Source organism: Pelobates fuscus, chromosome 5 (genome assembly GCF_036172605.1).
Source record: "Pelobates fuscus isolate aPelFus1 chromosome 5, aPelFus1.pri, whole genome shotgun sequence".
Lineage (NCBI taxonomy): Eukaryota > Metazoa > Chordata > Amphibia > Anura > Pelobatidae > Pelobates > Pelobates fuscus.
The window spans coordinates 95,456,652-95,745,009 of NC_086321.1; the positions used below are offsets into that span (position 1 = coordinate 95,456,652).

The 288,358-nt window shown below is 43.0% G+C and overlaps 4 protein-coding genes across 8 annotated transcripts; 3 read left to right on the forward strand and 1 right to left on the reverse strand.

Annotated features, from left to right (window-relative positions):
- The first annotated feature begins 7,491 nt into the window (after positions 1-7,491).
- TRAPPC13 (trafficking protein particle complex subunit 13) lies at positions 7,492-49,980 on the forward strand. Of its 4 annotated transcripts, none has more exons than XM_063454071.1 (13): positions 7,492-7,662; positions 15,179-15,247; positions 16,538-16,637; positions 23,880-23,964; positions 26,429-26,556; positions 27,015-27,087; positions 32,222-32,266; positions 33,598-33,615; positions 40,175-40,308; positions 40,973-41,171; positions 41,531-41,631; positions 42,548-42,698; positions 49,665-49,980. In XM_063454071.1, the coding sequence occupies exons 1-13, from the start codon at positions 7,617-7,619 to the stop codon at positions 49,770-49,772; spliced, it is 1,257 nt and encodes a 418-aa protein (XP_063310141.1). In that variant the 5' UTR covers positions 7,492-7,616; the 3' UTR covers positions 49,773-49,980. The 4 variants fall into 4 exon arrangements, with proteins under 4 accessions (XP_063310141.1, XP_063310142.1, XP_063310143.1 ...); XM_063454072.1 differs by having other exon boundaries at positions 42,551-42,698; XM_063454073.1 differs by lacking the exon at positions 33,598-33,615.
- On the forward strand, positions 10,329-11,159 carry SHLD3 (shieldin complex subunit 3). The gene has a single exon (XM_063456919.1). The coding sequence runs from the start codon at positions 10,386-10,388 to the stop codon at positions 11,130-11,132; it is 747 nt and encodes a 248-aa protein (XP_063312989.1). The 5' UTR covers positions 10,329-10,385; the 3' UTR covers positions 11,133-11,159.
- Positions 49,981-54,285: 4,305 nt separating the features above from the next.
- On the reverse strand, positions 54,286-148,197 carry SGTB (small glutamine rich tetratricopeptide repeat co-chaperone beta). Of its 2 annotated transcripts, none has more exons than XM_063456920.1 (12): positions 148,141-148,197; positions 134,089-134,210; positions 123,438-123,541; positions 99,453-99,531; positions 99,015-99,114; positions 97,934-98,038; positions 93,850-93,988; positions 93,667-93,729; positions 86,353-86,390; positions 80,880-80,963; positions 79,845-79,965; positions 54,286-54,595 (listed from the first exon to the last, which is right to left on the reverse strand). In XM_063456920.1, exons 2-11 carry the CDS (start codon positions 134,186-134,188, stop codon positions 79,854-79,856), a joined length of 924 nt encoding a protein of 307 aa, XP_063312990.1. In that variant the 5' UTR covers positions 134,189-134,210; positions 148,141-148,197; the 3' UTR covers positions 54,286-54,595; positions 79,845-79,853. The 2 variants fall into 2 exon arrangements, with proteins under 2 accessions (XP_063312990.1, XP_063312991.1); XM_063456921.1 differs by having other exon boundaries at positions 148,132-148,153.
- A 16,777-nt stretch (positions 148,198-164,974) lies between these two features.
- NLN (neurolysin) lies at positions 164,975-249,257 on the forward strand. Its single transcript, XM_063454075.1, has 13 exons — positions 164,975-165,040; positions 191,146-191,417; positions 193,164-193,312; positions 195,283-195,390; positions 200,233-200,335; positions 201,035-201,195; positions 211,204-211,339; positions 212,860-213,226; positions 214,101-214,302; positions 238,185-238,371; positions 243,843-243,971; positions 245,719-245,855; positions 248,072-249,257. Exons 1-13 carry the CDS (start codon positions 165,003-165,005, stop codon positions 248,201-248,203), a joined length of 2,121 nt encoding a protein of 706 aa, XP_063310145.1. The 5' UTR covers positions 164,975-165,002; the 3' UTR covers positions 248,204-249,257.
- The last annotated feature ends 39,101 nt before the right edge of the window (positions 249,258-288,358 follow it).

Below are 288,358 nucleotides of genomic sequence, written 5' to 3' on the forward strand. Positions count from 1 at the left end.
AGCTTGGATGCGCACAGGGCGTTTGCCGAACATGCACATCAGGTCCACAGTGGTCCTCTATGAGGAGCATTGGATTGGATCGAATTATCACCGGAGGAGACCATACCTCCTCAATGACATCCTGGGTGGTTGAGCGCTGAACAACGCAGATGGAGCCTCAGTGCTATAAATAGGTAAGTAAAACTTTGATTTTATTCATTTTTATTACAGAGAGGGGTGGGGACCTGTATATAACTAGGGACAGGGGCCTTATAGCTTTAGGAATACAGGTTTGAGGTCATGCCTTTTCACCTCAGTTTATTGAAAAAACCTTTTCTTATGTTTTGAACATTTCTGACAATATTCACCCATTCTTAACTTTTATTTTATTTTATTTTTTGTGATTAGCTACAAAATACAGCAGGACAGGGAAGGGAGGGTTTTGATTGGTATGCCAGTGACGCAAGTTGTTGAATCGTTCTTTTGCCCCTTTTTGCTGTTGACAGTTTCATGGTGTACTTAGATGCGAGGCACCTGGGAACAAAATCAGGAAGCAGGTAGGCCTGTTTTTATAGCACCATTTGTTGTAGAGTTTCATGATATCATCAAGTAAGTGAAAAAAGTTTGTGACATCACACATAACCATGTTTACCCTACCATATGTTGTAAATATTTAACCCCTTAAGGACACATGACATGTGTGACATGTCATGATTCCCTTTTATTCCAGAAGTTTGGTCCTTAAGGGGTTAAAGGAATAATCCAAGCTTTGATTCCTCTCCCACACACAAGTAATTTATATCACAGTAGGTAGATCCTGTGTACTAAAAAGAATGTGTACATATTTAAAAAATGTAAATCAACAATTAAAAATAAAAAAAATGACCCAACCCTAAACGCGCTCAAGACCCTATACTCAGCACCAGAGGCGACTCTATTAATCCCGAACGCCCAACCTCCCTCATTCCGCATCTTTAATGGGACAAGACAGGGCTGCCCCCTCTCCCCGCTCCTGTTTTCCCTCTCATTGGAATCCCTACTTCAAGCCCTACGTATGAACCCAACAATAGCGGGCGTACACGTTAGAAAGGAAGAATATAAAGTGGCGGGGTATGGGGATGACCTACTCCTCACCATTACAGATCCAACTAACTCGCTCCCGCCACTGTTGCGTGCCATAAACAAATACTCACAGGTTTCAGGCTACCGCCTCAACCTGGATAAAACAGAAGCGCTGCCAGTACAAATCCCTCAAGAGGACCTTGAAGCACTAAAAACTAACTACCCATTTCACTTCAACCCCACGCACATACATTATCTGGGTGTCGACCTACCAGCAGACGTCTCCCAGACATACCGACTCAACTATTCCCCCCTACTACAAAGAGCGAAGGCCGACCTTAAAATTTGGGAATCCCACTCTATCTCCTGGCTAGAAAGGGTGGCATGCATAAAGATGAATCTCTTACCGAGATTTTTATACCTATACCAAACGCTACCAGTTCAAGTAGCAAACAAAGACTTTAAACTATTACAAACACAAATTGACCGATTCATATGGGCCAACAGGCGCACAAGGATAAGGAGGGACATCCTCTATCTCCCGACAAGATCAGGGGGCCTCGGCCTACCCTACTTCCTCCACTACTTCCACGCAGCACAACTAGCGCAGATTCAGGCACTACACGCCCCCATAGGGTTAAAAAGATGGGCAGACCTCGAACACGACCTGTTTGGCCAGGATTTTCCTTCCCTTTATATCTTGGTACCAAAGCGAGCAAGACCACAACACCCACAAACCACACCGGCACTCGATACTTCTATAACTCTCTGGAACAAACTCTCCATAAAACATGCACTCACGTCAGACCCCTCACCCATGACACCAATCTTGAGAAACGAACACTTCACACCAGGCATGACCCCAAAAGATTTCGCACACTATGAAGACAATGACCTAATCAGGACATATCAATTTTTCCAGAACCAAAAAATCATTGCGTTCACGGACTTACCACAAACCAGACCACTCACCACACACGACTTCTTCCGCTATCTGCAAATCAAAAACCTACTGGAAACTCCTACATATAAACAAGCCAGACTTACACCCCTCACCGCCTTCGAACAATCATGTATCCATGACCCAATACAAAAAAAACAGATCTCTACAACATATGCACAACTGTTCAGGGCGACAAAAACCCAACCGTTAGGGTATGCCTCAGCATGGGAACGGGACTTAGGACCCCCCACCGACCCCACAGACTGGACTGCAATCTGGGAAGCCACAGCAACGGTAATGATATGCGTTACCCACAAAGAGCAGGCATTCAAAACTCTTATGAGCTGGTACCTCACTCCGTTAAAACTCAAGCAAATGGGACTTTCCACTTCGGATAGATGCTGGAAAGGGTGCGGTCAAAAGGCGACATACTACCACCTATGGTGGGAATGCCCACACATAACACAACTCCATCCCAAAGGATCCATGGCTATGGCTACTATCCAAACCGCTAGAAGGCACACCACGGGCTCACAACAAACTACTAGCCAAACTAGCCTTGGCCACTAGAAGAGCCATAGCCACCCACTGGGGTTCGCCCACAGTCCCGTCAATCACCGACACCACAACACATTGTAACAAAATATGGGACCTGTGGCTCATGGAACCCACCACAGCCACTTAAGAAACTAAGACCCCAAGAGAGTCAAGGCCGAGCACCACGATTCACAAATCAAACTGAAACCACCCTTCCCCTCCCAAAATCCCAACCTGAACCCAACCCTATTAACCCAATAAAAAGGAAGGATCGAATCGACAGTAGAATTATTAGACAGGTAACCAACCATGACAAAAGACACATAAACACACATAGCCCATGGGGACCATAATCATAATCATAATTATGAAAGAAGCGTGGAAACATGCACAACACCAAAAGGCCGCACACCACAAAGGTCAGGGACGCCTATTCACTCCCCTATCCCCCCTACAACCCCATTGAAGACTCCAACAGACAGAGCCTCTCTACCACACTTCACCCATAAGGTTATTTATAATTTAATTTTTTTCTTCTTATTTTTTTTTTTTTAAACCTTCAATTTCTGCTTCTTTTGCTGTTCCAATGCTACCTACAGTTGCATTCAAACTTGTTTAGCTTTCTTTAATTGTATAAAAACTTGACAGAACAGAACTGCATAGAAAGAAACTAAAGTTGTACCACCAGACAACAACCCTTTCTCTCCAAACTTTTATGTATAATGATGTACCGTTGAAATGTTTGAACTTTGGCTTTTGCATAATCCCATGCATTACCTTTGCACAACATTCATGTGCTTGTAAATTCTGCCACTTGAAAAATAAAGAATTACAAAAAAAAATGAACAAAAATGTTAGCTAGCATATTTTGCATTCTCTATAACTTCTTTCTGTTTGATTTTCATCAACAAGAATAAATCTGACAGGACAACTTACAAAATGCTTACAAGTCCCTACATAATGCTGCTCCAACCTACCTATCCTCCCTAATACACAAGTATGTCCCGTCGAGGCCCCTACGCTCTGCCAAAGACCTACGTATATTCTCTGTCCGAACTCCCACCTCTAATGCTCACCTCCAAGACTTTTCCAGGGCTACACCTCTACTGTGGAACTCCCTTTCCTTCTCCGTAAGAATTTCACCCAGTCTCCACTCATTCAAAAAATCTTTGAAAACTCACTTCTTCAAGAAAGCATATCAATTAAACTGTTAGCAGGTTTTTATCCCCCACCCTCCATGACTCCTCTCCTGAAACTGTCAAAAATGACCTACTAAGCCAGTGATGGCGAACCTATGGCACGCGTGCCACAGGTGGCACGCCGGGCCCTCTCTGTGGGCACGGGGCCACAGGTTCGCCATCAATGCAGAGTAGGCACCTGCCTGCCCGAAACGGCAGGCGCCTACTCTGCTTCCGGGTCGGGAGGCAGGGGGAGGGATCTGTGATGCAGCTCCCCTGTCCTCCCGCGCGATGCTGTGTGGAGCGTTGCCGAGCGTTACCATGGCAATGCTTCACACAGCCTCGCGCGCGATGACAGGGGAGCTGATTCCCAGATCCCTCCCCCTGCAGTGCTTACCACCACCGGACCACCAGGGATGGCTGTGCCGCCCCCCCCCCCCCCCCACTTCATTAAAGGTAAGAAGGAGGGAGGGGTGGGGATACCGACACACAGCACCCCTACCCCCCCAGCAGTACCCCTACCCCCCCAAGCACCTCTATCCCCCCAGCAGTACCCCTACCTCCCAGCAGTACCCCTACCCCCCCAGAAGTACCCCTATCCCCCCAGAAGTACCCCTATCCCCCCAGCAGTACTCCTATCCCCCCAGCAGTACCCCTTCCCTCCAGCAGTACCCCTACCTCCCAGCAGTACCCCTACTCCCCCAGAAGTACCCCTATCCCCCCAGAAGTACCCCTATCCCCCAGCAGTACTCCTATCCCCCCAGCAGTACCCCTTCCCCCCAGCAGTACCCCTTCCCCCAGCAGTACCCCTTCCCCCCACAGCAGTACCCCTACTCCCCCACAGCAGTACCCCTACCCCCCAGAAGTACCCCTAACCCCCAGCAGTACCCCTACCCCCCAGCAGTACCCCTACCCCCCAGAAGTACCCCTATCCCCCCAGCAGTACCCTTATCCCCCCAGCAGTACCCTTATCCCCCCAGCAGTACCCCTACCACCCCCAGCAGTACCCCTTCCCCCCAGCAGTACCCCTACCCCCCCACACAGTACCCCTACCCCCCCACAGAACCCCTACCCCCCCACACACAGTACGCCTACCCCCCACACACAGTACGCCTACCCCCCACACACAGTACACCTACCCCCCACAGCAGTACACCTACCCCCCACACACAGTACCCCTACCCCCCAGTAGTACCCCTACCCCCCACAGAACCCCTACCCCCCACACACAGTACCCATACCCCCCACAGCAGTACACCTACCCCCCCACACAGTACCCCTACCCCCCACACAGTACCCCTTCCCCCCCAGCAGTACCCCTACCCCCCAGCAGTACCCCTACCCCCCACAACAGTACCCCTACCCCCCCAGCAGTACCCCTACCCCCCACAGCACCCTTACCCCCGCCCAGCACCCCTCTCACACACACATTACCCCTCATACACACACACATACAGCACCCCTCACACACACACACCCACACACACAGCACCCCCCCCACACACTTACACAGCACTCCCCCACACACACACTTACACAGCCCCCTCATACACACACACATGCAACCCCCCCCCACACACACACACGTACCCCCCCCCACACACACACACACACACACGCAATTGCTGTGTTGTCACTTTAAGGAAAAAAAGTTGGCATGTATTGCGGTTTGGGCACTCGGGTTCAAAAAGGTTCGCCATCACTGTACTAAGCCCTTAGTGAATACTTTTTTAACAACCTACCCCTACTTTTACCCTCTGTGTCACTATACCCCACTCCCTCTAGAATGTAAGCTCATGGAGCAGGGCCCTCCACTTCTCTGTTCCTGTACGTCCAGTTGTCTGGTTACAATTACATGTCTGTTAGTCCTCCCATTGTACAGCACTATGGAATCTGATGGCGCTATATAAATAAAAAAATAATAATAATAATACGTGGTGCGGGAGGTGATTCCCTTATGGAGCCGCATACTGACTGCAAGCAGAGGGAGCGCAGAAAGCACTTGTCAATCTGACAAGTGATTTCTGTGCTCCAGGTGGGGGCCGGCTTCGCTAACGGTTCAGCGAACTTGTTAAATGTTAGTAACAGGTTCACACGAACCTGTGCTAATTGGCTGAATCCCACCATTGGGTATATGAAATATTGGCTTGCAATAGCTGCAGGTCTAGTATTTGTATCTACTACGAACCCTTGTCACAGACTTTCTCGTCTTTGCCTGAGAATAACCATTCACAGACTTTACAATGAGTAGTATTATAAAAAACAATATTCAAATTAGCTGTGATTTCAACTTGGCAACTTTGACCTAACATTTCAAATTTCCTTGTCAATTTTACATATTTTACCATTTAGTGAATATTCAACTGAAACAGTTTATCTCTAAATCACTCTGAATGATGTATTAGGAAGTAGGTGCATGTAGTCAATTATAAACTAATGAAGACGTGACCTGTCCTGTGTATTTATAGGCTTGGTCCATTACATCATAGAAATTGGATGTGGCTAGTGAAACCTGTAATAAATGGACAGATAGAGACAGATAACATGCATGGGGATGATTTATGAAGGCAAACCAGATGCTTTTTTGGTTGCAAACATGTTAAAACCTGAAAGTCAATTCTATAGGTTTTCAAGGTGATTGTTCTTTATTTAGCACTTTGTCCCAAAATAGTATCTATTTTTGCCTTGACAAATCTCTTCATGGAGTCAAAGATAGCAAAGTGGTGCTTTCAGAGAATAAACGTTCTCAATTATTTTGTTTAATCAGATTGCCAGCAAATATATACAAACATAATGGCTGCAATAGTTATTCTGGATTTTCACTAAACAGTGCGTTTATTATTATTATTGGCATTTATATAGTTCCAACTTATTCCACAGCGCTTAACAATAAGTCAGCAAATGAATCAATTACAAACTGTTACAAGAACAATAGGTTGACGAGCACCCTGCTCCAACAAGTTTATAATCTAAAGGTAGTGAAATAAAATATGAATCGTAATATTTTAAAATCTAAGCTTTTCATATAGCTTATTGAACAATGTTTCCAATGAAGTACCTTTACCCTAAATTATATGATTTTAGTTTTCTATACACAACAATGTGTTTCATGAATAAACTCCAGAGACAAAAATACAGTGAGGAGGAGACTGTACCAGTCTAGAAGGGGCAAACAAAAACAAACAAAATGTTAAGGAGGCTTGTCAAATATCTGCCAAGTGTCCCTCTTTAGGAGGAACAGTCCCTATTTTGGGCACAAATATGTCTTTTTCTAGGAGCTCTATTTTTTTTTTTTTTTTTTACGAATAAGATTTTTATTGGTCGTAAAGTAAAGCATCAGATGGGACATTCGTGGACACCCAGGTAGGAACACTATATTTATGGTGTGTCTGAATGTATACCAGAGCACCACAGCAACAATGCTGTAAAGTGTCACAGTTAACTACAATAACTGTGGCTGTAAATTCAATTTTATTTACAGTAATTACTAGTAAGTAACCTAAAATGTTTCAAAACAGCCCCACCCTTGGCCACCCCCACTCATACCCCTAAAATTAAAGTGTTAATCTCTGTCCATTTTTAATGTTGGGAGGTATGTAAAGGTGACTGTGATATTTCAGACATCCAAAAGCATGTCTCTTCCCACAACCACTGGATGTGCAGTCTATGAAAACCATGAATACATGTATCCACTATGCTTGCAGTGTCCCTTTTTACACATCAGCCAGTAACACCCCACCCTGTAAACATGCACTCAATGAGACTGAGCCGCGTCACGTGACGAGGACCGCGCGCAGGCGCAGTGAGTGATTCAACATCTAGCGGCTAGGTCACGTAGTGCGCATGCGCGAGCTTACAGCGGCGGTTTGGTTCATTCGCCGTTCCGTAGAAGCAGATTTGCCGTGCAGCCTGGCACCATGGACGCCAATCAGCCCAAGCAGGAGCATCTGCTGGCCCTGAAAGGTACAGACTGCGGGCAGGGGTGAGCGGTCAGGGCGGGAGAGCCGGTGTCTGTGCCTCTTTATACACTCTTACCGTGTGTCTAGGAGTCACTTCCGCACTGTCCCAGGCAGGGCTCCGGGGATAGCCCCCCAATGCTGCCACACCGTGATCTCCTATACTATAATACCCGGGGCGGGGGGGGAGACTGTAACTGGACTAGTATTATTATTGATTGGGTTATAGTCACTACTCAACCAGCCCTTTAACCCTTTTAGGAATAAAATGGAATTGTGACATGTCACACGTCACACGTCATGTGTCCTTAAGGGGTTAAACAGAAACTTGCATTATTTATCACATCATTCTTTTAGTAAATCGGGTTTCCACTCTTCAGGGGCCCAGGTGTTACTTATATTGTAGTAATGGCTATGCCAGGGGTGGCCAGAAGGTAACTCTCCCACCTATTGCACTAACTATCCTGGGATGCTCTGACAGCCATAATACTGTTATAACATCTCTTACTGCTATCCATGACTTCACCCAATAACCATGCTAAGAGTTGATACATAATAGACAAATGTAACTGCCATGTAAATAAATGTATGTTTCTATATATGTAACCACACATTTCCAGTTTTCTATTAGTAGGGCTGTGAAGTAATTGGTGTAAATTTGATATTGGTATTTATACTCCGCTACAAGCTCTGAATTAATGGGATTTCATTAGGTAATTGCAAATTTAAGGTAAAACAATCGAAAATAGAGATGAGTTGGTTTCCTGTTAGAATGTTTTAGGTTAAAACTTGCTATTTTCTGAGCTCATGACAATTCCCAGGTAAATGAAAAATGAAATCCCCTCTCTTTTCATTAGTGATAGACATGAATAAAACTACTAAAGGTTTCTGTAATTTTTCATTGGTAACGTCGTGTGTGTCTAGTTAAAATAAAAGGAACCAGCGGCCATTTCTTTGTTTTAGAAAGCGAACGGCAAAATTACATATCAGAAAAAATTCCTTGACAGCTGAAGTAGTGGATAGACTATTCTGTTAAAAGAGGAAATTCAGAGCAGTGTGTTTTTGTTTTTTAACCCCTTAAGGACCAAACTTCTGGAATAAAAGGGAATCATGACATGTCATGTGTCCTTAAGGGGTTAAATGTAGTTAAACTCTGTTGCATTTTAAATGCACTACAGTGGTACCTCGGTTTACGAATTTAATGCGTTCCCTGGGACTTTTCTTATTGTGAAAAAATTTGTAAACCGAAACGTGGTTTCCCATAGGAATGCATTGAAAAGCAATTAATCTGCTCTAGAAGTCAGAAAAAGTCAAAATGAGCTGACATGGAGACCAACCCACAATGCAGAACACAAATTAAAAGGCATGAAAACGATGAAGCTCCCTACCTTTCTACCACTTGAGAAATGCACCAAAAAAGTACCAAAACCGCTGCAAAACAAATTCCAGAATGGCTCCAAAACTCGATGCAAAAGCTGCTCCAACACCTCCACACTCGACGCCACGTGCTACCCACAGACTCCAGCATGCACGGGGTGGCGCTGTAAGCCTCCCAGGCGCAATGCAATGCATCCTGGGGAAACTTGCTTTGTATTGCGAAAAAAAATCGTAAACAGAGGCATTATTTTCATTTGTAAACTGAAAATTATGTTAACCGAGGTACCACTGTATTTTTCAAATGAGTAAGTGGGTGCCTGACGTAACTTTCAGGATTACTATAGTCACATTGTAATTCGTGTTTGTGCATAGTTTTAAAGGAACACTGCAAGGAGCATGACCACAGTCCTGGTTCCCTCCCAGAGTGATTAGTGAAAACAATTTGATAGCTTACTTGAGTCCTACTAAATGCCTGGTGTGATCATTGTCTGAGAGCATCAGCTGAGCACTTTCAGTCAGTGATACAGCCCCATAACTGACTGTGCTTAGCTAGGGGAATATATTCACCTTCTCCTACAGGAGAAGCCTGATGCTGCACCGGCACCTAGGTAAGTTGATTAACTGTCCTTAGATGGTTTGACTACATTGAGAGGGTGCAGAGCACTCCTGACACTATAACCACTATAGCATGTGGATATGGAGCTTGGGGTGTTCCTATGTCCCCAGTCAGAAAATGTATGTTCGATATTGGTGCTTTATTTGGGTGAATCAATAGTCCTATTCTCTTTATTCTTGGAAGTTAAAGGTTCTGGCAATCCCGGAAGTAAAATGTTACCGAATTCTATGTAATTAACTTTTATATGCTTAATTTGTATTTGCCGTTTGCATATAGCTTGGGATATAGTATAAACGTTACTGGATGGTGATGTCTTGTCTCTCAAGAATGGAAACCAAGCTGCACATGACTCCAACTATGCTTCTAATTTAGGTCACTATTACCGATGATATCTTGGAACTGCTCTGCAATGCATCTGTGAGAGGAGTTAAGTGGAATGGAAAAAGGGTCCTGGTGTATTCTGAATGTTTAAATTGGTTATGTGAAAGCCACTCAGCATTCCCTAAGGACGTTTCTAATTAATTTTTTTTAATATATATTTTTTTTTTATCAGACAAATACAAGCAGAACGAAGATTTCCGTTTGATCTAAATTCATGAAGAAAGTCAAAGAACAATCCTTCTTGAGAAACATTTTCTTGAATAAGTATTTATTTATTTATTGCAAGGAGTTACTATGTGAAAAGATTTATACATTGATCTCCATTTTGCTTATGTTCTAAAAACGATGACATTGGAATGGAAGTGATTGTGCATTATCGTCCTTCCATTAATCAAAAGGAAGTGATACAAAAAATTGCAGATGCTGCATTAGAACAATTCCCTGTTCGAACTTTGCCAACATTTTCTCCTTGGTTTCCGTGTAATTCACCTAGCTTTGCCCTCAAACCTCAGATAAACCCACCTTTAATATCACAGGAAGATGCAAAGTACATCAATCCATGCACTGTTAACACAGAGAATGTCGGGAGGTGTAAAGGCTACGATTGCACTATGGATCTATTAGAATTTAAACCAAGTACAAAGAATGAAGGTGACCAGCACTCTAAGAAGATCATTAACTATGAAAATACATTCATTGAAGGACAGGCAGCAGAACCTGGTAAGACTATGCTCAGAAGATCCTGGAGTCTTTGTACTTCTAGATGTAACTGGCCAGAAACCATCATTCCCCTTTCTGAGGAGCTGAAGAACCATCTAAATACACTGCTTCTAAATCCATTCCACAGAGGCTGGTGGAGCATTGAGCCATCGATGTGTGGCGGTCTAAATTTGGAAGAGGTTTGGATGAAACTAAACCGTATAAACAAACACCATTATCTTCCAAGCTGTAATGCCACATTGCGGAGGGATCTACCTGAAATCTGGGTTTTCTGTGACTTGCAGTACTGTGAACATACTGGCACATTCCTTAAAGAAAAATTAAAACTTACTGGGAAAATGAAGTTGTATGTCCGTAAACATGGAATTATATTACATTTGTAGCATAACACTTATGTAAACATATTTTGAATCATAACTTAAATACTGCATCAAATAAGGATGAATATTTCTTTATTTTTTTAATGAAAGTTTATAAATGTACAAAATAAAATGATATTGGAAAAATGTGTTTTGTGTTATTTTGTCACTAGACTTAGAGATTTTTGAAGATTTAAAGGAACACTATAGGGTCAGGAACCCAAACACTTATTTCTGAACCTATAGTGTTAAAAACACCAGCCAGAACCGTCTGGCCCCCTAAACATAGTAAAATATTATCTTTATTCCCGTTTGCTGGTGCTGGCTCTGCCCCTGATCTGCCTCCTTGGCTGACATAATCAGAAGTGATGATCTCAGCCAATCACAATGCTTTCTTATCAGAGGCAGGTCTGGCAGGCAGAGCCAAAGGCCACCCTGGCCAGTCAGCATCTCCTGAATTGAATCCATGCATCTCTATGAGGAAAGTTCAGTGCCTCCATGCAGAGGGTGGAGAGACTGAATGTGTGCAGCACTGCCCCAGGAAGCACCTCTAGTAGCCATCTGAGTAGTAGCCACTGGTGGTGTTCCAGGGTTCTCTGAAAAAGGGTTTACTGCAAAAAGCCTGCAGTGACTGACCATACTCACCAGAAAAATTACATTGAGCTGTAGTTGTTCTGGTGATTATAGTGCCCCTTTAAATGTACAATACAAATTGAAAGATGGGTTTGCTTTAAATTGAGTAACACAATGTTCCAATAACATGGAGAACCAATATAAAATTGTCTATCGGTGATACATAGCCCCATCCAGGTTACTTAAAATTAATCCAAGTATTTCCAATAAATATTGGTATGCATGCAGTCAAATTTGGTTTACTTTCTCATATTTGGTGGCATTGTCCCACATTTCTAACATTTTGGAAAGAAATTCACATATTAAGAAAATTCATCATTCACTGTATGAATTCCTGAGTTAAGTCTATTAAAGAAATGTCCTTATAATGGCAACAGAATTGGCAAGATAATTTATAGGCCATATTTTGATAGCAGCTACGTCTTCTGTCCATAGATACCTTAAAGCATCTAATATACCATCTCATAAAGAGGTTCTGTATCTGGTGCTAGATGGCAAGTGTTACGAAATGACTTGGATATCCATCTTCTTTGGTGGACCAAATTCACTGGAACACATGGGAAGATAATACCAAACAAGCAATAAGACCCACAATTGACCTATAATATTATGCAGTTTCTTAATTGTCATTGACTAGATAGTTTACACCTTTAATGATTTATTGTGTATATACTTGTTTTAATGTTATTCATGCAATTGTTTTTTTTTTAATCATTGTATTGTTTAACTATGAACATTTAACCTTTAATCCCCTTTTCCCCTTTTTTTTAATTGATATTGTTTGTTATATTACTAATTTAAAACTTCAATAATAAAAAAAATTTGACTAGAAAGCAATTTTAGCCATTCTAAATTTTTAATTACTATAGGTGTATATAATAGTGTTATTCACTAAAGTGTATTTAAAAATTTACACCAAAATAGCAGAAGAAAAAAAAATCAGCTATGCTTTCAGTTTTTTTTTTTTTTTTGGACTTAAGTTTTACACTTAAATGAATTACCCTGATTCAAAAATGTCCTATTTTTCCATCGACCAAATAAAATTAGTGTTCCTTTTTAAAGGACCACTATAGTGCCAGGAAAACAAACTCGTTTTCCTGGCACTATAGGGTATTTGGGTCCCACTCCCACCGGGCTGAAGGGGGAGGAAGGGGTTACATTCTTACCTTTCTCCCCTCGACGCTGGGGAAATCTCCTCCTTCTTCCGACATCAGCAATGAATGCGCATGCGCAGCAATATCCGCGCGCGCATTCAATTAGTCCATAGGAAAGCATTTCTCAATGCTATCCTATGGACGTCCGGCGTCTTCTCACTGTGATTTTCAATGAGACAGCCACTAGAGGCTGGATTAACCCTAATGTAAACATAGCAGTTTCTCTAAAACTGCTATGTTTACAGCTGCAGGGTTAACCCTAGATGGACCTGGCACACAGACCACTTCATTGAGCTGAAGTGGTCTGGGTGCCTATAGTGGTCCTTTTAAGTATTCTGTTGATCTCACAGTTATCATTCATTTTGAGTGTACCCTTTGCATTTTACTTTTTGACTTCATTTCTTCCACTATAAAATTAGTGGTTCTGATTTGCCTGTGTTTATTAGACATTGCATAGCATTTTATCATAAAATCAAATTACCGTTATTGCTCACTCACTGGCTTTTGTATACCAAACCCAGGTATTGTTAAAGAACTGACAACATACATGCTACATTTATACCATAATAGTTAAAATGGAAAAAATCTCCAACGTGCCTTATCATTTTTTTGCAATTGCTGGTTTCGTAAATAAGCCCTGTAGTACATGCAAACCTTTGTGGAAGAACCTGTAAAATAAGAACTGTGTAGTTTAGAAATTGGGGATATTCGTAGAGATTAAAATTTCAAGTCACACTTTACAAGTCAGGCCTTAAAATGACCCATCACTACAATTTTCACTTGCCAATCTAGTGCCGTGTGAAAGATTTGAGCAGGTTTCTATGCAGTCTATGTATCTGTGTATAGTTGAACCCTTAAAGGAACACTCCATTGTTTGTTTGTTTTTGTTTGTTTTTTAATTATTATTATTTTTTTTTTTAAACTCCTCGAGATTTACCCCGAAAGAAAGCATACATTTATTTTTTTCCTGCATGGGGGTATGGTTAAGGGGGAAGCTTGTCAAAGTGACAGAATGCAGCTTTTGCAAGCCCTTCCGTTAATTCCAGGCACATCATTTAATTGCTTCACCCATAGCTTTTTGTAAAACGCTGCAGTTTTAAGCCACAGTCCAGAAAGGATTTTGAAAAACTGTCAGGAGTGAAAAAGGACTTAAAGGGAAACTCCAGTGCCAGGAAAACAATCCGTTTTCCTGGCACTGCAGGTCCCCCTCTCCCTCCCACCCCCCAATCCCCGGTTGCTGAAGGGGTCAAAACCCCTTCAGTAACTTACCAGAAGCAGCGACATGTCCCACGTCGCTGCTTCTTACACCGCCGCCACTCCTCCCTTTGCTTGCATCGGCCGGTGGGCGAGACTGATCCCGCCCACCAGCCGGGGAGACCTAATGCGCATGCGAGCTCCCGATAGGAAAGCATTGAAAATGGGGGAAATGAGCGACGCTGGAGGTCCTCACACAGCGTGAGGACGTCCAGCGACACTCTAGCACAGGTTTCCTGTGCTATGATCCAGGAAGTGCCCTCCAGTGGCTGTCTAGTAGAGGTGGAGTAAACCCTGCAAGGTAATTATTGCAGTTTATAAAAAAAAAACTGCAATAATTACACTTGCAGGGTTAAGGGTAGTGGGAGTTGGCACCCAGACCACTCCAATGGGCAGACGTGGTCTGGGTGCCTGGAGGAGTGCCCTTTAAATAAAAGTTCAGACAGCACTGCCATCAATTTCCCAAATACTCACAGGTTTATTTACTAAAGGGAGATTTGACAATTCAAGTGCAGTTCAAGATTTAAGCCAATTTTAGAAACATTCTCCAACATTCTCCAAGTCAGATCTGGTTTCAGTTCAACAGTTTTGGCCTTAGATTTAATATTCACTTTGAATTCCTGGCAATTCTCAATTTAGTAAATGGCCCATGTGTCTATTCTCGAAGATACTAGGAGGGGTTGGTTGGTAAAGAGCTCTTCTCTGCACTGTGTCCATGTTGTGTATTTCTCTCCCGGGTGTAGAGTTGTGTGCTTTCTCCCTAACATTTGGAAACCTAAGGCCAATATCAAGGTTCGGGATTGTGTAAGATAAATTCACTTTCATTTATTTCCTGTACATAACTTGCACTAAGTGTAGTGTTTTGTGAATTCCATCAGCACTGAATTAAAAAAAAAAAAAACTTGTATGAATGGTATTACCTTTAGACAGGCATGATGCTTAGCATGACTTATTTATTTTTTGATTACGACTACATGTGTAAATATTTGATGATTTATATTTTCCTGTCACTTCTCCCCCTCCCCACAGTGATGCGTCTTACCAAGCCAACCCTGTTCACCAATATACCAGTGACCTGTGAAGAACGGGACCTTCCAGGTAATTGCTTGGATTTTGTCCATATAAATCGGCGACCTCCTTGTTTTTCAGCACTTATGCTCCACATGTTTCTGCTTGTGTCATCACAAGGTTTTGCCCGTTTCCAGTTTAGCCATTCATAAATTTGTTTGGCATAACACTACACAGGCAGCTCACACCTTTTTATAAAATTTTTTTTTCAATTTAATGTTTGTTCGTTTTAATTTTTCAGTTCAAAAACGGTCAGATCCCCAGAGCTCTCGCACCAGCTAAATACCCAATCTCAATAGCCTAAGACTTGCTCCACACGGACTATACACCCATGCCTGCACTAACCTGCTAGTATAATGTTACTACTGTTGATCCTTAGTATATCTAGCCTGTCGGGCAGCATCACGTACATATACTCAGTATGGCAGTTCTGCTAGCTCAGCATAGCCTGTAAATTTATGTCTGTTTATTCATAGCCTAGCCCAGAGTTAAGCGAGCGCTATAATTTTGTTACTTTTCTATTTTTCCCCATTTTAATTTTCCTTACTCTGATGTGACCCTACTAACATGCAACTTAGCAGTTAGGCTCCACGAGCTATACTTACTTTTTTAACCAACCGGATTTTGTGTCTCACTGGATGACAAAAACTAAGCACTATTGTATCCTTAGCATCGTATGCTTAAACCTATACTTAAGTTTCAGAAGCAACATTAATATAACCCCTTAGCATGTGACAAACCGTTTTTCCCACGTTGTAATTATTGTCAGACTATATGCTTGATTTCTAGTGTACATGTTTCCCTCTCAATGTCTGACATAATATGTTCCTACTTGTATGCTACCTTTTCAAAAAAAAAAAAAAGTGCAGTTTTATTCTTCTATATGCTACTAAGATATCTCATGTGAAACACTTGTACCCTATAATGCATAATGATGTACCGATAACTCTGCTTGTTAATCCACTGCACGACAAAAATAAAGAATTTAAAAAAAAAAAACGGTCAGATCAACATGTGCACATACAAGAGCACTCACTGAGCACAAATGGGGGAGCCCGCTCACTCCTTTAAAGTTAAATGCAGGAACTGTGTACACACATTCAGAGCACCGTGTGCTACATTAAGTGCTGAACTAAGACCTAACAATATGACTTAAGTGTGAGTGGGCGGTCAGCATTTTTAAAAACTGTTTCTTCGTGCCAGGATTGCATTAAAAATGTATCGTTAAACCCTTCAATGACTGACAAGATTTTAAGAAACTGCACAAAAATGCAATGTAGCATGCCAGTTACTCCCATGTCTTTATTTCTTTTCTTGCAGGAGATCTGTTTAATAACCTAATGAAAGATGACCCTTCCACTGTAAAAGGAGCAGAAATCATAATGCTGGGAGAAATGCTCACTTTGCCACAGAACTTTGGGTAATGAGACAAATGTTAACTGAAAAGATATATTTTTATGATACATACTTTTTTTCGAGTTAAAAGGATTCTAAAGTTCCAAGGAAACAAACCCATTTTCCTGGCACTATAGGCTCCTTCCACCCCCCTCTCTCAGTGCTTTATTCAATGCTTTGATATGGGGAAAAATCTGACACTGGAGGTCCTCCTGCAGAGCGTGAGGATGTCCAGTGTCAGATAACGTACCAAAGGTCCAATTAGATACATGAAGTACCTCTAGTGGTTGTCTGGTAGAGGAGTTAACAGTCAGAGGTAATTATTGCAGTTTCTCAGTTTGCAGTTTACTGCAACAATTACCACTGTAGGGTTAAGGGACATGGGACGTTGCACCCAGTCCACTTGAATGGGCTGAAGTGGTCTGGGTTCCTACAGTGTCCCTTTAAAGGAACACAAATGTGTATTCCTGACCCTATAGTGTTTAACTATTTTGATGGTCGGACCCCCCCCCCCCCTTTTTTTTTTTTTTATTAGTTTTCAAATATTTTTATACAGCATCAACAATTGTCACTGCATTTGATCCATGACAGGTATCAAAAACAATGTTTTACAGACTAACAGACAGGCATTAAGATATCCATCACAAAGTGTTCGGCCCCCCTTTTTACCTTTTATTTCAGCGCTGGCTCCTTCCCCGTTCTGCCTCCTTAGTTGAGATCATCAGACGTGATGATCTAAGCCAAGGGGTGGGGGAAGGTGGCAGAGCCAAATGCTGCTCTGGCCGATCAGCATCTTCTCATAGATGCATTGAATCAATGCATCTCAAAGGGGAAAGTTTAGCGTCTCCATGCAGAGCATATAAAATACAATTTTTTTTTTTTGTTTTTTTTTTATGAATAGTGATATAAGCAAACTGAATGTGGTTTGGATCTTATGTTTCAACAAATTATTTTTCTGAAAAGGCCGTGTTTATACTAAAATGCCTGCAGAGACCGGCTGTACTCCCCAAAGCAAGTATGTTAAGTTGTATTTGTTCTGGTGGCTATGGCATCCCTTTTAACCCCTTAAAACCGCAGCCAAATGTACAAGTTGTGATCCAAAAAAAACATAAACAAAACCTGGCATTTGCGCTATATGTCTGTCCAACCGTAATTCACCTCTTTCATATTAAATGCATGTAACGGACCGTTTCAGCAGACAAGGGGTTAAAATCCGTTAAGGCGATATGCCCCTTTCTGAGAGACAGGCACAGCTACTGCAGAACACCAAACTCCCGAACTGGATACAAAATAGCACTCCAAACTGGAACCTCACGAATAGCTGCTAGCAGACGAACAGGAAAAGCATACATCAGTTTACACTCCTGGCAATCAGTCTCCAACAGCATACAGTGAATCCCCCCAAGAACGAGACAAGCCTCTGTGTTGAGGGTCAAGCAGTGGTCTCAGGTGCTGGCACACCCAGCCTGGTTTTTATTGCAGTTGTTACAAATACAGGTCCGCCCATAAGGAGGTATAAAACAACCACTCACACATCAGTTACATCCCACATATTCCCTCCCCTTATCCTGAGAGGAAACTCAATTATACATACAGTTAAAACATACTTTTTACCCAACTTTCATAACCTTAAAACCATACATCACATTCACATAAAAATACATATCCGCAATCAATCCATTCAGGGGAACAACATATTAAAAAATGGCATGAATCAGACCAGGGGTTCAAAAGTTAGTAATAGTATGTTTTAAAACCCCCTGCCAGCATGGCTTTCCGGCTCAGACCAGTTTACAGAGCCCTCTCTCCCGTAGACAATGGAGAAGTAATCCAATTACCTCCCAGGACAGAGAAAGACTCCATTGAGCACATGGGGACACAAAGACAGTAAAACACTTTAAAATACATAAAAACACCTTTTATACATAAAACACAGACATGTCACATATCCCCAGATAGCTCAGGTCTGAGTGCACATTATTAGGTGAATGGCACTCAGACCACACGAATACAGTTTAATTGCCATGGAGCCAGAGTCTTTAATTACACGAATTGGCTCCATGGCATAGCTATCTGGGTTAATATTTTCACATAAAGTCTGGTCCATGGTCCAAAGGCAGCAGGCGGGCAACCAGGCTTCTCCAATGCAATGTGGCGAGATTGGTCTCGTCACAATTCACCTACACTTATTATATATCATTTTATGCAGGGGAAACAGGGCTTTCGTTTAACATCAAATATTTAGGTATGGAACATAATTTAATATGAAAAAAATATTTTTAAAAAATGGGAGAAAATAAAAATTGTTTTAATTTTTTTAGTTCTACGTGACATTTTAACTGTGAATGTCAAAATACTGTTTGCTTTTACTGCAATTACAATACACATATTTGTATTCAGCGATGTCTCACGTGTAAAACAGTACCCCCTCTGTACAGGTTTTATGGTGTTTTGGGAAGTTACAGGGTCAAATATAGCGTGTTACATATTTCAGTTTTTTCACATTGAAATTCGCCAGATTGGTTACGTTGCCTTTGAGACCATATGGTAGCCTAGGAATAAGAATTACCCCCATGATGGCATACCATTTGCAAAAGTAGACAACCCAAGGAATTGCAAATGGAGTATGTCCAGTCTTTTTTAGTAGCCACTTGGTCACAAACACTGGCCAAAGTTAGTGTTAATATTTGAAAATGCAAAAAACTAATTTGAACGCAAATTTTGGCCAGTGTTTGTGACTCAGTGGCTACTAAAAAAACTGAACATACCCTATTTGCAATACCCTGGGTTGCCTACTATTGCAAATTGTATGCCATCATGGGGATAATTTTCATTCCTGGGTTACCATACGGTCTAAAAGGCAACCTGGCGAATTTTAATGTGAAAAAACTGAAACGCAAACCTTATATTTGACTCTGTAACTTTTGAAAACACCATAAAACCTGTACGTGAGGGGTACTGTTATACTCAGGAGACTTCGCTGAACACAAATATTAGTGTTTTAAAACAGTAAAATGTAGCGCAACAATTATATCGTCAGTGTAAGTGCCATTTGTGTGTGAAAAATGCAAAAAATTTCACTGTCACTAACGATATCGTCGTTGAAATATATTTTACTGTTTTGAAACACTTATATTTGTGTTCAGCGAAGTCTTCCGAGTAAAACAGTACCCCCCCATGTACAGGTTTTATGGTGTCTTGGAAAGTTACAGGGTTAAATATAGTGCTAGCAAATGAAATTCCCTGAACTTTCGGCCTGGGTTGTCAGGAAGGTCCTGCAAATTGTAATTAATAAAATGACCTAATTATGTAAAATTATTACATAAATATACGTAGAATTTTATATAAATATATATGTATATGTGTATATAATTTTTTTCAATTATGTTTATTTATATATATGTATAGTGATATATCCGTATATACTTATGTATATAGATATATATATTATTTCGTTCAACATGTATTTTGATATCAATATATATATATATATATATATATATATATATATATATATATATAAATTTTAAAATACAGTTAGAACGAAATTACGCATGTTTATATATTTTTTTTTTTTTTTTTTTTTTTTTTTTTTTTAAATTCTTTATTTTTCATGTGCATATAGTAACATAACATAGGGACCTGTAGCGCCACAATAGCGAGTACAGGCTTTTCAGTGTCAAACTTTGTGGCATGGATAAACAGCACATTTTTTATGAGATATAACAGTTATAGACATACTTTGTAGGATAAGATAAAATAGATTGGCATAAGCTTTCACAGGTTAACATTATTTAGTCATGCTTCACCACTCAGGCTCTATCATATACATCGATATGAGTTGTAGTCGCAAGCTAATACTTAACAGACCCTAGAGTGAGTAGACTAACGGGCAGACAGAGAGTGTACTGACTAGCCATGCTTTACTACTCCAGCCCTGTCTAACATATTCATCAGTATGGGTTACATTTGCAAGCTAATACTTAAGGTTTCACAGGCACTAGAATGAGTGGACTAATAGGACAGCTAGCATACAGAGGTTTAACTTAGCTGTTCACTGTAGGCTGAGTGGTGCGTGCTTAGTGAGTGGGGTTCGTGGGTTAACCACTATATTGTACCGATTGGCTCAATTTACTAGTGTAGCATATAAGTATCACTGGTATGCTAAACATATCGAGAAAAGGAGCATGGCTAACTAGCAGGTGGTCAGTCAAGTATTTAAACTATGTGCAATTGTCAAGCAATGAGAGTTAAACTAAAACGTAGGTCACATTGATCGTGTACCAGCTAATACATTATAACAGTGGTAAGAGTTTCCCCATGCCATATACAGGCGAGTTCAGTGGTGCATGGGTTACCAATCCGACAAGGTATCTGGGTATTCCGGTAGCAGCTGTGACAGCCGAGGAGTGTGCTCACACGGAGCGGTTCCAGGTCAGTCAGCTGTGGGGCAGGGTGGAAGGCATTTCAGCCGATGCCCAGTGTGGGAATGTCTCGATTGTCGGCAACTGCCCCGATCAGGGGTCGAGCAGGGTGGGGTGGTGTGGGTGCCGTCGTTTTCCTCGGCCACCTGTCTTTACGCAGGTCTGTGCTGATGTTGCCGGTATACAGTGTTGTCGGTCGGGTGGATGGGGCGCTCTTTGGCAGTTGCTGTGCTCGATGCGGTGTGGTAGGCCCGCTTGCTGGTGGTAGCGTTGTGGTTCTCTGCCATGCCTTGGGTCCGGTGTGGGCTCGTTGGGGCTGTGCAGCTGCCCACCATGTGTTCCCATGCGGTGGTGTTTTGGTGCGACGGATCTCTGGACGTGATCGGAGTTGTCGAGGTGGATCTTTGGGCCGGGGTATGGCTGCTCTCAGGGTGGAGGGTGCGCTTGGTTTCGGCGGCATTTTCAGTGTTGCCGTTCTGTGCCGGTAAGATGGCGGTTTGGTTCTCCGTCGCCTTCCCGCTTTTCTGGGTTGTTGCAGGGCTGTAGGTCTTTTCTGTGGGTCAGGCGGTGGGCGACAGGGTGTGCAGCTTGAGGCAGGCCTCATCGGTGTCCTCTGCCGAAGTTTGAGCTCCATTCTGCGCCAGAAGTCTGTGAGGATTTGCTCCAGGCTGATCAAGGAGCCCTGCCATGTTGCGTGGCAGCCGTCAGGCCGCATGGTCTCTGCCATCTTGGGCGGGTCTCTCGGCTCTCCGCCCGATTTCCCTTTCTCTGCTGCCCTATCTGGGAGGACTCCCAGGGGTGGACCGTGATCTCCCTCACAGGTCCCAAAGGGGGGGATGCGGGGAACCCACTTGCAGCAGTCAGTCCCCGGGCTGCTCCAGGCTGGGAGCTCGGCCGCCGCTCCCATCCAGTGCGCTCCAGGCCTCATGCCTTCGCAGGTTCTGCCTGCAGTCTGTCGTCCACCCACGGTCCGCATTACCGGTTTACCGTGGGGGCTGATTGCCAGTAAGTCGTGTGGGGACATTATCTGTCGTTTTTAGTAGTTTAAGGGTGCCTTTAGAATCGTGTTTTCAGAAATTTTTAGAGAGCTTCAGTCAGGCACGTCTTCCCTCCATGACAGTCAGGCCCCGCCCCGTTTATATATTTTTTTAACGTATTTATATATTGAGTTATTTTTTATTATATATAAATATATATATAACGGAAGATTCAAAGATAGCACTCCAGGGACTTGATAAAATGTAACTGTTATTTTACTCACTAAAACATCAAAGGTGTCAACGTTTCAGCTTGATCCCCTCAAGCTTACAATGATAATCAATATCATTGTACGTGTATTTTGATATTAATATATATATATATTTATGTATATATTAATATTAAAATACACGTAGACAGTGTATGTATATTTATGTGTATCTATATACTTAGATCATATATATAATAAATATATATATGATTTAAGTATATATAATCTTATTTTTACACCGTTTTAACATTTTATTTTTTCAGACAGCAGGGGGAGAACCTGTCATTACAGGTACTCCTCCTGCTGGCATTGACATGGACGGCTGTGCCGTCCATGTGATCGCGGGGTCCTTGCAAGGACCTCACAATCACATGGCCCGGGGGGCCGAAGAGGACGGAGGCGGACTCCCTGGGCTCCCATGTAAGTCCCCCCCATACCGCAATTGCCGGCGTGGGATCGCCGGCGACTGGGTAAGTAGAAAATATCGCAGGGCGTTCTATGCCGCCCTGCGGCGTTTAGAGCCACCAAAATGGGGACGGCATAGAACGCCCTGCGGTCTTAAGGGGTTAAAGGAGCCCACTGGGCTGAAGGGTTATTAGGTTCCCTCCTGCCGATGTCAGCTCCGAATGCGCGGCCAGAACTGCGTGCGCATTCAAACCGCCCATAGGAATGCATTACTCAATGCATTGAGGATCGTGGAAGCGACCTCTAGTGGCTGTCAGGGAGACAGCCACTACAGGCGGGATTAACCCTTATTGTAAACATAGTGGTTTCTCTGAAACTGCTATGTTTACAGCTGCAGGGTTAAAACTAGGGGGAGCTGAAGTGGTCTGGGTGCCTATAGTGGTCCTGTAAAGGAACACTATATTCACCTAAATTACTTTAGCTAAATAAAGCAGTTTTAGTGTATAGATCATTCCCCTGCAATTTCACTGCTCAATTCACTGTCATTTAGGAGTTTGTTACACTTTGTTTCTGTTTATGCAGCCCTAGCCACACCTCCCCTGGCTATGATTGACAGAGCCTGCATGAAAAAAAAACTGGTTTCACTTTCAAACAGATGTAATTTACCTTAAATAATTGTATCTCAATCTCTAAATTGAACTTTAATCACATACAGGAGGCTCTTGCAGGGTCTAGCAAGCTATTAACCTAGCAGGGGATAAGAAAATCTTAATTAAACAGAACTTGCAATAAAGAAAGCCTAAATAGGGCTCTCTTTACAGGAAGTGTTTATGGGAGGCTGTGCAAGTCACATGCAGGGAGGTGTGAGGATTGAGCAGTGGCAGAGGATTGAGCAGTGAGGCTGCAGGGGCATGTTCTATACACCAAAACCGCTTAATTAAGCTAAAGTTGTTCAGGTGACTATAGTGTCCCTTTAACCTTGTCTGGGTGTTTATGGACAGTGTTTTTCATGGCACTTATGTACAGTCAGTGGAGCAGCTGAGCGCAAGAGAGGAATCACACTCTCAATATCCCTAGGGCAGTGATGACTAGCCTTTTGGCACACCAACTACTGAGGATATCTGTTATGATCTTGTCTGTTCATGAAATGCTTCCCCCCCCCCTTTTTTTCCCTCTTTTGCCCCAATAGAAATATCTTCCTGGGTGAGACTTTCTCCAGTTATATAAGCGTTCACAATGACAGCAACCAAATCGTCAAAGACATTCAAGTAAAGGTAATCAATTTATTTAAAAATGTGTTTGTTTCGTGTGGAGACCTTTCATTAAACTCTTATCCTTTTTTTTTTCCTTTGTGCATATTCTTTAGGTCCCCCTTGTACACTCTAAAATAAGTATTAAAAAAAACAAAAACAACTAATCAATAACACACCTTGGATCTAGTGCAGGCGACGCTCCTAGTGCTGCGCTCCACTCCTCGTCTGTCGCGGCAACCGTCAAAAGGTTCACTCAAATGCTTCTTTTATAGCGCATTATTGAAGTGGACTGTCTCAAAGCGCATGTGCACACTTCCCTGAGGACAGATGTATATTTTGCACAGAATTGAAGTCTCATGTGCCGGGAGTGCAACTAGCCCCCAACACACAAGTGTAAACATCTTTTCATCTTCAGCTGCTTTGGCATAATAGTTTAAATTCACCAAATAAATAATCCTCAAGATTTTACAAGTAGGATTTCAAAGTGAATTTTACCTTTTTATTTTAAAGTGTCCCATTTGGAAAAAGGTTGCCTGTCCTACAGGGTTTCCATTGCTGTATTTAGGGAAGTTACCAAGGTCAGGGATTTTGTCTCTCAGTTATAAGTTATGTCAAATGTATCCATCAGTTGAATCCTATTCCTTTCCCTCCTTGTGGACCAAAGTTCTGAATGTTTCTATTTCCTCAGCTTAATGGAAGTATATATTTTCTGTACACTGAAGGATCTCCGGCATAGAACAACATAGGAAAATGATTTACAATTGGTACATGATCCTTGATAATCTCATTTGGACTACACATTACCTGTCATTTGCATAGATGTTCTCTTGAGCAGGATCCCGGCTTCATTTTTGGTGGGCATGTGAGAAGTGCATAAATTGATCTTATCACTTACAGGGATTAACCTACTGCAGACAGGGACTGTAAAACTATAGACGGTCATGTTCTCATCTCTGCAATGACCTTGACTGCTGACTAGTAATTTCCTGCATGGATTAATGTAACCCTCTCCTGATTGGTCTTCCCAAAAGCCGTACTGCACCCCTACATTCCGTAATGAACGCTGCTGCTAGACTGATTTTCCTCTCTAGTCGTTTCTATCACACCTCACCCCTCTGCCAGTCCTTACATTGGCTTCCTGTATGCTATAGGAGTCAATTCAAGGTACTAACTCACACCTATAAAGCACTGAACAACTCTAGCCCCTCTTATATTTCCTCACAGATCCATAGGTATGTCCCTTCTCGGTCTCTCCGCTCTGCCCGTGACAACCTCCTGTCCGTTGTCCGCACCCGTACGGCCTCCTCACGCTTGCAGGACTTCTCGCGGGCGGCTCCCTTCCTATGGAATAGCCTGCCTACCGCCATCAGACTCTCCCCTAGTCTTGCATCTTTTAAGAAGTGCCTTAAAACCCATCTCTTTAGGAAAGCTTATGGCCTCCAAGACTAACCCCTACCTCACATACCTGTCTCCTGCCCTCTCTTAAAGGGTAGCCCACCTTATTTGACTGCAAATTCCTGTCCTAATGTGTTTTACATCCCACCTCCTATAGAATGTAAGCTCGATTGAGCAGGGTCCTCTTCAACCTATTGTTCCCGTAAGTTTATTTATTTGTAATTGTCCTATTTATAGTTAAATTCTGAGGGACTGAGACTCCAAGAAACAGTTGTGGGAGACTAAATGCCCTCCCCAACACACAATTTCAATTTGGAATTCCAACTTGGAATACTGTGAGGCTTTTTTTTTACAAGATCATTTTTTTTTTTTTTTAAATATTCACATTAGTGTTATTGAGTCATAATGTTGGGTTTGTCTAATAGTAGATTTAAAGTTCCTTGTGTAACTGATGGTCAGGTCATGTGCTTTACACTTCTTTGTTTTGACTTTGTTTATTTGTGTTGTCTATCCCTCTTTACTTTCTCAACCTATGTACTATTTCATGTTTGAAAATCAATAAACATGTCAAATACAAAAATAAATCAAGCTGACAATTACAAAATATCACTATTATAACATCACACACGTATATAAAATATCTCTCTCAAGATGAGTCTTACTCCTTATGAAAATCAATTTAGTGCTCTGAACATATGTTACAATTTTATTTTCCCACATGATTTATTTTTCTTTTCTTTTCTATTTTCTTCTTTATATCCCTTTCCTTAAATTGAGTTTGTCACTGAGATACTTAAGCTGAATGCAAAGGAGAAAAATACCATTGTGGCAATAAATGGCATATAAGTATGAAAATTCAGAGAAGTGCAATATACACGGTGACAGCTATACATTTAATTTTGTGCCTAAAATTGAACATAGTGTATACATCTACACCACAATATGTATAAATTATATGTTGTCTTTATATTAAGTTGCCTAAACCTTAACCTCAAAGTTGATTGTTACCAAGGCCAATAGTGATTGTACATAAGTTCAGTTTTAGTTACTAACCCAAATAATATTGCTCTAAAATCTCTCTGTATTCAAGGCTGATCTCCAGACGAGTTCCCAGCGGTTAAACCTCTCTGCATCCACTGCTGTAGTGGCTGAGCTGAAACCAGACAGCTGTATTGATGATGTAATTCATCATGAAGTGAAAGAAATCGGAACACACATGTAAGTAAAACACGGTTTAATTTTCACTTGGCAAGATTTATTTCTTACACTGTGAGCACTTCAACAATGACACTAACACGCTGACTTAGCTGCCAGGTCATCCCTGTTTTTATATTCTTCCTGCAAAACAGAAGACACGCAAATCAGAAATACCATGACCTCAACTACAGCACATGCAGAAAGTAGGAACCTCCTGTAGGATGGCATTTTGTATTGGAGCTCTGTGTGTTGGTGTATGTTCAACGCATGTAGTGAATCAGGTTTTGCAAGATGCTAAGCTAGCTGTAGTGCTTTTGCATAGAACCCATTTATTAACTAAAGTAGCAAGCAAGTGAATTCATCACAGCTTTCTAAATTCTCCATAAGATGAGTCTTGAACCAGTCCTCAGAATTCCCAGTAACCTGTCACACTCTCTCTGAAACCCAAAGGAGACCTTTTTGCTTCTCTTTTTTTCCAGTTTAGTATGTGCTGTAAGTTATACCACCCAAGCTGGAGAGAAAATGTACTTCAGGAAATTCTTCAAGTTCCAGGTAAACTTTAAGCAAAATAGAATTACTTTTAAGATATTATGACAAACAAAAAAATTGGAATTTGTTTCCCCTCACACTCCCACCCTTTGAAATATACGCAAACAAATACATGAATTGTATTAAGCATGTGCAATGCCTTTTTTTTGCATGAATTGTTTATTTTTAGGCAGGCATCAAACTTAACAAGCAAACCAAAAATTAGCTCTGCATGCTTGGATTCTAGCAAAGCCCCTGAAAACTAAAATTGTCGATCTGGAGACTAGACAAAGGGCAAAAGGAGGAGCTATGGGATCATAACAGACAAATAATTAAACCCCTTAAGGACCAAACTTCTGGAATAACTTCTGTCATGTGTCCTTAAGGGGGTTTAAAGGGTACTCCAGGCATCAATAGTACATGAATGAATTTGATGGGTTCGGGCCTCATTAATATGCTGTATTTTTTGCATGCTCAAATCCTCAGTTTTGACAAGGGAGTCTTTCTGGCATGAAGGGTGTGGCTAATGAGGCACGCTTATGGTGCAGAATTCTGCAAAAAAAATCTATTTTTTTTATTTTTGCAAAAACAATAAAGATTTGAGAATGGGGAAAAAAAATACACCATATGAATAAGGCCGAACCAATCAAATGCATTCATGTTGTATTGGTGCCCAGAGTGTCCCTTTCTTGCAGTTCTATAGAGAGATTTGCATCATATCTGCTCTTGTGTATTCTAAAATGTAATTGGTAGCAATGCAATTTTATTGTAGTATGTTTACTACAATATTAAAGGTGGTGCTGTCATCATGATATAGCATTATGCTCCTATTTTAACAGGGCACTTTAACCAACATAACTACTACAGCCTGCTGCCAAGCTCCGCAAATCAGTGCCCTCCAAATTAGGAAAAAAAATCTGACATTACTAGTACAGAAGACTAGCGTTGACATTAGCAATATATCAAGCAAGGGGCTGGGAGACGGGCTCCTGGGGATTATGACGCTTAGATTGCTCTTAGTGTAATGAACTTGCCATTGCCGAGTACAGTGGCAAGTTCATTACACTAAATTACCATAGGATCAACTACCAGCTGTGATATAAAGAAAATATAGATATGTGATGAGAAAATGCCTTTATTTTATATTGTGTGGAGGTTTAAGGTTATGGAAAGGACAGCTTGTGTAATTTGTAGGTTCATGGTAGTTTCTTTGTACAGGTTAAATCATACTGATAAAAAGCATATACAAGCATTATTCAATATTTTTATATGAAATAGTAGAGCATACTTTCCAGGGCAAAGTGCCATTTGGCTGTAATGTTATATTGGTTTCCATGGTGATTCTTCACACCGCATCCCAGTTGTTGCCTTAAATGCTACCTATGTGCATTCATTTTATGAAAAAAATATATTTTTTCCTAACTTAAATAGTTTTTGTTTTCTTAGCTGTACGTTGCAGCACTTGCCATGTTATCCATAATTACGTAATTAATGCAATTCACAGGATGATGGATATCACCCCCAGATTAGAGGCAGTGCAACACTAGGGATATCAAATTCTCTTGCAGCAAAATAGGCAGAACTATATGAAAAAAACGTAAAAAGATTAAACCCCTCCACATTTTCCATATCTCCCATAAAATACCCCCAAATGCCTTTGGCAGGGTAAGGAGGGCAGACTAACTTTTATTTTCCAGGTGTGGAGAGGCGGAGAGGGCTCTGCCGGATCAGAGAGCACACCTACAATATGTGACTTGACATACAAAGTCTTTCCTTTTTGAGTGGAAGCTCAGGGCTGGGAGGCTATTCAGGTGGAATGCATGTACTGGTTACGAAGCACTCCACCAAGAGATTGCGGCGCACTATGTGCAATGCGATCACAGCGCTATGGCACCAAATTCAAACAGGAAGCCCTTGGAGACTTTGTATGTCAAGTCACAACTACCTGGCAGCTAGGTGCTTTTCAACTCTATTGTAGGTGTGCTCTCACCAGCCCTTCAGCACATCTGGTAACCTAACAAGGTAGGACTTTTTGCTTTTATTTTTTGTGACGGATTGCTTGGTCACTTTTAACAACTGGCACCGCACTCTAGCCACCTACTCCACAACAGATCTATTTTCCACAATAAAATATCCCTTACTTGCTGTGCCTCCCAACTAGAGAACCCAAACAACCACCCCAAGACTCTCAGGGACTCACAAATGGCTCTCTCAGGTACAGCGAGCCCAACTGGGAGCTAACCAGGAACCTCATGGAACTGTGACTCTGATCACGGGAGTGCCACAGTCTGGTCAAATGTTAAGACCGCTCTCAGCCCCAGGACCACCCAACAGGGCACTATTTGGACGGGCGATCAAGGAGATAATGATGCGTTCGGGTACACCAAGTCTCCGGGAATCAATTAGCAGAGACTGGCATATAGCCACAAATCAGCTGCAACTCTAAGTCATATCTGAGGATAGCTGCGGCTTGGTTAAAATTTAACCTGTGATTACTCTGGCTAGACCACTCCGTTCTGAGCGCTTTTTACACTGGTTGAACACCTTGATCAGAGATATTAATGGATGTAAAAGGTTTGGGGGTAACTGTTATGTGAACAAGTATTTGTGTGATTATTATTGTTAGGTGCCCTGGTGTCTGGTATGTAATGACATTATCTGGTTCTAAGTCAGCTATATCCCAGACTCTAGGGTGCCCTGGTTGTGCAATACATTGCTTTTCATAATGACCACTGTTGGGATAAATACGTAACGTAAACCAAAAGAGTCTTTAGACTAAAGTTCCAATACCTCATGTAGTTCTTCTTCTGAAGATTCTGATGCTACTTCTGATGAGGATTTTGCATTTCCCAATTCATTTTTATATGAGCTCATTAAGTTTCATGGTGTATGGAAGATAATCAAGACCTTAGCAAACATAAGAAAATGAAGTTCTTCTTGTTCCAACCTAAGCTTAAAGATCTCATGCTTAGAGAGTGGAGATATACTCCCAAGAAGGCTTTTATTACCAAACATGTTAAAACTGTATTGTCTATTAATGAAGAAGACCACAAGAAATTGGACTAAAGCAGGTTGCAGAATGACATGGACAAGAAAGCGAAAAGTACTTTAAGAAAAAACATTTCCAACCATTGCCATCCAGTCAAAGTTTGCCAAATATCAGAATGGCTTCTGATTTTTTTTTTTTGGCAGACTACTTCAGAAGCTCTTTGTGGGCCTAAGCCATAGGACTTACAGTAGCAAGAAGGGCAGTCTACAGTAGCAAGAAGGACAGTGTGGCTCAGAGAATAGTCTGTGAGCTTTGCATTCAAACACTTCTTATGTGATGTGCCATTTGAATAGGGGAGACTGGTTACAAACTTGATGATCTTCTAAAACACATGGTGGAAGGGAAAAAAGCACTTCCTTACGAGAAAAAGAAGGATCGTTGGAACAACGATTGGCTATTGAAAGCAGACTTGGCAACAAAACTTAAAGATATCCAAACAGCACCAAAGTGCCTAGAAAAACAGGGCTGGATTCTAAAACATCAAAAACAGAATTCGTTTTCACAAGAAGAATTCCATTTCAAGGTCTGACCATAGATTTCTCTTTCATGAAGATTTTTCTTCCCACAGAAAGAAGATTAAAGATGGTATTATTCGCTCTAAGGAAAAAGACAATCTGTACTATAAGCGAGGCAATGAGTTCCTGGGTCTTTTTACAGCAGCTATTCTATCGGTCAACTGGGCGAAGTCAAAAATGAGGCCATTACAGAGTAACATTCTGGAAACATGGAACAGAGTGCAATCGTTATTAGATAAACTTATACTAATTTGGCCTAAAATGATTAAAGGGAAACTCCAGTGCCAGGAAAACAATCCGTTTTCCTGGCACTGGAGGGTCCCTCTCCCTCCCACCCACCAATCCCCGGTTACTGAAGGGGTGAAAACCTTCAGTAACTTACCTGAGGCAGCGGCGATGCTGCTGTCTCCTCCTCCGCGCCGCTCCTCCCTCTGATTCTGGTGGGCCGAGGAGACCTAATGCGCATGCGCGGCAATGCCGCACATGCGCATTAGCGCTCCCCATAGGAAAGCATTGAAAAAGATTTTCAATGCTTTCCTATGGGGAAATGAGCGACGCTGGAGGTCCTCACACAGCATGAGGACGTCCAGCGACACTCTAGCAAGGAAAATCCTTGCTAGAAATCAGGAAGTGACCTCTAGTGGCTGAAAGAAAGGTGCAGAAAGGGTTAAACCTACTGTCACTTACCTTGGTCCAGCGTCGATGTCCCTCAGTGCTGGCTCAGCTCTTCCCCCAATGGCCACGCTCGCATTAAGATTTCACCATAGGAAAGCATTATCAAAGATCTTGAAAATTCAGAACATTTTATTTGTTCACAAGAAAGGCTTGATGGCCTCCAAAAGATCATTGGCCAGATGGGCAAAATATCTATATGTTTGGCTCACAAATCATCCGGCTTATCACCTCTACTTTATATTAAAGCTCATTCCATGAGAGTATCAGCCACATGGTCTTTTATCCACACATTTCCTAAACATAACAGGTTAGATATACAGTCATCTGATTCTGAGGACATGTTTTTTGGGCACAAGGTTGCCCAAAAGCAAAGTTTCACAACTGCTTGCTTGTTAATCCCTAGTGTTTTCACTGCCTCGAATCTGAGGGACAAAGACAAGATTTTTACTTACCATATTTTTTTTTCTTCACTTTCTTAAGATTAGAGGCAGTGCACTTCTATTTCCCTCCCATATTTAATAAATTATATTTTTGCATCAATTTGGCTTGCGTACGTTCTGGGGCATTTGGGGGTATTTCATGGCGAATAGGTATAGGATAAGTGGGGGGCGTAATCTTTTAAAGTTTTTTTTCATACAGGCCTGTCTATTCTGCAAGCGAAGATGATATTCCTTGTGTTGCACTGCCTCTAATCTAAGGGAAAAATAAATTTATAGTAAGTAAAAGATTTTGTCTTTCTCTTGATCCTGGAATGTACACAGTGAGGGGGCACTTAACAAAAGGAGCAGAGCCTCTTCTGCAAGTCTGTCGGTGACACAGTGCTACTTTTGATACTCAAAGGGATTAGATTGTTCCTTTTTATTGAATGGAGGAGAGTGCCGACCGATCCCTCTTTAACCTGCCTTCTGTGTTCACGCAGGTACTTAAACCACTTGATGTAAAGACCAAATTCTACAATGCAGAGGTGAGTGTTTAAAGCTAATGACAAGATTCATATACTTAATCACTGTCTCTTTGCTGATGAAGATCCCCTGGGTTTTAGAAAATAAGCATCTGTGTGTATACAAGGGGATAAATATTACTACAAGAAGTTTGTCATTTATTGGATGTTTTATGTTTAATTATATATTAAAATAATATATGCATGGTTATTCACTAACCTAAGTATTGTAGAGAATTATTATAGGAATTACACTTTTGCGGCAAAAAAAGCTGGGGGGAAAAAAAAGCTCAATTGGAGAATTCTTCATGTTGGCTATTTTGAAATAAATTTTGTAATTCTTTGTATAGTGAATAAGGGGAAGTGCATTTTAGTAAATACCCACAACACGTGTACATTGAGATCGATTTTTTTCTATGAGCGTAATTGTTACACATAGCAGCATTATTGCTGGATAGTTAGTAAGTGATAAAGTTCATAAACTGAGTCTATCGCCATGGAAATCAGTGGAGTGTTCCTGCTGTTTGTTCCACATTTCGAACTTTGCCCCAGAATTTCTCATTTATAAATACTCCACTTTCTATCAGTTCATTCAAATATGGACAGGGAAAAAGGTATAAGGAGGTTTATTTCTGCGACATCATTGGAAAGTGAGCTGTCAGTTGGATTTCTCAGCCTTAAACTCGAGTAGCTTTCATAGCTGTGTGGCAGTTCCCATAACGCTGTATTCCACTTGGATGTGCCATCATCCTCTGCAGGACAACCCACAGGCAGTATTTTTGTTGTGTTTCAATGTATACACGCTTCACATTTAAAACTTTTCTACTTGTAAACATGGAAGATTCCAAATATGACGTGGGATTAAAATGAGTTCTCACTCTGTTACCCGTTTAAAACTAAATCCTATACACCCATCTGACTGTAACGATCACCATCTTCCTTATGTAAACCTGGCATAGAATGTCAATGATAAGAAAGTGCATGCCTTTCTCATTGCAAGCTGGGTAATCTCCAACGTGGGTCTATGTAACAAGGCAGAACTCTGTGGTTATCAAGGAGAGCTGATACTAATTGGTTGCTATGGTGGTACGGGTCCAGGCAAATCTGGACTCAATGCATTATGGGAAAATATACTTTGTCTAACCATTATTGCTCACAGTGTGTCTTGTCTTGTTAAGTGTAATTTTATTTAGTTATTGCTGTACCTTTACTAATGACGTGGTTCTAAAGTAATATGTGTGATACGTTTCTAGTTTTGTAATCCCTTTTGGGGTTCATTATTTTATTTTATTTTTTTCTCCTTCACTTTTAACCCTTATTTCTCTAATTTTCTTTATTTTTTTCCCCCCCATTAGAGTGACCTCAGTTCTGTGGTAATTTTTATTATTTAATTCTAAAACAATGCACTTTTTATGTTTAATTGTCTTCGTGCCTGTTTAATAAATTAATCTCATTTGAAAATGGAAGCTTAATAGAGAAGCAAGATCACCAAAAAAATATTTTTTTTTCCTCAATATAAGTGAAATTTTAAAATAATCACACCAATAAACATCACAATAACATAAATGTTATATTGTACAGTAGGGCAGAAAATACGAAAATGAAACTACATTATGAAAAATTGGATGGCATGTAGTTCGAAATAAGTGTAGTAATAAACATTTTTGCTGATATTTTATTTGCCCCTCTTAGAAAGATCAGAAATTGCACTGTCAAAAGTATAAGCAAAAGTTCTCCATTATTGGAACGGTAGTCCTATATTTATTTAGTTTTTTAATTTTTTTTTGGTTGGTGCATTCATAATTGTGTTTATGAAGACAAAGTTAAATCTATATTTGATTTTTCTGTTTTTGTTCTTGGTACTTCAGTAGGAGGCAAATAATATGCTGCAGATTTCTCTGCATCTCATAACTTCACACACAATTCTGCCTAACAGTCCGTTTTATATTAAAGGAACACTCTACTGAAAATGGTATTTTCTATCCCCATTATCGAGAGCCCTGTATAATGACTAATTGTGTAATCGAGGGATTACAGGCAATACATTCATACAATTTAGGATTAGATATACCATATAGATAGATTTCTTTTTCCATTAAGCTCTGCCAACACATTTGTGGATATTTAATCTAGAAGGAGCCTGTGTTGTACTTGCAGTTCCAAATGCATCTCAATTTGTGACATATATTTTCAGGAGCAGGTCACATCTCAGATATTTTATTGCTGATCTTGCTTGGCTATTTTTTTTTTTTTTTTTTTTTTTTTTACTGCTTATTTTTAACTTCACTTTCTCAAGCTCCACTAAACCTCTGGCTTTTTTTGCTGAGATTTGCTTCATTGATATTTTACCTGTATGCAGAATTTGGTGAAACTGTACTTAAAGCAATGGATTGTGGGATAGGAGGCGCATTGGATTAATGTTTTCGTGAAAATTGATCCATCCAAACAAAAGTTAATTGGTGGCATAAAATGTGCAACCTTACTTATTGAACTCCTTGTGTGACTGACTGTTTCCTGCCTAAGGAAACAGACTTCAGCCCTTGCAGTTCGAGAGTATCTATAAAATCCAGAATGATCACTAGCACATGCTGCCTCTTACAATAGCATTATGCCAAGGTGCATAGAAAAGAAGTCAAGCTTTGTGGGACTTTAACAATAGCAGCACATGTTGCCCTAAATAAACCTAAAATGGAGGTCCATACGTATTTAGAGTGGAACTCTTAGCATTTGATATCAGTTAAGAGGATAGAATGTCCAATTTTATTTGAGTATTTTTTTTTTTATCAGTAAACGTTAAGCTAATTTTTTAACTGGCTGATTGGCTTTTAATTTGTCATGTGTGTTATTGCATCATTGGTTGCTGCATCATTGGTTGCTGCATTACAGCTAACAAAATTAGCATCTATCTTATAGGCATGAGATTTACATTGGGAATCTGATGCTATATATCTCTCAACGTGAGAAGCAAATCTGTATCACTGCTAATAAAGCCGGTCACGAGGTTAAAAACTAAAAGCAGAATAAATCCAACAGGGACACAGCTAAAACCTGTTCTCTAAAAATACACTGAGCTTAGCAATTGAATATGATCTAATAATCCACTGTATATGTCTATAGCAGACAAAGAAGGATGCTTGTAAATGTGAACACACACCCTTCTCTAATGTCAAACAGGACTCTTTTCAGGATATAGGCGTGGAAGTGTCAAGAAAGTGAGAGAGCACTACAGCAGTATAACCTCAGACTGGGTAATTCATTAAAGGGACACTCCAGGCACCAGGCCACTTCTGCCCATTGAAGTGGTCTGGATGCCAACTCCCATCACCCTTAATCCTGCAAGTAAACTGCTATAAACTGCAATAATTACCTTGCAGGGTTAAGTCCTCCTCTAGTGGCTGTCTACGAGAGGTGAAATCCGTGTTCATAAAACACGAAAAGTGTTTTAAACGACGCTGGACGTCCTCACACGCTGCATAAGGGCCTTCAGCGCATGCCGTTGCCGCGCATGCCAGTCAGCAGGGGAGGAGCCTGAACCAGCACAAAGGGACATCGGCGCTGGATTCACGTAAGTCACTGAAGGGGGTTTAACCCCTTCAGCAACATGGGATGAGGGAGTGGGAGGGAGGGGGCACTGCAGCGTCCTGTAGTGCCAGGAAAACTGATTTGTTTTCCTGGCACTGGAGAGTCTCTTTAACAGGAGATTTGTTGGGAAAAGTCAGTTTAAAATGTAAAGCCAAAATAGCCAAACTGGAAGCAGCAGGCTGACTTGGAGAATTGTTCTAGTTCAGCTATTTTGGCCTTAAGTTTAAAATTCACTTTGAAAAACACATTTGTCACTAGAGTGAATAACCCTGAGAGCGTTGGCAGAGCAAAGATACAGTTCTGTTTTTGTTTTTTGAGCAAAGCTTGAAGAGTTCTGCAACAAAGCATGAGGAGTATAAGAGAGAAAATGCATATCACCAAAAGTCTGCCACCCTAGTTCTATGGCTTGGGCAAGTATAGCTGCCACTGGAACTGGCACACTGGTATTTATGGATAGTGTGACTGGCATCAATGGGATGACTACTGAACAATACAGAAGATTGGGGAGACTAATGAAAGTGTTCAGAAAAATATTCTAACTCTACGCCTACATAAAAGTGGAATGAGAACACAGGGTAATAGAGTTTTGTCTTATACCCTTGCAAAAAAAAATAAAAAAAAATAAACTCCAAAATACATTAATACGTGTTATACAAATAAATCTGTATTGAAAAAGAGCAAGCTGGTAATTTATGCCAGAAAAAATTGCGGAGGAAATCTTCTCTATTGTGTCGACCAGATCCAAGTAAATGCCTCAAATCACATTGCAACAGGACACTTATAAAGCAGCTAGGGAGTTTTTTTTTGGCTGCAACACGAAATCTGCCAAGTTTATAAAATAACTTTTATAAGAATCCAACTGATTATGCATTTCATTTGCTAGAGACATGACTGAAGCTGGCACCAAAGGTGGCTACATTCTGAGCCTGATATATAACATGACCAGTAAATAGCATATGATGATGAGTAAATTTGAGTTTTACACTTAAATTAATCACCTTTAGTTCCCTAAAACTGATACAGATTAAAAGCCATTATTCCTGGTAAATGTCCTTAAAGGGGCTAGTATTCATTTTATGCTGTCAATGGTTATTTTATTTCCAATCCAACATGTTTGGGTGCTGATCCCAAACTACAAAACCCATATTTTTGTTCAAAAACTTATATATACTATATATATATATATATATATATATATATATATATATATATATATATATATATATATAGCAATATATATACTTAAAAAAAAAACCCCTATTATTTCAGATCCCAAATACAAAATGAATAGAAATCACTGTATGACAGATATACCACCAAATGAAAACATGCATGTGTTTAATTAAGCATTTTTTCCCCCATTGGAGTTGCATGTAAAACCATCTTGCAAAAACTGCACTTCTATTGTCTGTTGCCTCCTCTTCTAACACCGCCCAGACCTTCTCTGGATGTCCAATCACAGACTTACCAATGCAGCTCAATGGGAAGTCTTTGCTGCCTTGAGTTTATTGCAAATAAGCTAACCAACCCAGGAAGTAAGAAGACCTGTTGTCTGCTTGAAAAGCCAGGGGGTGTAACCAGTATAATTTTTAAAAGTGTAAATTTCTATTAATATCGGCACTGTTTCCAAAATTAAAAAGAGGACACTGCCTTCAGACATAAAGCTTTTCAGCAAGCAAAAGTGCTTTAGGGGTGTCCCTTTAATTGGCTGGCTGTTGTAGGTTGGAGGAGAGAGAGTTAGTAAAATTTTTTTTATGTACTTTGCCCTGAAGTGTTTAATCATAATTTTGATTTTTCACAAGCATAATTGGGTACATTTATTTTCCTTATTGGTGAAGGTCCCACCTTTTTCTTCTCCAGCTGCGAGGACATCTACAGATAGCAGCAGATGTATCATAAAATGGGCTCAGATTAACAACTGGAGCATGGGGATTGGCTATAGTATCTGATGGAGCCATTGTCTGCCACTTAACTATCCAAGTCCAGTCAATTTACTGTCCCATTATCCCTTATCTGATTGCACGTCAGTATTAATAAATAAACTCCAATGTGGCTGTGCCACATGTTAAAATTCAGAAGCTGGAATAGATCATGTGTTTGGAAGATTGTCTTTCAAGAGCAATCTTTATAGTTCACCAACTAGGAAAAAACTGATCGTGTTCATACTGAAATGATTACAAGAAGCCAAGTGGATGATGATGTTAATGAACTGACTGCTTGTCTGTTTTGCGTCTGTGTAATCAGAATAGCCGTCAATAAAATATTCTACATAGGGCTTTTAGATTGATTCCCTAGATACCTGTATGCTTCACTGCCATGAAACAGTGGAAGTTACCAGGTGGGGAAATTTCACTCCAAGATAACTTGCCAATGAATAATATCAGTTTCAATAAGCATGGTGGCAAATAATGAGCTCTTCATACAGCAGTGAAAGTTTAAAAATGTATCTTTACACAGTCAGTCAAGCCTTTAACCCCTTAAGGACCAAACTTCTGGAATAAAAGGGAATCATGACATGTCACACATGTCATGTGTCCTTAAGGGGTTAAAATATCCAGTATTGGAATGGGTAGCCAGACTTTTGAGCCACATGGCAATACACATAAAAAAGGGGAGACAATGCAGTGTAGACACAATGATCCATCAAAAGTCTCAATTTGGAAACTGGGTTTTGAACAAGGTGGTCTGGCTGATCACACTTTGAATAGATTGCCGACAGATTAGCTTCATGGCTACCAGAAATTCACAGCTCTGAAAGTTAATCATATCAGTCAAAGACAAACCAGGAATTCTGCAGACCTAGTCGGCTTTCTGCAATTACTAGCTGTCATACATTTTATCATGCTCCCAAGAGAAAAGTCAGGCTGGGAGTGCTCTTGTCACCTGAATCTGTACCCTTTTTAACCAAGAAAGGCTTGGTTTCCTGGTCTATTCATTCTGTCCCAAGCACAGCTCTGGGTACTGCTACTGCTAAGTTTTAGATTTGCTGATATCACAAGGAATACTGTTCAAAAGATTCTAGACCGCATAAGGCTCTCCTGCTGGCAGTTCCATTTCAATTTGTATGAATTTGGGAGAAATTGAGGGTTTGGTGTTTAAACCTGTAAGCAAGTTTTTAGTTAGATAAGTAATTACATTTATTACCCATGAGAACATTTGGCTTACTACCCAGGGATACACAGATTTCGACTTGGAATGGACAACTGAAATCCTCAGATTGTTAGCCTGCCCCTGGATGCAGCTAAAATTTCACAATGATACAGGCATGGGCTCTTTAGGAACCAGCCATGAAATAATATCTAAAAGTTCTATTAGCTCATTCTACAAGAGATAAGGCAACTTCATGGGAATATGCCATGCTAGAACAGATTTGCAAGGCCACCACATGGACATGTAACTTAACTAAAGGGTTACTATAAGGGTCAGGAATACAAAGCATGTATTCCTGGCACGATAGCTCCCTCTTAATCCCCCTCCCACCAATGTAAATAAAGGGCTAAAAACCCTTTTACTTGCTTATCCCAGCGCAGATGACCCTCGCCAGAGGGTCGCGCCTCCTCCAACTTTTCTGGTCCTGCATTGTTTAACAATAGGGGCACTGCATCCAGACCACTTCAATAAGCTTAATTGGTCTGGTTGCCTATAGTGTCCCTTTAAGCACTGCTGCTTCACTGTTTTTTGGGGGTGGGGGATTATTTATTTTTTCCCCTATTCATCCTGCATATGTAGAAGGTAACTGGAAAATACTTCAGGCAATTGTTGATGTTTGACGAACCATTAAATGCATGTTTGTAGGGCTTAGTTACTGTAGTTGTGAGTGTCTTACAGTTCTTAAAGAGCTTCAATATATAAAGAATTCATGTGTGAGGAACTGGGGTATATTATTTCTAACTAATCTGTCACTGAGCGATACAATTCACTTGGTGATCACCCATTCCAAGCTAAAGATGAGTTTTTCCTTTAATGTTTGTTGTGTTTAAGTGCAATAAAGTAATAATTCCTTTTTAATAAAATCGAACAATCTAAATATGCATGTACAGCAAAGTGGCTAGAGACACCTAATATTTGGTTTTATTGTGCATTTCACAGGCAGTTAAATATGCATTCTACGAGCGGTATGATCAAATGCACTAGTGTTATACCTATCCCGCATCCATTGCTTGCTTATATATACCATTTGACTAACTTTGCTCCTGATTCTTAAGTTTGGGATGCAGATTGGACCCGCCCATTAATCTGGTGACTTTTGATTTCCAGGCATGATACTAATCATCCTTAATTGTAAAGCATTGTGTCCACCTGCCCTAACTTCACACTTTCAGTCATTAACTTGTTTTGTTGTTTCTGCAGACAGATGAAGTTTTTCTGGAAGCCCAGATCCAGAATATAACAACATCCCCAATGTTTATGGAGAAGGTTTCCTTGGAGCCATCCATGATGTACAATGTGTCTGAACTTAACACCGTGTATAGGGATAGTGATCGGTAAGGACATTTAATATTCATTGTAAATCCTTGCCTGTGATTTACCGAACACATACCAGAACCAGCAATCCGATCTACTATTATTATTATTATTATTGGTATTTATATAGCGCCAGCTTATTCTGCAGCGCTTTACAATAAAAGGAGAATAGAATAAAATACTAGAGAGCTACTTTGTGGCTCCTTTGATGTAAACAAACCAATAAAGCCTAGAGACTTTAGTAACCTGGGTATAGTATTCTAGAACAGTGATAGTCATAGCAATTAAGGTGGAATGCATAGGGAGTATGTTGTTCCTAAATAGGTAAATCATATTATATCACTATTATTTTTATAACTTCTGTAGGAAGTAATGCAGAATTAAACAAAACTAAAGTAAATAAATGCATTGATTTGCTCAAGTAAAATTGTTTTGAGTTTGAAGATATACACCTATGAAAGGCATTCAATAGTGCGATAATGGCTCATACGGGAGAAAGACAGAAATAAGAAGGAGGCTTAACTCACACACTAGTCCCATGGCCCGAAGCCCGCTATTAAAATGAAAGGAGTTAGATTAGAAGGGGATCCCGAAGCTCATGGGAACCAGATTTTCTTTATTTTTACAAATGTGATATATTCAGTACTATTAAACATGTTGACTCTCATAATGTGCGTCTTTTAGGTCATCCACTTTTGGAACAAAAACCTATTTGCAGCCTCTGGACACAAGACAGTATTTATACTGCCTAAAACCAAAACCAGAATTTGCTGAGAAAGCCGGAATCATCAAAGGTGTTACCGTAATTGGAAAGTTGGATATTGTGTGGAAAACCAACTTGGGTGAAAAAGGAAGACTTCAGACTAGTCAACTTCAAAGAATGGTACACTTAAACTAGGAGAAATGTAACTTTTGTAGCAAGGCCACCACATGAATGCAGACCCAGAAGGGCTTGGTAATGTTGTGGTCAAGATATAATATATATATGCATCTCTTGGCATTAAAGTAAAAAAATTTTGATAAATGGGAGAATCTGACTAAAATACCCCAAATAAAGATTTAATTTCAAAGATGCTTGGTATTTAGCATACATCTGATATCTAGGAGCATTGTAATGTATACTTGAACAGAGGTCCTTTTTGAATTGGTCATGTACATGTTGATAAACTGTGTAAATATAAATTTGTTCCAAATCCAGTTCAACGTGCGTTTCATTGTCATTTGTTGCCATGTGTTTTCTAGGCTCCAGGCTATGGGGATGTAAGGCTTTCTATAGAAACTATTCCTGATACGGTCAATCTGGAGGAACCTTTTGAAATAATGTGTAAAATCACAAACTGCAGGTAAATTCAATCATTTGTCCGAGCTTTTTCCATTTCATTAGTCAGTGTAGCAATTATGATTTTGATGTGAATTTCCTTTTTACACAGAATTGCTGATCCATTCCTCATAAGCAGCTTCCTCTGAAGCACATAGATCCTGGTCCGATCCCATATGCTCTGTTCTCTAGGCATTTCCAATGTCAGAGACATAAGCTAGTAATGATCACTCTAATAAAATGCAATATTGTGGATTGGGACTAGAAAAGTGATAGCAGGTACTGGTCTGGCCTCTAGTTTGCGGATCGTAAACCTGTGTTTATTGCTATGTTAGTTTCATTCCATATTTTGGTGTTTCCAGTACAGAAGTACCTACTGGTTCTTATCTACATGTTTATGAATTCTGGGAAAGTACAGGAGATAGCTAAATAATGGACCATTAGCCACACTTGCATTGATTGGAAACATGCTTCCAATGTTGTATAATGTTAGGTCCAAGATTGAACTCAAGTGGGCCCTTATCCTTGTCAATGTAACGGAGACAAAACTAGTTTAGCTTGGAAACCTTTACAGGACACAGAATGTAGAGGGCTTGAATCACTGTTCCTTTCATCACTGAAATGGGGATCTAACTGTGCTTGTAAATGTTTCTACATTTTGCCTTCTCTAGCTTTGCTTAAAAGTAACCACTTTTCACATGGTCTACCAATGGTGGATAATTACAACTCCTATCAGGTTTTCATTGATTTTGCTGACTGGTTGGTTGGAGTTGTTTTCTGTTCTCAACCCCAAAATTTCAGTTTGAGTGAGAGACTCGTCTCTACCCTTCCTTCAGTGCCCTTGTGTGCATCAGCTTGTATGTAGCCTTTCTTTCTGATGCATTCCTCTAAAATAAGCAACTGCAACCCCAGTAGTGATAGGTGTCTATTCTTCTATCTAGCAGTGAAAGAACCATGGACTTGATTTTAGAGATGTGCAATACAAATGCTATTCACTGGTGTGGAGTTTCAGGAAGGCAGCTCGGAAAGCTGCACCCAAGCTCATCCCTCCATCTTACACTTACCCTACTTTCTTCAGTTCAGGGGCTGCAAGTAAGTTACATACATTTTTGTCATGCCTGCAAATTGTTTATCTTTCAGTTTTGCTTATAAAATGAACACAAGATGGCTCCAGTTTTTAATGATGCACAGCAAGCAGATAGTTATGGAGATAAAAAGCCCTCACATATCAGTCAACCTTTTACAAACATTGACATCCCTTCCACATATCTTAATTTAATCCAGTTTGCACGTAAATATTAAATACCAGGCTACATCCATATTCAATAGAAACTTATGAAAACAAGTCACAGTAGAGGACACAACTTCAATATGAAATTACCACTATGTCATAATAAGGTATCAAAAGTCACAATTAGAATACAAAAATTGAGTATGACAGAAACAAAACGAAAAGTGAACTTTTCATTTCTACTCTCCTGTCGATCTCAAGTTTTAATTCCAATAAAGCGATTTGGGGAAAAATAAAATAAAAAATTATATATATATATATATATCAGGGCCTGAAGTTGTGGGAGGGGCTTGGTTCCCCTTCTTAAGGAGCTCCAGCCCTTCCCTCACTACCGTCTCAGGTCTAGAGATTTGCATAACCAAACTTCCGGTCCGTGCAAATCTCCATTTTGCTGTTCTGAATCTCGTGGATACACTTACCTGGTCCTACTACTCCTGATCAGCTCGCATGTTGGTTCCTGATTCCTCGGAGACTCAGCGGATCTTCTTGTCTTCACAAACGCCCTCTGACTGGTGCCATTTTCAAAACAAACCGTAAGTCACGGCTGCCCGTTGTACTGCAGTCGCGGTCGCTTCGCGTCATCATGGGCTTGCCCTATAGAACGCTTAGCTTATTCATTGCGTTACAATTTGATCAGTTTGGCGGGCTTTCGGGAGCAATCGCACGTACGCTTGTTCGAACTCACAAACTAAACTCATTCGTATGATTTAGTTAAATAGCATATCGTTCGGTTATACGCACGCATAGCTTTGCTAAAGGAATGTTCATATGTATTACTGAACGCTCTATATTTGTGTATTAAACTGTCGATTAACTTAAATGGTGTATGTAGGTTGGTTATATCGGCCCCTGGTGGTCAGACTAATTATTACATATTGTACTAGTTTAAAGCATATTTAGGTTAAATATTGTATTGGAGTGTTTAATTCAGGAACTGTCTACTCGCCTCTGGACCTGAATTTCAGACTAATTACATATAGGTCTGGCATGATACATCCCGAATTCTAAAAACTACCTGCAATCAATATAATGCACTTTTGTTTATAGCGCATAGATATCTAAACACGTACAGATACACATGTCATTTATAGTGTTCTAAACTGGCCACTTAGGGTCTTGCATGGCCTGTGTACTTGCGTATAACTTCTACATTTATAAGTTAGGCCATCCTTGCAACCTTTGGTTCTTTGGTTCCAGTTTCCACATTAGGATAATCTACCTGGTAGGTATCTTGGTTGCAGGAGGGAATTTAAAGGTACATATCGATATAACCCTTAAATAATTAATAAATTAAATTCAATTTAAAAACTCACTATTAATCTCGTAGGTTCTACAGATCACCTGTATTACCTTATCTGGCTAAATACTTGGCTCAGCAGGTACGTCCTTTTTCGCTATTTCACACGATTTCCCATCCCCGTCTATTCATAATCTAGTTATATACTGGCATTTAAGCATAGAGGCCTCTAGGTATGTTTTTCTGGCCTTCTACGCCTTACGTTAGTGGTCCCGCGAGGCCAACACCCATCCTCAAATCGGAGGTACGACATTCCCTCGGGCCAAATCATAGTTAGCCGCCTCGCATGGTTGCATAGAGAGGGCCTCACCTGTCACTCCCATTCTGTCTTTAGCTGTTTCTTGTCACAGAGGGGCCAACTCCCCGCCATAATGTCAATGGCTTCGTACCCCACTTGGGCCAATTCATAGGTAGTGCCTCTCACAGCCGCTTGGCAACTAGCAGGGCCTCACCTGTCACCTATCGTCTTAATTGCTTCGCCGCTTGGCACTAGTTAAGTCAGCCAGTGAAATTTTACCCTAGGTAAAACTTATGATTTATTTTATAGCCTGTCACAACTACCAGAAGGCGGGGAAGAACTGTCTATCCCTAGTACACCGGCTAGATCAGTCACTCCATCTCGGGGGGGGGCAACAATGCGAGCCCTTCATCTCTCCGGTCCTGGACTGTTCCTAGGACCACCGCCGAATTGAGGAAAAGGAATATTCCATTCCCAGCTACGGCTAGGAAAGCCGAATTATATAGACTTTTGAACACTCAAACTGATAATACAGGGGCTGATGAAGGGTCTAGTAGCGTTCAGTCTTCTGATCTGCAGGCGGTATTGTCCTCTGTCATGACCTCTTTGGGTTGTATTACCGAGAGGTTGGATAAAATGGACACAGCCGACAACATTCACAAACGGCTCTGGGTAATAATGACACTGCGGTTGTCCCCGGCCCTTCTCCTGGTAATATTCCAACTGGTTCTAGAGATCCTCATATTATTAACCCGGCACACTTGGTGCCTGCTAATTTAAAAAAGGACATCTTGGAAGGGAAGGATGTAAATTTGGTATCACTACTCATTGCCTCCCAAGATGTCCTGGAAAATAAGACATATGCTTATGGTGACGTATCGGTGGTACTTAAAGCTAGGGATCCCAGACTGAATCGTAAGCTGTCCATCCCTGAATTCGTATTGGCTTTTGGGATCTACAGGGATGTAGTATTCTCAGTGCATCCCCATAGGAGGGAGGAATTGGATCTCTACCTCCACAAGCTGGTGGATTTGGGGCACAAGTACGGTGGTACGGCTTTTTACGACTACCACCGTGCTTTCGCCGCAAAGGCGTCGGCGGCTCTATCCCAGTTTAGTTATCAAGTAAACTGGAGTGTGCTGGATACAGAGCTTTTTTGTCGACACTTTGCGGGCCTAAAGACACCAGCTTGTGCCATTTGTGCTTCCAATTCTCACACGGCAAATCTATGTCCCAATACCCCAGAGGTAAATACCTTCTACCCCCCTCCCAATATGATACCCACAGGGAGACCAGCCAAGGTCCTTAAGGATAAACTGGGCCGCGATATAGTATTTCTGGGGAAGTCGCAAGTTTACAACAACTTTAATACAGGCACTTGCGGGTACAGTGCCTGTAGGCTACTTCATGTTTGTTCCCTATGTTTCCGGGCTCACTCCAAAGCAATGTGCCCAAATAAATTATACCCCAAGCAGTACTTATCGTCTATCGATGTCTCACTGCTGAGAGTGTTATTATTTGATCACCCATCTCAACACCTAGTGGAATTTTTGGTGACAGGTTTCACGTCGGGATTTCACACTGGTATTATCCCCATGCCTACTGGGGTCTTAGAATGTAAGAACCTACAAACAGCCATAGCGGACCCTGACGCTATTGACCGACTACTACAGAAAGAAATTGACCAAGGGTTTGTAATTGGCCCTTTTGATTCTCCACCTTTTGCGGTATGGAGAACTAACCCCATAGGTCTGGTCACGGGTAAATCCTCAAACAAGCAAAGGTTGATTCTTGACCTCTCTGCTCCCCATGCATCATCTACACCAAGTCTTAACTCACTCATTCCGTCAGAAGAATTCTCTCTGCAATACGCAACTATAGATAATGCCATCACGCCATCCTCTCAGCAGGAGTGGGCGCATGGCTTAGTAAAACGGACATAGTGAATGCATTTAAGCTACTCCCTATTCATCCATCCCTGTGGCATTTACATGGTGTTAAATGGCAAGAGGTATATTATTTTTTCACACGTCTTACATTCGGTTCCAAGAGCAGCCCACGTAGTTTTGATATGTTTGCCGAGACGTTGTGTTGGATATTGCTTAATACCTGTAGATGCCCCACCATTATTCATTATCTGGATGACTTTCTTTCCATAGAAAGTAACCTCTTACCTCCCAGTAGCCTCCTGGCTACGACACGACTGTTCACACAACTAGGAGTACCTATTTCACCTACTAAAACTGAAGGTCCTGATACGGTCATCAACTTCTTGGGGGTTGTGCTTGATTCTGTACATATGCAGGCTAGCCTCCCCAGGGGGAAGATCGAACGCATACTGGCCGCCATTGACCTTTACTTGGCAGGACAGTCATGTAATAAAAAGTAGTTGCAATCCCTGTTGGGCTCACTTAATTTTGCCATGAAAATTATACCTCAAGGGCGGGCTTTTATATCCCGGCTGCTCAGTTTATTTCCCCGTTTTCAGACAGATTCCTCCCGCATAACATTAGATGTACATGCCACCGCTGACTTACGCATGTGGAGGGAGTTTTTGCTGCACTGGAATGGAAAGAGCATTTTCGTACCGGTATTGACAGATAAGTCTGTATCTATTTGGACAGATGCTGTGGCCACTTCCGGATTTGCCGCTATTTTTGGCAATGAATGGATGTGGGGCAACTGGCCAAATGAAATTGCTGAGATTCCAGAATTCAAGGACACATCCGCTTTATTTGAGCTTTATCCCATTGTAGCAGCAGCTGTTAAATGGGGAGCTGTCTGTTCAGGGAAGTCGGTGCGTTGCTTATCGGACAACATGGCAACATGCCATGTTGTTAACAAGGGACGTTCCTCTTCCCTGGCCATCATGCGATTTATTAGGAATCTCACGTGGCAAGCAGCAAAACAGTTTATTTTTTTTTTCTAAATTGCATACATGTTCCTGGGGTTTTCAATATTGCGGCAATATTGCCGCTGACCATTTATCTTTCAACACCATTAAATGATATATCACTGGTATTCAACACCACATCCTCACCACGTGGCCTGATAAACAACGTTTCCTGTCCTCTTATCAAGTAAAGTCCGTACTGAAAGGTATCAAGGACTCCACCCCGGCACCCACGCCGTCCAGACTACCTGTACACGATCTTCTATTCAAGTCACTGTCAAATCTGTTAGACACTTCACCTTTTGAAACTCACACAAACCAGGTCATTAAAACGGCCATCTACTTGGCGTTCTATGGGTTCCTTCGGCCCAAAGAGTTTACCACCACTAATTATAACACCCCAAACTTCCTCACAAGAGCCAACCTAGTTAAAACACACGACCACTATTCACTGTTCCTACATCATACAAAAACCAGTATGAAAGGACAGACGGTCACTATTACCAATTACCCTACTGACCCTAAATGGTGCCCCGTGGGAGTCTTCGACCAGTACCTTCTTCCATTTCAAAAACACCACATCAACCACTACTGGCATTATACGGTAATACGCTGACGATTAGTAAGTTCATGCTCTATGTAAGAACATTGTTAGTACGCTTGGAATTAAACCCGGCCAAATATTCCGGTCATTCATTTCGGATAGGAGCGGCTACTACCGCTTCAAAGAAGAATATCCCAGCACACATCATTTAAATAATGGGCCGCTGGAAGTCCACAGCTTACACCCGATACATTCCCCAGCCAGTTCAAGAAGTACGCCTAGCATTCAAGAATATGATTGTGTGATAATATTATACTGTATTGTAGGCTGAATAAACCGGTTACATCTTTTTGCCCTCTTTTATTTCAGGACTACTGCGTCATCAGTTACGGCACACCACAACTGACTTTTTCATGTCCTCTTTGTTTTAAGTTACTAACTCTACGGCTTTATGCCTTGACCACAAATGGAAGGCAGGGCCTGAAGTTGTGGGAGGGGCTTGGTTCCCCTTCTTAAGGAGCTCCAGCCCTTCACTCACTACCGTCTCAGGTCTTGAGATTTGTCCCACCCACCACTCCTCCTTTTTAATCATTTCTTGAGGTAGGCCCTCTTTTATTTCAGGCCTACTGCGTCATCAGTTACGGCACACCACAACTGACTTTTTCATGTCCTGTTTGTTTTAAGTTACTAACTCTACGGCTTTATGCCTTGACCACAAATAAATAATGTTACTAATGGTAATTTGTCCTTTAATCAGGGCTCGTCTTCATTAGTTTCTATGGATGTTTTAAATGGGGATTTACCCAAAATTACCCAGAGCAATGAATTTCTTCCTTGAATACGAAGCTTTTGTTTAGCGTTTTAAAATTCATATTCTTAAATTATGCATTAGCTTGCCGGTGTCATTATTAGACAACATTTTGCGATTCTCGTCTCGAAATTTGGTATTCAAGCATTTCACATTAATTGTGCAATTTCTGTTGTTATTCTACAGATCTTGGAGATGTATTTTGTGCATAAGATGTATTTTGTGCATTTTTTTTTTTGTCAAACCAAATGCAGAATCCAACCCCTTCTCAGTAATATTGATCTTTTATACTACAATATAATAAATGTCAGTAATGTCCAATATTGACTGCACAATGTAGGCTGGGGGGTGCTGGTCTAACCGGCTGCTTGCAATATCAATCATACCCCAGGTAAGTGCACACTGCCATCCTCACTGCAGACCTCTTTGTCACTGAGCATTTGAAAAAAATGGTCAACAAGCTAATACTCACATACTTTATCACATTAAAAATACTAAGGACCCCTGACTTAAATGAACATTTAGGAGACCTTTTATTAGCTGTAACAACCTACCTGACTCTTCTAGTCCAGATATACTGAGCCATTGGGTCTTCCAAATCATTACCATGCAAGTAGAAGGCATCAGTTAATGTTAGATTCAAGGAAGCAGCCCTACAATTGACTAAACTTGAAGTTTTAGCAACTTGAAATACAAATGACTTTTTTTCTTCAAATTCGCTTTTGACTTAAATGTTGCCATTTGAATTTCACAGTTCAGTGAATTAAATCCTACAGGGTTATTCACTAAAGGGAGAATTGTAAGGAATCCAAAGGGAATTTCAAATTTAAGGCCAATAGCCAAATTGGAAAAATTCTCCAAATGCGCTATGCTTCCAGTTTGGCTATTTTAAATTTAAATCTGAAACTCATTCTTTGCTTCAGTTAAATGTAAGTTACTCCAGTTAACCTGTTCTCTCTCTCCCCACCCCCATTTCTCTCTTTTTAGAGTGTCTCTGGATTAAGGCTAACAGATACCTTTCTGAAGAGAACGTATGAATATGATGACATTGCCCAAGTATGTGTTGTATCCTCAAAATTCCCAGCAGAAAGTTGATTTGGAAATTTGAAGATCCCCTGACAAATATGGACCAACTTGTAAAATATTTTCTCTACGCACAAACCAGAGGATGTGTAGGTCTGCAGATAATTTAAGCATGTTTTATGATTTAATATGTTAGTCTGTGTACATTGTTTTAAAAGACTGTTTTTAATGCATCATATGTATTTTATCCATTTCAGAATAAAGTGTAAATATGAATTTATTTGCGTGCTTTACCCAACACTCACTGAAGCTTTCTCTGCATATTTTTTTTTGGGGGGGGGGGATGAAACTCTGGGAAAGCACAGGCTATTTAACGATTTTTACCTGAATTAAAAGTGCACTTGCAAAATTTTGGCGTTTAAATATTTTCAATAAATTATGCACAGCTGCTTGTGAATAATATATGGTTTAATAAAATCAGGTAGCTCTTTCCTTCTCTCCAGAGGATTTTTTTTTTGTTTGCCATTCAATTTTATTTGCACTGTATCATTTTGATTTTTACTTTTTTTTTTCTTATTTGTTTCATTTTGGCAGCTTACAGCTCTTGATTTCCTTTTTATGAGTAATGTATATATGCATACTTATTTTATTTCTAAATAAAGAAGTGTAAACAAATGCACTTGTGTTTTTTGCCACTGCCTCTACTGATTCTGGATCACGTTTTGCTCACTCCATGCTATGCAAGTGTTTCGGGGTGTGCTTGCCACTAAAAGAAGTTTAAAACATGCTCCACTTCATCTTCTATGAGACTGGCAGTGCTTTTTTTTCTGCTCTGTGCACACTCCCATAATTTTCTATATGCAGTCATGTCCACAGAATTCAGTGCAGATAAGAGTTTTTGTTTTAAATTGCATTAACGACTACAGAACCATCCAAAAGCTTGCAGTCAAAATCACTCAAGTTTAAAGTGTCAGGAATTCAAAGTTTAGGACAAAGCAGCCAAACTGAAAACATGTGAGAATTTTTTTTCAAATTTGACCTGAGATTTGATTTCTCCATACTTAACACTTTAGTGGATATTCTTATTTATTCGAAACCTGTGTTTTTACTAAATACTTTTTCATTGAAGGATGTGCACATATGTGGTTGCAGGAGTTCTAGTCCTAGTCCTACTAAAGGTTTTAGCATGAAACTTTGGTCATCACTGGGTGATTAGCATTTGATTCTATCTCACGATTGCCATTTCTAGAGTATGCATATAGCATCCTGCAATATAATGCACATTTCACCAGATTGTCTAGTGCAGTGAGTACACTTCTGCTTTTATTGTATAGTAAACAATGTTTTACAGCAAGTTTCTGAATGTTTGAACACATGAATTACATGACAATAACAGTTCATTCTGTTAACAGTAGCTTATGTAGGTGTAGCCATTTTTTTGCTTCTCCAAGACAATTATTGCTAAATTATTTTAGTATAAATTGACAATTTCACATGCTGTCCACAATGACCAAATGTATATATATTTTAAGCATTTTCTGAAAACAAAACAGAACACAGATCAATATAAAATAATGAACAATTTCCCAAGATTTAATCCACATGCAATCATAAGGTAAAATCACCAAGTGACCAGCATAGGTACCAATAATTTCCTACAAAAATGTGAGCACTCTAAAACAAGGTAGAAATCTGTTAAAATGTATTTTGTTTTGCTCCAAAACGAAGCATCTTGATAGGTAAATACAGACATATTCTGTAAAACTTGCAGTCTCAATACAAATTGATTTATACATTTCAACACAAATGTTCAGTAATTGTATGTTTTGGACAGATGAAGTACAATTCACAGCATGTGCTATGTTAATTATGCTAGGTTTTTTTATTTTCTATAAATTTGTTTTGCACAACTATACTACGTTTATTTCTCCCTTCCAATCTTATTTCCAAAAATACTTCTGTGCATTTAGTCATGTATCAAGCACACTGGAACATGTAGTTCAGTTTTCTTTCTGAAGTTAAACACACCTGGTAAATTAACTACAACTCCCAGAAATCTTTGCTGCGCCCATAAACCTAGAGTTAGCTCAGCAGTGCAATACAATATTATTGACGGAGCCGCTTGCTCGTTTTAAGCGAGTGCATAGCAGAAGCTACACAGCCTGGGCAGTTGCAGTGGATGCATGAAATTTAAATGGTTAATTTTTTTTCCCATGATTGTATTTTGATTTAGGAAAAATACAGACTTTAAGCCATGAAAAGTACCCAACAAAACAGAGCTCCAAATTAGGTGAACGGTATAACAAATAGCAGCAGTAATACAGGTGAGCATACGATCTGGGCATCCCGCCAAATGAAAGCTACAACAAAAACCACCTACACTTATGTAAGGAAACACTAACCGGTCACGTGAAAAATACTCCCTAAAAAAAATAATTCATATTGGGGTTTATTTGTGACCACCACCCAAACCAGAGCTACAGAAAGATATACATATGGTAAGCACTTCTCAAATTATCTTGATTTAGAAAATAAATACAAAACAAGCAAACAATACTGTATTAAAAGGTCCTCTACAAGCGAAGCAGTAAAACTCAATACATTGGTCTTATAACTCTTTCCTGGACTCTTTTGCCAGGTAACCCTGGGTATTTTTCATTGTTCCTTGCATTGCTTTTACAGATTTTAACCTTTATACATTCTATTCAGGGTATATGTGATTTTCTGCAAAGTCCCAAAAGTTGTTAGAAGAGCCCGTGCAGCTGTGTATAAAGAGCAGGGTGGAGGATATCTGAATATTGCTGCTCTATTTAAAGTGCTCTCTTCATTAGGCAATTTAGCCATTTTTCTGAGATTTAAAATCTTGTGGTTTAGTGACCAACCCCTTAAGGACCAAACTTCTGAAATAAAAGGGAATCATGACATGTCACACATGTCATGTGTCATTAAGGGGTTAAAGGAGCTCTATGGGGTCAGGAACACAAACAGGTATTCCTGACCCTATTGGGTTAACACCACCATCTAGCCCCTCATGCCTCCATAAATATAGAAATCTTACTTGTTTTCAAGCCTGGAGCTGCTTGCATTGTCACAGTTTCCTTTAGACCTGCCCAGTGCCTGCTGACATCATCAGAAGTGGTAGCCTGATCCAATTACAATGCCTCCCTATAGAATTGGCTGAGACTGACAAGGAGGCAGATCGGGGCAGAGCCAGCATGATTCAAACACAGCCCTGGCCAATCTCCAGGGAGGAGACACTGAATGTTTGGATGCATTTTAGGCAGCCATGACCCAGGAAGGATCTCTAACAGCTATCTGAGGAGTGGCAAGTGAAGTTATCACTAGGCTGTAATGTAAACACTGCATTGTCTCTGAAAAGACAGTGTTTACAGCAAAAAGCCTGAAAGTACTTATTTTACTCACCAGAACAAATCCAATAAGCTGTAGTTGTTCTGGTGACTATAGTGTCCCTTTAAATAGTCAATAAGTAGATATGCTAAACACAGCCCATTTAAACTGGTGGAAAGGGATTGCAAACAGCCCCTCTGTTCAATTAAAGGTTATTTATAATGCTGGAGGGTTCCTTTAAAGTCTTTTTAGATTATTGGGCCTGCTCCAATGCCCTAAAAACAAACAGTTAAGTTTCCTTTATTCCAGAATCAAGAGGGTCCCAAAACACAGTTCTGCTCTGTCACTTTTGATATGTTTTGGGATCCCTGCATTCTGCCTCTCTATGAGAAGCATTGCTTTATACTGGGGCAAAAGGCAATCAGAAAAGGCACACTCCTGGCTGTCTGACAGCTGGGAGGGTACAACCTAGCACCATTACAAAAGTACCAATTTCTCTTGATATCAGCACTTTCTGAAAGTGGGAAATAGAGGGCACTTTGTTAACTCTTAAAGAAATTCAGCAAACAGATACCGTAAGTGCTTTAGCGGTGTGGAGAGTTCCTTTAAATCTATTCTTGCACCACAATAGAATAATAAGCACAAATCTCACAGTCAGCAAATTCTGGATTCCAATGTCTGTTTAAAAGGAAATTATGGGAACAGTTGTAAAATCAGCTTGGCAAATATTTGCTTTTGTACAGGAAACAGAACTGTAATGCAAGACCGTGTATACAGAGAAGGGATCGAATTAGCAAATATTCTTTGTGACCTATGTGCTGTTAAATGCAGTCTAGTTAAAGTTGAAATATATAGATGTGCTGGAAACATGTTACCACTCAATTATTTTGAATTGAATTTTAGTTTTTGGGGTTTTTGTTTTCATATTTGGATTTCACAACTGAATGTTCCAAGCCATTTATATGCAGAAAATCATGTATGTGATAAGTTGTTAAATTATTCTCAAAGGGGGATTTCCAAGAAACAGTATTATTCAGCCTATAAAACAGATAAAGAAATAACTGACCAGTTTTAGACGAACTACCCAAAGGCCAGGGCTAAGAACATTGCAAATCTTCCAAGTCTCAGGGATAGTATTAAAGACTTCAAAAGGATGAAATATGACAAATCCACCCACAACATATGCAAATCTTTTTATAAAAAGATTGGGAATATATATATAAAATAAAATCCCTAACGGAATTCAGAACCAAGTACTGTATATAGATACGTCTAACATTTAAATGTATCTGAACTCCTCAACATATCACATAGGTCTACTTCATCTCAAATAATTGATAAACAAAAGGTAAGGATGTAAGATGTGTTTATTCCTGTCCTTTTACAGAGATGTCGTCCTGTATTACACTCCCGGTGCTCGGCTATCAGGATGTGGGTGATAATGAAGCATTTTCAAGGAATGCAGTCTGGAAGAATGGCAAGCGTGGCACCCTCTTCCAATTACGTGAGCAGCAATTAGTTAGTAATCAAAAGCGCTGACCTTTCATCTAAAATATAGCACAAAACAAAATTCAAAAAAGTTACATAACCTCTGTGCTTCAACTGAATGTTAATACATTTGAAAACTGAACCTTGAAAGATCGAGCGGCTGTGGAATTTTTGTAGTAGAATTATTTCATAGAAATCCCATTTCAACCTTGAATCTTCCCATCCAAGTTTATTCATCATCTACTACACCACCACCACCAATCCTCAGAGGCCGTACAGTAATTTCCTTTCGTTTACCACACAGCGTTGCTTTTTATTTCATATCATTATTATTTTCAGTTGAGCAACCTCAAAACCATATATTCACATACTGCTTCATTGACAATGTTTTCGATCTCCTTCCTGACCTCAAAAAAATAAATAGTAACCAGTCTATATAACAGGTCCTACCGGTTCTTTCAACATGGAGATCACATTTTAAAATTCTATATTCCAGAATGTGACATCACATTCTGCAATTTAAGCTTACAATATGAATAGTTAATAATAATTACCAATAGTTGATATCCAATTATAATATAAAATAGGATAAAATGATAAAGTGCTGCCTCACAGGTTGCTGAGTAAGTCTGTACCAGTGGAAGAAACAAGTGGGACAACAGTAATTTACAATTTTTCACTTTAACATTTTATTTCAGCTGTGTTATACTTTTGTTAGGTGTTTTTTTTTTCTGTCATATTCCGGTCTGAACGGACATAAAAATGAAATTTTGAAATATGTGGTATGTGATTTTATACTCCAGGTAAAGTGTTTAATACACTAAAACACAATGTCCTCAGGCTTACTTTGACATTTATGATCTTCCGGAGTCCATAAAGAAAATATGAGAAAATTGTAATGTAACATGCGGATTTAAGTTTTAGTTTTGGAAGTGCACTGGGCGGCCGGACCCTCTGGAGTGACAGGCCCATTCGCAGCTGCGACCCCTGCAACCACAGTAGGTCTGCCACTGTGTGAAGCTCAAAATAGAAAAATAAAGGTGAACTTTTGAACTGAAAGACCATGAGTGCTATAATCCTTTACTTTATAGAATGGATGGAATGGATATAGAAAAACTCATCCTACCTTTAGTATATGACTGGCTCCTTCAGCTATATACATGCACCTTGGGTCAGACAGTGCTTGAAAAGACTAGAAGGTAGATCTCCATATGTTGTACAACCAACTCCCATGATGCTTTGCATCCCTTTAGAATGTTTAAGAATGACAAAGCATCATTTGTAAAAACCATTTGGGGGATCTACCTTTTTGGGCACTCCTGCTCTACGGTCTGTTCTGCTTCACTCCCTGCACAGTGCAGTGACATTAGATCAACAAACTGCCGACTTCAAACATTGTCTGACCCAAGGTCCATGCATATGGCTGAAGGATCCTGTCAGATATTAAACGTAGAGATGAGTTCTCTCTTTAATTTCATATACTTAATTTAACACAGAATCCGTTTCAAAACTTGAAAGCTTTAATCCGTTTTAAAATGTTGACGTGACAGTTGTCCTTTAAAGCACAGCACTCAGCCATTTTATATACAGTGTTTTATTAAATGTTTGTTGGAAATATCACTGGTAATGTCAGATAGTAAGCCTAAAAATGGAAACATCCAGTGTTATGCTCTATTCTAATGCACCAGGGAAATTAAAATTCTAAGCCAAATTAGCCAAGATTAAACCACCAATTTGAGAATTTTTCCAATTTGATTATTCTGGTATAAAGTGTGATATCCCACAATCCACAGTTTTGTGAAAAAAAAAAAAAACCCCTATCCAATGGAAATAGGACAGTTGGCCAATATTATAAAATTGTGATTTCTATTTCCATCTTTGAGAGCTGCCTGCCATATTCAGACACTCAGTGTGCTAGCCTGAATTCTCTCACTGTGATATCAACCAGTGATATCAGGATTATCTACATATCCCCATGCATGCATTTTACCATCTGCACAGAGCTAAGATAGGCTTGCAGTAGTGAACTGTGCTTGTCGCTGTACCTAACTGAAGTGAACATTTATTGATTGATTGACTGATTATGGACCATGGGAAAGGGAGCAGAAACTCAAAAGTCCATAATAGACAGGAAGAAGCAGCTCCCTGATTAAGTAAGTGATAGCTACACATATGCACTATTCTTACACAGACACCCAACACACAGAGTATACTATTCTTACACAGACACCCAACACACAGAGTATACTATTCTTACACAGACACCCAACACACAGAGTATACTATTCTTACACAGACACCCAACACACAGAGTATACTATTCTTACACAGACACCCAACACACAGAGTATACTATCCTTAAACAGACACCCAACACACAGAGTACAATATTCTTACACAGACACCCAACACACAGAGTATACTATTCTTACACAGACACCCAACACACAGAGTATACTATCCTTACACAGACACCCAACACACAGAGTATACTATCCTTACATAGACACCCAACACACAGAGTATACTATTCTTACACAGACACCCAACACACAGAGTATACTATTCTTACACAGACACCCAACACACAGTATACTATTCTTACACAGACACCCAACACACAGTATACTATTCTTACACAGACACCCAACACACAGTATACTATTCTTACACAGACACCAAATACATTACACACAAAGTATACCAGTTTTGCACAGGCTACCTTAACAAACACACTAAATAGTGTCATAATCATCATACACATTTCATGTAAAAGGTTCACATGTTCAGTGTTATACGTCTCCCCTATAGGGAACATTCTCAAGAGCACTATGTAGCAGATATGCAAAACCCCTTTACCATGTTTAGTGAAAATGTTATGGCAAGACAGGAGGCTTCATATTTGCTTTACTTTCTTTACTGAATCCTCCCAGCAGCAAAGAAACAGTTAAACAATTGAAAACAAAATCAACCAATCAGAAGACATCCATACAGTAATATGTGGCTATGAGGCTCCTCCCACTTCCTCTTTCTTTGCTGCTTGCCTCCCAGGTGAGTCAATTCTGATTACACTGGCCTTAGTGCTGTATATTTACCTCAGTTTTTTATCATACCATTGTTTTAATTGTATTTTTTTGTCTTAATTATTGTTATTACATCTTTATTTATACTTCATTATATAGATTCTCCCCTCAGGGCTGACTTCTTGGCTGCCCACAGGGTTTTTTTTTTCACTCCCACTGGCTCTTAAGTCATTTTATCCTGTTATCCTCTGCTCTTAGTATAGGGTTTTTTGCTGATCCAATGATCTGATCTAATCTAATCGCAGTTTTTTTCTTATCTTCCCGACGCTCTACTAGTCGGGCCTCACTGCTGCTAGTATTGTGCGGCCTATCTGGCCATTTTTCCCGCCTTTTTCCTGTGATGCGGGTGGCCACCGCCTCCTTCAGAGCTGGCAGCCATTTTGGTTTTTTTTGGCAGTTTATTTTCATTAAGTCACCAAGTTCCAAGGTAAGTTTTTCTTGTGAAATATATTTCTTTGCACTCCTCTTCCACAATCATATTAAAAAAAAACAAAAAACATTCTAAATAGTTTCTACCTACTTATCTATTCATCTATTTAAAGTGGAATTATTTGTGTTTTGTCTTCATATAAATAAATCCAAACATTAACCCCTTAACGCCGTTACAGCGTTCTATGCCGTCCCACATTAAATGGGCTTTAAAGCCGTTGCGGCGGCATAGAACGCCGTAATGGCTGAAGGCCCCAGTTGATTGGAGGTACTTACCTCCGCCGTGATCCTCTTCTGGAGGGCTGCCTGACAGCCCAGGCAGCCCTCCCCTGGCAAATTAGGCCCCCGGGGGCCATGTGATAGCTCTCAAAGAGCGATCACATGGCCCCCTATAGCTGGCTGTGGATCTGCCAGCAGGGGGACTGTCTGAAATATCAGACAGCCCCCCTGCTGGTGGGAGGTGTAAAAAAAATATTAAACAGGTTTTAAAATAAATTAAATGTGTATATATGTATATATAAAATATATATATATAAATTATATAATATATATACACATCTTATATATATGGCAGAAACACTATTTTTTTTTTTGAGGACACTAGAGGGAACCTCATACCTATAGGTTGCAGCTTCTTATCTGTTTTTAGCTCTCATTAGATCACACAGCGCTGATCCTATACCCATTACATCTTATATATATGTAACGTTATACATAGTGTATTTTAACATTAATATGAGTATATATATTAGTATTAAAATACACTTAGAATGATGTTACATATATATAAGATATATTATATATATATATAATACATCTATATATATATTTTATATATACATATACACGTATAATTACAATAAATAATTTTTTTTAAAATAATTTAAATTATATATACATATGTAATTTCATTCTAACTGTATTTTGTTATTAATATATATATATTGGTAACAAAATACACTTAGAATGACATTCTATATCTATCTATATATAAATTACATAACAACCGCAAATCTAAGTATAAATATATATATATGATAAATATATATAAATACATAATTAACTACATAAGTTTACGCGTAGACTTTAAATACATATATATGTATATATATTAAAATTCTATGTGTATATTTAAGTAATATTTTAACATAATTATGTGCTTTAATTAGTTAAAATTTGATTGACATGCCTGACAACCCAGGCAAAAAGTGCAGAGAATTTGAATTGCAAGCACTATATTTAACCCTGTAACTTTTCAAGACACCATAAAACCGGCGCATTGTTTTACTCGGGAGACTTCGCTGAACACAAATATTAGTGTTTCTAAATGGTAACTTGTATTACAACAATGATATTTTTAGTAAAAGTGAATTTTTTTGCATTTTTCACATATGAACGGCACTTTTACTGACAATATTATTGTTGTAATACAAGCTACCATTTTGAAACACTAATATTTGTGTTCAGCGAAGTCTCCTGAGTAAAACCGTAACCCCCATGTACAGGTATTATGATGTTTTGGAAAGTTAGAGAGTCAAATATAAGGCTTGCATTTCATTTTTTTCACATTGAAATTTGCCAGATTGGTTATGTTGCCTTTTGAGACCACATGGTAGCCCAGGAATAAGAATTACCCTCATGATGACATACCATTTGCAAAAGTAGACAACCCAAAGTATGTCCGGTCATTTTTAGTAGCCACTTAGTTACAAACACTGGCCAAATATTCGTTTTTTGCTTTTTTTTTTTCACACAAAAACAAATATGAACGCTAACTTTGGCCAGTGTTTGTGACTACTACAAAAGTGGCTACTACAAAAGACTGGACATACCCCACTTGCAATACCTTGGGTGGGTAGTCTACTTTTGCAAATGGTATGCCATCATGGGGGTAAATCTCATTCCTGGGCTACCACATGGTCTCAAAGGTAACATTACTAATCTGGCAAATTTCAATGTGAAAAAACTGAAAAATGGAATCTGCTATATTTGACCCTTTAACTTTCTAAAATACTATATAAACTGTTAATGGGGGCTACTGTTGAACTTGTGAGACTTTGCTGAATCCAAATATGTGCTTTTTTTGCAGTGAAAGCCAACAGTATTATGACATTTACAGCTAAAACGTGAGGCGGAACTACAAATGCTTTTAAAAATTTTAAATTTCTCACAGTTTTTTATTTTAATTTTATTCATAATAAATTATGTTTTAATATATAAATATTTGATATGAAATGAAAGCCCTGTTTCTCCTGAACACAATTATATATAGTAAGTGTCGCTGCATATAATATGAAAGAGGTGAATTACGGTTGAACAGACATATAGCGCAAATTCCAGTTTTTGTTTACATTTTGTTTTGATCATTATGTGTACTATTGACTCCGTCCTGAAGGGGTTAATCTGCCTAAAGGGTTTATTGTAACAGGTGACCCCTGTTTGCTATAGTGGTCATTTTCTCCACTACTTAGCTACCCACTGCGTCTTTGTTTATATATATGTGTGTGTATTATTTATTATTTATAAAGTGGGTGACCCCCATTTACTGCTGTATCTTTGGGTAACCCCCATATGCTTTACTTGGGTGACCCCCAAGATTTATTTTAAAGGGTGACCTCCTTTATTGTAACAGGTTACCCCTGTTTGCTATAGTGGTAATTTTTTCCATTACTTAGTTACCCACTGCATCTTTGTTTATATATATTATTTATATAGCGCCATCAGATTCCATAGCGCTGTACAATGGGGCTATGTGTGTGTGTGTGTATATATATATATATATATATATATATATATATATATATATATATATATTATATCTATCATTTATAAAATGGGTGACCCTATTTACTGCTGCATCTGTGGGTAACCCCCATATGATTTACTTGGGTAACTCCCCAAGATTTATTTCAAAGGGTGACCTCCAATTATTCACAAAGGGTGACCCCCTTTCAAATCTGACGGAGGATTCACATAATGGACCGTGAAGGGGCTCCGCACAAACATCCCTGGAAGGGCAACAGTGCCTCAGCCAGGCTAAATATATGAGGTTGTCACACACCTCCTCGAGCCAACAGATAATTAATCCCCTAGAGCAGGGATAGGCAACCTTCGGCTCTACAGATGTTTTGGACTACATCTCCCATAATGCTTTTACAGCCATATTGCTGGCAAAGCATCAAGGGAGATGTAGTCCACAACATCTGTAGAGCCGAAGGTTGCCTACCCCTGCCCTAGAGGGTTCCACATCCCACTATGACCTACAAGTCGTGGATGAGTACTGCGCGGGGTATTCTGATGACAAATCCCTACTGATGCGCTACACGCTAATACTCCTTATGTCAAGGAGTATTTTGTTAATCAGCCTCTGGTTTACCAAGCCTCTAACACAATTAATCCCTACAAGACCCAGGATCAGTCTACCTTCCTAGATGCTAGTGGCCAACCCTTATTTGATCCCAGGCGCATTAAACATCTCCGCTCTGCTGAGTGGGTCCCATCCGACCATATAGCCCAATTCTAAAGAAAATGTGGCTCCACAAGCCGCTTGAAAAGGAGATTCAGAATCAGCTGAGAGCAGAATGTCCACGTCACAATACCTAAAGGTGGCACTCACAGCTGAATTTGATCCTCTCCTGATCACCTAAGAAAGTCGGGTAAAGAAACCGCAAAGGCCTTGAACAGGGTCTAAAAGCAGTTCACGACAATCTGCTTGATATCGCTGGCCCCATTATACAAATATTTATATTTGCTGATGAAGCTCTAACAGATGGTACCTTGGATCCACATTTGGTAAGAGAATGGACACAGAGGGGCTTATGTTTACTTGGCAATGCTAATGTAGCCATTTCAACTGAACTACGCATAGCCGTCTTACACAGGATTGACGCAAAATTGGCAAATTTAAGTTCTAAAGTACTCAGTCCAGAGGCTAATGGCTTATTGTTTGTTGATCAATTCATGAGAGACCTCAACAGACATGTTTCTGTTTTCCCCTTTCTTAATAAAGCTCAAACATCACTGCAGGTAATCAACCTACCTTATTTTCTAATACCTATTGCAAGCCGTCTAGCCCATTTTTTTCCCCACAGTGGTCTCTCCTCACTCAAGATCCTTTCATGGTTTCACATAGATTCCATCTCATACCCACTACAAGAGTTTCCTCCTCCCCTTCTAAGGATGTCCCAATCCGATACAGCCATTTTACACTCAGAACGCTGCCATCTCAGAGACAAGGGTGCGGTCGAACATTCTCCATTCACACCCAGGTTTCTCAGTCCAGAAGAAATACAACGAATTTCACCCTGTCATCAATTTAAGAAACTTGGAAAATTCAAAATGGAAGGCATACACAAGCTTCGAGACCTTCTCTCGGAAGTTCCGTCTAAAGATAAATTGGTGGCTCCACAACACAGAAGCTTGGAACGGGAAAGCTATATTCGGGTAGCAACCCAATTTTATCCTGGAGTCAGACGCCAGCCTCCTGGATTGGGGGCTACCTGCTCCGACCTCTCCACAGGTGAACTCTGGACACAGTCGGAACACACATTGCATATCAATTGCCTCGAACTGATGGCAGCTTCCTTTGTGATTCCTTTGTGATTCGCAGCTTCGTCAAGGACGCCTACAAATGTCTTTTGGTTCTCAGAAAGGACAACGTTTCCACTGTCCGTAAAGTCAATTGTCTAGGGGGTTCTCGATCAATGCTCCTTTCAGACCTTACAAGAGACCTTTTTTTATTCTTTATTTTTGCGGGCATAAGGTCAAACAGTTGCTTAGGTAACAGTATACAGTCGTACAATTCAAAATGCGCAAAGGTAATACATATATTGTGCCCATTTTTTTTTTTTACAAGAATATACAGTGGATGAAACTAGCATATATAACTTTGCTATTTTAACTCTATAATGGTAAGTCGAGTGTGTAAGGTGTTGGAGGTGTCTAGAGGACATGCCTATCTATGCATGCTGTATGAAGCGCTCTGTATCCCTGAGCTCGGGGGGGGGGGGGGGGGGGGGAGGGAGAAGTAGTAGATGTCACCCTGTGGTTTGGTCCACTAATGAGTGGTGTGGTTAGTGTCATGTCCCCTTGCTGTCATTCCCTCTCCTGAGATAGTGAGACGTGTGGGCCAAAGGGGTAATACTAGAAGGAACTAATAAGAGAGAAAAACAAAATTATATATATATATATATATATATATATATATATATATATATATATATATATATTTATATTCGGTTGAATAAAACAGTTGAACTATATACAGTCTCGGTCCACGGTGTTACATGGAATCATGAGGTGTGAGTCCCGATACATGGTCAGAGGCCTCAGGTTGCGCCAGCTGCTTGCGTGTTTGGTACAGTCTTCCGAGGGACAAAAGTGGTGGCTGTTGCAGGGTTCCACATGTGTGTGGCAGGTATAGCCGGGTGAGGTGTTTGTAACTGCAGGGTGGTCTGTTGGAGGCCCAGGGTCCCCAGTAGTGCAGCGGCATCCTGTAGAGTGTGGACATAGTGCGGGGTGTCCCCGTGGAGGATCAGCAGGGTCTGCGAAGGGCACCACCGGTACCGGATATTATGGTCCTGTAGAAGGGTGGTAAGAGGCTGCAGGGATCTCCGCCATTTCAATGTGTTGCCAGACATATCTGCATAGAAAGATAGATCCAGGTTCTCGAATTTGTAAGTGGGAGTCCCTTGTATAGCGGCCTGGACTGCTGTTTTCTCTCTAATGGTTTGAAATTGGACCACCAGGTCCCTGGGTGCTGCGGTCGGCGCCTTCCATGGTTTGGGTATGCGGAACACTCCGGTGAAGGCTATGTTTTTGGCCTGTCGTGGCGTGAGCAGGGATGCCATCAGTCTCCGCAGGAAATAACTGGTTACTACACCTGGGTAGAGGAGAACTTTGTCCAGGTCCAGGTGTCTCACCACGGCTGTGTGGGGGACTGGTAGTCTGCCTTGGTGGGTTGCTGAGTGGGCAGAGACCAGCGGTACTCTGCCCAGGTGCCAGTACTACCGCAGAAGTAGCCTGGTTGGAGCCTGGTTGTGGGAGGGAGAGACCGACTGTCTCCCCTCTGGCTACACTGCTCTGTGGCTGGGGGACAGGACCGACCGTCCCTACCCCTTGGGCTGTAAGTGCAGAGACTACGGTCCCATCTGCACAGTTGCGGGGCTCAACATCTCCCCTTGGTGGGTTAGGCTGCCGCTGGAGAGAGGGTGTAACAAGCTCCTCTCTCTGGACTGTCAACTGCCGCTGGGGAGAGGGGTTAACAGGCTCCTCTCCCTGACACTCTCTCTGCTGGTGGAGAGGGGGACCAGCTGTCTCCCCTTTCATTATTTTGTCCTGCTGCTGGGGTGTGAGACTGACGGTCTCTGCTCCCTGCAGGACATACTGCCGCTGGGAGGAAGGACGACACCTTCAGCTCCCTGGGGTACACACTGTCGCTGGGGAGGAAGGATTGCACCCTCAGCTCCCTGGGGTACATACTGCTGCCGGGGAGGAAGGATTGCACCCTCAGCTCCCTGGGATACACACTGCCGCTGGGGATGAAGGATTGCACCTTCAGCTCCCTGGAGTACACACTGCCGCTGGGGAGGAAGGACGACACCTTCGGCTCCCTGGGGTACACACTGCCGCTGGGGAGGAAGGACGGCACCTTCAGCTCCCTGGGATACACACTGCCGCTGGGGAGGAAGGATTGCACCTTCAGCTCCCTGGGATACACACTGCCGCTGGGGAGGAAGGAGGGCACCTTCAGCTCCCTGAGATACACACTGCCGCTGGGGAGGAAGGACGGCACCTTCAGCTCCCTGAGATACACACTGCCGCTGGGGAGGAAGGATTGCACCTTCAGCTCCCTGGGGTACACACTGCCGCTGGGGAGGAAGGACGGCACCTTCTGCTCCATGGGGCACACACTGCCGCTGGGGAGGAAGGACGGCACCTTCTGCTCCCTGGGGTACACACTGCCGCTGGGGAGGAAGGACGACCCCTTCAGCTCCCTGGGATACACACTGCCGCTGGGGAGGAAGGATTGCACCTTCAGCTCCCTGGGACACACACTGCCGCTGGGGAGGAAGGACGGCACCTTCAGCTCCCTGAGATACAATCTGCCGCTGGGGAGGAAGGACGACACCTTCAGCTCCCTGTGATACAATCTGCCGCTGGGGAGGAAGGACGGCACCTTTAGCTCCCTGGGTTACACACTGCCGCCTCAGCGGAAGACGGCTAACCTCCTCGGATGCAGCCTCTACTCTGCTGCTGTAACACTCTTTACGCTGAGTATACTCTCCGTCCATCCTTGATTTTCGCTTAGCCATGACCTGGTTCCAGATCCCCTGGAATATCTCCATGGATACATAACCCCCATACTGGGCCACTCGTTGCCTCACCTCGGCCAGCCCATAATCTTCAGCGTCAGAGCCTTCCATACTTGTCTGCTCCAAGTCGCTGGATACCTCTGCTGCCAGGGGCGCTGCACGAGTGCTAACGTTGCCCTCAATTTGTAACTCCAAGGAATTGGTGTTCTGTAGCTGTCCTTCTGGCTGTAGGAACGATCCCGCCGCTTGCCACCAATTGTAACGGACCGTTTTACTCCAAAGGGGATAAAAAAATTTAGGCGATAATCCCCTTTTTCCTAGACCAGCAGCTCCTGTAAGCACCAATCTCCTGAACTGCAAACTGTATGAATTCTGTAAACTCCCGAACTGGAAACACACGAACCCTGGAATCAGCCGAACAGGAAAAGCATACAATCCGCTTACACTCCTGGCAGTCAGCATACAATCCAATTCCCCCAAAAACGAGACGACACATCGGTTTGAGGGTCAAGCAGAATCTGAGGTCCTGGCACACCCAGCCTGTTTTTTATTACGGTTGTGCACATACAGGACACACCCAGGGGGAGGCATAAAATAGCCAATCAAGTAACAGTACAACCCACACATCCCCTCCCCTCAGATAAGCAGTTAACATAATTTATTACATACAGTAAAAATACAGTTTCCACACATACTCTGTAACTTTAAAACCATACATCACATTCACATAAAAATACATATCCACAATCAATCCAAAATGGCATGAATCAGACCAGGGGTTCAAAAGTTAGTAAAAGTATCTTTTGTTCTCCCTGGCTGGCAGTATTTTAATCTGGCTCAAACAGTAAAAGTAAAACATCCCCACAATGCATCCTGGCTTCCTCCCTTCTGCCCTGGAGATAATTGGAGAAGTAATCCAATTATCTCCCAGGTCAAAGACAAAACTCCATTACACATGTGGGGACCTAAATACAGGATTATGTTTTAAAATATATAAAGTCACTTTTTATACATTAAACACAGACATGTAACATATCCCCAGATAGCTCAGGTCTGCGTGCACATTATTAGGTGAATGGCACGCAGACCACACAAATACAGTTTAATTGCCATGGAGCCAAAGTCTTTCCCATAGTCTTTCATTATATGAATAGGCTCCATGGCATAGCTATCTGGGGGTATCACTGCTCACACAGGGCAAGTACCGAATGGCCCCACTGTGTTTAAAGGGCCAGAATGAGTGACATGCACTCTGTTAGGGCCGAATACGTTTTGTAAAAGGGCCCAATCTCCCAGGGCCATAGTCCAAAGGCAAGAGGCGGGCAAGCAGCCCCCTCCAAGGACACGTGGCGAGGTCGGTTTCGCCACAAGTCTCATAGCCACATATTACTGTATTGATGTCTTCTGATTGGTTGATTTTGTTTTTAATTGTTTAACCGTTTCTTTGCTGCTGGGAGGATTCAGTAAAGAAAGTAAAGCAAATATTCGCCTCCTGTCTTTAATAAAATTTAGATTATTCAGTCACCGCAGCTAGAATAATCCCTAATTAACTTCAGTACAATGTTAAACTCTGAGAATTACATCCATATAGCTTTTCGATGCCACTCTGCAGCGTGCTTTGCATGTTAATGGAAGATGTTATTTAAACTCAGTTTTAATTTTAGCAACCTCTTGTTCTTGCTGGCCGAGGTGGACTCATTTCACACTCCTTGCATCATGAACACTTCAAAACACTTGGGGGGTCGCGGTTTTGCAGTAACTTTTTAATTATACTTTATTCATTAGGGTCTCGGGGAAGACATGCTAATCCAAGAACAAACAGATCACGGATGCCATCTGCAAGGCAAGAGGCAAAGAGAGGTGGGAGAAGAGTAATCAGCAGAGCAGGAAGAAGGAATGGGAGGACTGGCAGGCACCAGATCTGTAAGTGATCGAGGAGGAGAGGATAGGCAGAGACCAGGGAGGAACAGATCCCCTTTAAATCATAATAACATGCCACTGCCTCCTCCTAACATATATAATGCTGGTGATGTGGAAAATGTAGAAACCAGCCGGCTCAGAACAATCACCAGTAAATGCCTGTTCAAGAGCCTTCTCAACCTATTAATGCCCAAGCAGTGCATAATCAAGATCCTCCAAATGAGGACCCTCCCTAATCTATTCCACAGGAAGCTCAGGGGCATGATGACCAAAAGGCAGGCAGCATTTGCTGAATATTTCATGCTGCTGCACTGTAGTCACAGATTCCATATGGAGTGCATACAGATGTGGCTGCAGGGACATTGGACCTGTCCCCCGTGCAGGGCAGAAATTAGATCAACATTTAGCAAAATGCCTGCCTGATCTGATTTCAACCTGCAAAACAGGTATGTACCTTCTAAAATTATACCTGTACCTTATTTGCCTTATGGGGAAAAAAAAAAAAAGAGAGAGAGTTTATGATAGAGGTTAAAAATAAAAGTATAGTGTCTGAACACTCAATTTAGTTCAATCAAATAATCCTTCCAATGAAATATAAGATCCTGTTCCATTCTCAGTTCATACTGATATGGCTGGAGGAGACTTCCACTTATCCCAACTGCATAGCTGAAATAATTATGTGAGGCAAAATTATATATAGCGTCTGTACACTTAGTTTAATTTACTTAATCCTTCCAATTAAATATTTCATTACATTTAATTCACGTGTCTGCAGGAGAGTTCTACCTGTCCTAACAAAGAACTAAGTCAGTGAACATGCACCAAAATTAACAACAAGACGGCTACAGGAAAGGTGAGCCTGTCGGGATTTTAAGCTGCAAAATGTTATGTACCCTTCAGGGTAGAAGCGCCCAAATGGTAGATCTTTTAAACTACAGCTCCCATGATGCTTTGTCATTCTAAAGTCATACAGAGCATCATGGGAGTTGAAGTTCTGCAACATCTGGGGATCTACCTTTTGGGCACCCCTGCTCTCGAGTAAAGGGGGTTTCCAAGCACCATGACCACTTCAGTGATTTTAAATGGTCATGGTGTTCGGAGTCTGTATGCGCAGTGTTTGGCTGAGAAAGCATGCTGATGACAGACAACCAATAGCGGCATAGTTCCAACTGTGCCACCTAAGTCCTCCCCTCAGCCTGTCCTCACACATTCCTCCCCCTGCAGTGAGGGGGATTGAGGTCATCAAAGGAGGATTGGGTTAATAGAGAACTTGGTCACTGCATGGGATAGAATGAAAACCTGCTAATATATGGTGTATTTTATTCTAATTTACTATATTGGTTTGTGGTTTTCTTTAGAATCTACCTATGAGCTAAACAATATGACGCAACAGGGACAAAACATGATACGTGCAGGAGAAAGTGAAAGATTAACATTACTCAACTATTGTTTAAAGGTGACATGTATTATACCAAAGTGTAGTTTTGTAATAAAATTTTAAATAAAAAAAATTAAAACGAGTGATATTAGGCTTCATATTATTAGTGTACATTACGTAAAAGACCCCTCCGTGCTCCAATTCGTTACAATTTACTGAAGTGTTGAGAACTGTTCCCCTGTTATTTATTTCGGTGATAAGAGTAAATTGACAAAATATAGAGCACTCACTGCAGCTGGCAACAGAATGCAAAACGTTCACTTAATCCATGTAAATCTGTTCAGGTATTAACAATGATGAGCTGCACAAGCTTTGCGATTGATTTGGTTTACAATATTCATGGATGTCAAACATGGATTCCCCTATGAACCACTAAAATGGACACTTTATTCGCCAGAACCAATAAGTTTAATGTAGTTGTTCTGGTGTCTATAGTCTGTCCCTGCAGGTTGAGCAATGTAAATGCTGCCCTCAGAGAAAATGCAGTGTTTACATTACTGTATGGTAACAACTCTAGTCTCAGTCACTGAGATGGCCACTAGACGTGCTTCATGTGTTAGTGCTGCACAGTGTGCAGCATTTGCATTCAGCATCTCCATGCATGGAGACGCTGAACGTTCCCCATAGAGATGCACTGATTCAATGCAGCTCTATGAGCAGATGCCGATTGGGGCAGTGCGTAATTTTGCCATGCATGCGCAATAGCATCCCATTGCTTTCCTATGGGAAAGTATTGGATTGACTGAGATCATCAAATCTGATTATTTCAGCCATGGAGGCAGGGCCAGCAGCGATGGGCCTGGCATGGCGTGGGAGAAAAGGTAAGTTTATACACCCTTTCAGAGTGATCCAAAGAGACCTAAGTATTTAGTTTAACACTATATAGTGTCAGGAACATGTTTGTATTCATGAGACTATAGTGTTCCTCTAAGGACCACATGATCATCTTTGCCATTGTGCTGTTCATGGCTTAAAGCAGCCCAGTAAATGTACCAGCATGGGTTAAATCCCTGTTGGTATCAAGGAACCCCAGATATCTCAAATTGAGTGCTGCAATCTGTGATTTAAATGGGTATTTACATCAACATAGACAACAATGTATTGTGGTCAGGGTTAAATCCCTGCTCACACCAGGAAACTCAGGTATTAATGGAAACAGTTTTAGCAGCCCAGACTGACAGGTAAGCTGCATGTAGAATGGTTTAACTCCCCATAGACTATAATGTAATGAAATGAGGCTTAAACACCAAAAAAAAAAAACATTGGATACCTAATTTTAGGATTGGGATTAAGGCCAGCAATAGAATCCACCTCTACCAGCAATAGAATCCCTCCCCCCCTCATGGCCCCCCTCCTGCTGGACTGAAAAGGTTAAAACTCGTTCAGCCACTTACCTTTCTCCGGCGCTGGGAACTCTCCTCTTCCAGCCGACGTCATCGCTTCCAGCCGCGCACGCATTCAAACAGCCCATAGGAAAGCATTACTCAATGCTTTCCTATGGACGTCAGCGTCTTCTCACTGTGATTTTCACAGTGATAATCGCAGAAGCGGCCTCTAGTGGCTGTCAGTGAGACAGCCACTAGAGGCTGGATTAACCCTCAGTGTAAACATAAGCAGTGTTAAAACTAGAGGGACCTGGCACCCAGACCACTTAATTGAGCTGAAGTGGTCTGGGTGCCTATAGTGGTCCTTTAAGGTTAGAACTACAGTTAAAATTGGGGTTAGGCAGTCTTTACATGTTTCATGTACTTCATCTCTTGTACAAACCTCAATAAAACTTTTGATTAGAAAAAAATGGGGTATGGGTTAGGATTAAGGTTAGGTTTATTATTAGATTTAAAGTTAGATTTGGGATTAGAATTTTGATTAGAATTAGGGTTTGGTTTAGGATTCACATATGTAGACTGGGATTAAAATTAAGATTGTTAATTTGCAAAAGTATACACACACGTATACCTATTGTTGTAGGAGATGTTGCAGTGTATAGGTAAGATAATGTTATTACAATGGGACACGAGTTTTTTTTTTTTTTAATTCTTTATTTTTGTAGTGCAGGTGAGTACAAAATATAAACTTACGCCACAACAGCGTTCATTAATATGGGAACATAGATATGTTAAACAAAGGTCTGGATAAACATGCACAGTTTTTGTTTTGTTGATTAGAAATTCAAAAGAAAACGTAAAGGTAGACAGGCATAACAGATTTCCAGGAACATTCAGGTTATACATGCTATGTAGCACAATGTTGCCTAAGATCCTAACATTATATTTATTCATGTGTTGCAGGCTTTCTGCTTATGTCCAAATGTATATCTACTTGCGGGTTAACTTGAAGGTAGCCATGTATATAGGAGACAAACCTGTGAGCCCGTGTGAGGCTGACAGGTCTGTATTCTAAGCAGGTGCTGTACGTTTTAAGTTCTGCCTTCAGTCCCCCAGCATGTATAGGCGGCTATGTAGATAAGCTGAATGGGCCATGCCCTATTGGCACATATACGGGGACAAGAGCAAAGTACGCTAGACAGCAATGAAACATTTAAAAGTGAGATTCTGATGTGAGCATATACAGACATAATGAAATACAACGAGCCATCGGCTTGTACAAGTTATTGTCAGGAACCAGGAACCAGACAGAGACAGAAGTAGATGCAAACACACCTTTATTAATAAATAACTAATAAATAACAAAAGCAAAGTCCAGGAATCAAGCAGGGGTCAGTCACCAGAGCGGGTAGTCAGACAAGCCAGGATCAGGAGCACGGAGAGCAGCGGAGTCAGGAACAAGGCCGGAGTCAGGAACCAGGAGCAAACAGGAAACACAGGAACAAGGAGACTTCTGGGAAACAGGAAACCACGCAAGGGCAAGGAGGTTCTGGGCTTAGCTGCTTAAATAGGCAGAACTGATTAGCAGCAGGGTTGATTACTACTCACAGGTGAGTAACCGTGGCAACAAGCAGAAGCAGCTCATAGTAATTGCAGCTGAAAACTCAATCACTGAAACAGAAAGGGTTGCTGTTTAAAACAGCAAAGAAACCCTGACAGTACCTCCCCCTCAACGACTCCCCCCATCTCTGTTGGTGGGTCCGGGCTTCATGGGGAAGCGGGCGTGATAGGAACGAAGGAGGGATGGTGCATGGACATCAGAGGCTGGAACCCAGGAGCGTTCCTCTGGACCGTATCCTTTCCAGTGCACCAAGTATTGGATCTGTCCTCTGAAGACCCGTGAGTCAATGATGCTGCGTATTTCATATTCCTCATGATTGTCAATCAGAACAGGACGTGGACGTGGCACTGAGGTGGTGTAGCGATTACAAACCAACGGTTTCAAGAGGGAAACATGGAAAACATTTGAGATGCGCATGTTAGCAGGAAGGTCAAGTGCGTAAGCTACAGGGTTAACCCTTCGAAGTATACGAAATGGCCCAACGTATCGGGGTGCCAGTTTTTGTGCGGGAACACGGAGGCGTAGGTTGCGGGAAGACAGCCAGACCCTCTCTCCGACCTGATAGGTAGGTGCAGGAAGGCGTCTGCGGTCGGCCTGGAGTTTGTAGTTCTGCATTGCGCGTTGCAAAGAACTCTGAACCTGCACCCAAGTGGAACGGAGTTCCCTGAGATGTTACTCCAATGCCGGTATCTCCTGTGGCAAGAACGTATCAGGCAACATGGACGGTTGAAACCCATAGTTTGCCAGGAACGGGGATAGCCGGGAGGAGGCATTAATCGCACTATTGTGGGCAAACTCCGCCCAGGGTAGCAGATCAGATCAGTTGTTCTGGTGGTCAGAAATGTAGCAACGCAGAAACTGTTCCAGTGTTTGGTTAGCTCGTTCCGCTGCACCATTGGATTGCGGGTGGTAGGCCGAGGAGAAGGAAAGCTGAATTCCCATTTGCGTACAAAAAGCTCTCCAAAATCTGGACACGAACTGGCTACCCCTATCTGAGACTATCACTTTGGGTAACCCATGCAAACGAAAGATCTCCCGACCAAAAATTGTTGCAAGTTCCTGGGAAGTTGGTAGTTTTTTCAAGGGAATGCAATGCGACATCTTCGAGAATCGATCAACAACCATGAGAACGACTGTATTGCCACGGGAGACCGGAAGATCTACGATAAAATCCATGGACAAGTGGGTCCAGGGTCGTTCACCATTAGGTATGGTTTGCAGGAGACCCACTGGAGGGCGTCGTGGGGTTTTGTTTTGAGCGCACACAGGACAGGCAGCTACAAAAGCGGTGACATCCGAACGGAGACTAGGCCACCAAAATTGCCGGGATACGGACCAGATTAACTGGTTTTTGCCTGGATGTCCAGCTGCTTTGGGGTCGTGGTATGTACTCAATAGTTTCGTACGGAGGTTAATAGGTACAAAACAACGGCCATTAGGTTTCTCTGAAGGAGCATTACTTTGTGCAGCCAGAATCTCCTCGCCTAGGGGTGAGGTGAGGTTAGTACGGATGGTTGCCAGTATATGGTCCGGAGGAATCACAGGAGTAGGGGTTATCTCCTCTCTAGATGGAGGGGAGAACTGTCGAGACAAGGCATCAGCCCGAATGTTTTTTGTACCGGGCAAGTAAGAAACCACATAATTGAATCTTGATAGGAAGAGAGCCCATCTAGCTTGCCGGGGGGCTTCAGAAAGATATGTTAGATTCTTTTGGTCTGTGAGTATGAGGATTGGCACTGAAGTACCCTCAAGAAGGTGCCTCCATTCTTTGAGAGCTAAAATTATGGCTAGAAGTTCTCTATCACCAATCTGGTAGTTGCATTCCGCCGGGTTCAATTTCCTCGAGAAATACCCGCACGGATGCCTGGAGCTCTCTGGGTTAGGACGTTGAGACAGGAGGGCGCCCACTCCTGTCTCAGACGCATCGACCTCAAGAATGAATGGTAAGGCAGGGTTAGGGTGTGCCAGTATAGGAGCAGCAGCAAAGGCGACTTTGAGAGACTCAAAGGCAGTAATGGCTTCCTGTGACCAATGCTGTGGATCAGCATCTCTCCTGGTCATGTCCGTGAGAGGTTTAACCAAGGAAGAAAAGTTGCGTATGAACTTCCGATAATAATTGGCGAAGCCCAGAAACCGTTGTATAGAGCGAAGACCCGTAGGTCGGGGCCATTTTAGTACAGCCGAAAGTTTCTCCGGATCCATAGAGAATCCAGTATCTGAGATAACATATCCCAAGAATGTAACCTGTTTGCAGTGAAACTCACATTTCTCCAATTTGCAGAACAGACTATTTTCTCTAAGTCTCTGTAGAACACGAGAAACGTCTGCGTGATGGTTCTCGAGAGATGTGGAATGGATCAGAATATCATCAAGATAAACCACCACACATTGCTGCAGCATATCTCGCAGGACGTCATTTATAAATTCTTGGAAAACCGCCGGAGCATTGCAAAGACCAAAGGGCATTACTAGGTATTCGTAATGGCCGCTCCTGGTGTTAAATGCGGTTTTCCATTCGTGGTCCTCTTTTATCCGGACGAGATTATATGCCCCTCTCAGATCAAGTTTGGTGAAGACCGTTGCTCCCTTGAGGCGGTCAAATAATTCCGTGATTAATGGAATGGGGTAGGCATTCTTAATAGTAATGCGATTGAGACCCCTATAGTCGATACAGGGTCTCAACTCGCCATCTTTTTTCTTTACAAAGAAAAAGCCGGCCCCGGCAGGAGAAGATGACTTCCGAATAAAACCCTTAGACAGTGCATCGGTAACATACTCCTCCATGGCTCGATTCTCTGCTACAGACAGTGGGTAAATCCGGCCCCGGGGAGGATTGGTACCCGGTTGGAGTTCGATACCACAGTCATACGGACGGTGTGGTGGCAGAACGCTGGCTTGACCCTTGTCAAATACATCTTGGAATTCTTGGTACTCAGCGGGTAAGGAAGAGGCAGAACATGCGCCCAAAACTTTGACCGGTTTCTGGAGACAGGACAATGTGCATTGCTGGGACCATGATAATATCTCAGCTTTGCGCCAATCAATTGTGGGGTTATGCTTCTGTAACCAAGGGTATCCCAAAACAACCTGGTAATATGGAGAGGAAATGACCTGGAATTGGGTCGTCTCATGATGTAGAGCCCCTACAGCCAGAGATATGGGCACGGTTTCTTGGGTCACGTGGGTTGGCTGTATTGGTCTGCCATCGATGGCTTCGAAGGCTAGTGGGGAGTTGCGAGACTGTAAGGGTATAGAGTGCTTTGCTGCAAATGCACAATCTATAAACAAGCCTGCGGCCCCAGAATCAAGTAACGCCCGGGTTTCAATGGATGAATCAGGCCAGGAGAGGATAACAGGCACCAAGGGTTTGCGCACACATATCTCTGGGTCTGCAGAAAGACCACCCAAGATCTGCCCCTGACAGTATCTTGGGTGCGGGCCCTTTGCCGGACGAATCGGGCAAAATTTTAACAAGTGACCATGGTGTCCGCAGTATAGGCACAGACCCTCCCTCCTCCTAAAGGCTCTCTCCTCGACCGAGAGGCGTGAGAAGCCTAACTGCTTTGGCTCCACACAGACAGAGGACTCAGGGCCAGGAGGCATGGGAGGTGAGGGAGGTTCGGGTGGGCAAGAAAATCTCGGTGCCAAATTTACAAGAGGCCTCCGCAGGCGCTCCTTGGATGAGGATCTCTCTCGGAGTCTGATGTCAATGAGGGTGACAAATGATATCAGTTCCTCGAGATCTTTAGGTAATTCTCTGGCTGCAATCTCATTTTTAAACACATCGGAGAGACCTTGTGCAAAGGCAGCCACGAGAGTCTCGTTGTTCCAGCCACCCTCTGCTGCCATGGTACGGAATTCACTGGCATACTCGACAATAGTTTTTGTGCCCTGAGAATTAGACATGAGTAGTTCGGCAGTAGGGGTGGAGCGAGCTGGAATCTCAAAAACCCTATTGAAGGATGCAACAAATTCAGGGTAATTGTAAATAATAGGCTTCTCTGCCTCCCAGAGAGGTTTTGCCCAAGCTAGGGCCTTTTCAGACAGCAAAGAAATCATGAAGTGAACTTTGTCACTGTCTGTAGGAAATGCCTGGGGCAGGGTTTCAAGGTATCCTTTAACCTGATTTATAAATTCTCTGCACTGTGCTGGGTCGCCCCCAAAATACTGAGGGAGCGGGACAGACCCAGTCATTTCTCTAGCCGCTACAGGTTTGGAGGCTACAACCGGTGCTAGAACAGGAAGTGAGGCAGAGGCGGCCGCAATCGCAGGCTGGCCGGGTACTGGATCCAGATGGGCATACTGGTCCAAATGGTGGTTCTGCTGGTCCCACCGGGTAAATAGGTTAGGTATAGGTGTCTTGCCTGTACCATCTGTATTCATGGCCCTTGCGTAATGTCAGGAACCAGGAACCAGACAGAGACAGAAGTAGATGCAAACACACCTTTATTAATAAATAACTAATAAATAACAAAAGCAAAGTCCAGGAATCAAGCAGGGGTCAGTCACCAGAGCGGGTAGTCAGACAAGCCAGGATCAGGAGCACGGAGAGCAGCGGAGTCAGGAACAAGGCCGGAGTCAGGAACCAGTAGCAAACAGGAAACACAGGAACAAGGAGACTTCTGGGAAACAGGAAACCACGCAAGGGCAAGGAGGTTCTGGGCTTAGCTGCTTAAATAGGCAGAACTGATTAGCAGCAGGGTTGATTACTACTCACAGGTGAGTAACCGTGGCAACAAGCAGAAGCAGCTCATAGTAATTGCAGCTGAAAACTCAATCACTGAAACAGAAAGGGTTGCTGTTTAAAACAGCAAAGAAACCCTGACAGTTATCTAGTGCTAATTTGCTTGGGATCATGGCACCATGTTTAGGCATGTGTTGCAAGCAGAGCTGTACCATCTAAAAAGGTTTAAATATTCATGGGTTACTTTGCATGGGACCATATCTATAAGAAACAGGCTAGTAACCTCATGTGAGACCGACCGGTCTGTACTTTATGCTGATGCCTTGCGTATTAAATTCTGCATTGTGGTCACTCCGCATGTGCCAGAGGCATGGTAAATAGGGAGCGTGAGTTATGGCCTGTGGAGTGCACACAAGAGCAGAGGCCTATTAGATATCCAGTGCGTGGGGTCGCGTTGGGTGGGTTTTGGGTTCCACACAAAGTTAGTCTACGACAAAATATCAGAACTATATCACAGTGATAACACCATAGCATTAGAACGGTCCCTGGGCTTGTGTTTAACCGTTGGATACGGTATTGGCCGGCTATCACCTTCTGATGTACCCACTCCGGGGGTGGAGTAGATACCGCATCAGCTATACCTGTCTGTTGGATTAATGTGGGGGGAGGGGGGGGGGGGGGGGGGAGTCCCAGTGGTGCTAGTGTGCTCTTCTCTACGAGGAACGTAAAAACTTAATCTAACTGGTATAAAGGTGACGAGGAGAGCAACACCTAATACACAAAATAAAAATAAAGAAAAGAAAGTTCGTTTTCAGTTAGGATGAAACATCAGTCCTCTCCAGCGCATTCGTGGTCGTAGTGATTAAGGACTCTGTCTCTGAGGTTGTACGCTAGAGTGTTTGATAAAATATGAGAAGAACACCCTTAGAATGGATGTGATTCCGTTGTGTCGGGTTTTTGGCGGCGGGAACTGTGGTATTCAAGGTGGTGGAGGGTTTTCTGGGCAGTGTGAGCCCCTCAGGTTGTGTTGCCTGCTAGCGTAGCTTGACGGGATGACCTTGGTATGAATTCTTTGGCGTTGGTGGGGTCCAGCCTGGTGGCGGTGGTCGCGGGTGCCGTGTGCAGGATTTTCAGGCCCAATTGGCCCAGGTAAGTGTCCAAGTCCTGAGGGTTTTTCACCCGGTAGATAGTCCCCTTGGCAGTGAATGTGATTAGTCGCGGTGTGCCCCAGCGGTACTGGATGTTATGAGCTCTCAGTATTTGTAGGTTAGGTTGCAGAGCTTTTCTCCAACTTAATGTGCTTCTTGTGAGGTCAGGGAAGAAATCAATTTGGGAATCCTCAAATGGTAAAGGGGTTTTCTGTCGGCTCGCTGTCAGGATGGCGGCCTTGTCTTGGTGCGTCTGAAATTTTACAATGACATCGGCCGTGGCAGTCGGGGGTGCATTTGGTGGTTTATTCAAGCGGAACATTCCGTCAATTTTCACTGATTTAGCCTGCCTGGGCGGTAGGAGGGTCGCTACCAGGCGCCTCACATAGTGTGGGAGGTCAGTAGGCCCAATATTGTCAGGTATCCCCCTAACCTTTATGTTGTTTCTACGTCTTTGTTCCTCCAGGGTCTCCACTTTCTCTTCTGTGCCCTGTTGCTGTTTGTGTAGGTCTGCTATTTTCAGTTCCAGGTCATGTAAGCGTGTATCATGGAAGCTTGTTTTGGCCTCCAGCTGGGTGAGCCTCGTGGTGGCCCCCTGTATGGCCTCTTTAAAGTATACCCGGTCTGTTGCAAGGTCCTGCCTGAGCTCTGCAAACATCTTGGTCAGCAGGGCTGCCGTTACCGGTTCTCCTGCCGCTGGGGGTGCTTTAGCCTGAGGCATCGAGGGCTGATTCAGCGGAGCCCCTTCTCCCTGGTCCGGGTAGAAGTCACCAGAGGAGTCAGAGAGCTCGTCCTCCCCAGCGCCATTTTCTGCCATGCGGCCCTTTGGGAGCTCCGGAGAAGCTCGACGATAACTCGGCTGAAAGGGGCTTTGTCCGACTTTAGTTTTTTGTTTTTCTTACCCATCGTCTTCCCCTCAGTCGGTGGGTGAAGTTTGGGAAAGGTAGGTGCCCCGGTTCCGCCCGTTTTAGGCGTTATTTCTATTTATTCGGTGCAGAGCTGTGCACCATGCGTCTTAGCTGGTCCGTGGCTAGCTCCGCCCTCTTTTTTTTTTTTTTAAAGCATTAAAATACAATGTATATGTAAAATAAATAAATCAATAAAGCTCTAAATATAACATGTGAGTCTCCATGGGGACACTTATGGAAATGGTATGCATTTATGGAGTAAATATGTGAGCTACTAAAATGCCCCAAAATGCATCACAGATCAATCAATCTTAAATTGATAAAAAATACAATGGGCAGGTTATCCATTCAGCAGTGTATTTTCACAAAAACTTGGCAACGGTCATTCTGTGCTCAGGAGATATAGCTGAGCACAATTTAGTGATTTGTATTACAGTAGCACATATGAAGTTACAAAATAAACTGCTAAATGCCAATGTGCATGTAAAAAATTTGAAAATCAAAAATACTGTAAACTTTCAAATAAATGAATGCTAAAAGAGCTATATATAAGAAGACTGAAATATACCTTACGACATACTCAGTGGTGTCTACTTTCACAAACATTACGCATTATGAGGGGATTTGCACTGTGGAACTGCTACAAGGTCCAAAAAATATGGAATAGGCCTATCAAATTCATCAATGAAAATTCTTATTGTAAAAACTGAAATAGTCAGGTCTCTTATATGACACTGTAACTTTGCAAATAAGTGCCAAAGGCATACATTGGGGTTATTGCTCTGTTCAGAAAAGTTTGCCAAGCATAATTTGAGAGGTGTGATCACAAGGGTACATGTCAGATGTCAGATCTCAGAAATGGGTAGTTAAATTGTACATTTTTTTTTTTATCACAAACTGACGTTAACTGGCAAAAAATGTCAACACACTAAGGCACAATATACACCATATGAGATACCCTGGAATGTCTACTTTCACAAATGGTAGGCCTTTGTGTGGTAATTTCAACAGTCAAACTGCAATAACACCTCAAAATGAGACGTGGACCTATCAAATCCTTCTCTAAAATTCTAACTGTAAAAACTGAAATGGTCAGCTCTCATATGACACTGTAACTTCACAAGATAGTTGCAAAAGGCAGTCATTGGGGATATACTGTTGTACTGAAAGATGTAACTGAACACAATATGGGGTTTGGTACAGTAGAGAGAGCCTTGCTGCAAGAAAGTTTACAAGGTAAGCGGAACACAGAGGTGGAAAGTGGTAAACTGTAAACTTCTTAAAAACCTATGGTTTGAAAATTTACTGTGTTGGCTGTCCTGTCTCCTGAACCGGTACAACATGCTGTAATGGCTGTGCTGCTTAGCTGCTTTAAAAATGTGTGGATATGCCAACGCACACAGCTAGATATAGACAGATATTACTTATTCAGGACATGCCTGTTTGTGTCATGAATGCTCCTCAGCACTACCACTAAATGACCGACTTCTCACATGATTCCGCAGTTGCTGGATTAGCTCAGGATTTTGTTGCTGTATCTGTTGAGCAAATTGCTGTCCTCTGTATGGAAAAAAGAAGAAGTTTACATTAATGGGGATTATGAAAACTATAATATTGATTATAGTGAACTGAAAAAACGAACAGCATAATGTAAGCTAAAATTGCAAGTTCATATCTATTTATATATCCACGGCTTGGATTTTGCAATTCAGATAGATGTCAGTATTGGTTTAAAGGCTTCAGTTAAGGCTACAATCAAGGATTATTTAGCTAAGCACTGGGGGTCATATTTATCTGCAGCACTGGAATAATGTAGCTTCTTCAAATTTCATAGAGGAAAAAATTTTGGGGAGTAAAGGTTGCCATTTGCCTATTTCAGGAATGGAAAGTACCTTCATAAAAAAGTAACTACCACCAAAACTTTGAAAACATTCACCAACAACAATTTCCATTCCCGACAAGGGCACCGGTGTGAACCAAAACATGCGCCAAACTTTATTTCACAAACATGTTTATTTTGGGGTGATGTGAAGATTTTTATTTATCAGAAAATGTGGTTCATTCAGATTAATACAGTTTCACTGCTAATTTGTATATCAAGCATTAGTGAGGTATTGAGACATTGACTATATTCAGACAGCACAACCTTTTGTATTCTCTGATCAGCATTCCGTACCTATCCTGCAACTAGATCTCATATCAAGTTCTATGAATGAATGGCTAATAAATTTGTATTAAATATCATTCTGCTTGCTGCTGTATTTTTATTTGTATACATCTTTCTATAATTCAATTGCCTAAAATCTCAACATATACACAGATTTCCCTCCCCCATAGTAATGTGAGCATATTTAATTATACATCATTTTACAATATTGCATTTTAAAAAAAATAATTTTTTACTGATGAAGACCCAGGGATTATTCCAATAAAATTTACATTTTTCTATGTTGGTAGAACATACCGGTACTTACGCTTGTATGAGACTTGAAAGATCAGTTAATCCCCCAACCCCAGCTGCTGGACCACCTGCGGCATTGGACATCATTCCTGACATCCTGCAACATAAACACATAAATAATGTTTCTCCAATCTTTTCTGAACTTGTCCTTGCACTGTGCAATCAGATTACACTACATTAGATACAAACTCTGTACTAGCAGTGTTAGTGCAGACATGTGCAGTCAGATCACCTACATTATCAGAACAGGCAGTGCAGGGTTTGTATCTAATGAATAAGCATTGTGACCATGCATTATGTGGAGGTGACTTATATTGAGTTCTCTGTTGATTCCAGCTGCCATGAAAAACCACTCTGCTTCATATCTTGGACATGCACTGTGCGTGCATGTCTGTTTACCCTTATTTTGCACAAGTAGATCACCATACAACGTATTTTGCATTACAGATTTGCACATTGTGGGCAAAAAAAAACAAACAAAAAACGAACACTTGGGGAAAAAGAAATCGAATTCAACAGATTTCTAGAATGGTTCCAAACTCTGCCAATTCTGCTCACAGAGAAGCACTGAACCCAATGTTTCTTTATGAGAATAATTGGAGGCATTTCGCGTCCTTGTATTGTGCATGATGATGCTGAATGAGATCACCTTTGAAAATCAAAAGTCTTCAACGAAAAGTACTTGTAGTGGAAATGACAATGTTTTACATAGGCAGAAAACTGTGATAGGCCATTAAGATGAAGTGGTTTGGTGCAAACAGTATCCCTTTAATTTATATTCATTTTTAGGGGAAAAAATTACAAGACAGGTTTTAAAAATTAATGGATCAAGACTGCAGAATCAGTAAACAGATCTAATCATTGAAAACTCACTTCTTCAAGAAAGCATATCAATTAAACTGTTAGCAGGTTTTTATCCCCCAGCCCCCATGACTCCTCTCCTTCAACTATCAAAAATTACCTACGAAGCCCTCAGTGAATACTTTTCTAAGAACCTACTTCATATCCCTACTTTTACCCTTTGTTTCACTATACCCCACTCCCTCTAGAATGTAAGCTCATTGAGCAGAACCCTCCACCTCTCTGTTCCTGTACGTCCAATTGGCTGGTTACAACTACATGTCTGTTAGTCCACCCATTGTACAGCGCTATGGAATCTGATGGCGCTATATAAATAATAAATTAATAATGATGTATAGATGATTTAAAAAAAATCAAAAAAAAATCAGTAAGTTAATCAGTCACTAGAGGGCGCTAAAATTATTTGCATGGGGAAAAAAAAAATACAAAACTCAACCACTGATAAGAAGAAGACTTATGTACTCAAGTGTCTATTACCAGGAATTCAAAGTGAATTTTACATTTTTAAGCCAAAGTAGCCAAACTGAAAACACCATGGCCAACAATACATAGTTGAAAGAATAAACCAATTTTGTCAATCTTTGTTTTAATGAGACAAATTGGTTAACACATGCATTGTTCAGTACGTAAATTGTGAGGTAACAGAGTTGCAAGATAAAACATTCAACTTTAAAATGCCTCATTTAAAAGATATTTCTTCGTGTGTGTCAGTGGGGATGTATGGTATGATTGGTAATGTATATTCGTGGTGTGTGTGGGTACCTCCGGGGTGGGTAGTGTGTTGTGATAATTGTCGCTGTGGTTCCGTGAGGTATCGGACCTTTGTGTTTGTCGTGTGTCGTATTTCGGTTCATGTAGGTCTGGTATTGTCGTTAGTGACACTATCGTCAGGTCAGTGTGTGTGGTACCAGTCGCTTTGTCTAGTTGATACCATGCCCCTAATCAAGGGAGCATACGGGGGTAAGGGGCTTAGCTGTGTATGTTTGGCTGTCTTAGTAGTGGGGGGTCGTCTATGTGGGTAGTGACTGTGGGATTAGCTGAGGTTTATGTGGTCAGTTGATGTTCCACAGTGTGTGTGGAGTTTTAATAAGGCTTAGGTGGGGTGAATCAACTGTTGTAATGGTAAACAGTGTTGAAATTAACTTTAGAGAAGAATAGTAACAGCTGTAGGTTTCATGGGGGCTCAGGTCTCGTTGTCTGGTTTCTCTCCCCCTTCAGACGTGCGGAGCGTCCCCTAGCCGGTGTCTGGGGTTGCATGTCGGTTGGGCCATTAGGTGCCTCCGAGTGCATGCTTAGTCCCAATGTTTGGAGGAATGCAGCTGTGTCGGTTGTGGAGATGAGTTTTAGGGTCCTACCATCCGCTGTTGTGGCAGTGAGACCTCTCGGCAATAGCCAACGGTATTCCACTCCGGCTGCCCGTCGGTGGCTTGTGACTGCGCCTAACGATTTCCGCCATTGCAAGGTATTCCTGGAAAGGTCTTGGAAAAATGTCAGTTTGGATGATTCAAAGTCCATGGGGGTTTTGCCCTTCATGGCTGCCACGGAGTGGCAGCGTACTATTATGTCGTGCGTGGCTTCACTAGGGGCCTGTCTGGATTTGTTGATCCTGTAGCAGCTGTCAAGCTGGAGTTTCTTCGCTTGTGAGCGTGGAAGGATCGTTTCTACCAGTCGTCGTAAGTAGTGCGGCAGTTCCGCCTGGCTGATTGAATCCGGGACACCTCAGACCTTGATGTTAGGGAGTCTATTGCGGACTTCGGAGATGTCGACCCGCTGTATCAGGGAGGTATGCGAGTGCTGTAGGATGTTAATTTTGTCTCTCAGGTTTCGTACCTGTCATTGGAGCTCCAGAACGGTGTTTTCTGTGGCTTGTGTGCGAGCCTCCACCGCCTTTACATCGGTGCGGACAGTGTCTATGTCAGCCGCCGACATTTGTTGCAGTTCCCCTAAGAGGTTGGCGATGTCTTGTTTTGTGGCGGGGGCGTGTGGATCTTGTTCCGACAATGCCTCTAGGAAGGTTGTAGAGGCTTCAGTGTTCTGTGCGCATTGGTTGGATGTTTAGCTCTTTGCGCGCCAGTGTCCGGCCGGACCGCCATCCTGGGTGCCATTGGGCGTTGTAGCACCTCCCCTATATCTTGGGAAGTCCCTGCTGAGCTTTCTGGGTTCTGCACCCCATGTTGTCTGTGTGTTGTGCGGTGTAGTCAGGTAGCCAGGGGGAGCTGTAGAGCTCTTCCAGTTCAGCCTCCAAGTCTCGTGCGGCTGACCGCGTTGTCTTGTACCCCTGATAGGCCCCAGACTTGCGGCGTGCTTTCCCGCTCGATTTCGGGTCCAAAAAAGGCATGTGCCCGTAGCTCACCCCCTCCTGGATCTGGTGAGTGCTGTCCGGTGCTCCGATGGCCGCGGGATATCCCGCAGTTTACTGTAAATTGCGGCCGGTGCTCAGAGCACTCGGCAGTTGCGTCCGACCGCGTTAGGCGCTAAGCTCCGCCCCCGAATAAACCAATTTGAATACTAAAAAACAATGTGATTTTGCACACATGCCCTTAACATGACATCAGTAGCACTCAACAGGTGTTCCTTGGACAGACAGAAGGAAAATTTTAAAATCAGTTATTGAAGACATCCAAATCTTCCACTACGTTCTCTTTTCCATTATAGGGAACTCAACAGAAATATACTTTGTGGCCACCTTGTTAGAGACACCTGTCTAGTATTTATTGTAGCAGATAGAGGATTCTACCCGGTACTAGAGTTCTTTACTGCACAATTCTGGATGCATTCTTGTGTGGATTATGGTCCATGCAGACTTGGTAGCAATACATTACACAATTGTTGAAGAATCTCCAGCCATGCATTTATGCAGGATAACTTTGAATCTTATCCCAAAGGAGCACTGATGGATCTGGATACTTTGTGGGAAAAACCTGAAGTTAGTGTATTTAGTTTTATGTAATGTATGTCTTTATTGTTATGGGGAAGGGTAGTGGAGGGGGAGGAGGCTGGAGTAAATAATTAGAAAAAATATAATGCAATCAGAAGATATATGCAAAACAAAGTAGGGACTATGAATAGCTCATGCAGAACATGGAGCCTCCAATTAGAGCGAGGTTCAGGTAAGTAAAATCTATCTCTCCCTCTCAATACGGGAATCACCATGAGAGTAGATTTGTAACCTGTAGAATGTTTCCAAACAAATGCAAAGATCCCACAACTGACTACACAGTTTTACTTACAAACTTTGTGGGACCTTCAACTGGCATACATGCATTACAGGGAATAAGCAAACAAAAGCTTAGCTAATTTAAAGTTGTTTTTATTTTTTTTAATTTTTATTTGTTTTGTTTTGTTTTTTTTGGCTGGTATTCTATATTTTGTCCATATCTTTATGAATGGCCAACAGACATAGAAAAAGTATTAATAGCTGCTGCACTATACAGGTCAAGAGGACAATTTGTCTCTGTATGACATGGATGTGGATCCCAAATGTGGGTATGAGGCCCATCATCTCTAAGGGTTCTAAGAATATTTTGAGGCAACAATATGCAAAAATGGCCAGTAGAACCTAGGAGTTTCTGTATATATTGTATAACCCAAGGCACTTGGGGACACTCCTACCAACTCTCAGCTTGTCCCCAGCGATTCTCACACCAGCCGCGATAACCCCGCCTCCTTTTATGACGCGGCTAACTAGCTCCGACGTCATGACGCTAAGAACACCAGGGAGAGACTCATTGCCCTGTTGTGGTTCTTAATAGACCCAAGAGCGTGTATCTCGTATTGATATTCTTGTATTCTGACTTTGGCTTTGTTTGACTTTTCTCCCTTCTATGTCCCTTTGACCTCGGCTTTTGCATTATCGTTGATCACGATTTCTGGTACCTTGGCTCGCTATTGACTATTCTTTGTGAGTGTAGTGTTAGTCCGGCCATCCTAAGGTCCGGTATACATTACTAGCATTTGCATTCCGAGTGTAGGATCCCCGAACGTTCCTGACAAGTTTGTGCCGATTGCTGTAGAGATACTGAAGTTATGTCACTCCTATCTGAGCCAGGTGCTGGCAAAGAGGGCTTCTCTGCCTCATCTTGGTCTCCGACATGCGGTGGAGAAAGAGATCAAATTTGCAAAGACACCAGTATAACTTTGTTTGCCATGTAGAATGTCCAGAGGAGCTGAAACTCTAAGCATCCGGCGCTCTATCAGACCATACCCCCCTTTTTAGTAATATTTTAACTTACTTTACATGTTTTTATCTCATGCTCTGAAACTTTAATCACACACACGAGGCTCCTGCAGATTCTAGAAGGCTACTAACAGAGCAGGAGATAAGAAATTCTAAATTAAAGAGAATTTGCAATAAAGGAAGTTTAAACATTAGATCTCTCTTTAACAGCAAGTGTTTACGAAGGCTGTGTAGGTCACATGCAAGGAGGTGTGGCTAGGGCTGCATAAATAGAAAGAAAAAGGACAACTCTTAAGTGGCTTCATTAGCTTAAGCTGTTTTGGTGCCTATAGTATACCTTTAAGCGATCGTTTGGCATTTGTGAAAAATCTGCTGCTGGATCAGATGTATAATTAAATTACCTGATGATGTTAAAGAAATTATTCTTGTGCATAATAGAGATACTCACATGTGCTGTATTTGTGGATCTTGCATTAAGCTTGCTGCCTGTGAAAGGGGATATTAAAAATATGGAGATATTAACAGTAGAATTGACAAAGAGGCTTGCAGTCTGGCTGGTCCTAGCTTCATTAAAAAAATAAAATAAAATATATGTGTGCAAATATTATATATATATATATATATATATATATATATATATATATATATATATATATATACACATATATATATATATATATATATATACATATACACACACACACACACACACACACAAAACAGAATTTATTATTCCCAACAAAACAACTAGTAGGTAAAATGAAAGTACAGGACGTGGGGAGGCAATATAGAAGAAACAATCAGTAGGGGAACACAATTCAAACAACACATAAATGTAAGCATCAACAACTCTGCCCAAAACCTGCACTACGGTGGGATTTACAAGAGGTTTAACTACTTGATAGTGTTGGCTTATTCAGGCACCATGACCCAAGTACTTTTTGAAAAAGTATGAACCGATTACCCATGTATGGTTCCTAGTCACACTGCTACCCATACCCATTAAAACAAATCACTTCAATTCTGCCTTATTAAACAGTCTAGATAAGTAATTGTCTAGATGAGTAATAAAATATTACAAGAAGGACCAGAAACTCATTGGGTGAACCAAATAACTTTATTCCTGATCAAAGATTGGCTATATTTGGGCTCAGCGGAACCTTTGTCAAAGGCTTTGCAATACAACAAAATCTGCCCATTTTTGATAAGGAATAAAGTTTCTGGAGTCACTCACCAAATGCTTGGAGATTCTGGGAATAATTATAGGTAATAAGGAGCTCTCTTTAGCTTGCTTAAAAAAACAAAAACAAACACCCTGTTCAATTTCTTTCCCTTTACACAAAATATATGAAATATATTAAAAGGTGGCAGCACTTAAAAAAACCCTGAATAATTCCCATTAAATTAAAATTTCCCAAATGGAATATCACTCAGGTATTTACATATATATGATATAATGTGTAAAAATCTAGATGTATTATCATACAATTTTATAAATTTAAGAGATACATACACCATACTCATTACAGTGACAGGTCTCATACATATTGTAATTCTGTATTATTTAATCATGATAACCTTTAGAAAGCTTTGTGCTACGTTTGCAAACATCCTTCATAAGCCACCTTCAATACTCAGTGGAGACTTTTGTTTATATTTAGCATAGAAAAAAAAATAGCCATTATTGCATATAAACTATATGGAGTTACGATCATAATGTTTACATAGTTAACCTCATTAATATTTATTAAAATTAGCTCTTTCCAATGGATGAAAATAGACAGAAAGTTTATATACATATTTATGAAAGAGCAAGGTTGTGTGTTACTGCTGGGATAAATCCATAATATTTCCTACGGAACTTGAGGACATCGTAATATGAATCACGATCTAAAGCGGAATTAAGGTAAGTGTAAGCAGGATATGACTATGCATATGAAGGAAGTATTGCAGCTCTCATTTAATGGTTATAAAAACGCCAAAAAAAATAAAAAATAATATATATATATATATATATATATTTGTGTAAGGGGCAAATAGCCGTATATGGAGTAAGGATCCAGCATAAGCATAGGATAGTATAAAGGGAGCAAGTCGGTTGTGGTGTGCCAAGACCGACGATACGGTAGGCCTGTAAAAAAAAAGAGGGCCCACCAAGGAGTAAGAAAGTAAAGTAAATGCAAAGAAAAGAGAAAGTGTTGAAATGAGGAGTGGGTGGGAGGGTCATTCTCATGCTGACCTCAAGCGATATCAGTCAGGTAAGGGGTGTCCCTTATATATGGGAGTGAATTAATTTTGTACCCAGGGGTCTTGTACTGGCTTGCTAGCTAAGCCATAAGGCGAAACGATTAGGATTGGTGTTTTTTGGTGACTGGTGAGGCCCTGCTAGTTGGCAAGTGGCTTGAGAGGCTCTATTCTTGGCGCGAGGGGATTTTGTGTGGCCACCGAACGTTGTGGCAGGATGTTGTCCTCTCGGTGACAGTAGAAAATAGGAAAGGGAGTGACAGGTGAGGCCCTCTCTATGATACAATGTGAGGCGGCTAGCTCACGAGTGGCCCGAGGGGTGTATGCCTCCGAGTGTGAAGCGGGGTGTTGGCTTACAACTGCAAGGAACTAACCGAAGCATAATGCAGAGAAAAAAGGGGGTACTACCTATTGGGCCCTAGAACCCTAATTGTCAGTACACTATTACTATTCCAGGGAAGGTAAGAGATGGATAATTACGTGAGCAGGTGTATGTACCTGGTAGTATGGTATTGAACCTGACAATCCGTATAGGTTTTTTAGTAGTAACTGTAACCTGAATGGATAAAACCGTATGGCATAAGAAAATATGGCATAGACCAAGCTTATCTTAATACGTACAGTATATGTGAAAAGTAAAGTGCTGTGATGTGTAAATATTAAACATCGTAGCCATACTGGTTAAATATGTATCAATCTTAACCCATTAAGTGCTGTATGTACAAGTGAAAAAGTTGTCTGTCCCCACCTTGTATGTTGTATGTCCCCTTGCTAGGGGAAAGTCTGTTGTGTGAGCAGCGTGCTGTGAAAAATGTATGTGAACTATATTACCAGTTACGTATATACAGATGCGTCTGCTACTGTGTAATATATGTATTTATACCAGATGTTTATATAGTACTTGCTATGTGAATTGTTGTAGGTCTTATTGAATGGTAGGGGTCAGTGAACATGGTGTTGCAAAATGCAAGTGCACTGGAGATCTGCAGAGTGCCCTATAGGTGGCAGTGTAGTTGGATACTGATTGGTATGTGAAATGTTGTTTGTCTGTTGACCTATAGGTGTCAGTGTTTTGGTGTTTGTAAAACCCCATGAAAATTGTCAACGTACTTGACAGACCTGTAGGTGGCAGTGTTGATAGAACCACTGTTGGTCTTGATGTGAAATGCAAATTATTGTGAATTAAACCTGAAGTTGAGCCCGTGCTGGAGTAGGGGTCAGAAATGCTGATTGTATGTTAAAATACCCTTTAACCCCTTAAGGAACAAACTTCTGGAATAAAAGGGGATCATGACATGTCACACATGTCATGTGTCCTTAAGGGGTTAATCCTACTGTTTGACAGATAGGAGTCAGTATAAAAACGAAAATGCTGTAGTTAGTTTGTTTGCTTATGAAGTGAAATAAAGTCTGAGAAGCCTGTACTATACCGATTGACCGGTAGGGGTCAGCATGTAGGCGAAAATGCTGTGGTTCGTTGGTTTGTACATGAAATGCAATAATGTCTGAGAAGCCTGTAGTACACCAAAAGACCAGTAGGGGTCAGTGTTGTTCCCTTGTGAGGGTCCTTCATGATCAGTATTGTTCTGCCACGTGTTAGCCAATCAGGGTGGGAGCCTGGTTCATTTGTGCGTCTAGGCGTTCATGCAGTGCTGTTAACTTCTTTATCCAGTAGTTGTGGATCATGTCAGGTCCTGGGTCTGACCAACTCTTTATGTGTGCAGCTCTCTGTTGGATATCTTCGATTGTGATGGTGACGGATTCCTGTTCTGGCAGCATGCAGTGGTCTGCTTTCAGGCCGCGGTGTTATGAGATGCTTCTTTCTCCCAGATATTCTTCCAGTACTCTTCAGTCTTAGCTCAGGGTGGGTCTTGCGAGGAGATGTGGTGGCTGCTAATCTGCTAAATAGTACATTTTAGGGCGTGCTCTTCATATCCGAGAGTCAAATAGAAGCGTCAAATAATGCGGTTACATCAGAGTTTTAAAAATTCTAATTCTTTTGCTGCTTATCTGCTAAATAGTACATTTTGGGCGTGCTCTTCATTTCTGAGAGTCAAATAGAAGCGTCAAATACCAATATAACAATATTGTAATTCAGGGGCAATACTCTCACAAGTCAAACTGAGAGGTCAGTTTATAGGGTAAACTGTTGCCTGGATACAATTCTAAAACAATTTCCATATGTCATTTGCAGACTTTACATGCTGGAAAAACACAAGTGCCAACTGCTGTGGCTTTCTGCAGTGTGCAGACCGGCAATGAGAGCAGGGTTGAGAAGTGGGTGGAAGATGTGGAGGATGATGAGGTCCTAGACCCTACATGGAATCAAGGTAATGCGAGTGACATGTGCAGTTTGGAGGAAGAGGCGCTGGTCACACAGAGGCACCAGCACAGCATAAGAGGGAGCAGGGTGCAAAAGCGGAGCGGCCGTCCCCTAGCGCTCGTCGGCATGTATTATCTTTAGAATTCACACAGTTATCCAAGGAACAGATGGAGCGATAAAAGGAACCATAACAGATTTAACGAGCCATTTGCAGTTTTGCAGTCCGGTGAACGGGACCCAGACACTGTCTGGGCGGTGGTCGGACGACCAGGACCCAGTATGCCTGATGTTGAAGTTAGGAGTCACAGTGTGGAATGGATTAGCAGGGTCTGAGCACCAGCGTTTGTGCGGCCACATCCCATGACCCTGATGCAGCTTCAGTAAAAAGAGTACTGGATACCATGAGCCATCACCAGACTGATCCGCAACTTAGAACAGGATGTGACATTCACTGTATTTATTTATTAAAAATTCTTAAGAAACGCAGTCTTATTACCCATAGGGTCTCGATGCGCATACCAGCAATAAAACAGACAAAACAATATCCAGCAAACAACAGCATTATAATCACATGCATTTGAACCAGGTTAAAAGTTTCATGTCATCCCATACGCCTGAGCAAATAAAACTGTTTTTAAGCTCCGGCGAAACTTCAGTAGATCATTCTCAAGTCTTAATGTCAGAGGCAGGGAGTTCCAAAATTGCGCTCCCTGAACATCACTCGTTCTCCCTCCGCACTTTTTCTTTTTAAAATTTGGAATCTTCAATAAAGCTAAATCAGCCGATCTCAAGGATCGACTGGGAGTATAGCGTGTGAATTTATCCTTCAGATAGTCTGGTCCCATACCACTGTAGCAGTTGTGCGCGCTTTCGGCCTTCTCACCCTGCAGCATAACTTTGGCCTTCCTGTTCACCGCCTCATATGCGACGTGCCCACAAGGTGGAACTCCACCTTGCACATGCTGGAGAGACTGTGCGAGCAGCAGCAGGCGATAGTGGAGTTTCAGCTGCAGCATGCACGGGTCAGTCGCTCTGCACCAGACTTGCCCTCCAATTGATCCGTGTTAAAGGATTTCAAGTGGACTCATTACAATTACAGGGCCTCTAAAGAGTCCTGTATTGTTATTTGTCGTCACTACCTCCCCGCGTCGGGAGTGGGTCATTTGTGCGCCTGCTACCTTCCTTGCATGTGGTAGCCGTTTGTCAGGGTCCCTGTACGGAATCGAACCCTGATTCCCCGTTACCCGTGGTCACCATGGTAGGCGCAGTAAGTGGCATCGAAAGTTGATATGGATTAACATATGAATGCCTTGTCACCTTGTCGTTGGGGAGCACATTGAAAAAGTGCTCTAGCATGACGAGCTGGGTGATCTCCTCTGGGAACTTGGCTTGATGGGAGTTGAGCCAGTTCTGGGTGGCCCTTGTGATGCCACGGTGTATATCCAGATATATCAGAGCTGCTGCAGAAAGTGCGGGCCGTCTGTGCGTGCTTTCTGCGTTCTTACCCTGCTGCTGCTCACCTGTCTGCGCTGCAGTGTAACTTCGGCCTTCCCGCTCACCGCCTCATGAGACTGTGCGAGCAGCAGCAGGCAATAGGGGAGTTTCAGATGCAGCACGCACGGGTCAGTCGCTCTGCGGATCAGTTTTTTTTTTTTTAATATATGTCCCAATATTTTGGGGGCTACCCCAATAAAAAAAATAAAATAAAAATTATATTTATATATATATATATTTATTTATTAATTTAAAACAGTGTTGGCTACCTCCTCCTCCTCCACCCACCGCTGCTTCCACCTACACCGCCACGGTCACCACCTCCTCAACCTATGGGTCACTTAGTATAAACTATGTACACAATAGCAGAGGCTTGTGAAGGCCTTTTCTCCATGCATCAGGAGTTGAGCTCAGTTTGAACAATGAAAGAAAATACCCTGCACTCCAACCCTCTCTCAAATGGATAATTCTGGTGATCCTCCTGACAGCCATGCTTTAGATTTTGATTTATGTTCTTCCAATGCTAAAATCAAAGATTCCATCTAGTGCTATTTTATGGCTCAGCTGTATTTTTAATTTTTATGTTATTTTAAGTGATTTCCCTATCCACATTTGTTAGCAGGGCACTTGACCTACTCTTACCCCCATTTTACTTCATTTTGCAGCCCTCTCCAGGAGTTTTTTAGAGCCATTTTTGTGCCTAAAAGTTTGGGTCACCAGTGACTTCAATGGAGTTCGGGGTCAAGTTCGAGCCCGAACCTTTTTTCAAAGTTCGTCCGAACCTGCCGGACCCGAACATCCAGGTGTCTGCTGAACTCTAGCGGTGGCATGTATGAGCCTGTTGGTCTCTGTGATGGTGCAGGCTGGGATTGTGGACAATGCTTTATTAACTGTAGCTAGCATGCTGTCTGGTGGTAGCTTTCCAGTGATGTAGTCTTGGCTGCTGGTCAACAACTGCAGTTTTTCTAGGATAATTTCCCTTATATCTGTTATGCCATCTTGGGGTATGGATTAAGGTTCGCAATTCTCTGGTAACAGTGGTGACACTAAATTTCTCTTGAAGATGTTCAAATGTTGTGTAACCAGTTGTTTTAGTGTTAGGGTAGATGATGGTCTCTTGTTCATCCATAGCTCCCACATACGTTTCATGTAGCCTCTCTCGTTGGGTCTGCTGTTGTAGTAGCATTCAAGCAGGTCTAGGTTCTCGCTCCGTGTCCAGGAATGATTTGTTCCAGTAGCCCACTCGTCGTCAGATTGCCCTTGTTCCCTAGCATTTGACACAGAACTTGCGACGTCGGAGCCGGCATGACTCTCTTGGTTCGTGTTGCTCTTATATTATTGAGGTCTGTAGGGTATATATCGTTAGGTGTCTTACCCAGACATTACCACTGTGCTATCCAGTCAATATATATTTCAGTAAAGGATGAAACTGTGAAACACATTTTTGGGGCAATTACTCCATTCTCCCAGTACCTTCCGATATGGGTTACCCCCTTTTTCTGCCCCTTTACTTAAGATCTTTTGAGTTCCAGTCTTTAACTATATTGCATTGTGAAACCAAGTAGGTCATTTATTAAAAATATATATATTTATTGCATATAGGTTAGTATATTGCACCCCAGACGTAGTTGAATGACCATAAAGCCCTGTTTTAAGACGTTTGAAGTATGATTTGTACAGATCTCCTATAACACTTCTTACCATGCTCACGAAAGCTGGGTTGTTCATTAGGCTGGCCATATCAAAACCCCATCCTGCGCTTGTCTAACAAAAACAGAAAGTGATCGTTACCAAGCAAAGCAACAACTTCTGAATTAGCTACATTAACAAGGAAGAAACAATTTTTAGTATTTCAAAGTTACATGGCCAACAAGAACAGCTTACCGGGCTGGGGACTTGTTTAAGTTTTTGTTCTGCTATTTTTAAATATGATTTATACGATTCATTTTCATGGTCTAAATCCAAGGCTTTCTGATAGCTGCTGATTGCTTCTTTGTACTTATTCATACCAGCAAAAGCTCTCCTAGAAAAAAAAAAAAATATAAAAAAAAAAAATCATATTCTGCTATAAAAATTACAAATAAAAACAGCACGCAAACCATCCGACGCTGTTGTAATACATACTTTGCATACATAAGTCACACTAATAATTAAATAGAAGGATTTTGGGGGGGCTTTCTCTCCAAATTAAGTTAGGAGTTCAAATTGGATTAGGTAGACATCTTGCAGCATAGAGAACAAAGGGTTTCTCTGCTTTTTGGTAACTGGAGACCTATATTAGAACTTTAATTTTCTCATTACAAGACTAATTTACAAAACTTTTCAATTCACTGACTGGTACTCTTTACAGATGCTTCGAGAAAGTTTCCAAGGTTACATTGGGAAATCTATTTAACAGATTTTCAAGGGACATTGATTGCGACTGGATGTGATATTGTTATTATTGTCATTGAAAATTTTATTTTAAGCAGAGTGTGAAATACTAATTTAGCTCCTTAATATTAGAACTTGAAAATAACACTGGATTTATTTGTAACCTTGACATTGGTGAGATGTTTTTGTCTTTTTCAAAACAATAAAATGCCCTGGGGGGAAAATAGAGGGAGTCTTGAAGACATTAATGGGGCAGGTCCAAGTGTGAGTGCCTATGTGTACTCTGTGATTGAGTGTGCTGTTTTAAGAAGCCAGTTGCAGGTTTTGTGTTTTACAATACCTGTCAAACTAGTTTTAAGGATTTATCAACTAGAAAAAATGGCTAGCAATTTTACCCACTGTCTCAAACCTAGAAGGACAGTCCCAGTTAGCGATCCCAGTATTGCTGTCCTGAGCACATGGGATGTCCTGATACATACCCACCCCTAATTTCATATAACACAGTGTTGAGAGGTATAGGTTTTAGTGCTAATAAAATGCATTTGTGTACTTTCTAGAAATTATCCGTGTTCTTTCCTTTCCACTTAAACCCTCTGTTTTGTAATACTTGGATGTCAGGCTATGCCAGTACAACCTTACATTAGATAAAAATCTGTTGCTAATTCAGAATGTCCCATGACTCCCTGTGCATGGTCACATGGGATGCATTGAATCAAGGCTGAAGAATGAACTGTGCTGCATGTGCATCATCTTCTTCATCCTTTCCTTCTTATATAAAGGCAAGGAACTATTAGAATCCACTGGATGATGCCAAACACATATTCAGGATTAGTGGAGTCTGGGCTGTCATATGACTTTCTTACTTGCTTTCACTGTAGACACAGGGTGAGTTAATCATAATGTTAAAGCAATTGAGCTGAAGTCAGCTTCCTGTTCATCTAGCTTCTTATATGTAATAGTGGTTATTGATTATACAGCAGTTTGAACAAAAAGGTATACATGTGTATCAAAGTTACATTAGTAAACCACTATTTACCATGAAAGTGACACACAAACGTGCAACATTCATAATGCCATTCTACGGAGAAATACCCAGGAAATCCCTGTATGAAAATCATCTTGCCTAAGCCAACTTTAGATTGGTTTCTAAAATTGGTCCTCTTCAACCTATCGTTCCTGTAATTTTTTTTGTAATTGTCCCATTTATAGTTAAATCCCCCCTCTTATAATTTTGTAAAGCGCTACAGAATCTGTTGGCGCTATATAAATGGCAATAATAATAATAATAATAATTGGGAAATTCCTTTTACAAAATCATATTGGTTCCGCCATACTTGTTTTCTCTTCCATCAGTTGGGCACCCCTCCATATTGTTTGTCTCAGGTTAGATTTAATTGTTTCACATAAAGGGATGCTCAGTGAATGGCAAACAATATTTGGGTGAGTCAAGATTTACACCCAGAAAAATCCTTGGCTATTTATTCAGAATTTGACATTGCAATGCAGGGCCTTCAGGATTCTAAACTCTGCGCCACTTTTCACATTCTTTATTGTTAAAGTTGAGCAGCACTGAGCTTTCCTACTGATGGGTCCCCTATTAATAGAAAATATTTGGATGGGCCCAGGTTGTTTTCACAGAGGTAATCCATGGCTAATTATTCAGAATTTCTCATTAAAATTAATAGATTTAAACAAGCGGTGTCAGGTTTGGAGACTTATTTATGATACATTTAGCTTGGCTCAAGCTAAATTGAATGGTTTCATAAAGATAGAGGCTAAGGGAATGGGACGCAATCCATAACCAAGTGTTAGCAAATTAAATGGCCTTCTGCTTGTTACATTATGTGCCATTTTCCATGAAGATCCCTCTAATCTGTGAGAAGAAAAAACTTGGGGTGAGTGCTTGTAAAAAATGGGTAGGAGTGTAGCCCTGACAAAGATTGTGGTTTATTTTGTGCCTTCTCTTTCTTAAATCATTTAACCTCCCTGGCGGTCTGATTATGTCAGTATTTTTGAATGTTAAAGTGGTACATTGTTTTGTATGGAAATTTGTTGTTTTATATTGTAGACTTGTAATTCTTGGGAATAACTGACTTAAATCTATCATACCTGGGATGTCTACAGTACTCTTGTTTGGACAAAGTTTGAAACACAAAATCATAAATTATAATATAATAAATAATTGTTAAGAAAATAATATAATAATACATGTAATTAATAATGTAATCAAACCAAAAACACAGACATTTGTCCAAACAAGGGTGCAATATTACTAGTCACTGTAATACTAGACACTGCATATTGGTTTAGTAAACCAATCCTGGGTCTGAAAAATTTAGAAACATGGGACTGCACAAAGTCCGACATCACAATCAGGACAATGGAACCTGGTTTCTTTTCTGAATTTCTAACAAACCACGCACATCCTTGTCGGTGCTGACCTTTTCTTGGTTGGTGGGATGTAGTCCATGAAGTGACAACTAGTCAGGCGTTCCAGGTTGACAACTTTAAAATCACAACGTCCAGCTCTATTTACAGCCATTCATAGGCGTGCGCAGCCTATTGTATAAGGGTGTGCACCCTAAAGCACAAACACACACACGCCACGTAAATATATATACATACACACACACATATATATATACACACACACATATACTGCTGTGTGTGTGTGAGGGTGCTGTGTGTAGGTGCTGTGTGTGCGTGTGTGCAGGCGCTGCGTGCGTGCGTGTGTGAGGGCGCTCCGTGCGTGTGTGAGGGCGCTCCGTGCGTGTGTGAGGGCACTGCGTGCGTGTGTGAGGGCACTGCGTGCGTGTGTGAGGGCACTGCGTGCGTGTGTGAGGGCGCTGCGTGCGTGTGTGAGGGCGCTGCGTGCGTGTGTGAGGGCGCTGCGTGCGTGTGTGAGGGCGCTGCGTGCGTGTGTGAGGGCGCTGCGTGCGTGTGTGAGGGCGCTGTTAGTGTGAGGGCGCTGTTAGTGTGAGGGTGCTGTTAGTGTGAGGGTGCTGTATGTGTGTACTATTTGTGTATATTGTGTGGGGGTGGGGGGCCGTTTAGTTAATATCCCCCCTCCCTTCTTATCTATTGTAGGGAGAGGGGACCGTGCTGCTGAAAGTTCTTCACACAATAAAAGACTCTTTTCTACACTGAAAAGTGCAGATAGATAATGGAGGGGAAGACATTGAGGTTTGGTGTACATTAAGGCAAATAAAGGTTTTGCAGTTCAGAGATGAGGAGATTTCTAGAGATGGCAGAGATATGCCCAGTACAAAATCACCATTAAACATGAGACTGCAGAGCATCATAGAAATACAGTTGTGCTTGTTGTCCAGGAGCAAACCAAAATAATTAACTGCCCTGAATCACATAATCCCAGTAACCACTGAAATGCCATTTACTGGGGTGAACATAATGGGAACCATCACCTACAGATAGGGCATGTTGTCTATTCCACTCTAAGAATAAAATCTGCAAACCACAATTAAAGCAATAGGGGCAAAAAACAAATTACCCCAAAACAAATGTTTTCAATAGGTCTCACAATACATTATAATATAGGAGTAACAGATTATTTTCAAATGAAATAATATGTTCTTACCCCATTCTTCCGTATGCTTTGCTGTACGTTCCATCAATGGATATTGCTTTTTCACAATCTTTTATTGCAGTGCTGTGGTTGCCTAGTTGACTATAGGCAGCTGCCCTGAAAATAAAACAGTCTAATGAATGTTACAGTGTTCCATTTAGCAGATCCCTCCTCATCCCCCCTCTCCGAAAGGAAGTAATTCAGGAAGGAACAGACATGCTCTAGTGTCTGTAATCTGAATTAACTTTACAGCAGATATCATTGTTATTGGTATTTATATAGCGCCAACTAATTCCGCTGCGCTTTACAATATTACGAGAGGGGGAGATTTTAAAATAAATGAGTCAATTACACAGTGTCACAGGAATAATAGGTAGATGAGGACCCTGCTCAAACAAGCTTACAGTCTAGAGGAGGTGGGGTTCAAAAACACAGCAGGGCAGGAAGGGTGACAGCCACCAAACAAGGTGGAAAAGTAGCAGAACTAGAAGTGAGAGTGGAGTGTGGCTCTTTAGGAGAGCAAGAGACAGATTTGGATAAGTATAGATAAGTTACTCTGGGAGTCCGTAAGCATTTCTGAACAGATGTGTTTTGAGGGACTTCTTAAACAATTGAAGACAAGGGGAGAATCTGATAGGGGTAGGCAGACTGTTCCAAAGGAAGGGAGCCGCCCGCGAGAAGTCCTGCAAGCGCGAGTTAGCAGTAAGGATACGAGCAGCGGACAGGAGAAGGTCACCGGCAGAACTGAGAGACCGAGAATGGACAGATCTATGAATCAGTTAAGAAATGTAACAGGGGCTAGAGTTGTTTAAAGCTTTATAGGTAAGGGTTAGTAGTATGTGTATATATATATATTATTTAACACAGGTTACAATTAACATAATATAGAATTGTATTCGCTGTACTTTTTAAATGAAGAAAGTTCTGCTTTTCTTTGTGTTTTTTTTTATTTTTATTTTAAATTCATTGATATTCTTCTTTACCAACCGATCCTTATATTATTCTATATCATATACTACAATGTGCGTTTTTTTAAAGGAGTTCTTTCAAACAAAAATATCTGTGGGGGCAGTATCTGTGCTCTTACAATTACCTGTTACAATAATAAACTGCATTGTTTGGATCCAGTTCTATGGCCTGTGTATAACAATCCAGAGCAGCTTCATAATTTAGTTCTTTCATGAAAATATTGCCTGGAATATAAAAAACAAAGAACATGTTGTGAATGCACAAAAAGTAAGTCTTCTTAATTTCAAGGATTACTCTATGAAAAAGCTGCACATACAGAGCTTAATCTCTTTGTTCCCGGAGAAGCCGTCCGTATCACTCATTATATTTCTACTAGTTTGCACTGGGTTTGTTACATACATTATCTCACTCATGCATTTGGCACGATAAGTGGTAATTAGTTTATTATTGTAGATGAGTCACATCTGGGGTGTTCATCAAGTGGCCCACAAAACTACAGGGACATTGATAATTTTACTGGATTTATTGTTGCATTAGTAAGTGCCACAGTTACGTACAGTACCTTCATCTTTCAGCTTCTCAGCTTTTTCTGTGTCAGCTGGTGATATGGAAGGAGATTCCACTGGTGACAACTCATTACTCTGTAAAATCATAAAACAAACAGTCATAAAGTTCAGATAAGGAGTTAACTATTATATCCACGCTCAGAAATAGAAAGAGCATCAGAAGGGCAACATTTCAACATTTTGATTCAGTGGTATGACGGACGTTTTATTACCGATGACCAGTCGCCTTCAGCGGGTGATAGTTTAACTCCCCCAGCATACATTAAAGTACCACTAAATTGCAATGAAGAGGTCTGGGTGCAGTTGCTATTTAGTTTTAACCTTTGAATGCAAAACATTGCAGTTTTGTAGACATAGCAATGTTTCCATTGCAGGGTTAAACACCTCTCTAGTGGTGGTCTTCCTTTAAAGGACCACTATAGTGCCAGGAAAACAAACTTGTTTTCCTGTCACTATTGTGCCCTGAGGGTGCCCCCACACTCAGGGTCCCCCACCCGCCAGGCTAAAGTTGGAGGAAGGGGGTTAAACACTCACCTTTCTCCAGCACCGGGCTCCCTCGGCACTGGGGACTCTCCTCCTCCTTCGGTTGTCATCGGCTGAATGCGCATGTGCGGCAAGAGCCACGCGTGCATTCAGCCAGTCCATAGGAAAGCATTCTTAATGCTATCCTATGGACGCTGGCGTCTTCTCACTGTGAAAATCAATGAGACAGCCACTAGAGGCTGGATTAACCCATATGTAAACAAAGCAGTATCTATGAAACGGCTATGTTTACAGCAGGCAGGGTTAACCCTAGAGGGACCTGGCACCCAGACCACTTCATTGAGCTGAAGTGGTCTGGGTGCCTATAGTGGTCCTTTAAGTAAACATAAAATACACTTAACCCTGCTGCAATATGAGGCAATCTGTGTCCTTATATTTCTGAAATGCTGTGCACATTTCTTCTCTGGGTATCATTTCCAGAGATCCCCAGGTCATACACAGGCAAATATTAGACACTAAATGTGCATCACACACCAGGCATCTCCTGCTAGTTCAAAATAATTACAATAAGGGCATACCTAATTGCCAACATTTACTCCGGTATTAAAAAACATAGCTTTACACTCAGAAGTGATTGATCACCTTTATCTAAGGCACTGCAGCTCTAATCACATATGAAATGATATCTCCTCAATTATTCAGCTTATCTTTCGATAAGCATGATGCTCATGCCAGCTTAGCTGGTGTTTATACAAGTATATGCTAAATGGATTATATGCTTCTCAAGTACGGTTTAACAGTGGTTCCCAAGACAGTCCTCAAGACACACCAAGAGTGCAGGATTTAGGCATTTTCCAATTCTGTTCCCATTGATAATACCTGGGCCACTGGTAAGCTTTGAGGACTGGGTTAGGAACCTCTGCCTTGTAGGATTACACTCCTTCCTTCTGGACAAGTAAACATATACTTTTTATTGTATGTTTTCTACCAAGATAATATACGCCAGACCATGTGGTATTTTTCACACAATAATCTGACATGCAGTATGCTTGCGGTACAGTTTCATACGGTATAGAACCTCAGATTATAAAAGAACTGCACAATCACACAGCTAGCCAATATGTATACAACAAATATAATTTAAAGGACTACTATAGCACCCATATCACTTCATCTCAATAAACTGGCCTGGGTGTAGTGGCATTTCTGTTGTGTAGATAGATCACTGTTTAAATTGTAGGGCTAAGGGGGAGGGGGAGGGGGGGGGGGTCTGAACCGCATTGGCGGGCGGACGTGCTGTGCTTCAAGCTGATATAACTTACTCCTATCACGCAGATTAGCCCTTTTCATGTCCCACGAACCCGTGCAGCACATTGAGATCTAGGTGGTCGGGGGAGGTGGCCGATCTCCCGAACCATAAGACGTGACTCCCACTCAGTGGGTTAAGCGCGTCCTACTCCAGCAATGAGGCAGAAGACCAGAAGGCCAAAGCCACAGTGCCTCGAGGTAAACCTACCTCCCGACCCCGCCAATGCGGCTATCCAGCAAAGTCTACCTATATTGGTGTATAGCACACCGCCAGATGGAGACGGCACAGAAAAACCTGTGGCAGGAGGAGTGGAACCCGGAGGCTCCGAGTCTGCGGTCGGCAGGGATAAACACCCTAAAGAGGCAACATGTAATAGTAGCCATCCCCCACCACCACCCAGCAGAATGCTGCACACTGGTATCGCGGAAGCTCCATCCACAGGCATTGGATGAGTACATCTCAGCAAAGATTAACTACTCACTAGAGTTCTGGACTCTCATATCACACGGTCACTCAGTCATTGCAAGGAAGGGCCAGCTGTAGTCTATATATACACTTCCTCACATTAGGGGCACCTGGTGGTACTAACACTACTAAACCCGACAGAACTGCCAAACATGTATTTACCGAATATATGCTAGGTAGTACAGGTAGGTAGTAAGAAGGTAGTCTTGTTGTAAATCTAGATAATGGGTACCTGACAAGATGGCGGAAACTGCATGCATAGCTATCGTACACGCTTTACTCATAACGATCTAACCCTTCTGTCAGTTTGAATACCCTGCTTCTATAATCAGACAGTAGCTCGCTAATTCACTCATGAACAGCTTGTTTTACCATATACTTTCTTGTTTGACAATAACCATGTCTAACTCGCCTCGAGTACCCACCCGCCTAGTTAAACCAATGTATTAGACATATGTACCTAGCTTGAACCTACTTACTAAAAAATTGTGCTGTTTTTTTCAATGCCATGATATTGTTTACTCCGTATTCTTTTTGTTTTCAATAGCTTGTACCTGTTGTTGTGGCAATACAAGCCTGTTTGTTACTCTATGCACAGCAAAAAAATAAAAATAAAATTAACTGTAGGGCTAAGCACACCTCTAGTAATTTTCTTCCCGGCAGCCACTAGATTGTGCTTCCACTTCTATAACCGAGTCATACTCTGTTCTGTGCCTTTTGACGTCTTCGCGCATTGTCTACGAGAAGCATTTGATTGGAAGGGTACGGCACTAGCTGCCAATGAATTGTTGTCCCCATTCATTGTACTGAACAGGAAGACAGCCTGTAGGAAAACGGCACAGGAGGCAGCATGATAATGGAAATTATAATTAAAGCTAGTATTTTATTAAAGACACGGAGGCTCCTATTATGCTTCTCTTTCTTTAATTCTCCCTCAGCAGCGAAGAGAGAGATATGCAAAAGAGATAAAAAAGAACAAATAACATTAGCATATTGACAGTGCTATCATGGGTATCCACCCCCTTAGTACATAAGGTGTAGCACTTCCTGTTTCTTCCTCTTTCTTCGCTGCTCCCTCAGATAAGTACACTCTATTTTACTTTATGCTGTACTCTGGTGGGTTTAACTTGTGACATATGGTATTGATTTACTCTACTGTTGGGATATTCTCTGCCGTTATCCCACCTTTACATACTTTACTTATTTATTTATTTACTTAATTATTGTCTTAGATATTCTACTTTATTTGCTGTATTTCCACCTATTCTCTGTGTGGCCGGGCTGCCCTCTGTTCACCCTCTGGGCTCTGCTATTTTCCTTTCCCCTCGCCCCCCCTCCGGGTGGGGCTCTCCCCCCGGTCACACACTACCGGGTTTCGCCGGCGGGGCTCGTCTAACACCCCCGCGGCGCTTCCGGGCACTATTTGCTTTGCCGCCGGCCGGATCTACTTTTACCCACGCGGCGGTTTCATTTTCCCGCCGCTCGCGAGTGGCGCGCATGCGCAGTTTGCTCGCGGCGGCCATTTTTTCGGTTTCTGTCGCCGATTAAGGCGGCACCCATTTTCTGCATCGTGTTTTCACGGATTTTGTTCCGCTCACACGCTGATTATCGTGCTCCAGACGGGTAAAGTCCTTTTCAACCCTCTCTGCCTTGGATTTACCCTCCATCTACACTGTTTTTCCCATCCTGTATCTGGGTTAATCAATCCTGATACTGCCTGTCACTTATATTTGCTTTTATTATTTTCTCACTTGCACTCATTATCTACCATGCAATCTGGTGATAAGTTCCCTGGCAAACTTAGCCCACCTATGACCAATACTAACCCTGACCCCCAGGTTGACCCTGGACTGATGGGCTCAGAGGAATTCCAATGCCTTCTGGACACCACCATGTCCAACTCTATCTCTAAGGCCATATCGTCGGCCATGGGCGCTATGTCCTCTACCATATCAGACTCCATTGCACTTGCACTCAGGCAGGTACAGCCTCAAACTACCCCGACCTTGGCCCTGACCCCCCCTGTAGGGACACTACCGGGGCGCAAGTCATTGGGCAAGCGCAAACACTCACAGGACCCCCCCCCACGCAGGTTGAACCTGCTCTGATTGACATGCCTCAGGCTGTCCAAGATGGCGCGCAAAAACTGCGCAGTAGAGCTTCTGGGAGAGCTACGGCTACCAGAGACTGGAAACGGGCAAGAGCCCAAGATATAATGTCTGACTCAGACGAGGAGGGGGATGAGGGGTCTGACGTCCCGTACTCAGATCCGTACGAGGACGAGCTCTCAGAGGGCGAAAGCCTCCAGGGAAAACAAATCCCCTTAGCACCAACACGTGCCTTGGCACATTCAGGGGCGACCGAGGCAGATACTGAAGGCGACCCTAAAGAGGTTCCGCTTTTCGATCCAGACAACCTGAGACACCCACGCTCTGCTGAGTGGGAACCCTCCGAACATATCGCCCGATACCTGGCCCTCAGGGTGCGTAAGTCCCTCTCTCAAGAGGGCCGTAATAAATTGAGAGCAGAATGCCCCCGACCCATAATTCCTGATGCTGTGGCAAAAACCCCAGAAGTGGACCCCCAGATAGCCCAGTTTCTGGCCAAGACAGGCTGGAAACCTAAGAGGGGACTGGACGATTCCCTCCGTAACTGTCAGGACAAGTTCCTCGACACCCTGGGTCCCATTACGAAACTTTATGAGATGCTAGAGGCAGCTCAGTCGGGCGAGGCAACATTAGATTTTGAGGTGGCATTTGGCTGGCTCCAACGCCTGGTCTGCATGATCGGCAACGCCAATACTGCCATGTCTACGGAGCGCAGGAAGGCTATCCTGTTAAAAATTGAGCCTAAACTGGCAAGCATGGCCTCCTCTGAACCAGGGGCCGCAGCTAAGGGTCTGTTATTTGGAGACTCCTTCGTCAAAGATCTGGGCTCCTATGTTAAAACATTCACAGCCCTTGACAAAGCCCAAGCATCTATATAGAGGGTCTTCCACCAAAAGGTTTTCGGTGGGGCCGGGAGAGGTAGGAGCCGTCTACCCGGCCGCAACCCCCGAGGTTTCTCTAGACCGGGCAGAGGCTCCTTCAACACACAGAGGCAAAGCCAGGAACGTTCCTATACACCATTCTTCCCCTCTCGAGGAAGAGCTTGGAATGCCCGCGGCGGCAGAGGAACAACCCCAGGAAAACGCCCTTATGGTAAGTACGATTTTTCCCCATTTTTCCCATATAAATGTGGGGGGCAGATTGGCTTTGTTCTCACAGACGTGGGCCACAATCACATCCGACAGCTGGGTGCTACAGACTGTAGAGGGTTACCACCTAGAACTGACAGGTCTTCCCTTTCAGGATTCCCCCCCACGGGTGACACACATGCCACAGTCACACCGCGACCTCATCTCCGCAGAGATAGAGGTCCTTCACAACAAAAATGCCATAGAGGAAGTCCCTCTAGAAACCCCAGGTTTTGTAAGCAACCTGTTTTTGGTACCAAAGAAAGGCGGGGGTGTCCGCCCGGTTATCAACCTAAGACCCCTCAATGCCTTTATCCAATACCATCATTTCAAAATGGAGGGCATACACTGCCTCCGAGACCTCCTTCTCCCAGGAGACTGGATGGTGAAACTCGATCTGCAAGATGCGTATCTCACAATCCCGATAACCCCAACACACAGGAATCTACTACAATTCCAATGGGGCGCAAGGAAGTGGCGCTTCCGCTGCCTTCCCTTTGGTCTAGCCTCCGCCCCCTGGTGCTTTACGAAAGTATTGAAACCAGTGGTTACATTCCTCAGATTACACGGTATTCGTCTCATTATCTACCTAGACGATATCCTCATACTGTTGGGGGCGAGATCCCTTCTACTATCACATCTATCGTGGACTCTGCACCTACTACAGAATCTAGGCTTCCTAGTGAATTGGGAGAAAATCGGTACTACAACCATCTCAACATGGATGGAATTCCCAGGATTCCGAGTCGATTCGGTACAACAAATTCTATGTCTCCCTGCGGACAAGATGTCCAGCATCAAGAAGGAGATCAGGAAGATAATGCACCGTCCACATATTTCCCTGAGACAACTGGCCAGAGTAATCGGATTACTAGCGGCCTCCATACAGGCGATCTTCCCGGGACCGCTCCACTATCGGGCGTTACAACGCCTGAAAGCGTCTTGCCTACGGAACGGGCAATCGTACGAGTCCAACATCACTCTAGACGAGGAATCCAAAGAGGAACTAGACTGGTGGTTAACCCACATGGAAGCATGGAACGGACGAGCGATCTTCGGTTCCACTCCGGATATAATAATAGAGTCGGATGCGAGCTTACATGGCTGGGGCGCGCGCTGCGGCTCCATCTCCACAGGAGGCAGATGGTCAGTAAACGAATCGTTCCTCCATATAAACTCACTGGAACTACTGGCGGCCTCATTTGCCATACGCAGCCTCACTCCCAGGGGCGTCTCTTGCTCAATCCTCCTCAAGTTGGACAATATCTCGGCGGTCAGATACATAAACCATTTAGGAGGTACCAAATCACGCATCCTGGCGGTTTTGGCTCGAGACTTCTGGCATTACTGCTTGCAAAACAATGTGTCGGTGACCGCGGAACACATACCAGGTCTAGACAATTACACAGCGGACTGGAACTCCAGATACCTGAGGGATCTGGGAGATTGGAGACTCCAACCGAAGGTCTTTTCCAAGATCGCACGGCTATGGGGTCCACTGAGTGTGGATCTCTTTGCATCCAGACTGAACACACAACTTCCTCAATTTTTCAGCTGGCGACCGGACCCGGAAGCCTTGGCAACAGATGCTTTTCTTCAAGACTGGACCGGGGGACGAGCATACGCCTTTCCCCCGTTCAACCTGATTGCTCGGACTCTCGGGCAATCGATTTCCCACATCTACTACCGGATCACACGTCCCTGTTAACCAATCCGGATGGAGAGAACCACGACCTGATAGAACGGGGAATCCTCCGTCTCATGGCATGGCTCCTTTCAGGGGACCCTGGGAAATCACAGAGGTTTCGAGAACAACTACCCAACTCTTGGCAAACGCATGGGCACCAGGAACACGGCGCACATATGCGGCGGCATGGAGAGTTTGGTCCGATTGGTGCCTGGAAAAATCAGTGGATCCCATATCAGCTCCTGTGAAGTCGGTACTAGACTTCCTCACTCAATTATTCGAATCAGGCAAGGCGTTCCGTACAGTCAACATCTACAGATCGGCTATCTCGGCAGGTCACGATAATGTAGACGGAAGTCCTCTCGGACAGAACCCCCTGATATGTCGACTACTCAAAGGCATACGTTTCGCACGGCCTCCAAAATCCAGATACGGGTCCTTTTGGGATGTCAACATTGTGTTCAAATTCTTAGAAGAGTGGCCCGACAACTCGGCACTCTCACTTAAACATCTGTCTGCTAAATTGCTCATGATATTATGCTTACTATCCTGTAAACGAGTATCAGATGTACGAGCCTTAGACTGACAAGCCCGCACATTCACTCCGGAGGGAGTGTCATTTGCTATTTCACGAAGAACTAAATCAGCGACTAAGCATGTTTTCTATCCGCGCCTCCCGAACCAACCGAAGCTGTGCCCAGTACTGTGCTTGAAAGAATACGATTCCCGTACTTCTTCCCTCCGATCACCAAACGAAGGCCCATTGTTTATTTCACTAAAGAAACCGCACCTCCCGGTATCTACACCTACGCTGGCACGTTGGCCCAAGTGGTTATTAGCTTCAGCCGGGATAGACGTAAGTTTTCTCGGCCCACTCGGTGAGGGGCGCTATGGCTTCTAAAGCATCGACGATAGGATGTCGATTAGAGGATATCCTGAAGGCCACAGATTGGTCTACGGAATCCACATTCCGGAATTTCTACTTTAAACCAATCCAACATTTTTCAGAAAGAGTTATTGCTCAGCTTTGAAAGAGCATAATAGGAGCCTCCGTGTCTTTAATAAAATTCCTAGATTTTACTATTAACATGACGTAAAGTCATGATTTTATTAAAGACACGGAGGCGAGTATTATTCCCTTCCCGCCCTCCCTGGGTGGAGGGATTGGATTTAACACGGATATCGACCACAGAGAGGATGTAACCTTGAGTTCTAACTACCTTTTTGCAAGTTTTTCATACATCCCTCAGGTAAGTGACACTACGTGCTACTGTGGACATATTCTGATAGATATCGGAAGTCTGACATGACTATTAGGCTGTACACATTAAGTTATAACCTTTGTGGGGATATATGATACATCCAGTCACCAACCAGATTTTACCATATTTTCTCCTTTCATTTTAGCCTGAATTATTCTGTCAAGGTGTCGAAGTGCCGATACAAAGTTCTACAGTCCATCATCAGAGAATGGAATTTTGACTACCGCCCACTGTTCCTGTTCGGGCCAAGTTTATCGTTCAGTTATGGATCTGGTCTTCGGATCGCAGAAAAAAAGAGCTAGAAACAGGAAGTGCTACACCTTATATACTAAGGGGGTGGATACCCATGATAGCACTGTCAATATGCTAATGTTATTTGTTCTTTTTTAATCTCTTTTGCATATATCTCTCTTCGCTGCTGAGGGAGAATTAAAGAAAGAGAAGCATAATACTCGCCTCCGTGTCTTTAATAAAATCATGACTTTACGTCATGTTAATAGTAAAATCTAGGAATTATGGTTTCATTTAGGATGCTATGGCCTGTATATAAATCGTGAGTAGAACACTATAGCATTAGGAATACGAATGTTCCTTTAAGCTTGGATAACATGTACGTGCCATGAATGTGCCCATTCACATGCGTTGTAAAAAAAAAAAAAAAAAAAAAAAGTTGCATACTGATACAAGTATGTAAAGGTAAATGTATCTATGCGAATAATGTTGCTGTTATTATTACACAGCAGAGTAAACTTCGCTACATAAACTGTTATAAAAGTTTATATTGCAGCTTATTGTAAATTAAACTTAATATATTTAGAAAAAGTGCATTGATAAAATCAACAGATTATGTTGACCTAAAAAAATAAAAATAATAAATTATATATATATATATTTTTTAAAAATCCCCCAACTGATCAATATTAGTAGTTAATAAAGGGACACTATAAGCACCCAAACCACTTGATCTCATTGAAGTGTCAGAGCATTAGGGATCAGAGCATTACCTGTAGAGATAGATTTACATGGAGGTACGGTCATAGATATAAATAGATTTAAGGATGCGCTTTAAAGAGTCATATTAAGTAATTGTATATGTAAAGTTTAGAGATTGCAAGGAGAGAATAGATCACCGGTACTGTGGAAATGCAAAAAAAAATTCCAATACAGAGTAAATTGCATTTAAAAAGAAGCAATGAGATGACATATTGGGGAGGTTTTATATTGTATCCAGAAAATACTACATAGAAAACAAGTTACTGCTAAGAGCGGACTGAATCTAAAGCATCACAGATAATAGCCATATTTGCAATTTAACAAACATGTTTAGCATTCTGGTTTTAATGGCCCTTGTCCGGTCACTGACAAGGTAGCAATTAGAGCATACGTTATTCAATCAACAGAACAACCTATCCAAGCTGTAATATGAAATGTTGGCTGGTCCTGCTTTAAAAGCTACCTTCCCAGACTCTGCTAATAAAGGCAGGACACAAAAATTAGCGGAAGCGTGGTTTAAATCAAAAGCCTTAAAATTTGAAATTCACTTTGAATGATCAATTTAGTGACTATCCCTGTATGTTTTGCTAATAGGATGTCATGTTGCTCTGACAGAGTCCTATTGGTAGATAAAATGCATCAGTGAGTGGCATGTGCCATTAGACCAAAACTCAATGCATGAAGAGAGCCGTTAAAGCTGTTCTTACAGCAAACTTACCTCTCTTAAATCTATTCGTCTTCTCCCCCTCTTTCTGAATCGAATCTTCTTTCCATCCAATCTGATCTTATCGCAAAATACATAGAGACTATAGAGACTACTTTGTCTTCGGTCATTTTCCTATCTTGACAAAAAGGCAATATTCATTTCCTTTATCAAGTTCCGTTTTCCCATAATACTCCCATAATACGAACAGTTCGCAGGGAACCGTTCGCCGGCGAACATAGCCCATTGTGTTATTTTACACTTGAGCAAAATGTCGTGTTATTGTAGGACTCACCTAAGATGTGGCAGGTCAGCTTACAACAAACAGCCTTTGGAGTAACACGAAAAAAACTCCAGTTATTTAAATGTGCATATGGATTTGGAACAGTGCGCAAGTAACCATATTATTTGTTTTTTCTATTGTATTGGGGCTGATGTGTACTATAGTCATTGCTGCCGCCCAGGGAGTAGTGGAAATTTGAGCTCAGGGCATAATTTTGTATGTTGGTATTTAAATATACTCTAGGAATGATAACCAGTCAGAATAAGAATGAATAACTGTGGCTGGAGTCACTGGCCATTCATTTAATGTCTGCGAATGTACTGAAAATGACTGCTACCCTCTCCTCCAAAGCAGTAAATACATGTTCAGTGATTCATACCATTTCTACTGTCAAGGAGGAGAGGTGTAAAATTACATTATTTTTAAAGTATCTTTAATTTAGAAATACAGGGTTTGAATTGTATTCATTACATTTGGGTTACATGGTTACTACAAATACCTACCAGCAGGTAACCATTTTTCCTATTTTTGTCACATCTATTGTATATGAGTAAAAAACGAATGCTTTGCTTTTATACTAGCCTTTTAGACCCTGTGTGAAATCTTGCAAAACACTATATGCTGCCAAGGGCCGGCCTTAGGGGTGTGCGAGCTGTGCGGCTGCACAGGGCGCCATGGTGCAGGGGGTGCCATACGGCCGACACAGCTCACACATGACCGGCCGGAATTGAAAAAAATATATATAAATCAATTTGCGGCGGGGGCAGAGCTTCCCTGCGACGGGGGCGGCGCTAGAAGCGCCGGATAACTGCTGCAGGGGAAGCAGGAAGGAGTCCTTGCTTCCCCACCAAATAGTGTCCAGGAGCTGCACTGCCTCCACAATGAACTCCACAGGTAACTGTGTGTGCGCGCATGACTGTCTGCCTGTGTGTGCGCGCGCGCGCGCATGACTGTCTGCCTGTGTGCGCGCGCGCGCGCATGACTGTCTGCCTGTGTGTGTGCGCGCGCGCGCGCGCATGACTGTCTGCCTGTGTGCGCGCGCGCGCGCATATGACTGTCTGCCTGTGTGCGCGCGCGCGCGCATATGACTGTCTGCCTGTGTGCGCGCGCGCGCGCATATGACTGTCTGCCTGTGTGCGCGCGCGCGCGCATATGACTGTCTGCCTGTGTGCGCGCGCGCGCGCATATGACTGTCTGCCTGTGTGCGCGCGCGCGCGCATATGACTGTCTGCCTGTGTGCGCGCGCGCATATGACTGTCTGCCTGTGTGCGCGCGCGCGCGCATATGACTGTCTGCCTGTGTGCGCGCGCGCGCGCGCGCGCATGACTGTCTGCCTGTGTGCGCGCGCGCGCGCATGACTGTCTGCCTGTGCGCGCGCGCGCATGACTGTCTGCCTGTGCGCGCGCGCGCATGACTGTCTGCCTGTGTGCGCGCGCGCGCATGACTGTCTGCCTGTGTGCGCGCGCGCGCATGACTGTCTGCCTGTGTGCGCGCGCGCGCATGACTGTCTGCCTGTGTGCGCGCGCGCGCGCATGACTGTCTGCCTGTGTGCGCGCGCGCGCGCATGACTGTCTGCCTGTGTGCGCGCGCGCGCGCATGACTGTCTGCCTGTGTGCGCGCGCGCGCATGACTGTCTGCCTGTGTGCGCGCGCGCGCATGACTGTCTGCCTGTGTGCGCGCGCGCGCATGACTGTCTGCCTGTGTGCGCGCGCGCGCATGACTGTCTGCCTGTGTGCGCGCGCGCGCATGACTGTCTGCCTGTGTGCGCGCGCGCGCATGACTGTCTGCCTGTGTGCGCGCGCGCGCATGACTGTCTGCCTGTGTGCGCGCGCGCGCGCATGACTGTCTGCCTGTGTGCGCGCGCGCGCATGACTGTCTGCCTGTGTGCGCGCGCGCGCATGACTGTCTGCCTGTGTGCGCGCGCGCGCATGACTGTCTGCCTGTGTGCGCGCGCGCGCATGACTGTCTGCCTGTGTGCGCGCGCGCGCGCGCATGACTGTCTGCCTGTGTGCGCGCGCGCGCGCATGACTGTCTGCCTGTGTGCGCGCGCGCGCGCATGACTGTCTGCCTGTGTGCGCGCGCGCGCGCATGACTGTCTGCCTGTGTGCGCGCGCGCGCATGACTGTCTGCCTGTGTGCGCGCGCGCGCGCATGACTGTCTGCCTGTGTGCGCGCGCGCGCGCATGACTGTCTGCCTGTGTGCGCGCGCGCGCGCATGACTGTCTGCCTGTGTGCGCGCGCGCGCGCATGACTGTCTGCCTGTGTGCGCGCGCGCGCGCATGACTGTCTGCCTGTGTGCGCGCGCGCGCATGACTGTCTGCCTGTGTGCGCGCGCGCATGACTGTCTGCCTGTGTGCGCGCGCGCATGACTGTCTGCCTGTGTGCGCGCGCGCGCATGACTGTCTGCCTGTGTGCGCGCGCGCGCATGACTGTCTGCCTGTGTGCGCGCGCGCATGACTGTCTGCCTGTGTGCGCGCGCGCGCATGACTGTCTGCCTGTGTGCGCGCGCGCGCATGACTGTCTGCCTGTGTGCGCGCGCGCGCATGACTGTCTGCCTGTGTGCGCGCGCGCGCATGACTGTCTGCCTGTGTGCGCGCGCGCGCATGACTGTCTGCCTGTGTGCGCGCGCGCGCATGACTGTCTGCCTGTGTGCGCGCGCGCGCATGACTGTCTGCCTGTGTGCGCGCGCGCGCATGACTGTCTGCCTGTGTGCGCGCGCGCGCATGACTGTCTGCCTGTGTGCGCGCGCGCGCATGACTGTCTGCCTGTGTGCGCGCGCGCGCATGACTGTCTGCCTGTGTGCGCGCGCGCGCATGACTGTCTGCCTGTGTGCGCGCGCGCGCGCATGACTGTCTGCCTGTGTGTGCGCGCGCGCGCATGACTGTCTGCCTGTGTGTGCGCGCGCGCGCATGACTGTCTGCCTGTGTGTGCGCGCGCGCGCATGACTGTCTGCCTGTGTGTGCGCGCGCGCGCATGACTGTCTGCCTGTGTGTGCGCGCGCGCGCATGACTGTCTGCCTGTGTGTGCGCGCGCGCGCATGACTGTCTGCCTGTGTGTGCGCGCGCGCGCATGACTGTCTGCCTGTGTGTGCGCGCGCGCGCATGACTGTCTGCCTGTGTGTGCGCGCGCGCGCATGACTGTCTGCCTGTGTGCGCGCGCGCGCATGACTGTCTGCCTGTGTGCGCGCGCGCGCATGACTGTCTGCCTGTGTGTGCGCGCGCGCGCATGACTGTGCCTGTGTGTGCGCGCGCGCGCATGACTGTGCCTGTGTGTGCGCGCGCGCATGACTGTGCCTGTGTGTGCGCGCGCGCATGACTGTCTGCCTGTGTGTGCGCGCGCATGACTGTCTGCCTGTGTGTGCGCGCGCATGACTGTCTGCCTGTGTGTGCGCGCGCATGACTGTCTGCCTGTGTGTGCGCGCGCATGACTGTCTGCCTGTGTGTGCGCGCGCATGACTGTCTGCCTGTGGGTGCGCGCGCATGACTGTCTGCCTGTGGGTGCGCGCGCATGACTGTCTGCCTGTGTGTGCGCGCGCATGACTGTCTGCCTGTGTGTGCGCGCGCATGACTGTCTGCCTGTGTGTGCGCGCGCATGACTGTCTGCCTGTGTGTGCGCGCGCATGACTGTCTGCCTGTGTGTGCGCGCGCATGACTGTCTGCCTGTGTGTGCGCGCGCATGACTGTCTGCCTGTGTGTGCGCGCGCATGACTGTCTGCCTGTGTGTGCGCGCGCATGACTGTCTGCCTGTGTGTGCGCGCGCATGACTGTCTGCCTGTGTGTGCGCGTGACTGCCTGCGTGTGTGTGCGTGACTGTCTGCCTGTGTGTGTGTGTGTTTGATTGGCTGTCTGTATGCCTGTGTGTGTGACTGCCTGCCTGTGTGTGTGTGGCCGCCTGACTCTGTGTGTGTGTGTGTGTGTCTGTCTGCATGTAAGTATGTGTAAAACTGTATGTGTGGCTGCCTGTGTGTGTGTGTGTGTGGCTGTCTGCCTGTAATTGTGTGTGAGTGTGTTTATCTACCTGTAACTGTGTATGTGTGTTACTTCCTGTACCTGTGTGTTTCTGCCTGATCCTGTGTATGTGACTATCTACCTGCGACTGTGTGCATGTGGTGGATTTGACAGTGTATATGTATAACTGTGTGCATCTGACTATGTGCACATAACTCTGCAAAAATATACACCTGCATTCACACACAGGCTTAAATGCATGTTTTTATCTGAATTAAATAACCATCACACACAGCCAATAAACCCAGCACAAATCTCACACACAACCAATACACGCATATCACACACTGTTAATACACCCATTACAAATATCACACACAGCCAATACATAGCATACATATCACACACAGTCATCACACCTACTATCACATACACAGACAACACAAACATTACATCATACATGGATGACAAGGGGGGTGTGAAGATTTTTTGCACAGGGCGCCTAAAGGCCTAAGGCCAGCCCTGATGCTGCCTAAAGCTTTTTGTTCCCCCCAAAAATACCGGACATTCTAATTTGCATAATTATATATGCATGACATCACATGGCACGACATACATACAAGAATGAGAACATTTGGGAGAAGAAAATTCCATAAATCACTAATAAACTACCGTATATACTCGAGTATAAGCCGAGTTTTTCAGCACATTTTTTGTGCTGAAAACCCCCAACTCGGCTTATACTCGAGTCAATGTCTGTATTATGGCAATTTACATTGCCATAATACAGACAATGGGGCTGTGGGGGCTGCAGAGATCTTACTTACCTCTCCTGCAGCTCCTGTCAGCTCTCTCCTCCTCCGCGGCGGTCCGTTCAGCACCTCGGTCAGCTCCCAGTGTAAGTCTCGCGAGAGCCGCGGGGTCATAGTGCGGCTCTCGCGAGACTTACACTGTGAGCTGACAGAGAAGCTGCACGGACCGGCGCGGAGGAGAAGGGAGCTGACAGGAGCTGCAGGAGAGGTAAGTGCTCTCCGCCTGCCCCCCTCCCCCCCACTGAAATGCCAATGCCACTGGACCACCAGGGAAGGAGAGCCCCCCTCCCTGCCATGTATCAAGCAGGGAGGGGGGACAAAAAATAAATATATATTAATATAATAAAATAAAATAATATTTATAAAATAAAAATAAAAAATATTAAAATAATAATTTAAAAATAAATAATTAATATAATATAATAAATATTAATAATAATTAATAAAAACAATCAAAATGCCCACCCCCCAACACATACACAAACACACACTGCATCACACTTCATTCACATACACACACTGCACTCACACACTGCATTCATACACACACACTGCATTCATACACACACTGCATTCATTATATACACACACTGTAAATAAATATTCAATTAACTGCTTTTATTTAGAAATTTACAAGTACAAGCTGCTGCATTTCCCACCCTAGTCTTATACTCGAGTCAATACGTTTTCCCAGTTTTTTGGGGTAAAATTAGGGGCCTCGGCTTATATTTGGGTCGGCTTATACTCGAGTATATACGGTACTTACAATGTTTGTACTTTGTCTGACTGTGTGTATAGCTTTGTGAATGTGAGGCAGTGTGTGTAATGTGTATAGTAGTTTGTCGTTGTCTAAATGTGTATAACCGTATGATCTGTATACTTTGAGTGTGTGTTTACAATGTCTGAGTATGTCATTGACTGTATATAGTATATAACAATGTGTGTACATACCATTAATAAAAGATTGATATTCTGGTTCTATTTCTTTCACCATTCTTCCCTCTGACTGCTGAAAACATACACACGCTACTAAATACAAACACACACAGACTTCTGTATGCCCACACATACACACACGCAGACTGCTAAATACAAACACAGAGATGCAGACTACTAAATACATACACACAGACTGCTGAACAAGCACACACGCACACACACACGCTGCTGAACACGCACACACGCGCTGCTAATACACACAGACTGCTGAATACATACAGAGCATCAAATACCAAATTATGACTGATGTACACTCAGGAGAATGCTACCTGCCTGAGTACAACTACCAACTATAACATTTGGTGCTGAAGAAATAACGGCCTTGGTTTATTTTTCATTGTTCAAGCTAGGACCGTAAGATAGGAATGGCATATTAATATTTGTTTCTAGATCCCAAGACAATGCTGTGTGCATCCCAATGTCAGTACTACAGCTTGGAGTAACCATATTAGCCTATGATGCAGAAGCCACATTACAGAGTGTTGCAATGTGTTTTATTTATTTTTAATTACAACATATGTTGCCAGTCAACAAAGTACATTAGTACAATACAGTGGGTACTTAAGTCATCTAGTGACGTAAAACCTTTTTTTTTTTTTTTTTAAATAATTGAACAAGCAGCATTTTAGCACAATGAAGTTTTAAAAAGGTTCAATCAGTCCAAAATATGGTCATTCCAAGCGAAAAAGGTCTTGGTAAATATGCAATACTGCTTAATTTTTTTTTTTACTAGCAGAATTCTGACTGTGTGATCACAAATTGCCCTTATGTGATATTTAAATGTAAATAAAAGGGGGGGCGTGGCTCGACCGCAGATGGAGTAAGTCGCACGCTGCACTCGCTCCCAGGCCCCGACCCGCTTAAGCCCAGACCCTAATCAGAATCCGCGGTCCACATGGGGAAACCCAAACGGGTGGTGACCCCAAGGCACCTAACGACCATGGTACTGGGCGGGGTGAGAACTGTGGAGTTGGCCGCTGGTTAGCGGGACAAGGACATGGGTCCATAACAGTAACCCTGGACTTGGGGTGGCACCGTGGGTGGGATGTTTGGGGGCAGCCGACCATGCGGGGTGGGTCAAGAAGAGACGGACTGTTTGGGAGGGGGGACTGGGCCGCAAAACCTAGAAAAGCGCAGGCACATAGCCATATCACCGTCTAGTAAGATAGCTTACGCACAGGTCATGGTAGCAGAGGCCGACTCCACATACAATGTGCTCATTATTTTTGTTTTTATAAATGTTCAGGACGCCCAAACTATGCCACTGTTTTGCCCCCGGCGTAGGTTGCAATGTTAATATATGTTGTATAACTCTTTACTTAATATATGTTGTATTAATCTTTACTTAAAATGCCGACATATCTCACTGCCACAAACCGAATGTTTCTCCTGAGGGCCCACACCTCCACCCCCTCCCCCCCACCGACAGACCCACCCCCAACACGCAAATGGGGCACCTCTGCGCACCCGACTACCTCTGGCCCACTTCCCCTCCGCCCCCGGACTCGCGGAGATCACGACAGCCACCCCACAAGGCGGGTTGGGTGCCGCGGGACACAGGTGCTGACAACACACTTATTTGTGGAACAGACTCCGTAGGTGGCCCTCCTCGCACCTCACGCAACTGACCTCCCCTGTACAGAGGACGGGGGTTCGACGAGACTCTCCTGTTTAACAGTCTCCTGAACGTTACCAACCGGTTTAGGTTCAAACGTTGCATTGACCCCCCCCCCCCACTGACGCTCTCGCCTCCCCAATGGACCCCCCCCCCCCACCTTCGAGCGACCACCCTGCAGAGACCAAGACGGGGATTAGCCCGGGCCTTACTCACATACTGGTCCAACAACACTGGGGGCCTTAACCAGCCGGAGAAGCGCTCCCACCTGCTCCGCCGTCTATGGGCGGAGAGGGTGTCCGTAGCGTTCCTGCAGGAGACGCACATTCGGGGCCCGGACGCACCTAAACTAGAAAATAAACGCTTCAATTTGGCTTACTACGCCAATCACCCAGACTCCAAGAGAGCAGGTGTAGCGATACTCTTCGCGCACACCGTACCCTTCAACCATACTGCGACCCACACAGACCCTGGAGGGAGATACCTTTTTGTCAAGGGTACGATAGCCGATCACACATACACATTTGCCTGCATATACTGACCCAACAGAGGTCAACACCTTTCTCTCTCGCACCTTAACCAAGCTTAACAAATTTAGAGAGGGCCTCCTGATGGTAGCAGGGGACTTGAATATGCCACTAGACCCACTCCTGGATACGTCTCGCGGAACTAGCACACTACCGCCACACTGCTTACGGACCGCCACCAGGGCACTGAATGGACTGGGTCTTGTAGACTGCTGGAGAACCGCACACCCAGACGACAGGGACTATACGCACTTCTCCCATGTCCACCACCACTATAGCCGCATTGATTACATATTTATGCCCCAGGAATACCTCACCCTACTACATGACGCACACATTGGACTCACGACCCACTCCGACCACTCTCCGGTTAAAGTACGCACAAGCTTGCCCCTCTATAAACCCAGAGACAGACAGTGGAAGCTCAACGTAACCCTGCTGAACGACCCGGTCTCCCGCGCATCCGTGCTTCAAACGATCACACAATATTTCGACACTAATGACAATCCAGACACACCCCCTTGACGATCTGGGAAGCACATCAATGTGTCATGAGAGGCCACTACATCGCCATCTGCACACAGCGCAAAAAAGACAGACACAGGCACATCACCGACCTCACATCCAAGGTATCCCTTGGAAACCACACATAAACAAACACTAGACGATAACACCTACCTGCAACTGACCGAAGCCCGGAGAGAACTTAGAGACCATCTCTCTCAGGGGCTGTTGCATACCCTGGCAAAATCGGCCAGGTACTTCTATGAACACTCTAACAAAAGCGGTCGACGCCTAGCAAAGATGCTCCAGGCAAAGAGGAGGGCACAACATATCCATAAAATAAACACACGGGACCACCGTAGCACTAGACACCCGGAAGGGATACTTGAAGCTTTTCAGGCTTATTACAAAGACCTATACAATCAAACACAGGCCACTCACGGGACAGCCCCTCAGACACATCAACGGAAGATCACTGACTACCTATCCCAACACATAACCAAAACACTCTCCCAGGAACAATCGGAGGACCTGGAGCAACCCCTAACCCTTGAAGAACTCAAGGGAGCCCTGAAAAGCATGAAACCACACAGGGCACCCGGCCTTGACGGGCTGCCGCTCTCATACCTTCACGCTTTCAGCGACACTCTACTGCCCAAACTCCTGATAGGATTGAACTCGATTCGCGAGGGCGGACGGTTCCCAACAGACACCTTGGCCGCTACAATCACAATAATTCCCAAAGACGGTAAAGACCCGACTAATTGCTCGAGCTACCGCCCGATTTCGCTCCTGAATTCGGATCTCAAGCTCTTTGCCAAGGCCCTGGCCCGTAGGATCTCTCCGATCCTCCCGGACCTTATCCACCCTGACCAAGTCGGGTTCATCCCGGGTAGGGAAGCCAGAGACGACACGATACGGGCTCTCAACATCATTCATACGGCGAAAACCAAGAAACGCGAGGCCGTACTGCTATCGACGGACGCCGAAAAGGCGTTCGATCGGGTAGATTGGACGTATCTCACGTCTACTCTCCGCCACTTCAGATTTGGCCCTCAGCTATGCACCTGGGTGTCGGCATTGTACACGACGCCGACAGCACGGATCCGCGTCAACGGAACCCTTACACAACATTTTCCCATCAGCAACGGTACGCGCCAAGGCTGTCCCCCCTCCTGTTTGCCCTCTCCCATGGAACCATTTCTAGGGGCGGTCAGACGGGACGGGGGCATTACGGGGTTGATGCTGGACGCGGAGGTGCACAAACTTGCAGCTTATGCGGACGATATGCTGTTCTTCCTGGAACAACCCCTAATCTCAATCCCTAACCTCCTCAAGGCATTTCACCACTACCACCAAGTTTCCAATCTGAAACTGAATCTGGACAAATCAGAAGCCATGCCTCTACTAGAAAACGTTGAGCTGGCTGACCGCCTGAGCACTATGTTTGCCTTCTCTTGGCGACCGGTCAAGTTGAGGTACCTGGGCACGTGGTTACCACGTGATCTCACACAACTCTATCAAACAAATTTCCCCCCCTCCTCGCGAGCATCCAAATCCTCCGCTGGTCGCCGCAATACCTCACCTGGTTCGGCCGCATACAAGCGCTAAAGATGAACGTCCTCCCCAGATTATTGTACCTATTCGCGACGCTACCCGTTGCGATACCACAATCATTTTTCCGCACCCTGACACGAGACATCCGCAGCTCTATATGGAACCCCTCCGCTTCCCGCATACGCAGGACCACACTGGAACGACCAAAGGCTGCGGGGGGAGCCGGGCTACCCTCTGTGCAGCAATACTACCAGGCCACACACCTGCAGAGGGTAGTGGACTGGCACGCGCGCCCAAGTACCAAACGATGGGTGTCCATGGAGGTCCAGCAGACACTTGAGGCAGTCCCAGCCAGACTTTGGCTTGGCTCGCTCACCTACTCGGAGCTCCGAACCCAAAACCCACTCATCGACGCCACCCTTGGGGTCTAGTGCACTCTGCGCTTTACACACCGACTAACCACATCACCTAACCCGCTCACCCCGATCACATATAACCCAAACCTAGCGGAGGGCCTTCCCTCCGCGGCCTTTCGGAACTTCCACCAGACGGACTGGATCTACCTACACCAATGGACTACTGACAGGGCCCTCAAACCGCTACCCGACGTCGTGACGACACAGCGACCGACCCCACTCGACATGTTCCACTACCACCAGGTGAAAACTTACTGTCAGGGCTCCGCGGGCAGCTGTGAGGGGAGGCTGCAATCCTCTCGCAGCACTCACCCTCGGTCCGTCGCCGCCAGCGGTCCCCTTACCGGTCAGCGCGCGGCGTCCTCTCCCTTTGACACGCCGCTCGTGTCCTCCTCCCAGCGGCAGCATGTCTAACGCTGCACGCTGGGAGCCGGCACTGATATCAGAACGCCGTGGTCACTCACGTGACCCGGCGTTAAAGCTACAGCGCTACAATCACAGTGGGGGGTATAGATATCCCCCACGTGTGATTGTTAATTCTGATTGGAAGTTATCCAATCAGAATTAAGATAAGGATATAAATACTTACCTTTCCTGTCTCTCAGTGCCCTGTTGTGGTCTTTGCTTGCTAGTATTGATACTGAACTTGTGTTTTCTGGTTACGTACCCTCTGGCTTGTTAATCTGACTTTGTGACTTTCTCCTACCCTTTGACCTCGGCTTGTTTCTCGTTATTCTGTCTTCTGGTTCCCCTTACTCAGCTTGTCTCCTGACTATTCTGTGTGTGCTTAGCCCGGCCACTCTAAGGTCCGGTACTGCACCTTTTCTGTGTGTGTGTGTGTGTGTGTGTGTGTGTTAGCGTGTTGGGTTCCCCGAATCGTGACACTTACTACACGAACCTCCAAGGTAAAGATCACATTCACAGACAACTGACTGACTTCGAACGACTATGCACAGACAGAAAACACTTAGAACACGCGATATCCTACCTCTACACAAGCCTACAGTCACTGGGCAATGAAAGCCCACTAGGGTTCACGGAAAAATGGTAACAAGAGATGGGTACGCACTTGACTACCCAGGAGTGGGGAAAAAAAAAAATCTTTCTTTTAACTCATAAATGCTCCATTAGCTCCAAATACCAAGAGATGAGCTATAAACTACTCACACAATGGTATAGGACCCCAGACGTACTTAGACACATGCACGGCACAGCCTCTGGAGAATGCTGGAGATGTATCTCTGCCCTGGGCACCAACCTCCACATCTGGTGGTCATGCCCCCGCATAGTTCCATACTGGCGCCTGATACACACTAAGATCAAGGAAATCACAGACTCAGACCTCCCACTGCAACCATTGCCAATGCTCCTTCACCACACATCCACACCTACACAACAATACAAAAAATCCCTCACGATACACCTGCTCTCCGCCGCAAAAAGCCTCATCCCACTGAACTGGAAAAACCAGACAGTACCCACCTACAAACATTGGGTGGACAAGGTAGAGAAAATCCATAATATGGAAATGTTGACTGAGTCCCTGCAGGAGCGCTCGGACAAATGTGCCCTCCTATGGTACCCCTGGACGTCTTACACCGCACGGGGACAGGCTTGATCCCACATACCTAACCTTCCAAGAGACACTTGGTAAACAAACCAGCTACCCCTACCCCTACACCACTGTGAAAACCCCCGACCCAGACCTCCCCTCCCTTCCCTCTTGTCCGTGACATATCATGACTGAACATCGCCAGAGCTCTGACAACCCGCCAGGTCGAGAATCCGAAAGCCTACCACCCATGGACCTCTCACCCCCTCCCTCTATGCAAGGTGACAACCTCCCAACAAGCACCAACGAACGACTACATCCCCCTGAACACCACAGACTCACCTATATTGCATATTGCACACACAAGCCATACCCCAAGACTTTCGAATGAGACCCGCCCAGGCGGACATACGGCGAGTTGATGGGGCATAAGTTACGAGTAAAACACTGATCTTAACTCCGACCTACTACCGGGTCCGACGCTCTGTTATTGCATATGTCATACAATGTAACTTGATACTTGATACCCCCCCCCACCCCCTTTCTTTTTTCTGTCTCCAACCCGGACTTGAAAAACTAAATAAAGAATGTAAAAAAAAAAAAAATGTAAATAAAAGGTGTCAGATAATTCCTACTCTCCAGGGTCACTAAATAAGTGTCACAATACATTTGGGTTATACTGCATATACAGTATTCATCTTCTAGGCTGGTTTTGCCCTTAGCTGCTGACAAGACAAGTTATTTTCACGGTGACTCCATCAAACTGACTATGACATGCAGTTTATACAGTAGAGTGAGGAACATTAAAACTCATAAAAGATACACCACCTCAAATGTAAAAGATTGGATTAAAATATGTGAATCAAATATGTTGAAATAAATTCTGATATACTCGATTTTTCCCTCTTTCACGGCTTCTCAAGGTCTACTGTATTTCACCAAGGAAGAGTTGAGATAACAATTATTAATAATAACGAGGGTTGGGAATTAAAGGTCAGGAACACATGTATAAGCGTAAAGGAAAAATGTTTGGGTAAGGTTACTAGAGATTGATGTTAGGAGTACTACTATTAGGTTATAGGTTTTGGAGTTCACACAATACAGATAAAAATGGTTTTATACTTTGATTTAGGCAGCTCTACGAAGTATTAACACCGCTCAGTCTGCTGCACATGGTTAAAAAATACAGGGAATCAATGTCTGGTCCCCCCATTATTACGATGTTTAGGGTCCCACACTCTTTTTTGAAATTTCTCACCTGTGTGGGTGATTAAAAGGCTGTAAAAACATTGCTGTCTTTAAGAGGATTTTCTTTTGTTTACATTTTTTTTTTTTAATTTTGACAAAATACATAACTATGATATGTCAACAAGAAATAAAAGAGACAACTGACATAAGCTGGATTTTTTTTTTTTTTTTACACAAATCATCTACGTTAGGCACATATAGAATCTACGGCACATGGCAAGTACAATAACTATGACATCAGCACTGAGAAAAAAAATCACCAATGTCATCAAAACATTAAAGGGGAATGTGAAGTTCTAAAATTGTTACACAAATGGCAAAATCAATTTCAACATAAAACACAACATTTAAGGAGGTCGTGTTTTCCTGAAATAAAACAAATTACCATAGGGTGGGCTTGTGAGAAAACCTCTTCCAAGGACTTCGAAGTGGCAAGATGTGCGTCTTCTGGACCAATCTTAAAAACAGTCTCCAAGCACTGCACTGCAACTGAATAAAACAAAAACAAGCAGCATTCATTAGTCCACCATACACAACAATTGCAGGCAAACTCAGGGGAAGTTGAGTGTATATGCAAGGCACAGAATTCAGTCTAAAGCGCAGGTTTAAATCAGTACTCCTACATTAACAGATCAGATCTTTTCAAAACGCTTTCAAAAATTCTACAGCTCACTGAAGTGGAAAACTTTTTCTCCCATGTGGACCCTTTGAAAAATTATTACAATTCTAAGCATTTTCAAAAACGTGGTGTTTGATGCCAGACACCTGGCAGTGTTTCTACGGAGTCAGATAACACAAATTGAAACAAGAGGTGTATTTGTGTAGTGTGTGAATTTGTAGATTGTGACATGTTGGTATGTATTTGTGCAGAATGACCATATATGTGAATTTGCTGGAGTATGGGAGATTATGCATGTGGCATGGTTGTGTGTGGATGTGGGAGTGTATTGTGTGTAACATGGCTGTATAGGTGGAAATATGGGGTGTACGTGCAGCTTGGCAGTGTGATTGAATGTGGTTGTGTATTTCTGTGAAACTGCATTGTTTGTGGTTTCTGAAGTGTTTGTTTGCTTGTTTTTTTATCCATTGTGCGTGCATATTTTTCCTACATTCTTTTGACATTTTTCTATATTCGCCCAAATGTCTTCCTTCCCTTTAAAACTCCCTCGTCATAATGAATAACTGACTTGCACTGCTTTCATAAATACTTCCTGTAAAGAGTCATCTCAGGTTTACACTTCCTTTATGGCACATTATGTTTTATTTAGAATTTCTTATGCTTCTAGTGCATGATTAAAGTCCAATTTACGGTGCAAGGGATAAAAACCTTTGAAGTAAGGAAACATTGAAACCATTTTATTTCATGCAGGCTGTGTGAGACACTGCCAGGGGAGGTGTGGCTATAGCTGCATAAACAGAATCAAAAGTGATTTAACTCCTAAAATGACAGAGAATTGAGCAGTTAGACTGCAAGGACATAATCCATAAACAAAGACTGCTTTATTAAACAATTTGTTCTGGTGACTATAGTGTACCTTTAAGTTAATAACTATAGATAAGTAGAATAATACACATAAGCGTATTACCGGGCCTTAGAGTGGCAAGACAGAAAGCAAAATAGAGAAGTCAGATGCAAGCCAAGGTCAGGGAGATAGAGTGTAAAGTAATAAAATAGACAAGTCAAAGCTCAAGGACAATAGAATAAAGAATGATCCACGGACAATCTGAGGTAAAAAAAAAAAAAAAAGCCAATGTAACCAAAGAGATAAACAAGCTCTCAGATAACCACAAAGGAAAGCCATGACAGGACACAGTACAAAGGCAAAAATAAGTTTATAACCCTAGAGAGGCTGTGATAGGCTGGCTGCACCCATCTGATGCCAAATTGTGCATATCCGACATCGGCCTGTTGATGCAATCACATTCGTATCGTCAAAAAGGGACGAAAGGCTGGAGCCATATAAGGTCTCCGTTGTGCAGCAGCTAGCATCCAAGAAAACACCAGAAGGATGAGAGCCAGCATAAGAAATGGCTGAAAGCGGACCCAAATCTAGAGTAACCGTGCACTGCGTGGGCCCTGTAACAATACACCCACGATAACTATCTACTCCAGCCCTGGATAAAGAGTAAGAATATCGCTGTGCTCATGCTTCCTTTTCAGTTACAGTAACCAAACATAGTTTGAGACGGAGCAGAAGGTAAAAGGCTCCTAATTACATTAGCAGTTTGGCTTTGATACACAATAAACACTTGCTCAAAATATCATTCTGAAAATGGCCCTTTAACTCTCCTTACTATTACCAAGTATAGCGTTCAAAGTACAGACTGGGTCCCTAGGTAAACTAGGATTTCACACACACACACACACACAGACACTTGGAGAATCTTTCAGCTTTGTATTTTGCCTCCCTGAATGCAGGTATGGCGTGCATAGCTGAACATATAAATGCAATATGTAGAATAAAATAAAAATGATCTTCTTAGCAGAGATTGACAATATGTTTGCGGTTTTACTAGTAACAATGTCTACCAGTATTTCAAATAAAGCCCCATCACTCTGATGTGGACAGAGCTGAATGTAATGGCGGAGGTTTATTAGTCAAAAGTGTCAGGGTATTTATATCGGCAGACATTTTGTGCTATGATAGAAATTAAAGTGTATATTGCCTGAATTATTCTTAACAGATCAGATTCCATTTTGTTATTTTCAAGTTAATAAAAGACACAAAATTTCAATCCTTTCTGTAAAACTAACCACTTTGCCAGAGCTAAAGGAATGCATAGTATAAACAAATCAAGTGATAGGACTGTCTAAATGCTAATGGAATATAATTAATTCTAAACCCAGACATTTGTGACAAAGAAGATTAAATAATTAAATTTTACTTTCGATATTGTATAACGTCCCATTGTAAGTTTAGGGGTCATACTTCGTTATAACTGTCATATTAGAAATTACAGCAGGAATTGGAGACACATAGTCTGAAGAAAGCCCAAAGAAACTCTTTTGAACTGACAGAAAGCTTAAATTATGAATAACCATAAAGATAAGCTAAATGACGTCAAAATAGCCACTAGGAAAAGTTAACTCTTTCCTGGATAGGTATGTTTAGTGGGACGAGACTGCCCTCTATAGACCAAATACTTAAATTGTTATCTGGAAGGTAACCACACCCCGAGTGTTTCTATTGGTCTATCACCTAGTGAATTTTTCCTTTAAAAGTTAAGACAAAGGGAAGAGAGAGGTATGCAGAGAAAGCAAGAGAGTGAGCAGTCGGGGGCAAGGCAGGTGAAAGCAGGCAAAGAAAGAAAAGCAGAGAGCGAGAAAGAAGCATTCCTGGACACTTAGCTACCCAAGAACATCTGATGAGAACATCTCTTTAATTGGTAAATATACTGGCTTCATTTAATTAATCTAATTTAATTAAAAAAAATCTACTAGCATGATATATGACTGGATAAATCACGATTAGATTTCGATATTTAGAAATCTTAGTTACTAAAGAATATATAATTAGACATTCTATACTGCAGATAGAAATGAATAATTATGTATTTATGTGACATGTCACATGTTAGCATATCGTGATATTTATCCAGGTGTATTGATTTGCTCTAAAATAAGATAAAATATCTGTTTAGGCAAGTTAAAATTCTGCTTATAGAACATGGTAAATTACTCTTATTGGATGGTTCCAGGAAGTGACTAATGAACTGGTTTAATTGTTATTTTATTTAAAATTACCGTATATACTCGAGTATAAGCCGACCCGAATATAAGCCGAGGCCCCTAATTTTTCCCCAAAAAACTGGGAAAACTTATTGACTCGAGTATAAGACTAGGGTGGGAAATGCAGCAGCTACTGGTAAATTTCTAAATAAAATTAGATCCTAAAAAAAATATATTAATTGAATATTTATTTACAGTGTGTGTATAATGAATGCAGTGTGTGCGTATGAGTGCAGCGTGTGTGTGTATGAGTGCAGCGTGTGTATGAGTGCAGCGTGTGTATGAGTGCAGCGTGTGTATGAGTGCAGCGTGTGTATGAGTGCAGCGTTTGTATGAGTGCAGCGTGTGTATGAGTGCAGCGTGTGTATGAGTGCAGCGTGTGTATGAGTGCAGTGTGTGTATGAGTGCAGTGTGTGTGTGTGTGTGTATGAATGCAGTGTATGAATGCAGTGTGTGCAGGGCCGGTGCAAGGATATTTGCCCCCCCCCCCCCATATGTCCTGACCTCCCCTCCTCCTCCCTCAGTGGTCCTTACCTCCCCACCCCCGTGTTCCTTCACCCCCCTTCCCCAGTGGTCCTGACTCACCCCTCCCCTAGTGGTCCTTACCCTCCCCTCCCCTAGTGGTCCTTACTTCCCCCTCCCCTCCCCTAGTGGTCCTTACTTCCCCCTCCCCTCCCCTAGTGGTCCTTACTTCCCCCTCCCCTCCCCTAGTGGTCCTTACTTCCCCCTCCCCTCCCCTAGTGGTCCTTATCCCCCCCTCCCTCCCATAGTGGTCCTTATCCCCCTCCCATAGTGGTCCTTATCCCCCCCTCCCTCCCTCCCATAGTGGTCCTTATCCCCCCCTCCCTCCCTCCCATAGTGGTCCTTATCCCCCCTCCCTCCCATAGTGTTCCTTTTCTCCCCCCCTCCCTCCCATAGTGGTCCTTATCCCACCCCTCCCTCCGATAGTGGTCCTTATCCCCCCCTCCCTTCCATAGTGGTCCTTATCCCCCCCCCCTCCCTCCCATAGTGGTCCTTATCCCCCCCTCCCTCCCATAGTGGTCCTTATCCCCCCCCCCTCCCTCCCATAGTGGTCCTTATCCCCCCCTCCCTCCCATAGTGGTCCTTATCCCCCCCCCCCTCCCTCCCATAGCGGTCCTTATACCCCCCCTCCCTCCCATAGTGGTCCTTATCCCACCCCCTCCCTCCCATAGTGGTCCTTATACCCCCCCCCCCCTCCCACAGTGGTCCTTATACCCCCTTTTTTTATTATTATTATTTTTTATTATTATTATTATTATTTTTTTTATTATTTCTTTTTTTATTTATATTTTTTATTTTTTTTTCGCCCCCCCTCCCTGCTTGATACATGGCAGGGAGGGGGGCTCTCCTTCCCTGGTGGTCCAGTGGCAGTTCAGTGGGGGGGAGAGGGGGGCTGGCAGAGCTGTAACTTACCTTTTCTGCAGCTCCTGTCAGCTCTCTCCTCCTCTGCGCCGTCCGTGCAGCTCCTTCTATCAGCTCACACTGTAAGTCTCGCGAGAGCCGCGGCTCTCGCGAGATTTACACTGGGAGCTGACCGAGGTGCTGAACGGACGGCGCGGAGGAGGAGAGAGCTGACAGGAGCTGCAGAAAAGGTAAGTTACAGCTCTGCCAGCCCCCCTCTCCCCCCAGTCTGTATTATGGCAATGCAAATTGCCATAATACAGACCTTGACTCGAGTATAAGCCGAGTTGGGGTTTTTCAGCCCAAAAAATGGGCTGAAAAACTCGGCTTATACTCGAGTATATACGGTACATGAGAATAGATCTTAATTACCTAGGAGGTCTAGCCAGCATTGAAATGGTTATTCTAACTGTTAGCCAAGTTTTATGGCCTTACGCTACACGAAAGCTTTTCTGTGTGTGTAAACTTTCACTTTCGTTCTCTGTGAAGCAGTCATAAATCTTGTCTTGACAATTGAAGCTATATTAACCATTGGAAAGTGTATTGCCATTGTATTGCATACCATGTTATACTAAATATTCATTGATTATTGTCACGCATGTTACTTATTATTGTTATTGAAATTGTCACAATAAATTGTATCTATTTTTATAACAAATTGTGATTTTATTTATATGGAATACATTTCACTTACACGATAACGATCTTTGGGATCTGAGAATTGAAATAGTGGGCAATTCTCAACTGTTTACTATTATTATCCCATAAATATCCCCACAAAAGCCAAAACAACAACAAAAAAATTAATAAAAATGCATGTATACACAGGGACCGCAAGGATCACACATTCAACATACACAGAGGACATATTAATAATTTATTGCACACTGGAGACTTATTATTAATATGCCAGTCTACTTGCTGACAGTGCGGCAAGGAGGAAGACTATATAGAGAATACTCGGGATTTAAAAAATGGAGTATGAAAAACATGAAGGTGCAGCATTATTTAATTTACTTCTCTGCAATTTTAAAATGCCCAAAGCTCTCCATAAATGCTCTTGTACTAATAAGGATTACTATCCCTTCACAGTAAAACGCGTGGGAAATCCTTCTGCATTAAAGCACTAGTGAGTCTTAACATACCTATACTGGGGATTCAAAACAACTGTATAATCTAGAAAGGCAAGGTTGAGAGTAGAGTATGCCTGCACTATATGCAACAGTTCATAAGTGTGCAAGACAGCTTCATATTGTAAATAAAAACATGCATTACTCTCTTAGGAAGAACCTTGACAGAACCATAAATCCATTAACATTGTTTCAGGAGAAAGAGAAGATTAACAAAAACGCATACATTTAAAACGCAGGTGAATTTCACCCAGACTTTGGATGGGTATGATAAAAGTCTTCAGTTTCAGATTTCACAGCTCAGACCTCTCATACTTTACTCCCCTCAGCTTCTGGCAAATATATTTTAAAGCTACTTAAAATCACCTTCCTAAACTAAAGATTATGGAGATCTGTTTTGTCTATGTGGCTATACTATGATGACACCACCAAATCAATAATGGGTACAAAAACAGAACTTCTAGTTTTTCCTCCCTCAAGTGCTGCTACTCCTGTGTCTGTCTCCATCCAAGTCAACGGCGCTACTATCACCTCTACCTCACAGGCTCGCTGCCTAGGGGTTCTTTTCGATTCTGACCCCTCTCTTTTACTCCCCATGTCCAATCGATAGTCAAATCCTGTCGCTTCCAACTCAAGAACATAGCGCGCATCCGCCCATATCTAACGCCGGACGCGGCTAAGATACTGGTTCATGCTGTTGTTCTCTCTCGCCTCGACTACTGCAATCCCCTTCTCACTGGTCTTACATGTTCCCAGCTTGCACCACTGCAATCTATAATGAATGCGGCTGCGAGGCTTATTTTCCTGTCCGGTCGCACCTCCCACGCCTCCACGCTCTGTCAGTCCCTGCATTGGCTTCCAGTTAGATATAGGGCCTAATTCAAAATTCTGGCGCTTGCTTACAAATCCCTACATAATGCTGCTCCAACATACCTATCCTCCCTCATACACAAGTATGTCCCGTCGAGACCCCTGCGCTCATCCCAAGACCTACGCCTATCCTCTGCCTGGATCCCCACCTCTGACGCTCGCCTTCAAGACTTCTCTAGGGCTGCACCTATTCTGTGGAACTCCCTTCCCTCCTCAATCAGACTTTCACCCAGCCTCCACTCCTTCAAAAAATCTTTGAAAACTCACTTCTTCATTAAAGCATATCAATTAAACGGTCAGCAGGCTTCTCATCCCCCACGACTCCTTTCCTGCAACTGTCAAAAATGACCTACCAAGCACGTAATAAACCCTTCTCTAACAAACCAATTCCCCTACTCTAACCCTTTGTGTCACTATACCCCACTCCCTCTAGCATGTAAGCTCATTGAGCAGGGCCCTCAACGCCCTCTGTTCCTGTACGTCCAGTGGTCTGATCTCAATTATGTGTCTGTTAGTCCACCCATTGTACAGCGCTACGGAATTTGTTGGCGCTATATAAATAATAAAATAATAATAATAATAAATTTAAATACACTTGCAGAACCTGACGCTATAAATAATGTAATTTCAGTTTGTGTTTTTAATCTCGATATGTAAATTTTTTGGCCATTTTAGCGGATCTCTAATAAATACAATGCAATAACCCAATTCTTTGCTTTTTGCAGATTGCATGTGGTCAGCAATTTTATGACTCATCTCTGCCTTGTTCCAAATAGAAAATGACATTTCTCACCTTGAATTAAATGTTATAGACAGTGATTAATAACAACCTTTCCACCCACTATATATAGCTACGCCGAGGTAAATATAAATTCAGATTCCATGCCATAAAATAGGTCATCTCAGAGGACTATAAAAAAAATGTCAGATTGTGCAAACAAGCCGAAAAATAGTCAAAAGTATTTATTTTAATATGTTCACTGCAAGACAGCAAAAGCAGTGACATGGGGAATTGACACCCCAATACTCCTTGCACAGAGTATAGTACTTGGAGGTCTCTGTTATGGTCTCCTTGCATACATCTGCTTATCACTGCAGTGATTTTCTGCAGCTCTCACTCAGGGACACCTCAGGGGGAATCAGTTGCTTCCCCTGTCGATCCAAGTCATTGTACAGCATGTGCCATGCTATGAAAGTCTTACTTAGCTGGACACGTTTACAGTTTTACAGTTACCTTGTCTGATGTGCATTAGGACAGTGGAGGCGTCATCCTCTCTACCCAATGGCAAGGAATTCCTGGTAATTATGAGTAATGCTCCGATTACTCTCCCACAACGGATTAGTCCAGGCAGGGGTCTTGCCCTTTTATTGATTCATTAGATAACCAATTTTTGCTCTGTCAGTGGGGAACGACCCTGGTGAGGCCTCAAAATGGTTCTCCGCCTAATTAAGAAAACTTAATATTCCTGGATATTGCCATCAAACTGTAGGGAAGGCGATAAGGAGATGCTAGGAGTCCTATTAACAGTGGGCGGAGGTACACAGGGTAGAGGTGCTATAGGAGGAGACGCTGCAGGCTGCAGATGCGCCGTTCTAGCAAGAAGCGTACTGAAAGCCTGAGCGAATTGATCCATGTGGTGATCATTCTCCTCTAATTTCCTCTTGCAAGTAGCTATGTGCTGACACAGTTCTACAGGATCTATGGCCATGTCGTAATGTCAGGATTACTGTACGATCCAGCACGTAGAACTGTATAGCACGGATGACAAATAAGGAACGTATTACCGGTCCTTAGAATGGCCGGATTTAACGTACATAGAATAGTCAAAATACAAGCCGAGGTCAGGGAACACAGAAAGGGACGCAGCGATGAGGAAAGCCAGGAGTCAGGATACCAGAATATAGAGAAGTCAATAAACAAAGCCAAAGTCAAAAACTATAAACAGGAACGCGCTCCTGGACAACCACAAGGGAAACCACGACAGGGCACTGAGCAGGATGTGAACTGGGCCTAAATACCCCTCCTCTAGATCTGATAGGCTGTAACCGGCCTTTGACCCCAAAGACAGTTACGAGGTTTTCATTTGCATAATTGCTGCTCAGCATTAACCCTTCTGTTGATTAGGTTGCTGCTCGGCACAACTTTTCCTGTGTGGACAGTAAATGTCATTAACCACATTTTTATAAGCGGATGAATATGTGACATGAGTGAAGCCATCCGTCTCGCATTGCTGGTAGAAATGGGCCTGAATAAAAATGACTTTTTGGGGGGGGGGGCGTGGAGCTTGACCTTTAAGCATAGCAGACAGAGGCACACGAGCTCCTGAATATTTTGCTGATCTGGATGTGCTCATACCAACCAGGGAGCTATTCCACCTGCTAAAATGGGCCATGTTGGTGGAATCCCAGACTTACCTAAAGAGCATTACTCATGTCATAATTCCACCGGGAGTCTGAGAAATCTTATTGCCGCCTCTTGCTGGGGAGAGGTGGACAGTCTTCCTGCTCTCTATATACCAACACAGAACTGCTGTGCTCCTACCTACCCCTCCCCCCACCTTGGACTGGCGGGGAATATCCTGGTCTCCACTAGGCTGCCAATGTCAACCAGATGTTTCTCCTGTGCTGAGTAAGCCATTGCAAATCATTTTAGCTACCTACCACCACAATTCAAGATGGTGGAGTACAGCCCACATGGAAAGTGGGGCCTAGGCTTGTTTCGGTTTGTTTAGTACATAATGCTAGTTATGACACCTATGGAGTATATTGCATACTCCACACGTGTGTCTACCTTTGACTTCTTTTCCTTTAAATATCTGAGGACATGTAAATGTTGCTGGTTTATTTTCTGTTTTCAGATTTAGAAAAATTAGGCTGCTCAATCCAGGAGTATTTTGTCAATATGCAAATGTCGAATTGATTGATTGTACTTTATCTTAACTCCTGATCATTTGTATGCTATGTATTAACCAAATGCCTCAAAAAAAAGAATGATTGACGAAAAAAATTAAACAAGCAACTCATTTTTATTTACGCATATTGAAAATAAATAAAACAAATAAAAAAGTAGCGTTCTCTCCTTTATAGGCATATATCAAGCAGTATGTGCAGACTTCTATAGAAACCCACAATGTTTTAAGACACAGATGTTGCAGTCAAGCAGCTCCATTTACCATACGTAGGTAACATGCACATGTAGAGCCATACAAGTTACAGGTTTGTATTCCTATACTGGTCTGCTGAACCTGTAGAAAGTATTGAAAGGCAATATATACAGCAGATTCTCTCCTTATATCCCTCCACACCTCACTAACCAATAATTCTACAAAAGATTAAGAATAAAATTAAGAATACAGATTTTTTTTTTTTTTTTTTTAAGTATAAAATAATTAAAAATTTCCTTCTTTATGGAATGGCTATTTTGGGTTACTAGATTTGTGCAGAAATTATGAGCAGTTCGTCCGAATTAATAATATCCTTTTTATCTACACCTAGACGAATCGATCATTCGGTATTTACTTGTGGAGTCTTACTCGTTTACCAAGATTTACAAAGGTAAATTCCGAATGACTGATTCCTTTTGATTGTCGATTAAAAGGAATTTGATTCTGACAACTGTTTGAAACACAGTTTTGCATAGATTCTATTGCTAGCTATGCACTCAATGAATGTTACGCTTTTAAGAACTAGTAGATACATGTGATCAAGTCCACTTGCTTGAGATGACATGCATCTAATAGCAGCAATATAGTACTTCAGGCATTTTATGTATGGACCTTTTATGGAACCCACCACTAAGTCTTAAAACATCCGCCCCTTTGCGTTAAGACCTCCTGCAAATGCTGCTTGCTCATAGTAATGGATTCGTCATATTAATTATTTACCTTCTAAACTTTCCTGCTCGTCTGACGTGTAATCATCTCGCTGACTTTGCTCTCTTAAGAACTGGATGACTGCATACACCAGGCGTTTGATAGATGACATGTTTTCAGCTGATGAGAACCACCTAAATCACATTAACAAGGAGATGGAAATCAGATCCTATGGAAGCACTTGGTGCCAAACATAATGGTAAAAAATGAAACCTGCATCTGATGTATAATAAATCAGCTGTGGATGCTGGCAGAAATATAGAGAGACATAAATTGCTATTCTTGCAGCAATACAATTTTATTGGATGAAAAATGTATACAAACAGGGCTGGATTAAGACAAAAATTCAAACCCAGCTTCCAAAACAGAACACAACTAAAAAACTGATTCTGTAATTAAACGTTCTCCAAGGCAGTGGGGAGAGAAAAATACAAATAATTTTTTTTTTTTAATCTTTATTTTTTCTTTTTCATTGTTTTAAACAAATAATTTTTTTTATAAATCACAAGGATACCTTTAAAAGAAACAATACGTAAACGGGACAAGCTAGGGACAAGTTATGGGGCCTGTAGTCCCCCCCCCCCCGCTCAATATTTCTATACAGCGTTAAAGCAATACTCCAAGCACCATAACCACTACAGCCAACTGAAGAAGTGGTTATGGTGCAGGCACAATGGGGAGGGGGAAGTATAACTAATGACTTTGCCATGTAGTGGCTATGGTGCTTGGAGTGTTCCTTTAAATGGTTTAATAATAAAGGGGTGTCCCTGGCAGCCCAAGATTGTCACATTACTGCAACTATTTGACACTATATTTGCTTTTCTTTGTTTAAACTCAAACTTTCATATTTCAGATAAAGGTTTGCTGTGTGAAACCTATTCAACTATTCACAAAATGCACATTTGGAAATGTACCGATAGGCGCACTTCCCAATTACTGAAAAAGGTGGAGCGCTTAAATTAGTGCGATCTGCTTACAATATTATATCTCAAACAATTTAAAATCGTACCAATGGAAAAGTGCAAATACCACAAGTATACTAAAAAGTGTATTTAAAACCCTGTACATATTCACTGCAAAGTCAATATAATTAATGTAGCAATGCCAATTCAGATATTATATCAACATGTATTCTGTTCAATTTTCCCTTTAAAAGTAAACAATAAAATTATGCAGACAGTCTCAGCAATATGAGGAAGGAAAAAATAAAAATAAAAAAAAAAGATATATACACTGCTCCAAAAAATAAAGGGAAGACTTAAACAACACAATGTAACTCCAAGTTAATAACCCTTCTGTGAAATCAAACTGTCCACTTAGGAAGCAACACTGAGTGACAATCAATTTCACATGCTGTTGTACAAATGGGATAGACAACAGGTGGAAATTATAGGCAATTAGCAAGACACCCCCTAAAAAGGAGTGGTTCTGCAGGTGGTGACCACAGACCACTTCTCAGTTCCTATGCTTCCTGGCTGATGTTTTGGTCACTTTTGAATGCTGGCGGTGCTTTCACTCTAGTGGTAGCACGAGACGGAGTCTACAACCCACACAAGTGGCTCAAGTAGTGTAGCTCATCCAGGATGGCACATCAATGCGAGCTGTGGCAAGAAGGTTTGCTGTGTCTGTCAGCGTAGTGTCCAGAGCATGTAGGCACTACCAGGAGACAGGCCAGTACAACCCAGCAGCAGGACCGCTACCTCCGCCTTTGTGCAAGGAGGAACAGGAGGAGCACTGCCATAGCCCTGCAAAATGACCTCCAGCAGGCCACAAACGTGCATGTGTCTGCTCAAACGGTCAGAAACAGACTCAATGAGGGTGGTATAAGGGCCCGACGTCCACAGGTGTGCTTACAGCCCAACACCGTGCAGGACGTTTGGCATTTGCAAGAGAACACCAAGATTGGCAAATTCGCCACTGGCACCCTGTGCATTTCACAGATGAAAGCAGGTTCACACTGAGCACATGTGACAGACGTGACAGAGTCTGGAGATGCCGTGGAGAACGTTCTGCTGCCTGCAACATCCTCCAGCATGACCGGTTTGGCAGTGGGTCAGTAATGATGTGGGGTGGCATTTCTTTGGGGGGCCACACAGCCCTCTATGTGCTCGCCAGAGGTAGCCTGACTGCCATTAGGTACCGAGATGAGATCCTCAGACCCCTTGTGAGACCATATGCTGGTGCGGTTGGCCCTGAGTTCCTCCTAATTCAAGACAATGCTAGACCTCATGTGGCTGGAGTGTGTCAGCAGTACCTGCAAGACGAAGGCATTGATGCTACGGACTGGCCCGCCCGTTCCCCAGACCTGAATCCAATTGAGCACATCTGGGACTTTATGTCTCGCTCCATCCACCAACGTCACGTTGCACCACAGATTGTCCAGGAGTTGGTAGATGCTTTAGTCCAGGTCTGGGAGGAGATCCCTCAGGAGACCATCCGCCACCTCATCAGGAGCATACACAGGAGTTGTAGGGAGGTCATACAGGCACGTGGAGGCCACACACACTACTGAGCCTCATTTTGACTTGTTTTAAAGGACATTACATCAAAGTTGGATCAGTTGGTAGTGTGTGTTTCCACTTTAATTTTGAGTGTGACTCCAAATCCAGACCTCCATGGGTTGAAAAATGTGAGTTCCATTTTTAAATTTGTGTGATTTTGTTGTCAGCACATTCAACTATGTAAAGAACAAAGTATTTCAGAAGAATATTTAATTCATTCAGATCTAGGATGTGTTATTTTTGTGTCGCCTTTATTTTTTTGAGAAGTGTATTTCCTACAAGAAATTTTACCAGGGAAATGTGTCTGTTATTACAGTCCGGTTGCCTTTAGGATTCAGTTTGCCAGAGCCATTTTAAGGTGAACCTCTCATGATCAGTCCTGCCATTCTCAGCACTATTGTAACTACTGCTGCCACTGCTCTGTTGCTACTGGCTTTGCTTGTGGACATGTCCCAAGCATGGCAATCCTCTCCAACGATGCAGACATGCCGGTTTAAAGGAACACTCCAAACACCATAACCACTACAAATCACTGAAGTAGTTATGGTAAAGGTCATCCCCTGGCGCCCCCCAAAAGGTTTGACTTCTTACTTGGGGACGGACGGATTCCACACCATGCCTCCATTTCCATCTCCTTAGCAGGAACTTCTATTAGGGCTCTTTAGCTAAGCCAGCAATGCAGGGTTTAGCTTATTGGCTGAGAGCCCAGGTAAGAAGTAAAAAATTTCAAAATTGGCTTGAGTACCATAAGCACTAAAGTGAGCTGTAGTGATTATGGTGCTTGAAATGTTCCTTTCACTGACAGTACATCGGATTGAATAGTCCCATACTCCCCGAGAAAGTGTGTGATACGAGCACTTGAGGAGTAAGACTGACACGGAGCAAAGGAACTACCTCGAGGAGGCTTCTCTTGCTGTCCATGTCACTCAATCCATGGCATTAGACCCCAGTCATGCATAAGGGCTAAAACTTTTAGACAGCTCAAAATTAAAACAGACAATTTCTAGCATGTCTAAACAATGTAAGCATGAAATGTATTGCTAGTTAAAATGAACCTGAGTTGTGTGTACCATTACAGCTTCCATTTAATATGAATTGCAGTGCTGCAATCAGACCCATCTGAAGTAGCAGTATTCAGATCCATGCAGTCTTGATTTGGCTTTTAGTGAACAAGTCATTCTTTGTAGAAGAATAATGACCGATAACAGAGGCCCACTTGGCACTGGCAAAGTTAATGTTTGTCTCATATTCCAGATCTTTTGCGAGTTCATATTTAGGCTACTTGTTAAAATGCGAATGTACTTTTAACATCAAACATTTCATTAGAACAGGGAGTAAATTATATTATTATGGATCGAGTTCATGCTCTTAGAAAGTAAAATGCATAGCCATTAGTGAGTTATATCCCTTGTCTATTATAATGTGAAGAATGTGGGATATTATTTTTTTATACTACAGTTTGACACATGACTGAAGCATCTGTAATCAGAATTATTTCCATGAGACCACAGTAAAACAATGACCTCACAAATTAGTGAACAATCATTTTATTAACTTAAAAGGGACACTGTAGGCACCAAGACCACTTCAGCTCATTGAAGTGGTCTGGGTGCTATGTTTACATTGCAGCACTAGGTCTGCCCTCAGTGGTTGTCTACCAGACAGCCACTGGGGGAGCTTCCGGAATCGTAACAGACTTTTGGTCCGTTATTGGACGCTGGAGGTCCTCACGTTCTGCATGAGGACCTCCACCATCAAAAATTTTTCCATAGGAAAGCATTGATTCAATGCGCATGCGTGGCAGATGCGCATTACACCCAGCTCATCGCGGGACGGAGGAGGAGGCAGAGCTTTGACAAAGCGCTGAGGGACATCATTGCTGGGATAAGGTAAGTAAATAAAGGGTTTTTAACCCTTTACTTACCGGGGACGGGGTGGGAGGTTGGGAGGTGGAGCAAGCGTGGGGGGAGGCAGAGGGATCGGATCTGTAGTGCCAGGAATACAGCTTTGTATTCCTGGCACTACAGTATCCCTTTAACTATTGACATAGTAGGTTCAGGGTAAGTAATGTAACATATATATGGTATCATTGTCTCAAGTCAGATGTTATAAAATCTCTGATATAATTGCTCCATTCACAACAATTGTTCTAAATAAGAAATTGGAGGAATCTGTAACGGTCTATCATTGTAGAAGATGCACGAGGATCTATAATCACAATATATCTTTAGAATAGAAAAAAAATGAAGAATAGCAGAAAGAAAGCAAGAAATAATGTTTACAATACATTTAAGATAACACTATAATAATTAAAAAACATTTTAAACAAATAGGTGTTCCTTTTATGTTTCAATAAGTGCCATCTCCTCTTTTTTATTTTTGGTCCAACTAGATAAACCTCTTCAGTGACTTACCTGTATCCAACGCCGATGTCCCTCGGCGCTGGTTCAGGGCCCGCCCACGCTCCTTCCCCGCCGACGTCATCCGGCGGGGAAGACTTCTTGTGCATGCGCGGCCGGCGACGGGGGAGACCTAATGCGCATGTGCGGAAATGTCGCGCACGTGCATTAGACCTCCCCATAGAAAAAGCATTGAAAGATGCTTTCCTATGGGGATTTCAGCGACGCTGGAGGTCCTCACACAGCGTGAGGACGTCCAGCGACGCTATAGCACAGATAATTTGTGCTATAAACCAGAAAGTGCACTCTAGTGGCTGTCTAATAGACAGCCACTAGAGGAGGAGTTAACCCTACAATGTAAATATTGCAGTTTATGAAAACTGCAATATTTACAATTGCAGGGTTAAGGGTAGTGGGAGTTGGCACCCAGACCAATCCAATGGGCAGACGTGGTCTGGGTGCCTGGAGTGTCCCTTTAAGAGCCTATTGGGCCTGGTGCTGACAATTCTGATGGGTCTAAGTACAGAATCTTATCAACATAAAACACTAAAACAGTCAAGCATCCCAAGCATCATGTATGTGGTGGAGGTGGTGGTGCTGGAGGGAAACTCACAGGATATAGCCATTAGAAAACACATACCCTAAGCTAATCTCTCGCTTAGATCTTTCAAGTAAATCCATAACCCATAACAGCAGTGTCCGGTGAAGCAGGATTTCGGTGAGGGGGGTAAAAAGGAGGGCTACTGATGTAAATCATGTAACCAGAACCGCCCAAAAGGTACAAACATGCCCAAAAATGGGCGGTGTCTGCACGAACAAATAGATGACCAGCCTGGCATGAATGCATGTCAGGCTGCCTGCCAATTATGCAGGATGACCAACCAAGGGCATAATGTGCAGACAGCCCCCTGAGTTTGGCATAAATGCACCAGATCTACTATAAAAACAGTTATACTGTAAGTCTCAGTTGTCTTTCTAAAAGTTTGCAGTGTGTGTGAGGAGCCTGAAGTCACACAGACACCCCAGGGACAACTACCCTATAATCAGTACACACAGTACATTAATTCTGCCACTGACCACACCTGAAAAGATTGGCAGGACCCGCTACAGTAAATTGTGTTCAGACACTTCATTAATATTAAATTTTCTTCCAAGGCTGCAAGACACGAAGGAGATATTCATTGTGAAGGACTGTATCTGTATATAAAATGTTTGCATTGTAGAGAGAATTCTTTGCACACATCCTGCATAATAGGCTGTATTCTATCCTTTCAATCTTGCAGTTTTGTTTGGCAAGTGAATACATACACGATTAAGCAGAATAGCAGTCTCTAGCAGTAGCTACTTGTGCCAGGAGCACACATATTCTAAACTCCCTACTGGGATTGTCTCTAAAACAAGTCGTTGAGGAGCCAACTCGTAAAGAGGCCATACTAGATTTAGTGTTAACAAATGGAGATTTGGTATCAGATATTACTGTAGGTGAAAGTTTAGGATCCAGTGATCATCAGTCAGTGTGGTTTAATATAAGAACAGTGACTGAGTCACACCACACCAAAACAAAAGTTTTAGACTTTCGAAAAACCATACTTTTCTAAAATTAGAATATGTGTAAAGGAGTCATTATCAGACTGGAGCAATTTATATGGAGTCCAAAAGAAATGGGATTATTTAAAAGTTGCACTACTGAAGGCAACAGAAAATTGCATTAGGCTTGTCAGTAAAAGCAAAAAATTCAAGAAACCACTGTGGCAGATGTGGCCAAAATAGTAAAAAACAAAAAGTTAGCATTTAGTAATTATAAAAAAACCAGAGTGAGGAAGACAGAATGACCTATAAGATTAGGCAGAAAGAGGCTAAGCAAGTTATAAGAGCTTCCAAATCCCACACAGAAGAGAAAATAGCACAGTCAGTAAAAAAGGGGGACAAAACTTTTTTTAGATACATAAATGAGAAAAGAAAAGTAAAACAAGGATTAGTTAGATTAAAAACAAAAGAAGGAAGGTATGTAGATGATGATAAAGGTCTAGCTGACTGCCTCAATGAATATTTTTGTTCGGTATTTACAGATGAAAATGAAGGAAAGGGACCTCAGTTAAGAAAAAGGATAAATGAGTCATTTATTAAACGTGAGTTTACAGAGGAAGAGGTTCTATTTCAACTGTCAAAAGTAAAGACAAATAAGTCAATGGGACCTGATGGAATACACCCAAAGCTATTAAAAGAGCTTAGTGGTGTACTAGCAAAACCATTAACAGATTTATTTAACCAATCATTGATAACAGGAGTAGTCCCAGAAGATTGGAAGTTAGCGAATGTTGTGCCCATTCACAAGAAAGGTAATAGGGAGGAGTCGGGCAACTATAGGCCAGTAAGCCTTACTTCAGTAGTGGGGAAAGTGATGGAAACCATGTTAAAGGATAGGATTGTTGAACATCTAAAAACACATGGATTTCAAGACCAGAGACAACATGGGTTTACTTCAGGGAGATCATGCCAAACTAATCTTATTGATTTTTTTGATTGGGTAACTAAAATTATAGATCAGGGTGGTGCAGTAGACATTGCTTACCTAGATTTCAGTAAGGCTTTTGACACTGTTGCACATAGAAGGCTTATCAATAAACTACAATCTTTGAGTTTGGATTCCAATATTGTTGAATGGGTAAGGCAGTGGCTGAGTGACAGGCAACAGAGGGTTGTAGTCAATGGAGTATATTCGAAGCTTGGGCTTGTCACCAGTGGGGTACCTCAGGGATCTGTACTTGGACCCATTCTCTTTAATATTTTTATTAGTGATATTGCAGAAGGTCTTGATGGTAAGGTGTGTCTTTTTGCGGATGATACTAAGATATGCAACAGGGTTGATGTTCCAGGAGGGATAAGCCAAATGGAAAATGATTAAGGTAAACTAGAAAAATGGTCAGAGTTGTGGCAACTGACATTTAATGTGGATAAGTGCAAGATAATGCATCTTGGACGTAAAAACCCAAGGGTAGAGTACAAAATATTTGATAGAGTCCTAACCTCAACATCTGAGGAAAGGGATTTAGGGGTGATTATTTCTGATGACTTAAAGGTAGGCAGACAATGTAATAGAGCAGCAGGAAATGCTAGCAGAATGCTTGGTTGTATAGGGAGAGGTATTAGCAGTAGAAAGAGGGAAGTGCTCATGCCATTGTACAGAACACTGGTGAGACCTCACTTGGAGTACTGTACACAGTACTGGAGACCCTATCTTCAGAAGGATATTGATACCTTAGAGAGAGTTCAAAGAAGGGCTACTAAACTGGTTCATGGATTGCAGGATAAAACTTACCAGGAAAGGTTAAAGGATCTTAACATGTATAGCATGGAGGAAAGACGAGACAGGGGGGATATGATAGAAACATTTAAATACATAAAGGGAATCAACACAGTAAAGGAGGAGATATTTAAAAGAAGAAAAACTGCCACAACAAGAGGACATAGTCTTACTTTACTGAGAGGGTAGTGGATGCATGGAATAGCCTTCCAGCTGAAGTGGTAGAGGTTAACACAGTAAAGGAGTTTAAGCATGCGTGGGATAGGCATAAGGCTATCCTAACCATTACATAAGGCCAGGGACTAATGAAAGTATTTAGAGAACTGGGCAGACTAGATGGGCCGAATGGTTCTTATCTGCCGTCACATTCTATGTTTTTAGTACATTACAGACGACGACAACATTGTAGGGGTTAAGGAAGAGTAATATGTCTGCAACATGTTTTTAACATAGATTTGATGTACAGATGTGAAAGGTAGTGATATTATAATCGACATATATCATCTTTATTTTGTAAAGGTTACAGCTTTTAAATCAACAAAGTCAGTTGCTCTACATAAAAAGTTAATCTGGTCTCGTCAATTTAGGATGACTGAATGAACTCTTTTGGCATGATATTGAGGTTATATCAGATCTGTGTGAGGTGACTTTTCATACCCTGGCATTACATTAAAATATGCTCCAATGAAATCCCTTTTATTACCAAGTGCCTGGAAAACACAGAGACCCTCAAACAGAGCTGCTTCATCATTTCTGTGGATTCAAACATGTATTCCTGACACTTTAGTTTTAAAAACACAGTTTAGATGCCCAGCCGCCCTTGCCTCTCTTTAGAAAGGTAGTTTACTAGCCCTTTCTTCCAGAACTGCGCCAGAATCGTCGTATCAGGCCCCGCCACGCTCAGCTTTCTTTGACAATCTCAGCCAATCCAATGCTTTTGCACATGAGTGGCAAAATGCCACGATGCACCAATCAGCATCTCCTCACAGAGATGCATTGACTCAATGCATCTCTAAGCAGAGCATTCAGTGTTTCCACTCTCTGCATGGAGATGATGAACATCAGTGCTGCACACTATACAGCACTGAGATAAGAAGCACCTCTAGTGGCCGTCTGAGTGATAGCCACTAGAGGTGTTCCTATGATGTAATGTAAACACTGCCTTTTGACTGAAAAGGCAGTGTTTACATTAAAATGACTGCAGGGACAGGCTGTAGACACCAGAACAACTACATTAAGCTGTGGTTGTTCTGGTGCCTACAGTGTCCCTTTAACTAGCTAAATACTATGACTATCTGTATAGTTTACAAAAAGACTAGAATCTGTATCAACCTTTACAAAAAGATATAGACTCCATTAACTTTACATCTTTACCTGACATCCTACAAGCATTACTTGTAGCTCTAAATACTTAGCAGAAAGCTAATAAAGCTATAAAAAAACATTCTAAATAAATTAACAGGTTAATATGAGCATCATAACCTCCCTGCTGTAGTTATGATAAAGGGAGTTCCCTTGCGCCGTTCTCTCTCACGAGACCATATAGTTTTGCAACATTTAGAATTTACTTAGTCCATCAACTAGGCACACATGTGCGTCGCGGGGTTACTCAGGGGTCAAGTAGCGGCACGAATAGTTGTTGTCGCAAGGGCATTCAGCAACGGCCGTTGCAGTGCCCTCGTGAGCTGTCCCGACAGGGGTCCGCGCAGACAGTGCTCTGATTGGAGCGCTTGTCCGCGAGGGTACTCTGAAGCGTGGGAAAAAATGGAATTTAAGGCGCCCTGAGGTAACTTTTGGCGCCAGAAGAAAGAGGAAATTACCCTACTGTGGAGCTGTTTTTCCCCGCCCTCCCTCCCTGTATTCCATTGTCGTGTTCTTTTATTGGGGTTGAGGTCACCTGCCTAATTTAAAGGGGGTATGGACTAGCTGAGTTTCGTTATCATTTGGTTTAAGTTCTGGCTAATAGGGCGGAACTCTAGTGAGTTATGTGTTAAAACTCTGGGGGTTTAAAAACCGGAGATGTTTGGTTATAAAGTTATGAAGTGATGTTTGCATTATTTGTAAACTAAATAAAAGACCACGGCCTTTTCAGCACACTTCTGAGTCTGATTATTTATTGTGTTTCTGTGCCTTGTTATGCCATGTATTACTTGCTGTTATTATGTGTCAGTCTGAATTAACCCCTGCTGAGCACATGCTTCTAACCTGGGACCTGCTGGGCACGAGCCTCCCTCAAAGCAGGTGTGGTAGCATCCACCTTCTGCAGAAGACATATCCTGACAGTCATCCGTTGGCTGAAAGCAGCAGTTGGGGTTCTCAGCCAATAAAAGAAACTCTGTACAAGTAACATGCACAGAACTGACATTAGCCAGCCCTGATGTTCCTGGCTGAATAGGGATGCTGCACCTCTGGCAGCTAAGCTAAATATCTCACTATGTTTCACTTACAGGGTCATTACACCATGACCCCTTCAAAAACACTTAAGAAGTCATGGTGCTAGGAGTAACTCTAAGTTCCTGGCCAGATGTATTTCCAACTATTATTATAGTACATTCATTGATATATTAAGCTCTCATTTCACCACTGTTTTAAAACGTCTGGTTTATAGTATCATCTGACTAGTCTGTTGACAAGCTCAAAAGATAGATGTTACTGTAAAACAAATATCCCTAATCTATTAGCACTTGACACAGAAAACGCATTTGACAAGCAAAATTAGACATGTGTGATTAATACATTCAAAAACTTATATTATTATAATTCATTACATTTGTACCAACTCCTTTGCCAATTTTAATTCTTGTATTCCTGTCCCAGCCCTTCTCTTTTACCAGACAGAGATGTTCATTGTCATTATTACCATTGATATTTGTGTGGCTCTGGAACCTCTGGTTAGAAACTGCTATCAAGTAGTTGATATCCCTAATGTATGTCTGCCTGGGTGTCCCCTCCTACTAATGCAGATTTTTGTAGTTCAGATCACTCAGGGCTTTCAATCGACAAAAGCAAAACTTACAATACTTCCTTGCATATATTTGATAAGGAAGTATTTTTCAGAAGCCACATGGTGTGGCTAAGGAGGCAGGCTTATGGTGAAGCATTCTGGAAAACATTTATTTTTGTGCAAAAGCTATGAAGTCTTGAGTATGCAAAAAATACAGCATTTTAATGAAGCCTAACGCCTATCAAATGCATTAAACTTGTATTGCTGCTGGGAATATCCCTTTAACTAATTTTACTACATTTTTAATCAGAGTATAGTAGTAGTAGACTTTCAGAACACAAAATTAACACAAGCATCATCTAAATCTCTCCCACAAAGTAATAGCTCAATTGAAAGACTTCCCTATGGATTCCCTAAAATCTCATCTAAGAATCAAACATAGATAAACACCACCAAGGCCTCTCATCTAGTACTAAAGGAAACTTCACATCCCTTCTTAGAGATATTACAGCATCGGCTGTTAAAGATAATGTAACAAGCCCGGCACGATGACTCACATTTGGTGGAAATGTCCTGAAGGAAATCATCTCTCCTTTCAAGGATATAACAAGCCAATATATCCAACGCACCATGAGTCTTGCTGCTAGATATGTTGCCAACAGCTATACCCAATTATAGAGGATAAAAGGTAACAATTCAAGAATGTATAAATACCTGGCTGGACTCAAGCCGTCCGGTCTCCATTCCTCACCCTTTCCCCCTCCTAGCCCATTTTCATACTTCTAATTCTTATTAAGTTAAATCATATCTGTTTCTGTATTTAGAAATGACAATACTTGATGTTACTAACTTTATTGTAACATTCTGTATTTGACAAAATAAGACATGTTAAGAAAATATGAGTACTTTAGTAGAAAGAAAGAAAGAACGACGGAAGGAAGCAAGCAAATAATTAGCATTTTCACCTCTATTAATCACACAGGAAATGACAGGTATCTAAAAATATATTACAAAAATATTATAGAACATATGTGAATGCCTGATCTCCTGGCATTGAACTGCACTGCCCACATCTTTTTTAAATCACTATTTAGTAGATTTACCCCAAATGAAAAACATGCATGCATTTAATTCTGCATTTTTCATTTGGTATATATCTACAACAGTTTGCAAAAGCTGTAGTTCTCTTTTCTGCAGCCTTTGTAAGCCCTCCCTTTCTAACCCCTCCCAAACATTCCGTGGCTGTCCAATCACAAACTTCTCCATGCAGCTCAATGAGAAGTCTTTGCAAGGCAGGTGCTCTGAGAAATTGCTGCCTCTTCAGGTTAACCAGGAAGTAACAAGACCAGTCGTCGGCTTGTCACTTGGGAGTGTAACAAGGTTAATTTATAAAACTGATCATTTCTAATGAAATCTTCACTTTCTGTCAAATGGAAATAAAAGAGGGCACACCCTTCACACATAAAGCATTTCAGCAAGCTAAAGTGCTTTAGGGGTTTGTTGTGTCCCTTTAAGCACAAAAAGCCCAAGAACAAATATTGTAAGGGAGCTTACTTCAATTACAGCTAGTGTTAGTTTTTATGTGATTGTAATTCTTAGTTTTTAAATATTGACACATCCACAAGTAGGACGGATTTTGGATTGGGATCGGAGGGAGTACATTTACCATACCGACATCACTGAACCAGGGGACTTATTTTTTTTTGCAAACTCAGTTATTTAATTGCTACAATTTAGCTATAAGTTGTGCTTTTGTTTTTCAAAAGCTCTCAGTGATTTATTATTTCAACGGCATGCCTGGCTGTGCCATGTACATGCATAGGGCAATACAAGAGTGCGCATGTGTTTGTTCATACAGCATTTCTGTGCAGATGCTCAAGCACACATAAGTGTGCCCAGAGCATCAATGCCATCGTGGACATAGCATTTCCGCTAAAAGGTAAATATGTTCTTTACTTACCTTCACAGCAATATTCACCCAGGTAAAGATTGAGATCTGCTTAAATCTGCCTACATGTACTTGCTCAAATAAAACTACACATTGCTGTGGTTCATTCAGTTTATGACCAGTATAATCTCTGATATCTATAGATAGCTGTGCTATACATGCCAAACACTGCAAGTTTGCGGAGAGGCATAAAGGCAATAATAGAAAAAAAAAAAAAAAAGACAGATGGGTCTTGTGTCAAATAGGGACAACGGGGAGGTCTGAATACATAATCTAAGTGCTACAGAAGGCCTTTCCTCCAAAAGAACTGGAGCCTGGCTCTGATAGGAGTTGGAGCTTTTCAACCACGGTACTGCACTAGACACCAACTCTGTACAATACAAATTTAATATATATACACACACACACACACACACACACACACACACACACACACAATTCCCCGTCAGTTATGGTCTATTCAGTCGGTCATCCTAACAATAATAAAATATTGCAGACAGTCTACTAGAGTGTCAAAAACACAAATTATTTCAAAACAGAATCTATTCATAGCCCCCGATCACCGGGAGAAAGAATAACTAAGAAACACATGACTAGCTCTGCTAAAGCAATACACAGCATCCCTTTACACAGCCTCCCAGCTTCACAGGCACATTGCAACTCTAATCTGCAGCTCTCATCGTACATGGAGCAACACTCTGCATTCCTCATTATGGCATGGCAGGACACAATAAGCAGTAATACCGCCTGTTGCTGCTCTGAAATAAATATTCAGGGTTTTTTTCCCAGATCTAGAAAATCTGTTCAGAATGAAAGATGTCTGACTTTGAAGATGGATAGCACCAGCCCCAGGGCCTCGGTAGCAAGCCTGTTACACAGGGTGCTTTTCAAGCTGTCAGGCCTTAGCATCTCTTAGCATGCACTGCATGGCTCACCCAGCACTCAGCAGCAGCCCTTACCATACACACCTGCAGCAAGCAGTCTGAGATTGTGAAGAATCCTGTGTGTCAGTGGGAAGTGCTGCACTCACAATAACACTCCCTCCATCCCAATAGGTTCACTATGGAAAAGTCCCTCCCTGCTGCATCCTTATTAGATGGAGCCAGTAACCCTTATCCCCTCAGAAAGGACTGCTGTTAAACAGAAATCTGTGAATGGAAAATCTTTGTGGAATGCTGTGATCTCTCGTTTCGCTTACATTGAGATTTACAGCGAGCGTTATTCACTAAACAGTGAACTGTAGTGAATTAAAACCAGATTTAAAAAAATAATGGCAAAATGGCTGATACAGAAAACGTCTTCAAGTCAGACGTACAGAGTTATTCATTGAACTCTAAATTCTCAATTAAAACATCCACGCACAGTGGGACTTCAGCCGAATTGGAGATTTTTTTTTCCAGATCAGCTATTTTTGATCACATAGGCCATTCTGATTGTAATTTGAAGTTTAGTGAATAAACCTCTGAGAACATTTTAAAGGTTTTTTTTTTTGTTACAGTATTATCCCTTGGGATCAAGGGATACCACATGGTGGTGCCACCTATGTGTGTGCCCATATTATCGTATTATGAATAATAGGTTATGGGTTCATGGTTCTTACTGCCAGGAGGACTGTTCCAATCACATAAAAGCTTATTCAATAAACATTGAATTGTAGCAAATTAAAAAGTCAAACTACAAAGTTTAGGTGAGAAACTGTAAATTTAGAAATATTATCCAAATTTGCTTTAGTCACAGTTTTTTTACCATTCCAATTTAAATACATGACCATTTGCAGTTTCGTGAACATTGCACCATATAGATAATCGGCAACGTGATGGTAAGAAATACAGTATATATACAGATATAATAGTTATTATTATTATTATTATTATTATTGCCATTTATATAGCGCCAACAGATTCCGTAGCGCTTTACAATATTTTGAGAGGGGGGGGATGTAACAATAGATAAGACAATTACAAGAAAACTTACAGGAATAATAGGTTGAAGAGGACCCTGCTCAAATGAGCTTACAGTCTATAGGAGGTGGGGTATTAGAAACATTAGGATAGGAAATATCAAGTAGGAGTGAAGCAGAGCTGGAGGAGAGAGCAAAGCACTATCCCATAGGGACAGGTATGTAAGGGAGAGATTACTCTGGGAGGCCATACGCTTTCCTGAAGAGATGGGATTTAAGGCCCTTCTTAAATGATTGAAGACTAGGGGAGAGTCTGATGGCAGTAGGCAAGTTATTCCATAGGAGAGGAGCCGCCCGTGAGAAGTCCTGCAAGCGTGAGTTGGCCGTACGGGTGCGAGCAGCGGTCAGGAGGTGGTCGCGGGCAGAGCGGAGGGTACGAGGAGGGGCATACCTCTGGATCAGTGAAGAGATATAAGAGGGGCTGGAATTGTTCAGTGCTTTAAATGTATGGGTTAGCACTTTGAATTGACTCCTATAGGATACAGGGAGCCAATGTAAGGACTGGCAGAGGGGCGAGGTGTGAGAGGACCGACTGGATAGGAAAATCAGTCTAGCTGCAGCATTCATTACAGACTGTAGCGGGGCAGTACGGCTTTTGGGGAGACCAATCAGGAGAGGGTTACAGTAATCCATGCGGGAAATTACTAGAGCATGGACAAGCTCCTTGGTAGCATCTTGCGTAAGAAAGGGGCGGATGCGGGCTATGTTTTTGAGTTGGAACCTACAGGACTTGGCAACAAACTGGATGTGAGACTCAAAGGTGAGACCAGAGTCAAGTATGACGCCAAGACAGCGCGCTTGTAGGGATGGACTTATGTGGATATCACTGACTTGAAGGGAGAGTGAGAGAGGAGGATCAGTATTAGGAGGAGGAAAGACAAGGAGTTCAGTTTTAGAGAGGTTAAGTTTGAGAAAGCGTGACGACATCCAGTCAGATATGGAAGAGAGGCAAGCAGTGACACGTTGCAGGACGGCCGGGGAGAGGTCCGGTGAGGTTATCTACCTATGCAGCTAACCGTCTAAATCAAGCATATCAAACTTGCGGTCAACAATACTCTTTGCGGCCCACTTGCCCTGGGGTAACTTTGCGCTGTGGCAAGACATGAAAGAGTTTTCCTGTCTGAATCACGGCCAATCGTGTGCTCCCGCGGCCGCAAGAGTGCAGAGTGGCTGTCTGTCTGCAGAGCAGGCCAGCCACTCCCCCTTTCCCTCCTGCTCACAGTGCCAGAAGAGCGTCTGGCATGCTTGAGCAGAGAAGAGCAGGGCTGGAACTGTAGGACGGGTGGCTCATCTTGAGGTAGGGGAAGAGGGGCTTGGGAGACCTTCCTGTGTAGTATGTTAAATTGGGGAGGAGGGGGGTGGGGGTGTGTATTAATTTGAGGGAGGGTGGGAGCCAGTGTATTAATTTGATGGAAGGAGGGAGCCAGTGTATTAATTTAAGGGAGGGAGGAGGCAGTGTATTATTTGGGGGATGGAGGGGTGCAGTGTATTCATTTGGGAGAGGGAGGGGGCCAGTGTATTAAATTGTGGGAAGGATTACCGGACCACAACACACTAACTACATTCGACCACTTTAGATATATCCAACTCCGAAGTTTTGCGTCCACACCCATCATAAAACAGGCGGGCACGGCCCCTCTCACACAGTTTGAAAAAGACTGCATGACACACCCAACACGAAAGGGACAAATTTCGAACTTATACCTCACCATAGCGACACACCCGACACAAGTCACGCTCCCATACATAAAGGCCTGGGAAAAAGACTTGGTCCCACCAGACGACCCCACAGACTGGTCAGACATCTGGAATGCCACAGCTACTATATCCATATGCGTAACACAAAAGGAACAGGCCTACAAAATGCTGTTCCGGTGGTACCTTACACCCCACAAACTAGCAATTATGCACAAGACCCCATCAAACCTGTGCTGGAAGGGATGTGGGGAAGTGGGAACCTTCCTCCACTGTTGGTGGACCTGCCCCAAACTGCAGCCCCTATGGCACAGCATTACCGCCTTGATCACGAGACTGTCAGATGTAACATGCCCAATGGACCCATGGATGCTCTTACTGTCCAAACCCTTAGACTCATTCTCCAGGGCAGAGAACAAACTAATCGCACGAATAGCACTAGCTACACGCCGAGCAATCGCGGAGGTCTGGGCCACACCACACATCCCCTCACATAAGATTATAGCGCACGAGATACAGGAGTGCGCTAAGATGGATAGCCTTACAGCCCAGATACACGAGACCACCAAACAATACCACAAGATCTGGGACCCATGGCTCGAGGGAGACACCACCCGACCCTGGTAGAGGGTACCCACAATCCAACCATCTAAACTGAACCGCCCGCTACCACTTCAACAAAATAGCTATACAGGCTCAAAGAGGCCCCGACAACTACCATGCCCACACCACCCAACACTCGGCCCATCACCCGGGGCCGATGGGGGGGGGGCCCGGGGTACCGGTCGATGCATACCCATCCCCTATAAATACCTACCTATTAACAGACCCCCCCACATCCTACCCCCCCCCCCTTTTTCTTTTTGGACTGACCTTCCCCAACACACACAGCTTATACAGCAAAGAGACCGACACGCCCGGGACGGTCCGAAATCCAACTGGTGTCATCCACAGAAGGACAAAAAGAGGATCTGGGATCTAAGCTCCTAGAGCCCTAAGGCGCCAAGCTTCCATAACTTTGAGCGGACAGAGGGCAGATGGGACACGATCCAAATACCTCAAAAGAGGCGACAAGCACAGCAGAAAGCTAAAACCAAACTCGACCACACACTAGAAACGAAGCACATCCCCCCCTTACACTAGCAAAGATCCAGAATAGCAGGTGCATAACAACCCCTAGAAACCCAGCCCTACTATAAACTAATGAAGCACTGGAGAGGGAGACACACCCGATCTCGGTGCATACTAGTCAAACCGGGCTTGGGAAGCTAGGAAACGAAACGCCGGACTAAGGGAAAAGTGCTACCCAGAAATACTAACATTACAAAGCTGTCCTCACAAGTGCCCCTAGCATGCCTCGAAGAATATCTTAACCTTACATAAAAGCCTGATGTATAGAGGTATATTGTGAAATGATACCATTGGAAATTGTATCGATATATACCCTACTATGTACCCCACCCTCCCTCCCTTTCTGATTCTGTAACCCTCACCCCTACCAACCTATGACCAAAAATACAAATAAAGAATTAAAAAAAAAAAAAATTGTGGGAAGGAGGATGCAGTGTATTAAAGTGGTGAAATTAGGGACATTGTATTAAAGGGACACTATAGTCACCCAGACCACTTCAGCTCAATGAAGTGGTCTGGGTGCCACGTCCCTCAGGTTTTAACCCTTCAGATGCAAACATAGCAGTTTCAGAGAAACTGCTATGTTTACATTTGGGGTTAATCCAGCCTCTAGTGGCTGTCTTCCGGACAGCCACTAGAGGCGCATCTGCGACGCTGTAGGCATATTATGCCTCCATCGCGCAGAGCGTCCATAGGAAAGCCGAGGGAGCCCGGTGCTGGAATAAGGTAAGTGGCTGAAGGGGTTTAAACCCCTTCAGCACCACAGGAGGGGGACCTGGGGGCACCCTCAGGGCACTATAGAGTCAGGAAAACCGCTTTGTTAGAATTAAATTAGAATGGTGGGAGTGGGGGCAGTGTATTCAACTAGAGTGGAGGGAGGGGGGGCCAGTGTATTCAATTGGGTGGAGGGGGCAGTGTTTTGGATTTGGGGGCAGTGTACTGGATTTATGGGCAATTTATTGGATTTGTGGGCGGTGTATTAGAATGGGGGGGAGGGGGAAGTGTATTAGATTGGGTCTGCATGGAGGCACTGGACGTTGCCCATGGAGATGATCATTGGCTGGTCAGCTTTTTGCCACACATTCACAATAGCCTCCCAATGCTTTCCTATGGATTGGCTGAGATTGTCAAGTTTGATGATCTCAGCCAAAGTGAAGAACACACTCATATAACTTCAAAATCAACAAGATAATGTAATTTGTTTTTTTACAGCTGTGCAACAGCATACATTCACCATTTCAGTCCCATTACCAAACCTTTCTTAATATGTCAATGTAGTTGAACTGAAACATTGGTTATATACAAATGCACGTCTCTTTACAAAAATTTGCTCATTTGTTTGCTTTGAAGCCCTACGAGTGTGAGGATGTCCAGTGTCAGTAATGCAACTTTTTTATACTGTACTTTTCGAAATAAACCTACGTTTCTATGAAAACTGTTTTTAGTTTTTTTTAGTTTTTATGCGGCCCACATAAACTTAAACCTTGTTTTTTTGGCCTGTGTTAGGCTTTGAGTTTGACATGCTGGGTCTAAATGATGGTGATACCGGAGAAACTGACGGAAGCCAAGCACAGAGAGATGGACACAGGTTTCTTCAGGAAGGAAGAGATTCTTTATTGGATCACCGATCGGGACTCAGAGGGACTAGCGTCACCAAAATACCACAAGTTCTGAGCCCCGGACAATAGTGCAGGCTCCTTATATAGGCATATAACTCCTCCCATATTAAGCTCCACCCGCACATTCTCTTAACCAATCAACACAAATAAGAATTAACTTCCTGTTTGACCGCATGGCTTGTCCAGCACAATGGAGGAGGGGAATACTATATCCTGTATTCTTGCACATGCTCCGTACACTACTGATCGTATCTTGCCTCGTGCAACCAACTGATCGATACGTCAGCATATGCACGTACACATGCCACGTGGTAATCTCGGCCTACTAAATTTATTTTTACCGAGATTCCACCACATTCCCCCCTTTGATGCCTCTTGATATTTTACAATTACTTGAGGCATCACTTAACCTTAGTTTTGCTTACACCGCAAGTTACCTTGAACCAGACCAGACTTATCTTATGATGTGAATCTTCAACATTCATCTTCCTGCATTGGTTCTCCCTGATCTAGAGCCCTATATTTATATATCGCCATTATCTGTGCAGCAGCCTTCCTCTCTGCTATACTTCCTATCAGGCTTTGCACAGACCTAACTACTAAGGGTATAAGACACGGTAGGAGTAGACACAACAGTAAAATCAGTAGGACTCCACCTACCACTGCCTTAAGCCCTCCAAACCACTCATACCAGCTACCAAACCAACTACTTGGATTATACCCTTTCCATACCTGAGTAGGCACATGCGCTAGTTTAACCATATGGCTAGTAAGCTCAGCTATTGCTTGCCCTTCGTCGTCTATTTGAAGACAGCAATTGCTTAGGTTAAACTTCCCACATACACCTCCCTCTACTGCCAAAAGGTAATCCAAGGCTAATCTATTTTGGTAGACTGCTGTCCTCATCCTGGTGTTATGCTTCGCTAGAAGATTGAGCGCTTGTGATGTCTCATTTGTGATAATCTCAACCACCGCCTGTAATCTTATAATACGGTTGAGCATATAAATAGGGGTTCTATAACCAAAGGTACCATCCTCAGCCCACGTGGCTGGCCCATAATAGTCTATGATACGCTGGGGAGGCCATTCATTATCTTCCCAGGTGCCTATCTCTATGGGTCCCCTTTTCTTCCTATGATTCACATCATACACTTTAACACCTAAAGTCTCACCTGTTTCAATCGGTAACAAGAAGAAGGATGGTTTGAGCATACCCAACACACATGCCCCTTCCCAGTCCTGTGGCAACTCCGAATAGGCTTTCTTACCACAGATCCAGTACAAATTTGCTGGGGCTCTCCAGGTAGATGTGATGGATAGATCAAACCACACGTCCTTTAAATTGGCGTATCTAGCAAACGGGTTTGATGGTTCTGAGACATTTGAAGCCGACCACCAAGTTGTATTCTTTGTATCATCATCATAAGCTTTTTGCCCTAGACAAGTTAATTCTCCTACAGAAGTATTATACATTATTCCTTTCCTTGCTATGCAAACATAACCTATGATGGAGGTCTTTAATCTCCACTCAGATTTACCTCTAACACTCATATGATAATCGGCTTGTGTAGATATTAGTTGGTCAACTGCCTCAGAACCGGACATTACCTCCTTTGCTTCCCAAGGCCATTGGTCTCCCATGTTAGTACCTCCACACACATAGCAGTTGGTAACATTAAGACTACCGGCAATACTTTCAGCTAGATCGATGAACAGGTTTTTAGCGTTATGGGGGATCTTATTATCTATACTCATCTCTTCATAAAAGGAATGGTATACTTGATGAGTCTGGGAGGATACCGTATCAGTCTCTATTCCTATAAACAATAATGTCCCAGGATCTAAACCCGTCCCGTATATCTGAAACCCAAATAAATTTCCATACTTATCTAAGAACTTGTCGGGGTTATTAATAAGTATATGGACTGGGTTGCATTCCATAGACTTACAATAAGGGCTAGTCGGCAACTTAGTCACTATCATGTCTTTATCTACTGTCTGTCCCCAAGTCGCCCACCCCACACAAGACCAATATGGACAAAAGTTATAGTCTTTATTTGGGCATCTAGGACTCACATATTTATTTTTGCTACTGGGACAAATGTATTTATCGTTAGACCCATACGTCCTCTCCCATCTAAGATCCCCACATACATTCCACGGCTTTCTACCACTCGATATCGCTTTACACGCATCAAATAGCAGAACACCCGAAGAATATACGGATTCTAACACCGTCTTATTAATTAGGGTCCCCTGAGGATCTCCATTCCTGAGAGTCAACCAAATTGTACGAGGTTGATACTCTGGACTGAAGCACTTAGGTTCTCCTACTCCTAAATGGCACACACTATAATCTATATTTAAGTATCTACATCTCGATACATCTCCTTTACACTCGTATTGTGAATGCCAAATTAGGGTTTGGGAAATATGGTTACCTGTTCTCGTAGTCTTAATGCATACCTCACAGCTAGGAGTGTCGGTACCTCTACCTTCCTGAATATAAAAACACATATAAATAAACACAATCAAAAGCACATCTTTCGCCGTCATCCTCAGTCTTCGTCCGTGCGATGGAACCTCAGCTTCCAGGATGTGAGGGCTGCAGGGAATGGAGTTCTGCTCGTCTTCACAGGTGTCTCTTCGAGACTTTCCTGGCTTATACACTATGTGATGGTAAGCGGACAGGCTTTATTATGGCCTTCTCACTCACACCTGTAACAATAAAATTTGTAATCCACAATAATTCCTCGTTACTCCGACTGAGTAGTGCGTTTCAACCGGATCTTGCAGGGATTCTCTGGATCTGCTGTAACTTGCCAAGAATCGACTGCTGCTGGTTTAACCCTGGAGTGATGTATCCACGGAGTCACTTCGGCCACTTTAATCGCTGTAGGGGTAGACAAAAGAACAACATAAGGACCTCTCCACTTGGGCCCTAACGGTACATTATTCCACTCTTTAATCCACACTTGATCTCCTGGATGATAACTATGAACAGGGGGATAAATATTCACAGGTAATCTATCTTGTACCCATTTCTGTACCTCCTCCATAGTCTTACCCAACTCTACAACCTGCTGCCGGGTAATTCCTTCTCCCAACTGACTCAAGTCCCCCCTTAAGTTACCAAGTACGGGAGGTGGTCGCCCATACATAATTTCAAAAGGAGAGAGGCCCATCCTTCTGGTAGGGGTACTGCGGATTCGCAATAGAGCTATAGGTAAGAGAACGTTCCACTTAAGTTGGGTTTCCTGACACATTTTAGCCAACTGGTTCTTTATAGTTCTATTCATTCTCTCTACCTTACCAGAACTCTGGGGTCTATATGCAGTATGAAGCCTCCACTTTATACCAAGCATATGAGTCAGTTGTTGTAGGCACTGGTGAACAAAAGCTGGACCATTGTCCGATCCTATAGAACAGGGTAGTCCATATCGGGGTATTATTTCTCGTAGCAGGAATCTCACAACTTCTCCTGCTTTCTCTGTACGAGTAGGACATGCTTCTACCCAGCCTGAATAGGTGCACACAATTACCAGCAGGTAACGATGTCCACCCGATTTAGGCATCACTGTAAAGTCTATTTGTAGATCGGACATGGGGAGTCCCCCCATAAACTGGACTCCTGGTGGCTTTACTGGTCCTTGTCTTGCATTATTCTTAGCACACGTTACACATCTACGTACAATGGCCTGAGTCAAGTTGGACAATCTTGGTATGTAGAAATGTTTTCTAAGAGATTCTTCAGTACTGTCTCTCCCAGAATGTGTCCCGTTATGATAGTTCTGGACAATTTCTACTGCTAGTGATGCTGGTATAACTATTCTTCCATCTTCTAGCTGATACCACTTGTTCTCCAGATACTTTCCCGGTTCAGTCTTTAACCACTCCTCTTCTTGAGCTGTATAAACTGGAGTCCATTGAGACAGTGGGGTTGGTATTAGAGCAGCTATATGCCCCACATACTCCTGTCTTCCTGATTCAGCAGCACGCTTAGCTGCACTATCTGCCATCCGATTTCCCTTGGTTACATCACCATCTCCTCTCAGATGCGCTCGACAATGTATGATACCGACTTCTTTCGGCTCCCACACTGCTTCCAATAGTTGTAGGATTTCAGCTGCGTACTTGATTTCTTTGCCTTCTGAATTCAGTAGTCCTCTTTCTTTATACAAAGCTCCGTGGGCATGAGTGGTTAAGAACGCATACTTAGAGTCCGTATAGATATTTACTCTTAAACCTTCAGCCAATTGTAACGCTCGTGTTAGTGCTATTAATTCTGCCTTTTGTGCTGATGTTCCTTTCGCCAGTGGCCGAGCTTCTATCACCTTGTCTATTGTTGTTACTGCATATCCTGCATAGCGGATCCCTTCTTTCACATAACTACTGCCGTCGGTGTAATATTGAACATCGGGGTTCTGGATGGGAAAATCACGAAGATCTGGTCTACTTGAGAATACTTCATCCATTACTTCCAAACAATCATGTTGACTTTCAGTAGGTTGTGGCAAAAGGGTAGCTGGATTTAAGGTGTTTACAGTCTCTAAATGCACTCTTGGGTTTTCACACAACATTGCTTGATACTTGGTCATACGGCTATTACTAAACCAATGATTTCCTTTGTAATCCAACAACGTCTGTACTGCATGTGGGACTCGTATATAAAGTTCTTGACCCAGAGTGAGTTTATCGGCTTCAGCTACTAGCAGGGCGGCTGCAGCTACGGCTCTTAGACAAGGTGGAAGTCCGCTGGCCACTGCATCCAATTGCTTAGACATGTAGGCAACAGGTCTTTGCCATGATCCCAAGTACTGTGTCAATACTCCCACAGCCATTCTTCTTTGCTCGTGTACATATAAGTAGAATGGTCGTGTGTGATCAGGTAGACCTAATGCTGGGGCACTCATCAAAGCCTTCTTCACATCTTCAAATGCCATTTGCTGTTCTTGGGTCCATAAGAAGGGGTCGTGCTCTGTACCTTTAATGGCTGCGTACAGAGGTTTTGCTAGTATCGCATAGCTGGGAATCCATATCCTACAGAAGCCTGCTGCCCCCAAGAATTCTCGCACTTGTCTTCTATTCTTGGGTATTGGTATTTGGCAGACAGCTTCTTTTCTCTCTGGCCCCATAATTCTTTGACCTTCAGAGATATGGAATCCCAGATACTTGACAGTTGGCAAACACAACTGAGCCTTCTTTCTAGACACCTTGTATCCTGCCTTCCAGAGAATGTGTAGTAGATCGTGCGTTGCTTGCTGACATTTTTCTTTGGTAACTGCTGCTATCAACAAGTCATCTACATACTGTAACAATACACACTCTCCTGGGATGGACTCGAAATCCAATAGATCTTGACTTAGGGCTGAACCAAATAGGGTAGGTGAATTTTTAAACCCTTGGGGTAGTCTTGTCCAAGTCATTTGGCGTTTTGAGCCCGTTACAGCATTCTCCCATTGGAAAGCGAAAATACATTGACTTTCTGCGGCAATTCGGAGGCAAAAGAAGGCATCTTTGAGATCTAAGACTGTGAAGTAAGTAGCCCCGCCCGGAATTAAAGCAAGCAGGTTATATGGATTGGGTACAACTGGATGTATGCTAACAACCGCATCATTGACTGCTCTTAAGTCCTGCACAGGTCGATACTCATCTGTACCGGGCTTCTGAACAGGCAGCAATGGGGTGTTCCAGGGGGAAGTACAGAATTTTAGGATACCATACCGTATGAATTTATCCAGATAGGATTGAATGTTCTTCTTAGCCTTCTGTGGGATGTGGTATTGTCGTAGGCTTACTGGATAAACCCCAAGTTTTAGTTCAATTTTTATGGGTGGAATATTGCGGGCCAGTCCTGGTGGGTTGTTCTCTGCCCAAACTCCTGGTATGTTAAACAATGTCTCATCACTCCTAGGGTTTTGGCTAGTCAACACTGTATAAAGTCGCCACTCTTCTTCCTTTGGTACGGATAAAGTCATAATACCTGAAGGTCCATTAAACTTTAAAGATGTTGTTCCATTTGGTAGGAACGTAATCTGCGCTTGTAATTTTGATAGCATATCACGTCCCAGCAATTGGACTGGACATTCAGGCATATAAAGGAATTGGTGTTTTACTACGTGGCCTCCCAATGTACAGAGTCGACTTTTAAGAACCGGTCTTTCAGCACTTCTTCCAGTTGCTCCTATCACAGTAATAGTCCTTCCAGATGGAGGAGCAACTAGATTAGTCACCACTGAATGTTCAGCACCAGTGTCGATCATGAACGCACTCCTTTTTCCCCCTATTGATACATCGACCATAGGCTCCGCTCGACCAAGGGGGATGGAGCCCGGTCGGTATCAATAGTCCTCCATGACCGTGTCAGCCAATCCTACGAAGTCCCTACCTTCTCTATCGCGGGACCTTTGCGCTGCTGGAATATACCTGTCTTTCCTAACACTTCCTCTGTTCCCATTACTCCCTCTATAACCATTACTCCCTCCGGGGCCTCCTCTACCTCTCGCTCTGCCTCTAAAGTTTCCGTAACCTGACCTAGGTCTGTCTCTCTCAGACTGTTCTCTTCGCGGACACTCATTTCTCCAATGCCCTTCTTCCCTACAGTAAGCGCACTGATTCCTACTTAGAGGTTCCTCATTCCACTTACTATCGCCTCTATCTGGGCCCCGTCTATCTACGCCTGCGATCGCTACCGCTAGCATATCAGCCTTTTTACGCATCTTGCGCTCTTCCTCTTTCTTGCTTTCTGTATCCCTATTCATATAGACCTTATTAGCTACCTCCATTAGTTGGGTGATGGACATACCTGCAAACCCTTCTAACTTTTGTAGCTTGCGCTTAATATCTCCGTATGCTTGGCTGACAAAGGCGGAGTTAACCATTCGGGAATTGTCTGCGTCTTCCGGATTAAAGGGGGTGTACAAGCGGTACGCCTCCAATAATCGGTCATAAAAGACACTGGGCGCTTCATCGCTTTTCTGAATCACCTCAACTGTCTTCGACATGTTAATGGCTTTCTTTCCTCCGGCTTTCATGCCAGCAATTATAGCGTCTCTATAGGCTCTGAGTTGAACCATATCAGCACCATTTACGTTCCAATCGGGATCAGTGTTGGGATAATGTGTTGCGGCCCATGCTGCTGGATTAGCTTGGTTCAAAGCACGGGCTCTATCTTCTAATGCTTTAATGGCTGCTTGATTTATTCTTGTCCTTTCCTCATTGTTAAATAAAGTCATTAGTAACTGCTGGCAATCAGCCCATGTCGGATTATGCGTCTGTACTATTGAGGTGAACAGATCAGTCATGGCTTGTGGTTTCTCAGTATACGAGGAATTATGGGTCTTCCAGTTTAAAAGGTCGGTAGTGGTAAATGGAACATATACGAAGACTGGGTCAGCGTGTGCCATTTGACCTGCGGCATCGATATAAGCTGACCCGGGATTTAGGCGAAGAGGCATCTGATAGTGCTTTAATTGTTGGGCACCAGTCAACTGTCGGGTTTGGATGGGGCTACGTAGAGAGGCGTCAGTCATGGGTTCCGGTCGGGGAGAGATAGGGTATGGGGATGTGGGAGGTTGGTTTTGGGAAAAGGTCGTAAATAAAACACTTCGAGCCGAGCTAGATGAAGCTTGACCGGAAGTCTGAAGTGGCGCCAAATCAGGATATTCGTTTCTAATGGGGGTGGGTTCTGGTTCCGGAAGGGGAGATTTAGTACGAGGGGGGGTGGATCCTGTACTGGAGGAGGAAGCGGAAGTGGATAAGGGTAATGAGGGGAGGGGTGCAGGGCTTCCTGCGTTTGCATCACTTCCTCTTAACGGAAAGTAAGGGGGCGGCAAAGGGATCTCGGACTCAGGGGGCGTGTCCAAAATGGGCCTAACACCAGTCCTAGTGGACGAACAAGTCCTAGCTACCATGAGGCGACACTGCTCCTCGTGGCATGTCTGGAGCCATTTTGGCGAGTCATTTACGGCCTGTCTCCAACAGTCAATATAAGGAAACTGGCCGTAAAGTTCAGGCCTACCCGATACAGCCACGTGTAAGCGCTGTACCAGAGTTGGATCCAAACTGCCACGTGGCGGCCATGCCGCAACCAAAGTAGGCCACTCCCTAGTGCACAAAGTAACTAAACGCACAGGAGACATTTTAACCCCAAAATCACAAGTTTTAAATCCCTTTTTAAAATTCTTTACCATGCAACCTAAGGGATCCGGAATCGTTGACTGCGACGCACCCATACTTAACAATGGAACGTCGTCGACAACGAATACTATACACGCGTACTATTCAACAGTCACACCCGTTTCCTCTGGCAACAGCACCACGTGGTACGGTTACCAAGTGAAACGTACACAATAACAATAAACACTCAGGGAATTCCCGTACACACACAGCTGTTACACCAGTCACTATATAATCAATATTATGCCCTTTGGCGTAACTATACAGTCACCCACGCTATAATTCTCTATATACGAATTACCCGTCTATAACACACCCCAGTAACATCGTCTTTTACAAATAGCGGTTACAGTACGGTTAGCATAGGTCAAGGCACAAGTTAAGGTCACAATACAATTATTAGTGGTTATGGTGTTAAACATGCAATGGACGACAATGATTAGTACTTATTATACAATGTCAGTAAATATACAGGGTTATGGTACCGTGCACTATAATACAGCAACACACTATTAACACTCTCGCTAGACGGCTGAGCTCGCGCTATCTAACAAGATATACACTTTACTAAACAATCGCTAACACATTTACAATTCCCAACTAAACTATTGGCCAGTACCTTGAATGGACTACCTAAAAACAATCTACATACGTTTTGGTTAGCCACACTGCCCAATCACCACATATATAGCGAGCTAGAGAACCGAATTTACACAGACGCCTCTTAGTCGCACTATACAACGAGCTAGAGGACCGAATTTACACAGACGCCTCTTAGTCGTACTATCAAAAGTCTAGTGGGTTCCAAATTTACACGCCTTCCCACTTAGCCCAGATAGGATGAGAACTAGCGAACCGGATTTACACAGACGCCGCTTAGTCTCCCGGTCCCTCCGATCTAGCGAACAAAATATACACCCTAGAACGCTAGTCTAGACAAGACACCGGTGTCCGGCTAGGGCTTATTTTACACCAGAGCGCCCCGCCTGACTAACCAAATCAAACGGTCTGACTAAAGAGCGTTCGATCGAGCGGTGCGCCTTCGCTCCTTCCCTCCGACAGAGGGGGCAGATACACAGATTCAAAACCCCTTTGGGCCTACCGCACAATCGGTATACCCCTAGTGGGTCCTGCCGTCTAAAACAGCAGTTGTCTTACCTCCTCGTTCCTGAACCTGAGTTCACACTCATCGACGGGGACACCCCAGCACTTCTCACGTAGAGGCCGATGATCTCCTGGACAACAGACCAGTGGCGCCGAGACGAAGGGAGGTCCACGCAGAAGTTCAGGGGTGCAGCCGTAGAGAACGTGGGCAAAGATAGACCGTCTCACGCCTCTGCCTCTCAGCTACCGTTGAACGATGAGCTTCCCGGCCAATGCACCAAATGATACCGGAGAAACTGACGGAAGCCAAGCACAGAGAGATGGACACAGGTTTCTTCAGGAAGGAAGAGATTCTTTATTGGATCACCGATCGGGACTCAGAGGGACTAGCGTCACCAAAATACCACAAGTTCTGAGCCCCGGACAATAGTGCAGGCTCCTTATATAGGCATATAACTCCTCCCATATTAAGCTCCACCCGCACATTCTCTTAACCAATCAACACAAATAAGAATTAACTTCCTGTTTGACCGCATGGCTTGTCCAGCACAATGGAGGAGGGGAATACTATATCCTGTATTCTTGCACATGCTCCGTACACTACTGATCGTATCTTGCCTCGTGCAACCAACTGATCGATACGTCAGCATATGCACGTACACATGCCACGTGGTAATCTCGGCCTACTAAATTTATTTTTACCGAGATTCCACCACAATGGCAGTTTTCCATTGATGTTGCATAGGTGCTGACGGTCCCGTAATTGCCATGACAGTCCCTTATTTTTGAGATCTGTCCCAGCAAACATAGCTTACAGGTACCTGTCTGGCATTTCTAAATATGCCAGTGCTCTGTGCTCGGACTGCTTGAAGGTGCAAGCAGTCAGTCTGCCTGGCCTCCCTATTTAGTGGCACCCTTTACAGTGTTTTTACACTTCCGTCCTGGAATGTGGGCAGGGAAGATTGGCAGGTATCGATGCTGTCAACGGCTTGCAATCAGCGATGCCAAATCCATTATAATTTTACATGCAAACAAGCAGCCCATGAGAAGTGCTGCCGTGTATTTCAAAGAGCAGACTGATGGGAACCCATGAAATGTGCTACCTTGAAAGTTATATAGAACAGATATGGCAGACCATATATAATATACATGTGCTACAGGAAGGAATCTGAAATGAACTGCCTTAATTAATGAATTTTCCTCCTGTTCTATATTTTCTATCTTACCCACAAATATGAAAAAGTGATGCATCAAGAAACATATGCTGTATTAGGAAACCCCACCTGACATGTTTATGCCTAAATTATCAGACAATTAGCAGGGTTGTATATTTTATATCATGTTTTACTGACACGCTCTCATAGTCAATCTCTAAACGAGTAGGTTCTTAGCATTCATTTTCCAAATTATTCTAATTCTACTATAAATGTCAATAATAATAATATTTAAAAACACCTTTTTTTTTTTTTTTTTTTAACACCATTATTCTTTACAGATGGAGATTACAAGGACATAAAATGGGAGTTTATGTAGTGTTTGTACAAAATGTGTCTCTGTAGACCAGTTGCCTTGTGATATATTTAATTACTGGGCAGCTGGTACTGGAACTAGCTGGCATGGTGCCTGGTAACTAATTCCCAGTAACAGGTAAGCTTGGTAACATCCTGCCCTGGCTCCCACAGCAGCCCCTGTCTCTGATAATGGCATGCAGTAACCAGCCATCCACACTCTGCTACCAGCAGATTCACAATGAGAACATTCACACCAGTCCTGACCCCACTACGTTGCCCACAGTTACAGTCCACCTTCCAACCGGACTGCTCCTCAGCGGCCATCTTAACTGAGGGCGAAATGTGGCAATGATCTCCTTCACAGACTGGTCCTTAACATTAACCCCCATGACTTAGCTATTTCTCTCATGGCGATCAGGTCATTTTAAAGCATGATGAAAGCAGTCTGTTTGTAGAAAATCTTAAATGAGTGCCACCATTTTTTCACAGAGCCCTGTTTTATTTTATTTTGTATCTTTCAATCAGACAGTGGTAGACTAGCCCATATAAAATATGGCTGCAATGGCTTCACGGTCACGTGTCCTCAACCAATGCTGTCATTGAGCTCCTATTCAGCTGTTTGTCCTCTGGTCATGTTCACCGTGCGGCTGTGTGTGCAATCTATCAGCAGGTACATAGCATGCATGTACTCTATATACACATCTTCACTATATCCTCACTATTGTACACAGTGTTACAACTCACCCCACGTGTATCACTGTGCACTATGATAGTTATATAGTATTAACTCACCCCCCGTATCACTGTGCACTATGATAGTTATATAGTACCGATATTAACTCACCCCCCCTGTATCACTGTGCACTATGATAGTTATATAGCATTAACTCACCCCCCCTGTATCACTGTGCACTATGATAGTTATATAGTATTAACTCACCCCCCTGTATCACTGTGCACTATGATAGTTATATAGTATTAACTCACCCCCCTGTATCACTGTGCACTATGATAGTTATATAGCATTAACTCACCCCCGTATCACTGTGCACTATGATAGTTATATAGCATTAACTCACCCCCGTATCACTGTGCACTATGATAGTTATATAGCATTAACTCACCCCCCCACCCGTATCACTGTGCACTATGATAGTTATATAGTATTAACTCACCCCCCCTGTATCACTGTGCACTATGATGGTTATATAGCATTAACTCACCCCCGTATCACTGTGCACTATGATAGTTATAGCATTAACTCACCCCCGTATCACTGTGCACTATGATAGTTATATAGCATTAACTCACCCCCCCACCCGTATCACTGTGCACTATGATAGTTATATAGCATTAACTCACTCCCCATCACTGTGCACTATGATAGTTATATAGCATTAACTAGTTAACTCACCCCGCATCACTGTGCACTGTGATAGTTATATAGCATTAACTCACCCCCGTATCACTGTGCACTATGATAGTTATATAGCATTAACTCACCCCCGTATCACTATGCACTATGATAGTTATATAGCATTAACTCACCCCCCCTGTATCACTGTGCACTATGATAGTTATATAGCATTAACTCACCCCCCCGTATCACTGTGCACTATGATAGTTATATAGCATTAACTCACCCCCCCGTATCACTGTACACTGTGATAGTTATATAGCATTAACTCACCCCCCCACCCGTATCACTGTGCACTATGATAGTTATATAGCATTAACTCACTCCCCATCACTGTGCACTATGATAGTTAGTTATATAGTATTAACTCACCCCCCCTGTATCACTGTGCACTATGATAGTTATATAGCATTAACTCACCCCCCCCCTGTATCACTGTGCATTATGATAGTTATATAGCATTAACTCACCCCCCCACCCGTATCACTGTGCACTATGATAGTTATATAGCATTAACTCACCCCCGTATCACTGTGCACTATGATAGTTATATAGCATTAACTCACCCCCCTGTATCACTGTGCACTATGATGGTTATATAGCATTAACTCACCCCCCCTGTATCACTGTGCACTGTGATAGTTATATAGCATTAACTCACCCCCGTATCACTGTGCACTGTGATAGTTATATAGCATTAACTCACCCCCGTATCACTGTGCACTATGATAGTTATATAGCATTAACTCACCCCCGTATCACTGTGCACTATGATAGTTATATAGCATTAACTCACTCCCCCGTATCACTGTGCATTATGATAGTTATATAGCATTAACTCACCCCCCCCGTATCACTGTGCACTATGATAGTTATATAGCATTAACTCACTCCCCCGTATCACTGTGCATTATGATAGTTATATAGCATTAACTCACCCCCCCCCGTATCACTGTGCACTATGATAGTTATATAGCATTAACTCACCCCCGTATCACTGTGCACTGTGATAGTTATATAGCATTAACTCACCCCCCCACCCGTATCACTGTGCACTATGATAGTTATATAGCATTAACTCACTCCCCATCACTGTGCACTATGATAGTTATATAGCATTAACTAGTTAACTCACCCCGCATCACTGTGCACTGTGATAGTTATATAGCATTAACTCACCCCCGTATCACTGTGCACTATGATAGTTAGTTATATAGTATTAACTCACCCCCCCTGTATCACTGTGCACTATGATAGTTATATAGCATTAACTCACCCCCCCCCCTGTATCACTGTGCATTATGATAGTTATATAGCATTAACTCACCCCCCCACCCGTATCACTGTGCACTATGATAGTTATATAGCATTAACTCACCCCCGTATCACTGTGCACTATGATAGTTATATAGCATTAACTCACCCCCCTGTATCACTGTGCACTATGATAGTTATATAGTATTAACTCACCCCCCCTGTATCACTGTGCACTATGATGGTTATATAGCATTAACTCACCCCCGTATCACTGTGCACTATGATAGTTATATAGCATTAACTCACCCCCGTATCACTGTGCACTATGATAGTTATATAGCATTAACTCACCCCCCCACCCGTATCACTGTGCACTATGATAGTTATATAGCATTAACTCACTCCCCATCACTGTGCACTATGATAGTTATATAGCATTAACTCACCCCCCTGTATGACTGTGCACTATGATGGCTATATAGTATTAACTCACCCCCCTGTATCACTGTGCACTATTATAGTTATATAGCATTAACTCACCCCCGTATCACTGTGCACTATGATAGTTATATAGCATTAACTCACCCCCGTATCACTGTGCACTACGATAGTTATATAGCATTAACTCACCCCCCAGTATCACTGTGCACTATGATAGTTAGTTATATAGTATTAACTCACCCCCCCTGTATCACTGTGCACTATGATAGTTATATAGCATTAACTCACCCCCCCCCCCGTATCACTGTGCATTATGATAGTTATATAGCATTAACTCACCCCCCCACCCGTATCACTGTGCACTATGATAGTTATATAGCATTAACTCACCCCCCTGTATCACTGTGCACTATGATAGTTATATAGCATTAACTCACCCCCCTGTATCACTGTGCACTATGATAGTTATATAGTATTAACTCACCCCCCCTGTATCACTGTGCACTATGATGGTTCTATAGCATTAACTCACCCCCGTATCACTGTGCACTATGATAGTTATATAGCATTAACTCACCCCCGTATCACTGTGCACTATGATAGTTATATAGCATTAACTCACCCCCCCACCCGTATCACTGTGCACTATGATAGTTATATAGCATTAACTCACTCCCCATCACTGTGCACTATGATAGTTATATAGCATTAACTCACCCCCCTGTATGACTGTGCACTATGATGGCTATATAGTATTAACTCACCCCCCTGTATCACTGTGCACTATTATAGTTATATAGCATTAACTCACCCCCGTATCACTGTGCACTATGATAGTTATATAGCATTAACTCACCCCCCGTATCACTGTGCACTACGATAGTTATATAGCATTAACTCACCCCCCGTATCACTGTGCACTATGATAGTTATATAGCATTAACTCAGTTAACTCACCCCCGTATCACTGTGCACTATGATAGTTATATAGCATTAACTCACCCCCCCTGTATCACTGTGCACTATGATAGTTATATAGCATTAACTCACCCCTGTATCACTGTGCACTACGATAGTTATATAGCATTAACTCACCCCCGTATCACTGTGCACTATGATAGTTATATAGCATTAACTCAGTTAACTCACCCCCCGTATCACTGTGCACTATGATAGTTATATAGCATTAACTCACCCCCCATCACTGTGCACTGATAGTTATATAGCATTAACTCAGTTAAATCTCCCCCCGTATCACTGTGCATTATGATAGTTATATAGCATTAACTCACCCCCCCCCCCGTATCACTGTGCACTATGATAGTTGTATAGTATTAACTCACCCCCCCTGTATCACTGTGCACTATGATGGTTATATAGCATTAACTCACCCCCGTATCACTGTGCACTATGATAGTTATATAGCATTAACTCACCCCCGTATCACTGTGCACTATGATAGTTATATAGCATTAACTCACCCCCCCACCCACATCACTGTGCATTATGATAGTTATATAGCATTAACTCACCCCCCCCCCCGTATCACTGTGCACTATGATAGTTATATAGCATTAACTCACCCCCCCTGTATCACTGTGCACTATGATAGTTATATAGCATTAACTCACCCCCATCACTGTGCACTGATAGTTATATAGCATTAACTCAGTTAAATCTCCCCCCGTATCACTGTGCATTATGATAGTTATATAGCATTAACTCACCCCCCCCCCGTATCACTGTGCACTATGATAGTTGTATAGTATTAACTCACCCCCCCTGTATCACTGTGCACTATGATGGTTATATAGCATTAACTCACCCCCCCTGTATCACTGTGCACTATGATAGTTGTATAGTATTAACTCACCCCCCCTGTATCACTGTGCACTATGATAGTTATATAGCATTAACTCACCCCCGTATCACTGTGCACTATGATAGTTATATAGCATTAACTCACCCCCGTATCACTGTGCACTATGATAGTTATATAGCATTAACTCACCCCCCCACCCACATCACTGTGCATTATGATAGTTATATAGCATTAACTCACCCCCCCCCGTATCACTGTGTACTATGATAGTTGTATAGTATTAACTCACCCCCCCTGTATCACTGTGCACTATGATGGTTATATAGCATTAACTCACCCCCGTATCACTGTGCACTATGATAGTTATATAGCATTAACTCACCCCATATCACTGTGCACCCTGATTGTTATATAGCATTAACTCACCCCCCTGTATGACTGTGCACTATGATGGTTATATAGTATTAACTCACCCCCCGTATCACTGTGCACTATGATAGTTATATAGCATTAACTCACCCCCCAGTATCACTGTGCACTATGATAGTTAGTTATATAGCAATAACTCACCCCACGTGTATCACTGTGCACTATGATAGTTATATAGCATTAACTCACCCCCCCGTATCACTGTGCACTATGATAGTTATATAGCATTAACTCACCCCCCGTATCACTGTGCACTATGATAGTTATATAGCATTAACTCACCCCCCAGTATCACTGTGCACTGTGATAGTTAGTTATATAGTATTAACTCACCCCCCCTGTATCACTGTGCACTATGATAGTTATATAGCATTAACTCACCCCCCCGTATCACTGTGCACTATGATAGTTATATAGCATTAACTCACCCCCCCGTATCACTGTGCACTATGATAGTTATATAGCATTAACTCACCCTCCCTGTATCACTGTGCACTATGATAGTTATATAGCATTAATTCACCCCCCCGTATCACTGTGCACTATGATAGTTATATAGTATTAACTCACCCCCCCGTATCACTGTGCACTATGATAGTTATATAGCATTAACTCACCCCACGTGTATCACTGTGCTAGTTACATGATATATCCACATCCACATGTATCAATGTGCATTATGCAAATTGATACATGTCCACATTATTCTCATGTCTCACACTGCACAGTTAAAGCTAAATGTTACCTGTACACCTCCACCTATAAGACTGTGCACATTTCTAATTACGTGCCAGCCGGAAAAGGCAGGTGTTTATTGTGTATTTGTATCCCTTTTGCGTACAGTAATGTAATATGGCATCAAACCTAATACAGTAATCAAACCATTTGCAAACAGTTTGACAACTTACCAGGGATCCGCCAGGTACTGGTCCCCTCTTCAATGAGAGCTGTAAGCTCTCTGTATCAAGCTGCGGTGTAGGGCTTAGCTTGAAGGAATCAGATGTCACTTTGCAGACGCGCAGGTCTTACATGGCAAGGTTTAGCATAGGAGAGCTAATAGAAACCCTGTGCTGGGACTTCCAGCTCTCACTAGAGGGAGTAAACAGTGCCCAGCGGGCCCCACACAAGTTATTTGACTAAATACACTGTTAGGGCACTCCAGGATCATAATTACTGCAGCGTACTGTAGTGGTTATGGTGTGTGTAGTGTTCTCCTAATAAAAGCTTATATCGTTAGAGTCATGCATACAGTTTTTCATGGGGATCCACAAATTCAGTGTACATCTGTATCTTTATCACTTTCTGGTCATTCACTAATCTGAACCTTAAAGTGAACCAGGCTCTAAAAATATCAAAGGCTCATTGGTAAACCTATTCCTAAAGAACTTGAGAGGCTGATTACAATCTTAAACCATTTCAATACCTTGCAAAGGGACAAAAACCCCAAGACCAAAAATCCTAAAGAGTACTGTTGGGGTTATTGGGTCCCTTGGTTCTCACCCAAGGATAAGTATCATTACATTTTGGAATGGTTTGTCACTTACCTGGGTCGCCCTCTCACCTGGTTTATCTATGTTCTGATCTCACTAATGCTGACGCTCCTACTGCGGAGGTTTGTTGTATCAAAGTGACAAATTAACGGCGGACCCAAAACTGAGCATTGTGTATACTCTGACAATATAACAAGCACTGCCCTTCAAGGGACACTGTAGGCACCCAGACCACTTCAGCTCATTGAAGTAGTCTGGGTGCAATTTCCCATCAGCCTTAACCCTGAGCATGTAATTATTGCAGTTTTTATAAACTGCAATAAATAATAATTTTTATAAACTGCAATAATGACCTGCTATGGTTAACTCCTCCTCTAGTGGCAGTCTTTTGGTCGCCTAAATGACTCTGGACATCCTCACCTTATGCATGAGGACTTCCAGCGTCACCGGAATCCACATAGGAAAGCAATAAATTATGCTTTCCTATGGGGAAATCCTAATGCAGCGCGGCCTTCGCTGTGCATGCGCATTAAGTTTCCCACGCTGGCTGACATTGGCAGGGGAAGAACGGGGGCGGAGCCGAGCCAGTGCCGAGGGACATCGACACAGGACCCACGTAAGTGACAGAAGGGAGCCTTGACAGAGGGGGAAGATATAGTGGCTAGGAAAACAAGTTTGTTTTCCTGGCACTGTAGTTTTCCTTTAAGAAATACTCAAGCTAAAGTAGAATGGTTCTAAAACCTGGAATTGTGGTTTCCAGAAAAGAAAAATTCGAGGCCAGGACTAAGGCTATTTCCAAGCTGGTATTCGAAAGAAAACCTGAATACCTTAGGACAAATGGTATACATGGGCCACTATATAATCAATATTGATTTTCATAGTACGGTATATGTTGATGCTAAGCAGAACTGGAAAAAGTAGCTTTTATTTATAACTTGTGTTTTTTCATATCCATTTTTCAATTTTAGAATTATCTATTGGTACAGAAAGCTTCTTTGAACACAATGGAACAGAATATTATTCAAGTAACAGAAGGCTGTCTATTATAGAGGGAAAGGGGGGTTCCTTACATCAGGGCTCATCTTTCCAATGTATCTGTGTATCTCTTAAGTTTTCCTCCCATTACAGCAACTCTTGCTGAGTTATAAGCTGATTAATTTGGAAGCTGAAACTTAAATCCAGTTCACTGCCAACCTGTCATTTGGGATCAGAGTAGCCAAACTGACAGCATAGGCCACTTAGAGGATTTTTCCAGTTTGGCTATTGTAACTTTAAAGAGAAACTATAGCTTCCCCCTCTGTCCAGCGCCCCCCCCCTCCCCTGTGGTGCAGAAGGGGTTACAAATCCCTTCTGTCACTTACCTGGGTCCAGCGCCGATGTCCCTCAGAGCTGGCTCTGGTCTTCTTTCTTTCCTCCCTGAGCCAGCAGGCGGGGGAAGCCTAATGGTATGGTAGACAGCCACTAGAGGTGGAGTTAACCTTAGCAGGTAATTTTATGGAAAGACAGGAGGCTTCATATTTGCTTTACTTGCTTTACTCAAACCTCCCAGCAGCAAAAATATGGTTAACAAAATAGGTACAAATTATCCAATCACGGTACAGATATCTATAACAAAGGGTAGTAAAGCTCCTCCACTTCCTCTTTCTTTGCTGCTTGCCTCCCAGGTGAGTCAATTCTAATTTTACTGCCTGTTATTTGTATGTTATACTTAATTTATTTGCATATATTTCTTATATTATCTATACTTGCATAGATATTTTTCTCTTAATGTTACTTCTTGTCCTGCTTTTCATTTTATACTTTGTTTTTCCCCTTGCTATACCTAGCCTGAGAGACCCTTTTACTTTAAGGGTTCTCCCAGGGCTTTTATTTCCCCTCTGCTCGTTTTTTCCCCTCACCTTTTGGGAACGAGCAGCCCAGCTTGCCTTTCAGTGCTTGCTGGGCTTATCAGCTGATGGACCGCGCATAGTGCGACTTGCCCGCTCCATTTTTTTTTTTCCTCGTTGTTGCCGCCCATTCACCTCCCTTTCTGAGGTGGCCATTTTAAACGGCTCTCTATTCCACGCAGCTTTTTCCCACTGTAACGGAGCTCCCTGTACCCTGACTGGGTACCTCTGCCAAGGACTGCTTCCTAGCTGGAACAGGGGACAAACCGCAGCACTTTTGCCCACAGTCGCCATGGCTTGACTGGGGCCCTGGAGCCGAATGGGGAATTCGCTCTAGACACCCCCAGGCACTGGACGACACTCAGTCCTGGGAGCTCTAGTCCTTACAAGGACTTTCCCTGTTGAATCCCCTGCAAGCTGGAACAGCAGATACAGGGGTTAAATCTTCCTTCCCTCCAATAACAGGACAACACACAGTTTTGGAGTGCAAGCTGGAATGGTTTAATGGCAGCCACAACTGGCTTTATATGCATGTCCCCATGCAAGGGACACTCCCGCCTGGACCGCAGCACAAAGTCACAGACCAATGCCAAAGGTGTTTAAATACATGACACTCCCACATACACGCATACAATCCCTCCCCTCTGCCTGGGAGATTATTGGATCAGTAACTGTACTAATTCTAATCCAATTATCTCCACGCACAGAAAAAAACATACTTTTTCAAAACACCCCAAAAGTACCATAAAATACATAAAACACCCACAAAAAGTTACATCCTCTGATAGCCTTGATTTGGGTGACCAACATATCCAAGAATCACCCAGATCAGTTAAGGAATTTCCTGAAAGTCATTTATTTGACCGACCGGAGGCATGGTCCTATGCCCAAAACAATTCCAGAGAATCAGGGCTTGCGGTCGGTCTAGTTAGTTAGTTTGAAAACTAACAAACTACTGAACAGAGGCAATAGTCTCACCCTGGAGCTTGTTCCCCCTCATCCAGACGAATGATTTCACTGAACAGTGCCCTTCAAAATTGTATAGAACGGAACGCAGGCGATGATGGAAGTCTAGCGGTGTTCAGGAGTTTCTGTGTCCGATTTTTAGTTCCACGAGATTCATGCCCAAACACCATGGCTGCCACCTTGTGGTTGTCCATTGGAATTGCGGCCATCCAGATGAACAATTAGAACACTACCGTGAGAAACACTGCAGTGTTAACAAGCTCCAGGGTGGTCTCTGGTTCATGCGTTTGTTCGGTAACCTAACCATTTAATCCCAATTGCACGAACAGAGACTTTTACATTATATTTCACAGGGTCTGTAGGCAGAGGGTTGGCAATCAGGCTCCTCCAGGAACTCGTGGCAAACTCACTGGGAAAGGGGAGTTTGTCACACCTGTCTTTTTTCCTCAAGAGTTTTTCAACTTCTGACTGGACAAGTTGTTTTCTACAGGACCTATAATAAAGATTAATGGTAAGGTGTTTTTTTTTTTCATTATCAATAACCTTTTATGGTTGTGTCTATTGACACAAATACTTATTATCCTTTATTTTATTTTTTTCAGACACTGGCTCTCCCTTTCATAATTTATATTTTTTTCTAAAATAGTCCCCAAACCAATTTTATTTTGTCTGCCTTATTTTAAGCTTGCAACTTATATTGTGGATAACCCCCACTGTTTGCATACCATTACTTTGTCAGTGGGTGACCCCCACTATTTTACTGCTGACAGTTTTTATTTTAAACTGATTACTTCAGTTTGTCTGTTTGGTTTGAATTTTATATATATATATATATATATATATATATATATATATAATCTATTCCATGTACCGTCAGTTCGGGTGAACCCTGAATCCACCTCTAATTTCTTGGTGACCCCAATTAGGTTGTGTATATAGTTAGAAAAAAAACAACTTAAATTTAACCCCCCCCCCTCCCCCCCACACATTTACAGTTTTTTATGGCTGATCTCTCTATTTCAGCTGAGCTTTAAGGCCTGGCTTTTATTATGCTATCGCAGACACAATTCCCAAGGTCCTGGCTGCCCTATAGGAGCAACCTACCCTTAAGCCTAAACCCGATTTACAGCACATTTCGGACTCTAATGATTCTCAGGATCCTTCAGATCATGAAGGGGGCCCCCCGCAAACACACCTGGAAGGGCAATAGCAGGTCGGCCGGTAAAGGCAAGGCGCTGGCAAAAAACCCTAGATTGAGTTAGACCACCTTACACCAATTCCATGATTTCTACCCTTTAGAGGGATCCACTTCCCACGACTTACAAATCGTGGATGAATACCAAGCAGGCTATTCTGATTACACCAATTTTGATGACCAAATTCATAACCCTTCGCAATTTGTTAAATAAACTATTGTTTCCCACACTCCTACTACTATATCACAGCACTACCAGTCATCTGACACCTTGCTGGTCTCCCATAGCCACCCATTTTTCGACCCAAAGTTGATCAAGCACCCATGCTCAGCTGAATGGGCACCACCAGAGCAAATTGCCCTTTTCTGTAGATTATGGCTCCGCAAACCTCTTAAAGGACCACTCTAGTGCCAGGAAAGCATACTCGTTTTCCTGGCACTAGAGTGCCCTGAGGGTGCCCCCACCCTCAGGGACCCCCTCCCGCCCGGCTCTGGAAAGGGGAAAAGGGTTAAAACTTACCTTTTTCCAGCGCTCGGCGGGGAGCTCTCCTCCTCCTCTCCGCCTCCGTTCCTCCCCGTCGGCTGAATGCGCACGCGCGGCAAGAGCTGCGCGCGCATTCAGCCGGTCGCATAGGAAAGCATTCATAATGCTTTCCTATGGACGCTTGCGTGCTCTCACTGTGATTTTCACAGTGAGAATCACGCAAGCGCCTCTAGCGGCTGTCAGTGAGACAGCCACTAGAGGAAAAAGGGGAAGGCTTAACTAATTGATAAACATAGCAGTTTCTCTGAAACTGCTATGTTTATAAAAAAATTAGTTAACCCTAGCTGGACCTGGCACCCATACCACTTCATTAAGCTGAAGTGGTCTGGGTGCCTAGAGTGGTCCTTTAATAAAGAGGTCAGGAATAACCCCCCGAGCCGAATGCCCGCAACCAATTATCCCTGATAAAGTTGCTCTTACACCAGTTTGAGTTTGAACCTATCCTGGTCACATTTCTCACCAAATCTGGCAAAGACCCTCGCAAGGGCATAGAACAGGGCTTAAAAGCTGTTCAAGACAAACTGCTTGACATTGCGGGACCACATATTACTTTTTTATTCTAGCGGAAGAAGCCCTTTCCGATAATTCTTTTGATCCGCTTATGCACTCTGCCTTCTAGGCAATGCCAATGTGGCCTTATCTACAGAATGGCATAAAGCCGGTCTATATAAGATAGATGGTAAGCTGGCTGAATTAGGTTCAAGAGAACTGGATCCAGAGGCTAATGGCTTTTTATTTGGTGAATAGATAATTAGGAAACTGAATAAACACGTTTTCATTTTTAATTCACTCAATAATGCCCAATCTTCCCTCCGTAGAGTTTTCCGTTCACAGCTTTTTTATGGGAGAGAACCGGTCGCCATAGAGGCCGAGCAACCGGAAGACAAGCCTTCACTGGCTTCATGCTGAGCCCCATTGAACAGTGGAATTCAGGTCAATACAGACCAAATCACAGACAACTCTTCCCTAGCACAGGTTCCATCAGAGGACGCGGATCTGCTTCTCTCTGCTGACACACTGCTTCAGGTAATTCACCTTCCCTATTTTCATGTACCTTTTGCAGGCTACCTAATCCATTTTTTCACTCAATGGTCTCTACTAACTATAGATCCCTGGATCCTTCAAACGATATCAGGTTTAAACATAGATTTCATGTCCGACCCATATCAAGAAAGACCACCTTTGCCTCTACGAATGAGTTAAGCCGAAGAGGCGACTCTACATTCCAAACTCTGCAAACTCAGAGTCAAAAGAGCCATCAAACCCTCTACGGGTTCCCCAACTTTTATCAGCAGTATATTCTTGGTCAAGAAAAATACCTGAGAATTTCGGCTGGTTATCAATCAAATTACGAGTTTTAAACTCCTCTGTTTATCAACATGTCAAGATGGAAGGGATACACCTTCGACACGACCTACTCTGTGAGGGAGACTGGTTCTCCCGCTTCAATCTCAAGGATGCCTACCTCACGATTCCAATTGCCGACTCTCATCGAGGTTACCTTCAATTCTTCTGGCATCACGAACTTTGGCAATTCACTTGCCTCCCATTCAAGCTCTGATCCGTCCCATGGTGTTTCACAAAACTCATGAAACCGATTTATAGCCCTCCTACGATCTCAGGGTGTCAGGTCCATTATCTATCTGGACGACATCCTCATTATGGCCTCCGCACTCCTACAGAATCTAGGATTCATATTAAATTTCGAGAAGTCTTCTCTCCTTCCATCGCAGACCATACAATTCCTGGGTTTTCAGATAGACTGTGGTTTCCAACTCCTGCTCTCCAAAATAAAAACACTTAAAGAAGGACATTCAGAGACTCCTAGGTTCTCCTCGCATCCACCTCTGCGACTTGGCAAGAGTCATAGGTCTACGGTCAGCCTCAATTTGAGCCATCTTCACAGGACCACTACACTATAGGGCGATGCAACGCCTCAAAACTTTCTACCTCCGGAAATGTTTACATCGTACGATCAACTGATCTCCCTGACCAAAGACGTCAGAATCTAATTGGATTGGTGACTCCACAACATAGAGGCTTGGAATGAGAGCTATTTTCGGCTCGCAACCGGACTTTATCCTGGAATCAGATGCCAGTCTCACAGATTGGGCAGCGACATGCTTCAACATATCCACCGGAGGGTTTTGCACTCCATCAGAGCAGAATTATTCTACAGCCTCAAATTGATGGCAGGCTCCTTCGCTGTATGCAGTTTTGCAAAGGATGCCTACACCTGCTCCCTGATTCCACAGATGGATAATGTGTCCACTACGTAAATCGATTAGGAGGTTCCTGCTCCAAACTTCTTTCGGTTTTGGCAAAATAACTCTCTACCAATTTTGTTTGACCAGGAACTTTTCCCTTTGTGCAGAATATCTCACAGGCCCGGACAACCTAGTGGCAGACTGGTTCTCCCGCCACTGGAGGGGTGCCAGCGATTGGCAGTTGGACCCGGAGGTATTCCAACTTCTGCAGCAGGTTCCTGGTCCTCTACACTTGGACCTCTTTGCTTCACGATTTGAATTGGCGGACCGAGGAGTTTTACAGCTGGCTTCCGGACCCAGCATGTCAAGCGGTCAACGCTTTTTGCCAAATATGGCCTCAACGGGGGGGGGGGGGGGGTGTATGCCCTATTTCCCCCTTTTCTCTCATTCCTAGGACCCTGCAGAAGCTCAGAGTTCTTGGTGTGACAACCCTACTAATTTCTCCTCTGTGGAGAGCACAGTACTGGTACCCCAAACTCTTGGAATTGTCAGTGGATTATCCCCCTGCTCCTGCCTCGGTCTCCAGACCTCCTCCGAAGCCCAACAGGCGAATTCCATCCGTTGGTCATTCAAAATCATCTCCAATTGGTGGCTTGGACCGTTTCAGGGGAACTTGGAGTATGTCAGGACTTTCGACTACTGCTAAAGGATTATTATGGGACTCATGGGCTCCCGGAACTCGCTGCTCCTACCTCTCTGTCTGGCAGATCTGGATTAGCTGGTGTGTGGAAAGGGATATTGATCCCTTTTCAGCACCTATAGATTTCAATATGAATTTTCTGTCCTCACTCTTTGACAAAGAAAAAGTCCTACAGAACTATTAACTATTAACCTCGGCGGCACACACACATATTGATGACTCTGCCGTGGGTAGACACCCATAAGTCTACAGATTATTACGTGGCATCAGACTGGCCAGACCACCTGTACCTCGATAATCCTCAATTCTGGGGTATCTCGCTTATTTTTTATTTTGTGGGAGCTTGTCCCTCTAATACCGACATCTCCTTTGAGACAAATTTCTGCTAAACTGGCCTTGCTCCTATGTTTAGTTTCCTTCTGTAGAGTTTATGACGTCAGGTCCTTTGACTTTCACGCTATTGTGTTTTCTCCTGAAGGTGTTTTAGTTCTGCGAGAAATAGAGAACCAAACACTGTCATCCTCATTTTTGGGTTTTTTTACCCCTATTTCCCAGATAGGTCCTCTCTCTGTGTGGCACTTAGCCTACAGCAATATATCTCTTACCACACCTCTACGGGATCCTTCGGGTCCTCTCTTAGTTTACTACGACAGGTTTCCTGTCCTACAATCTATCGCTGGATTAGATGGCTTCTCAACTTTGCTGGTATCAATGCCTCTTGTGGAGCTCATTCAGCTTGTGGTGCTGCTGCCTCCTCTACTCTGGCAGGAGGATCCCTCTCCGACATTTTAACCTCAGCCGACTGGCCAGAGAATCTACATTTCGTACATTTTATTTCCGTCCAGCTTTTCATGCCTTTTGTTTCCCCCTCTTCTTTCTAGGCGTTAAAATAGCAAATATGATGCCTCCTGTCTTTCCATAATATTAGGGATTATTCCACTGCTAATGACCGAATAATCTAAATTTTATTAAAGACAGGAGGTGAATATTTTCCCACCACATTTCTGTTCCCTCCCCCCTTTTTTTTTTTTTCTGGACTATTTGTTATTCAGTTATGCATACAGACTCCTAAGATATGTACAATACTGCTTGATGACTGACTTCAGCGTTTATACCTGCATACTTGCTTAATTACCTATTTCAGTCATATTATTTGTATGCAACATTTTATGCCATACTTTCACAAGTTTCTCCTAGTGTGAAAACATTACCTACTGCTTCAAAGACCTCATTCGCATTCCACGACTACATCCCTGTTTACACGGTTGAGGACACTGGTTTTATCTGGTTGATCTTTCATCACGTTTACATGGTTGATTACTACTTGCGCGGCTGCATCACAAACGAGGAAGTGGGAGGAGCTTTACTACCCTTTGTTATAGATATCTGTACTGTAATTGGTTGATTTTTACCTATTTTGTTAACCATTTCTTTGCTGCTGGGAGGTTTGAGTAAAGAAAGTAAATCAAATATTCGCCTCCTGTCTTAAAATTTAGATTATTCGGTCATTTTTTTTTTTTATATATATAAATCTTTATTTTCGTTTTTTTTTTTATAAAACAAATTCATTCGAGTGAAGACACAGCTTGCAACTGTGTAGTTTTTAAACATGGTACCAGAGATTATTTTCCAGTGACAAATCAATAAATAGTAATTATAAGTACCAGTCAGACCTTGCATTGGTAAGCATCTTCATTGGACAGTATTCTGCTGTGTCTTACATCTTACATCCTTGCATTCATACAGACATACTTGTCATACATATCTCCTAAACCTTAACCATACTTCCTGCCCATTCTCTCATCTACGGATAGCTATCTCTGTGGGGGGGGGGGGGGGGGGGTTATATTGCGGTTGATAAATCTAACCCAAGGGGTCCAGACCTCATTATATTTTTCTCTAGATATCTTGGCTATCCCAGCTTCCATGTTGCGTTGGTATTCCATTTGTATACATATCTCCTGCCATTGTAACCCGCCCATTTGTCTCCAGTTTCTGGCCATAACTATTTTTATTGCCATACAAATGTGAATCCAAAGGATTTTTACTTTTGTATTGCTTTTTGGAAGGTCTAAGTGGAACAGGAACATTTGAGGGGTAATCTCAGTCCGAACGTCAAACATAGAGTCTGCCAGTTCCACTACAAATGATTTCATTGGTTTCAGCTCCTCACAGTCCCACCAGATGTGGGAGAATGTACCCAGCTCCCTACCGCATCTCCAACAATCTGGTAGGAGTGTGGGTTGAAATCTGTGAAGACGGGTAGGGACCAGGTACCAACGGTATACTAATTTAAAGTACACTTCCTGTATATTCACCCCGTGTATGTATCTTTTTACTGCTTGTAGGCCCAACAGCCAATCCTCCACTGAGGATGAAAAATCAAGTTCTTGCTCCCATTTATGCATTGCTGGCGCTTTGTCTATTTGTCTTTGGCTTCTTGCAAATTGGTTATATCTAGAAGCGATTTTTTTTTTTTATAGTGAGATGCTACAAATTGGTCCATTGGGGAGCTTTCCGAGAAATCCTTCCCCATAGTGAAGGATTTTATTCTTAAATAATTAAAAATTTCCTTCGCTGGGAGATTGTATTTGGCTTGTAGTGTTGGGAATGGCAGCATTTTATTATTATTTAAAAGTTCCGCTATTCTTTCTACGCCACCGTTTTCCCATTCTTGTATATTTATGTCCTTTATATAGAATTTTAGGATTGTTAGTGGGGCGTTTAATGATATGTTTTGTTCCATATTTCTTTTTCAAGTGCTTTACGATGTAAATCATTGTATTATTCATTGGGTTGCTAGAACTTATATTTTTTAAAAGTTCACTGTCGCACCACCAGAGTGATAAAGGTTCCAAACCGCCAAGATCTAATTTTTCAATGTCTAACCAGTTTGGTCTAGCCGTTGTGTAGTTGTCACACTTAATTAGGTGTGCCACCATATTGTTCATATATAATTTCTGTATATCTGGGAAACGGATCCCCCCTTCTTTCCAGTCTCTCTGTAGTATTTCCAGTGAGACTCTAGGTCTCCTATCTTGCCAGATATAATTTGATAGTTGCCTTTGGAGACCGCGTATCGTCTGGTATGTCACCCTCAGCGGGAGATTACTAAATAGGTATGTCAACTTAGGAAGGAGATAAAAGTTTACTGCTTCGATCCTACCCAACCAAGAGAGTTCCAATCCCTGCCAATTTTTTAAGGTGTTCCTGAAATAGGTGGAAATATCAGTGTAGTTAAGTTCTCCAGTTTCTCTATAATCTAGAGAAAATTTTACCCCTAAGTATTTTATTTTATTTGTTTCCCAGTCGCATTTAAAATCTTTTTTAAGTTTATCTAGACCTGGTCCACTCAGGCCTTTTAACAGAATCTGTGTTTTCTTTATATTTATTTTATAACCCGAGTGTGTACCAAATTCGTTGATAAGCCGAAATACGGCTGGGATAGATCTAGTAGGATCTGCCAGGGTCAGCAGGACATCATCTGCATATAATGCAATTTTATTCTCGATCTTATTCACCTTTAACCCGCTGATGTCTACGTTCTGTCTGATCGCGGCTGCCAACGGTTCTATGGACAGGATATATAGCAGGGGTGCCAGAGGGCATCCCTGTCGCGTCCCATTTCTAATAGGGAACCAATTTGATTGAAACATATGTCCTGATACTTTTGCCTGCGGATCCTTATATAGCGCCAATGTACTCTCCTTAAAGAAACCCTCGATGCCGAAGGCCCCCAGTACTTCTTCCATGTACTTCCAGTTGACCCGATCGAAGGCCTTCTCGGCATCGAGGGTAACCACCGCAAAGGGAGACAAGCTTTGATCTGCATGGTATAGGACATTCAGTAGTTTCCTAATATTATCAGATGTGCCCCTGCCCTCTACAAATCCACTCTGATCTATATGTACAATATTAGGTATAATTTGTTTTAATCTGTCAGCCAGAATTCTTGAGTATATCTTAATATCTAGATTTATAAGAGAAATTGGTCTGTAGTTTGAGGTATACGTAGGGTCCTTATCTGACTTAGGGATTGGTATTATGGTGGCCTGGAATAATTCCGTTGGAATGGCTTTATGGTTAGCGAGATCTTCAAATGTTCTTAATAAATATGGAGAGATTATGCCACTTAGTTTTTTATAGAAAATTAAAGAAAAGCCGTCTGGGCCTGGTGCTTTACCTGCTGTTAGAGCTTTAATGGTATTGCTAATCTCCTGAATGGAAAAAGGAGCATTTAGTTGGCTTAATTTCTCCCTTGATATGGTTGGCAAACTTAATTTCTCCAAAAACTGTTTTGTTTCACCCTCGGATGGCTCGTCAAATTTTATATTATATAAGTTTTTATAATAGTCTTCGAATGCTTTAGCAATTTGAGTTGGAGAGATCATTTTTTTGCTTCCAACGGTTATATAATTTATAGATTGAAGTTTATTTTTGTTTTTTAATTTATTTGAAAGACTTTTCCCTATTTTATTATTTCCGTAGTACCAGCTCTGTTTTAGAGTTAACATGGCTTTGTCAATCCTTTCTTGAGTTCTAATTAATATTTTTTCCCTAATCTCTTTAATGCCCTCCAAGATTTTATGGTCTATGGTAGATTTGTGTAGACGTTCTTGTTTTGCCAGCTCGATGTAAAGCTCATTAAGCTCTTTTCCTTTCTGTTTTTTTATAGTAGCACCCATTTTTATGAGGCATCCTCTAATATATGATTTAAAGGTACACCATAGCATGGCATTGGAGACGTCCCCTGAGTCGTTACTTTCAAAAAATTCTTTAGATTGAGTACGTAATGCGTCTACACTGATTTCTGATTTTAATAGATTTTCGTTAAGTCTCCATTTATCTCTAGATTTATATTCAGGGTTGTTTTTTATGACTAAACTTACAGGGGCATGGTCGGACCATGTTATTGGTCCAATTGACACTTTCTTAACTCGCTCCAGAACTTCAGGTTTTACCAAATAATAATCAATTCTAGTATATGTCTGGTGAACGTGTGAAAAAAACGTATAATCTCTTGCGTCTGGATTAGACGTTCTCCAGGCATCATATAAACAGTTTTTTGCCATAATAGTCTGCATCTTTGATAAGCCTGTTCTTTGCTTACCATCTATGTAAGCGGACTTGCTTCTATTCCTATCTGTTTTATCATCTATAATGCAGTTAAAATCCCCACCTATAATTAAGCTACCAGACGACACGCGGTCTATCTTTTGCATCAGATTTCCCAAAAACCTATATGGGGATTGGTTTGGAGCGTAGACGTTTACCAGGGTATACAAAATATCATTAATGCGAACAATCACTATAAGGAACCTACCACCCGGGTCGGTCTCCTCGTGTATCAGCTCGTATTTTAATCTACCTGAAAAAAAGATTGCCACCCCTCTTTTCTTGCCCTTTCCCACCAGGTTGGATCTATGAACCACTGGGAATTTTTTATAATTCCATAGTTTGGGCTTTAAGTTAGACCAGTGAGTTTCTTGGACGAAACCAATATCTGTTTTGTTGTCAGACAGTAATTTATACAGATATCCTCTTTTCTGACCTGAATTTAAGCCCCTTGCGTTAATAGTTAGTATATTTAATGACATATTACCGCAGCTCGCCCCACACCCTCCACCCCTCTATCCTCCCCTCACGTAGTATCCGACACACAACCTCATTCATACTCCCACCGGTCGGTCCTATAGATTTGGACCCCATAGTGGAACTCCAACTTTCTAATGCCTCATTCAAACCATAATATGAAGTACTCTGGGTAGTCTTCATATTTAACCCTGCTGCCGTCGCAGGACCCTGGACCAGGAAAGTGGGCCTTTTGTTCTTTGTTATGGTCCCTCTAACTTTCGTATTGTTCTGCCCTTCTTTTCCCTCTTTCTCTTCTTTTATCTGCTTCCTTCCATCCCCTTCCCTTCTCCTTCCCTTTTTCTGCCTTCTCCTTTTCATTTCCCTTTCCCTTTCTTTTTGTCAAGTCTGTCTCTGAAGGCTTAGTTGTATTCTTTCGTTATCCTGCACGAAATCTATCCCCCCTCTATTATATATCTTCCCCTTTTTCCCTTTCTTTCCCCTTTTCTTTTTCCCCTTTTTTCTCTTTTGTATTTCCTCGAGCAGTTCTATCCTCCTGTTTTGTCCTCTAATACTCCTTTCCCTGGCTCTTGTCTTGATCTATAATCTCCCTTCTCCTCCTTTTATATAATTGTGAGCTTTTATCCGTTGTGTAACTCACTCGTTCGTTCCTTTCTATACATGTACGCATCGCTCGTTCCATTCTATACATATTCATTTTATAGTGTGTCCATTAGTGTAGCTTATGCTTTATACACTCTATATACAAATCATTCATTAACACTGGAATAATCCCTAGTTATTGCAGTTTAAAAACTTCAATATATAGCTTGGTTGCTTCATCTAAGTGTTGCTTCTAAGTGTGTGTGGTTGGAGATATTCTGGAGAGTTTTACAGAAGCTTCAACTGTCTAAGATTTGTGCTAAGAGTTTTCTTTTTTTACTGTTACAGGTAAGATTCATCTGTAGGAAAAGGTTACTGATTGCACAAGGTTTGATTTCCTGTTGGTAATTATAAGGCATTTGATTAGATTTGTTAGCTACTTGCTATTGATTGCTGTTTAAATTAGCTATTGTTTGCAAATAAGCAGAGGCCTACCCAGGTGTTAAACATTCCTAGTGGGAGGTGATTTAAAATAAATTATTCACCTCATTGGAATGGCAGACTTAATTCAGTGTAATAGTTGCTATGCATTTGTTTCACGTTCCACTTTTTGGAGGTTTGGTTGTTGTCTAATCTGTAGACAGTTCTCTATCTTGCGGCAGGAGATTGTATTTTTGAAGTCTGAGATTTGTAAATTATCTGGTAAACAAACTCAGGCTGGAACTGCTGCAAAGCCACTGCCGCAGAGACATAATAGGAATGGCAGATGGATCACTGTAGGATCTGGTAGACTTAGAGTTGTGGATAAAAGGCATATTGCATAGTCTGTTGCTCTACATAATTCATTTTCTGCACTTTCAGAGTGTAATGGTGTTATGGAGACAGGCACTGAGGCTAGTGGTGTTATGGAGACAGGCACTGAGGCTAGTGGTGTTATGGAGACAGGCACTGAGGCTAGTGGTGTTATGGAGACAGGCACTGAGGCTAGTGGTGTTGTGGAGAGAAGCACTGAGGCTAGTGGTGTTGTGGAGAGAGGCTTGGAGACTATGATGAGGCCTAATAGAAAGCAGTTGTTGGGGGATTCCATCATAAGAGGTGTGGAGATGGACAGTGGTGGTCTTGTGTGGTGTCTTCCCAGAGCTACTGCTCACAGAGACAGGAGACGTATCTGTGATATTGTTAAGCGAGCAAAGCAGGAAGGAGAATTGGATGTACTTGTCCATCTAGGGACAAATTACTTGGCTTGCAATGAGGTTTCAGAGGTTAAGGAAGTTTTTAGTGTTTTTGCCAATGATATACGGCAGGTTGCTTCCACACTGTCACTTTCTGAAGTTCTGCCTGTGCATAACACTCAGAACGACAGGCGGATGCGTATTAGGGACTTTAACTTGTGGCTTGGTGAATGGTGTCGGGAGCAAGGATGTGGCTTTATTTCTCATGGTAGCTCTGTTTGGAATGGAAATAAACTGTACAAAAAAGATGGTTTGCATCTTTCTCAAAAGGGAACAAATGTTCTCAGTGAGCAGTTCAGAGGTTTTGCTAGGATGTATTTAAACTAGGAGGGGGGGTGGGGGGCCGGCAAAAGGGTGATAAAACATCAATCCAATTGTCCCCCAAAGCAAGGACAGAAGGTGCCTGTAGCAAGTGTGTTAAAAAATGATAAGCTTAGTCATGTCTACAGATGCTCGCAGTTTAGGGAATAAGATCCATGAACTTGTGGCAATAATGGCAACTGATAGTGTAGATTTAGTCGCTGTTACTGAGACATGGTATAATGAGAAAAATTACTGGGACATAGCAATACCAGGGTACTCTTTATATAGAAAAGACAGGGGATGCAAGAAAGGGGGAGGGGTGGCCCTGTATGTGAAGGATAGCATAAAATCTAGCCTAATAAAGGTTAGTGAGGCGAACATGGAGTCCGTTTGGGTTACGTTAGAATTTGGTAATCACACAGTAACTCATGTAGGTGTGATTTATAGGCCCCCAGGACAAATTGAAGAGTTAGATAATCTACTAGTTGAAAAAATAGCTAAAATGACAATGAAGGGGGAAGTTCTCATCATGGGTGACTTTAATCTTCCTGATGTAAATTGGAAAACAAAAATAGCTACTTGTGCCAGGAGCACACATATTCTAAACTCCCTACTGGTATTGTCTCTAAAACAAGTCGTTGAGGAGCCAACTCGTAAAGAGGCCATACTAGATTTAGTGTTAACAAATGGAGATTTGTTATCCGATATTACTGTAGGTGAAAGTTTAGGATCCAGTGATCATAAATCAGTCACTGTTTTTATATTAAACCACACTGAGTCACACCACACCAAAACAAAAGTTTTAGACTTTCGAAAAACATACTTTTCTAAAATTAGAATATGTGTAAAGGAGTCATTATCAGACTAGAGCAATTGAAATGGCGTCCAAGCGAAATGGGATTAATTAAAATTTGCCCTACTGAAGGCAACAGAAAATTGCATTAGGCTTGTCAGTAAAAGCAAAAAATTCAAGAAACCACTGTGGTACTCCGCAGATGTGGCCAAAATAGTAAAAAAACAAAAAGTTAGCATTTAGTAATTATAAAAAAACCCAGAGTGAGGAAGACAGAATGACCTATAAGATTAGGCAGAAAGAGGCTAAGCAAGTTATAAGAGCTTCCAAATCACACACAGAAGAGAAAATAGCACAGTCAGTAAAAAAGGGGGACAAAACTTTTTTTAGATACATAAATGAGAAAAGAAAAGTAAAACAAGGTATGTAGAAGAGGATAAAGGTCTAGCTGACTGCCTCAATGAAAATGTTTGTTCTGTATTTACAGATGAAAATGAAGGAGAGGGACCTCAGTTAAGAAAAAGGATAAATTAGTTATTTATTACACGTGAGTTTACAGAGGAAGAGGTTCTATTTCAACTGTCAAAAGTAAATACAAATAAGTCAATGGGACCTGATGGAATACACCCAAAGTTATTAAAAGAGCTTAGTGGTGTACTAGCAAAACCATTAACAGATTTATTTAACCAATCATTGATAACAGGAGTAGTCCCAGAAGATTGGAAGTTAGCGAATGTTGTGCCCATTCACAAGAAAGGTAATAGAGAGGAGTCAGGCAACTATAGGCCAGTAAGCCTTACTTCAGTAGTGGGGAAAGTGATGGAAACCATGTTAAAGGATAGGATTGTTGAACATCTAAAAACACATGGATTTCAAGATCAGAGACAACATGGGTTTACTTCAGGGAGATCATGCCAAACTAATCTTATTGATTTTTTTGATTGGGTAACTAAAATTATAGATCAGGGTGGTGCAGTAGACATTGCTTACCTAGATTTCAGTAAAGCTTTTGACACTGTTGCACATAGAAGGCTTATCAATAAACTGCAGTCTTTAAGTTTGGATTCCAATATTGTTGAATGGGTGAGGCAGTGGCTGAGTGACTGGCAACAGAGGGTTGTAGTCAATGGAGTATATTAGAAGTTTGGGCTTGTCACTAGTGGGGTACCTCAGGGATCTGTATTTGGACCCATTCTCTTTAATATTTTTATTAGTGATATTGCAGAAGGTCTTGATGGTAAGGTATGTCTTTTTGCTGATGATACTAAGATATGTAACAGGGTTGATGTTCCAAGAGGGATAAGCCAAATGGCTAATGATTTAGGTAAACTAGAAAATGGTCAGAGTTGTGGCAACTGACATTTAATGTGGATAAGTGCAAGATAATGCATCTTGGACGTAAAAACCCAAGGGCAGAGTACAGAATATTTGATAGAGTCCTAACCTCAACATCTGAGGAAAGGGATTTAGGGGTGATTATTTCTGATGACTTAAAGGTAGGTAGACAATGTAATAGAGCAGCAGGAAATGCCAGCAGAATGCTTGGTTGTATAGGGAGAGGTATTAGCAGTAGAAAGAGGGAAGTGCTCATGCCATTGTACAGAACACTGGTGAGACCTCACTTGGAGTACTGTACGCAGTACTGGAGATCGTATCTTCAGAAGGATATTGATACCTTAGAGAGAGTTCAGAGAAGGGCTACTAAACTGGTTCATGGATTGCAGGATAAAACTTACCAGGAAAGGTTAAAGGATCTTAACATGTATAGCTTGGAGGAAAGACTAGACAGGGGGCATATGATAGAAACATTTAAATACATAAAGGGAATCAACACAGTAAAGGAGGAGACTATATTTAAAAGAAGAAAAACTACCACAACAAGAGGACAGTCTTAAATTAGAGGGACAAAGGTTTAAAAATATCAGGAAATATTACTTTACTGAGAGGGTAGTGGATGCATGGAATAGCCTTCCAGCTGAAGTGGTAGAGGTTAACACAGTAAAGGAGTTTAAGCATGCATGGGATAGGCATAAGGCTATCCTAACTATAAGATAAGGCCGCAGACTAGATGGGCCGAATGATTCTTATCTGCCGTCACATTCTATGTTTCTATCTATCTGCTCAGGGTTAAGGGACCTGGGACACTGTACCCAGACAACTTTAATGAGCTGAAGTGGTCTGGGTGCATAGTGTCTCTATAAGTTTGAAATTCACTTTAAGTTCTCACTTTAGATACTAACCCTGAAAGTCAGGTATTCTATCATTAAATGCAACAAGCAGTCTGACTAACCTATAACTATTAGTGTTGTGAGCTTTGTTGATCTAATTTGGCCACTAGGTAGGTACACGTGGAGCAGCATCCACCAGTTTACTTTATGATGTATCCATTTGGTGGCCACATTCTCCTGGTCTATCACATGTACCATAGGTCCATTGTGGCCTGCATCTCCTGCATTTTTAGTATGCATTGATAGACCGCAACATCTGGAGACCTTGCAGATGCTCAGACATGAGAGCACAAGTTTGGCACGCAGGTTTTCTGCTTCCTCATTTAGTAGCAAAGTGCATAAATGTTGATATAAATACATTGAGCTGGAAAGGGAGACATGTGCCAACAGAGGTACACTTTTGTAATCCCACATTTTAAGGATACTGTGAGTAGAGATCAGTTTTCAGAAGGGGTATGTTTGGTGATTTTGCAAGTAGTTTTAAAACTGTGGGGGAAAAATAAATCTAAATTAATTGTGATCGTGTAATAAACACAGAACAAAACTGCAGCTAAAATATCAGTTCAACCCCCCAAAAAATGTAACAGGCTTTTATAGAACATTCAAACAATTGGGTTTATCAAGAGAGACGCTTCAAATGCTAGTAGATGAACAGGTGTGCTAATATGAACGTTCAAACATTTGCCACTACCATGTGACCTACATAATAAGATCTAAGACCCAACAAAGGGACTCTGTATTATATATTGATGAAAGCAGCCATCATTTTCTGAACTTCACAATTAATTTATCAACATCTTCAAAGTCATCTTTGGAAATTCCAACAGAAAGCGAGTTACTGGTCCCTTTTAAGTTTAGGCTTTCTGCTTATTTGTTTCTGTTCTGTTTTTGTTTTTTTGTGCATTACCTTGTTTTATAGTGTTTTGTTTCTTATAAGTGAATTGTTTTTATACTAAGCACTGTTTTCTTTTCTTAAAATATTTGGTAATCATGACCTGTCTCCAGAGAACCCACAGGCCATATGTTTAACATGTTAATTGTATAGTGGAAGTGTAATCATATAGTATGGTACCTGAGGTAACCTAATAAGACATATAAAAGTATTCCCTAGCACACCAATATAAAGTGTAGCTGTAGTAATCTTTATTATAGACACAGTAATACAAAATGCTAAGAACATTACAAAATAAAATTAACAGAGAAATATTTATCATAGACAAACAGATGTGTAATACACAATTAATCTAAGGGAATGATCTTGCACATAGATCCATAATCTTCTATTGGGCAAAATAGATCTACCTCTAAGGTAGGCCCAAGCAAAATAACTGGCACCCGAACATTTCAACCACACGGTTGAAGACAAAATCTTGGTGGCAGCAATTGAGTGATAACCTGGGGTGATGTAGGTATGATTTGGGGGTTAATCTACTGTACATTTGAACCCATGTAGGAAGGTTCAGTTAGTCCGTATAAGAGCTTAGTGCTATTAATCCATTTGTACCTATACAATCAGTACTAGCACAGTTTAGCAAATAGTCCTGTTTGCGATAGGGCCCTATTGCTCCTCGGAATGACAATGCTCAAACTCTGTGTCGTTGAAATTATACCGGAATAATCCCTAACACACTCAAGATACTGATTTCTTTATCATTTCTAGTTTTGTTAATACTTTCTACTTCTGTTCACAGAGTACGCAGTACCAGATTTTTATTAAAAATGACTCTGGGATCAGAATTAAACACTAGCATGCGAGCAATGACTATATCAATGACTACAAACCTAAGTGCTAACAGAAATCTCCTGAGTTGGGACTTATCTCCAGAGCAGATTCAGACAAGAGCAGAAGAGCTCATCAGAAAAACAAAGCATGTGTATGACATGGTGGCAGCTCTCGAAATTGAGAAAATCACATATGAGAATACTGTAAAGGTTCTAGCGGATTTGGAGCTGGAATATGCAGGTAACAATTAATTTTACCAGTATACTTTACAGCCCTAAAATACCCATACATACAGCATCTCTCACAAAAGTGAGTACACCCCTCACATTTTTGTAAATATTTTTTGTATTTTCATGTGACAACACTGAAGAAATGACACTCTGCTACAATGTAAAGTAGTAAGTGTACAGCCTGTATAACAGTGTAAATATGTTGTCCCCTCAAAATAACTCAACACACAGCCATTAATGTCTAAACCATTGGCAACAAAAGTGAGTACACCCCCAAGTGGAAATGTCCAAATTGGGCCCAAAGTGTCAATATTTTTTGTGGCCACCACTATTTTCAAGCACTGCCTTAATCCTCATGGGCATGGAGTTCACTAGAGCTTCACGGGTTGCCACTGGAGTCCTCTTCCACTCCTCCATGACGACATCACGTAGCTGGTGGATGTTGGGGACCTTGCGCTCCCCCACCTTCTGTTTGAGGATTCCCCACAGATGCTCAATAGGGTTTAGGTCTGGAGACATGCTTGGCCAGTCCATCATCTTTACCTTCAGCTTCTTTAGCAAGGCAGTTGTCGTCTTGGAGGTGTGTTTGGGGTCATTATCATGCTGGAATACTGCCCTGCGGCCCAGTCTCCAAATGTTTGCATTCATGGTTCCTGCAAGGAACTGTAACTCCCTAGTGCCAGCAGCACTCATGCAGGCCCAGACTGCTTGTCTTTGTACTCCTCACCTGGTTGCCGCCACACACGTTTGACACCATCTGAACCAAATAAGTTTATCTTGGTCTCATCGGACCACAGGACATGGTTCCAGTAATCCATGTCCTTACTCTGCTTGTCTTCAACAAACTGTTTTGTTTGCGGGCTTTCTTGTGCATCATCTTTAGAAGAGGTTTCCTTTTGGGACGACCGCTATGCAGACCAATTTGATGCAGTGTGCGGTGTATGGTCTGAGCACTGACAGGCTGAGCCCCCACCCCTTCAACCTCTGCAGCAATCATATGTCTACTTCCCAAAGACAACCTCTGGATATGACGCTAAGCATGTGCACTCAACTTCTAAAAAATAATGGTGGCCACACAAAATATTGATACTTTGGGCCCAATTTGGACATTTCCATTTAGGGGTGTACTCACTTTTGTTGCCAACGGTTTAGACATTAATGGCTGTGTGTGGAGTTAATTTGAGGGGAAAGCAAATTTACCTGTTATACAGGCTGTACACTTACTACTTTACATTGTAGCAGAGTGTCATTTCTTCAGTGTTGTCACATGAAAAGATATAACAAAATTTTTACAAAAATGTGAGTGTTCTCCCTTTTGTTAGATACTGTATATAACGAGCCATTCAACTGAGAACTCAATCATTCACATATACAAATGCAGAACCATACACACATAGACACACAATGAAACCCACAGTTGTACACACAGCGCACAGTCACATACATATATAAACATATCATATGTCACACAGTCTAAAAGAACATTTTGAAGGCATGTGTTTGTTTGTTTTTTATTACATCTTCTATGCATATTTGTGTTTGTTGCGTTGTTTTTTTATGGGTTCTATATAGATAATGCTTTGCATATAGGGGTCAGTGTTTTACTATAATTTCCCTTTGTTTATTCGTCTGAAGAATATCCATCTATAAGTGCCAATTGATATTGTTTGCATTTATTCCTTCAGTTAGGACAGTAGGACTGACATGTAAATAAAGCATTTAGGCATGGCAGTGTGTTCTCTCTCTCTCTTCATAGTTGAAAGAAGCATGTTGGATTTTCCTCAACATGTTTCACCAAGCAAAGATGTGCGGTCTGCAAGCACACAGGCTGACAAAACATTGTCTGATTTCGATGTGGAAATGAATATGAGAGAAGATATTTTCCAAAGAATTCTCCATTTTAATGTAAGTTAATTACATACATATCAGCTGAGTATACATTTTCTATTTTGTATCTATAATGTATAATACGCCTGTACTAGCAAATTAAGTAATGTGTAAGCTAGCATACTTTATTACTATGTAGACGCGATTCTAGGAGGAGCTGATGACTGGCTCTACAGCTGTTAAGCTCATATGGCTGTAAAGGGATACTCCAAGCAAAAAAGGAGCACTCTGGGCGTGATATCAACTTTATTTAAATTAACTTTTTATGGTGCCTGGAGGGCCTTAGTGCCATCTTACGTCAATGGATTAAACCATTTTCTAATGGTTAACCAAACAATTGTGAAGACTAACCCTGTCTGCTCTGTTCTTCTGCTTTCGCCGATGGTTTAAAACTTTAGTCGGGATACATTGGACTTGGTGCTGCTGTTAGGTTGAGAGCATCAGCTTTAACTCTAATCCTGTCACTATCTCTCCATTCATTAAACTGGATGAAAAAGGTTTGTTTGGGTTTTTCTTTGGGTTTTTTTGGTGTGTTTTATTTAGTTCAGTTGTTTGAGGTTAAGAGAATCAGCTGATGCTCTTAGCCTGTCAGCAGTGCCATGTCCTATGTTTCCTGATTGAATCTTTGGCACATTGGGTGCAGTCTTTGCAATTTTGGAGTTAAACCATTCATATTCGATTTGACCCCTTAAGGAAAGATTGCACGTGGGACCTTTTACACCACAGGTTCATTGAGTTGAGGTTGTTATGGTCTCCGGAGTTTGGCTCAATTTTCTGCCTTTAAACAGCAAAATTGAAAGTTTAAAATTTCAATCACTTTGTTTATGCAGCACTAGCCACACTTTTCCTGGCTGGGACTGACTGCCACCGTAAAAAATAAAAATTTACATTTTAGGTCAGTGTGTTTATTTTAATACTTTTTATCTCCTGTTCTGCTAATCTAAGTTTAATCACAAACTGGTAACTTCTGTAGCAGGTAATTACCAGAGCAGAAGATAAGAACTTAAATAAACCCCTTAAGGACCAAACTTAAAAGGAATAAAAGGGAATCATGACATGTCATGTGTCCTTAAGGGGTTAAAGAAACTGCAATAAGAGAAACTAACAAAATTAGCTTTTTTTTTGTGGGGGGGGGGGGGGGAGGGGAGAGTGTATGGGTCACATGCAGGGGATGTGTGACTAGGGCTGCATAAACAACATTATTTAATTCCTAAATGGCAGAGAAGTGAGCGGTAAGATTGCAGGTTTATGATCTGTACACCAGATCCACTGCATAAAGTTAGTTGTTCTAGTGCTTAGTGTCCCTTTAAGACAGAATATGTTTGAGCAGAAACTCTGAGAAGGGTCACAGAGTATGCATGTTTAATAACCCCCTCTCTTTTTGTTTGTGGGTTATTAAACCCTGTGGATCAACTATATACATAAGAAATTAAGTTGACCACTGCTCATGTCATCTCAATCCAAAGTTCTCTTAAAGCCCCACTGTCTCTACCTACTTTTTTGGTGACTTCAATAGTCATCTGCAGACATAATACATTCAACTTTTGTCAATTCTGGCAGAAACAATGAGTTCATCATGGAATTAGCATGGAATTGCAGAATAACTTGGATGACAATACAAAGAACGTGCAGCTCAGTTCTTCATCAGTGAGTTTATAATTCTAATAAATGTATAATTCTAAATAGACCATCTCATCCTCTGGCTGCCTAGGATACCATAAAGGTGAAGTGACCAAAAGGTACATCAGGAACATTCCCTTATTTGTGTAGGGTAAAATCCCACGGAAATCAGACCCTCAACTCCTCCTCTATGTGTTTGTCAATTTTTGTATTGTTTCTTGTATTGTACCTCGGTCTTTTTACTTGTATCAATTGTAGCCATGGAAAGCACTGCAGAATGTGTTGGCGTTTTTTTTTTTTTTTTGTTTTTTTTTTTTAAAGGGTAGGAATAATAGCGTATTTACTTTTCCTATTGTTCTTCCGTCTAGCAAACACAGAACTTGGAACAACTGCACCCAGAAGTTAAACGTTACGTGGAAAAGTCAGTGCAGATTGGAAAACGTAACGGACTCCATCTACCCACAGAAATACAGAATGTATGTATATTTTCATATATCTTGCAATGAGTGTATTTTAAAGGGACGCTTTAGGCACCATAATTACTACAGCATGCTTTAGTGGTTTTGGTGCCTGGAGCCCCCAGCGCTGTTCTTTGGTATTCCGTCAAACCATTTATGTTACTTTGCTTTGTTGTTTTACAATGAACAATGCTTAAAGCTGATGAGAGCTGGCATGATCAAGAGGAAATATGAACTTAAACTTTATCAGTCCAACTCAGACCAAAAGACCACAGGTTCCTAACACCGCAACATAACTGTCAAACTACTGGAGTGGTTATGGTACCTAGTGTCCATTTTAGGAAGTCTGGCAGGTAAACACTTAAAGGGAACTCGAAAAATAACAATCATTATTTCTGGACTATAGTCTCAATTCTTGCAATGTGTACATGGTCCACCCTTTGTCCTGTAAAAATGAATAAAATAAATATTCCTCATCTTGTTTCCAGCGCTGGGACTCCAGTCCCGCATCCACTGATCTCAGCTAGCATGCTTATGTGACCCACAATCTCATCCAATCCAGTGCTTCTCATAGAGAAGTTTTGGAAGCATTGGATTGGAGAGTGCATGCACGCCAGAACACTACACTCCTCCAATCAAATGCTGCAATATTCTACTCGGGTTTTGGGGGAGGAAGTGCCTCTAGTGACTGACGACTGCACCCAGCCCACTTCATTAATCTATGCATTTATTTTGGCTAAGCCACATGAAACATAGAAACATAGAAACATAGAATGTGACGGCAGATAAGAACCATTCGGCCCATCTAGTCTGCCCAGTTTTCTAAATACTTTCATTAGTCCCTGGCCTTATCTTATAGTTAGGATAGCCTTATGCCTATCCCACGCATGCTTAAACTCCTTTACTGTGTTAACCTCTACCACTTCAGCTGGAAGGCTATTCCATGCATCCACTACCCTCTCAGTAAAGTAATACTTCCTGATATTATTTTTAAACCTTTGTCCCTCTAATTTAAGACTATGTCCTCTTGTTGTGGTAGTTTTTCTTCTTTTAAATATAGTCTCCTCCTTTACTGTGTTGATTCCCTTTATGTATTTAAATGTTTCTATCATATCCCCCCTGTCTCGTCTTTCCTCCATGCTATACATGTTAAGATCCTTTAACCTTTCCTGGTAAGTTTTATCCTGCAATCCATGAACCAGTTTAGTAGCCCTTCTTTGAACTCTCTCTAAGGTATCAATATCCTTCTGAAGATAGGGTCTCCAGTACTGTGTACAGTACTCCAAGTGAGGTCTCACCAGTGTTCTGTACAATGGCATGAGCACTTCCCTCTTTCTACTGCTAATACCTCTCCCTATACAACCAAGCATTCTGCTGGCATTTCCTGCTGCTCTATTACATTGTCTGCCTACCTTTAAGTCATCAGAAATAATCACCCCTAAATCCCTTTCCTCAGATGTTGAGGTTAGGACTCTATCAAATATTCTGTACTCTGCCCTTGGGTTTTTACGTCCAAGATGCATTATCTTGCACTTATCCACATTAAATGTCAGTTGCCACAACTCTGACCATTTTTCTAGTCTACCTAAATCATTTTCCATTTGGCTTATCCCTCCTGGAACATCAACCCTGTTACATATCTTAGTATCATCCGCAAAAAGACACACCTTACCATCAAGACCTTCTGCAATATCACTAATAAAAATATTAAAGAGAATGGGTCCAAGTACAGATCCCTGAGGTACCCCACTGGTGACAAGCCCAAGCTTCGAATATACTCCATTGACTACAACCCTCTGTTGCCTGTCACTCAGCCACTGCCTTACCCATTCAACAATATTGGAATCCAAACTCAAAGATTGTAGTTTGTTGATAAGCCTTCTATGTGCAACAGTGTCAAAAGCCTTACTGAAATCGAGGTAAGCAATGTCTACTGCACCACCCTGATCTATAATTTTAGTTACCCAATCAAAAAAATCAATAAGATTAGTTTGGCATGATCTCCCTGAAGTAAACCCATGTTGTCTCTGATCTTGAAATCTGTGTTTTTTTAGATGTTCAACAATCCTATCCTTTAACATGGTTTCCATCACTTTCCCCACTACTGAAGTTAGGCTTACTGGCCTATAGTTGCCCGACTCCTCCCTATTACCTTTCTTGTGAATGGGCACAACATTCGCTAACTTCCAATCTTCTGGGACTACTCCTGTTATCAATGATTGGTTAAATAAATCTGTTAATGGTTTTGCTAGTACACCACTAAGCTCTTTTAATAGCTTTGGGTGTATTCCATCAGGTCCCATTGACTTATTTGTCTTTACTTTTGACAGTTGAAATAGAACCTCTTCCTCTGTAAACTCACATGTAATAAATGACTCATTTATCCTTTTTCTTAACTGAGGTCCCTTTCCTTCATTTTCATCTGTAAATACCGAACAAAAATATTCATTGAGGCAGTCAGCTAGACCTTTATCCTCATCTACATACCTTCCTTCTTTTGTTTTTAATCTAACTAATCCTTGTTTTACTTTTCTTTTCTCATTTATGTATCTAAAAAAGGTTTTGTCCCCCTTTTTTACTGACTGTGCTATTTTCTCTTCTGTGTGTGATTTGGAAGCTCTTATAACTTGCTTAGCCTCTTTCTGCCTAATCTTATAGGTCATTCTGTCTTCCTCACTCTGGGTTTTTTTATAATTACTAAATGCTAACTTTTTGTTTTTTACTATTTTGGCTACATCTGTGGAGTACCACAGTGGTTTCTTGAATTTTTTGCTTTTACTGACAAGCCTAATGCAATTTTCTGTTGCCTTCAGTAGTGCAACTTTTAAATAATCCCATTTCTTTTGGACTCCATAGAGAAGTTTTGGAAGTTTTGGAAGCCCTTCCTTCGCCAAAGAAGCCGCTAGAAATGAATGTGAATTCCTGTTCATGCCCATGCAGCCACTTTTGACCACACTCAGCAGCTCCAAACCTCTGTACTTGTACAGGGGTAGGCAACTATAGTCATTCTAGATATTGCAGACCACAACTCCCACAATGGTTTGCCAGCATTATGGGAGATGTAGTCCCAAACATCTGGAGTGTTGAAAGTTGTCTATCCCTGCTCCAGTAAATACCTAAAGTTATATAACCTGTTCTTTAGCACTGTGTAAGGGCAGAATTTGGAGAACTACATGTTTGCCAGGACTGTGTCCCTTTAATCACACTTTTCTGGATATTATTTTCAGTATGAAATAAAAGATTTCCTGAAGAATTCTTACAGCCTGTTAAAATGGAAATTATCCCCCTTCCCCTAAAACTGATTGTTTTTTTTTTTTGTTTGTTGTTTTTTTGTTTATTTACATAGGCTGTGCCGTTATTTTCCACACTGTTCATTTTCAGAGACCATATTCTAGACCTATGATACTATTGTCTCTATTGTATATTGTCTCTATAGCATAATTTGATAAATGTTGCTTTGTTATAATAGGCTATCATACTTATTTAAGATGTTTGTGTGTGGGTACCATCCCTGAGGACAGCAAAGTTTTTGACTTTAAATAATAATGCAGCAAAACATAAACGAGAAAAGAGCAATAGAAAGAGTCTCCTTATTTGAAGATCACAAGCTTTCATTAACTATTACTGTAAACAAATTATAGTCTTACTAATTAAAACGTAGTCTTTCTAATTTTAAAATAAAAAGGCACTTTTATGTCTATACCATGTATCTCTTTTACTGAGGTACATCTTTAACTGCGCATCTGGCAGCTCTGTAAAAATGTATTTTAAAAATGCTTTCACTGCCCTCTGGTGGTTAAGCAGTATTTCTTGTATTGCTGTCTGTTGTCATACTGTTGTGACACTATGTTAAACAGTGGAAATTGAAGTCGTTCATGTAGGATGGCTTTTTCTTTCTGTAGCGGAATCTTTTCCTTGTTCCAGTGTACTGCAAGTAAGGGAATAAGCGTCAGCTGGCAGTTTCAATTCCCCTGAGCTAATGGTCAGGAGCCTAACTCCATTTAAATTTATTACATGTGAAAACGCAGACTTGATTGACAAAGTTTACACTTTTGTTGCCTTTTTCCACGTCAATTGCACAATGTAAGTGTGGGAACGGTCCTTCTCTATGGTGATCAGATTATAGATTTGTTATAGAGGATACGTATGGGAATGTTATTTTGCAGGGGGCTGCGCTTAGTGTAAAAGTTAACTTGAGATTTGAAGACAGATGTCCTTAATCATAATAAAAAGAGTAATCACAATCTAGTGACGTTATTATAAGGACACAATGTATGTAACCAGACAAAACTCTCACAATTATTTAATATAGTAAGTTATATAATGTATTTACATATAAACACAAAACATTCCAACCCACTTTTCCCAGAATTGAAATTCTTCGTTCTAGACTTGTCCACGCACATGCTGGCTGAAACATTTTAAAACATCACTTTATCATGTCTGTTTATCAGTATCCTGCTGTAATATCCAGTATGCAAATTGGTTATCATAGCATTTGAAGTCCTCGTGTATGAAGAATTGTTACACAACCTCAATAACCGTCAAGCTCATTATGTTCCTTATGGGTCTTAGCCCCACACTGGTCTATTAATAATTATTCAATTCAAGTGAGCACAGTTTTGCATTAGCTTCTTCAAATGAATCTTGGCCCATGGATTTAGTTCCCACTAGTCTGTTTACACCTGGATACCAATTCAGCGTAGGTGAACATTATATTGGGTACCACTTAGTATTGAGTGCCGCCATTTTATATTTCCAGCCCCCTCGCATGTTACAGAAATGTACTATATAATAATATAGAAAAAAAGATATTAGAACCATTTTTGCTCTGCTTAAGCATGCTATTTCTGTCCCTAGGAAATAAAGACTATAAAGAAACAGATAAATCAGCTTAGCATTGACTTCAATAAAAATCTCAATGAAGAAAACACTTTTCTAATATTTAACAGAGCCGAGCTAGGTAAGTTACTGTTCTAAGAATCTTTCTTTTACACAGACTTGCTTTCTAAACAAACTCTACATAATACAGGTATAAATTGTATTGCAGACACTATGTACATATTGATGATGTAGTCTGTAACTGCCACACACACGTATATTTATATATATATATATTTTTTTGTATTATTCCGCTGGAGGTGGCCTGATTCCTATTTTGAAGCAAGTTAGTATTTATTCATCATTGTGTAACTGGTTTATAAAGCAAACAGAGTGTCTCCCGTCTATTTGTATGCCACTACCCAGAATCCTTTTGACTCACTAGAAATTCTGCTTTCCTAATAAATAGCAAAACAAGTTTGTGGACATTTCTGAGTTACGTGGAACTTCTCATTCACAAAGGAGATCTTACCATAAAGCTGAGCATAAATAATATTACATGGGGAGTGGTAATGGTTTTAGATGCGTTTAATGAAAGACTTGTCTTTCACGGTTAAAGTTGAAAATCTCTGTTGTGGTTACTGACAGAAGTGGGTCACCAAAATATTATCCATGGCCATTCAATAAATCAACTATTATGACACAGCATCTACTTCACATTCATTTTCCTGTATTTGTTCAAAATTAAAGATGTGTAATAGAACCGATTTCATTTCTAGTGATGTCTCACTTATTCCTTTTGATAACAATATTCCTTTTTCTAACATTTCTGTTTTACCAGATGGTCTCCCGAATGACTTCATTGACAGTCTGGTAAAGGTAGATGGCAACACCTTCAAGGTTACTCTCCAATATCCACATTATTTTCCGGTATTACAAAAATGCTCTGTTCCTGAAACTAGGAGGAAATTAGAGACTGCATTCAATAGCCGGTGTATTCAAGTAAGTATCATCACATGTTTATTCTGAAATGCTCAATCATCAATTTCAATTTATTTTATTCTCAGTATGCATGTAAAGTTACACAGACGTGCTACAAGAAAATACATAACAAGATAAAAATATAGTTACACATGTCAAACAATGTTTGCAATACATAGAGTAATACATATATTTACCCTCATAAAATATGCAATTATTCATTGAATTATATAGGTGAAAGGTTTCAGAACCATGTATACGTCAAATATTGTAGACTAGAATACATATCGGCTTTGCATCCATATCTTATTATTTAACTGTTGTTAGCACATATGTTTACACAGCTTCAAAATATAGAGCAGGTTTACACTAATCAACCAGATAAGGCAGGGCAGCAAACCAAAAAAGGGGATCCCTCCAACCCTTTTCAGAATCAAATAAACAAAAGCAAAAATGTTGCTCCACAAGAATACAATAAAATACTATTGTCCGTAATCAAATGAAATAGTCCAGTATAAAAAAAGGAATACCCCTGTAAATGCAATATAAGTTATGGTAGGGGTAGATGGTAAATTCTTCTAGTGGAACCTTGGTTCGTTGGCAAAATCCGTATAGATCTGTAAAACAGAACAGGAAATCCAATAGTGCACTAAATTAATATAAGCGTGGTATGTGTATAATAAAACAGCGGTATCTTACTCACATTTAATGGGGCTATGACCAGCTCCAGTTACAGTAGCGTACAGTGGTATAATCCCCATTCCTGGGAGATGTGGATAAGTGTCCGAAGGGGAGGTAGTTTTATTAAACCTAAAATGACAATACAGACATACACATTATGTAATACTTATTGTATTTGAGACTATGATGCATGAATAATGTCTCAGTGCTGTGTATCTGAATGCAAATGTGTATTGTGTGCAATGTGCATATGGGATTTCAAACATATGCAATTATACAGAGTATGCATTACACAAACATATACTGATATGAAAATAATGATTGCATGTACATACTAAGTATATTTATATGCTAAAAATAGATTTTACACACGCTGCAAAATCTCATGGCTACTACTCTATCCTAATTCTCCTTTACCTTTCCACTGCTTTTGATACTGTTGATCAACAGCTATTTCTTATCCTCCGTAATCTCGGTCTACGAGATATTGCTCTCTCCTGGTGCTCCTACCTCACCCAGCGCTCTTTTAGCATTTCTTTCTCTGGCTCTGCCTCTTCCTGAAGAATAATACAAAGATTGTGATACAGCTAGATTCTAAAACCTAAAAACTAAACAATACATAATGATTTATAGTATTCACTGTGAGACACGACAGTTATAGATTGCACTCACAAGATGGAAATCTTTAGTTAGAATAGTTTTAATTATCTATCACCCCCCCCCACCCCCCCTCTTCCAATGGAAAGATACCTGTTCTATACCCGTACCACAAAAATCCCTCCAGTTGAACAACATAGGACATGAATTGCAGTGGACAGGGACAGAATGGGTGGTAATGACATTCCTGATGTTGTTGTGTTCCATCAGACGTACTTTAAGAGGTCTTTTAGTTTTCCCCACATATTGTTTACCACACGGACATTGTAGCAAATAGATATGGGATCGGTTTCCACGCGGACTTTATCTATTTGCTACGATGTCCGTGTGGTAAACAATACATGGGGAAAATTGAATTATTTTTATACTTTTTTTATATTGTCTTTTATGATTATTATTTTTGCATTCCAATATACTTTTTAAGGTGTAATATTTACCAGATAGTTAATAATTTTGAGACAACCCCAGACATATATATTAAGGGAATTTTGAGAGATCGATTTTCTCTGCTTTATATGAAATATATTTTCCATGCACGATCTAATAAACAACCGACATACTTTCTCTATATTTGAAGATCCAACAGTTCCACACACTACTGCTATATATGCAGTTTGAGTGTATCTGGAACGCATGTTGCCATAGTAATGGAACGCAAACGGCATTCAGGACTCTTAAACCAGAAGCGGAAATGTCCCACGGAACGCATAAGCCGTCCTATGGAATGCAAGCTGAATGAACTCGGCGAGGACGCGGGAATTTTATGAGCAATTGAAAACATTTGAGAAGATAACACATGAGGACCTATGTGGAAAGTTGGTCCCCTCATCAATTAATCAGATTGGCACAGAACCTTATCCACCATTCAATCAACACCACTGGATCAGTATATTTAAATGGGACTGAGGGAGGGTTGGGATTATACATGTTTTTATTTATTTATTGCTATATCTCTGAGGAAGTCCACTGTTGGTGGACGAAACACGTTAGATATTTTACTTATACTTTTGTATTTGTTTTTATTATATACCGTATATACTCGAGTATAAGCCGACCCGACTATAAGCCGAGGCCCCTAATTTTACCCCAAAAAACTGGGAAAGCTTATTGACTCGAGTATAAGACTAGGGTGGGAAATGCAGCAGCTACTGGTAAATTTCTAAATAAAATTAGATCCTAAAAAAATTATATTAATTGAATATTTATTTACAGTGTGTGTATATAATGAATGCAGTGTGTGCAGGCCCGGACTGGCCATCGGGCACACCGGGCAAATGCCCGGTGGGCCGCGATGGCCGTGGGGCCGAGGCCGGCAGGGGAGATCACAGGATCTCCCCTGCCAGCCCCAGCAGGGCCAGCGCGCTACCCGAGCGCCGGCCCTGCTCTGTGCCTCCATGGGCCGGTGGGGAGATCAAAGATCTCCCTCACCGGCCCAGAGACACTGACAGGCGGCCGCCGGCTGTGGGGTGTGAGGGAGGCAGCAGAGAAGACCGGCGGAGCTCAATCCAGCAGCTCCGCCGGGTCCTCTCGCGAGGTCTGAGCGTTGCCGCGGTTACCGCGGCAACGCTCAGATCTCGCGAGAGTGAACTCTAGCCGGCAGGTTAGAGTTCACTCTCACCACTGGACCACCAGGGAAGGAAGCTGCAGAAAGGATCCCCCCCAGGCAGAACGGCTCCCCCCCTCCCATGCTAAAGGTAAGAAGGGAGGGGGGGATATAACTTTTTTTTTTTTTTTTTTATTATTAATAATATATTTAAATAAAAAAAAATAATAATTATTAATATATTTAAATAAAAATATTTAAATAAAAAAAAAATCACACCAACAGCCCCCTTACACACACACATCACCCCCAGACACACACATCACCCCCAGACACACACAGCCCCCCCCCAGACACACACAGCCCCCCCCAGACACACACAGCCCCCCCCAGACACACACAGCCCCCCCCCAGACACACACAGCCCCCCCCCAGACACACACAGCCCCCCCCAGACACACACAGCCCCCCCCCAGACACACACAGCCCCCCCCAGACACACACAGCCCCCCCCAGACACACACAGCCCCCCCCAGACACACACAGCCCCCCCAGACACACACAGCCCCCCCAGACACACACAGCCCCCCCAGACACACACAGCCCCCCCAGACACACACAGCCCCCCCAGACACACACAGCCCCCCCAGACACATTCAGCACCCCCAGACACGTACAGCGCACCCAGACACATACAGCGCACCCAGACACATACAGCCCCCCCAGACACACACAGCCCCCCCAGACACACACAGCACCCCCAGACACATTCAGCACCCCCAGACACGTACAGCGCACCCAGACACGTACAGCGCACCCAGACACATACAGCGCACCCAGACACACACAGCGCACCCAGACACACACAGCGCACCCAGACACACACACAGCGCACCCAGACACACACACAGCGCACCCAGACACACACACAGCGCACCCAGACACACACACAGCGCACCCAGACACACACACAGCGCACCCAGACACACACACAGCGCACCCAGACACACACACAGCGCACCCAGACACACACACAGCGCACCCAGACACACATATTACACCACAAACACAAATGAAATTGACCTATTTACACAATACCACACCACACTCTACACACACGCAATTTCACAAGCAGGCTCCAAACACATGCACCATACACTTTCCTGGCCCAATTGTCCTCTGGTATCCCACTTGTGGAGACACCAGAGACAATTTAAAAGCAAACACAGCGCAAGTCTTTTTCTAATGCCAGAGCTCTTCAGCGCGGCTCTGCGCATTGAACCAACTTGCTCACTTTGAGAGGGGGTGTGCTTGTCATTAGTGATGACAAAACACACCCTCTCTGGCCCCGCCCCCTTCTTAGGGGGCCGCTCTGATTGAAAAATGCCCGGGCCTAATTTTTTTCCCAGTCCGGCCCTGAGTGTGTGCGTATGAGTGCAGTGCGCGTATGAGTGCAGTGTGTGTGTGTATATATTAATTGAATATTTATTTCCAGTGTGTGTGTATAATGAATGCAGTGTGTGTGTGTCTGAGTGCAGTGTGTGTTTATGAATGAAGTGTGAGTGTGTGTGATGCAGTGTGTGTTTGTGTATGTGTTGGTGGGGGTGGGCATTTAATATATTATTAATTATTATTATTATTTTTATTTTTAATTATATATTTTTTTCGTCCCCCCTCCCTGCTTGATACATAGCAGGGAGGGGGGCTCCTTCCCTGGTGGTCCAGTGTCATTGGTAGTTCAGTGGGGGGGAGAGGGGGGCTGGCAGAGCTGTACTTACCTTTCCTGCAGCTCCTGTCAGCTCCCTCCTCCTCCGCGCGGTCTGTGCAGCTCCCTCTGTCAGCTCCCAGTGTAAGTCTCGCGAGAGCCACGGCTCTCGCGAGACTTACACTGGGAGCTGACCGAGGTGCTGAACGGACCGCCGCGGAGGAGGAGGGAGCTGACAGGAGCTGCAGGAAAGGTAAGTACAGCTCTGCCAGCCCCCCTCTCCCCCAGTCTGTATTATGGCAATGCAAATTGCCATAATACAGACTATGACTCGAGTATAAGCCGAGTTGGGGTTTTTCAGCACAAAAAATGTGCTGAAAAACTCGGCTTATACTCGAGTATATACGGTACTTTTAATCAGGCGTTTTATGCCTAAGAAATATACAATTTGTACCTGATCCCTGATTCCGTCCATTGAAGTTCCTGTGCCTGATGATTATCCACGCCGCATTGAGGCAGTTTTGCTGCAAAAGAGGCCTAAACCAAGTACTGAGTCCATATGCATGCTTATACTTTTCAGAGGTCCGATATTGTTCTATGTACACTCCTTGTTTTATTGATTGCATGTAATATTCTAATTTAATGAGATTGTGGATTTGGGGTTTTCATGAGCTGTAAACCATATTCATCACACTTATGACAAATCATGGCTTGAACTATGTTGCTTTGCATGTAATGCGTCTATCTCATATATTAGTTTCACCTTTTACATTGCATTACTGAAGAAAATTAACTTTTGCACGATATTGTAATTTTTCGAGTATCACCGGTTTACTGCCTCCCTTGGTAAACTTATCCGCTCCTTTGGCTTCCAATATCACTTCTATGCAGATGGCACACAAATCTATCTGTGCTATCCTGATCTCTCCCCACCACTTTTTTTTTTTTTTTTTTAATTCTTTATTTATTCCCTTCACTCATAAGTCAGAGAAGGGCAAATTATTGCGGTACAAACATTGCAATATAAACAAGCATATTCTGGTATCAGTCCTTCCAATTAGGGATAGTACAGTCGGTAACCTGGTGAGTGTTAAAGAAATCGCTTACGTCAGGTATATGTACTCTGGGCTAAGTGTGGTCCACGGCCCCTGCGGTGTTTGTCGGTGGGGGGGCTATTCTCTCTGTGAGTGTACTCCGTCTGTGGGTGTGTTCCCCTGAGTCAGTGGATGGATGCTCCATGGCTAAGGCCGTGGAGCCAGGTAAGGTCTAATGTGTCTCTTGAGACTCTCATTGGTGCCGTTCTGTTCCGTGGTCATCCTGTGGTGTGGGCTGTCGTGTGGGCTAGCGGGGAGGCCATAGTCCAAGGTCTGCTCTTTAATATTGTAAGGGTCTAGAGGTCGTTGGGCTAATGGCCTTATGTGTTACACCGCTGCATATGGTGCAGGGGTGGGGGGGTTTGGAGCCGCTATGACTGTGGGCTCTCTGTTAGATCTGTGAGAGTGTGCTATGTATAGGTGTATAAGTCTAGGTGTATAAGTCTCCGCCGGTCTACGAGGGCGTTAGGTAGGTATTGTCGGTCTCTACGGTCGATGGGAGCCTACGCTCTATTGTAGCCAGAAGAAAGGGGGAGTAAGGGAGAAATTGAGAACATATGGGAGAACAATACAACGTGGGATGGGCAGCAGTTCTTTATGCGGCATTAGCCACGCCATGGGGGGCCATTCCGGTGGCAGCAGGCTTCCCCTTGTTCAAGGTGTGTGCGCTTCACATCAGGTCGTGGCTAGTGCCTTAGTGTAGAGGCTAGTGTTCGGGTCTTTCGGCGGGGCCGGCTGCACCGGGGCTCTCGTGCGTTGCGGCGCCGTGGTCTCTCCTGGTGTAGGTTGCGGCATGGTGTCTCCTGAGAGGCCCAGGGTCTCCATTACTTCAGCTGCTTGGTGCATGCCCTGGATCGTGTGGGTGATGCCTCCATGTTGGAATTGTAACATCCGAGGTGATCTCCATCTGTAGCTGATCTCTTTGGCCCTGAGCCGTGCCGTGAGGGGCTGTAGGGATCTCCTCCACTTCATTGTTTCCCCCGTGAGGTCGACATAGAAGGTGAGCTGCATGTTTTCAAAGGGGAGTGGCATGGCCCCTCTTAACGCGGCCTGTACCGCTGATTTATCTCTGAGGCTGGTAAAGCGCGCCACCACGTCTCTTGTGGCCGACGCCGGTGCCCCCCGTGGCTTCGGCACCCGGAATACGCCTTCAAAGAAGATGTTCTTCGCCTGTTTAGGCGGCAGGAGAGTCCCCACCAGCCGTCTCATAAGGTGTGGGAGCTCCGTGTTCGGGATCTCCTCCGCCAGCCCGCGTACCTTCAGGTTAGCACGGCGCCTGGCGTCTTCTGTCTGTGCGAAGTGTTGCGCCAGGGTGGCGTGTTGTAGTTTCATCGCTTGTACCTCAGATTCTAGGGCTGCTTTTTTCTGTGCGTGGCCGTCTGTCTTTGCCTCCTGCGTTGTCAGGCGCCCAACCATGCCTGTGAGGTCGGTCCGGAGTGCAGCCACATCTGCCTGCAGTGTTGTCTGGAGGTCATTCAGCATCTCCTTCAGTGTGGCCGCTGTTACCGGCATCTGGCCCGAATTCCTTGGGACCGAGTATGTTTGCAGCGGGGGTAGTAGGTCTGCCGCTCCTCGGCTTTGCAGAATCTCGTCGGACGAGTCAGAGTACCCCTCTATGTCGGCGGCCATCTTTGGCCCACAGGCTCCCTGCGCCCGGCGGAGAAATTCCTCGATATTTCTGACGCCCGACGGTCCGTCTGCTCTCTGTTTCCTGGTCTTACGACCCATGGTTGTTGTCAGTAATTTACCTTCGTTTTCCGGGCTCTTGTGCCGCGAAATCTCGCCTTTTCTAGCCGTTTTGGTCGGAGCTCCTGAGGCATGCGACCGCTCGTGTTTGTTGCTTGGCTCCGCCCCCTCTCCCCACCACTTTTGACAAGTGTGTCTGACTGCCTCTCTGCTATTTCTAACTGGATGGCTGCCCACTTCCTTAAAGGACCACTATTGTGCCAGGAAAACACTCATTTTGGGTCCCATTCCCGCCGGGCTGAAGGGGGAGGAAGGGGGTTAAACACTCACCTTTCTTCAGCGCCGGGCTCCCTTGGCGCTAGGGACTCTCCTCCTCCTTCCGACGTCATCGGCTGAATGCGCATGCGCGGCAAGAGCAGCACACGATTCAGCCAGGCCATAGAAAAGCATTTTCAATGCTTTCCTATGGACGCTGGCGTCTTCTCACTGTGAAAATCACAGTGAGAAGCGCCTCTAGTGGCTGTCAATGAGACCGCCACTAGAGGCTGGATTAACCCATATGTAAACATAGAAGTTTCTCTGAAACTGCTATGTTTACAGCAGGCAGGGTTAATCCTAGATGGACCTGGCACCCAGACCACTTTCTGCCGCTTCCATCTCAAAAACATTGCGCACATCCGACCCTACTTAACGCCAGATGCGACTTAGGTGCTGGTCCATTCCACTGTCCTCTCTCGCTTTGACTACTGCAATTCGCTTCTCAGTGGTCTTACGTGCTCCCAACTTGCCCCATTGCAGTCTATAATGAATGCGGCGGCAAGGCTTATCTTCCTGTCCGCCCACACCTTACCATTGGCTTCCCATAAGATATAGAGATCAATATAAAATTTTGGTTCTTGCTTTCAAATCTATACATAATGCTACTCCTGCCTATCTAACCTCCCTTATACACAAGTATGTCCCGTCTATCACCCCACGCACGGCCGAAGACCTGCATCTATCCTCTGTCCGTACTCCCACCTCTGCTTATATCTAGGGCTGCACCGTTCCTGTGGAACTCCCTTCCTTTTTCCATTACACACTCACCCAGTCTCTACTTCTTCAAAAAAAAGCATTAAAACTCACTTTTTTTCACAAAAGCATATCAATTAAACTGTTAATGGCTCCAAAACCCCCCACACTAAGTCTTCATTGAATACTATTCTACCAATCTACTTCCCTTACCTTTTGTGTGACTCTACCCCACTCCCTCTAGCATGTAATCTCATTGAGCAGGGCTCTCAACCCCTCTGTTTCTGTGCGCCAAACTTGTCTGGTTACAATTACTTGTTTGTTAGTCCACCCATTGTAAAGCGCTACGGAATTTGTTGGCACTATATAAATATTATAATAATAATAATAACTAGAAAAGCTACAATTTCTGGGGAAATTGTGTGAAGTGTTCTTGCCTCCACCAGTAGTCTACAACTGGAGTGGGCGGAGTAACTATTTATTTATATAGCACATTTAATTGCAACATTGTTGCCCAAAGTGCTTCAGAGTTACATTAAAACATACAGTTATAAAAACATTAGCAGGTGTATAAAAGGCCCTGTCTATGACATCACTTGCTGCTCCAGACTGGCACAGGTCAGAGTATTTTGGCGGATGCCATCTTCAAACTGTTGTATTTTAAAAACAATACATCCTACAGCAGAGATTTATATTGCTGTAGGATGTAAGACCCAGACCTACATTTTGATGTATAGTATGTCTCTGAAGTATTAAAAATGAAGGCACAGTCGCAGTTTAGAAATTGCCCTTCAAGTTTGAGCTGGCTTGAGTGAAGTTTCAATGAATGTCAATGGAAGGCGTGAGTTGCAAACAAATGGTCATATTGTGAAAACTATCAGGACCATGGCTTAGCCGTGGACATTTCTAGTGGCAGCAGGGATAGCTGAACGTTTTGATATAAGATTTGTGTAGATGAGCTTGAAAATGGAGTGGTGGCAGTTTAGAAATCATGTCCTGATATTTCAGCTTTTGCCAGCTCCCACTCTAGCTTTGCTATTCATTCCTATGGGACAAATTTCGCCACAAGAACGACGATATTCCGTGAACCATTCGGCGAAACGTTCCACAAAGTAATAGCACACCAATCGGGAACAATCCGCACGTTTTGGTATATTTTTGTCTATGTAGTGTAAAAACTGTGGGAGGTGTTAGGGTGGTAAATTTGTCTATAATAAGAATAATAATATATATGTGAGATAACATTAAGTGGTCTTGCTATGCAAGAACACTTAATAATATACTCCTACGCCGATACTCATTATGCACATACCTACTCAGTCATGTTTAGCACACACATACATACCGCTGTGAAATCGTGCATATGGATTGTGGCACTGGGAGTAAGGAGTGCTTCTTTTATGGCGGGGCCTATGGCATCGAGTACATAACAGAGAGGGAGAGAATAGTGGTGGCCAGACGTTCAGTCTCATAGTTTGTTGACTCCAAAGCCCGCAAAAGGCATTATTTCCACATAGTACATGGTTTATCTCAATCCGTCTTAAAACAGTATTTCTAAAACCTTTCCAGAGTTGTGTTTTTTTGTTGGTTTTTTTTTGTCTTTTCTTTTCACAAGTTCTCATAATTCCTTGTTTATGCATTTTATGTTTAAGGAAAACACTAAGATTCTTGAGAAGCTGATTTCCCTGAGGGCAAAAATGGCAGAACTTCTGGGATACCCAACGCATGCTGATTTTGTTCTTGAGCTGAACACGGCTAAGAACACACGGAACGTCTCTACATTTCTAGGTCAGTTATGCTCTCCTCCTTGATGTTTGTGTTGTTTTTATATTATACACCGTGTAGCTTCCTGTGACTTCTCTACCTATTGGATGTGGATATTTGGTCTGTTTGTCTTTAGAGCAGTGATTCATAAAGAATATCAAGGCCTGCACTATTTAAATAGTCCTGCCTGGAAAATATTGTACTATAAAGTAATTTGAGTTTTGATTTCATTTTACAGTGTGAAATAAAATCTGTCTCTTTAGGGAACACGGTGTGTTCATTCCTAAATTAGCTATGTTCATGAGATACAAGTATTTTAAACATTGTCTTTAACCCCTTAAGGACACATGACGGAAATATTCTGTCATGATTCCCTTTTATTCCAGAAGTTGTGTCCTTAAGAGGATAATGCTTGCACAAATATAAAAATGGATTCTATTACCGGAATGCTGAACACGGTTTGGTTGTAACACTTTATTTTAACCGAATGTAATCTATTTGGCTATTCATAATTGGCAAATTTGTTTATTTCAACTGAATTTGCACTTCAGTTTGGCTGCACTTTGGTTAGTCATTGTTACAATTTAAACCTAATGTGATGGAGTACTCTCCCAAACCAACAACATTTACAGGTCGCGGTTTAAATATGTATTAACTGCACTGTAATAAAGCAGGCTGGAAATTCAGTTCAATATACATGACTTATTGATGAAAATCTTAATACGGTTTAAAAAAAGAGAGCTTTTCTAAAAATTGTCAATACATTACATTTCTTGAATACTGTGTATGCTGCAGCCTTTCTTTCCTCACCTTTTTATTTTAATAATATTTTTGTGTATATAATGCTTTGTTCAGTGTTCTAAACCCTTGAGTTGGGAGCAAAAATGTAATCGCCATTTTGAATTGTCATTGGGTCTCCAATGGCATAAACAGCTAAAGCGCGTTCATCATGTTCCAGGCAACTGCCCACAATAAACGGGTTAGTGATTTGTAACAGTCTTTTGGAAATAATGTGCACCGTAGACTTGTTTATATGTAACTTGTGGCATGGCCTCTAAAATTAATATCAATTTCTACCTTCTATTTCTGACCAGGTGTATGAAAGGCTAAAATGGCCACCTGGGGTTGCATTAATTATCTTGTGCACAGTATTCCACCCAATGTTGGAGATATAAACAGTATATGTAGGGTGGACAAAAGCTTAATAGGCTGCCTTCTGAATCTCTTATACTTGATGTGTTATGGGATGAATATTTGATAACCAGACAGAATGTATTCCTTGGTAGAAGAAAAAAAATAATTGTTATGCATTTTAGTAGAAGTATGTTCTAGTCCACGTGAGGGGTCTTACTGCCCCAGCCTGCTGGAGAGGGCATAGATCACATTTCCTATTCTTTTTGTCCTTAACCTCTTAGTATCTACTTGAAGACCATATAATCCACCTGCTAATAATATTTACAAGCTTTTTGTAACCTGTAATGTACCTTTTTTTCCATGTGATTACTTTCCATGCTTGTGAATCTCTATATCTGTGTTTTTTGCAGATAATTTACAAACTAAATTGCAGTCTCTGGGGGAGAAAGAGAAAGATCTTATTTTTGAGTTAAAAAGAACAGAGTGTGCTATGAGAGGCTTAGAAATGGATGGCAAAATCAATGCCTGGGACCTGCATTATTATCTGACTCAGGTAGTAGAGACCAAGTATTCTGTGGATCAGGAGAAACTCCGAGAATATTTCCCCATGGAGACAGTTACTGAAAACGTGTTAAATATTTACCAAGAAATTCTTGGTCTCCGGTTTGAACGTGTTGAAAATTCTAACGTGTGGCATGAAAATGTGACTCTGTATACAGTGTATGACCATAAAAGTGGGGAGACTCTGGGACAATTCTATTTGGATCTCTACCCAAGGTAAATGATACATTATGTTGCACTACGGCTATCCAATAATATAATAGCTCTTTAGGAGGAGATTCACTCCTTCAACGGTGGATTGTGACTCCAAAAAAATGGTTCTCTTGCAAAAAAATGTTTTTTTTTTGTTTTTCATGACCAATTGGCTTGTAAGCTTTTGTTTGTGATGTCCACACTTTATAGTGTGGTAGAAGAAATTGTTGTTTCATGTGAAACTAGTGAGTGACATCTATATATATATGAAAACATAGACCCCATCCCAATTGAAAGCAGCATCCTACGATTCCTTGTTTACAGTTGCACTCTATACTGGGGGCTCGGTGCACCTTGCTGGCCCATGTGGTTGTGTGTGTAGCCACCTGTTAATTCATTCTGTTTATGGTAACTACCTAGAAATAAGGCCAACTAAGTTTGTTTAAAAAAAAAAAAAAAAAAAATAGGATGATGCTTTTGAAAATGAACTAATATATATGTGTGTGTGTGTGTGTAAATTTAATTTTGTTCTCTATAAAGTGATACCATGCCAGTCGATTGCTTGTTTGTTTTTGTTATTTATTTATTTGCAGGAAACGCTTCATAATACTTCATCTACATTAAATAGCCTTGCTCTGAATTATGATGTTAGCTGTACTAGAAGTTAAATTTCAATTCCACTTAAAACCACCGGTGAACTGGTTTCAGGGAATATCACACACTGGTATTGTTCAGATAACCGTGGCATGGTGCAGTATGTTTTGCATGTATCCCTCACTGTGATTAATCTGTTTATCGATCCACTACACAGCTGGAGACTAATTTTCTTGGAGCAGAATAATGGCAGATGCTTCTTCACTTGCTAAGTCTGTCTTGTTTTTTTTTTTTTGGCGTTTAGAGAGGGGAAATACGGCCACGCAGCATGCTTTGGGCTGCAGCCTGGCTGTCTACTGCCTGATGGGAGCAGAATGATGTCTGTAGCAGCCATGGTGGCAAACTTCACCCAACCTGCAGCTGGCAAGCCCTCACTGCTGCGGCATGAAGAAGTGAAGACATATTTTCACGAATTTGGACATGTCATGCACCAGATCTGTGCACAGGTCAGTGGCTTGATTTATTTAGGAAATATATGTATGTTAATATGTAAAAGTGTACTAAAATTACAGCCAACCTTCATTGTTTTAGGGGGTTGAGCTGCATTAAACTGCAGGTATAAAGCGGTTTCAAAGAGATGTCTCTACTTGAGAATGGGTAATTTCACAAATTGCAGCAATAAGTAGCTGGGACACAGTAATAAGGGATGCTTGCAACATAATGCAAGGAGATGTTCAGAGTGTGCCATTAACTACACCAGCAACTTGTAAATAACTGTTGCCAGCAAGGCAACACTTCTTTTAGTGACTTAAAGGAACATGCGTAAATTAAAAATCAAGTCTAAATAATTAGGTTTATTGTTCCTTTATTTACTTTTTTTGTTTTACTTTAGATTGATTCCCCACCCCACCCTTTTTACAAAAACATGAGTTATCCCTTCTGAAGATTTGTGTCCATGAGAAGCATTGGATACATAGGATGCTTACGTAGAAATTACTGCACTCAAATCAAATCTTCTCTGAGAAGACAGGCACTAAAGGCATGTTCCACAGCATATATGCAACAAAACCACTAGTGGTTTTAGTGCTTAGGGTCCCTAAGGATGTATGTAAGGATGAATCGATCTTGCCCAGATTAGAACTTGCAACCATAAAGAATCAATAGGCCCTATAGTCGGTGCATCAACTAAACAAGTTACCTCACTAGTCATCTGGAACAAGCCCAGTAAGATTTATGGGTAAAAGATAAATAACACGACAGACATCCTAAACCCACATAGGTACCTATTAAACCTTTTTCTTCTCAGAAACGGTCTATGCAGTAATAGTGTCTAAACATACTGTGAATCAGTCTGTGACAGCCTTAGGTGGTAACCTGTTCTCTCCTCAATACCAGGAAATCTCTTGCAAACTGTAGGGCATCCTTAACATAGCATATTAGGTGCCAATCATCTTTGATTGCGTCCACTGTGTATGTTCCATGAAAAATACCATCAAAACAGACTGGGCATCTAAAACGTTCCCTAAGATGGTGTGGATTTTCTTTCAATATGGGACAGTAAGATGACTGTCCCACCATATGTATATAATATATTTCTGAAACCATCGGGCAATGCCCATTAGTGTACAGGTAAATTGCCATCACTATTTGTGGAATGTGGTACCAACATTAAAGGAATCTGTATTCATCTTTAGAACTTTGCCTGATATTTGAACTAGGTTAACATATGCCATTATACAGCATCAATGTTGCTTCCAGGGACATCTCACATGTCACCATAAATTAGGGTGATTTATATTCACAATCAGTTTCTAACTTAATGTATAGGAGAGATGCATGTTCACATAATTGCAGAGTGGTGCATGTGCTTTTAAATTATGTACATTCTGTTCAAATGTGGAATTGTTGTGGGGTTGAAGAGACATAATCTTCCTTTGCTTTTATGGTTCTTATCGGTTTTATTTTAAGGTTTTGTAAGCAGGAAAGGCATGAATAACAATTTACTTGTTATTGACTGTGAGGATCTTTGATGTTCATTTGCAGGAAGGGAAAAGAAGGGAAAAGACTGAAGTTGCTGGCGCTATATAAATAATAATAATCAATGCTTACCGTCTGATTGTATCTTTGTTTTTCATTGTGACATCTGATTACATTTTCCAGAGTTTCCCGAATTTTCTAACCAGTTTTTACAACAGTTTGAGATGTTAAATTCTGCTAAGTAAGAATCAGAGCCTTAAAAGTATTGATTCAACTTTTTAGATGCATCTCCAACATAGTTTTATTTTCCCCAAAAACCTGACATTGTACAAAATGATTTATGGGTTTTGGGGTTATACATTATTTTTAGGCTAGGGTTTACAAGCTTTCGGGTAGGCGACTGTGATTAGGCTAGGGTTTACAGAAGTTACGGTTGGAGATTATGGTTAAAGGGACACTACAGTCACCAGAAAAACTACAGCTTATTGCATTTGTTCTGGTGTGTAGAATCATTCCCTTCAGGCTTTTTGCTGAAAACACTGTCTTTTCAGAGAAAATGCAGTGTTTACATTACAGCCTAGTGATAACTTCACTGGCCACTCCTTAGATGGCTGCTAGAGGTGCTTCCTGGGGTAGAGATGCTCACTGTGCAGCACGGCCATTCAGTGTCTCCACCCTCTGCATGCAGACACTGAACTTTCCTCATAGAGATGCATTAATTCAATTCATCTCTATGAGCCCCCCCCCCGCACTTTAAAATGTACAAAACACCCACGATTTTTTTTAATGTATGTAGCATTGAGCAGTGGTTCCATGTTTCAATGTAAGCATGCTTTTGTATGGAGTAAGTGTGAGTGAATGAATAGGTGTGTTTGTATGTAGTGTTGGCATTTTAATGCAGGCATGCTTTTGTGTATAGTGTTGGCGAGATGCAGTGGTGTGGTTATATATAATGGTGATGTTTTAATACAGAGGTGTGTTTGTATGTAGTGTTTGCACTGGAATTCAGGGATGTGTTTGTGTGTAGTGTTGGCAAGATGTTGAGATGTGGGATTGCCATATTTAAGGACACCAAATAAGGGAGCTATCTGCTAAACAGCACCCTAATTTGGTATCTTTACATATGGAATCTCACATAAGGGCACCAATTTAGGGAATTCTCTACTAAATAGCTAAAAGATCAAAATTTTAAAAGCCTTTTTCTTAATTTTCATCTTTAGGTTGTTTAGTAGATAACTCACTTATTTGTTATCCTTATGTGGGATTGACATATTTAAGGACACCAAATTAGGGAGCTATCTACTAAACATATACACAACCACAGATATACAAACGCATTTAGTTATTAAGAGGTCCAACCAACCTCCCTACCTTACTCTGGGAGTGACAAGCGGTTGCTGCTGGGCTGGGACTCTGTGCTCTTCCTTCACAGCTCACTTGCACGACCAGTAGTGATGCCGATGCCAGGATGACATCATACCCCGGCTGCCGGCTTACTGCAGGGCGTACACAAACTCCTATATGGTCCATAAAAATGTTTAATCTCACTGCCTTCCAGTATATATCTGTCCTATCTGTCTGGGGGAATGTGACAACGTGGATGTATATGTAAGTGGGTGAGTATTACTATCAGGAGAAAGGTATATGGCAGGGTGGGACAGTGTGGTGGATACTATGTCAGTGTGTGCCATTGCACACAGTGGATTGAAGGAGGTGACTGCAGGTGAGGTGGTGAGTATATGGTGTTTTATGTCACGGGTGGGAACAATGGGATTGGGTGTTATATGGAAGAGAGGATATTATGTCAAGGCAGGGCCAGGGTGTATGGCAGGGTGTGTATTATGATATGGTGGAGGTATATAGCAGGGAGGGGATTATGGCAGTGTGGGTATTATATGACATGTTAAAGGGGTATATGCCAGGGTGGGAATTATGACCAGGTAGTGGGTTTATAGCAGGGAGGATATTATGACAAGGCAGGGGTGTATATGGCGGTGGTGTATATGGCAGAGAGGGCAGGGGTGTTGAAAGAGGGTGTGACAGAGTGACTGAGGGAGGGGGTGACAGAGTGAATGAGGGAGGGGGTGACAGAGTGACTGAGGGAGGGGGTGACAGTGACTGAGGGAGGGGGTGACAGAGTGACTGAGGGAGGGGGTGACAGAGTGACTGAGGGAGGGGGTGACAGGGTGACTGAGGGAGGGGGTGATGGATAGATTGACTGAGGGGGGGTGACTGGTGACTGAGGGGGGTGACTGGTGACTGAGAGGGGGGGTGACTGGTGACTGGTGGCAGAGTGGGGGGGGTGACTGGTGGCAGAGTGGGGGGGTGACTGGTGGCAGAGTGGGGGGGGTGACTGGTGGCAGAGTGGGGGGGTGACTGGTGGCAGAGTGGGGGGTTGACTGGTGGCAGAGTGAGGGGTTGACTGGTGGCAGAGTGAGGGGTTGACTGGTGGCAGAGTGAGGGGTTGACTGGTGGCAGAGTGAGGGGTTGACTGGTGGCAGAGTGAGGGGTTGACTGGTGGCAGAGTGAGGGGTTGACTGGTGGCAGAGTGAGGGGTTGACTGGTGGCAGAGTGAGGGGTTGACTGGTGGCAGAGTGAGGGGTTGACTGGTGGCAGAGTGAGGGGTTGACTGGTGGCAGAGTGAGGGGTTGACTGGTGGCAGAGTGAGGGGTTGACTGGTGGCAGAGTGAGGGGTTGACTGGTGGCAGAGTGAGGGGTTGACTGGTGGCAGAGTGAGGGGTTGACTGGTGGCAGAGTGAGGGGTTGACTGGTGGCAGAGTGAGGGGTTGACTGGTGGCAGAGTGAGGGGTTGACTGGTGGCAGAGTGAGGGGTTGACTGGTGGCAGAGTGAGGGGTTGACTGGTGGCAGAGTGAGGGGTTGACTGGTGGCAGAGTGAGGGGTTGACTGGTGGCAGAGTGAGGGGTTGACTGGTGGCAGAGTGAGGGGTTGACTGGTGGCAGAGTGAGGGGTTGACTGGTGGCAGAGTGAGGGGTTGACTGGTGGCAGAGTGAGGGGTTGACTGGTGGCAGAGTGAGGGGTTGACTGGTGGCAGAGTGAGGGGTTGACTGGTGGCAGAGTGAGGGGTTGACTGGTGGCAGAGTGAGGGGTTGACTGGTGGCAGAGTGAGGGGTTGACTGGTGGCAGAGTGAGGGGTTGACTGGTGGCAGAGTGAGGGGTTGACTGGTGGCAGAGTGAGGGGTTGACTGGTGGCAGAGTGAGGGGTTGACTGGTGGCAGAGTGAGGGGTTGACTGGTGGCAGAGTGAGGGGTTGACTGGTGGCAGAGTGAGGGGTTGACTGGTGGCAGAGTGAGGGGTTGACTGGTGGCAGAGTGAGGGGTTGACTGGTGGCAGAGTGAGGGGTTGACTGGTGGCAGAGTGAGGGGTTGACTGGTGGCAGAGTGAGGGGTTGACTGGTGGCAGAGTGAGGGGTTGACTGGTGGCAGAGTGAGGGGTTGACTGGTGGCAGAGTGAGGGGTTGACTGGTGGCAGAGTGAGGGGTTGACTGGTGGCAGAGTGAGGGGTTGACTGGTGGCAGAGTGAGGGGTTGACTGGTGGCAGAGTGAGGGGTTGACTGGTGGCAGAGTGAGGGGTTGACTGGTGGCAGAGTGAGGGGTTGACTGGTGGCAGAGTGAGGGGTTGACTGGTGGCAGAGTGAGGGGTTGACTGGTGGCAGAGTGAGGGGTTGACTGGTGGCAGAGTGAGGGGTTGACTGGTGGCAGAGTGAGGGGTTGACTGGTGGCAGAGTGAGGGGTTGACTGGTGGCAGAGTGAGGGGTTGACTGGTGGCAGAGTGAGGGGTTGACTGGTGGCAGAGTGAGGGGTTGACTGGTGGCAGAGTGAGGGGTTGACTGGTGGCAGAGTGAGGGGTTGACTGGTGGCAGAGTGAGGGGTTGACTGGTGGCAGAGTGAGGGGTTGACTGGTGGCAGAGTGAGGGGTTGACTGGTGGCAGAGTGAGGGGTTGACTGGTGGCAGAGTGAGGGGTTGACTGGTGGCAGAGTGAGGGGTTGACTGGTGGCAGAGTGAGGGGTTGACTGGTGGCAGAGTGAGGGGTTGACTGGTGGCAGAGTGAGGGGTTGACTGGTGGCAGAGTGAGGGGTTGACTGGTGGCAGAGTGAGGGGTTGACTGGTGGCAGAGTGAGGGGTTGACTGGTGGCAGAGTGAGGGGTTGACTGGTGGCAGAGTGAGGGGTTGACTGGTGGCAGAGTGAGGGGTTGACTGGTGGCAGAGTGAGGGGTTGACTGGTGGCAGAGTGAGGGGTTGACTGGTGGCAGAGTGAGGGGTTGACTGGTGGCAGAGTGAGGGGTTGACTGGTGGCAGAGTGAGGGGTTGACTGGTGGCAGAGTGAGGGGTTGACTGGTGGCAGAGTGAGGGGTTGACTGGTGGCAGAGTGAGGGGTTGACTGGTGGCAGAGTGAGGGGTTGACTGGTGGCAGAGTGAGGGGTTGACTGGTGGCAGAGTGAGGGGTTGACTGGTGGCAGAGTGAGGGGTTGACTGGTGGCAGAGTGAGGGGTTGACTGGTGGCAGAGTGAGGGGTTGACTGGTGGCAGAGTGAGGGGTTGACTGGTGGCAGAGTGAGGGGTTGACTGGTGGCAGAGTGAGGGGTTGACTGGTGGCAGAGTGAGGGGTTGACTGGTGGCAGAGTGAGGGGTTGACTGGTGGCAGAGTGAGGGGTTGACTGGTGGCAGAGTGAGGGGTTGACTGGTGGCAGAGTGAGGGGTTGACTGGTGGCAGAGTGAGGGGTTGACTGGTGGCAGAGTGAGGGGTTGACTGGTGGCAGAGTGAGGGGTTGACTGGTGGCAGAGTGAGGGGTTGACTGGTGGCAGAGTGAGGGGTTGACTGGTGGCAGAGTGAGGGGTTGACTGGTGGCAGAGTGAGGGGTTGACTGGTGGCAGAGTGAGGGGTTGACTGGTGGCAGAGTGAGGGGTTGACTGGTGGCAGAGTGAGGGGTTGACTGGTGGCAGAGTGAGGGGTTGACTGGTGGCAGAGTGAGGGGTTGACTGGTGGCAGAGTGAGGGGTTGACTGGTGGCAGAGTGAGGGGTTGACTGGTGGCAGAGTGAGGGGTTGACTGGTGGCAGAGTGAGGGGTTGACTGGTGGCAGAGTGAGGGGTTGACTGGTGGCAGAGTGAGGGGTTGACTGGTGGCAGAGTGAGGGGTTGACTGGTGGCAGAGTGAGGGGTTGACTGGTGGCAGAGTGAGGGGTTGACTGGTGGCAGAGTGAGGGGTTGACTGGTGGCAGAGTGAGGGGTTGACTGGTGGCAGAGTGAGGGGTTGACTGGTGGCAGAGTGAGGGGTTGACTGGTGGCAGAGTGAGGGGTTGACTGGTGGCAGAGTGAGGGGTTGACTGGTGGCAGAGTGAGGGGTTGACTGGTGGCAGAGTGAGGGGTTGACTGGTGGCAGAGTGAGGGGTTGACTGGTGGCAGAGTGAGGGGTTGACTGGTGGCAGAGTGAGGGGTTGACTGGTGGCAGAGTGAGGGGTTGGCTGGTGGCAGAGTGAGGGGGTGGCTGGTGGCAGAGTGAGGGGGTGGCTGGTGGCAGAGTGAGGGGGTGGCTGGTGGCAGAGTGAGGGGGTGGCTGGTGGCAGAGTGAGGGGGTGGCTGGTGGCAGAGTGAGGGGGTGGCTGGTGGCAGAGTGAGGGGGTGGCTGGTGGCAGAGTGAGGGGGTGGCTGGTGGCAGAGTGAGGGGGTGGCTGGTGGCAGAGTGAGGGGGTGGCTGGTGGCAGAGTGAGGGGGTGGCTGGTGGCAGAGTGAGGGGGTGGCTGGTGGCAGAGTGAGGGGGTGGCTGGTGGCAGAGTGAGGGGGTGGCTGGTGGCAGAGTGAGGGGGTGGCTGGTGGCAGAGTGAGGGGGTGGCTGGTGGCAGAGTGAGGGGGTGGCTGGTGGCAGAGTGAGGGGGTGGCTGGTGGCAGAGTGAGGGGGTGGCTGGTGGCAGAGTGAGGGGGTGACTGGTGGCAGAGTGAGGGGGTGACTGGTGGCAGAGTGAGGGGGTGACTGGTGGCAGAGTGAGGGGGTGACTGGTGGCAGAGTGAGGGGGTGACTGGTGGCAGAGTGAGGGGGTGACTGGTGGCAGAGTGAGGGGGTGACTGGTGGCAGAGTGAGGGGGTGACTGGTGGCAGAGTGAGGGGGTGACTGGTGGCAGAGTGAGGGGGTGACTGGTGGCAGAGTGAGGGGGTGACTGGTGGCAGAGTGAGGGGGTGACTGGTGGCAGAGTGAGGGGGTGACTGGTGGCAGAGTGAGGGGGTGACTGGTGGCAGAGTGAGGGGGTGACTGGTGGCAGAGTGAGGGGTTGACTGGTGGCAGAGTGAGGGGTTGACTGGTGGCAGAGTGAGGGGTTGACTGGTGGCAGAGTGAGGGGTTGACTGGTGGCAGAGTGAGGGGGTGACTGGTGGCAGAGTGAGGGGGTGACTGGTGGCAGAGTGAGGGGGTGACTGGTGGCAGAGTGAGGGGTTGACTGGTGGCAGAGTGAGGGGGTGACTGGTGGCAGAGTGAGGGGGTGACTGGTGACTGAGGGAGGGGGTGACTGGTGACTGAGGGAGGGGGTGACTGAGGGGGGGGTGACTGGTGACTGAGGGAGGGGGTGACTGGTGACTGAGGGAGGGGGTGACTGGTGACTGAGGGAGGGGGTGACTGGTGACTGAGGGAGGGGGTGACTGGTGACTGAGGGAGGGGGTGACTGGTGACTGAGGGAGGGGGTGACTGGTGACTGAGGGAGGGGGTGACAGGGTTACTGAGGGAGGGGGTGACAGGGTTACTGAGGGAGGGGGTGACAGGGTGAGGGGGGTGACAGGGTGACTGGTGACAGTGACTGGGGGGGGGTGACAGGGTGAGGGGGGTGACAGGGTGACTGGTGACAGTGACTGGGGGGGGGTGACAGGGTGAGGGGGGTGACAGGGTGACTGGTGACAGTGACTGGGGGGGGGTGACAGGGTGAGAGGGTGTGACAGGGTGACTGAGGGGGGGGTGACAGGGTGACTGAGGGGGGGGTGACAGGGTGACTGAGGGGGGGGGTGACAGGGTGACTGAGGGGGGGGGGTGACAGGGTGACTGAGTGGGGGGGGTGACAGGGTGACTGAGGGAGGGGGTGAGGGTGAATGTACAATAATAATATTAACTTACCATGGTTCAGGGGCTGTCTCTCTCCATCCCAGCCCAGGCAGTGCAGAGTGGCCGCAGGGGAGAAACCTGGCAGAATGCACGCTCTGCGCCCCCTGCTGGCACACTCCATAACAGCATCCCTGGTGCTCAGTGATGACTCAGAACACAGGCTGGGAATCCCCTCCCTGTGCTCTGACTCATTCACTGAGCGCCCGAGCCGCGAGGGAGAGGACGACCAGCAGGAGGCACAGAGTGTGGCACCCCCCTACTGGATGGCACCCGGGGCGGACCGCCCCCCCCCCCCCCGCCCCCCCTTAGTACGCCACTGTCTGCACCTGATCTGTCTCATTGACGGTCTCAGCCAATCCTATGGAGAAGCATTGTGATTGGCTCAGATCATCACTTCTAATGATGTCCGCATACAGCAGGCAGTTACAGAGGTAGAGCCAGCATATGCAGACTTGAACACAAGTAAGCTTTTACTATATTTAGGGAGGCAAGAGGGAGCCAGAAGGGAGGGGGGGTTGGGGGCTAGATGGTTGTTTTAACACTACAGGGTCAGAAATACATGTTTCTGTTCCTGACTCTATAGTGTTCCTTTAACCCCTTAAGGACACATGACATGTGTGACATGTCATGATTCCCTTTTATTCCAGAAGTTTGGTCCTTAAGGGGTTAACCACTTAGTGACCGCGGATGTATCGGGTACGTCCGACAAAAAAAGTCCTTTTAGAACTGCGGACGTATCTGATACATCCGTGGGGAATTAGATCATGATCGCTTCCAGCAGCTCTAATAGTATTGAAGCTATGCCTCGATGTTGAGGCATCGCTGCAATACCCCCCTCACTGCCGGTGGCCCCCTGAGAACACCAGGTGATCGCTCCCCCCGGAACGATCACTTCTGGGTTGCTCCACGAGGAGCCCGGCAGTGAAGCGGAGGAGCATCAGAAGCCATCAGTCGAGGCACTCGGTAAGTATTAAAAAATAAAAAAAAAATGTTAAAAAAAAGTTACAATTTTTTTTATTATTTAACCCCTCCATCCCCATGTACTTACCAATCGCCGTTGTTCCCCCGCCGACGATCGGTCTTCTTCTTAGGGGGAACTGTTTGAAAAAGGTTACAAAAAAGTGTGTGTGTGTGTGTGTGTGTGTGTGTATATATATATATATATATATATATATATATATAAATATTTTGTGTGACAAACTCCCCTTTTCAAGTGAGTTTGCCACGAGTTCCTGGAAGAGCCTGCTTGCCAGCCTCCTGCCCAGACTAGGGACCTTGTACAATGTGATATAAAAGTCTCCGTTCGTGTATTTGGACTGTGGTTCAGGAACCGAACAGCCGCACGAACCGGTGATCATCCCGGAGCTTGTTAAGGCTAATTGCTACATAGTAACAATTTCTACCTCAGTGCTCTAAGTGTTCGTCTGTGTGGTCGCAATTCCTATGGGCGACCACAAGGTGGCGGCCATCTTGTTCGCATGAACGCAGGCAGTGGTGTTTGGGCATGAATCTCATGGAACTAAAATCGAACACAGAAACTCCCAAACACCGCTGGACTTCCATCATCGCTTGCGTTCGGTTCTACACAAGTTAGAAGGGCACTGTTCGGTGGAAACGTTCGTCTGAACAAGAAGAACAAGCTCCGGCGGAAGACCATTGAGTGTTTGGTAGTATGTTTGTTTTTAAACTACCGAACTAGACCGACCGCTAGCCCTGAATCTATGGATCTGTTTTGGGCATGGGACCAAACAAATGACTTCCAGGAAATTCCTGAACCCCTGAACTGATCTGGGTGATTTTTGGAGATGGTGGGTCTGGTCACTAAGGGGTTAAAGATTCCTTTAGGGAAGTCAAGGAAATTAGGATTAGCCTAGGATTTAAGGGAGTTAAAGTTAAGCTATAATTAGTTTATTCCTAATCGAGTGTGATCAGGTGACCAATGAGAGAATTGCAGATATTGTACATAATTAGTTAGAATATTTTTTCTAGCTTGGTTATTTTGACTTCAATTTTTTTTTTTTTTTTTTTTTTTTTTACAATGTCCTGTTTTAGTGAATAAAGCCCTTTAGAGTTAACAAAGGGGGTCCCTGATGGGAACTGGGTTATATTATTATTAGTATTTTATTATTTATATAGCGCCAACAAATTCCGTAGCACTGTACAATGGGTGGACTAACAGACACATAATTGAGATCAGACAACTGGACGTACAGGAATAGGGGGGTTGAGGGCCCTGCTCGATGAGCTTACATGCTAGAGGGAGTGGGGTATAGTAGGGGAATTAAATAGTGGGGTATAGTAGGGGAATTAAATAGTGGGGTATAGTAGGGGAATTAAATAGTTTGTTAGAGAAGGGTTTATTGAGTGCTTGGTATGTCATTTTTGACAGTTGCAGGAAAGGAGTCATGGGGTGGGGGATGAGAAACCTGCTGACAGTGTAATTGATACTCTTTAATGAAGAAGTTTTCAGAGATTTTTTGAAGGAGTGGAGGCTGGGTGAAAGTCTGATTGAGGAGGGAAGGGAGTTCCACAGAAGAGGTGCAGCCCTGGAGAAGTCTTGAAGGCGAGCATCAGAGTTGGGGATCCGGGCAGAGGATATGCGTTGGTCTTGGGCTGAGCGTAGGGGTCTCAACGGGACATACTTGAGTATGAGGGAGGATAGGTATGTTGGAGCAGCCTTATGTAGGGATTTGTAAGCAAGTGCCAGAATTTTGAATTGGGCCCTATATCTAACTGGAAGCCAATGCAGGAAGCCAAATCACTGAAAGAGCGCTGGGAGAGGTAGGAGGAGCACCAGGATAAAGCAGTATCCCGTAGACCAAAGTTACGGAGAATGTGAAGAAGCTGTTGATGATCAACAGTGTCAAAGGCGGCAGAAAGATCAAGGAGGATTAGGATAGAGTATTGGCCGCGAGATTTAGCAGCAGTTACCAGCGCGGAATCCAGACTGAAGGGGATCAAGCAGAGAGTTGGATTCGAGAAAGTCTGTCAATCTGGCATACACAACTCTCTCGAGGATCTTGGAGGCAAATGGCAGTAGCAAGATAGGGCGGTAGTTGGATGGGGAGTTGGGATCAAGGTTGGGCTTTTTCAGAATCGGGGTTACAGTTGCATGTTTGAAGGGTGAGGGAAATGTGCCAGAGGAAAGGGAGAGATTGAAGATGTTAGCGAGAGGTAGAGCAAGAGAGGGAGACAGTGCGGATGAGATGCGAGGGAATAGGATCGAGGGAGCAGGTGGTGGGGCGGGAGGACAGGAGCAGAGCAGAAACCTCTTGTGCTGTAGCAAGTGCAAATGAGCATAGGATGGCAGGGGGAGTGGGGTTGGGTGTTGTATTGATAGGGGTAGGAGAGAGATTAGAGATCTCGTTCCTGGTTGTAGAGATCTTCTTAGTGAAATGAGATGCAAAGTTTGTGGCGGACAAGGTGGTGGAAGGAGGGGGAGTCACAGGGCGAAGAAGGGCATCAAAAGTGTGAAACAGGTGTTTGGGTTGATGGGACAGTGTGCTTATGAGGGTGTTGAAGTAGTTTACTTTTGCAGAGGAAAGAGCCATGCTGTAGGAGCGCAGCATAAATTTATAGTGGACAAAGTCAGATGCAAAGTGAGACTTTCTCCAGCAGCGTTCAGCAGTTCTGGAACATTTTTGGAGGTAACGGGTCAGCTTGGTGTGCCAGGGTTGTAATTGGGGGCGCTTGCTGCGTTTAACTGTAGGAGGTGCCATGATGTCAAGTTGAGAGGAGAGAGTGGAGTTGTAGAGTGTGGTTACAGAGTTAGGGCAGTTGAGATTTGAGATGGGTAAAAGGAGTGTTTGGAGTTTGGTGAAGTGCTGGAGATCGAGGGACTTGAGGTTTCTGCGAGGTTGGAGAGTTGATGGTGGTGAAATTTTAGTATGGGGTATGCAGATGTTAAATGTTAGCAGATGGTGGTCAGACAAAGGAAATGGAACAGTGGAGAGATCAGAGGTGGTACAGAGATTGGTGAAGATGAGGTCAAGAGTGTTTCCTGCGGTGTGAGTTGCTGAGGTAGAAATCTGTGTGAGTCCAAAGGAGGAGGTTATGGGAGGCATCAGGGCAGTTGAGCTTGTTGATAGGGATATTGAAGTCCCCAAGTATGAGTGAGGGAGTGCTAGAGGAAAGAAAGTGGGGTAACCCGGAGGAAAAGTGTTCAATAAATAGTTTAGGGTGACCGGGGGGGGCGATAGATGATTGCAATTCTTAAAGGAGTGGGCTTAAAAAGGCGTACAGTGTGAACTTCAAAGGAATTAAAGGATAGGGCAGGGGCAGGGCGGATAGGTTGAAAGGTACATTGAGGGGACAGAAGGATGCCTACACCACCTCCTTTACAGTCGAGTCTGGGAGTATGGGAGAACTGTAGGCCACCGAAACATAAAGAAGCAGGAGTAGCAGTATCGGATGGGGACAGCCAGGTTTCAGTGAGTGCCAGTATTGTGAGTGAGTTAGAGATGATGAGGTCATGTATAGCTGTAGATTTGATATTACTACAAATGGAGCGAGCGTTCCAGAGTGCACACTGAATTTTGGTGGAGGAGGATAAACTGCAGGGTATTTGGAGGAGGTTTGCATGGATTCTGGTTATTTTAGTGTGAGCAGATGAGATGAGGGGCCCTGGGTTGGGAGAGACGTCCCCAACTGCCAGAAGTAGGAGGAGAGATAGTGACAGGAGGTGTGAATGGGTTTTATATGGGCGGCGACTAGGGTGAGATTGGGTTAGAGCAGGAGAGAGAGAATAGAGAAATGAGTGCAGGGCTTGAGATGAGAGAAGAGGGGAGTGTAGCAAAGATGGATTAATGTAAATGTGAGTGTGTTGTTGAGGGAAGTGGGTGGAAGGGGATATTTTGGTCCTGAGGGAGATGAGAGAGATGGAGAGGATGAGAATATAGAGCATTGCTCTGATGGGTAAGTAATTAGAGGAAAGGAGAAGTATGGAGAAGGACTGGGTGTTAGGGGTTAAGAAGGTGGATTGTGCTCATTACTGGTAGTGTTTGCAGCTGCTATTTTAAATTATCTAAAGTTGTGTGTGGGATTCTATCTATAAATGTAGTAAGAAACTTTGGGTGGTGAGGGGAGGGGTGGGCGGGACCCTGAGCACTGTTCAGGTTTGCTAGAAGTGGTCTTTTAAAACTCAGACTGTGGAAGACAGAGATGATAGGGTCAAAACAGGACTGCAGTAAAAGCTATGGAATGGAGATGCACAGAGGAGGTGAGGATTGGTCAAGCAAGAAATTCGGGTGGGTATCAATAAAATAAGGGGGGGGGGAGCAGAAATAACAGAGAAAGTCTTTAGAGATAAGCAGAATGTTGAATAACATTTAAGTTAAAAAGAGGGGGCAGAGCCTGGCAGTCATGCCGAGCGGCCACACATAATGGGAGCTCCAAGCTAAAAGTGAGCAAATATAGCCGTAATTCCAGCTAAAGCCCTACATCTTGCCAAGTTCTAATCCTGAACACAAGGGGCTACTGCTGCGGCTACAAGCCGTGATCGGCGGCTCCTACCTCGAGATAGATCTGAGGCCTGCTCGGAAGGCGCAAGGGAGGCGGCCAATCCCTTCGCCAACTGTGGCGCGCCTGCCCGGGGCATCTCAAGCAAACGCTCCCCCCCCCCCCCCCCTGCCGGTGAGGGACATCCCAGCAAACATAGCCTGAACAAAACATCAGCTGAGCATTACCTGCACCGCTGGATCAGCACTCATAACTATGGAGGACGCCACGTGCAGCCCCGCACCCAGCTCTCCACTGCCCCCTCTTGCAGAACGACTCGATCGCCTGTTTGCTGCTTTCTGGGACAAGCTATCCCGCCGCAGAGGCACCATCGAGCAGACCCCACAGAACACCATCCCGAGTGCTACCACACAGGGAACTTCAGACCCTGGACGGCACACCGGTGCTGCACGGACGGTGGGAAGGAGGAGGTGAAGGAACAGACGACGGCTTCAGAGCCGCAGAACGGCAGAAAGCCACCTTACATCAGAGCAGAGGGCCGCACGGGTTAGACCCCCCCCAAAACCCCTCTCCCCCCGGGAGTTCACTACACTGTGTCTGAAGAGACACCCTACCCGAGTTCAAGCAGTACGCTGTCACGAAACCGGCAAACTCAGAACACCGGACTGTGTTGATAATGGGGGTTGGAGGGGCACTGCCAATAAGAAACTGAACACTCATTCGTGCCTGGAGAGTATTCAGCACCCGATGGGCATCGGCTAAACCCCTATGGGCAACTCACAGGCTTAACAGCCAAACCTCCCCTGGAGACAATTGCCTGGCTCCTGGACTACCTCCACATTGCCTATTGCTTGTTCCTGACAACGGCTGGCTGCAACCCACCAGAGCACACATGAGTACTACCTAGCGGTTACCCAAAGCTTACAGTTTCACATCTTGAAATGCACTCAGATTTTAATGCAATCTACCTTGTTACATCCCAGTCAATGTGCATAAAATATGTCTTTCTACCTCTCTTGATCAAGCAACCACTGACTGGAACAATTTAAACATGTTTAATATAAAATACCTGTGCAGTTTTCCTCATGTGCCACAATGCTTTACAATTTGAATTGCTTCTGTTTTAAAATGTGTTAAATTGTGGCAACACACACATGTATGCCAATCATATGCACAACAAAAATAAAGAATTATAAAAAAAAAATAAAAAAGTTAACAAACCAATGATGAGCAGGGCAGGGAGCAACTAGCTTTAGCATGCAGGACAAGACAAACTGCAGAATATATGTATGTATGAACAAACACTTTTATTTATATATATATATACACACGTATATTAAAGAACAAGCACACCCAGTTAAGATACAATGACAAAGAAATGGTGGTTAGAGATACATAGTTTAAAAAATATGCAAGTGGTTAAAATTCAATAAAATTATAGTGTCCAGTATTAAGGGTAGATAGTTTCCTCCATAGTCTACCTTTCAAAAACTCAGACATGCATAAGGCCTTTTCCTTCCAGCTGTAGGTGATCTGAGCACTGTTCGGGTTTGTTAGTGGTCTGACTTATTGTTTGATGTTCAAGGACAACTATCTTCAAATTGTCACTTCTTGTGTTTTTTTTTTTTTTTTTTTTTTAAGTCTATCACACTTAATAATGTGGTCTATGTTGCTTTTATTTATTTTTTTAAGAAAAGGTCACTTTTATCTGGCTAAGCAGCCAACCTAATATCTGCTGCTGCATTTTCACCCAGATTAATTGCAGCAGCAGGCAATTTAGGATGAGCAGCAGTTGGTCGAATAACAGTAGAGTCTAACCCAGTCATGGCAAACCTATGGCACGTGTGCCACAGGTGGCACGCCAGGCCCTCTCTGTGGGCACGCGGCCATAGGTTCACCATCAATGCAGAGTAGGCACCTGCCTGCCCGAAACGGCAGGCGCCTACTCTGCTTCCGGGTCGGGAGGCAGGGGGAGGGATCTGTGGAGCGTTGCCGAGCGTTACCATTGCAAAGCTCCACACAGCATCGCGCGGGACGACAGGGGAGCTGATTCCCAGATCCCTCCCCCTGCAGTGCTTACCACCACCGGACCACCAGGGATGGCTGTGCTGCCCCCCCCCCCTACTTCATTAAAGGTAAGAAGAAGAAGGAGGGGGGGGGTTACTGACACACAGCACCCCTACCCCCCAAACACCCCTTCCCCCCACAGCAGTACCCCTTCCCCCCACAGCAGTACCCCTTCCCCCCACAGCAGTACCCCTATCCCCCCAGCAGTACCCCTACTCCCCCACAGCAGTACCCCTACTCCCCCACAGCAGTACCCCTACTCCCCCACAGCAGTACCCCTACTCCCCCACAGCAGTACCCCTACTCCCCCACAGCAGTACCCCTACTCCCCCACAGCAGTACCCCTACTCCCCCACAGCAGTACCCCTACTCCCCCACAGCAGTACCCCTACTCCCCCACAGCAGTACCCCTACTCTCCCACAGCAGTACCCCTACCCCAGCAGTACCCCTATCCCCCAGCAGTACCCCTACCCCCCCACAGCAGTACCCCTACCCCCCCAGAGCAGTACCCCTACCCCCCCAGAGCAGTACCCCTACCCCCCCACAGCAGTTCCCCCTACCCCCCCACAGCAGTTCCCCCTACCCCCCCACAGCAGTTCCCCCTACTCCCCCACAGCAGTACCCCTATCCCCCCAGCAGTACGCCTACCTCCTCCACACACAGTACTCCTACCCCCCAGCAGTACCCCTTCCCCCCCAGCAGTACCCCTTCCCCCCACAGCAGTACCCCTACTCCCCCACAGCAGTACCCCTACTCCCCCACAGCAGTACCCCTACTCCCCCACAGCAGTACCCCTACTCCCCCACAGCAGTTCCCCCTACTCCCCCACAGCAGTACCCCTATCCCCCCAGCAGTACGCCTACCTCCTCCACACACAGTACTCCTACCCCCCAGCAGTACCCCTTCCCCCCACAGCAGTACCCCTTCCCCCCACAGCAGTACCCCTTCCCCCCACAGCAGTACCCCTACTCCCCCACAGCAGTACCCCTACTCCCCCACAGCAGTACCCCTACCCCCCAGCAGTACCCCTACCCCCCCCAGCAGTACCCCTTCCCCCCCCAGCAGTACCCCTTCCCCCCCCAGCAGTACCCCTTCCCCCCCCAGCAGTACCCCTTCCCCCCCAGCAGTACCCCTTCCCCCCACAGCAGTACCCCTTCCCCCCACAGCAGTACCCCTTCCCCCCACAGCAGTACCCCTTCCCCCCACAGCAGTACCCCTTCCCCCCACAGCAGTACCCCTTCCCCCCACAGCAGTACCCCTTCCCCCCACAGCAGTACCCCTACTCCCCCACAGCAGTACCCCTACCCCCAGCACCCCTATACCCCAGCAGTACCCCTACCCCCCCAGCAGTACCCCTATCCCCCCAGCAGTACCCCTATCCCCCCAGCAGTACCCCTATCCCCCCAGCAGTACCCCTATCCCCCCAGCAGTACCCCTATCCCCCCAGCAGTACCCCTATCCCCCCAGCAGTACCCCTATCCCCCCAGCAGTACCCCTATCCCCCCAGCATTACCCGTATCCCCCCACAACAGTACCCCTACCCCCCAGTACCCCTACCCCAGCAGTACCCCTACCCCAGCAGTACCCCTATCCCCCAGCAGTACCCCTATCCCCCAGCAGTACCCCTACCCCCCCACAGCAGTTCCCCCTACCCCCCCACAGCAGTTCCCCCTACCCCCCCCACAGCAGTTCCCCCTACCCCCCCACAGCAGTTCCCCCTACTCCCCCACAGCAGTACCCCTATCCCCCCAGCAGTACGCCTACCTCCTCCACACACAGTACTCCTACCCCCCAGCAGTACCCCTTCCCCCCCAGCAGTACCCCTTCCCCCCCAGCAGTACCCCTTCCCCCCACAGCAGTACCCCTACTCCCCCACAGCAGTACCCCTACTCCCCCACAGCAGTACCCCTTCCCCCCACAGCAGTACCCCTACTCCCCCACAGCAGTTCCCCCTACTCCCCCACAGCAGTACCCCTACTCCCCCACAGCAGTACCCCTACTCCCCCACAGCAGTACCCCTACCCCCAGCAGTACCCCTACCCCCCCCAGCAGTACCCCTACCCCCCCAGCAGTACCCCTACCCCCCCAGCAGTACCCCTACCCCCCCAGCAGTACCCCTACCCCCCCAGCAGTACCCCTACCCCCAGCAGTACCCCTACCCCCCCAGCAGTACCCCTACCCCCCCAGCAGTACCCCTACCCCCCAGCAGTACCCCTACCCCCCCAGCAGTACCCCTACCCCCCCAGCAGTACCCCTACCCCCCCAGCAGTACCCCTACCCCCCCAGCAGTACCCCTATCCCCCCAGCAGTACCCCTATCCCCCCAGCAGTACCCCTATCCCCCCAGCAGTACCCCTATCCCCCCCAGCAGTACCCCTATCCCCCCAGCAGTACCCCTATCCCCCCAGCAGTACCCCTATCCCCCCAGCAGTACCCCTATCCCCCCAGCAGTACCCCTATCCCCCCAGCAGTACCCCTACCCCCACACACAGTACCCCTACCCCCCAGCAGTACCCCTACCCCCCAGCAGTACTCCTACCCCCAACATGCACACCTACCCCCCCCAGCAGTACCCCTACCCCCCCAGCAGTACCCCTACCCCCCCCGCAGTACCCCTACCCCCCAGCAGTACCCCTACCCCCCAGCAGTACCCCTACCCCCCACACAGCACCCCTCACACACACATTACCCCTCATACACACACACATGCAGCACCCCTCTCTCACACACTCAAACACACACACACACACAGCACCCCTCATACACACACACACACACGCACCCCCCCCCACACACACGCACCCCCCCCCCCACACACACACGCACCCCCCACACACACGCAATTGCCGTGTTGGCACTTTAAGGAAAAAAAGTTGCCATGTATTGCGGTTTGGGCACTCTGGCTCAAAAAGGTTCGCCATCACTGGTCTAACCCAACATGGTCGCTCAGCCAGGTTTAAGATTTGGACTAGCTAGGGAATCCCTCTGCTGACATCAGTAGAGGGGGTTCTTTTAACATTATTGCTAGGGTTAGAGTTAGGTTTACGGTTGATTATTTGGTATTGGTGTACTCAGGAAATATGGCTGAATACAGTTTATAAAATATTATTACAGTGCCAAACATGCTATTTAAAAAAAAAAAAGAAAAAAAAAGTGTATGAAATGGGTGAGCTACTAAAGTGCACCATAGAGCTATCTTCTTTGTGCCATTAAAAAAAAAACGGCACTGTACAGCCCTATATTTTCACAAAAGCTAGATAGGTGTATGCGAAGGGGGTCATTCTGTACTGATGAGATATAGGTGAGCACAATTTATAAATTCTTTATTTTTCCGTGCTCGGTTGTACAGATAAATAACAACTGACATCTCAGCATATTTTCAACTTTCAAGCATGTAACTGTAGCTGTGACATTTGTTTTAACATCATTGTGATTAGTAGGGTGTTTTTGAGATGTGTTTGGTAGGCACATTGGGTTTTTTTTTGTGGTCATGTTAGGTGACATGCCCAGGGCTAGCAAAATGTTAGCAAATTGAGTGTTGGTGCGTGTTGCGCTCCCGGGATACTACAGGATTAAGGTTACAGGTGTGCTCTTTTACTTTCAGGAGGGTGTAATGCTGCATTGGAGCTTGCACGTTCGTATTATCAGGTTGGTCTTTGCGTAGGCAGTGCCAGGATGTGTGTGTCTAGTGGGCGTTATCAGCAGTGCGAGCATCAGGTGTGTGTGAGCTGTGGTTTGTGCAGTGTTGCAGTGGTGGTCTGGCATGCCTAAGGATAACCCTGTCCTAGAGGGACAGTGGTAGGAGGGGGTATTTCGGACGCCATTCGTCTCTGGGCAGCCTGATGGATAGAGGCCCGTTACTTGCTGGGTTGGGTGTGTGTGTGTGTGTTTGTGTGTTTGTGTGTGTGTGTGTGTGTGTGTGTGTATATAGAAAAAATAGAAAATTTAAACAAACACAAAAAGGAACATTATGCAACTGAATAATAGACTTTAGCTTCTTCTTTGTTTGGAATAAAAGTCCTGATAGACAGTTCGGACATGGTGTCTAGTTAGCCATAGGGCTGAACGTAGATAAGGTTATCTCAGTGCCTGTCGTGAGTCAGGTGTTCGAGGGCTGCAGGCTCGTCATCGCTGGTCCGGTTGAAGTGCTAGCTGTTTGGTCCCAGGTTGCGTTTTGGTTGTCTTCTGTAGTGCGGTGTGGCCCCGGTTGGAGTCCTAGGGCGGTCAGGAAGGCCGGAGCTCCCAATGGGGAGGTGAGGTTGTGGGTGTTCCATTTGTGATGGACGAGTAGGGAGCCGGTGTTGTCCCATCTGTATGGTATGTTTGCTTTACGTAAGGTGGTCGTCACCGCACCAAAGGTTTTACGTCTGAGTAGTGTGGCTCTGGTGAGATCTTGAAAAAACAAAAGTTTTGCATCCTCAAATTCTAGTGGCGTTTTGCCCTTCAGGGCAGTCATTATTTGAATCTTGTCATGTATGGTGACACAGCGTAAGATGACATCTCTGGGGGTATCTTGTGTGATGCGGACAGAACTTGTTTTCAATTTCAAATGCCTCAATAAATGAAAGATTGACAAAAAATTATTCTTAGTGTAAAAACTGAAATGGTCAGAACTTTTATATGGCACTGCAACTTTAAAGAATAGTGGCAAAGGCATACATTGGGGTACAATGGGAGTATTTTATTCAGAAGATGTAGCTGAACACAATATGGGGTTTTGTACAGGAGCAGCAAACATCAGGATTATGAAATGCACATTAAGGTGGAAAAAACCTTGTAATGTGTATGTGGAAAACCCCCCACAAACTTTGTACAATTGTTAGCAGAGATTGGCCGTTAAATGGCTTTGTAAACAAAATTTCAAAATCCCCTTAGGTAAATGTTACTGTTTCTCCATTCAGTGTTAAACCATTTTAAGCAGTTTAACAATAAATAATGGCCACTCTCAGCCTAACCCCAACTAGAGGTATGCACAAAGATTACACAATTCTTTATCTATACTGATTCATATAAGCAATGGGTGTTGTGATAGGCTGAAAGCAGTCGGCTGACTCTCTCAGCCAATCACAGTTGGCCGATGCTGTTTAGGTTAATGTTTCCTCAATAGCCCAAGCAGGATGAGCTGCTGGGGGACTCTTGTCTGGGAATAAAACGTCAAAAAGCTCCAGACACTATAACTATTTCAATTAAATTTAGCAGTTGGTCATATGATTATTCGAGCTGAAAGTGTGAAAGCATATGCATAATGCTTAAACTAAAACAAAAAAAATCTACTAAACAAATGCACTGCAGATCAGCCAACAATGCCTTCAGCACTGTAGCAGTCACCAGAGTAGCATCTGGGGTCAAAGGTTGCTTCCAGCTTTTCCTCACAGGACATGTCGTCATCTGAGAGTTCGGAGTTGGCCTCTGGGTATTCAGCCATCTTGTGCCCTATCGTACCTTGTGCCTGCAACCATAAATCTCTGATGTTTAAGCCCATCCACGGTTTCTCCGGTTTGTTTGTTTGTTTGCCTTTTAACCCATGGAACCTAGCCTGTCGTATTGAGCTCTTTGGGTGTTCCAAGGAAAGGTATGAAGCTTTGTAAGAAGGGATGTTAGTGCTCAGAGCTCTCAGTGAGTGCGGTCCTTCAGCTCGGCTCCGTTTCCCCCCCCTTGTCATGATTTTTTAAATTTAATTTTCCTTTTAAACATGGGTAACCTCTACAATGTCAGACCGTATGCCACAGCCCTGGAATTATGCATGTAACCGATACTTTAATCATCATGTATTCTTACGGCCGGATAAGTGTTCAGGGGGATATTCTAAGCAATTCTTGAGGATTATTTTAGATTGAGCTTCTAAAATGAGTTCCAGAAAAAGAACTTGCAGACTGTATGGAAAAAGCTGATTAATAAGTGTGACTTTGATACACACAAGGGGGTAGACCTGTAGTTGTATTTGTTTTCTATGTAAACAGAAAATTGCCATTATGCTGTATGAATAATCTTTATTTGGATTGTGCTAGTTGCCAATTTTAGACTCAAAATGAGTTGGCCCATGAACTGTTTTTATCTGAATGTGTTCAGCTGCCAGTTGTTGCTTTGAAAGGTTTGCTGTGTTCGAAAGAGAAACTATCAGGATATTTTACCATCTGTTCTATAACGGTTCTAATTCCTACCAAGCTATATGCCACTGCTGTGTTCCTAGAAATAAATGATCTCCGCCATAATATGTATTCCCATCTTTCCATCTGTAATTTTTACCTGGAAGTGTGACGTGAAATCGCTAATTCGCTTTATTAGAGCTGAAAGTATTGGCACAGAAAGCTGGAGATTAGGAGTCTCTCAATGAAATGAGCAGCCAACTAATATATTAGCATTATTTTGTGAACAGTCATCTTGTGTACAGTCTATCAGAGAGCCCAGTTGGTTAAACATCAACTGCAATACCTATTCAAATGTTAGCATCGCAGGTTTGATTCCTGGCAGGGTCAACTGAGCCTTTTTATTATTTTGAGGGATATAGAAAGAGATATAGCCAGCCTCCAACTTAGAAGAACATGTTTGTCATTGCTTTGGTTTCCCTTAGGGTAGAATTGTGCAATATAAAATTAAATAAAATGGGACACTATAGTCCCCAAAACAACTTTAGCTTAATGAAGCAGTGTTGATGTATAGATCATACTCCTACATTATCACAGCTCAGTCCTCTACCATTTGGGAGTAAAATCCCTTTGTTTATGCAGCTCTAGCCACCCCCCTACATGTGACTTATATAGCCTTCCTAAACACTTCCTGTAAAGAGTCATCTAATGTGTACACTTCCTTTATTGCATGTACTGTTTAATGTAGAATTTCATATCTACTGCACTGTTAATTGCTTGCTAGACCCTACAGGAGCCTCCTGTATGAAATTAAAGATCAATTTACAAAGCAGGAAATAAAAACGTTTAAAGTAAGTTACATCTGATTTGAAAATGAAACCATTTTTATTTTTTTATTTTTATGCAGACTGTGTGAGTCACAGTTAGGGGAGGTATGGCTAGGGCTGCATAAACAAACAGACGTGATTTTTAACTCTTAAATGGCAGAGAATTGAGCAGTGAGACTGCAGGGGCATGATCTACACACACAAAACTGCTTCGTTAAGCTAAAGTTGTTTTGGTGACTATAGTGTCCTTTTACGTTTGAAAAAGAAATGGAAACCAAGCAAACGCATACCAAAACTAGAGCTTACAAACATTATCTTATTACTTGGTAGTAACGATATTCTGAAATTGGTTTATAAATAAATATTTTAATTGATAAAATAATGGGTGTGAACAATAACACATTGTTCCCCTAAATGACAAGAAATCTCCAAGTCAAATTGTGGAATGCCAGAGAGAGAGAGACATGGGTTATGATATCAGTATTCATTATGGCACTAGCTGTCATGGAGGCTGTAATACTCATTTGCAAGAACAGAAGCCTAAACAGTGTCTCTCAGTATATTGACACATAGATGAGTAAAATGAACTGTCTGTCTCGTACGTTGTGAAGAATGGATCAGCCCAAGATATCTCTAAAACTGCCATTTCTGATGAATAACTTAGTGCTTTAGTTTCATAATAGTTCAGTCTCTCATGTGTCTGCATTAAGTTTCATTATGTAATCAGTTGATTAATCTTGTATATCTCTGAACCACAAACCGCAGCCCTTTATAGTAAACGCCTTCTTTGGTTTAGTTTTCATAACTCTTTCCCCTTTTTTATTTCTTTTTTGGGTTGAGTGCTAAATTACGTTTATTTTGGTTTTATTTTCAGACAAAGTTTGCGAGATTTAGTGGAACAAATGTTGAAACCGATTTTGTTGAGGTGCCTTCTCAGATGCTGGAGAATTGGGTTTGGGAGAAAGAGGCTCTGCAGAGAATGTCTGGCCATTACATGGATGGCTCTCCAATTCCAGATGATCTCCTTGATAAACTGATTGAATCAAGACTCGCCAATACAGGTAATGACACTCATTTTGTGTCTTATAACTACTTTTTATATTGTTATCATGGGGGTAGGCAACCTTTGGCACTCCAGATATTGTGGACTACATCTCCCATAATGCTCTTACAGCCATAATGCTTGCAGAGCATCAGGGGAGAAGTAGTCCACAACAACTGAAGTGCCAAAGGTTGCCTATCCCTGTTAAATCACATCCCTCGTAGCCACATTTCCTACCCTCCTCTTACAGACTACATTTCCTCCCTTATCTTGCCTCAGACATAATTCCACCTTTTTTTTATCTGCATATAAACATTGTCATTTATTTATTTTTGTATTAATTTTGATGAAATATTTGGCATGAAAGCCAATTCCATTATAGCATTGACTGTCGTGGAGGCTGTAGTACAGATTTGAAAGGACAGAATCATAAATAGACAGTGTCTCAATATACTGTCACATAGATAAATACATTTGGAAAAAATCCCTGCCTCCGTTGTGCAGGCACAGAGCATGTGCACTGTAGTAGTAACATTTTAAATAATTTATAACAAACAAAACAAAGTGTTCTCAAAATTCTCAATGGTAAATTTCAATAGATTAGTATGAGATGTACACACGTACTCAATACATTTGTGTTTAGATTGTAGAAAAAGCGAGATTAGTAATCTACCTGTAAATTCAAAGGTGTGTTTTTTTTTTTAGTTTTTATTAAGTCACGCTTCTAACTGATTTTCTAGAGAATAATTATCCTAGAATGTTTGCATTCTATTATAACTCCAGAATCCGTTTAGTAGATCCAAATTGCTTTATTGGAGAATTATATGCAAAGTGAGTGGTGGTAGGGTGCATTCCTTCAAATCCGATGAGTCTCTGATTGGCAGCTGGTAAGTTCATCCTTTGCCTATAAAGATAATGAACGTTTTAAGAGTTTCATTTGATGGCCCTTAGTGTGAGGTGGAGTGGCTAAAGAATGATCTGAATGGTTATTACAAAATTTCAATCCGTCCACATCAAAATAAACTTTTTAAGTAGGCACTGTCACAAATTAGATTTTTGCACAACCAGATAGCTAACTAAAAGGGCTATTTTATTTTCTGGTTTAAAATAAAATCTCTGTAGTTTGCTTTTATTTTCATTTATATGTGATGGCATGAGAGAAGAAGAAATGCCATGAGCACATGCACATATCACCCACCACTGTACAGCGCTACGGAATTTGCTGGCGCTATAAAAAAAAACAATAATAATATAAAGCTTCTCAATAGGTGCAAAGTGAGCGTGAGTGCATCAGAGAATTTAAGTATTTGTCTGCTTTGTTTTATTTTTATTTAGCTCTGCTGCTTATTCACCACAGTAAATACTACAATTGTGTTTACTAGGATGAGGGAACAAGGAACCTTTGTTCTTTGGAAGTGATAGTGTCCTTTTAAGAGGTAAAATCAGGTAAACTTAAAAGAACACTATAGTCACCAAAACAACTTTAGCTTAATACAGCAGTTTTAGTGTATAGATCATGTTTCTGAAGTTTCACTGCTCAATTCTCTGCCATTTAGGAGTTAAATCACTTTTGTTTTCTGTTTATGTAGCCCTAGCCACACCTCCCCTGGCTGTGACTGACACAGCCTGCATTGAAACAAAATGGTTTCATTTTCAATCAAAAGTAACTTACCTTAAAATATTGTATCTCCTGCTCCATAAATTGAACATTAATCACCACAGGAGGCTCCTGCAGGGTCTAGCGAGCTATTAACATAGCAGGAGATAAGAAAATCTAAATTAAAGGGACACTATAGTCACCCAGACCACTTCAGTTCAATGAAGTGCTCTGGGTGCCAGGTCCCTCAGGATTTAACCCTTCAGATGCAAACATAGCAGCCTCTATCGCACAGAGCATCCATAGGAGAGCATTGAGAAATGCTTTCCAGTGGACACTTTGAATGCGCGCACGGCACTTGCCGCGCATGCGCATTCGGCTCCAGTGACGTGGGACGGGGGAGCTGACGTCGGACGGGGAGGAGAGGTCACCAGCACCGAGGGAGCCCGGCACTGGATTAAGGTAAGCTGCTGAAGGGGTTTTAACCCCTTCAACGCCACGGGAGGGGGACCCTGAGGGTGGGGGCACCGTCAGGGCAGTGTCAGAAAAAACGCTTAGTTTTCCTGACACTATAGTGATCCTTTAAACATAATTTGTAATAAAGGAAGGATAAACATTTGACTCTTTTCAGGAAGTGTTTAGGAAGGCTGTGCAAGATGCATGCAGGGAGGTGTGATTAGGGCTGCATAAATAAAGTGATTTAACTCCTGAATGATCTATACACCAAAACTGCTTCATTAAGATAATGTTTTTGGTGACTAGAATGTCCCTTTAATTTAGCTTGGCTAGATGAGAAAAAATAAAACCCTTTGCAATATTGCCACTTTAATGTAAAATTTGACTTCACTGCATGGGTAGTGTAAACATGGAATACAGCTATCCTGGTAGCAAGGTTAATGACACAATTAGATTTATGGTTTAGAGCAGTTAGGGAAAGGGACAGACTATAGATTGGTTCTTATCAGCTGGCATGTTCATGCTTCTAGAAAGCTATATTCAAGCAATTATTTCTCGCTGTTCCACTGTGAAAATCAACCATATGTTTTCTATTTTGAGTCATGGAAAATATTGTGAAAGCAAATGTGTAAACAAAGTATGATAAATTATCCAAAAATGGAACTGCGCATTCTGCCAGAGGATGCGGATTCTACAATAGAAGCAACTCGAAGGTGGAAAAATAATGGCAAATTGTTATCCGTGAAAAGGATGGTGGGTACCTGAAAACCGCTATATAGCACAAGGAGTACAAACACTCTTTCCATTCTTTAAATCCATTTTGGAAGCAAAGCCATTATAAAATTCAAGATATCCCTAAAATTCGATAATGGTTGGGATCACTCTTGATCACTCTTGATCTTGTTCCACCCCAGGTGGTGCCATGCTGTTTTGTTGGCATCAGGTAAAGTGATATATTTGGAACAATCACCATAGATTTCAAGAATATTATTGCAGTTTACCTAATTTCCAAGGATGTTCTGTTTACAGATACAATTTCCCAGGTTAATAGATGCATGTCCGAGTTTAAACACACAGTAACATAGAATGTGACATAGAAAGATAGAATGTGACGGCAGATAAGAACCATTCGGTCCATCTAGTCTGCCCAATTTTCTAAATACTTTCATTAGTCTCTGGCCTTATCTTATAGTTAGGATAGCCTTATGCCTATCCCACGCATGCTTAAACTCCTTTACTGTGTTAACCTCTACCACTTCAGCTGGAAGGCTATTCCATGCATCCACTACCCTCTCAGTAAAGTAATACTTCCTGATATTATGTTTAAACCTTTGCCCCTCTAATTTAAGACTGTCCTCTTGTTGTAGTAGTTTTTTTTCTTTTAAATATAGTCTCCTCCTTTACTGTGTTGACTCCCTTTATGTATTTAAATGTTTCTATCATATCCCCCCTGTCTCGTCTTTCCTCCAAGCTATACATGTTAAGATCCTGTAACCTTTCCTGGTAAGTTTTATCCTGCAATTCATGAACCAGTTTAGTAGCCCTTCTCTGAACTCTCTCTAAGGTATCAATATCCTTCTGAAGATACGGTCTCCAGTACTGCGTACAATACTCCAAGTGAGGTCTCAACAGTGTTCTGTACAATGGCATGAGCACTTCCCTCTTTCTACTGCTAATACCTCTCCCTATACAACCAAGCATTCTGCTAGCATTTCCTGCTGCTCTGTTACATTGTCTGCCTACCTTTAAGTCATCAGAAATAATCACCCCTAAATCTCGATCCTCAGACGGTGAGGTTAGGACTCTATCAAATATTCTGTACTCTGCCCTTGGGTTTTTAAGTCCAAGATGCATTATCTTGCACTTATCCACATTAAATGTCAGTTGCCACAACTCTGACCATTTTTCTAGTTTACCTAAATCATTAGCCATTTGGCTTATCCCTCCTGGAACATCAACCCTGTTACATATCTTAGTATCATCAGCAAAAATACATACCTTACCATCAAGACCTTCTGCAATATCTCTAATAGAAATATGGGTAGAATGGGTCCAAGTACAGATCCCTGAGGTACCCCACTGGTGACAAGCCCAAGCTTCGAATATACTCCATTGACTACAACCCTCTGTTGCCTGTCACTCAGCCACTGCCTCACCCATTCAACAATATTGGAATCCAAACTTAAAGATTGCAGTTTATTGATAAGCCTTCTATGTGCAACAGTGTCAAAAGCCTTACTGAAATCTAGGTAAGCAATGTCTACTGCACCACCCTGAGCTATAATTTTAGTAACCCAATCAAAAAAATCAATAAGATTAGTTTGGCATGATCTCCCTGAAGTAAATCCATGTTGTCTCTGATCTTGAAATCCATGTGTTTTTAGATGTTCAACAATCCTATCCTTTAACATGGTTTCCATCACTTTCCCCACTACTGAAGTAAGGCTTACTGGCCTATAGTTGCCCGACTCCTCCCTATTACCTTTCTTGTGAATGGGCACAACATTCGCCAACTTCCAATCTTCTGGGACTACTCCTGTTATCAATGATTGGTTAAATAAATCTGTTAATGGTTTTGCTAGTACACCACTAGGCTCTTTTAATAGCTTTGGGTGTATTCCATCAGGTCCCATTGACTTATTTGTCTTTACTTTTGACAGTTGAAATAGAACCTCTTCCTCTGTAAACTCACGTGTAATAAATAACTCCTTTATCCTTTTTCTTAACTGAGGTCCCTCTCCTTCATTTTCATCTGTAAATACAGTAGGAGTATATGTAGGTGCCACACTAAACTACTGAATTATCTACTTCATGCTCCAAATTAAAATGAATGTATCTTCCAAAAATGATCTGCATCTTTGGGTGCAGCTAACCGCCCCCTCTCCCGCCCCTCATGCACAAATAATACAAATAACATCCACAATTAATATTGTGGGGCCTGTGGTATGAGACTGTGTAATTTGATGGGAGGGCACATTGATAAATGCAATGCATAGAGGAAGTGTAATACCCTGTAAAGTGACTCACGTGGATTTTTACTAAAGTGAGAATTGAAAGTGACGTTTAAACAAATTTCAAGACAAAGTAGCCAAACTGAGGAATAGTTTACTTAGACAATGTCTCCAGTTTGGCTATTTTGACTTTGAATTTGACATTCACTTGAAATTCTCACTTTAGTGAATAAGTCTATAAGTCCTTTTCGGCAGGACAGGTGCACTTCAGACATCCAGAATTTTGCCCTTGAATATGTTATTTTGGTTTATTTGTCGGTTTTTTTGTGTGTTTTTTTTTTAAACTGTGCATGAAGGTGAATTTCATATTATATTTTTTGCCAATATATACTGTAGCCCTTCATGTATAGTGGATTGCTCTGCCCTCCTGCAATTTTATGAAAAGTAACTTTGTGATTTTTATTTCCCCCATTTTATACCCTTCAGGTCTTCTCACTCTTCGTCAGATTGTCTTGAGTAAACTTGATCAGTCACTGCACACACAGTCTACAGCTGACACTGCCAGTGAATATGCCAAGTACACTGAGGAGATACTAGGGATATCTGCCACTCCAGGTACAATCCAATACTGTGATTGTGACAAAACCAACAAGTCCTCTGTCATTAAAAGGCTAAAGGGACGCTAAAGTCACCAGAACCACTGGAGCTTAATGTAGTGGTTCTGATGTCAATAGTCTGTCCCTGCAGCCTTCAAAGAAAAAGCAGTGTTTACACTGATGGCTAGTTATACCTCTACTAGCAGTCACTCAGTCACTAGAGGTGCTTCCTGTGTCAGAGCTGCACAGTGCACGTGGAGACGCTGAACGTTTCCCATAGAGATGCATTGATTCAAAGCAGCTGTATGAAGAAATGCTGATTGGTGCAGTGGGAAAGCATTGGAGTTGCTACAATCCTCAAGATTGATTATCTTAACAATGAAGGCGAGACCGTTACAGCTAGGGAGAAAAATGTTCCTCAATACACTGCACAGTTCGGGTATCCTAGGGCGCACAATATTTCATGGCACAGAAATTCTGTTTATGGAAATTGCTGGTTACTTTGTGTCTTTTAAAGAGACTGCTTGTGTGAATAAAGAGTATATAAAAATCTACAGCTTGTGTAACCTGTAGCTGTAACATGTTATCTGCCATTAATGTTTTTCTAGCATTTTAAACTAGCAGAGAGCACAGTCATTGACGGGGCCTGTCTGCTAATCTCCAAGTAGCACTCATTTACTTCGTAGTGACAGCTCAGTAAATTCCTGGATCACCAGCTGCCCCCAACTTTGCTGTAGAACCGAGGAAGGAATCACAGAACGTATCCTGACATCTCAAGTAGGGGTTCAGCTGGTTAAGAACCTCACATGTATTGAACTCACCAGGGTTCCGAAAGACTGATGAATAAAACAGTTTATCTGGCAAGTCAGGGAATGCTGAATACCTGGAGGGATATTGTATGGGAAAATAAATATATCCTTATATGTCTACAGATCGTCTCAATCCTATGTAAACCGATATCTGTGTGTGCAATTTTCATGGTTGCTTTTTGCAGATAATAAAAATTGGCAATCCAGTCTTTTACTCTAATTCTATGCCATATATAGTAAAAAAAAAAAACACCAATATGAAGTCTTCACTTGGTCAGTCCCATTACGCCCTAATTATGTGTAGAGTACTGCACTCCAGGCTTTGTGGGGTACTCCATATGGTATGTTTTTTGGGTCAGAGAGTCTGCACAGAGCTGTTATCTCTAGTGGTATGGCAGCAGATGTAGCTAGAGTTTTTACTGTATACGTTTGATACAAAATATAGATTAAATGTAGACCCAAACTGAAGATAACATAGTGAATAACAGGTGTCCTTGACAGTACTATTATAACACAAAATTAGCCAGGTTATGCTAAAGGAAGGGGAAAAAAAAGCTAGACAGTTTAGTAAAAAAGATATCTATATGTGAAATGAATAGCTATAAGTATGACATGTGCCAAAAAGTAGTGGAAATATGTACTTTTTTTTTTATATACAACCATTTTTTCTTACACACATACACATACACTGACAGACATACTGACACACAGAGGCATACAGTGAGGGGAAAAAGTATTTGATCCCCTGCTGATTTTAAATGTTTGCCCACTGACAAAGAAATGAACAGTCTATAATTTTAATGGTAGGTGTATTTTAACAGTGAGAGACAGAATAATTTAATTAAAAAAAATAAAATCCAGAATAACACATGTCAAAGTTATAAATTAATTTGCATATCAATGAGTGAAATAAGTATTTGATCCCTTCAACTTTTTTTTTTTGTGTTCCATTTGTAGGTACAAATATGCCCGCGACTTTTGGTCATCTGGCTGGCGGCTATGATGGACAGTATTACGGCTACTTATGGAGTGAGGTTTTCTCCATGGATATCTTTTACAGCTGTTTTAAACAGCAAGGAATAATGAATCCAGAGGTGAGGAATAATATGATTCGTGTCTATTCAAACGTTAACCCTGATATTTTTTTATGCATTATATAGATAGTGCATGAAAGAAAATATTGTCAAAAATTGTAATAAATCTAAAATAAAAAGTTACATACCTGAGAACGGTCTAGTGGATTTGTCTGCAGCTGCAAGCAAATGCCTCACTCATCAGAATGAGATGCTTTAACCAAGAACCTATCATTCTGATGTATGATAACAGATCTTATCCCACAATTCTCTGTCCAGCAGGGGATTGCAGGATAAGTAGTTTAGCACCAAAGAGCACTGCAGATCATCCTATATCACGATTTAAACTGATCTTTAAACTTAAAGGGACTCTATAGTCTCCTGAACTACAGCTTATTATATTTGTTCTGGTGAGTATAATCATTCCCTTCAGGCTTTATGCAGTAAACACTGTCTTTTCTGGGAAAAATGCATTGTTTACATTACATCTTAGTGATAACTCCTCTGGTCACTCCTCAGGTGCTTTCTGGGGCAGTGCTGCTCACTGTGCAGCACTGCCATTCAGTGTCTCCACCCTCTGCATGGAGATACTAAACTTTCCTCATAGAGATGTATTGGTTCAATGCATCTCTATGAAGAGATGCTTATTGGACAGGGCTGCGTTTGGCTTGTGCTGGCTCTGTTCCTGATCTGCCTCCTTGAGAGTTTCAGCCAATCCTATGGGAAAGTTTTGTGATTGGGTCAGAGAATTACCTTTGATTACGTCAGCCAAGCAGGAAGATCAGGAGCAGAGGCAGCTGCTGCAGACTTGAATACAAGTAAGATTTTACTATATTTATTGAAGCAAGGAGGGGACCAGGGGGGCTAGATGGTGGTTTTAAAACTATAGGGACAGGAATACATGTTTGTGTCCCTGACCCTATAGTGTTCCTTTAAAGCAACCATAGTACAGCTGCTATTTGTTTATACACAGCCTGGGTCAATGTTTAGTGAACTGGCCGGAAACCATGCACACACAATCCATGACTCAACTCTCTCTCTCTTCCCTATGCACAGGCTGCTCCCTCATACACAAATTGGGACATAACTGCTAATGTTCATAAAGTATCATTTTCATACCAAACACCCAGACTAAATTGTAAAAGTACAGATATTTCTCCATCCAAAATATCAGCACAATCTTATAGTAGATGCAATCCTGCGGCTACAATACAGTCCCTATGGGAGTAAACAAAGCACGTAACTGTGGGTTTGTCCTCTGTTTCTGACCTAGCTGGTATAAGCCCTGGTGAGTTGTCTTTATAAAATCACTGCCGCTGGGCTCTGAGCCACTCAGCTGAATTTGAAGATTCCCAGCTTGGTGATTTTTGCTGCTTGGCTATTTTGGTCTAAAATGATTGGCTTTGTTACTAACTCAGTTTATTTCTAAATGGTGGAAGTTGTCCTCGACCTTCAGACCGCCATCTTAATTTCAAGATATAAACAATGTTAATGTGACAATCACCTCTTTCTGGTAAGCATGGTTAAAATACAGTTAGGGGCTTTGATGCAGAATATTTGAATTTAAAGTATTGTGCATATATAATGCTGAACAGTTTTGTCTAAGGATTATATAGAACAAGTCCTTGAGGGCTATCTCAACTGTATAAAAATACCACTTCTTCCAGACAAATCTAAACATGGCTGGTATAACTCAGCCAAACCTGGTCTTCCCGTGGCCTTTTGTGGGAAAATAACATGTGCATGCACGGCAGAATAAGGTCTTGTGCGTTCACGAATTCCCTTCAGCAAAGCACTTTGGTAACTTGCACGTGCAATTAGTTATTTATACTTTTTTTTTTTTTTTTAATTTTTTTTATTGAAGTCGCAGCTTGCTGCTGCTGTGTGATATATTTGTGGGTATATGTGTTGCACCAAAAACTTTAACATAGGAAACAAAAATATTTTTATTGTAGTGTCACTTTAAATCACGGGTACTTTTAATGCATATTCTTTCTCAGATTGGAACACCAGGAAAAGTAATCATTTCACATGGTCCGTGTTCGTCAAGCCCCTTTTGTAGTGGGGAAATTTGAATGATACTTGTTGAGTAAGAGAGTGTGACCAAATGTTGGCCAAAAACAACACTGAACCCAAGCTGATCAATTTATCTGGTTGTTTTTTCCCCCTGCTCAGCAGGATTGAAGTTTTGTCTACAAACTAAGCCTTGTAACTGAACAATGATTATTTCTCCCTAGGTTGGAATGAAATACAGAAACCTTATCCTGAAGCCTGGTGGGTCAAAGGATGGCATGGCATTGCTTCAGAAATTCTTGGGCCGTGAGCCAAACCAAAAAGCCTTTCTTTTAAGTAAAGGATTGAATCCATAAATATTGTTGTACTGTTTACAATTTAATAGCAATGTACCGTTTGCACTTAAATCCGTTTTTCAACATTGAGACATTTGACATTAAGACTCATCAAATAAAAGGGCTTTTTTAACTGAAAAAAAAAATCACAAACCTAGAATAGCATAAATCAGCTCAGTGGCCAAAATGTGTTTTTGTTTTTTATTATTTAATGATAACTGATTATTTAAATTAATCATGTTCTTAATTGAATATGTTTGGCTTATGACTCTTTTGATATAAAAAAAAAACCCTCAAACAGAAATTAATTTGGTTTATTTTTTTCCCCTGCTTCTGTATTTATTGGATATCTTAATCTGGTCATATTGCAAAGCATCCTGTCTTTGGTTGCAGTAGATGGATAGAAAATCATGGGCATTGTAGTTCTGCAAATGGGTGGGGTGGGCTAGAAATACCTTCTCTAGATTGACATGGCTCTCTTTAGATTCTGTGTACCTTTTCTCTCTTAGCTGCTTGTTTCCAATAATTTAAATAATTGGAGGTATAAACGTTCTAATGATAATTACTATCCCTGGCAGACAAGAGTGATACAGTTGTATATTGCATCTGAATATGCCTGTGACATATGGGTTGGCTAATGAGAAAAAGGCAATTAATCTGGAAATTTAATAATATTCTAGTAAGATGTCATAAGTAAATGTAAAACGACTTCTCTTTTCAATGATTAGAAATTTCAGAGAAATCCCATCCCCAATTATTCTATATTCATTAAACTCTTTTATGTGCACTGGCACAATTAAACTAAAGAGTGGGTTAGAGCGGTGGTAAATGCAGTTACTGTGTATTGAATGGCATGTTTATGCCTTTTCTTAAGGCTGTTGTGATGTTGAAATAAATGAAACATTTTTAATTAGCTTTTTGTTATATCCACCCCTCAGAAGTGGCCATTCTCTCCAGTCATTGAGTTAGGGTTCCATTAACCTAGTTTTTGTAACGGTAACTTGCTCTTTGAATTTCACCAAATTACTTGAGATCACATTGCACTTTTTCCAAAAGATCCTTTGCCAATATTTTTTTTTTTTTATCTTCAAATATGATGGAAGCATTTTGCTGCTGTTCACTGTGCACTTGTTGTCCATTAAAGGACCACTATAGTGCCAGGAAAACATACTCGTTTTCCTGGCACTATAGTGCCCTGAGGGTGCCCCCACCCTCAGGGTCCCCCTCCCGCCTGGCTCTGGAAAGGGGAAAAGGGGTAAAACTTACCTTTTTCCAGTGCTGGGCGGGGAGCTCTCTGCCTCCGATCCTCCTCTGTTCCGCCCCGTCGGCTGAATGCGCACGCGCGGCAAGAGCTGCGCGCGCATTCAGCCGGTCGCATAGGAAAGCATTATTAATGCTTTCGTATGGACGCTTGCGTGCTCTCACTGTGATTTTCACAGTGAGAATCACGCAGGCGCCTCTAGCGGCTGTCAATGAGACAGCCACTAGAGGATTTGGGGGAAGGCTTAACCCATTGATAAACATAGCAGTTTCTCTGAAACTGCCATGTTTATAAAAAAAATGGGTTAACCCTAGCTGGACCTGGCACCCAGACCACTTCATTAAGCTGAAGTCGTCTGGGTGCCTAGAGTGGTCCTTTAAGTTGTTTAGTAATAACCATATCGTTGATCATACCTGGCTCCAACAAAATGAAACCTGTTTAACACAGGCTTCATTTTGTTGGAGCCTAACTATTATTTTTTTTCTACTTAAGACACGCAATCAATTCTATAAATTAGAAATGTTGTATATTGGGGAGGAAAAGTTCCACACAGCTGTGACAATGTATATACATATATTTAGAAGGGTAAACGATGTCTAGAACTCAAGTTTTGGACTTTGCAGGGTCATATTGCTCTGGAAAAGTGTTGGCAAGTGTCTGAGATTGGGTGCTCACTTACCAACTGGCACTTAGTTGCATTTCAGATCATTTATCTTGATTCCTAGATTTTCTTATTCATTTATTTATAAGGTTTAAAAGAAGAGAATAATTTGAGAGTTCTCATATATAAAATATGTCCTGTGATGAACCAACTATACAGTGTATTTAGTATTTGTTATGAAATATAAAGAAGCAGGCATTTTAAATGGTGTACGATTTAATAGTTTCTGCAAGAAGCTTTGTACAAGAACATTAAAATAAAGTGTCACCTCTCATCCCTTCAATTAGCCTTACATTTAATGTATAGATTTTATTTTATTTTTTTAAAAGGAAAAATTGACCCTCACCTGTCGATTCATTTTAAGCCAATGGCATATTATTAATGCCAATAATGGATTGACAAGTGAAGAGCTGAATAACCCTCCTCCAGGCTGTTCTCTTGGTCTCCTTCACAGCGCAGTTTGGCTATACATTGTAGTTGTTGTGATTATTCCCTAGCAAGCACAGGATTACCAACAGTTCACACTTCGCCAGTGAAAATAGAAAATGTATTCCATACTTATCGATATATTTTCTTTTCAAACAATAAGGGACTCCATCCCCTACATCCTCATTCTTGGTCCAAATCCACAAACAAAGTAAGGGCAGATGTGGAATGCTGCCATGTCCTATAACCAGGAAAAGAAAATATATCGGTAAGTATGGAATACATTTTCTATTTTGCCAGATATATCCATGGCAGCACTTTACATGGGTAATACCCAAGCTAAAGACATAAAGAAGGGAGAGAAAAGACACCATACTATAAATTATGATGAAAAAGCAATAAAAGATTTATTATCCATTATAATGCCGCTAAAAGAACGCTTCTAACAAACAGCAGATCAGACTACATCCAAAAAAAACACAGGAAATTAGAAGACCACAATGCAGTAAAAGTGCTCTCTCTGCCTGTACTGTAATTCAGGTACCATTAGAAGCCGAAAAAGATCTCTTTAAATATCCATATGAGAGTTTGAGAAGCCAGAAGAATGTGAGCTCTAGACCTTGCTCCAGCGTGATTTCCACCGCCGGAGGGAGGCCGCAATAGGCCAGACCTTCCGACCGGAAATATGCAAGACAAGGAAGAGAGTCAGAATGCACGTGCCAGTATCGGTCTGCATTCCATTGTTGATATGAAGGCTGCAATAGGCTAAAGCATCCAGGACCAAATAGGGAATACCAGAAGAGCATTTGATCACACGCACACAATTTGGCGTGTGTTTTAAATACGTTCCACCGCCGGAGACTGAGGCCGTAGGATATGGAGTCTCTTTTATTGTTTGATTAGAAGGCGTTTGTCCAATTTAGGAGTGGGGGGAGCTATACCCATTTGCAGTGCTGCTGTTTACATGCTGGAGAAGAAGGAGATGTTTATTAACTACTGAAGGAATGCAACATATTGCTCACCTTTATGATAGATTTTCTATATTAATTGCTGTAAGTGAACCTTTAGACTTGTTCTTCCCCAGTGTATATATTTGTTAACAGTTCTGCTAGCACAGTGTATAGAGGAAACCAAATATTTCAAACGAGATTTGTTGCTCATTAGTTCAGCACTTGCAACATAGCATTTGCTTGGTACTTGATCAATATGAAGGCTTAATAAGAACCTATTGTTCAAAGCTATTGATATGCATTAATGGGGACCAACTTCCAATTTTACTTTTTTTATCTTTAATTTAGGGACTGTTTACTTCAAACAATACTTTATTTCTAGAAGGAAATGTGCCAAAATATCTTGTGTAGATACAGTTTTGTATTCCTAACACTAAAATGTTCCTATCATTTTTTAAATATTCGTCTTTCAGTGATATACTTAGAAATAACTTGTAACTAACAAAAACTGACCTATTAATAGTAAACAGATGGGGGGCGGGGCCGAACCGCAGAGCTGAGCGGCAGCAATTTTTAACGGCTCCTGCGAGCAGAATTTTAAAAAGCATGATACCCATACTGAAACGGCACCCAAACGCTAGCTAAGAGCCACCAAGCGATGGGGGACGTCGGGACACACAAAACGGTACATTCCAAGCGACAACCGACCCGACGACCGCCGTTCACACTGGTGAGGCCTACTGGCATGGCGGAAGCAGGAGAGGCAGCCGCTCTCCTGCTGTCAGGATCAGAGGGGAGACAGACTCAGAGCCCACGCTCCCCCCCCTTTGGACTGGCGGGGGATATCCCGGTCCTACCCCCCAAGCTTAACCGGTCACACAAGACCCAAGCGACAGGACTACAGAGTCCGGAGGCTGCATACGAGGGCGGCAAAATGGCGGCGGCCCACGCACCACTGCCACATATCTGATCAGAAAGGAAACTGAGTGCCGGTATGACCTTATATTCCAGGCACTATGGAGAAAGCTGGAAACCCTCCTGCGGTCCCCGCAAGCGGAAGCCTCACCTGGTGTTATACTACAGAGGCCAAAACGAAGGAGCACTGAGATGGATGGGACACCCCTTACCCTCAAAATGGCCACTCATAAGAAAGGGCCTGGCCCAACTGCACCCGAAAGGAGCAAAGCTGCGACCAAACCCAGACCGCACAGAGCCCGCAAAGCTAAGCGGACCCCCAAGAATCCACACCAAAGGCAACCTCGCCGAAAAGCTGTAGTCCAACACGGACTCAAGAGGAGCAAAGCTCGCCCAGACGGACCGAGGGGAGGGCGGATGGCCAAGCCCACATCAGCAAAAACCATTACACTGCCACATCGAGCCGGCAACAGCAAGCGACCGCACCGACTTGCGCAATCCACTGCCGGGACCTCAAGACACTCACCAGGCGAACCTGTGACCCTCACCGCCACTCCACTCCTCTGCACACTCGGAACGCGGAACGAGAGCCTCCAGCGCAGGGCGCAGGCTTGTGCTCTGCCCACACGAGGCATCGGCTGAACGGTAACGCGAGAGGGGGACTCTCCCTAGGGTAAATGTGCAGCCAGATACCCACACCTGATTGCACGCTAGCCTGCTTGACTGTGCAGCTTCCCCATAGGAGACTCACATAGGCTGGCAGGTCTGCCATTTTTCGCTGACCACCCAAACCCCTTGATAAGCATTTCACACCATCCGTCTTAGCTAAAGGCCCATACCGACCCACTTCTGTCGAGTAGATGACCCTCCGAACGGACCCTCTTTACTTTCCTAACCTGGTATTACCCATGCTATGACTTCCACGGATGGACTCTGAGCCACCTCAGTGGGGTATTGGCTAGCCTTCCGGGACCAGCATCATGCCACTACTCCAACTGTGACTGTGGGGTGAACATCTATGTTTTATAGTTATGTTTCTAGCTGCTTATATATTCTTAAGACACATACCCTAGCTGACAGCTATTACATGCATTATTCCAGCATTGATTGTTTTTCATAGTTCAGCCTTGAAATGCATAAACGCTTATGTCTCGAATCACCTAATCGCCACTAACTAACCAGACACGGCAGATTATTGTTAAACTCCACAGGGAGCTCCTGGTAAATCAACTTACGTGAATTAATCAGGGATAGGAACACCCCGCTTCAGATTTAACTTCCAGCGGAGTCTTAAGCTAAGTTGCTCGATATGTAACCTGTCCGCTTCATTTAGAATAAGAATAATTTAAGATTTTTCTGCCTAGCATCTGACACAGCATATTAACCCACTATGTAAAAACCAAAACGTTGTTTCTTTGTTGTGTCTTGCAATCTCACTAAGCAAAGTTCATTATTACTGTTTATCTCCTTACTTAAAAAAAAAAATTTGTGTGCAAGATCTCATGTCTACTCCTATGTACAAATGTGCCTAACGTGCTAGAGGATTGCCTTTGGGGTACCTCATTAGCAACTGTTATCACTGTGCGCACTTCAAAAATAAAGAATAAAAAAAAATAGTAAACAGATATGTGAAATTTTAATAAACAGCAGGGGTGCAGGTAGATCGGTACTACATGTAATGAAATGATGTATATTTACTATATAGGTTGAATATTTTTACAGGCATTGTGTAATTTGCTTTTTTGTACTCTGAGCTGACAGCATGGCTGATTTTAGAGAATTTTTCCACTTAGTCTGTTTTGACCTTAAGTTTGAAATTCACCCTGAACTCTGTTTAGTGAAAACTCTGTATGCGTCTTATTCACATCAAATAGTAAATTGAAAACTGAATTGCAAAAAAATAGTTTTTTATGAAAACCTTCAAATCTGCGACTGGACAGTGTCTTTGCCAGCTGATGTTATTTGTAGTCATTTTTTGTAGTCAAAATTTAGCGACAAGGTTGCAAACCAGTTAGTATTTAGTAGCCGATACTAGCTACCAGGTGTCGTAAATAGCGACAGCTATTTATCAACAAGGTGGAAAATGAGCCCTAAATAGTGGCCTGATTCCCCACACATTATTCCTTCAGCCTAGACATTCTGTCTAGAAACATGCCCATTAGGCGTCACTTTAGATTTGCGGTCCACTTCATACGTATATTTGGCTTGTGATATGACCTGTTGACCTTATTGTATCCACAGATGCATAGTTTAATTAATTTTTTCGAAAACTGGTATTGTAAATTGAACATGTACACCATTCCAGCCTCACCATGCAGTTTGACAGAAATTGGTCTCTAAATGATGCCCATTAAGGATGAAAGGCAGTGTTAGGCATTAGGTCTTCAGCACTGCTCTGCTATGTTCGTAATGGATAAAAGTGCAGATAAAGAACCATTTCAGTCCAAAACCATAGCTGTAGTCGACGCTGACTGGGATGGAGTAGATGTGATAGAATAGATTATATGGGTTTCCCTCTAGTTAGTCTATGTGACTGCTTTATAGAATCATAAATTAAAGCATAAACATCAGCAGCAAACTGTATAGTACAGAAGAAATAAAAAGGTCGATAAACTATTTTTACATTGGATACCATACCATAAAGCAGTTTTGTTTTGGTTTTTATATGCCAAGCCTGGAGCTATGTTCCTGTTTGGTTGTTTCCCCACCATGAACACCAATGTCCTGGGAGTCAACCATTAGGAGTGAGTGGTTCTCTATCCAGCAGTTATTGTCCTAATTATATATGGATACACTCACAAATGTGTTGCTGTGCTTAGTCTATTGATTTAATCCTATTTTACCAAGGATGTAATAAATTCACATTCCAGGCTTCTTGTTGGGCAGATTTTCATCACTGTAATGTGTTTTCTGTTTAGCGTGTTGTTTTTAGTTAGGACATTGTGCGCACCAAGGCTTCTCAGAGGATACACTTTATATAATCATTTTAGAGGTCACAGTGCTTCAAGCAGAGTTCTCTTCATCGCGTATGAATATTGAATTATAAATCCAAAGTCTCTAAGGAGCAGCTGGCACTCAAACACGACTGTTTAACTTGAAAGTTCTTCACGCTAGCCAAACCAGATCTGTTACACCTTGGACTTCACATGGAACAACTGCAAGAGTAGATTTCACGTGATTAAATATAGTTAGAGGTAAAATTAGTTATTGGTGTGTTAGGTTCTTTTGGGGAGGGGGGGTCTTAACTCTTGTTAAACTATAAGAAAACTTCAACAGGAAAAATGGAATTTGAGATCTATCAAATGAATAATAAAAGTTTTTAAAGGCCACAATGTTTAATTATATTTATTTCTACATTCATTGTATAGTAAGAATGCTGTGAGATTTTTGTTCTATCCTGGGATTATTGAATTCTAAAATGATGTCACAAGGTTACCTATTTTAATATGAGCTCTTATTAGAAGTTATTACTTTTAAGCTATTAGATCTCTGCCTTCTTATTGACAATGGAGAGTAAAGAGCTGGAGGTGGGACCAGGGGTTACAGCTGCTTTGGGAAGCAGAATGGAGTCATGTCATTGATGGAGCTTATTGTACAAGTGGTCATAAATCGGGAAAGAAGAAAGGTAGGTGGTAGGTACAACTAGAGTTGACTATTGTGCTTAAACACCATTTAGACTGTTTTCTCTCAGTATTTCAAAATGGTTTATTTTGGGGGATCCATCTCTCAAATATCCTGCTGAAATATATCCTACTGATTTGTTTATTTTCTTGTTGACGATGGTTTCATACATGTGAACAGTTGAGGTATTGCAAGCCATATGTCGATCATTCATAAATTGTGAGAGTAGCTTTAAAATGGAAGAGTGGGGAAGTCAATGTGTAGCACAGAGCGAGTTGGACACATTGTTGGCATTAGTCACATGTTGGATTCTTTCTGTAAAGTAGGAAAACAAAAATGGGAAAGCTATGTATTGAATCCCGTCGTCCCTGATCCACAAACTGTTGGATTAGAGACTTGGGTAAAGGGTCTGGGTGGTGGTACCAGTTCCACCTAAATGTGGGCTTGAACCCCGATATTTACATAAGAATTGCAGAGAGATGTATAGATTGGATAGCTCCCCTTTAAAAAGAAAAAAGGGGGAAAGCTCCCAATCAACCTGGTGTTTAAAAAAGAACACTAATTAATGCAGACATATACCTTTAAATATGTCCAAAAAGGGGGAAAAAGGTATCTATGGGGAAAAGCATATAAGTATTGGAAACACTAGATAGACATGTATCCTAACATAAACAGTGATACACTGTAACTTTATTAACCCTTTAAGTCCGGAGGGCGTACTATTACGTCCTTTTAAAAGCGTCTCTAAACGCCGCCGGACGTAATAGTACGCCCTCCGGTTTTTAGTAACTTACCCGGTCGCTGGCGGTCCCACGCCGGCGATCGCGGTTCGGGGGACTCCCAGGGAGCCTCCCCGCGGCACATCTTCCTCCTCCGGTGCCTCCCGGTCATGTGAGAGTGAGGTCCTTGCGAGGACCTCACAATCACATGGCCGGTATAGCTGCCTGCTGCATTGCCAGCAGGGGGACCAACTGTAATGACAGTTGGTCCCCCTGCTGGCTGAAAATAAAATAATAAAATGTTAAAACAGTGTAAAAAAAAAAAATTATATACTTAGATCATATATATATATTATATATATATGATCTAAGTATATATATACACATATACACACATACACATACACCGTCTAGGTGTATTTTAATATTAATATATATATAATTATATATATATATTAATATCAAATTACACGTAGACTGATACTGATTAAATATATATATAATTATTGTTATATATATATTTATAAATAATATAAAAAAAATATGTAAATACGTAAAAAAATTAAATAAAAAAAATAATTAAAAATAAAATATTAAAAAATATATAGATGTGTTTTATTTCGTTCTAACTATATTCTGATATTAATATATATATATTTATATCAAAATACACTTATAACGAAATAATATATATATCTATATACATAAATATATACGTATATATCACTATATATATACCTATATATAAATAAAAATATAAAAAAAAAATATATATATATATATACGTATATATACACATATGTATATATATACATATATTAATTCTACACATATATTTATGTAATAATTTTACATAATTAGGTATCCTAATTAATTACAATTAGCGGGACCTGCCTGACCACCCATGCCGAAAGTATAGGGAATTTAATTTGCTAGCACTATATTTAACCCTATAACTTTCCAAGACACCATAAAACCTGTACATGGGGGGTACTGTTTTACTCGGGAGACTTCGCTGAACACAAATATTAGTGTTTCAAAACAGTAAAATGTATTAAAACCATGATATCGCCAGTAAAAGTGACGTTTTTTGCATTTTTCACGCACAAACAGCACTTACAGGGACGATATTATTGCTGCAATACTTTTTACTGTTTTGAAACACAAATATTTGTGTTCAGCGAAGTCTCCTGAGTACAACAGTACCCCTCATGTACAGGTTTCATGGTGGTTTCAAATATAAGGCTTGTGTTTAATTTTTTTCACATTAAAATTCGCCAGATTGCTTACGTTGCCTTTATGACCCTATGGTAGCCCAAGAATGAAAATTACCCCTATGATGGCATACCATTTGCAATAGTAGACAACCAAAGGTATTGCAAATGGGGTATGTCCAGTCTTTTTTAGTAGCCACTTAGTCACAAACACTGGCCAAAATTGGCGTTTTTTGCATTTTTCACACACAAACAAATACAAACGCTAACTTTGGCCAGTGTTTGTGACCAAATGGCTACTAAAAAAGACTGGACATCGCTTATTTGCAATACCTTGGGTCGTCTACTATTGCAAATGGTATGCCATTATGGGTGTAAATTTATTTCCTGGGCTACTATACAGTCTCAAAGGCAACGTAACCAATCTGGCGAATTTCAATTTCAAATGTAACATGCTATATTTGACCCTGTAACTTCCCAAAACACCATAAAACCTGTACATAGGGGGTACTGTTTTACACGTGAGACTTTGCTGAATACAAATATGTGTATTTTATTGCAGTAAAAGCAAACAGTATTATGACATTGACAGTTAAAATGTCATGAAGAACGAAAAAAATCAAAAAAAATCTTATTTTCTCCCATTTTTTTCATATTAAATTATGTTTCATAGCTAAATATTTGATATTAAATGAAAGCCCTGTTTCCCCTGAATAAAATGATATATAATAAGGGGGGGTGCATTTAATATGAAAGAGGTGAATTACGGTTGGACAGACATATAGCGCAAATGCCAGGTTTTGTTTACGTTTTGTTTCGTTCACAACTTGTACATTTGGCTGCGGTGTTAAGGGGTTAAACAAACTGTAGAGAGGATACAATGTGTCAGTGTCCAAAAGATCTGTCCAATAGGTAAACAACCATTCAGTATGCGATAATCTATACCTGAGGTTTTTGGCTCACTTAACATGATGTCATGGTCAACAATGTAAAGGGCCTTTAGAAAGTCTATAATTATAGTGCCAGTAAATTTATTATGTCCGATGCCAATCTGAATATTGCTGCAAAGCAATGCAAGATTAAACTTATCCTGTTAAGCTCCACTACTGCTCCATTGCTTGTGTTCACCTAGTGGAGAAATCAATTTATTTAACAAATGAATTCATGCATACCAAGGGGTTGATTATTTTTATGTATATGAGCGCAGATATTGACAAAAGTAATTTCATTCATTTATTTAAATGAAATTATAAAAAATACAGAACTGCACAAACCCTCAAATGTTCTATTTACATAAATATACAATGAATCAAATATTGATCCAGGCAATAAATGCACTCATATAGTCACAAAGGTTCAGACTGACACAAACACAAACGTCAAGTAGACCTGCAATGGATCATTAAACTCAATGCTATGCAGCTACATGGTTTAAATGTGAACTTCGAGTAATGCAACTTTTTGTAAGAAATATGGGGATAATCCAAGAGGACTTAATGAAGTGCTAATCATTACTTTATAACCCACATTTTTATAAACACTCTTAAAATTCAAGAAAAGGAAAAGGTGGCGCTAAAATCCAATTAAAGATAAAGAATAAAACCCAGTGCAGCTAAAAATCATCCAAGTGTTTAGTCACTAAAAACACTTACATACAAACAATGGAAATGGAGATAAAGTGATCGCGCACACAATGGTAGATGGTTATCTTGATATTGGTATAAAATACCTAGGTGCTGTAAACATAAAAGATAAACATAGGGCAATATGTATATACAGAATAAATAAGATAACTTGGAACACTCACAATATTTAGAGCCCATATAAGTCGGCTCTAAACTGTAATAGCGAGTTTATCAATCAGATGCAGATGTAAAAGTATATTCAGGTCCCCCAGAAGGTGATGGAATTCCTCTGTACGGTAAATCAGGAACCCGTTCGATACAGGATAAAAACTTTTATTCACACAAAATAAAAGCACAACGCTTTTCGACCTTATAGAATAGGTCTTCCTCAGGTGCATATGACATAGCATATGAGGAAATGCTCTTGTATACCATTAACAATAAAAACCATACACATGTGGTAATTAAAACAAACCTACCCCCTTCTCCATATATGGAGTATTTCTGCCTCAATAAGTATGGAGGATGAGGCTATATCCTGAATGGACGTGCGCACACCCTTCCTAAGATGGCCACACATCTATTCCGGATCGTGGCTGGTCAAGTGTGATGTTTTACTTCCGGTTACGTCCGTTGTTCGTTCTTCCGGCGGGCGTCAACTTGTGTGTCTGTAGATTTTGTCAATTAGTCCGTGCCTTACAAAATGAGTTGTCCATATAGTCCCACATATACATAGAGCTCAAAGGAGGAGTTCAGAAAAGTCGCCATTTTAAAAAAACAGAAAAGTGAGGGCAAGAGACATAAAGAGAATAAAACGGATTAGTTTTATAATCCTCTTACCAGGAACCAAAGGAAACATAATATATTCATTATTTGAAGAGATAAACCATTTTATATAACATACACAGTATATGTTAAAAGCTTGTTTTGGGGGCGGAGCCCGACTCTCAAGCGAGATAGACGTGCAAGCCGAGAGCTCCTGAGTCCGGAGCCCAGATTTGGGGTATATCACCCCACCACCCGATTATACGGACTGCTACCCTCGAGGATCGTGATGAGGAGGCTGCAAGGCGCCCGGGGATACCCGACACTTGGGCCCCCGGGGCTAGGCAGACCAAACCGTGGCCAGCGGCCTGCATGGGTGGGAGCCGAGGAGAGACGGCCGCTCTCCCGGTTCTCTGGTGGACAAGGGGGCACTCCCAATACACCTCCCCCCCCCCCGTGGACCGGTGGGGGTTATCCCGGTCCTTGAGGACGCTGCTGGGAGACTTACAAAACGTCCGCACCACGCGGGAAGGCAGGGATCCAAGATGGCAGCGGCACAGGGCTCTGCAACAGAAGGCCAAACGCTGCCACAGCCTATCCCAGAAGGCCCTAAGACCGAGGTACCGGACACTCTGGAAGCCATACTCGACCGCTTCTGGGCCATGCTATCTAACCGAGCAGGGCAAGCAACGGCTACACGGGCACTAGACCAATGCGAACAGGCACGAAACAGGGAACGGCCGGGGAAGCCTCCCACGAGCCGACAGACGTCCCGCACTACCCTGATCCCGCCAAAATGGCGAAAACCACGGAAACGATATCATCGGCTAAAACAGCAAGCTGAGGACAGATGTCCTGCCCAACGCAGCCATGGAACAGCAGCACAGCCAAAGGCAGGCAAGCTCATCTCACAGCACCGAGCCCAGACACTAATAAAGAGAGTCCCAAAGCCACAGTCAGGAACACTTAATACCTGTAGGATCATTGTAAGCCTGCACAGCAACAGTAAGAAGAGACAGCGACTGAATCCAACAAAGCTGCATCTTGCAATACCCCAAGATTGCTTTTACCTGGCCACTGCTATCATCATACACCATTGTCCTTGGCCCACAAGACAGGCCTCCAGAGCCGGCATCGGCTGAACAGGGCGGACTGCACCCGAGACGGACAGGGCTCCTGCAGACCCACATGCGGAGAAGCAGCATGAGCTCGCCAAACAGGCTAGACCTAATGTTCTGCTATTATTAACCTTTGCCCCTCTCTGCACCGAAATTGTTCCCAACAGACGCAAGGGGCATCGAATAAAATGGACGCTCTAGCCCAAACATCCAGCACATCCCCTGCAGAGACATTAAGCTATTACTAAATGTGTCACTTGTTTTATGCTAACACATACCAACCTGCCGTCAGCAGGCATCGGTTAAGCAGTCCCAGGCAGAATCACCTATGTTAAGCTTACCCCCATTTACTGCATGGGGACAGGCAATAACCCCCAAGGGCCCATCCTTTTTTTATACGCTCCCTGATGGAGATGCTGCCCCAGGGTTGTGTTGCTGGTACAATTCCTTATTCTTGTTTAACTTTCAGCTTGTAACAGCCACACCGTTAATGCAACCAGCTCAGGACTGCATCTAGGGGCAGTGAACACCGGGCTTTAATTATTTCATTTTCATTTTAACTACAATATGCGTACACGCCAGTCAACTAAACTAGCATGTCACTTACTGCTCATAACCAGCTAACACCATGCCTAGCAATTACTCCTGTATGAAAATATCTTACCTCCACATAGTATGAAAATAAGTACCCAGCGGCTCCTACACGCAAACGTTAATCAGAGTTTAGCATGTTATACCATTTGTTTTCATAGGACAGAGTTAATGTCAGCCTACACTACTGTTCATCAAGCTTAAAGCCATACCATTCTCTGACACAACCTGTATTAATCTGTTAGATACATAAAAATGTGCAGTTCCTTTGTATGCCACAGTATAATGCCATGTGAAAAGCATGTACTTGTTGCCGTGGCAAAATATGCATGTCTGTCAAGCTTTTGCACAATAAAAATAAAGAATTAAAAAAAAAAAAAAAAAAAGCTTGTTTTAATAAAAATATACATTTAATAAAAAAAAAGATAAGCTTAAAGAGAGGGTGAATTGATTAAAGAATGGGTCCAATTCCAAAGTCAATATTTAGCCCTTTTGAGCACAAAGTCATTATTATTCAAAGTAATTTGAATATCCAATATTTCCAATATTTTTTACTTAAATTAAAAGCATTATCACTACCTCTCCAGTGGGTTGACTTTTTGGATTGCCATAAATTCAATTTCTTTTGGATTGGAATACTTTGACACACTGTGGTTTAAAAATCTAATTTTGATATTTCTAATATGCTCATTTATTCTTGTCTTAAGGGGTCTCGATGTCTTCCCTATATATTGTAATCCACATGTGCATTTTAATCAATAAATGTTAAAAATTTGATACACATGTGATAAAAGAAAAACATTAAAATCCTTTTTTTTTAAAATCTTTTTTGTTATGGTGGGTGTAAAGTTTTTTCTTTCTTTTTGCCAAACATTCATAACAATTTAGAAAATCCTCCAGGCAGGGCAATTGTTTCTGGTATAGACTCTATTTTATCTTCATTATCACAATTTATTGACTATTTTTACAACCATTAGTTAAATCTTGCTCCTCGTATCGCCAGGACTCCATTAACACTTAAAAATTTTAGAAGACAAAAAATGGGAAGAGGGATATCTTTTAATCACCTGTGACTTTACCAGTTTATACACAATTATAGAACACCGTATAGGGACTGTAGCAGTGTAGTTTTACTTAAAACAATCAAAAGAGCTTTTCGATTTACAAATTGATTTTGTTACTAAATGAATCGTGATGATTTTAATGAATAATTATTTCTGGTTCAAAAATGATTTTTACCTCCGGACTCAAGGAACAGCTGTGGGGACCAAGTTTGCTCCCAGCTATGCCAATCTTTTTATGTCATACTGGTAAAGATTATTTATTTACCAGGAACATGGCTGTGGAGCAAACTTGGTCCTATATAAGAGATACATAGATGACATTTTTATTGTCTGGAAAGGATCTGAGGAAGAATGTAACTTATTTTTTAACTATCTTAACTCCAATGACCGGGGTATCAAAGTAACCAAAAACATCAGCTCCACTAGCCTCAACTTTTTTTAGATCTTAATATTTATATTTCAGATAACAGTTTAACAAGCACTTTTTTTAAACAAGTCGATGTTAACAGATTTATCGAAACAAGTAGTTGCCACCATCACCCATGGCTACAAAATAGCCCTAAAGGGACCAGACCCGAACGGACGCCATTTCAATTAGCTCCCAACTATCTCAGCCTAATCCTACCGATATCACGATTTCCAGCGCCCATCCAGCCTTGCCACCTACCGCACGGGCACAAGCACGACTCACGGTACCACCCGATGCCTTTTTTCCAGCCGCAGCGACTACAGAAAAGGAGACGTAAAAACGGGGCCTACCAAACGCCGTCGAGCCCCGGCCTCGCGGAAATCCTACGCGGACACCCGGCAGAACTCGGGGATTCCTACCTACCCGTGGGAAATACCCACCATCCCTGCCCACACACCAGCCATGGGGCGCCGGTCCCAAAAGCCACAAGGTACGTCCGGGACAGGGATATAGGGGCCATGCTGCAACGGCCTGCTACCTCTAAGCCAGCTACCATGCCAGACAGGCCGGACTTAGCCCGGGCACCCAACACAGCCCACCTGAGCCCCAATCCAACTGGCCTCCCTCAGAACAGACAGCAGGACAAGGCACCCAGCATAAGACAGCCTGAACCTGCCTCCCCTGAGCCCCTCCAGGCACCAACACCCGCAAGGCCGCAAACCCGTGAAAGCCTGGGCTCTGACTCTCAGGACCACCCCCAGGCTCTACAGCAGATAAGTGCACACATCACAATGTTGCACAGACCTGACTCCCCAGGGCCTTCACAGGAGCCACTGGCACGTCCACTGGAGTCCACAGATGACTCAGCTCCAACCACCAAACGAGACCTCAAAATTCTCCTAGCAGAGATCCACAAACTCCTGGCAGCCGACTCAGCCATCCTCAAGACTGAATTACACACAGTCGCAGAAAGGGTGCGAGCCACGGAGGAAGAAGTGGTGTCGGTTCACACTCACATGAACCAGATGGAAGACACCATCAGACAACTCCAGCAACAACACACCTACCTGGCGATTAAAATGTCGACTTTGGAAGACCGACAACGCCGTTCCCACATTAAAATCCGGGGCATACCCATGGCGATCTCTGCCGACGAGCTGCCGCACTATGTCAGGCGCCTCTTGAATACTGTGTTACCACACTCACTCGTAAAAAAAATCATAATCGATGGAGTATACCGCTTACCCAGCGCCCCACATATAAAATCTCCACCAGCCAGAGATGTTATCCTCAAATGTGTCTCTATACAAGATAAACTACACATAATGACGGGGCTGAAAGGCAAGACACCACTGCTATTTGAGAATTCATCATTGACATTCTTCCAGGACCTGTCGAAAGCTACTCTCTTGTGGCGCAAATCCTATGGACCACTCACCACACAGCTACGTTCAGCGAATATCGCCTACAGATGGGGCGCTAACGGAACTCTGGAGATAACACATAAAGGATGCACTCATGTCCTGACCTCAGTTGAAGGAGCAACACCCCTCCTGGACACCCTGGGACTGACTAGCTCCATGAACGCTACACGACACAGACCTCAAATAACGGCCGAAGACCCGGAAAACACCGACCCGTTTGAGCCGGGACACAGCGGATCACAACACCCCGTCCCATGACCGGTGTGAATTGGCACCACCTGCCTCTCTAACACAACAGTGGCATACCTTCCCTGTTCGGACATTAATGTTTGATATTGTTTATTGTCTTTTGCTTTTTCGTTCTGGTTCTTTAACTTACACTCACTACCAGCGCTTTAGGTATACTTAGGCTTCACAACCACAGGTCCAAGACCGCTTAACCCTCTACCAGAGGGCCACAAAACGGTTAGCACCATAAGATTCAGCACAACCTGTGCCCTCACATTTGGCGTCCTCGCATCCAACCTCCCCCCCCCCGTTACCCCCTTGGTTAGGGGTACTCAATCAATGCTAAAGCACCACCTGCGACAGACTCCCTCACTCAGCTCCACATAAAGAGCTAGACCTACGAACTCGGTGTAAGCGCAACACAGGCACACCATAACCGCACTAACGCACCACCGCCCACACGGAGCGCTAACACCAGCAGACCCATAACCCGCACGTGCTGACACCAATCACTCAGCTCCACCCTACTCACGAGGGTATACAAAACATACGAACACATCTAGATAGCGCCTCATATACAGTTTCATATGTTGATGTTATTTCTGACTACGTTATTGCTTGACCCAAAATTTGGTGCAAACCTTAAACGATATTCTATCAAACTGTTTTTTGGAGCACTCACGTGCACACATGTCTATGAAACTAAAATATCTTGCACCAAAAATTATAAATAAAGAATTTAAAAAAAAAAAAAAAAAAAAAAAAATAGCCCTAAAGGTCAATTTTTACGTCTAAAAAAATAATTGTTCAGACCAGACAGATTTTAATAGTCCGTCATCTTTTAAAAAAATATTTTTACAGAAAGGATACAAAGAAGAAAATCTTCAAAAAGTATTGATAGTGTCAAAGATCTAAATAGATCACAATTACTAAATTATAAAAAAAAAAAGAGACCAAACAATACAACAAAAACAAATCTCACTAATTTTTAACTACTGCAGCAATATAGATGTTTTAAAAATAATTATATATAAGAACTGGCATATTCATAAACAAGAACATGATATTTATGATTTCATAGATTTATTTAAAGAGGGGACAAAAATGTTAAGCAAATTTTAACCTCTAGTTATGTTGGAAAAGAGAAATAATAATTTATTTATTTTTAGAGGATTGGTCAAAGAAACAAAAAGGTTTTTATCACTGTGGCAATTGTAATCCTTGTGAAAATACCCTTATTATCAAGAAAAAGAGAAAACTTTACATCCAGCATAACAAAAAAGGTTTTTAATGTTTTTTCTTTTATCACATGTAAATCAATTTTTTTTAATTTATTTATTAAAATGCATGTGTGGATTACAATATATAGGGAAGACACTGAGACCCCTTAAGACCAGAAAAAAATGAGTATATTTGAAATATCAAAATTGGATTTTTAAATCACAGTGTGTTAAAGCATTGTTTAGAAATACATCATTCCAATCCAAAATAAATGGAATTTATGGCAATCCAAAAAGTATCAACCCACTGGAGAGGTGGTGATAATGCTTTTCAGTAAAAAATTAATTAATTGGATATATTCGAATTACAGACTTTGTGCCTGAAAGGGCTAAATATTGACTTTGAAATTGGACCCATTCTTTAATCAATTCACCAACTCTTTAAGCTTAACATTTTTATTTCATATATATTTTTATTAAAAGGTTTTAACCTGTACTGTGTATGTTATATAAAATGGTTTATCTCTCCGAAGAATGAATATATATTTAGTTTATTTCCTGGTAAGAGGATTATAAAACTAATCCATTTTATTCTCTTTGTCTTTTGCCCTCACTTTTCCCTTTTATAAACTCCTCCTTTGAGCTCTATGTATATGTGGGACTATATGGACAACTCCTTTTGTAAGGCCTTTTGACGAAATCTACAGATCCACAAGTTAACGTCAACAATTCGCACACTGTTAATGTTGATTGCATGTACTAGTACGCATACCTACTCACAAAAAAAATGTGCAGATTAATCCTGTCATGACAATGTTTACGTTGATATACCTGTGACTGCTGTCGTGGCATAACAGGCTTGCTTGTAACCCATAATGCACAACAAAAATAAAGATTTTTTTTTTTTTTTTAATTATATAATCATACATTTCATAAGCCCGGGGGCTGGCTGCACTCACCTGAACATGCATAAATGGGGTGCTGCTGGGGGCCAATTTATACAATACACAAAAACTAAAAATCCAGCGCACTCACCTATCTACTAAACAGCAACGTCAATGTTGACAGATCTTATTAGTTTTTGTTTAAAAACACCTAATCTAATTGGGGTTTAGTTACATTATATGATCATACATTGCATAAGCCTGCCACAACATCAATGTACCACATCTTTGGCAGGTCCTACTCTCACAGTCTGTCTGCTTCATGAGAAACTTATTATGGGGGTTTAGTTACATGTTCAGGTGAGTGCAGCAAGCCCCCTGGTTTCTCTCTCTATATATTTCTCATATACATATATACACATATATATATATATTTTTACGAGTCTAGCCAACTCCTTGGTTTTGAACCCCTCCCTGTCGTTTGTGGCGCTAAGTGTACAAAACTAAGCAGATTTACTCATTTTTGCTTGCACATATTTCTCTCACTCCCTGATTATATTTGGGGACAACATCACACTTTAGAACTGAATAAACAATGTCTCAGGGAGGGGGAATAAATATATATATATATATATATATATATATATATTGTTTCTTACAACTGTCCAAATTATATAAAAACTAGAAAAAGATCTGGTTTTGTTTACAACATGAACACACTGCTGGTGCTATGTACTAAATCTATTACGTTAATAAACCTAAGGAGCAGACCGACCTAGGTAAAAATTATTATCACTGAGATACTCAAGTACTTACAATATAAGAATGGGTGAATAATTCTATGCCCTTTGATTCCAATAAAGCAGATCTGGCTACAAACAATCAATTGGCAAACGACCTACGGCCTTACTTTTACATACTCTATGAAATGAATATATTGGGCAATTCTCCAGTTTTGTCTCACTCCCTCCCCAAAACCTCAGGTTTGCTAATGCATTCGATAATCCTGGCAACACTTTAACAAAGAGACTCATCCCTATTTTTTGATCCATGTGCCAATCCTCTCGGCATGATCGAAAGAAAAACAAATCACCTTGTCTGTTATCGCCCAGACAATATAGTACATGGTCTGTGCATATAATTATTCTCAGGTGTAAATACAGGAAGAAATGTCCTATAACAGGGAGCAGGATATGCAAAAATAAACCAATATTTTTTCCAAGACCGACACCCAAGTAGGGGACCCACTGTGGCTTTCATTTTAATATACTTTATTTTATTTTTTTCCTAAAGTCCAAATAGAACCTAGTTTATTTTTATATATCCTGTTTGGATTAGGATTACAAAATACCTGTTTATACGCGTAATGAACACTAATTAAGCCAAACAATTCCGCTCAGAACCCATTTTCTATTTTCATCCTCTCTCTCTGTTTTGTTTTCCTCGCTCTGATTTATTCATTTTATAATTTGACTATTATTTTAATAGCAGATCATGGTTTCAGACCCCATAATTCAAAGAGATTAGCTCATCTCCAATATTTCACAGTGCTGATGTCATTCCTATGTTTCTGAATCCCACTCTTTAAGCACTGCTGTCCTCCTTTCACCCAGCCTTCTCGCAGGATAAAAGAAGCCATTCTGTTTTAACCCTGCACCCACAGAAATACCCTCATACTGGGCTGTATAATTAAAGGGACACTCCAAGTCCAAGCACATAACCACTACAGCTTGCTTCCAGGAGTGCCCTGGTACTCCACCATTGTAAGGAGTCAAACTGTCTGAACAGTTTTATCCCTTACCTGGGGTCTGCCATGCCCCACTCCCTGCCTCCACTACAAACTCCCGAGAGCTGGAAGTTCTTCAGCAGGAACCTCCATTAGGCTGACTATTTCTTTTAGAACTTAAAATCTTTCGGAGCTGGGCTGGCCATTAAACATATTCATTTATTCTATTATCTTTGCACTGCACCAGCTTATTTAAAAGATACCTTTTTTTTTTTTTTTTGCGATAGTTTACTGCATAGTGGCCAGGAGCATAAAACTTTAGAGTTACGCCTCTTAACATTGGTATGCTAATATAATAATGATATAATAATAATGGCATTTATAAAGAAGCCTTCGTGACCTTCACAAGTATAATATGAAATGTTATTCCAAAAGTACATTTCTGTGATGTTGCCTTGCTTGGTGAACTTGTTGCTATTTAACTTGTGCTATATATTTTCATAATTTTAATGTTGGTTTATATACAGAGTTAAAAGGGCATTCTTAAGCACCTAAACAACTCTGTCTTAATGAAGCAGTTTTATTGTACAGAATAGATCACGCCTCTACAGTCTCACTGATCAGTTGTCTAACATTTTGGATAGCTTTTGTTTCTGTTTATGCAGTCATAGCCACACCTCCCCTGGCTGTGACTCACACAGCTAACATGAAAAAAAAAAGAATGGTTTCATTTCCAATCAGATGTGACAGCACAGTGTGTTTCATTTAGAATTTTTTAAAATCTCCTGTTATGTTTGTTGACCTATAATCACACACAGGAGGCTCTTGCAGTCTCTATCAGGCCTAGTAACAGAGCAGAAGGATAAGGCATTTTAAATTAAACAGACCGGGAAATAAAGGAAGTTTAAACATTATATCTGTCTTTGCATGAAATGTGTAGGAAGACTGCCTATGTCACACGCAGGGGATGTGCGACTGCAAGGACATTATCTATACACCAAAACCACTGATTTAAAATTGATTAAGCTACAGTTGTTTTGATGCTCATAGTGTCCCTTTAAGTTTTACACTATGGTTTGGTAAAATATAAATATTATATATATTTTTTCATTTAAATACAAGTTTATTGTCAATGACAATAAACAGCTTAATGAATAGCCCTGTCTGTTACTGTTCGAAAGAAAGAGAAAGTGTTTGTCAAAAAAGGATGGGGGCGGGCTTGATGGGAGTGTGTGTTATTGAAAATATCCCTAATTATCAATCTTTGAAGTCTAAGCCTAGAAATAGGAGGATAGTGGGGCTGAGTTTATTATCATTAAAACTACATAGGATAAATCAACACCAAAAAACTATTTGTAGTAACGAGGAAATATCTTCAGTTTTCGGCAAGATCATTCTAATCTATAAATTTTCAGTAATTCTTCCTATAAACATTGTATGGGAACTGCACACACTAAACTATTACCCAACAGGAAAGCTCAGTTTATTCAGTTATACTGTCTTTGGCTCATTTCGAGTCCCCGCACAAGTGCCAACGCCCTCAATAAATTTCCTTTTTAAATGTAAACATCTGTTTTCACACTTCCTTAATAGCGCAGATGTCAGTGAGAATACCAAGCTAGCTGTATGACCTGTGTTTGCCGCCCCACATTCATCACTTAATATGATCAATATTTGTGTTGTCAACTTCATCTGTGTTTGCTGGTGTTCAGAGATGTTATGACGCATCTGTCCAAATTCAAGTTAGCTCTAGGTCACTATGTACAAGGTCGACCATTAATATGCCACCACGAAAAAGATTAAGCAAAACAAAGTGGCTTCTTTTCAAAATAATATATTCTCAACCTTTCTGGGGTACATTCTGAATCTTGTAAGAATCAGATCAATATAAATGGAATGCTGATAAACAAAGACATTCAAGAAACTTCAAACTGTACTAATTAAGAGAATGTATATTTGGAGTTAAATAGAGATGTTGTGGTTTCCATAACAATAGACAAAAGGGGTAACTAGACCTTGTCCAGTGTCCAATTGCCTTGTTTTCTTGAGACTGATTTAAATTGTTGGCACCCTTAAAGAGATACTCCAAGCATCATAACAACTTTGCTTTGTTGAGGTGGTTATTGCGCAAGGATTTTCTTGAAACGCTGCCAATACAGTGTTGCTGCAGTGTAACTCAGCCCCCAAAAACTAACATCAGTCACTGTGGAACCAGGCTTCTAGGCTGGAAATGCAGAATTTGTGCCACTTTAGAATTTTTCGTCGGCATGCTGTGCAAATGCACAGCCTTTATACTCACAAGCCTGTTAGTAACTGTGCTGTAAACACGCAAACTGAGCGCAAAGAACCCTGATTTTATCACATGACAGGAGGCTTCATATTTTGCATAACTTTCTTTATTTCATGCCTCCAGCAGCACAAGTCAATCAGAAAACTTTAAACCAATCAGTAACAGGCATCACATCCATATATAAAGCCCTGACAGTCACATGATTTCCTCTTTCTTTGCTGCTTACCACCAGCCAAGGCACAGGTCAGAGTATTTTGCTCCAAACCGTTTTTCATTTATATTACTGATACCGGAGAAACTGACGGAAGCGAAGCACAGAGAGATGGACACAGGTTTCTTCAGGAAGGAAGAGATTCTTTATTGGATCACCGATCGGGACTCAGAGGGACTAACGTCACCAAAATACAGCAAGTTCTGAGCACCGGACAATAGTGCAGGCTCCTTATATAGGCACATAACTCCTCCCATATTAAGCTCCACCCGCACATTCTCTTGACCAATCAACACAAATAAGAATTAACTTCCTGTTTGACCGCATGGCTTGTCCAGCACAATGGAGGAGGGGGAATACTACATCCTGTATTCTTGCACATGCTCCGTACACTACTGATCGTATCTTGCCTCGTGCAACCAACTGATCGATACGTCAGCATATGCACGTACACATGCCACGTGGTAATCTCGGCCTACTAAATTTATTTTTACCGAGATTCCACCACATTCCCCCCTTTGATGCCTCTTGATATTTCACAATTACTTGAGGCATCACTTAACCTTGGTTTGCATACACCGCAAGTTACCATGAACCAGACCAGACTTATCTTATGATGTGAATCTTTTAACACTCATCTTCCTGCATTGGTTCTCCCTGATCTAGAGCCTTATACTTATAAATCGCCATTATCTGTGCAGCAGCCTTCCTCTCTGCTATATTTTCTATCAGGCTTTGCACAGACCTAACTACTAAGGGTATAAGACACGGCAGGAGTAGACACAACATTAAAATCAGTAGGACTCCACCTACCACTGCCTTAAGCCCTCCAAACCACTCATACCAGCTACCAAACCAACTACTTGGATTATACCCTTTCCATACCTGAGTAGGCACATGCGCTAGTTTAACCATATGGCTAGTAAGCTCAGCTATTGCTTGCCCTTCGTCGTCTATTTGAAGACAGCAATTGCTCAGGTTAAACTTCCCACATACACCTCCCTCTACTGCCAAAAGGTAATCCAAGGCTAATCTATTTTGGTAGACTGCCGTCCTCATCCTGGTGTTATGCTTCGCTAGAAGATTGAGCGCTTGTGATGTCTCGTTGGTGATAATCTCAACCACCGCCTGTAATCTTATAATACGGTTGAGCATATAAATAGGGGTTCTGTAACCAAAGGTACCATCCTCAGCCCACGTGGCTGGCCCATAATAATCTATGATACGCTGGGGAGGCCATTCATTATCTTCCCAGGTGCCTATCTCTATGGGTCCCCTTTTCTTCCTATGATTCACATCATACACTTTAACACCTAAAGTCTCACCTGTTTCAATCGGTAACAAGAAGAAGGATGGTTTGAGCATACCCAACACACATGCCCCTTCCCAGTCCTGTGGCAACTCCGAATAGGCTTTCTTACCACAGATCCAGTACAAATTTGCTGGGGCTCTCCAGGTAGATGTGATGGATAAATCAAACCACACATCCTTTAAATTGGCGTATCTAGCAAACGGGTTAAATGGTTCTGAGACATTTGAAGCCGACCACCAGGTTGTATTCTTTGTATCATCATCATAAGCTTTTTGCCCTAGACAAGTTAATTCTCCTACAGAAGTGTTATACATTATTCCTTTCCTTGCTATGCAAACATAACCTATGATGGAGGTCTTTAATCTCCACTCAGATTTACCTCTAACACTCATATGATAATCGGCTTGTGTAGATATTAATTGGTCAACTGCCTCAGAACCGGACATTACCTCCTTTGCTTCCCAAGGCCATTGGTCTCCCATGTTAGTACCTCCACACACATAGCAGTTGGTAACATTAAGACTACCGGCAATACTTTCAGCTAAATCGATGAACAGGTTTTTAGCATTATGGGGGATCTTATTATCTATACTCATCTCTTCATAAAAGGAATGGTATACTTGATGAGTTTGGGAGGATACCGTATCAGTCTCTATCCCTATAAACAATAATGTCCCAGGATCTAAACCCGTCCCGTATATCTGAAACCCAAATAAATTGCCATATTTGTCTAAGAACTTATCGGGGTTATTTATAAGTATATGGATGGGATTACATTCCATAGACTTACAATATGGGCTAGTCGGCAACTTAGTCACTATCATGTCTTTGTCTACTGTCTGTCCCCAAGTCGCCCACCCCACACAAGACCAATATGGGCAAAAGTTATAATCTTTATTTGGGCATCTAGGACTTACATATTTATTTTTACTACTGGGACAAATATATTTATCATTAGACCCATACGTCCTCTCCCATCTAAGATCCCCACATACATTCCACGGCTTTCTACCACTTGATATCGCCTTACACGCATCAAATAGCAGAACACCCGAAGAATGTACGGATTCTAACACCGTCTTATTAATTAGGGTCCCCTGAGGATCTCCATTCCTGAGAGTCAACCAAATTGTACGAGGTTGATACTCTGGACTGAAGCACTTAGGTTCTCCTACTCCTAAATGGCACACACTATAGTCTATATTTAAGTATCTACATCTCGATACATCTCCTTTACACTCGTATTGTGAATGCCAGATTAGGGTTTGGGAAATATGGTTACCTGTTCTCGTAGTCTTAATGCATACCTCACAGCTAGGAGTGTCGGTACCTCTACCTTCCTGAATATAAAAACACATATAAATAAACACTATCAAAAGCACATCTTTCGCCGTCATCCTCAGTCTTCGTCCGTGCGAAGGCGCCTCAGCTTCCAGGATGTGAGGGCTGCAGGGAATGGAGTCCTGCTCGTCTTCACAGGTGTCCCTTCGAGACTTTCCTGGCTTATATACTATGCGTTGGTAAGCGGACAGGCTTTATTATGGCCTTCTCACTCACGCACCAAATCCCTGTAACAATAAAATTTGTAATCCACACGATTCCTCGTTACTCCGACTGAGTAGTGCGTTTTAACCGGATCTTGCAGGGATTCTCTGGATCTGCTGTAACTTGCCAAGAATCGACTGCTGCTGGTTTAACCCTGGAGTGATGTATCCACGGAGTCACTTTGGCTACTTTTATCGCTGTAGGGGTAGACAAAAGAACAACATAAGGACCTCTCCACTTGGGCCCTAACGGTACATTATTCCACTCTTTAATCCACACTTGATCTCCTGGATGATAACTATGAACAGGGGGATAAATATTCACAGGTAATCTATCTTGTACCCATTTCTGTACCTCCTCCATAGTCTTACCCAACTCTACAACCTGCTGCCGGGTAATTCCTTCTCCCAACTGACTCAAATCCCCCCTTAAGTTACCAAGTACGGGAGGTGGTCGCCCATACATAATTTCAAAAGGAGAGAGGCCCATCCTTCTGGTAGGGGTACTGCGGATACGCAATAGAGCTATGGGTAAGAGAACGTTCCACTTAAGTTGGGTTTCCTGACACATTTTAGCCAACTGGTTCTTAATAATTCTATTCATTCTCTCTACCTTACCAGAACTCTGGGGTCTATATGCAGTATGAAGCCTCCACTTTATACCAAGCATATGAGTCAGTTGTTGTAGGCACTGATGAACAAAAGCTGGACCATTGTCCGATCCTATAGAACAGGGTAGTCCATATCGGGGTATTATTTCTCGTAGCAGGAATCTTACAACTTCTCCTGCTTTCTCTGTACGAGTAGGACATGCTTCTACCCAGCCTGAATAGGTGCACACAATTACCAACAGGTAACGATGTCCACCCGATTTAGGCATCACTGTAAAGTCTATTTGTAGATCGGACATGGGGAGTCCCCCCATAAACTGGACTCCTGGTGGCTTTACTGGTCCTTGTCTTGCATTATTTTTAGCACACGTTACACATCTTCGTACAATGGCCTGAGTCAAGTTGGACAATCTTGGTATGTAGAAATGTTTTCTAAGAGATTCTTCAGTACTGTCTCTCCCAGAATGTGTCCCGTTATGATAATTTTGGACAATTTCTACCGCTAGTGATGCTGGTATGACTATTCTTCCATCTTCTAGCTGATACCACTTGTTCTCCAAATACTTTCCTGGTTCAGTCTTTAACCACTCCTCTTCTTGAGCTGTATAAACTGGAGTCCATTGGGACAGTGGAGTTGGTATAAGAGCAGCTATATGCCCCACATACTCCTGTCTTCCTGATTCAGCAGCACGCTTAGCTGCACTATCTGCCATCCGATTTCCCTTGGTTACATCACCATCTCCTCTCAGATGCGCTCGACAATGTATGATACCGACTTCTTTCGGCTCCCACACTGCTTCCAATAGTTGTAGGATTTCAGCTGCGTATTTGATTTCTTTGCCTTCTGAATTCAGTAGTCCTCTTTCTTTATACAAAGCTCCGTGGGCATGAGTGGTTAAAAACGCATATTTGGAGTCCGTGTAGATGTTCACTCTTAAACCTTCAGCCAATTGTAACGCTCGTGTCAGTGCTATCAATTCTGCCTTTTGTGCTGATGTTCCTTTCGCCAGTGGCCGAGCTTCTATCACCTTGTCTATTGTTGTTACTGCATATCCTGCATAGCGGATCCCTTCTTTCACATAACTACTGCCGTCGGTGTAATATTGAACATCGGGGTTCTGGATGGGAAAATCACGAAGATCTGGTCTACTTGAGAATACTTCATCCATTACTTCCAAACAATCATGTTGACTTTCAGTAGGTTGTGGCAAAAGGGTAGCTGGATTTAAGATGTTTACAGTCTCTAAATGCACTCTTGGGTTTTCACACAACATTGCTTGATACTTGGTCATACGGCTGTTACTAAACCAATGATTTCCTTTGTAATCCAACAACGTCTGTACTGCATGTGGGACTCGTACATAAAGTTCTTGACCCAGAGTGAGTTTATCGGCTTCAGCTACTAGCAGGGCGGCTGCAGCTACGGCTCTTAGACAAGGTGGAAGTCCGCTGGCCACTGCATCCAATTGCTTAGACATGTAGGCAACAGGTCTTTGCCATGATCCCAAGTACTGTGTCAATACTCCCACAGCCATTCTTCTTTGCTCGTGTACATATAAGTAGAATGGTCGTGTGTGATCAGGTAGACCTAATGCTGGGGCACTCATCAAAGCCTTCTTCACATCTTCAAATGCCGTTTGCTGTTCTTGGGTCCATAAGAAGGGGTCGTGCTCTGTACCTTTGATAGCTGCGTACAGAGGTTTTGCCAGTATCGCATAGCTGGGAATCCATATCCTACAGAAGCCTGCTGCCCCCAAGAATTCTCGCACTTGTCTTCTATTCTTGGGTATTGGTATTTGGCAGACAGCTTCTTTTCTCTCTGGCCCCATAATTCTTTGACCTTCAGAGATATGGAATCCCAGATATTTGACAGTTGGCAAACACAACTGAGCCTTCTTTCTAGACACCTTGTATCCTGCCTTCCAGAGAATGTGCAGTAGATCGTGCGTTGCTTGCTGACAGATTTCTTTTGTAACTGCTGCTATCAACAAGTCATCTACATATTGTAACAATACACACTCTCCTGGGATGGACTCGAAATCCAGTAGATCTTGACTTAGGGCTGAACCAAATAGGGTAGGTGAATTTTTAAACCCTTGGGGCAGTCTTGTCCAAGTCATCTGGCGTTTTGAGCCCGTTACAGCGTTCTCCCATTGGAAAGCGAAAATACATTGACTTTCTGCGGCAATTCGGAGGCAAAAGAAGGCATCTTTGAGGTCTAAGACTGTAAAGTAGGTAGCCCCGCCCGGAATTAAAGCAAGCAGGTTATATGGGTTGGGTACAACTGGATGTATACTAACAACCGCATCATTGACTGCTCTCAAGTCTTGCACAGGTCGATACTCATCTGTACCGGGCTTTTGAACAGGCAGCAATGGGGTGTTCCAGGGGGAAGTACAGAATTTTAGGATACCGTATGAACTTATCCAGATAGGATTGGATGTTCTTCTTAGCCTTCTGCGGGATGTGGTATTGTCTTAGGCTCACTGGATAAACCCCAAGTTTTAGTTCAATTTTTATAGGTGGAATATTGCGGGCCAGTCCTGGTGGGTTGTTCTCTGCCCAAACTCCTGGTATGTTAAATAATGTCTCATCACTCCTAGGGTTTTGGCTAGTCAACACTGTATAAAGTCGCCACTCTTCTTCCTTTGGTACGGATAATGTCATGATACCTGAAGGTCCATTAAACTTTAAAGATGTTGTTCCATTTGGTAGGAACGTAATCTGCGCTTGTAATTTTGATAGCATATCACGTCCCAGCAATTGGACTGGACATTCAGGCATATAAAGGAATTGATGTTTTACTACGTGGCCTCCCAATGTACAGAGTCGACTTTTAAGAACCGGTTTTTCAGCACTTCTTCCAGTTGCTCCTATCACAGTAATAGTCCTTCCAGATGGAGGAGCAACTAGATTAGTCACCACTGAATGTTCAGCACCAGTGTCGATCATGAACGCACTCCTTTTCCCCCCTATTGATACATCGACCATAGGCTCCGCTCGACCAAGGGGGATGGAGCCCGGTCGGTATCAATAGTCCTCCATGACCGTGTCAGCCAATCCTACGAAGTCCCTGCCTTCTCTATCGCGGGACCTTTGCGCTGCTGGAATATACCTGTCTTCCCTAACACTTCCTCTGTTCCCATTACTCCCTCTATTACCATTACTCCCTCCGGGGCCTCCTCTACCTCTCGCTCTGCCTCTAAAGTTTCCGTAACCTGTCCTAGGTCTGTCTCTCTCACACTGTTCTCTTCGAGGACACTCATTTCTCCAATGCCCTTCTTCCCTACAGTATGCGCACTGATTTCTACTTAGAGGTTCCTCATTCCATCTACTATCGCCTCTATCTGGGCCCCGTCTATCTACGCCTGCGATCGCTACCGCTAGCATATCAGCCTTTTTACGCATCTTGCGCTCTTCCTCTTTCTTACTTTCTGTTTCCCTATTCATATAAACCTTATTCGCTACCTCCATTAGTTGGGTGATTGACATACCTGCAAACCCTTCTAACTTTTGTAGCTTGCGCTTAATATCTCCGTAAGCTTGGCTGACAAAGGCGGAGTTCACCATTCGGGAATTATCTGCATCTTCCGGATTAAAGGGGGTATACAAGCGGTATGCCTCCAATAATCGGTCATAAAAGACACTGGGCGCTTCATCGCTTTTCTGAATCACCTCAACTGTCTTCGACATGTTAATAGCTTTCTTTCCTCCGGCTTTCATGCCAGCAATTATAGCGTCTCTATAGGCTCTGAGTTGAACCATATCAGCACCATTTACGTTCCAATCGGGATCGGTGTTGGGATAATGTGTTGCGGCCCATGCTGATGGATTGGCTTGGTTTAAAGTACGGGCTTTATCCTCTAGTGCTTTAATGGCTGCTTGATTTATTCTTGTCCTTTCCTCATTGTTAAACAAAGTCATTAATAACTGCTGGCAATCAGCCCATGTCGGGTTATGTGTCTGTACTATTGAGGTGAACAGATCAGTCATAGCTTGTGGTTTCTCAGTATACGAGGAATTGTGGGTCTTCCAATTTAAAAGATCGGTTGTCGTGAATGGGACATATACAAAGACTGGGTCAGCATGTGCCATTTGGCCTGCGGCATCGATATAGGCTGACCCAGGATTCAGACGAAGAGGCATCTGATAGTGTTTTAATTGTTGGGCACCGGTCAACTGTCGGGTCTGTATGGGGCTACGTGGAGGGGCGTCAGTCATAGGTTCCAGTCGGGGAGAAATAGGGTATGGGGATGTGGGAGCTTGGTTTTGGGAAAAGGTTGTAAATAAAACACTTCGAGCCGAGCTAGATGAAGCTTGACCGGAAGTCTGAAGTGGCGCCAAATCAGGATATTCGTTTTTAATGGGGGTTGGTTCTGATTCCGGAAGGGGAGATTTAGTACGAGGGGGGGTGGATCCTGTACTGGAGGAGGAAGCGGAAGTGGATGGGAGTAATGAGGGGAGGGTTGCAGGACTTCCTGCGTTTGCGTCACTTCCTCTTAACGGAAAGTAAGGGGGCGGCAAAGGGATCTCGGACTCAGGGGGCGTGTCCAAAATGGGCCTAACACCAGTCCTAGTGGACGAACAAGTCCTAGCTACCATGAGGCGACATTGCTCCTCGTGGCATGTCCGGAGCCATTTTGGCGAGTCATTTACGGCCTGTCTCTAACAATCAACATAAGGAAACTGGCCGTAAAGTTCAGGCCTACCTGATACAGCCACGTGTAAGCGCTGTACCAGAGTTGGATCCAAACTGCCACGTGGCGGCCATGCCGCAACCAAAGTAGGCCACTCCCTAGTACACAAAGTGACCAAACGTACAGGATACATTTTAACCCCAAAATCACAAGTTTTGAATCCCTTTTTAAAATTCTTCACCATACAACCTAAGGGATCCGGAATCGTTGACTGCGACGCACCCATACTTAACAATGGAACGTCGTCGACAACGAATACTATACACGCGTACTATTCAACAGTCACACCCGTTTCCTCTGGCAACAGCACCACGTGGTACGGTTACCAAGTGAAACGTACACAATAACAATAAACACTCAGGGAATTCCCGTACACACACAGCTGTTACACCAGTCACTATATAATCAATATTATGCCCTTTGGCGTAACTATACAGTCACCCACGCTATAATTCTCTATATACGAATTACCCGTCTATAACACACCCCAGTAACATCGTCTTTTACAAATAGCGGTTACAGTACGGTTAGCATAGGTCAAAGCACAAGTTAAGGTCACAATACAATTATTAGTGGTTATGGTGTTAAACATGCAATAGACGACAATGATTAGTACTTATATACAGTGTCAGTAAATATACAGGGTTATGGTACCGTGCACTATAATACAGCAACACACTATTAACACTCTCGCTAGACGGCTGAGCTCGCGCTATCTAACAAGATATACACTTTACTAAACAATCGTTAACACATTTACAATTCCCAACTAAACTATTGGCCAGTACCTTGAATGGACTACCTAAAAACAATCTACATACGTTTTGGTTAGCCACACTGCCCAATCACCACATATATAGCGAGCTAGAGGACCGAATTTACACAGACGCCTCTTAGTCGCACTATCAAAAGTCTAGTGGGTTCCAAATTTACACGCCTTCCCACTTAGCCCAGATAGAATGAGAGCTAGCGAACCGAATTTACACAGACGCCGCTTAGTCTCCCGGTCCCTCCGACCTAGCGAACAAAATATACACCCTAGAACGCTAGTCTAGACAAGACACCGGTGTCCGGCTAGGGCTATTTACACCAGAGCCCCGCCTGACTAACAAAATCAAACGGTCTGACTAAAGAGCGTTCGATCGAGCGGTGCGCCTTCGCTCCTTCCCTCCGACAGAGGGGGCAGATACACAGATTCAAAACCCCTTTGGGCCTACCGCACAATCGGTATACCCCTAGTGGGTCCTGCCGTCTAAAACAGCAGTTGTCTTACCTCCTCGTTCCTGAACCTGAGTTCACACTCATCGACGGGGACACCCCAGCACTTCTCACGTAGAGGCCGATGATCTCCTGGACAACAGACCAGTGGCGCCGAGACGAAGGGAGGTCCACGCAGAAGTTCAGGGGTGCAGCCGTAGAGAACGTGGGCAAAGATAGACCGTCTCACGCCTCTGCCTCTCAGCTACCGTTGAACGATGAGCTTCCCGGCCAATGCACCAAATGATACCGGAGAAACTGACGGAAGCGAAGCACAGAGAGATGGACACAGGTTTCTTCAGGAAGGAAGAGATTCTTTATTGGATCACCGATCGGGACTCAGAGGGACTAACGTCACCAAAATACAGCAAGTTCTGAGCACCGGACAATAGTGCAGGCTCCTTATATAGGCACATAACTCCTCCCATATTAAGCTCCACCCGCACATTCTCTTGACCAATCAACACAAATAAGAATTAACTTCCTGTTTGACCGCATGGCTTGTCCAGCACAATGGAGGAGGGGGAATACTACATCCTGTATTCTTGCACATGCTCCGTACACTACTGATCGTATCTTGCCTCGTGCAACCAACTGATCGATACGTCAGCATATGCACGTACACATGCCACGTGGTAATCTCGGCCTACTAAATTTATTTTTACCGAGATTCCACCACATTACATTTTATTATTATATTTGAATGTTTATTGTGTGGTATTTGTCCCCTGCTACCCTCTCCCTTCTCTACCCTGATTATCTGCTAAATTGCTTTTACATTTTGGTATTAGACTTGCTTTTCTACCCTGATAATTTGCTAGTTGCCTCTTCAGTTGGTATTAGCTTTGTCTCTTTAATATGATAATTTGCTAATTCCCTTTTGCTTTGTGGGGATTACATTTGTCCTTCTATCCTGATTTTTTTGCTGTTGATTTTACGTTTTTCTATTGGACTTGTCTCTGCTGGCACTTTGTTGTTTCACTTTCTCTGATTTAATCTCGCGCGGATCGCAGCGTTTTACCGTGATCGCGTTTTGTTTGCTCTGGTGCCAGGACTTCAGGGCAGGTCTCTGGGGGTTGGGGGTACCGGGTGGACTCAGTACTGCACCGGCGAGCGATCGCGGACCGCACGGCACATTTGCGCGCGAACGGCGGCCATCTTGAATCTCGCGGCTCACGTGAGATTCACGTCGGCCATTCGGTTTTAGCCAGTTCGTGATTCCCACGAACTGTCAATCTGCTCTACATTGTCAAAAATAAAGTTCCTGTGAAATGAAGTTCTCCAAGTCTTTTTCTGGGAGATTATGTATTAAATGTTCACTGCTAAAATCAATCCTGTTACACAACACTGGCAGGTGGAATAAAGTTGACAGGATTATGCATGGAGTGTCCACTTATGTAGGACTGATCCCTGCTGTGTACATATACTGGATGCAGTACTCAGGTCTGCTGGCAGTTTGCTCTATAATGTTACAAATGTCATGTGGAATAAAAGTTTTCTTGTAAATCTGGAGGATTAAGACTGGACTTTTCCCTGCTGTGGGCACATAGTGGATGCTTTACTCTATCTGCTGGCAGGGAAATTAAATAGAGCTGATAACTTACTCAGCTCCCTAATCCCACTGGACCTCACAACCACTGGATATACTCCATCCCCACAGGGATACAGGACACAGTAGTGGAGGCACATAACGGAGTGATTAACAGGGGTGACCCCCTTATGCTGGGTGAACCCCAAGCATGGCAGACACCTCTCCAAAGTGACATTGTGGTTCAGGGGTGACCCCCCTTACACTGGATGAACCCCAAGCGAATCTGGTCCCTGTCCTAGTGACATACCTATACTGGGGTGAACCCCCTACGCTGGATGACCCCCAAGCGAATCTGGTCCCTGTCCTTGTGACATACCTATACTGGGGTAACCCCCCCTACGCTGGGTGACCCCCAAGCGAATCTGGTCCCTGTCCTAGTGACATACCTATACTGGGGTGAAACCCCTACGCTGGGTTACCCCCAAGCGAATCTGGTTCCTGTCCTACTGACATACTTATACCGGGGTGAACCACCTACGCTGGGCGAATCCCAAGCGAATCCTATTCCAGTACTAGGGACATATATATACTGGGGTTTAACCCCCACGCCCTAGGACGGGCTGATAACCACGGAGTACGATCTGTTACCGTATGCACAGACCGGAACACAATGGATACATGTATGTCGACAGAACCAGGAAGGAGAGCTCACGGTGCTGCCAAATCTCCACAGTACTATATCCAATAAGGGTGACCCCTTGGATAATTTGGAGGCTACCATACCTCCCCATACACGGGCTTACGTCCCGACATTACTGACCGCTCATCCCGGTCTTATTGAGGGTGACCCCCTCCTCAGACCACTCCCAGGAAATCTCTAAGTGGTACTGATTAAAAAATTCTGGGTGACCCCCAGTTGTACGTGGAGGCCCACTAGTGGCAATAAGTGTACTGCCGTACCTGACACCTGTTCGGTACCCCACAAACCGAAAGAGTGTCCCAACATGCCATAAGAGACATACATACAGGGGTGACCCCCCTATGCTGGATGACCCCCAGGCTAGTCTTACTACGGTGCTAGTGGCATAGGTACGAAGGGGTGACTGTCAGGGTACCTGAGGCCTCTACCTCTAAGGGAGGTAGAGACTTGGTGGTTTATCCGTCCAGGCGAGCTGTTTCCTCCGTTCCTCGCGGTTCATCCAGTCACTTAAACACCGGCCGCGAGGAATCCACGTCCTTTTCTAGCAGGACGCTCAATACGTGACGTCATGACGCTATCACGAGCGACCTGTCACTCAAGTGTCCGATATCCAATCGGTACTTGTCAGAGGCGTGATTACCATCCAGAGCCAGGGTATTTAAGCTTACTTCTCACTTCAGCTCATTGCCCTGTCGTGGTTCTAGCTTGTCTAGTCACTCAGCGCTCTGGTATTTCTTGTTTGCTCTATTGGTTTTGACTCGGCTCGTTGTACTACCCTGCTTCTCTGTTATCCCTTGACCCGGCTTGTCTCTCGCTTATCTGTCTTCTCGTTCCCTCGACCTCGGCTTGTCTCTGACTATTCTCTATTACTCTCGGTACGTTAGTCCGGCCATTCTAAGGCCCGGTATACGTACCTTTCCTCTCTTTGTACCCTGCGTGTTGGATCCCTGTCCCGATCCTGACATTACGACAGGGCCAATGGATCCTGCAGGTACAAACAGTCAGCTTGGTTCTTCGGATCCCAGGTTTGACGCCATGGAGCATAGGATGGATCAGATGGCTTTAGCACTACAGGCACTTTTGTCTCGTGCTAGTAATCCACCTGAGGAGACACGTACTCCTTCTATTTCTCCTGCAGTCTCAGGTCTAGAGGTAGCCACTGTAGGTGCTTCTTCCCGTATTACCCCACCAGTACGTTATGGCGGGTCACCGGAAGAGTGTCGTGGCTTTCTAAACCAGATTAGCATCCATTTCGAATTACAACCCCGCTCTTACCCTACTGATAGAGCGAAGGTTGGATTTATTATCACTCTACTCATTGAAAAAGCTTTGAGATGGGCCAATCCTTTATGGGAGAATGATAACCCACTAGTCTATAATTATAATGCCTTTGTAGCTGCGTTTAGAAGAACTTTTGACCCCCCTGGTAGGAAGGTCAATGCAGCTAGATTACTGTTGCGCCTTAGACAAGACAATCGAACACTTGTGGATTATGCACTAGAGTTCAGGTCCTTGGCGGCAGAAGTTAAGTGGAACGAACAGGCTTATATAGATGTGTTTCTGAATGGGTTATCAGATGTAATCCTTGACGAGGTCGCTACTAGAGAACTCCCTGAAAATTTGGAGGATTTAATTTCTTTTATATCTCGTATTGATGAACGCTTAAGAGAGAGGCTGAACACTCGAGATAGGACCCGTAGACCCTCCTTTAAACTAGCGCCTACTTTTCAAATTTCTGAGTTCGAGGACTTACGTATTCCTGAACCTATGCAGATAGGCAGTACTCATCTCACAGAGAGTGAGAGACAGTACAGGAGAAGGGAGGGCTTATGTATGTATTGTGGAGTCAGGGGTCATTTACGCCTAAACTGTCCCAATCGTTCGGGAAACGCTCGCACCTAAGTTCCTCTAGAGGACAGGCCTTGGGTGTTTCTACTTTGTCCTCTATTCACAACTACAAAGAGCTCAGGCTTCTGTTACCCGTTTCTTTAAAGTGGGAGAAGGGAGTAGTTAAGACTATGGCACTAATCGATTCTGGAGCTGCTGAGAGCTTTATAGATCAGGGTTTTGCTGCCAAGCATGCTATTCCATCCCAGTTAAAGGAGACACCACTGGCCGTTGAGGCCATCGATGGTAGACCGTTACTTGAGCCTGTTATTTTCCATGAGACCATACCGATTAACTTAACTGTTGGCATCCTACATAGAGAAGACATATCCTTACTGCTCATTTCTTCTCCGTCTATTCCCATAGTGCTGGGGTACTCCTGGTTGAGGAGACATAACCCTATTATTAATTGGGAGTCAGGGGAGATAGTTTCGTGGGGACAGAATTGTCAAGAGAAATGCTTGCGGAAAGTCTCACCTCTCGGCTTAACCAATACAGCGGCTAACTCTGATAATCCTACAGAGACACAAATTCCGTCTCAGTATCTAGATTTAAAGGCTGTATTTGACAAAAAGAAAGCCGATACCTTACCCCCACACAGGTCCTTTGATTGCAAAATTAACCTACTCCCTGGTACCATGCCGCCCAGAGGTCATGTATACCCGTTATCTACGAAAGAGAACTCAGTTCTAGAGGAGTATATTCACGAAAATTTAGACAAGGGATTCATTAGAAGGTCCTCCTCCCCTGCCGGGGCTGGATTTTTTTTTGTTAAAAAGAAGGATGGTTCTTTGAGACCTTGTATTGATTATCGAGGCCTAAATAAGATAACCATTAAAAATGCCTACCCAATCCCCTTGATTACCGAACTCTTCGATCGTTTGAAGGGCTCTACAATTTTCACCAAGTTAGACCTCAGAGGGGCATATAACTTGGTGAGAATCCAGCAGGGACATGAGTGGATGACGGCATTCAATACTCGATATGGTCACTATGAATATACTGTTATGCCTTTTGGGTTATGCAATGCACCAGCTGTATTCCAGGATCTGATAAATGAGGTTCTTAGGGAATTTCAGCAAGATTGCGTCATTGTATACCTAGATGATATACTCATTCATTCTAGTGACATTGAGAGTCATCACAAGCAAGTCAGGAGGGTTTTGCACAAGCTTCTCCAGCATGGCTTGTACTGCAAGTTGGAGAAATGTAGCTTTGATCAAACCCAGGTAACCTTTCTCGGCTATGTGATCTCGGGGGAGGGATTTAAGATGGATCCGGATAAGCTCCAATCCATTCTAGAGTGGCCTTTACCCAAAGGTCTTAAAGCCGTACAGAGATTTATTGGTTTTTCTAATTATTATAGGCGCTTTATTAAGGGCTATTCTTCCATTATCGCACCTATCACTAACATGACCAAACAGGGGGCTGATACTAAGAATTGGACTACTGAAGCTCTTCTGGCGTTCAAAACTCTCAAGGAGCTTTTCGCTTCCGCTCCAATTTTAGTTCACCCCGACACTTCTCTGCCTTTTCTACTTGAGGTAGACGCATCAGAGACTGGTTTAGGTGCTGTCCTATCTCAAAGGTTGGGTGTTGATAAACCATTACATCCATGTGGATTTTTCTCTAAAAAATTGACCGGTACTGAGAGCAGGTATGACATTGGTGACAGAGAATTACTAGCGGTTATCAAGGCTTTGAAAGAGTGGAGACATTTATTGGAAGGTACTTTACATCCTGTTACCATTCTGACAGACCACAAAAACTTGTCTTATATCGGAGAGGCCAAGCGTCTGTCCTCCAGGCAGGCTCGTTGGTCATTGTTTCTTACCCATTTCAATTACGTTCTGACTTACAGACCTGGGTCAAAGAATTCTAAAGCCGATGCGCTATCTCGCCAATATGAGCCCTCTGCCTCAGTTGAACCACTGTTGTCCTCCATTGTACCCAAATGCAATATTATTGCTAATACCAGTCTCAAAATTCATTCTCCGCTACTTGACCAGATCTTGAAGTCACAACATCTAGCTCCTGGAAACACTCCTGAGGGAAGAAACTTTGTTCCTCCTGAATTTCAACTGGAGCTCTTACAATGCTTTCACGAAAGTAAATTAGCTGGTCATCCTGGTATTCGCAAGACATACTCTCTGATATCCAAGGATTTCTGGTGGCCTTCACTTCGAAAAGATATTGAGGAGTTCGTCGCAGCTTGTGAGACTTGTGCCAAGACTAAACTACCTCATGCATCTCCATGTGGCCTGTTACACCCCTTGGACATTCCTGTGAAACCTTGGTCCTGTCTGTCCATAGACTTTATCGTTGATTTGCCTGCTTCCAAGAGACAGACTGTTATTCTCACGGTGGTGGATAGATTTACTAAGATGGCCCATTTCGTGCCATTACCTAAACTTCCGACTTCTCCTGAATTGGCGGAGATTTTTGCGAGAGAGGTTTTTCGCCTACATGGGATTCCTTCAGAGATTGTTTCTGATAGAGGTTCTCAATTTGTCTCACGTTTCTGGAGATCCTTTTGTTCTCAAATGGGCATCAAATTGAACTTCTCCTCTGCCTATCACCCTCAGTCTAACGGAGCTGCTGAACGTACTAATCAAAAGATCGAACAGTATCTACGTTGCTTTGTTTCCGAACACCAGGACGATTGGGTCGGTCTGATTCCTTGGGCGGAGTTCGCACACAATAACCTTGTTTGCGATTCAACTCGCTCTAGCCCTTTCTTCATGAACTATGGCTTTCATCCTTCGATTTTTCCTTCGGTTTCCTCTTCTCAGGGGATACCGTCGGTTGATGATCATGTCGCCAACCTGAAGAAATTATGGGATCAGACTCGGCAAATTCTATTACATAGTTCCTCGCTGTTCAAGAAACACGCTGACAAGCATAGAAGAGCGGCTCCTGTTTTTGTTCCTGGGGATAGGGTATGGTTGAGTACCAAGAATATTCGCCTAAAAGTTCCATCTATGAAATTTGCTCCTCGCTACATAGGCCCTTACAGGGTTCTCACTCGTATCAATCCGGTTGCGTATCGCCTTGCTCTGCCACCTGCCTTACGCATTCCTAACTCCTTTCATGTCTCCTTGTTGAAACCTCTTATTTGCAACAAATTCTCCTCTAAGGTCTCCTCACCTCGTCCTGTTCAGGTGGAGGGTCGGGAGGAGTACGAGGTCAGCTCCATCATTGACTCCAGAATTTCAAGGGGAAAATTGCAATATCTGGTCAACTGGAGGGGATATGGTCCTGAGGAGAGGAGTTGGGTACCTCAGGAGGACGTTCATGCTTCTCGCCTTCGCAGAG

What these genes read in the sequence shown, in the direction of transcription:
- TRAPPC13 (XM_063454071.1), top strand. Translation starts at nt 7,617, where the DNA reads ATGGACGCCAATCAGCCCAAGCAGGAGCATCTGCTGGCCCTGAAAG. An exon ending in TCAAAGACATTCAAGTAAAG is followed by an intron (nt 23,965 to 26,428) that starts GTAATCAATTTA and finishes TCTGTATTCAAG; the next exon opens with GCTGATCTCCAGACGAGTTC. An exon ending in CTTCAGTTCAGGGGCTGCAA is followed by an intron (nt 42,699 to 49,664) that starts GTAAGTTACATA and finishes CTCTCTTTTTAG; the next exon opens with AGTGTCTCTGGATTAAGGCT.
- SHLD3 (XM_063456919.1), top strand. Translation starts at nt 10,386, where the DNA reads ATGGAAGTGATTGTGCATTATCGTCCTTCCATTAATCAAAAGGAAGTG.
- SGTB (XM_063456920.1), bottom strand. Translation starts at nt 134,188, where the DNA reads ATGTCATCTATCAAACGCCTGGTGTATGCAGTCATCCAGTTCTTAAGA. An exon ending in CGAGCAGGAAAGTTTAGAAG is followed by an intron (nt 123,542 to 134,088) that starts GTAAATAATTAA and finishes TGTTTTATTCAG; the next exon opens with TTGCAGTGCAGTGCTTGGAG. An exon ending in CTTTCAAGTCTCATACAAGC is followed by an intron (nt 79,966 to 80,879) that starts GTAAGTACCGGT and finishes TTTTCCATACAG; the next exon opens with AGGACAGCAATTTGCTCAAC.
- NLN (XM_063454075.1), top strand. Translation starts at nt 165,003, where the DNA reads ATGTTCACCGTGCGGCTGTGTGTGCAATCTATCAGCAG. An exon ending in TTTGGAGCTGGAATATGCAG is followed by an intron (nt 191,418 to 193,163) that starts GTAACAATTAAT and finishes CTCTCTTCATAG; the next exon opens with TTGAAAGAAGCATGTTGGAT. An exon ending in ATCAAGACTCGCCAATACAG is followed by an intron (nt 238,372 to 243,842) that starts GTAATGACACTC and finishes TATACCCTTCAG; the next exon opens with GTCTTCTCACTCTTCGTCAG.